This window comes from Crocodylus siamensis, chromosome 10, assembly GCF_052110815.1.
Source record: "Crocodylus siamensis isolate JL-2025a chromosome 10, ASM5211081v1, whole genome shotgun sequence".
NCBI lineage: Eukaryota > Metazoa > Chordata > Crocodylia > Crocodylidae > Crocodylus > Crocodylus siamensis.
Genome location: NC_143404.1, coordinates 71229974 through 71465536, shown reverse-complemented (window position 1 = coordinate 71465536; position 235563 = coordinate 71229974). Strand labels below are relative to the sequence as shown.

At 48.7% G+C, this 235563-nt stretch overlaps 6 protein-coding genes and 1 long non-coding RNA gene across 22 annotated transcripts; 4 read left to right on the top strand and 3 right to left on the bottom strand.

Annotated features, from left to right (window-relative positions):
* Positions 1–11955: 11955 nt before the first annotated feature.
* On the top strand, positions 11956–15138 carry FNDC11 (fibronectin type III domain containing 11). 5 transcript variants are annotated; one of them, XM_090064423.1, is made up of 2 exons: positions 11956–12052; positions 13592–15138. In XM_090064423.1, the coding sequence occupies exon 2, from the start codon at positions 13597–13599 to the stop codon at positions 14530–14532; it is 936 nt and encodes a 311-aa protein (XP_089920549.1). In that variant the 5' UTR covers positions 11956–12052; positions 13592–13596; the 3' UTR covers positions 14533–15138. The 5 variants fall into 5 exon arrangements, with proteins under 5 accessions (XP_089920549.1, XP_089920547.1, XP_089920546.1 ...); XM_090064421.1 differs by lacking the exon at positions 11956–12052 and adding an exon at positions 12122–12368; XM_090064420.1 differs by lacking the exon at positions 11956–12052 and adding an exon at positions 12123–12317.
* A 135-nt stretch (positions 15139–15273) lies between these two features.
* On the bottom strand, positions 15274–43561 carry HELZ2 (helicase with zinc finger 2). 2 transcript variants are annotated; one of them, XM_090064411.1, is made up of 20 exons: positions 43444–43561; positions 37202–38331; positions 36595–36778; positions 36110–36217; positions 35339–35856; positions 34384–35016; positions 33303–34086; positions 32535–32610; positions 28251–31758; positions 27121–27206; positions 26525–26656; positions 25817–25975; positions 25248–25392; positions 24374–24490; positions 23309–23504; positions 22606–22740; positions 21541–21759; positions 20954–21110; positions 20001–20168; positions 15274–19091 (listed from the first exon to the last, which is right to left on the bottom strand). In XM_090064411.1, exons 2-20 carry the CDS (start codon positions 38218–38220, stop codon positions 18967–18969), a joined length of 8469 nt encoding a protein of 2822 aa, XP_089920537.1. In that variant the 5' UTR covers positions 38221–38331; positions 43444–43561; the 3' UTR covers positions 15274–18966. The 2 variants fall into 2 exon arrangements, with proteins under 2 accessions (XP_089920537.1, XP_089920538.1); XM_090064412.1 differs by lacking the exons at positions 15274–19091; positions 20001–20168; positions 20954–21110; ... (2 more) ...; positions 23309–23504; positions 25248–25392.
* Positions 43562–43605: 44 nt separating this feature from the next.
* On the top strand, positions 43606–63911 carry LOC149856831 (uncharacterized). Of its 3 annotated transcripts, none has more exons than XR_016444411.1 (3): positions 43606–44026; positions 52582–56940; positions 61011–63911. It is a non-coding gene; the product is annotated as an uncharacterized LOC149856831 (long non-coding RNA). The 3 variants fall into 3 exon arrangements; XR_016444410.1 differs by having other exon boundaries at positions 43613–44026; positions 54348–56940; positions 61011–63906; XR_016444412.1 differs by lacking the exon at positions 43606–44026 and having other exon boundaries at positions 53139–53274; positions 54348–56940; positions 61011–63907.
* GMEB2 (glucocorticoid modulatory element binding protein 2) lies at positions 56940–89683 on the bottom strand. Of its 6 annotated transcripts, none has more exons than XM_090064419.1 (10): positions 89541–89683; positions 80933–81126; positions 71364–71461; positions 69120–69247; positions 67526–67629; positions 63924–64081; positions 61077–61148; positions 59053–59214; positions 57873–57995; positions 56940–57603 (listed from the first exon to the last, which is right to left on the bottom strand). In XM_090064419.1, exons 2-10 carry the CDS (start codon positions 81061–81063, stop codon positions 56954–56956), a joined length of 1626 nt encoding a protein of 541 aa, XP_089920545.1. In that variant the 5' UTR covers positions 81064–81126; positions 89541–89683; the 3' UTR covers positions 56940–56953. The 6 variants fall into 6 exon arrangements, with proteins under 6 accessions (XP_089920545.1, XP_089920539.1, XP_089920540.1 ...); XM_090064413.1 differs by having other exon boundaries at positions 59077–59214; positions 89541–89660; XM_090064414.1 differs by lacking the exon at positions 89541–89683 and adding an exon at positions 79653–79799 and having other exon boundaries at positions 80933–81068.
* A 2705-nt stretch (positions 89684–92388) lies between these two features.
* Positions 92389–129445, bottom strand: STMN3 (stathmin 3). The gene is made up of 8 exons (XM_090064425.1): positions 127965–129445; positions 124322–124382; positions 119739–119851; positions 115579–115611; positions 102229–102324; positions 101067–101242; positions 99848–100039; positions 92389–98652 (listed from the first exon to the last, which is right to left on the bottom strand). The coding sequence occupies exons 3-8, from the start codon at positions 119755–119757 to the stop codon at positions 98593–98595; spliced, it is 576 nt and encodes a 191-aa protein (XP_089920551.1). The 5' UTR covers positions 119758–119851; positions 124322–124382; positions 127965–129445; the 3' UTR covers positions 92389–98592.
* A 261-nt stretch (positions 129446–129706) lies between these two features.
* RTEL1 (regulator of telomere elongation helicase 1) lies at positions 129707–203476 on the top strand. Its single transcript, XM_090064099.1, has 35 exons — positions 129707–129989; positions 132257–132455; positions 132828–132921; positions 134057–134138; positions 134267–134327; positions 138250–138325; positions 139022–139106; positions 140611–140676; positions 142944–143097; positions 143469–143507; positions 146547–146625; positions 148133–148230; positions 149728–149783; positions 155572–155646; positions 157294–157375; positions 162078–162210; positions 162368–162481; positions 166063–166103; positions 168837–168922; positions 170673–170750; positions 176059–176136; positions 177126–177269; positions 177957–178072; positions 178844–178967; positions 179959–180109; positions 181624–181787; positions 185147–185242; positions 187852–188062; positions 188943–189080; positions 190183–190323; positions 192434–192679; positions 193649–193843; positions 194386–194560; positions 202003–202012; positions 202531–203476. The coding sequence occupies exons 1-35, from the start codon at positions 129849–129851 to the stop codon at positions 202600–202602; spliced, it is 3900 nt and encodes a 1299-aa protein (XP_089920225.1). The 5' UTR covers positions 129707–129848; the 3' UTR covers positions 202603–203476.
* Positions 203477–214496: 11020 nt separating this feature from the next.
* Positions 214497–223170, top strand: TNFRSF6B (TNF receptor superfamily member 6b). Of its 4 annotated transcripts, none has more exons than XM_090020885.1 (6): positions 214497–214724; positions 215074–215382; positions 215760–215875; positions 216407–216782; positions 220159–220356; positions 222195–223170. In XM_090020885.1, exons 2-6 carry the CDS (start codon positions 215367–215369, stop codon positions 222476–222478), a joined length of 990 nt encoding a protein of 329 aa, XP_089877011.1. In that variant the 5' UTR covers positions 214497–214724; positions 215074–215366; the 3' UTR covers positions 222479–223170. The 4 variants fall into 4 exon arrangements, with proteins under 4 accessions (XP_089877011.1, XP_089877010.1, XP_089877013.1 ...); XM_090020884.1 differs by having other exon boundaries at positions 214499–214724; positions 215760–215893; XM_090020887.1 differs by lacking the exon at positions 215074–215382 and having other exon boundaries at positions 214499–214724.
* The last annotated feature ends 12393 nt before the right edge of the window (positions 223171–235563 follow it).

The following is a 235563-nucleotide window of genomic DNA, read 5'->3' as shown; positions in this document are numbered from 1 at the left end:
CAAGGTGGAACGCACACCTGCAGGCCCACAGCCTTCAGCAGCCGCGAACAAATCCCCACCGTTTACCTAGATATAGCAGGCCAGGAGCGGTTAAACCTGGAACAGGCGAGCTTGGTAGGGAAGGCAACTTCCCCTTGCCAGCCACGAACAGGCCTGGCTGTTGCTCCCAGTGCAAGCCTCAGAGTTCACAGTGCACGCATGGAAAGTTTCCTCAAACTTCCCAGAGCTCCCAGAAACCTGCCAACCCTCAACCCAGTCCAGACAGCTGCCCCCTTCCCTTCACGGTCCCTATATTCATGGCAAGCACCAAACCACAATGGCTCCCTGCAGCACACAAGTGCCACAAAGCCCAGGGCTGCTTCCCACTGTTTGGCTGGGGCGGCCCCGAGCTGCGCGCACACGGCCCACTGCTGGGTGATCCTTGCACGGCCACGCTCACACCATGGGTCAGGCATGAAGCTGGGATCGGCATCCCAGAGCCACGATTCAGACTCATCCTATCCCATGGAGCTCGTGGCTGCCGCTTCAGAGCGCTGCTACGTAGCAGGACTGATATGGCGCAGCTATCCTGCTGCCTCCAGGCTCAGCAGGGAGCTCTAGAGATGAGCAAAACTGGTCTCAGACCAAAATGGTACAGCTCTGTGCACAGCAACAAGAGTCCATCCTGGCCTCCCAGGGCCTTCTGCCTAAGCAGAGCAAGAGGCGACAGCCAAGCATGGATTGTGACTCGGCCACGGTCACACGGAGCTGGCAGGGGGACCTGGGTCCCGAGCCCCATCCCACGTCCACTCACTGGGGAAACCTATCCCAGAGCCAGGCCAAAGAGTGCCCTGCCCTGCTCCCCCATGAAGTCAGGACACGGCAGGGAGACTCTGAAGGTGTTTAACCCCGACTTTCAAGCGCACGGGGGGGGGCCCGTCACTGCAGCCAGGCCCCGGCTCGGCTCCCCCAGCCTCCCTGGCGAGGGGGCAACTCAGGCACCCGGTGCTTGCACGGTGGCAGCCGGCACTGGCAGCTCTCCCACGTTATGTAACCTGGTGCAAGACCCGAGCAATCGGGCTGGCTTCAAACATGGTTTGCGGCAAGTCCCGCCGTCGAAACAGCCCCAGCCAGAGACTCCCCCCGTCACCATTGTGCCCGGTAATCGCATCCGACAGCGATCCCAAACGGATTCATTCAGCCCAACTAAGCCTGAATGGGGCTCGTCAGCCCCAGCGCGCCGCGGAGAGAGACAAGGCCCGGACAGGAGCTGAGCCGAGCGGAGCGGGGCTCACGGGGCAGGCACGGCTCAGCCCCGGGGAGAAGACGTGCACCCACAGCTCCCCCGGATCCGTTCCTCCCCAACACCTGGCGGGCCGCGCGGGATGACCTCCCCGTCTCCCCACCGCAGCTGACCGCTGGCTCGGCCGGGTGGTGGGGTGGGGTGGGGAGAGACGGGGTCACTGGTGAGGGACACGGGCATCTCCCCACGGACGTCGAACCCTGGAACGTCGCTCTTTTCTCGGAGGAGAGTCTTGGCAAGCTCGTGGCCCTGGACGCCCAAGGGAGGTCCACTCTTTGCATCCTGAGCTCCACCTGCTAAGCCCGGGTAGTGCACAGCTGCAGCTGCCTTTCCCAGTTACACCCCGGTTGTGAGCCAGTCGTGTGCCACACGGCAACATCCCAACGACCCACCGCCTCGAAGCAAAGGGCTGAACGGGCTGGGGAGGGAAAGGTCAAAGGAGTGGCTGAAAAGCCTGGGCTGCTTTGCAGACCGGTGCCAGGCCCCCTCCGTCCCTGCAGCGCGGAGCAACGAAGCAGAAGCTGGCTCTGTCCCCAGCGCGACGTGCCAGGCTGCCCCATGGGTCACGAGCAGGGACGGAGCAGCACGAAGCTCCCCGCCACGCCTGTGCGCAGCTCTCCCAGCACCTGCACCTCCTGGCCCAGGGCGAGCCTAGGTTGCCCACAGCCTACAGACAGAGGCAGGCAACCCCCAGCACCGGGCGAGAGCGCGCAGGCCAGGCCAGGCTCCCTCCCCGCTCCTGCGTGCGGCGTCTTAGCGGCTTCTTTACTCCATGGGGGCCTGATGCCGAGAAGGGGGTCAGCCCCCGCCCCGCGCAGACACGGAGGCTGCTCTCATCCCATTAGCAAACGGCTCGTGCCAGCTCCTTCCCGCAGCTGCTCCCGTGTCTGCTCAGCGGCAGCTCTGGGGACACCCTGGCTCCTGCCTCCAGGTGCCAGCCCCGACGCAACCCTCCATTAGCAGCGCCCTAACGGCGCGTGGAGTCCCCAGGCCAGGCCAGGCCGCCACGCTCCCCCTGCACCTTATACCACGTTGCATTGGACCCTGCTGACACGGAGCTGGGCTCATTTCATTTGTTTGCTCAAAGCACAATAAGACGAGACAGAAACTTCCCTGGAGTTTCCCTCTCTGCCTGCCATCCCCTTCCAGCTCCCCCAAGTGCACTCCCCGCATGGGCACAGGGGTGGGTCCCCTGCACTGCTCATGCCAACTCCCACCTTTGAAAAGCCTCAGGTGAGCTGCCGGCAATGCACACGAGTCCCCTGGGAAAAAGGAGAGAAGAGAACCCCCTTGCACGGCACTGCTAGCAGAAGGTCCTCAGGCGCCCAGGCCCCTCTGGCACCCGGCATGAGAAATTCAGGCATCCCCGGCATGCAGCTGCCAGGCTTCCAGGCACCTTTTCAGGGACTGCAAAGGGATTCACTCGCACAAGCCATTTGCCATCTTTCTGTTGCAACTCCTCGGATGCTGCAGACCAGGAGGGCGGACGCGCCGTGAAAGCATCCGCTCAGTCTGCACCCACCACTTCTCTCTCACCAAACCACCCCGAGCTTTGGGGACAGTTCAGCCACTAAAGCTGACAACGAGAGCCTTGTCCTGGGGTAGTGTCAGGATGCAAACACACCCCAGCATGAGGCTGCCAGCCGTTGCCACAGATAACATCCACGACAGTTGCGGCGCAGAGGCCGTGCCCGACAGCGTGGCCCCATGAGGTCTAATCTTTGCATCCTTTTGCCTCCAGGAACAGCGTTTCTTTAATACACATTGCCCGTTTGTAGTGCACTTAATGGGAAGGCTTGTCCAAGCCGCAGGTAGAAGCGCGAGGGAGAGGGGTCACGTTTTACACAGGCTCAGCCACCTTTTCTAAGCCCTCCCGACTGGGGGGTTGCAATGCCCTGGTGCCCGCTGGGAGTCAAGCTGTCATCACCACCCCGTCCCGCGTGGTGGGCGTTCACTCGCCCGTGCTGGACAAACCCTGGCAAAGCCTCCCCACTTTTTTTTCCCCAGAGAGGCCATTGGGAAAGAACAGCAACTTCTTCAGAAAGCCTGCAAAGCCGGATAGCCAGGGCTGCACCCAGAGGACCGTACGCCGTGCAGGTGCTGCCCTCAGCTGGCGATGGGAACAGCTAAAGCATTAAGCAAGCATTAACCTGGGGTCCTGCCGCAGCATCGTTTCGGAGGGATGGCTCGCGGGCTGGGTGGAAATTTGTGCCACCCGAGGCCTTTCGACACCATGGGCAGGCGACAGAAGTATGTGGGGAGGTACGAACAAAGGGGGAAGCCACGCTGGATGAAGATCTCTTGTGCAATGTCAGCCGGCACTTCCTGGGATACCTCCGCCAGCGCGCTGTACTGACAAAGTCTTTTACATGGGGGCACGGCCTCAGACCACACACAGCGCCCCCTCCTCATCCCTTTGCTAGCTGGCTGAGACCAGCCCCTCTGCCCGCACCACCAGGACATGGCCAGACCCTCACCCTGGGGGCAGGGACAGCTATGCCCCCCTGTGAATAAAGGGCTGCCGAGACACAGCAGGTTGCCGCTGAGACTCTGTGTAACCAGCAGCTCTCACCGAACCCCTCTGTCCCAAGCCTTCGAGACAGCCAGCTCCCAAGCCTCGGTCACCACGTACGTAGGCACCACCTGCCTCCGCACGGAGGAAGAGGCCTTGCTTTGGGAGCACGGTGGCATCGCTGCGCTATGTCACAGGGCACACTGTCGCCGCAGCCCTCTGACCACATGGGAGGAAACAGCTCTTGGGGTGCAGGGTTTGCATTCGCACACACACGGCCTTCGGGATGGCGCAGCGCAGGCACCTGGAAGGGCCAGGGGCAGCACCCAGCAGAGCGAAGCCGTTCAGCGGGTCATGACTTGACCCAGGGGACAGCGCAGAAGCCCCAGCTGACAGCGGGCCACCGGGACGGAGCTGGCTCCTCCTGCCAGCCAGGGCAGATGAGTGAGCAGGGAAGCCCGCACTGGAGCATGCCCTGTGGAGGGGACAGTCTCCAGCTGCCCCCGAGCAGTCAGGTCCCTTGAGGAACAGCAGATCTAAAATGTTAAGGACCCTGTGGCTCAAGGGGCCGCATAACCTTGCTTCCTGGTGCTTGGCCCCTCGCAGGACTGAGCCACAAGCCTCTAGCTCAAAGGGGACACGGAGCCGGGAAGGGTCCCCAAAGTAGGGGTTGGATTGTGAAATGCAATTGCAGTGTTGGTTGGGGCAGTCCCTTGGAGATGGCCCCCGCAGGAGCCTGGAGAAAGCTCTCCGGGGCAGCTTTTTATGTAACGCTGCCAGCATTTCCCCCCCCAGCGCGGGTGAGAGCAGGTGCCCACCCCGAGCGGCAGGGAGCTGACAAGCTTTTAAGATCATTAGTGCGAGCGCTCGGTGTCAGAGATGCTTCACTCCGGATTCGCTCCCCCGAGACCCTCCATCTCACATGCAAAGAGAGCTGCTGCGCCAGCCCACGCGCCCGCTCCTCCCGCCTGCCGCTCAGGGCCCCTGTGCTGGGGGTGGGAGCAGGCGGTGGCTGGAAGAGGGCAACGAGACCAAAACACGACAAGTGAACTCGGAGGCCGTCTTGCAGGGCGCTGCCCTCTGGGCATCGGGGGCACCGGTGGAGTCTGCACCATCCCAGCCTCCCCCGCGCCAGCCTGCGCGTCCACTGCACGAGGAGCAAGAGCCTTCCCTCCGCAGAGCCGAGGCTTTGCACGCTAAGGCCGTGCACCCAGGTGCTCCTGTTCATGCCGAAGCGGGAGGTTGCTGGGCCTCAAATACAACCCTTTTGCCCCCGGAGCAGTACCCGGTTCCTCAGTCCTTGGCCCTGCCTGCACCGCAGGGCACTCAGATGGGATTAAAGCGAGGTCCGTGATGAAACGGGGCATCCGCCTCGTCTCGACTCCCCGCTGCGAAGCAGCCGGGCTTGGCGCAGGCGAAGGATGAACAGGCTGTGGCGGCAGCAAGCCCACGCACCCCTGCTCAGCAGACGACTCGGACCAGGCTCGCTCTAGGCTGCAAAAGGCGGCTGCGGGACCCGAGAAACGCTGCCGGGGAGCCTGGGACGAGGCCTGCCGTGACCCAGGGCTGGGGACAGGGAGGGAGACACGCACATCCCCACCCGACACCCACCAGCCTGGCTTTGCCATTACTTCCCAGACGCCGTTCCAGGGGCAAAGGCGCTTCTCAGCTCCAGATCATCTCCTGGCAGGATTAACAGTGAAGCACCAGGGAGCAGAAACACCAAGGGGTGGGTAGGGTGCAAACGGGGACGAAATCCTCACTCCCCTGCCAGGGACAAGCTCTTTAAGCAAGTTTCCAGCCTAGAACTTGAAGATGCAAAAACAGAAAAAGAAAAGAAAAAAGAGAGACGGGTACAAGGGGATCTTGTTCTGCAGAATCGCATCCGCCTCCGAAGCACTTAGCTCTGCTAGGCCCGCGCCTCCCCCAGGAGGAGCTGACACGGGATGAGTTCAGCTGCCTGGTCCCCGGAGCGGGGGAGAGCGCTGTTACCATGGGATTGCCAGGGGGAAGCTCCCCCAGCGCACGCAGCACCGAGCCCCAGGGCAGCCGCCGGGCGCGTGGCGGGGGGTTCGCCAAGGGCAATATCCAGAACATGCATCCCAAGGGTGGGCAGTGAAGCCCACCAGTGCCTAGAGACACTAACACTGCCCTCCCCTCCTGCACCCGGCTCCCAAGCGCTCGTCTTCTCTCCCGTGATGGGATGAAGCTCCCTGTGCCAGGATGGCTGCGTGACGCCAGGTCCTGTGGACTCGGGCCCATCACAAGCCGGCCAGATTTCTTTGTGCTCATGGGGAAGGGAGGGAGGAAGAAAACTGAGCGAGCCCATGCACCGCGGGGCAGGAGCAGCCCACGCAAACTCCACCCTGGCGCCCCCCACGCAGCCCCGATGGGAACGCCCAGGTCCCAACACCTCCCGGTATGAGGCCACTGGGAACCCAGGTTTGGATCCGGATCTGAGTTTAGCGACTCGAGCCCGGTTCCTGTGCACGCCTGAGCCTTTTGGGATCAGCCCAGAAGAGCTGCAAGGCCCCCATCACTAAGCCTCACCCGTGGCCCCCTGCTCGGGGTTGCAGCCCCGGAGGCATCAGCAGGAACAGCTGCCCCCTCGCAGCAGCTGCAAATAGCCTGGGAGTGGGGGACTCGGCACCCAGCCTTGTCCGAGACAGAGCTGGGCCGGGCGGCTGCCGTGGGGCAGCCGGGGTTTGCACGGCTCATCCCAGGCTGGGCACGGCCCATTCGTTCTCCTCCATGGGACCGCAGCAGTTTGGGTGGATTTATCCAGTACATTGCTGCTGTAAATTAAAATGCCAGCCTTGAGGGATGAGCATGAGAACAAGTCAGTAAATCACAGGGATGTTCACGCCAATCCCAGCAGCAGCACTTTGTCTGGAGGGGTATTAGCCTGCAGGCCAGCCAGGCAAGTCCCCAAAATCTCCAAGCATCTCTGCCTCACACCGCTGAAGGGAGCGGGCATTTCCTACGGGGAGGACACACAGCACCAGCAAGCTGGCAGCAAGTGCCCTCCTCACCTGGGGACGAGGGACCGGCTCTTCAGGCTGCCTGGCAAACAGCCTCCTGGGGCTGCAAAGAACATCACGGCTTTGCAAACTGGACCTGAGCCCTTGTACCCCACAAAACCCAGCCAGATGCAGACAGGCATGTGCCACGAACCCCACTGACACCCTCGCCCAAGACCTGGGAGACCCACAGCCAAGATCCATGCTCTTCATCGCTCAGCATCGTCCAGGAAGGGCCGTTTCCTTACAACCAGCAAACGAATGAGTGCGGAGAGCGATTGCAGCCCCTGGGCTGAGCTGGTATCAGTGCCCTGGGGGGACCCTCCTTCAGCCCCCACTTGGACGCAGCCCGTCCCAGCAGCCAGGGCTCGAGCAGCTCATCCTCAAGGCAGCGTGTCCCTTACCTGGGAGTCCCCGAGGGACCGGACGGGCAGCAGTCCCCATGCCTTCCCTGCGCTAAGCAGCTCTTCACCAGCTGGACAAACACCCAAGGGCAGAACCAGCTCCAGAGCCATGCAGGCCCCGCTGGGCTCCCCTCCCTGCCCTTGGATCTTGCAGCTGCCCAGCTCCAGCCGGCAGGTGTTGGGTATTGGGGTAGATCGGTGTCTCTGGGATGAGCCATTAACCCCGTCCTGGCCCAGCCCAGCGGAGGGTGCATGCAGCTCACTGCAGCTTTGCAGGGCCTGCTCCTTCCCGGCTCAGGAAGGACAAACCCTGCTTCTTCCCAGGGAGACTCCTCAAACCCACAGCCTCACGGGCAAAGCCTGGCTGGTCATGCCTGAAGCTACGGGCGAGGCAGCTTTGCAAGACGGGAGCAAAGAAAACCTGCAAGGACCACAACACTCGCCCCTCCGCGGTGCTCCTGAGGCAGTTCTCCCACGGTCCCAGCCCCTCGGCCCCCTGTGAAGTAGGGTGCAATTTTGCAGGCCGGCGGTGTCGCGTGCACAGAGGAGGTGGGATCCCAGAACTGCTGGCAGCATGTTATGAGCAGGGCACCTTGGGGCCAAGAGTCTCCTCGGCCCCCTCCAAAGCCAGCCCAGCCACCCCACTGCTTCCAGAGGCAACCAGATGCCTTAAACTAATTCTCCTCTGGTTCTCCTCTCCCTCGCAATCTTTTATTTTGCTGTAAATCACTGTTTCATAAATGCGAGAGACATGATCTACGAGGACAGAAATTGCCGGCGACTTTTAATTTGGGTTCTGCCAATTTCTCTGTTCCAGATATTGATTCTCCATAAAGATGAATCCCCGTTCCCCAGCCTTCGTCGATGGGCAATCTCTGCGTGTTTTTGCTTACTCCTGGAGAGTGGAAATATATGGTATATTAAGTGTCAGATCTCACTAATGAGGAGAGGGGGAGAAATCAATTGGCTCCTTATATTTTGATCCTGAAGACCGGACTTAATAAGTTCTGTATTTTGACGGCGTGGGTCCAGAATGACTAACACTGCAGACAACAGCTGTCAGCCCCTACAGAGACATCGGAGCTGATGATAGGGAAGGAAGAAAGAAATACACCGTGTTTGACTGCTTCAGGTAAATTTATATTCATATTAATTCATAGAGATTCATGGAGTCTTGTAAAGTCTCCTGGCCAAATTGATCCCTGGTGCCTCCCAAGTCAGCAGTTACAGCAGGCCTGACTAAGAAGCTGAGATCATTAGTAAGTCTAGCGTTTTACCCGGCCAAAGCCAAGATGGAAAGTCGCGGTGCTGCGGGGGGTCGGGGCTGGGTTTGTAAGGGCACCCTGCTTTCTTTCCATCTGGGGTGAATAAATATTGCTCCTTGCGACTGTAGAGAATGGCGGAGGCTGGCGGGAGCTGTGGGGGGGGCAGCAGGCTCCGGGCAAGTTTCTCCTGCCCCAGCTCGGACCTACCACCGCCTCCGGATGAGAACAGGAAGCAGCAGTGAGGAAACTCTGGCCTTGCTGTAACCCACAGCATGTCCCAGTGACTTGCAAGGGGCCAGGAGCTCGGCCCGGCTCCTTCGCCAGCTGTGGCTCCGCGCGCGCCACAACCTTGCGCTCGTCCAGCTCTTCCTGCGCCCTCGCCTGGTTGTGGTGCAGCTCCCTGCTCCGAGGGCTCTCCTGGCCAGGGGCTCAAATGCAATGCAGCGTGCTAGAGCGCGTGGTGTGGTGCGTGCCAACTGAGTACGAAGAGGCTCGTTTCACTTGGGTCCTCATCCACGCGGGGCACCCAGGCTGCAGCACTCAGCCCTCTTTAAACACAGGACCTTAAAAAAGATGTGTGCTAAGAGCCTACGAAGGCCTGGGGAAAAGGGCAACCCCAGTAACCAGCACCTGCAGCTAACGAAGAGCCCCCGGGCAGGGCACCTGCAGTGAATACGTCCTTGTCTTCACTCCCGGCACATCTGTCACAGGACGCACACATCTTCATCAGCGCCCGCTGCGGATAGGAGAGGACTCAGTTCCCTTCGGCCCATATTTCTTGTCCTGAGAGAGCCCGGCTGGATTGCAGCTGGCAGGAGTGTAGCTCATCTCTCGGCGGCTGTGAAATGAAATGCTCGGCTCAAGCTGCCTCGGAAAGATGCATCGATTTCTTAAAATGACAGATCTCCTCTTCCAGTGCTGCTCAAACACTTTTTATGCAGAGGTGCAGCCCAGTGTTATGGACCCTGATGCCCATTCAATTAAGAGAGCTCAGCCACGCTGCACCAGGAGAGCTCAAAAGGCAGTGTTATTTCTGAGCACCGGCCCAGCGATTTATCCACTGAGGATCTGAGAGCTGCTTCAGAAGCGAGGGCACCTGCTGGGTTTGCTGAAGAAAAGCCGCAGCAATTGCTATCGGCTCCCCACATGCAAGGAGAGCAGGCCTCTTATCTATAATAAACCCCAACGAGCGTCTGGCCAGGCAGAGCCCTCCGTGGGCCAAATACTCAAATCCCATCACAGAGAAAGGCAATCCTGCCCCGTGATGGAGCAGTGTCTGTTCTGCCCCGTGGTCATGCCAGGGAGGGATGGTCCTTAGGAAGGATGTTTGACTTAAAAAGCATGCTAACAAAACTCCTAGGTACTTCCATAGGAAATGTGGGGTAGAGGAGACGGCAGGAGGTCCCATCTAGTCTGACCCCCAGCCAAGGCTTTGTCTACCCGGGTCTTCAACACCTCCAAGGATGGAGACGGCACCACCTCTCTGGGCAGCCTGTCCCAGCGCTTCCCCACCCTCCTGGTGAGAAAGTTTCTCCTACTATCCAACCTCAACTTCCCTTGCTGCAGCTTGAGCCCATTGCTCCTTGTCCTGTCGTCTGCCCCCGCTGAGACCAGCCCAGCTCCATCCTCTTTGCAGCCCCCCTGCAGGGAGCTGAAGGCTGCTAAATCCTTCCCTTCTCCAGACTAACTCAGCCCATTTCCCTCAGCCTCTCCTCACGTCCTGCCCCCCAGCCCCGAACCATTTTCACTGCCCTCCGCTGGACTGTCTCTGACTTATAGTTTTGTAGTTGGTCGGGGTGGAAGGGACCTGAGCAGATCATCGAGCGTGACCCCCTGCCATGGCAGGAAAGAGTACTGGGGTCAAACAACCCCAGCAAGGTGTTCATCTAACCTCCTCTTAAACACCCCCAGGGTAGGGGCCAGCACCACTTCTCTTGGAAGTTGGGTCCAGGCCATAGCCTCCCTGACCGTGAAGTCGCGCCTCCTGATATCTAACCTAAACCTGCCCTCTGCCAGCTTGTGACCGCTATTCCTGGTCACTCCTGGCAGTGCTCGGGGGAACAGGGACTCCCCCAATGCCTGCTGGTCCCCCCGACTAGTTTGTAACAGGCCACTAGATCCCCCTCGGCCTTCTCTTGTGGAGGCCGAACAGGTTCAGGTCCCGTCGCCTCTCCTCGTAGGGCCTGCCCTGCTGTCCCGACCATGCGGGTGGCCTCCTCTGGACCCTCTCCATGCTGTCCATGTCCCTCCTGAAGTGCGGCGCCCACTTGTCCACATCCTTTCTGTTGTGGGGACCCAAAACTGGACACGGTACACCAGCTGTCGAACAGAGGGGAAGAATCACTGCCCTCGATCCAACGGCAACGCTGCTGTACCACCCCCCACTGAAAACGACGCTCCTCGCTCTGGAGCACGGCAGCTCTCCGAACACCGCCCGGCCTCGCAGACGAGGAAGGCGTGAAGAGCCGCCTGCAAACCAGCCCGCGGGGGCCGGACCCAGCCGCGGAGCAGAGACAGCCTCGGTAGCCCTGATGGACAACGTCCCGCTGTTGCAAAAAGGAGGGGGATCACCCACAACCCTCCTCCCGGGCTGGGCCACGACGCCCCTTGACGCTCGCGTCCGCACCGCGGCTTTGCGGCCGTTGAGATGAGCAGCAGGAAAGCTGTGGACGAGCGCCAGGTTGCGCATGGCACAGGCCCACCTCGCACCTCGCACCTCGCGGGGTATAACACCGCGCTCGCCTCATTTGCTTAACGTCCCGCTTCTCGGACACGAAGGGAGGGCAAGAGGGGGAGAAGAGCAGCATCTGGCTGGCCGCTGCGAGTGAAGCCGGGAGGACATCAGGCCCCTTAGCCTTTGCTCACCCCGGGGATGGGCGCTCTGCGGGCCCCGCGCTCGCCAGAGCGACTCCTCGCGTGTAAACGCACGCGAACCAGATCCAAGTCCTCCTCGCAGCGCCGTGCCTGCGGGCGCGGCGCGCCAGGGTGACGATGCCCGCCTGCTGTGCCCCGCTCGCCCCGGCAGCCCGAGTCACAGCGCCAGAGTGACACGAAGAGAGCTAATCACCGCCGCGCGCCCAGAAAGGCACCGGAGCCCCTGCTCTCCCGCCCCAGCGCCGACTCGCCCGGAGGCACCCACGGGCTCCGGGCGCCTGCGGCACGGAACGCCCTTCCCTGCAGAGCCCGCGGGCGCGCGGGCCCGAGCCGGCGCGGCCGGGAGTCGGGAGGCCTCGATGCCCGCACCTGCCGCCCGCTCGGCTGCTCCGAGCCTCGCTCGTGCCGTCCGTGCAATGGGGACAAGATTTGCCAGCGTGCTGGGGCTGGAGCCCCCTGGCTGGCAGAGGCCTGGAGTAAACGGCCGAGCCGGAGGAAGGGGCACGGCGCCCGCCAGCAAACCTGGTTCTCGACACCACACGTGCCGAGGCTTCCCGGGCGGCCGCGGGCCTGGCGCCGTACCGGCCCGGCCGGGCCGGGGCGGGGCGGGGCGGGGCCGCAGCCCCGGGGCGGTGACGCAACAGTGGGTTTCCCGGACGACGGCGGGCCCCCCAGCCCGGCTCGGCCCGGCGCAGGTAGGAGCAGCGCGGCCGCCCCGCCGGCAGGGGGCGCGGGGCAGAGCCCGGCGGCACGAGGCGCCCTCCCTTGCCCGCGGCGCGGCGCGGCGCGGCGCGGCGCTGAGGGGACCGGCGCGGGCAGCGGCCTCGCGCAGGGCCGAGGCGCGGGCCAGACCCACTAGTGGACGGGGACTCTGTGGCGGAGCCGCAGGCGCTGGCCCCCGCTTGTGCCGTCTCCAGCTCCTCCGGCCCGGCCCGAACCGCTCCGGCTCCCGCCCCGGAGGTCGGTCTGCCTGTTCCAGAAAAGGCCCGGCCGGCTTTTCCCAGCCGAAACGTGGGTTTTCAACCCGGCACCCAGCACTCCAGCCGGAGCCGGGGTGGAGGCGGCGGTTGCTCAAGAAGGGGCGCTCCGCTGGTGCTGCCGGAGCCGTAGTTGCCGAGCTCGGCTCCCAGCGAGCCGGGCGTCCCGCAGCTCGGCGCGGCCGTGGGAGCCGGCCGTGACAGGAGCGGGAGCAGGCTGGGGCCGTGCGGGGCCACTTCAGCAGCCGTCCTTCTGGCACAGTAGTCACTGCCGCCTTTCCTGGCTGCGCAGGCAGCGACAGGACTTTCCTCCACGAAAACAAGTGGGCTGTCACGAGGAAGGGAGAGCGAGTCACCGTTCCGCATGTTGCCAGACTGACACTTGTCAGTACGTGGGTGAAGGCCGAGGAGCAGAGGGGAATGGTTCGGGGGCTGGGGGAGCCCGGCCCATTGAGTCCGCAGAAGAGGAGACTGAGGGGGATTTCATAGCAGCCTCCACCTCCCTGCAGCGGGGCTGCAAAGAGGACGGAGCTGGGCTGGTCTCAGCGGGGGCAGAGGGCAGAAGGAGCAATGAGCTCAAGCTGCAGCAAGGGGAGCTTAAGTTGGATAGTGGGAAAAACTCTCTCAGTAGGAGAATAGTAAAGCAGTGGGAGAGGTCACCCAGAGAGGTGGTGGAGTCTCGGTCCTTGGAGGTGTTTAAGACCTGGATAGACAAAGCCGAGCCTGGGATGATGTAGTTGGGGCTGGTCCTGCTTGGAGCAGGGGTTGCACTAGATGTGACCTCCTGAGCTCCCTTCCACTCTCATTGTCTGTGACTCTATGTGAATATGGAGAGCTTGGTGCAGGTCGAAAGCAGGGGAGGTGAAACAAACACCAAGAAGGGAGAGAGCAAGTTTCTGGTGTTCACAAAGGGACCTAATTAGACTAAAGGGAAGATCATAAGAGAAGGGAAATTTGTGTCAGTCTCAGGGGAAATGTCCAGTGGGGAAAGTCCACTAGACAGAAGTGTAAGCTCTCAAGGAAAGTAGCACTGACTGGGACCCTTAAATGGGACAAAGCATTACAAACCTCACTGCTATACGAGAACCATCTTGACTTGGCTGGGAGACAGTGTCCAGGAGCTATTTCTTGCTCCTCGTTTGTAAGATAACACATAGGTGTAAGGGGAGAGAAGAGCAGTCGCCATCAGGATAGGCCGCCTTCCAGCCTCCACTGCCTTTGGTTCTTAAATTGTATTCTGGTTGCTTTCCTGCACAGCAACGATGAGCTGGGGATCCATGGATGTCTACCTGAATGAGATCGAGAGCAGCTTGGAGAGCATTTTTTACAGCAAAGAAGAGCAGGAGCATGAAATGTGGAGGACGTATATGGAGAGGAGGAGTGTCGTGCGGCAGTTCCTGCAGGCCGACCTGAGCCTCCCCCTGCTGAAACGCCACCGCAAGAGAATCGAGCTCCTGAAGAAGTGCTCCTACTACATCGAGATCCTGCCCAAGCACCTGGCGCTGGGGGACCAGAACTACCGGATGCTGCCCACCACCATGTTCCAGCTGATCGACCCCTGGCGCTTCCAGAGGATGAAGAAGGTGGGGACGATCCAAACCAAAATCCAGCTGCTGCTCTTGACAGACCTGCTAGAACAGCTGGAACGGGGGCGGGAGGAGTTGCTCCACTTCCTGGAGACCTATGATATGGTAACGTTCCTCTCCAGGTGGGATACAATTAAGCAGCGGCTGTCCAGCCTCTCCGAGCTGATGGACAATTTCCTCGCCATGCTCGTGCCGGGAAGGCTGCACGTCAAACACCGGCTCGTCTCGGATGTCGGGGCGACCAAAATCCCGCACATTCGGCTGGTGCTGAGCACCCAGATGCCGGTGATGTTCAGTCGAAAGGAATCTGTGGCGCATGAGGACTGGGTGAGTCTCAAGTGGTTTATCACAAGTCAGCAAACGCAGCCCGAACAGTACGAGCTCAGGTTTAAGCTCCTGGAGCCCAGAACCCCCCAGGAGCGGTTGCAATGTGGGATGATGCTGGTCACGTCCAGTATGTGTGAAATCCGGAACCTGCTGCCCGACAGGTTGTACAAATTCACAATTAAGCGAGCAGAGACGTACATGCTCGTCTACGACCAGTGGTGCGATACCATCGTGTTGAAGACAAGCCCGGACGAAGCCATGGAGAGTAGCACACATGAGACCTGAGGGCTGACATGACAGGCTAGCGCATGTTCTAGTTTTATCCATTCAAAGAAACGAAACAAGAGTTGAATAGGAAAATTAAAAGCTTATTTTTAAAGATTTTACATTGAAAAAAATACCAACCTATCAGCTTCTTCTGCCTCACGTGGCAGTTTTCAAAAAGTGCCCCAATATAAGTTGTTCCAGATTGACAATAACTGGAGCACAGCATGGTCGAACATCTCCACAGCGGCCCGGGGACCTCTGGAAGCAGTTGGCCAAGCAGACTGTGCATGGGTGCAAGATCACCACATTGCACCAGTCTTTCCTGCCCATCACTGAGGCTTGTCCCAGGTCCTCAGTTTACATGGGCAACATCTCCCCAGCCCGCTCGCCGTGTCCTTTCTTCTCTCCCCATCTCCAGAAAGAGGGTCTCATTTTCCTGCATTTCAGCTCGCGTGAAGCCCCGTCTCCACAATCCCCACCGCTGCCAGTCTCCACCCCAGGTCCCTTCCCTGTGCTTTTGCCCTCACTACTGGCCTTCTCATGTCCTACCACGTCCCCTCTCTAAGGGCACGCTCTGCAGATGCAGGAAAAAGAGATCCTTTTTGACTTAGAAACCAGCAAAGTGCAAAATCCCCCAGGAGTCATCATTTAGAAAACAGGTTTCCTCTGGGTTTCACACTCGCACCCTTTCTTTCCCGATTCAGCCCTGGCCGCTCCCCCCCTTCCAGATCTTTCATACAGACAGACCAACCGTATTCCCACAGTCAATAAAAATTTATTGTCTTCTAACAAATGCAATCATCTCTGTAATTATGGCTTAAATATCAAAAAAAGGGAATGCTGAGATGTATAAACATTAGACGCATTTAAAAATAGTTGTATCCAAAATGTAAATCCAAACCCGGTGCAAGTCACAAATTCCAGACATTCAAGATAAAAAAAAAAAAAAGTCACATTGAAAAGGTCCTTAATATGCATTTCATGACACCTGACATTGCATCTCTGTGGATTAAAAAAAGGGTTTATTGCAGTAATTGCGCGCTCTGAACAGGGCTGTCCAGCGTTTCTGAGACACCCCACAGACCCAGTCCTGTCCTGCTAAAACCAAGCAGGCTTCTGTGCTCCACAACAACCTCATTGGGAGCAAGATCAGGCCAAAAGGGGCTTCTGAGATCACTCTGCTGAGAAACCTGAGACACTGTTCGCTCTACAGGCATGTCACATGCTAAATTCACAGTTAAATTCTAGCAGATCCGAGGACAGGGATGTCACCACTGTGCAGCCAACAGCCCGCAGACAGCCTTGAAAAAGTGGCAGGGTGTGGTGGAAATGGAGATGTCCCCATGGCAATACCCCTCTGCTTCTGGGGCTGTACATGAGCTTCCGGGGGCAGGGGAAGACACCCAGCAGCCTTTAGCAACCCCCGCCGTTCTGCAGGAACATACCTCTGCAGGACTCGAACCCCTGACGTCTGCCATGAAACGCCCCACCTTCTGACACTTCTGAGTTACGGGGCCTCTCCCTGGTCCCCCCGCTTTACCTGCGCCAGGTGAGGGGGTCGGGTCTCGTGGCTGCATCAGGGTTGACAGGAGTTTTGCTAACAGTGGGTTTGTCTGGGATGAGTTGGACACGACTGATCCTACTTCGGGCACAGGGTTCGACCTGAGCCCTGGAGGTCCCTTCCAGCCCCATCTCCCTCCGAGTCCATAAGCCTTCCCAATGCCATGTTTCATCTTTATGAGTTTCACTGCACCGTGCCTCCAAGATCGGTGGTACCCTGAGCATCCTGTCGCTAGACATGCCCCTCTGGAACGACCTCTAGTTCGTTTGGTAGTTTCACACAGGCACACACGCCTTGCCTTGATGCTGAGGGTTTTCTGTAAAAACCCTTTCATCATAAATGGCAAAGGAAAAGCTGTCTGCACACATGAAGCCAGACAACTTTTAATCATTTCCCCCCGCAAAGTAACTTCTATGATCGTATACACCCAAAACCACAACACACATAAGACTATAATCCATGACGTGCTGGGCAGCTGTCTCTAAAACATTAGGTTAATGCCACTGTCTGCTACTGCAGCTTTGTGCTCAATTATACAACGGGCTGTTCAACAACCCCAGGACCTGGACTGAACATCAGCATGGCAAGTACTATAGGCGGTTGGAAAGCATTTTTCTAAACAGAAACTGTAACCTACATCTCCAAAACACATTTCTGGCAAAAACACCCAAACACTGCTTTATAAACTATGAAACTATAAAAGTAATTGAAGGGCTTCACTTGAGGTTTTATCCTGTAAGATGCAGCAAGAACTGGGTTTTTTTTGTTTTTTTAAATACAAACACATGGAAATATGTATATATAATTTTGGTTTTTGGTCTCCAAAGATATTTAACAGCTAAATAAAGTTCAGAAGTATCAGACTATGCCAGCACAAAGGGGTTGATTCCCCTCCAACTTATTACACTAGTTTTACTCAAGGGCAGCCTCCATGATTTCAAGAGATACTCCTGACTTGAATCAAAGAAAGGGGAAGAAGTCCTGTCAAACAAAAGGGCTGCAGTGAATTTCCTAACGCTGGGGCTAGCTGTGACATACTGAAATACTTTGAATTTAAGATCCCCATGTCCTTCACAGCTCTCTGCACCCCACCCCCCAGAAGTGGCTGCATTTCAGAAACCTGTAAAACGAGCCCTGCAGAGTTTATTTTGGAGCCGCACTAACGACGTAGCAAAATAAGGCCTCTTTCAAAATCTTGAAGATAAGACACATCTGTATGGGGCAGCCACCTGCCCCAAGCCTTTACGCCCTGTCCCCTTGGTCTTTCAACACCTCCGTGGCACTTGAATTCACAAACTGCTTTTACACTGCCGGAGCAGGACAGCACGAGTGGTCTCCCTCTCTCTCTTTCCCCTCTTGGAAATCTGTCCTACAAACGCAGAGAAGCAAGGAGGCAATTTAAAACAAGGAGTAGGGGAGAGGCAGATAAAGCCAGAGGTTTTATCTTTCCCCAGCTGCACGTGGGTCAAACTCACTGTGAAGAGTCAGAGCATGGAAACCAAACATAGCGTCACATGTGACGGTCCCAGAGGCAACGCCTTTCTATTGCACATTCCTTACACTGAGAAGGCAACCCTGCTGCCTTTTTCTTTAGTGCAAACACAGGAGCAAATCCCTGCTGAGACTACTGACGTTGGATGAGTCGGTAGCTAAATCAGGACGACTGGTGTCCCACAGCGTCTTCATTTGGTAGAGAAGTGCTGCATCCCCGCTCTCTCCCCATGGGACCTCTGGGCACGTCCACGTATTTGGTCTCGGGGAGAGCCAGAGGCAGGCACTTCATACATTCAGAACTGGAACGAGGACAGAAAGCAGCCTCCCCCCAGCTACCACACTTGAACCAGCAGCTTCAAGGCTAACAAAGCTCAGGACTGAGCTACGTACAGTTTCACAACTACACGGACACTAACAGACAAGTTAAAGTAGGATGCAGCTTTGCAAGGAGTCATCATCAGCCCCTTCTTGTTTAGTGATTTAGCAATGTGGCTACTTTAAAAAAAGTATATCTATACAAACTATGTATATATAGCACAATATATACATCACATCCAACACTGTTCTTAAAAGCTTGCAGCATCCACTGAGGCAAAAGTTCACCAAGATAAAAGTTAATAAATTAGAAGCAGGATTTCTTTGTTTGCTTGTTTGTCCAAGTAGGTTTTCTTTACAAGTGGAAACATTTTCAAGTAAAAACTCAAATAAAAATATCTTTCCAGTATCCATCGTCTAGTAGACGTCTTCCATATCACTGTCCACTTGATACAGGTAGAGTTGATGGGTCTATTTAGAAATCCAGCTCAGGCTTGGCCAGACAAATAGCGCTCTGTTTGGCCAATAATGTTTTGCAGTTTACTTTTTGCTATTCCTTCATTTAAGATTAAAAACAAAGCTGGTTTTCAGCTTGGCAAAATAAGGTAGCTTTAAAAATGAGGCATTGGCTTTAAAACTAGCGGTAGCATTTGGAAGCATTGGTCCTTTTATGGCACATCCCGGCCATTCTTGTAGATCTGTTGTGTGCAATGCTTTAGCTCTTGAGGAAATGGAAAGATCCATTTGGTCCCCGAAGTGTACCTGCATTCACTAAAAAGGGAGGGTTGGGGACTCCACCGAGGAGCTCATCCAACCGTCTCCCCCGCCCATCCATTTCCAAAGCTTTTTGGTTTCAAAGACTTCAAAGTTTTGATTTAAGATTGCATTTCATTTAAAAAAAAACCCCTAAAATTGCTTAAAAGATGAGCGGCCAACCTACAGGGAAAGGTCTTGGAGTCCCTGATGAATCTCATTCATCGCTGAACGCCCGAATGGTAGAAAGCTGCTGGGACATGGTGCTGTTCCCCGACGCACGCGTCACACCGCACATAGGGGCTGGTTCATCCGGCTGGGGTCCAGGCTCATTGGTGAAGGGCAGATTTTTTCTGGACGTAAATGCCTTGAGCTGAAGTATAGCAAGCCTGTTGCCGGCAGTGCTCCAGCAGCCTTCTCCACATGGGGTTACACTCCAAGAGGTAACGGTTCCCTGTTAGCAGAAAGGAAGAAGAGTGAGTGGAAGAGACAGGGCTGGGGCACAGGACTTGTGGAAAGGCCGAGGGAACTGGGCTGATTTAGTCTGCAAAAGAGACCACTGAGCAGGGAGTGAATAGCAGCCTTCAGCTCCGTGCAGAGGGGCTGCAAAGAGGATGGAGCTGGACTGGTCTCAGTGGGGGCAGACAAGGACAAGGAGCAATGGGCTCAAGCTGCAGCAAGGGGAGTTGAGGTTGGACATTAGGAAAAACTTCCCCACGAGGAGGGTGGTGAAGCACTAGAATGGGTCACCCAGAGAGGTGGTGCAGTCTCCATCCTTGACAGTTTTTAAGGCCCGGCTCAACAAAGCCTTGGCTGGTATGATGTACTGGGGGCTGGTCCTGCTTGGAGCAGGGGGTTGGACTAGATGGGGCCCCCTGAGGTCTCTTCAACCCTCGTTTTCTGATTCACTGACCCCCAGAGAGAGGAACAACTGGGAGAACTGTGCCCCTCACATCTTGGCCCCCAGGGAGACCAGCACGACTGGGCTTCGTGACCTGGAGGGACATTTCCTTCAGCCCCGAAGGCCCCAGGTATAAACTCTGTGAAATCACAGCTTTTTTTAATAGCTCAGCCACAACTGCTAGCTATTAAAATCGCAAGCGTGTCACTGTCTGCTTCCAGCCACCCGCAAAGTGCAAACAGGTCAGAATCTCAGCAGGGCACGGCCGACCGACCGACCGTGATCGCAGCCTGACGGGGACAGAAATTAAGCAAGGCTGAATTTGTCACACGTGCCAGCCACATGTGATCTCTGCGGTGCACTCTGAGGGGTAGTTGCATTACAGGGCCCTGAACAGCCCACTCCATTCTTCAAACGTGGACATCCGAAAGGTTGGGCTCTCCATCCCCATCTACTACTCACCTATAATGCAGAGTCCTTCCTGAGCCCGCGTGAGGCCTACGTTGACCTGGTTTGGGTCCGTAACAAATCCCAGAAACTTCTTCTGCCAGCTCTTTGTGGGCTTCCGTTCGATTTCTGACTGGGATCGGGAGCGTACGGTGGACAGGATCACATACTTCCATTCACTCCCTGCGGAGGAAAACCTGATGTTCAACTGGAAGGCGTTTAGCCAGAACTGGTCAGATCACCTTTCCAGGCTCCAACAGTATCTGCGCCTCTACAACGGTGGCTCTCAGCCTTCTTCGACTTGAGGCATCCTTCCACAACTTTTCTCAATTTAGCTGAACCCATTTCAAAGCCTAACTTCATGTGTTTTCCAACCACAGAAGAATACTAGAGCAATTCTTCTGGTGCAAAGAACACAGATCACTGGAGGTCAGAAGGGTGATCTGGATTCCCATGTGAAATCTCTGGGTTTTTCTTGTGCATCACATAGGTGTTTGCACACCTGACAGTGCTGCTGTTGTGGGGCACCCCGCAGCACCAGCCCCCCAGGGTGTCAGGGCACCCCAGCTGAGAATCACTGCTCGGCAGCAAGAGTCCGGGAGTCTGCAGCTTCTCGCTGTTATTACAGCATTTAGAGCCGTTTATGCGAGCTACTGCATTTCTTCCAGGTGACAGTTCTTTAGAAGAGTTGCTCTAGCAAGCATTCGCCCACACCCCACCCAAGAGCCATTCATGCTCAGCAGTCTCCCTCCCGCTAGGCAGCTGGTTTTTTGGGACGCAACGTGATTTGTTAAAGAAAAATATAAAAGGGCTCAATGCTGATTTGGAGCAGGATTCGCCCAGAGGGTTGAGCCAGAGGGATTTCTCTTGGTGGTCACAAGGCACTTGGCTATGCTGCATGATGAGCAGGGAAAGCACAATCCCCAGCCGAAGGGGAGAAGAGAGCATCCATTCCCTGGATCCCTTACCTTGGCTTTTCATGATGCTACACACGGTAATGTCACGGATCCCCTCTCTAGCGAGGCGCTTGTTGATCTCAGACACCTGGGCATTGTACGGGCTCAGGACGGCAATGCTCTGTGGTTTGATGGAGCCATCCAGGGTCAGCTGCTTTGCTATCCTCACCTGAAGAGACGTAGCATGACATGAGCTCCGGTTTATTGGGAGAAAACAATCCTCCCTGCACTGGCCTGCGCCCCTCGCGGTACGCACAGCTCTTCGCCATGTACCAGTCAAGTCAAAGTTTCCATAGGGCAGAAACTCCACACACAGAAACCTGTGCCCGAGTCCCACGGTGCCCACATCGGCATTCGGGCAATTCATTAATAGCTGGTCTGCTTGACTCTGTCTCTAGCATGTAGTAGCCAGGGCCAGGACTCGTCTGCTTTCAGAAAAGCAGAGCACTGTAGAAAGAGACTCTCAGGCCGAAGGTAATAAAGCGGAGGTTGATGGTGACTGCAGCAACACGATGTCAGAGGCCAAACAACACGGCCCATAAAGCCACGCGCTCCCTTATTCCCACCTGCCCCTAGAAGGTCCCCAAGCAGCCACTCACCGCCTGCTCCACCTCTTCCAGGTTTGCTCGGGAGTTCTCGTTTCCCTCCTCGGTGGAGACCATCAGACTCTGCTCTTTCCCCTCGATGTGACCAAAGATGACCGGACAGCAGGCCTTGTTTCTGTGGAAGAGGATGCTGGGCTGACGGTGAAGGGTAGGGCACGTCTTCAGCCTGCCCTTGTAAAACTCCTGGGATGGGAACTTGCAGATGTCTGCATGCTGCCAGAGCAAAAGGGAGGAGCGTGGGTGAGTAACCAAGGAGAAGCTGGAGGGTTTGCAGCACCTCTTCGGGAAGGCTGTAAACATCCACCGAGGGCACTGCTCTTCCGTCAGCAGTCCCCTGCCACAGATAACAGCCTCCAACATACCACCCCCATGGGAAGGACGAGCAATTTAACATCACCTGCTAAATAACCCATGTCCGAACTAGCAGCATGCATTGCACATGCAAAAAAGGCACCTTGAGTTACAAGACCTTGTATTTTAGAGGCAATCAGTTGTGCACGCCCAAAAGGCCAAAAGTTGGCAAATGACTGCAACTTCCCATTTATCCAATATGTTCAATGCATTATAGAAGAGGTTTTTGGAAAGCTCAACAAAAATCACTGCCCACCCCCATAGCAGAGGACATGGGAATTGCCTTCTCAGCCAGGGTGATGCTGACTAGCACCAGCAGTTACTCTTTCAAAACCAAATGCACTGAAGGAAGTTCTTGCATATTATTTGTACTGGAGCCGCATCCAGAGCCCCCAGGCAGTTCCCAGAGCCTGTTGTGCTAGACACTATGCAGCAAAAGGTGTGGAAGGACACAGCCCTTGCCCCGTGACACCAGTGATGGTAATCAGCAAAAGAGGGAAGTGGCTAAAAACCATGTTCAGAGCTCAACAGCTATGAAGAGCTGCCAGGAATACTAGGAAGCTCCCACAGAGATTAATTTTCCCTTTTGGAAGAGGCATGCCCCCCAGTAACCCAGGCCAAGGAAATGCATCCCAAAGGGCCGAGGCAAGCCATGCCAGCAGCCCTTCCGAGAGCAGGAAGAGGGAGAAGGCACCAGGGTGCGCCTACCATGCGGTACTGCGTATCCAACATCAAGGCCTGGCTCTGGTAGCGTTCAAAGAGGGAGGTCTCCAAGCCAAGAGTCTTGCAGAAGTCGTTGTTGACCACGGGCCGCAGCTGCTTGTGGTCCCCGAGCAACACCACCTGAAATGCAAGGGGTGGACAGGTAGGCACCGGTCCTCTGCCTCTCGCAACCCCACCCCTTGCAGTGAACCCAGTGTCAGTGCAGAGATATTTTATATCCAGCTACACGGTAACACATGCCTCCCTCTGGGGAGACCGAGAAAGCCTCCAGTGTCTGTCCACTTCCGTTGCGCTCCAGACATCATTTGAGACTTCGATGTGGGTTTAAGCATTTGCACTCCAGGAAGCTGGGAGGAGGCAAGCAGGCCCTGGCCATCAGGCACACAACAGAACGTGTGGCTGGGCCCAAGTGATGTACCTAGGGAGGGTGCTGGTCATGCCTCTGAGTGCAAATGCACACATATGGACCTCTGCGCTCAGCACCTGCATTGCATGCTGCAGCTGGCGTGAGGCTGAGTTTCATGGTGGAAACAACTGCTTGATCCTTAACGAGAATGACTGCCATGCAACAGAAACAGCCCATGAGGGCAGCTCGCAAGGAGGAGATGCCACAAGACAGCCTCCGAACAGGGAATACTGCTGGGGCAGCTAGCCTAGAGGAGCCCCGGGACCTCATGGAGGGTCTCACCTTGTCAGCTCTCTTGTAGCTAACCAGGGGGATGAGGGTCTCTGGCTCCGTGGACATGGCGCACTCGTCAATGAGGATTTGCCTGACATTCAGGACCTCCACCAGGCTGGAAGCAGAGGCGGCCGAACACGTGCACAGGATGACGTCGTGGGACTTGAGCTCGTACGTGCGCGCAGATGACAGCAGGCCCTTGTATCTGCCGGCGGAGGCGGAGGAGGTCAAACTCTGCACGGTGGTGTCACTGGCGAGACTTTACCCCCGATCAGTCCCTGCTCTGGGAATTGGCCGAGCTTCCCCAAAGGGCTACTTCTCTACAGCCCTCTCGGGAAAAGACATCCAGCTCGCACAGCTGGAGACAGCCCTGGGCCTGGAAGCAGGAGGGTCCCCAGCCGCCAGGCATGGGAAGCACCAAGGAAGCACCCTGCTGCGCTCTCTTTGCAACGGAAAATGCTTCTCCTCAAGCAGAGTTTCTCCCAGCATCAGAGGGGGAAATATCTGCAGGGCACCTCCTGTGTTAGTGTTTGCAACGGTGTCTGGGGGGGTTGCTCTAGACCAGTGGTTCTCAGCCTTTTTGTACTCCAGACACCCTCGCTGGACTCGAGACCCGCTCCGCAACCTCTGGATTGGATATTACAAAGATCACCTTCTGGCAGAGATGCTGGGCAGCAGGCATGACACATCATTCAGGCAGGGACAAGCTGGACCCTACATTTACCCTAGCTTATCTCCTCACACCCCACAGCACCCTTCAAAGGATCTGGCAGCACCCCAGGATGCATCAGCATGCTGGCTGAGCACCACTGCTCTAGAGCCATCTTGGTCTTTCGTTTTAGTCTTTAGTTTTCATGGCTAGCTCAGCAGCACAGGCTCACAGCTTGCTCCGAGCCTGGAGCGAATCAGCGTAGCCCCAGTGACTTCCCAAGAGACGCCCGGCTTCAGCAACCAGGCCCGCGACCTGCAGCCCAAGCCTCTCCCTGGGCTGCTGCGTCGCACGCCCTCGTTGATCCCCACACGCGCTGCAATCCCACCGAGGAACGGCCGCACCTCTGGCTGGCTCTTACTCACCTCCTGAGCTCCTCGTCCGTGACCTGCTCTCCTTTCCTGAATCTCACGTCGAACTCGCGGATTTTCGAGGCCTGAGGATTTGGTGGCTCCCGGATGCGGTGATGCAGAGTTATGTGTCTGGAGGAGAAAGGGATTTTCCCATAGAAAACACGGCCCGCAAAACACGTGCTTCTCCCTGCAGCAAAGGGCTGGGCCTGCTTCTACCACAGCGCCCATGCTAGCAAAAGGAACGATGCCCTGGCTTTTATTTCTGCCCAGCCAGACCAAGATCTCGAGGCGTTTCTGTCCCCACTAGTGTACATCGAGATCTGCCCAAGAACTCAATCATCGCCTACCCCGAAGTTACCCAGAAAGGAAACCGGGCATGTCTGATGTGCACTAAGAACTAGCTAGAGCCCCGAGTGCAAGGAGGCAGACACGAGAGTCCACCCCTCCAACCCCTGTCAGGGAGCGAAAGCCGGTGAGACCCACGGGCAGGGCAGGAGGGAAGCCGGGACGAGGATCGCCACATCCGGCAGCACAAGAAGAATTCACACAAGGACCTTTCTTTGCATGGCTCTGCCGAAATGCAGCCGTCCAGCTTCCCCCTCTCTGGGCGATGACTGAAATATCAGGAGCCCCCACTGGAAACTCAGTTTGATGGTCACAACGCTCCCTTACAAAGGCGCTCGGACAGTGCCACGGCTGGCAGCAGGCATTAAGCTCTGAGCCATCCGCCGGCAGTCCCGGCCTGAACACCAACACCCCCGGCCCCTGCCTACCCTCACCTCCTACCTGGAGCTACCCCGAAGGCGCAGCAAAACCTCTGCAAAGAGCACGGCTGCCTCTGCCACGGAGGAGCCATATTACAAAGCGTGAGGCTGCATCCTCCTACCTGAGCTCAGGCTTGGACTTTGTGTCGCGAAGGGCCTTCCGGGAGAAGAGCCGGGTGCTCCCCGGATAAGGGTAGTCCATCGACTCGACAGCTTCCCCGTAAACCCTTAATGGCTTTGGGTCTGGTCTCATCTTCAGCAGCATCTCTGGGGGTGGAGCAGCACATTCCCACTGAGAGGACCCCCAGACCCAGGCGCTTCAGGGAAGCCCTGCTGTCTGCTCACCATCCCAGGAGACGCACAGGCTCGTTTTGCCTCGGCCTCTCGTTGCACGCAGCAAAAGCTTGCGCACCGAAAAAGGATCGACTTTTAGGCTCCTTCAGAAGCAGGTCAGTGAGAAGCGCCCCGGTGGCCTCCACTTAGGACCAAGCAACCCAAACCCGACTGCAAGCAGCACCGGAGTCCCTGGGTGCTCCGGTGCAACATGCCCTGTCCGACCCGCGCTAGTCCCTCTCCACCCCCGCCTTGCCCATCCGTGCCTTGCTGTTGTGTCAGCTCATCCTGCTCTTTTAGACCGACGTCCTCTCCCCTCCTCTCCCCGTGACCCCGAGCAGTTAGTACAATTAGTTACCAGCAACGACGTCAACAGACTTGTTGGATGGGCCGCAGTACAAGATGCATTTCCTCGACTTCTCCTCATCCTTCAGAGGGGCCTCCTTCTCCAGCGTCTCCTGGTTCAGCTTGTGGAACCAGTACACGATGTGGGTCCCGACAACGGTTTTCCCTGTGCCTGGGGGGAAACAAGAAGGGCTGTGGCAAATGCCGAGATGCATCCAGACGCTTTGTCCGGCTGAGCCAGTAAAAGCCCCTCAAGTCACCGTCTACAACAGTGATTCTCAACCTGGGTGTCACCACCTCCCAGGGTACCGAGACCCTTTCACGCAGCATCAGCCCTGCTAGTTGTGCAAACACGCTTCCCAAGATCAACCCAGGAGATTTCAAATATGAATTCATGATTTAAAAACACTGGCTGACCAGTGCTGCAGGCTCTCGCGTTTCTTTGCAACAGAAAGTTATTTTTTTGCAATTCAAAATCCAGCAAAAACCAAGAGCTGATGGTGTCCAAGGGCAGCCTCGAGTCTAGCAAGGCTGAGAAACACTGGTCTATGAGATCCCAGGACCAAAGCAGCTGCTGCTTCCACCCCATGAGGAGCTTTTCCCCTCCAGAAATCTGCACAATCCCTCCTGGACAAGGGAAGGTGCAGAGTCAAGGCCGGGGGCCAGGTCTCGGGCTGCCTTCGTAGCAGAGCACGCACCCCCACGGACCCCCCGGTCTCACCTGGCGGTCCCTGAATGAGCGTGAAGGATTTCCTCAGCGCTGCCTGGATTGCCGAGTTCTGACTCTGGTTGAGCTTCCTGCAGCTCCCCGGGAGATCAAAGGTCTTCTGCACCAGGAGCTTGGAGTTGATCACTGGGACGTTAAAAACAAAAAAGACCTCACACCGCGACTCCAGGCATCCGTCCCACCCTGCCGCACTGGGCCAGCACAGACAGGGCGAGAACCCCCACACTATGTCCTTGCCTTGCACCGACAACTTCGGCCACCCGTGGACCTTTCTGCAAGGAAGGAGCCAAAGTATAAAGGGAGCTAGCCCAGCTCTCTCAGGGGTGGCCCACTGACTGTTCCCACTTGCAGCACCCTAGTGTTTAACCCAGAGCTGGGGTTGTGTCTACCTCGAGCTCTGTGCCTCCTTTTCCCCACCTGTAAAATGGGTATTTTTCAAAAAAAGCTCTTTGAAGCCCCCAGATGAAAACGTGCTAGCGGCGAGCTGCTGCTACCGCTACTACTGCCAGCGACGGCGCGAGAAAGGATTTCTGTTCTCTTTGGCTACCGAGCGGAGGCTGCCGCTGCATCCTGCGGAGGTCTGTGCCTACCTCTCTCTGGAGTCTCGTGACCCAGTGCTATGCTCTTGGCAAGATCAGATGAATACTTCAGCTTCCCGATCGCCATCTCCTTCCGGCTGCGAGAGAGGACAAGGGAGTTAGGGGAAGGGAGCACGGCACGGGGAAAACCCCGGCACCTGCAGCCCCGCACAGCCTTGGGGTGCGCTATGCTCAGCCTTGGTGCACTCAGCTCAGGCCCCGAGTAGAGAGCTTCAAAACTGCTTGCATGGAAGTGTTATCAGAACAGGATTCATTGGCCATTTGACCCATCTCCGAAGCACCTGGAGAGCTGCGAGGATCTGGGGAAAAGGTTCCCGACAGCTTCACAGTGCCTTCCTCAGCTCCCTCTTACAGCAAAACACAGCCATGGCCCCACAATTGTTCCTGCATCTCAAAGCTCCACGGGAAATGTTGCTCTGGGCCAGGCATAGCTCGGGGCCTTGAGAGCAAGAGCAGCAGCCCGCTCTGATAACAAGGCACGGTGATGGCGCTTCCAAAGCGGCCGTCATGAGAAGGCATCATTGCAGAGGTGAATGTAAAAGGAGTCGGGGCAGACACGCCCCTCTACAATACACTGCCTAACGCGGATGCGGGTAGACGGCACAAGCTTTCATGCCGTGAGAAACCAGGGGGTGATAAAGGAATCTCCGATGCCCGTTCCTGCTGGCCCCAGCGACATGCAGAACAGCGCCTTGCCTGGGTGCAAAGCTAAGACGTCCGCTGTCACTCGAGCTGGGAGCTCAGGGGGCAGGTCGGCTTTCTGGGAAGGCCTTTGGAGACCGTCAATGCAAAGCAGACATGCACCAAGCCCAGGGGGTGCACGCTGGACCAGCGACACACTCCAGCGGGCTCAGGTCGCTGGGGCAGAGAGTCTTGTAAGAAGCTAGATTTAAAAAATGTAAATACATGTAAAAGCAGGGCTACGAGCAAACCACGGCAGTTGCCCAGGGTGGCAGCACCAGCGGGGCAGCGCTTCTAGGGCTGGCGGGACATCGGGGGTTTCTGGCGGAGCGGTGCATTTAGCTGCAGAAACTCAAGGGAGACCAGCCCAACGCTTCCTACCCAGGGTGGTGAAATAGCCCACGGCCGCCTCCCAGGCAGAAGGCCAAACGCACACTTACACATCAGGGAGCATCTTCGGGATGAGCTCCACAGTGAACCGGGCGTTGTCCTGGGAGATCTCCGCAGAAACCTCGTCCATGGAGAGAAAATGGACGTAGAAATTCACGGTCTCCTGACCCTTCCTGTCCGGCTTCCCGTCGGCGCTGGAGTCTTCCGTCAGCCCGTGGGCGACCCAGGTGTAGGTGGCCGGGTCGATGACCAGCTTCCCGTCGGCCGCCGTCTCGCCGGAAAGGCGGAGGTCCTGGAGGCGCTGGCCGAGAGCGTCCTCGGGGCGGGGAAGCCCGCCGAGCTGCAGCCCGGCCAGGCGGACGCACAGGTAGCAGTTGCTGAAATCCACCTCGATGGCACACTCCTTCAGGAAGTCGTAGGGCAGGCAGAAAGACCCCTGCCGCTGCCCTCTGCACGTCCTCTTCTGCGCCCAGGTGATCTTGACGTCGTGCAGGATGATGGAGTCGTTCTCCGCCACGGCGCACGAGGCCGACTCCATGGCGCTCAGCGGCTGCCACACGCGGGCGTAGTCCTCCGGGCTGGCGTAGCTGTCCTTCGAGGCCTGCGTGGCGTAGGCGGAGAAGCAGTCGATGGGCTTTTCCGTGTGCTCCAAGCAGACGTCGAAGCCGGGCGCCACGCTCCACAGCTGCACGAAGGGCACCAGGAAGCCCCGGTGCACGTGCGTGGTGAGCTGCAGCCGCAGGACATTGCCGGCGCTCAGCTCCACGCCCAGCTCCACGTAGTGGGAGCACTTGCTCCAGCCGACTCTCCCCGCTGGCCGCAGGGGCCAGCCCTGGGCCTCCTGGAGCAGGGCGGTCACGCGATCAAAATCCTCCTCTTGGACAGCCGTCAGCACGTCCTGCCATGCCCGAGCGCTGAAGAGGGTGACGTCCTGGGCACGGAGGGGCCCCGGCTGCAGGCTGCGGTTCTTGCTGGTCGCGACGGAGTACATCCTCCTCCTCCACGTCAGCCGCACGCTGCCCTGCTCCGGGAAAAAGGTGGGCTGCTCCGCCAGCTGCAGGGACCGGTAGTTGAGCAGCTGGGGGTCGGGGAGGCTGTCCTTGTTCAGCGGGAACAAGGCTCGGAAGTGGCGGCTCGCGGCCTCCACGCTCACCACGAAAGCCACCTTCTGCAGGACCTGGCTGCGCAGCTGCGTGGCCATCTGCAGCGAGTGCGCCCTCTTCTCGTAGGCCTGCGCCTGCAAGTTCTTGCGGTTGAAGTCGTGGCACAGGAACTCGATGTCGTCCGCGGAGTAGAGCACGGGCTCCTTGAAGAGCACGGCGTGGAGCTGCCGCTGGACCACCAGGTCCAGGTAGCGGCGGATGGGGGAGGACGCCCAGGTGTACGAGTCCACGTGCAGCGAGTAGTGCCCGGCCTTGGACTGAGCCGTCGAGTTGGACCGGCTGAAATAGGAGCGGCTCAGCAGCTTCCTGAACTCCAGGACCACGGGCGCCATGCACGGGTGGATGTCGTCGGTCGCGATGAGGTCCAGCATCGTGGGGAAGTCGCGGGCCCGCGCGGCCGACTGGAGGTGCTGCCACAGCGGGGTCAGGAGGCTGAACTCTGCCGCCTGGGCGGGGGCCCGGGCGGCCGGCAGCCTGCCCAGGTGGTGGGAGAGGTGGAGGGATAAGGGGATCATGTGGCCGTACTTGCTCTTCATGTGAGCCATCTGCTGAGGGTTGGGCTCCAGCTGGCATCGGAGGGGAGCGACGCTCTTGGTGTCGGCTTTGCTGGTGAGTAACTCGGCCACGAAGCTGTTGAACATGATCATGAACTCCTGGACCATCCGGTGGGAGCCCTGCTGGCCCAGGGAGCAATCCTCATCCAGCTGGTCGTAGTAACAATCCTCTTGCAGCCGGAACTTGCGGTGGACCCTGGAGAAGCGATACGCCACCGCGACGCAGTCCTCCACCGAGTCAAAGCAGAGAGGCATTGCCTCCCCGCGGCGCCGGCTCCTAATGATGCCTTCCGCCTCTTCGTACGTCAGCTGCCGGTCCGAGCGGATGGTGGACGCGGCGAAGACCCCCTTCATCACCTGGTCGCCCGCCTTCTCGATGGTCACGAACAGGGAGATCACGCGGCGATCTTTCTGAGGCAGGAGGCTGCAGAGGTCTTGGCTGAGCCGGGGTGGGAGCATGCCCAGCGGCTGCTTCCCGGGGGTGTAGTAGGTGGCGCCGCGTTTCCTGGCCTCCTTGTCCAGCGCGGTGTCTTTGTGGACGACGGCAGCCACGTCCGCAATGTGGATCCCAATCTCGTAGTGGTCGCCCAGGTCTCGAACGCTGATGGCGTCGTCCAGGTCTCTGGAGCCCTGGGGGTCCACCGTGAAGGTCAGGTAGCCGCGGCAATCCCGCACCTTCCCCTTGCTGAGGTTCGGCTGGAGGGAGGCGCACTTGGCCAGCTCCTTGGTCACCGGGCTGGGGTACTGCTTGGGCAGGTTGTACTCCAGGCTGAGGATCTTCAAACCTTCCTCGAGCGTGAACGCCATGGGCAGGATCTCCGTGATGATACCGAGAGGATAATAGAAACCTTCTCGCCAGGAGATCACCTGGACGCAGAAGAGCCGGCTCCGCCGCATCTCCTGGGTGATCCTCTCGCAGCTCACCACCTGGTAAGTGTCCCTGACCCGCCGGCGGATGGGGACTACTTTCGGCTTCCCCCTCAGCCCCGGCACGTAAATCTTGGTGACACTGGGGTCGATGGGGATCATGACGCGCGGGTCAAACTCGTCCATCATGCACGCGAAGACGCGCTCCCTCTCCGCTTCCTTCAGCACGCCCACCACTTTGCCCTGGGGCCGAGCCGCGCCACCCCCGGCCTGGAGCCAGACCAGCACTTCATCCCCGGTGAAAGCCATGCCGCAGTTCACGCGGCCCTTGATCTGGATGCTCAGGGGTGGAGAGTCATCCAGGGTGAAGGCCACGGCCTTGTCGAAGCCCTCCTTGACCAGCTCGCACCGCTTGTAGAGGTTGGGATGCATGTGCAGGTACTCCTGCATGGTGCGGGCGGGATAGCTGATGTACTCCGTGCCGGCGCTCGGCGCGGCGGGGGCTGCCGCCCGCACGTTCAGCAGCCCTTCCTCCGACACCGTGACCAGGGCGTTCTTGCTCTCATCCAGCAGCTCCTGCAGGATGGGGTCGCCGGCGTTCAGGTCAGCTTCAGAGGCCCAGGAGTCCGTGTCGCTGTCCTCCTCGTCCTCGTCCTCGACCTGCCTGGCGCCGCGGCGGGCCCAGCTCTCCTTGTCGCTCACCACCTGCTTGATCTGAGCCAGCGTCAGGGTCTCGGGGCTCACGCTGCGCTTCTCGATGCACTCCTGGATGAAGCGCTTCCACAGCTTGCTGCACTGCCCGTAGGAGCACAGGGCCACGGCGTCCCCCACTGCCACCACCTGCGACTGGGCCCTCGTCATGACGGTGTTCAGCACCCGCGCCTCGTTGAAGAACTCCAGGTTGCGGGAGGCGCAGCCCAGCAGGCTTTCCTTGGTGTGAACCGTGCTGATGATGATGACCCGAAACTCCCTGCCTGCAGGAGGAGAGACAAGAGACAGAGCGGTCACCTCCAGCTGCCCTGGCAAGAGGGGAGCCTTGCGAGGGGCAGCTGCCCTCAGCTGGAGTCCGGGGGGGCATCTGGGACCCACACGAAAGCAGGGAGGAAAGGGGCCAGGCCTTCCCCAGCCCAGGACCAGCGCATGCAAACCCCCCGGAGCTCAGCCCCATAACACAGCGAGGTGTGTGAAGAGCCCTGGAGGTGGGAAAAGCAACCCTGGGGCTTTGGGGGAAACCCAGAGGCTGCAACTGGGCTGAACGGGGCTGCAAACAAGGCCCGAACACGGCTTGCTCTCCCGGCTGCGCCTCTGCGCTGTACGGCCACGGCAGAGACCCCCTCGCAGGAAGTTTCGGTTGGGTGACAGTGTTCGTTACCCGGCGGCTCTCAGCCCGATCCCGGCTGGCTGCAATCCAGGGCCTTTTATCAAGAAGCTGGAGGCGATTCAGCAGCGCACTCATGAGGTCTTGGAGACCCCATCGATTACGTGCCTCTCTGCTGCCACCACGGCACAGCCGCCAGCCCCCACCGCCGTGCCTTCGTGCCCCTGCAGAAGTGCCAATCCCCAGAGAAGGTAATGGGCCGAGACTGGGGTACGGAAGCACCCCGGAAACCCAGCGGCCCACGGACAGGCTGCACTAAAGGACGGCCCCTAGCAGGGCCTGGCAGAGCTCCCCCCGGATCCAGCGCAGCCCGCGGGACAGCAGAGCCTGCTCCTGCCGAAGCAGACAGCAGCTGCCGCACGAGACACCGACCTGGCAGGTTTTCGTAGTTCTCCACCATCACTTCTCCCAGCTGCTGCTTCCGCAGCTCCTGCCGTATGACCTGGACCTGACGGGAAAGGAGCGCACGGAGGGTCATACGCCAGGGCCAGCTCCAAAAACCTCCCGGGGCCACTTTCCCGGTCTCAGCCAAGCGTGCAGACGAGAGATCTGAGTTTGGCGGTTCCTGGTAACAGCCGCTTTGGGGGCTAACCAAAGGGGACAACCAGGTGTAACTTGCCCTACCCAGCCGCAAGTCACCCCGCGAGTGGCTGGACACCCGGTGCCCAGGGCAGTAACGTCAAGGAAAGGAGCCCAGAGCTCTCCATCCCCAGCTGGGCTGGCAGGGAGTCCAAGTTTGCCAAGTCTGGCCCTTGGCTTAAAGCAGGGGCATCAGATGCATCCAGCCCTCCTGACTGGGTGAGGGGGACACGGGACCAGCACATGCTGCACGCAGCAGGCAATGCCATGGGGTGGTTGATACTGCTCCATGACCTGGATCCAGCTCACAGGGCACCCTTGGCTTGCAGCAAGCGAGGAAAAGCCTTTACTGAAGCTCTGCAAGGCAGCCCTCCGCTCAGAGTGCCCTCTGCCTCTACACAACACGGACATCCCCGTGGCGAGCTGTCCCGAGCGATACCGAATGCCAAAGAGCAACACTTACAGAAGAGTCCAGCATTTGCCACCTCACCGAAAAAGTGATATATGCCACGCACACTTACACGTCGGCTGGCTCGGGACGGACCACGGCTGCCCACGTACCTGTATGCCGTAGGAGACCACGCAGATGCTCTTCGGCTCCCGGGGGCCCCATTCGTCTGGCCACTTCTGGCACATCTCCTTCACTTTCTCAATCACCTGCGTGATCTCCGAGGTGTTGTACCAGGAGGTCGTGGACATGTGCCGCTCCGTGCAGCCGGACACGTGGCAAAACATGAGCGGGTAGATCTCGGGGTGAGCTGGGATGTTGCCGCTGGCCTGGATGGCGTTGCCCTTGCCGACATAGAAGTGCTGGGAGACGAACTCGATGATGCCTGCCGTGGAGCGGTAGTTCTCATTGAAGATGATCCTGCTCTTTTTGGCCACTTCATGCTTCTCCTTCTGGTAATACTGGAAGAGGCGGTTGAGGAGGGTGTGATCGGCTGACTGCTCGCCTCCCAGGCAGAACAGCTTGGGGGTGATCTGCATGTGGTCCCCGGCGAGGACGACACGGGTCTCCAGGGTGGCGTAGGAAAGAGGAATCAGAGCTTCGCACTCCAGCATCTGAGCAGCCTCGTCAATCAGGATGTGGGTGAAATAGCCTGGAGGCACCCGCAGGTCCCTGGACAGCATCGAGGTGGTGATGATTATGCGGTGCCTGTCTATCTCCGCCGGCGTGGGGTGCCGGAAGACGCTCTGGTCCTTGGCGAGGCAGCAGTACATCTGAGTGATGGGGTCGGTCGTGCCAACGGGGCGCTCCATGTACTTGATGCACAGTGGCACTGCCCCGGGGTGCCCACTGACGACGTATTCATGGAAGTACTCCCGGATGTAGATGTCGGCCGCGCTGGAAGCAAGAGAGGACACGTGAGCCGGATTCTAGACACGGCTGATGGAGAGCTCTGCTCCTGGGGCAAGGGAGACTGGCACAAGCCTCCCTGAGAGCCAGGCCCCCCACGTACACCTGCCAAACAGCACCGCGTGCGTGCAAAAAGCCTGCTGTGCACATGCACAGAGGACACACTCCATACGAGATCAGTTGCCTTCTCTTCACCCTCCCTTTCGCCCACCCCTCGTGCTCCTGGAGCAACCAGCTCAGAGCCATCCCTCCAGCTCAGCCTCTCCCCCGGTGCCCGCCAGTCACCTGTTGGTGTGGGTGCAGATCAGCACCCTCGTGTTGGGCTGCTGGAGGATTTCCAGGGTGGCCATGGCCAAGGTGAAGGTCTTCCCAGTGCCGAAAGGCCCATAGATCAGGAGAGGAGGGACCTGCCGGGGGCCGGTGGCTTGGCCAGTGATGAAGGAGACAGCCAGCTTCTGCTTCGCGTTCCCGAAGAGGTGGGGTCTGGGGGAGTGCGGGATGGAGCAGGTCGCCACGTCGGGCAGCACCAGCCGCTCGTCCAGCAGGCAGTCCACAGCATGGTGCCAGTGCCGAAACTGCAGCTGGTCGATCTGGAACTGGATCTGCACCAGGCGGGAGACACCGGCCCGCAAGCCCAGCTCCTGGCAGCACCTCTGGGGAATACTCAGCCAGAGGCTCTTCTCCGTGGTCACCTTTTTCTCCACCTTGACCTCGAACACCCGGTTGTCTGTGGGCGGGACGGGTGCCAGGAACGCGGTGGTCACGGACCGGTTCAGCAGGTAGCCCTCGTTGGTGTCCGGCGTCAGGGCGAATGGGGTGGGCACTTCAGCATACAGGTCCCCTGGGAGAGCGAACTGCATCCCCCTGGACAGCGTCTGCAGCATTGGACTCGGGGTGATGGTGACCTGCAAATTAAGCCTGGGGCGGAGAGAGCGGCAGGGTCAACAGCGCAGCCCGCAGGCCCCTTCCAGCCCCCCGGCTCTAGGGCTCTCCCCGCCTCGCCCCGAGTCCCTGCCCCACGCACCAGCCAGGCAAGACCGCAACGAGCAGGGTTTAAACACCACCCAGCTCTGCTTTTAACTGCACCATGAAGCACCGTGGCAGGTGGGGGGGGACATCAGCTGGTCTCGCCACCTGCCGAAGCCACCCAGCAAGTGGGCCGGGCCTTGGCAAGAGGGCCGTCGGCAGGGGACACAGGCCCCTCGGGCCCCCGGCCCGGTCGCGGCCGCTGGGGACTTACTTGGTGATCAGGTCCTGCTCCGCTTCCTCCTCCCGGAACAGGAAGTCGTGCATCCTCTCCCGGTAGTTGAGGCGGGTGACGGGCACGGGGGCCGCGCCGCCGGGCTGAAACCCCAGGGACAGCGCTGGTGCCTTGTACTTGGCCAGCAGGTCCAGGCTGTCGCCAGTGCGCTGCACGCAGGGGACTATCACCCGGTTCCCGCTGTGCCACCGCTCGAAGTCCACCAAGCAGCTGGCCCCCGGCAGGGCCGGGACGTGCCGCGGGGTCTCCCTGCAGCCGATCTTGGCCTGGATTTTGCGGACCAGGACGGGGCGGGTGCCGAAGTCGAAGACCACCCACTGGTCATAGACGCCGAAGGTGCAGCACTCCATGCAGACCTCCACCACACGCGTGGACGGCGACGCCACCGGGAACCGCTCCCCGCGGAGGTAGGTGAGGCCCCGGGGCAGCCCGTCCCCCGCCAGGAAGAACGTGGCTCCGGGATCTCTCTTCAGGAGAGCCACGTGGCACAGAGGCAGCTGGCAACGAGAAGGGAAGGGAGCCCTGTAGCGACGACGGGGGCCGAGACCCTCTCAGCCTCCCCCATCACGCCCCGCAGCAGGGACAGACTCTCGGCGGGAGCCGCCATCCGCGGGGCCATTCCCACGCCCCACAAGGACCGGTCCTGCCACGCAAAGCTCCCAAGAGCTGCAGGGCTCGAGTTTTAGTCCCCTTGCAATTTAGGACTCCGTCCCGTCCCCCGCTCCCCTGACTCCCTTCCCACCGCCTCACCTGGGAGTGAACCTTGAAGCTCCACTTGTACTTCGTCTTCCTGTTCTCGGACTGCAGCCGCAGGGGCTGCTTGCACGTGACCGTGACGCCGTCCACCTGCTCAGACAGCTGGCGGGAGAGGCACAAGAACAGCCCTGGTGTCGCACCCGCGGTCACACATTTACCCCCAACTCTACTCTAGGCCGGTTCCAGGCCCTGGCATGGCAGCCTGGGGTCGCGATGCTTGCAGTGCCCGGGCTGCAAGGGATGATGCATTTAACACCACGACCCTGCCCCGCTGCAGGCGCATGGCCCCACCCTCGCCCGCAAGGGCAGAGGGGCATGGACACGACAGCATCCACCAACACCCACCCTCGCGTGCCTCCACATGCCCCCACGGGCTCCCTGCACGCTGCCAGCCTGCCCAGCACACAGGTTTGCATGCATTAGTGCTGCAGCCACCTCCCGCCGGCCGCCTCCGAGCCTCTCCCGTGCTCCCTACTTACAACGAACACCTCGTTGCAGCTCTCCTGGTACTCAGCGATGAGTCGGTCCTGGTAGGCCAGCAGCCCGTCCTCCTTGGCCGACTTCTTGTTCTTCCTGGCCACCTTCACCCTCTGGATCCACTCCTCCAGCTCAGCCGTCGAGTGGGCCTGGGTGCAGTGCTCGCCCAGCTCGCAGATGTCTGCTCTGCACCGTGCATGCAACGCAGCTGCCAGGTTACTTGGGCACCCGGCGGCACGGCCACGCTCCCACCCCTCTGCTCCGTGCCCGGGTGAGGAGCCACCCGTTACTGCCGGAGCCTGCGCCAGCAGCGAGCGCAGGACCTCCCTGCAGCCTGTGTGCACCGGGGCCAGCAGGGCTGGGGCTGCTCCCTCCGGGCAATGCAGGCCCCAGAGACTGTCGTGGCTCTGAGACCAAGAAGAGCCCTTCTCCCTGGAGGCTGCCAGCCCAAGCTGCATCCTGCCTTGTTTCACCCCGCGAGGTCAGGCACCCCAGCACCCTCCCCGGTCCAGGGAGACGTTAACCCCCTCCCCTCCAAACCCCAGCCAAGCTCGACACCCCTCAGCCAGCGGCGAGCCCTCCACACGCCATGCCCCGTCGGGTCCTCACCTGCTGCAGAGCGTGAATTTTGTCAGCTCGTAGGGCGGGGTGCGGTGAGTCCACTGCACCAGGGCATCGGCCGAGAGCATGTAGGCGTGCTCCGCCGAGGAGCAGTGGTTCTCAAAGCTCTCCTGGGAGCTGAAGGTCACCAGGCAGACCCGGCAGTAGAACTGGGCCTGGGGCGGGGGGCAGAGCTGGGACAGGCACTCGCTGCTCTTGCCGCCGGGCGCCGCAGCCAGCAGCAGGTCCGCGCGCGCCAGCTCGTGCCGCCGCTCCGCCTCCCACACGGCCATCTCCACCTCGCTGTGGGCGTAGCAGCACCGCTGCAGCCCGTGCTTGCAGGGGGCGTTGCGGGAGACGAACCTGCAATAGTCCAGCCGCGGCAGGAGCTCGGGGCAGGGCCGGATGGGCACGTACTGCTTTTTCAGGCTGGAGTCGGCCACCACGTGGACCAGCAGGGCTTTCCACGTCCAGTGGACCTCGCAGACCCGCGCCAGTCCCTCCAGCGAGATCCGCGGGGGGCTCTGGCAAAAACAGAGCCAGCAGATCTCCTGAAACTGGCCCCCGAACTCGCTCAGGATCTCCCCGGCCGTGCTGGGCGCTCCCAGGCTCAGGGGGCCGCCGGGGCAGCCCGTGGCCTGGGCCGACAGCACCAGGGCTTTCAGGACGCGGCGCTCCAGCTGGTGCTGCCTCTCGAAGTTCCACACGGCCGCCTCCTCCCGGCTCCAGGCGAAGGTGCAGTGGTTCTTGTGCCGGTGGCACCCCGCGCCCACGACGTAGTAGCGGCAAACCTCGTATCGCGCCGGGTTGGGGAAGCCCGGGCGCCGCCCCACCTTCCGCCAGGCTTTGCTCTTCTTGCTCTTGTCCCTGGCCAGCAGGATCTCGTGCATGCACTTGTGCTCCACCTCCCGGCACTGGTAGGTGGTCTCGTTGTCCCGCACGCTGCACTTGGAGCACACCAGGCACAGGTCCAGCTGCTTCTGGAGGCTCGCCAGCGGCGTGGCCACAAAGCCGTTGGTGGCCGGCATCGTCCCCGCGAAACGCGGCGGCAATGAATGCAGCGAGAAGCGGGTCAGAAGGGGGCCATGGGGTCCTAGGGAGGCAGGTCCTCTGTGGCCGGCGGTCCACGCATTAAATGCCTGCACGGGAAGAAAGCAAGAAGCAAGGAGCAGGTGAATCCTGTGGGGATGGACAGCCCGAACCAGCACGGCCCAGTCCCAGCAAAATCAAAGGCAGCAGCTGCCCAGGGTATCGGGTCACGCTCGGAACAGCGCTGGGACCCGGTGGGTGCGTCCGCGGCTCCGGGAAACGTACCACGGGGACCCACGGAGGGCCTTTGCAACGTCCCATCTGGGCTCCCAGGACCTGAGGCCACGGGGCTCAGCCCAGCCACTCGCCCCTGGAGTCCAGGCTCCGAAACTTGCTGCCACCTCCAGGCACCTTTCCCCGTTTGCTCTTCCCAGCCAGCTCCCTCCCTTTCTCTCTCGCTTGGCTTTGCCCCCAGGTCCACGCTGGGGTGGGGGGCCAGCAGAGCATGGGGAAGGAGCCTGGGCAAGTAGCTCCGGCAGCGCTGGGCTTGCAGGGGAGATGGCAGTGGCTTTCACAGGGAGAAGGGGACCCCTGCGCCTCGGTTATACCTGCAGCCAGTGGTCTGCACCCCCGCCAGCCCTTCCCTCTGGGGCCGGCAAGCGCCTGCGTCAGCCAGCGCAGCACCGGGGTGCAGACAGGCGGCTCCAGAAACACGCCAGGCAGCTGCAAAGCCTCCACATCCAGACGCAAGGAGGAGGGTGACCCAGGCCCCACGGACATGGGTGCAAGCAAACTCCAGGCTGTTGCCTGGGTAAGCAGAGTATGGGAGACCCACTGACCATACCACACGTGTCAGGAGGAAGCTGGAGGGGGCTGTCACGGGGCCAGGCGTGCAGCTGGCTCTCTCGGCAATGAATGCTCATTGCTCATCCCTGCATGCAGAGCCAGCTCGGGCTTCCTGCAGGAGACACGGAGGGGGCAGCAGCAGGGAGGCCTTGCACGCACCTTGCAGAGTGCTCGGCAAACAAGGACCTTCCCCGCCCCGGGGCTGTGGCAGGGCAGCTTTCGAACCCAGGACAGCGCCAAGCAGCAACGGGCTGGGCTCAGAGACAGGCCACGTTCCCCTGGTGCTGCAGAGGGAATTTCCCAAGAAGCAGCTGCCCACGCTGCAAGGGTGCCCTGGGCACACTCCCGACTGCTGCCCCCCGGGCCGGGGTATTTTTAATGACCGTGTGCAATCAAGACTCCTAGCCAGGGTGCCTCCGGGATCTTCCCACCAAGATCTCCCCCGGTCCCCCATAGCTCCCAAGACCACGCAAAGTCCCGGCTCAGTGCAACACTGCTGCGGCCTGCCCGGGTCAGCGACTTTGACGCCGCAAAAGAGGCGCCCGGCCTGGTTTGTGCGCTCCATTTGGACTCGGTTGCCGACACCAGGCCTCCGCTTCCTGTGTCTACAAATAAGTCAGCCCTGACTCATTGCCATGTGTTTGTTGCAAAACTTTTCCATAAAACACACGCCCCCCAGGCATGGGTCCAAACTGCCGACCAGAAGCCGAGTCACAAAGCCCGGCGTCTTTGCTTGGATCCGAGTTATCGGCTGTGATTGCCCAGACCCCCCGGGGATGGCACGAGGACCCTCTCATGGGTGCTCAGCACGTTGGGCTCTGGGGCCAGGCCCGAGGCGTCTCAGCAAGGCTCGCACAGCGCTGGCACAGCACGCCGCAGGACTCTGCTGCACGGTACGTGCTGGGGAAGTGGGGGATGCTCTCGTCTCGGCACGCAGCAACAATTTGGGCAGGGACTGGATCTTCCCGGGTGCCTGTCGAGCGGCTGCCAGCCGCCCTAGGGACACTGCGGCCACAGCAAGCGGCATCTCTCATCAGGACTCAGCATCGCCAGCATGACGGACCACGAGCCAACATGCCTGTGCAGGCCCCCATCCAGCCGGCTACACGCCTTCTCCCCCGCTGTTGCCCCTGAGATAACGTGACCTGCCAATGGCCACTGCATGAGGCGGTTTCAGAGCCGGGGGACCCCTGAGCTCCGGGCCTCCAGGACGGGAGAAGGCCCCTTCAGATCCTGCTCTCTACCCCGGCAGCTGGACGTGCAACACAGGGGAAATGGGCCCAGCTCCACGGGATTTGCAGAAATCTGCTCTCGCGCCCAGGTCAACACAACAGGCTGCTCCTCGAACCCTTTCTGGGGCCAGCAAAGCGCAAGGCAGAGCTGACAACAAAGCTGGGAGTGTACCCAAGTGTCTCCAACGGTCAGCAAGGAGAAATCTGGGAGAGGGGACCGGGAGCACCGGGGAGCAACACGATGGGGAAATGGCCACCGGGGAAGAACGAGCCCCTGCCCAAATCCCCGCTGTGTGGTGGGTCCGGCGGGGACGGCAGCAATGCATCGCTTCTTGGGGGCTTCATCTACCGGAGAGCGAAAGCCGCTCTCCCACAGCAGAGAAGTGCGAGCGCTTTGACACGCGCAGCCCGGGCGCCGGTCCTCGCGGCTCCTCTCTAGAGCCAGCGGCTCCGGAGCCGCTTTTACTCCCAGCCCTGTCTCTGGGCAGAGGCACCCCCGCCTCCTGGCTCCGTCTGGCTCCTTTTTTTTTTTGGTTACCGCATTTCGAAACATCCTCGCGCTGAAGGAAATCTCACCCGGCCAAGCCTGACTTGAGGAAACAGATCTGGAGAGAAGTTCAAGGCAACGGCGTGTGGTTTCTCTTTGGCTCCAGGCACAGCGAGGCCTGCCCAAGCTAGGCTGATCAGGACTCGTAGTAGCGGGGGGATCTTTTATGAGACCAACAAGATTTTTGCAAAAAAAATTAATTTTTTTTTTTTGGAAAAATCTTGTTGGTCTCATAAAAGATCCCCCCTCTACTGTGAGTCCAGATTGCCTTTTCCTCTAGAGCAATACGGCTACAACCTGGATACCTGCCCGGCTTGACTCTTAATTCAAGTTGTCCCCACCCGGGACCCTGGGGATTAGATGCTGCGATGCAAGAGCGAGTGGACCCCCGGGGGGAAGCAGGGTTTATTCTGGCCCTGCGTTACCCCCTGACTGGTGAAAATCCAGCAAAAACAATGCTAGAAAATAATAACAGAAAAGGAGACAAGAAAACTCAGATCTGTGGGGGACAAAGGTCTCTGTGGCTGCAGGGGAAATCTTTCCTCTGTGGAGCAACAGCAAGGCCCCAGGGCAGCAGACACGCCACCTAACGCCTGCCCACGTGCTAATGGCCAAGCAAAGATAATGCAATATTGACACAGGCCGGGCCTGGGAGCGGCTCAGCTCGCTCATCCCTGCCCGGGGGGCTCCTCAATGGCTTCACCTATTGATAGAGAAACAATCCCGCGAACGCCCCGCGGCGTTGGGTACTTGGGGCATCACCTCTGGCCCCCGAGGCCTTCCCTGGGAAGCGCGCTTTGCCGTGCAGAGGACCCCGAGACACGGGCAGGACGCGATGCGGAGGACCGGCGCTGCGCGATGGTGCCGAGTCTCTAACACCACCTCTGACCCAGCCTGCCCTGGCGCGACTTCGATCCTGATAACATCACCCTGCACGCACTGCCACGTTTGGATCCAGGCGTACGTCTCACAGGGGCCACGTCCCTTCTCCGCGACTCCTTTTACGCACTGCCCTGCCCCTGCGGCCGAGCCGAGCCTGGAGCTCAAGGTGCAACACTCAGCGGCCTCTCAGCTACTTTGTGTGCTGCTCTTCCAAAAAATAAATGCTAATAAGAACATCCCTGTTACAAGCCGAACACACTGGGGACTCGTCTACCGCAGCCCCAGCCTAGCGGAGGCTTCTCTGGGCAAAGCTGCTAGGTAGAAATACATGCATTTCCTTAAAGCAAGCAAAGCCCTGCACGCTCGCAAACATGTACAGATCGGACGCGAGGGCTGGATTCTGCTCTTGGTCGCGCCCCGGCTCCAACCAGCTGCAAGGGGACGGCTGGGAAGAGAACCTGGACCAGTGCCTTCACAGTCGGGTTTTGCTTCGATTAATAAATGACAGAGATGATGAAATGTGCTGCTCGAAACGCAGCCAGGCCCTCCTCCGATGGGGACCAGCTCCGGGGCTCACCATGCCAAAAGGGCTGGTATGCTGGGCTGTGCGTGCACCAGGGATGGGGCAAGAATCAGGGGCTTCAGCGGCAAGAAGCGAGAGAAACGGTCCCCCCGACAGCCAGCCTCAAGCTACGAGGGGGCCTCAGTCCTGGCAGGATTAGCTGGAGAGGCCGGAAAGAGATGGGACGTCCCTGCCCCGAGCAGGCGGCTGGACTGGAGGAGATCTGCTGACGTCCCCTCCAGCCCTACTTCGCTGGGTGACAGTTGACAGGGCAAGGAGCGACTATCTCAAGCTGCAGCAAGGGAAGTTGAGGTTAGATATCAGGAAGAAGTCTCTCACTACGAGCACGGGAACGAGTCGCCCAGAGCGGCGGTGCAGCCTCCATCCTTGGAGGTGTTGAAGCCCCGGCTGGACAAAGCCTGGGCTGGGACGACGCAGTCGGGGCTGGTCCTGCTGGGAGCAGGGGTTGCACTAGATGTGCCCCCGGGGTCCCGTCTGCGAGCCTGCATCTTCCTCCCACCCCAATACACGGGCACGGCAGGCGAGCCCGCCGGACGCGGCCTCTCCCCTCGGCGCGACGCTGCTTCTGGCCCCGACTGCCACCCGGCTCCGGGCACGAGCCCCCGCGGCGCAGGCCAGCGCCAGGCCTCCCTGCCCACCGCGTCCTGCCGCAAGCGCCCCCGGCCCGAGGCGCACGCCAGCAGGGGGGAGGGCGACAAGACAGGGACCCCGAGGCGTCTGCTGCCAGCTGCTCGGGGTGGAGACCGCTGCTCCTCCGCCGCCCGCCAGCCCCGCTGCGGACGGCAAAGCAGGGGCCGCCGGTTTGCTCTCTGTACAGCGCCGAGCACTCTTTCTTATTTCAAACCTGGTCGCGAAGGGGAGAGGCAGGGCAGGGTCAAAGAGCAAACAGGTTCGTGGCTCCCTCTCGCGCGGGCGGCCAGCACCGGCCCGGGCCGTGCGAGGAAAGCGGCTAGGTGCCCCGGCGCCGGAGGGGCCGCTGGGCGAGCCGCGGGCACCCGGAACCCCTCGGCGAGCGGCGGGCCCGGCCGCACGGCAAGGCCGCCCCGCCGGGCCGGCCCTCGGCCCTCGGCCCTCGCCCCCCGCCGCCGGCCCCCGGCCCCGGCCCCGGCCCCGGCCCCGGCCCCGGCCCTACCTCGCCGCCGCCTGCGGGTCCGCTCCCCGCGCCGCGCCGCGCCGCCCTATAAAGCCGCGGTCGGTTTCGTTTCTGGGGCCGCGGCTGGCAAACCTATGGCAGGTTTCGCGGAAATTGCATCACGCCGCTGCCGGGCCGCCCCCGGGAGGAGCCGCGCCGAGCACCGGCCGGGCCCGGGCCCGCAGCCGCTCCCCGGAGCCGCCGCCGCCCCGGGAGCGCCCGCTTTCCTTTCCGCTACCATCGCGCGGGGGCTCGGGCCGCGGCCGCCGGCAGCCGGGGACGTGTTCCGGGCACGGCCGCCCTCCGGCAGCCGCGGGGAGGCGAGGGCCCGGGCGGGAGGCAGCGGCCGGCCGCGCACACGCAGCGCCGGCGCGGGGTGCGAGGCCGGGGGAGAGCTAGGCGCAAGCCAGCGCTAGGTAAAAGAGGTCGTGCCCGAAAGCTTGCAGAGGGCTCCTCCCCGACTCCTTCGTCGGTCTGATGAGGGAGATCGCGTCGGTCTGCCCGCGCCCCTGGACCCACACCGCCTCAGCCACCACCCCAGACCTGGGGGCGCGTTTACCCAGCAACACGGTCCGCCAACAAGGTACAACTTCCAGCTCCCTGCTCCCAGCGCGCAATCTCTGGGTTAGAAAACACCAGAGTCTCCCCCGGGCTCAGAGCTTCACTTTGAGCGCTGCCCTTTGCTTGACAATAGGTTTGCGGAGGGGCTGGCAGGAGGCAGGGGGAGGAGGTTTCCACATGTGCCGCAGGGCGGGGGGCTTCCAGCCCCAGCCTCCTCTCCCCTCCCAGGCACTCAGACAAAGGCGCCTCGCGGAGGGCCCAGGGGAGGCCGAGCACTTAACTGCTTTGCGAAGGAAGATGCTCAGGGAAGTGCATCAGGTGATCCCTCACAGCTGTCTCGGATAAGCGAAGCCGAGCCAGAGCAGTAAACCACTGAGATGGCCACGGTGCAACTTCCACCGACTGCAGCGCGGCCAGTTGCCCTCGCTCCCCGCCATGGCTGTCCGTAAGCGGAGGCAGACGGGGGAGCTTTGGGCCGGAGAAAATTTGATGAGATTGCTTTGGTAGCAGAGAGGGAAGGGTGCATCCCTGAACAGCCGTGGCAAACGGAGGCTCGGGAACAAAGGGACTGGAAGGCATTTACCAGGGCAGAGGCTGCTCTTTTATTAATTATTAGTATTACTACTACATTTCATGTTCCAGGTCAAATTAGCCAAATCAGTTCCAAATCATCCCCTGAGCACGACTCAGTCATTTCAAAACCGCTTTGATTGAGCGGGCAGAACTCAGTCGTTCTAAACCCGGCGTACGGCGCTACAACCGGCAAGCGCCCCCCGTCCCAGGCTCTCGCCCTGCTCCCAAACCCCCGGCAGGCATCCTCCGCGCAGGCCCAAGCCTGGAGGTCTCGGGGTTCGGATGCCCCACTCGATCTTGGCCGAAGCTGTGCGAGGGACAGGTCTTGACCGCTGACCCGTGCACCAGGCCCACCAGGTACCTGAAGGTGCCCGACCAGCAGCGCTGTGCTCCAGCACGCAGCGCCGGGCGGCGAGGCCCGAGGAGCACAACTGCTTCCAGCGTGCCATGAGCCGAGACACAACTTCCTCATTTGCGACAACAACATTAAAAGGAAAATAGGATGTGGCCGCCACAGGGCAGGAAGAGCAGCGGGCTGGAAACCAGCCACCAAACCGCAGAGCTGCCGAGTCGGGTGCCAGGTTTGCCGGTACAGTGCGAGCCCGTGGGTGGCTCCGGCGGCCATTCGAACCACGAGCCGTTCCAGGTCCAATTCGTTTCTCCGGGAAAGGCCCCACTTCGAAGGACAGGAGCATGCCGGCTATGCCTTTCTGGGGCTCGGCGCAACTACCCCCGGCTGCTTCCATTGCTCTGTAGTCCGGGCAGAAACTATTAATCAAGTGAGCACGTGGCTGCTGGCATTCGTCTGACAGCTACTTAAGGCACTCGACCCCCACTGCCGCCGGAGGCCGAGCAGATTTTGCTGTGCGCTATATTGCCAGCAAAACTCTGAGCGCACCTCTGCTCTCCCTTCCAGCGCTAGAGACCTCCCCTCCGCTAGCCCAGGAAGGTTTCTGCGGCCTTTTAACCGTCAGGTGATGTGCTAATCCTGCACGCCGGGCGTGGGGAACGTGCCAGAGGAGACGGCGGGAGGGAAATAAGCTCCACCACTGACCGAGTCAAGCTGCAGGTCGTCTGTTCGAGAGGCAGGAGAACAGGACGTACCAGGAAGCAGATGTTAGCAGCAGCCTTGACATTTGCATTGCCCGTGTAATGATAAAACTGAGAAAGTAGTAGTAGGTGACCGAGAATCCTTCTGGATCATGGTGTATGCGCAAGAGGTCACCGGGACCTTGGCTGCATAAGCCTAGGCAGGAGCGAAGGCTGCCCAGACCCGCCATCCCCCTTCGGCCCACGGAGGCAGAGTCCAAAGGCCAGACTGAGTCTGGAGCCTTGATGGCATCCGAGCATCAAACCCAGGTCTCCCATGTAGCAGACACAGAGTCTACCGCTGAACCACAACAGCAGGGCGCCTGAGAAGGATCAGCCTGCTAAAGGGGGAGAGAACAGCACAAAACCAAAAAAAAAAAAAAGTAGTGAGAAAACTTGGTTTGAATGGAGGAACCAGAGACAGGGAAGACACACAGTGCTCCAAATACAGTCCCAGCTGCTCATCAACCTAGAGCAGGGGTAGGCAACCCCCAGCACGGGCGCCAGGGTGGCGCTCGAAGGCATCTTGCTTGGCCTCTGTGCGGATGGTGGAGAAGGGGCTGGGGCTACCTGGCCACAACAAGGATCGCGCCCCTCGTGGCTCCCCTGCCATCTGCCCTTGGCATGCCAACATCTTACAAGTTCAAGTTGCCAGTGTCTTTAGCACCCTGCCCAAAAATGCTGCCAACCCCTGACCCAGACAGAGCGAGAACTGGCCACGCTGAGTGACGAGGCACCTCGTCAAGGGTAGAGGAGAGCGGAAGGGAGAGGCCCCGAATGCTGAAAGCAATGAACTCTGGCAGAAAGCAGAAGGAGGGGTGCTGGAGCGCTGATAGAGCAGCAGGAAGCAATGCAGAGAAGGAAACGTAAGTCTATCAAAGGTCAAACAACTGGAGCTGAAGCTGCCCCTGCAGTAGGAAACCAAGAGTGTAAAACCCTGTGCTAAAGATCTATGGCCTGCCCCAGGTCACTGCTCTCGTGCAGGTAAGACATGCCCGTTTTCTGCGGCCAGGGGCATCTCGAGGAGCTGCAAATCTCAGCGGTGTTTGTAGCGGATGCCCTGCACTGGACAGTAAAATCATTAGAGTGCTGCGTACTCTTCCGTTTCCTCTGGTCTCCTGGACAGAAAAATACAACGCTCAGCTTCCTTTGAATTAAGAAGTTCCCAGTCTTCCTTGCCACAGAAAAAAGTGAATTAAAAAAATGATCTGTAAAGGCACAAAACCCCAGAAGAACATTTACAATCATTTCTCCTATGCCTGAAGAAGGGTGCTTGTGCCCAGAAGCTTGCAGCTAAAGACAGTTTTTTGCAAACCTAGTTGGTCTAATAGAAGATATCACCTCTACCACGAGTCCCGATTCCAAAACCCCAGAAGACGCATACAACCCCCCCCGGTTTTCACTATTTTTAAAAACACTCATGATCTTGAAACCAGTGTCACATTCATGGGGGAGGATGTGGGGAGACGGCTTCTTTTTTGAACACTGGCTTTGATCCCATTGCCTTAGCCTCCACCCCAAGAGCTGCTCTGTAGACATCACCCAACCGGAGAGAGAAGTAAGGCAGATCCAGGGGTTGAGGCGTCTCCTCCAGGTTTGGCCAAGTGTGGATTCCCTACGGACCATGGTGATGAAGAGGCCAAGTGCTCACACAGGACTTCGCCTTGGAGAGCTTGACTGAAACCTTGGCATGAGGGAGACGAATCCTGAGAGCAGGCAGGATTGTGAGTCAGCATGTCAGCAGCACAGAGGGAGGAGAGAATCTGCCACTTGGTATTTTTAGCCAAAAAGGTCTGAGTTTCAGTTTCCATTTCTCCTCCTGACAAGTACACGTTGTGCAGCTGTGGCTGCCCCGCTGCTCTGCCGGTCACCTCCGGCCCCGGGAGGAGGGGTGAGCGGCCCCGGGCTTGCTCAGCTGGTCACGCGCTGCCCTTCAGCCGGTACCGTGTGCTGCCCGAAGGAGCCAGGACCGGCCACAGGAAGGGGAGCAGGCCTGCTGCTGGTGGCAGGACTTGCTGCTGCAAGGATTTTCCTCCCGGAAGAAAGAAAGCCCTGGGACAGGATGCAGGATTAGGTGGATATTCCCCAAAAAAGCAACCTCCACCTCTCCTGAGACCTGGCCGTCTGTACCAGCAGAAGATGCCCTTTGATGGCTAACGATGCTGATTTGGGGCCTCCCCTGGCCCTTTCACCTCCTAAAGCTCCTGCTGACGTCAGCGTGAGACATGAAACTCATGAGTCTCAATTTCTGTGTTATCAAAGAAACAAACAGGCCTTTGATCGAGTCAACAGCATGTTCTCAGGCTCTTATATAACTGCTTGTCGGGAGGCTTCTCCGGCGCCTGGGCCATAAAGCGGGGACCAGAAGGGGAACTCCCGAGGGCCTGGGAAGGACGTCAGTGCCCGAGAGCCGCCCAGGCCGCAGCTGGACGGACACCCAGGAGACTGCAAATCTGCTTTGCGAACCTGGCAACTTGCTCCAGCTCCCTGCAGTGAAGTCTGCTCAAATGAGGCAACCTACATAGCTGGGCCTGTGGCTATAAGGGAAACCCTCTCTGGTAAGACCTAGGGCTTTGTCTGCCCAGGGAGTTTCCCCAGCAATTGCTGTTCCAGGATAGCTAACCTGTGTTCGTGTGGATGCTCTTATTTCAGATCAAGGGCATCTCCTACCAAATGAGCTGAACCCGCTTCCAAGAGACATTCAATTAAATGGGGAAGTGGATTAAGCTAGTACTTTTGCACAGGGCTTCAGGCAGGAAGAGCAATTCCACTTCGAATTCACAGCTTCCTTCAATCCAAAGTAAGCTCCCCGTGTCGACCAGCCTACGCTACATGCTCGTAAATCGGACAGTGAGGAGACTGAGAGGGAAACCTAGCAAGAGCATCACATCCCACTGCCCTGATCTCAAACTCTCGCCTACCCAACAGACCCCGTTGTTTCTCTGGATCGTCGGCATCCCCGGCACAAACAAGACAGCAACAGAACCGGATACACGGCCTCTAGCACGTATGCAAACCAAATGACTGCTGTGAAGAGGCTGAGAAAACAGGAAGCATTTTGAAATCCCTTACTTCTTCCCTGCGCAAGACTCAGGTTGCATTTCGGAGCAGTGTTTGAGCCTCGTTCGGGAAAACACGGGACGCTCCTGTAACGTCACAGGGACTCGAGTGCTTTACTGAACTAACTGAACCCGTGCACAACCATCTTCCTTCCTGGAGGAGAAAGCCAGGACTATGCGATGTCAGCAGTCGGTCCAGGACGTGCAGCTGGTCTCCGTCTGCATAGGTAGAGTCTGGTCCCTTGGGTCTCAGGAAAAGCAAACAGAAACTCAAAGAGTCTTAAGAAGGAAACCAAAACAGATCCCTTTAGAGAGGGAGCAACAGATCAGCCCTCTCCCACTCGAACCACGTGCTGGCAGCCAGACGCTGCCGGGGTAGCAGGACCAGCACGTATCATGCTACGAAGGAGTGGTGCGAACAGTTAGACTTTGGAGTTCCTCTTTACCGCGCCTCTAGCCACCTGCGTTCGGCCACCGTGCCGCGCCTTCTCGGGTCCCACCGCTGGATCCCCGCACGCGTCCAAGCGCACCTGCCACCACACACGTCGTACGTTCAGTGTCGAACATCCGGGTCAGCTTATCAGCGCCGTTAATTAAATTCTGTTGCTTAATAAACAGGCAGGTCTTCACCGGAAGGACACGAGGAGCAGTTTAATTGTGCTGCGAGCAGTGACTCATTGCATCGGCTGTTAATTATTATGAGCAATTGGAGAGGGTGATTCAGTGTTGAGGACATCGGCTGGATGCTTCAGAGGCCAGCGAGCAGAGCCCCCCTGTTCGACGCTGGACAAGGCACCGGCCTCTCTCACCTTCTCTCCTGGAAACAGGACAGCACTGCCTCATCTCAGCGCTGTTGCATTTTTACCCAAAAGCTGGAGGGGAAGAAGACAGTCTCCTTTTAAATCTACCAAATGAGCCATTACTATTTTGGGGTCTGGAACAGACTGTGTCTCCAGGCCCCACGGAAAACAGCCCATCTTTGTAATTAGAGATCTAGATGGAAAGCATTTCCTGTTCCCTTACCTGCCAGGATCCAAGTTCAATGTTTTTAGTTTCCTCTGGAGAACATTACAAGCCCTTTCACTGGCACAGGGAATTGTGCCATTGCTTTATGCCTCAGTTGTATTGTTAACCTGCTGCTAGTAGCCTTGCCACCTCCAGCGGTCAGTTCGGTCACCACCCCAGGGGATACTCATCTCCAACCCAGGTCTAGCTTTCTCAAGAAACATGAATGACTGGTGGTCCGAAGACAACCAACAGTCTTTTCTGAACAGTTTCATGCTACAGATTCAGCCTCTTGTGGACATCTGGGCCTCTTCCCAGCAGTGAAGTACCCGCAGTTACTCAGAGAAGGGCACAGACCTCCTGTATGGGACCACTGGTGTTTCCCAGGGTATATTTCCACTGCTGCCCAAAGTCGTTGCAGCATCCAGTTAGCTGGAAACTGGAAGAGCTCTTCCAGTTAACTAGGTCAAGTGCTGATAAGGGGGCAGCCACAGCAGCCTGGAGCTCGCCAGAGGTTGCTAACACATGGAGGCAAATTCCCTGGCAACTAGTGCAAGCTGAGGTCTGAACTGGCACAACTACGCTGCCATTCGTACCCGAGAGAGCAAGTCCAAGGAGAGCCTGGGTATGCAACAGGTTTGGATTGCTCAGTAAACACAGAGAGACAAGTCCACAAAAGCAAAGTTTATACCAAATCCTACTTGCGGTTTGGACTGGTGGAGGCACATTGGCTACCAGCCACATGGGACATTTGTCACAGGGATTCCTCTTGGCGTATCCACCTAATGTGACATCCCAAGCTGGAAGCCACACTTCCACCTCCTTGCCTTCTCTCTTGGTACCCACCAGTCCATCGAGCCGGTCTCAATTGCAGTGGAAGCGCAGGACCCGGCACAGGAAACAAGAGCCTGAGCCAGTGCCCACTGACTCCGACGAGGGCCTTTCCACTTATCTCTGTGCGATGTGGGTTGGAAGTTGCAGGGAGGAAAGCAGAAGACAGATTGTGTTGACTGCTGCCAACCAGCAGCCTGCCTGGCGTGACCCGCTTGCCCGGCCCCGTCCACGTGTCAGATTCAGGGCACTCAGGGGGTGTAAAGCAACGTGACTTCTGAACATGTTCAAAACAAAACCTGACTTCACTCCACGGTAGTCGCAAACACGCCAGGCCCAGGAGGCAGGGCCCAAAATGGTGTCAGCAAAGGGAAGCACACACCTCTGTCTGCCTGCCTTAAAGGAAGTAGTGAAGGCAGTGAAAGGGCAGAGCCCCGAGATCTCCTTGTGCTAGCACCACACCCAAAAATATTTGATAGCTAGTGACTTGCAGCTCTGGCATGCACCAACCATTTCCTTTACTGGAGTTGTCCAAGTAGCTCCTGGATCACAAATGGATGGACTGGCAGGTGCCAAGAGAGAAGGCAGGGAGGCGGAAGTGTGGCTCCCAACTTGGGGTGTCGCATCAGAAGGACACAGCAAGAGGAATCCCTGTGACAAAAGTCCCACGTGGCTGGTAGCCAATCCGCCTCCACCAGTCCAAACCGATAGCAGGATTTGGTATAACTTTGCTTTTGTGCCCTTCTCTCTCTCTCTCGCGTCTACCGAGCAATCCAAACCTGTTGCAGCTCACGGAGACACGGCTCTCCCTGAACTGGCCCGCCCAGGTACTAACGGCAGCATAGTGCTCCGTGTCTGTCTTACACGGGTGGTATCGACAACAGCAAAAGCCTCTAGGAAGAGGACAGCGGTTCCCTTAACATCACTAAACAAAAATCCCTTTTACAAAATATCCCACAGCTCTAAGGACCACGTGGCCATTCCCTCCCATGATCAATAGCTAGCCAGACACTTCACAAAGTTTTTCCTCTAGAATGCTTGCACCTATTGTTTTCATGCATTTATCATTTCCACTGCAGCATCACCCAAAGGCCTCAGTTAGGATCAGGGTCCCAATTTGCTTAATGCTATACAAACATAGAAAGATATCCTGAGCCTATGATGCAGTACTCTATTTCTAGTGTGGCTATGACGATATCAAAATTGGCAACTCTACCTGAAAAATATTAAGGCCTTTGACAGGTGACTCTTCTGGGGTTTTTTTATCATCATCATAATTCCACTAGTTTTATTTTTGATGAAGAGCAATTAAGAACTAACAGTAGCAGTCAGAAAATACAATTTCCTTCCTCTAAGAACGTCAGTAGTTCGAATTGCTACGTAACAATTCTCAAAGAGGAAACTCTCAGCTGGGCGGCGCAGGGGTGGCCAGCTGGCACGCTTTCAAGCAGGCACAGTGCAGCAAATCAAACGAGGGCGACTGCTGTGGTGAGCCCAAGGGCCCGCATGCTGGCAGCGCAGCCCCGAGCACGTGCCAAGAAGCAGACTTGAGACGGCACTGGCTCCTCTGCATAATGGAGCAGGGGAAGGCGGGCAGGACAGGCCTCGTGACAAAGCTCCCTGGCTCACGCCGGGTATCACTGCAAGGCTCCGAGGAGGGTTCTTGGAGCAGCCGGTGCCTGGCCTCAGATCAGTTTAGAGCAGTGGTGCTCAGCCCCGAGTAGCTGAGCATTTACCCAAAAAGCCTACAGCATATCTCCCTGCAGGTAAGTTATTGGAAAGGCTCCAGCTAGAAAGAAAAAGCTGTGTACATGAGTTAACATTGACAGAGAGCTGCAGAAATTGTGACTGCAGGAAAGAGAAACCCAGTGCATTCAGCAAACACCTTTCACACTGCGGTCTGAGTATCGCTGGTTTGAGAGCATCCAACAGAGATGCTGATTCGGGTCTGAAACAATCTCCGCTTCAAATCCTGCGCTGTTTTTAATGCCCTTTCTGTCTCCGTCTCGTCATGTTCTAGACAGGTGCTGCAGAGCCAGAGAGAGAAGGGAACGGCACTGCCGAGTCCCGGAGTAACCATTGCGCAGCACACGGTCTGGTGTTTTTCACACAGCGGCGTGGCGTGGCAGCCTCCCTTGGTAGCACCAACGGTGTCCGGAGGCACAGCCGGGCTTGGTTAGCATCTCCATGAGGCTGCTGAACAATCTCTTCCTTCCCTGTTGGCAGAAGCACAAACATATTTCTCACTTGGGGGCTGCTGCTCTCAACAAACAGGGATGCTGGCTCCAAGCTAGACAAGATGCTCCTTCTCCCTTTTTTTTAAATAAGGGGAAATCTAGTGCCCATCTTTAAGAAAGGGAAAGAGGAGGAACCAGGGAATGATGAGACGACTGGCTCTGTGGATGCAGGGAGAGCAGTGAACGTGATATACCTTGATTTTAGCAAGGCTTTTGGTCTCCCACACCATTCTCACAAGTAAGCTAAGGAAGAATGGGTTGGATGAATGGACTGTAAAGTGGACAGAAAACCGACTGGATCATCGGGGCTCAGAGGGCAGTAGCCAATGGCTTGATGTCTAGTTGGCAGCCGGTATCAAGTGCAGTGCCCCAGGGGTCGGTCCTGGGGCCGGTTTTGTTCAATGTCTTCATCAACGACCTGGAAGATGGCACCGAGTGCACCCTCAGCAAGTCTACAGAGGACACCAAGCTTGGAGGCAAGTAATGGATATGCTGGAGGGTCGGGCTAGGATTCAGAGAGACCTCAACAAATTGGAGGACTGGACCAAAAGACACTTCATGAGGTTCAAAAAGAAGCGTCCTGCACTTAGGACGGAGCAATCCCGGGCACCGGGACAGGCTGGGGGCCAACTGGCTGGGCAACAGCTCTGCAGAAAAGGACCTGAGGGGACAGGGGACAGTAAGCTGGATAGGAGCCAGCGGTGCGCCCTTGTGCAAAGCTAACAGCATCCTGGGCTGCACGGGTAGGAGGCAGCAGATCGAGGGAAGTGATTCTTCCCCTCTATTCAGCACGGGGGAGGCCACCTCTGGAGTCCTGTGTCCAGTTTTGGGCCCCCCGCTGCAGAAAGGATGCGGACAAATTGGGGAGAGCCGACGGAGGGCAATGAAAATGGTTTGGGGCTGGGGGCAGGAGAAGCTGAGGGAACTGGGCTTATTAAGTCTAGAGAAGAGAAGACAGAGGGGGATTGAACAACAGCCTTCAGCTCCCCGCAGGGGGGCTACAAAGAGGACAGAGCTGGGCTGGTCTCAGTGGGGACAGATGACAAGACAAGGAGCAATGGGCTCAGGTTGCAGCAAGGAAAGTTGAGGTTGGATATTAGGAAAAACTCTCTCACTAGGAGGGCAGCGAAACACTAGAACAGGCTGCCCAGAGAGGTTGTGGAGTCTCCTTCCTCAGAGGTTTTTAAGACCTGGCTAGACAAAGCCTTGGCTGGGATGATCTAATTGGGGCTGATCCTGCTCGGAGCAGGGGGTTGGACTAGATGCAACCTCCTGAGGTCCCTTCCCACCCTCATTTTCTGTGAGTGTATAAGATCCACAGTCCTGGGGTGTGTTGCAATGAGAAGAGGTCAAGAGCTAGTGTGCTGTACTTAGAGAACTTGCACACAGCATCCAACTGGGTGTGTCATCTCTGTTTCTTGTCTCTACTGGATTGCCCTGGCACGCATGGATGCACATGCACACAGGCCTATTCAGTCACTGAAGCCTTTTGTCTCAGTTTGTCTCCAGGTGCTAAACCCTCCCTTAATTTCTTCCTCTTCTCTAACAGAAATGCATTCCAGCTCCTCCCAGTGTAGAAACTCTGCTACAGCAGCACCCCAGACAGGATGGGGAGGCCGGATAAGGAGAATGAAAGATCTAGGGAGGACACTCCTTCCCATTCATGCCGGCTGGCCAGCTATCCACGATTGTGTCATAAACACGTCCCACATCCTGGGGTGAAGAGCAAAGAAAAGCCCCTGAATGTCATTAGCAAAAAGTCTGAGGCAAAACTTCTCTGTTCACAAGCCTAGCGATATCAGTGCTACAATTCGCATTTCTGGAGGAGCTTGTTCCAGTCCCAGGGAAGCTGTATATTTTCATCCTCCTCTCCAGCAAATGCAGAGTTTAAAAAAAAAAAAATGCAAAAACAAAACCTCTGTCCTTCTATAATCCAGATGACAGTTAATTTTGTCATCTGACAACAAACCTTTAGAAGAAATGGCAGGTAATGCCCCTTCACTCCTTGCTGGGTGGGGTCTGGCATAAGGAATTCCAGGTTGGTCTACAGAGCACAGAGCAGCCTGGGGAAGTTCAGCTTCCCCCACCCAAATCAATGGAGCTGCCACCCTTTCACGCCTTCCTAGGAGGCTGGGATCACAAACAAAAGACACTTCATTCCCACCTAACTTCCTACCCAAGCCTTAAGCAATGCTCCCCCGAACTTAGCCAGCATCAAGTCTGTGCTCACTTCAAGGAAAGAACCTTTGACCTCAGTCAGTCCTCTCACTTTTCAGGCCACGTGAACGAGACAAACCCTCCAAATCTCTAGATTAGTATGTTCACCTAAACTTCTTCCCGAGAACCCTGTTGGGGTGTGCAGGGCTCCTGCGGCTCAGGGACCAGCTGCAGAAATCTGGCCAAACATCACAGACCACCAGAGGTTCACAGATCATCGTTACAGGGGCAGAGGGAAACAGCATCCCAGACTAGGGCATGAAACAACACAATCTGCCCCAAATTTTGGAAGAATCTGCTGTGTTTCTTTGCAAAGTATGCAAGAAGCAAGGGGAGTAAGGGAAGAGCTTCTTTAAATCAGAATCATGGCCGTGCTTTGGCCTAGTCTTGTACGTAAATACGAGATGCATCGACCAGACACGGATTAGGAAATGCAATACGCTGACGGCACTCTTTCAAAAAAATATTTATTAGGTTATTAAAGTGACCTGTTGCTGCTGCTGCCACCGGCAAACTGAGCTTGTAGAAAACCCACGCTTCAACCCTTTTTGCTGGAGATGGTGAAAACAGCTCCTTATGTACGCATTTTTTTTTAAATTGAGGACAGTAGCAAGACTCGAGTGAACTGAATAATCAAAAGACTATTCAAGAACTGCATATTCTAATGGCACCTCTCAAATCTTGCAGCCACAAAGCATCTTTCCAACACAATGGGAAAGGACAACAGCATGCAGCCACATCAGTAAGGCTCGTGGCTGGACGCTTCTGAGCAGAGGATCAGCGTGGACGTGATGACATTTAGGTTTCAGCGTTCACACCCTGCTGAAATGGAGGAAGTTGAAACACCTTTTAGTGCTGCTGTTTAATGAGCATCTCTGCAGGTTCAGCAGTCTGAACCTTCTTGCTATACCCCCTTCGCAACCCAGACAGCTGCAAGATTGGCTTTAAGAGAAAGCAAACAAAACAAAAACCAAACCCAAACCGAAAGTACAGATTGTGGGAGCAAACGGACATGGACCTTAATCCTCAGAGGTTACAGACTTTTCACATCTGTGGATTTCTCTCATCCCAGGATGGAATCAAACCCTTTTAGCCACCCTCCATCCTCCACCCCTACGATCAGATGCGGGAACCCAGCATCTTAATCACAGTGAGGAGGCTTCCCATCAGGCAATACTGACATATGGCATTTTAAACTGTCCCAGTCCAATGTCATGTGCAGAAACCAACAACAAGGGTCACCTGCATCACCCCTGTGACTGCTGTACATTAGAGGATCTCCCCATGTCCAAGGCTGCTTTCACTTCACTGCCATGCACCTCTTAGTAGTAACCATCCACTGAACTCAGCTGCGCACCCTGTACTGGCCCTCTGCCCAGACACCAACCTCCCAGCCTGCCCTCTCCTAGGAAGGAGCAGTAGCAGATGCTTCCTGGGACTCGGGCAGTCATTGAATGATGCCAGACCCCAGAAATACACCTTGGCCGCCAGCCATCAGCTTCTGGAGCTACACCTAGTACTCACCTGCTCAACAGCCGGTATTTCCTTAACCTTTGCTACTTCCTGTTCGTTGCCCTGTGCTGTGGCCCTGCCCATCCTTGTTCCTCTAACCCTCTCTGCTCCAGGATGTCTGGAGACAATCCCATGCTCATGAGTGAGGCATGGAATAATGTATTCCTGAAAAGCAGGGGAGGAACTTTTTTAACTTAAACCAGAACAACGCAATTCTCATCCTTCCCTTTTCATCCTTTTTTTTTTTTTTTGGGTGGGGGGGTCCTCCCTCTGATCGCACCTTGTTATTACCAATATTAGCCGTTCTCCAAGTCTCATTTCCCTGTGCCCTCTTTACACTGCTTCTTCTTCTCTCAATACAGACAGAAAAAGGCAGCTTCACCCAGAGTATGTCACAGAAACAGTCTCTCCAGGTGAGTTCCCCTTTCATTTCTGCTCTGATTCTTCTGCCACTGTGGTCACCTCAATTGTTGTGGTGTGTTCGTCCGATGCTGCTGCACCCTCAACCGCACTAGACGGCACCGTCACAATTGTGCTCCCACCGGGAGCCATTTGTGTTACGTTCTGTATGGCAGTGCCTAGTCCCGGTAAGGTGAGCAACTGGAAAGGGCTCACCACTTTTACCACAGTGCTGCCATCCTGTATGGCGGCTGTGCTGAGGACAGTCAGGTTGGAAGCGTCGGGATGGATCTCCACAGCGTTGGGGAAGCTAGAGCCTGCCGAGGCCAGTACAGTGTATCCCCCCAACAGGGGCGAGGCAGGGCAGCCGACTGCAGAAGTCTGAGATGTGCTTTTCCCAAGCATAGATGTCGGAAGGGCAGACACCACTTTGCTGAGAGGAAGGCTGGCAAGCTGAGAAATTGGCACTCCTGGGGCAACAGCGATTTGGGCAGACTGGGACAGGACTTGCGAAGTTATGGCAGCTGGCCCCGACGTGGCCCTCGTCAGCCGGGGGCGTTTCAAAGGTGCAGGGACAGAGACTGGTGTCAGAGTCATCAGCACGTTGTTGAGGTGCTGTGATTTGTGCTTTAGCTCCTTCGCCCGCTTGCGGTGCTCGTCACACTGCTGCTCCAGAGCTGAAAACAGAGATGGGGACAAGGGTTAAGAGAGCACCTACCAGCCGTGGCCTAGCACAAGTCTCCCAGTGGCCAGTGCCCTGTTTCTGATATCCTTGCAACCCCTGGAGTACAAGCAAAACAGGTTAACCGGTCTCTTAGCACTATTCCAGACCTCTTTAGAGTGCATTGTTTGGCTTTAGGAAGAAATCTATGTTCTCCTACAGAAATGCAGTGCGGGAGCACTAGATATCACAGGACTAAGATGTTGGAATGCCCTTGGAGCATACCTGCTAAATCCCGTGTGTACTGTTCTCTTGAGCGGTCCATCTGGCATTTGTGGCTAGCCAGAACTTTCTTTACAAGGTCCAGCATGCCAAAGTTCTGGACAATGTTGTTGAGTAAGACTGCATCTTAAAAACATGAAAGGCAGACATAAAGCTTTGAGGAAACTATCATTCGCTACAGACACGATTGAACTTCTTCCTGGTAAAACACAAATACGTAACACTAACATTGCCAAAATCTTTTTCAGGATAACACAAGCAGTCCCAGCTCCGGAATTCATTAACATTTACATTTAACATTTACATTTAAAATGATGAGGCAGGAAGGAGATGGCAATGTGCCAAAAGGTAATTAGGAAAAGACAGTCCTTTCCCCACAAATACAGATTGTTAAGAGAGGTCTCCAGACAAAATAGTCGGTTGATCTCTGGATAACACTTGCCTAAGAGTGGTCAGAAAACAACACTGTGTTCACAAGATACATGAGAGAGACTTTGTTACAGAGGGGAAAAATAAGCTAAGAAAGTCTTCTATAGTTTAAATTTATGAAAAATGCAGATCTAGATCTATTTTCTCTTGTTTTTAATAAATCTTTTTCTGGTTAAGAATGTCTGTTATCCAGATGACTTTCCATAGAAATTTCTGAAAAAAAAGGAAGCCCATAACTTCTAAGGAGTTTTCATCACGGGGCAGGAAAAGGTGTCTTCTCCCACTGAGGCATATAACAAAAGCCATGCCAGGTAGCACACCAGGAGAGAAACTGAAAAGACTAAGGACGACAGAAGAGCTGGCAGTGGCATTTGGTCCCAAATGCTGGTGTTTTATAAAGTATCTAGAAGTAAACATTAAATTACTGCTTCTATATTCAGTAACCATATGCATGCTTACCCAGCATGCATGGCAATTGAACTGCAAAAACCAGTTCTTGTTAGCAGCATGCATTTAAATGGCAAGACTGGTGGGAACTGGTTTGTCAGCTGCTGGAAACATTCTTTTATTTTTTTCTACAGATCAGATTGCAGTTTCCAAGGAAGTTGGCTGCAATGCTGCTTTGCACCACTAAGGTGCAGATAGCAATGGGACCAATTATTTCCACATAGAACTGACTCTGTGTGTAAAACTTAAAAGGGGATGCCAACAAAGTGGATGCAACAATGATAATAGACATAAACACGCCACTTACTAGCTCCTGCAACCACAGTCTTACCGCTGAGCTGCAAGGGAGGATCCTGGACTCGCTGCTGTAAGCCTTTCATGTTCTCCACAAGCTCCTGCTGAAACTCTTGGATGACTTCTTCCAGCAGGCCTGCATCCTTCAGGCCTCGCCAGAAAGCAAATGTGTCATCTACGGGTGCAGGAAGCAAGAAGGGAGAACATTAAAGCACTAGGAACAGGTGGTAGGAAGTTTTGCTAACTGACACATCATGAGTGGGTTATGCATCTACAACTCCTTTTAGAAAATGGTGATCCATCTAGACTTTGCCTTGGTGGGGGCAGAGGCAGAACCCAGGGTAAATGGGACAGGGGCAAAACACACCTGGAACAAACACCCTGTGAAAGTGGCAAGGGTAGGAAAAAGTGCTTCACTGCAGAGCTTCACGAGAAGACACATCTTTGCTTATCCTCCCCCCATCCACCACAGCACAGAGGACTAACAAGGCTATGGCAGAAAGCCACCTTGTTTCTCCCCAAAATCTCTGCCCTGTGACTCTGTGATTAGATGGGCCAGCACGGAGGATTCACACCTCAGCCTGTCTCTTTAGGTGACCTGAGCTGGCTGCAGTCCTGAGGGAGGGGGAACCTGCTCCCTCTGCCTACGTGACTTGCATCAATCACCTGGGTGGGGGGCATCTACCTGGGGAGCTGGAATCTGCCCGGTAACAGGTGATGTATTTCAAATTGGTTGGCTGACAGCCAGCTGGGGCCGACCTCCACGGGACCAGGTGAATGAGGTCACAGGGGCTGTATAGGTTGTGGGGGAGGAGGCTGGCTCTCTTCGGCCATGAGGTGAAGCAGCAGCCAAGCAGGGGAGACAGAGAAGCCTTACCATCTGGACCTAGCTCTCTCTCACCCCAAGACTCCAGGGGGGAAACTGGAGACCTCTGGAAGATGCTTGTGAGGAAGCTACTCAATCGGATTAGATATCTAGCTGGCAGTAACACAGATGCGTAATCAAAAGGCTACCACAGCCACACTGTTTGATCTTTAGGATTTCTAAGAAATTGCTCAACCCTGTACCCTAGTTTACCCTACCCCCTGTAATCAATAAAGTTCTCCTTTTTGACTGGTGTGGGAGACTTATTGAGGGGTGGGTCTAAATTATGCCTAAGAGACCCCTTAGGTCTGCGGACTAAGGGAGACTTTACTTTTTGCCCCCTGATTTGGGGAAGTGCCCCAAGTGCCTGTACCGGGTCAAACACCTGTCGGACTATTAGGCCTGTGTTTCCCCGAGGACACAGGGCCGAGACAGTCCCTTCTCGGGGTGGTGGTGGCGACGTTACCCCCAGACTAGCGAGTGTGCTCCGGGAGAGGGGTCGGCCAAGCATAAGGCACCCCTAGGGAGGCATTCGGAGTCTGGAAGGTGGGCGGGCACAGGGAGGTGGGCGGCTCAACGTAGGTGCGCCCCCTTCTGGCCCGCCACAAAGGCAATGAAGCCACAGAAGAATGCTAGTCTCCTCTCCCAGCTCAGGCTTCAAAGCAAGTCACAGTAATACGCAGGAAGGACAGAGGCAGAGCTTCCCTTAGGAAACCTTCCTACCTCCCACAAGCAACTGGGTCAAGGTCAAAGATTCACCCTGAGCTATCAAATTACTGTGGTTAAGACATGCCAGTTCCTGTGGCCAATAGTGCACAAGGCAGTAATGTAGCTAGTATCAGGTCTCCCTGTCTTGGACCCCCACCAGCCTGAATGACCAGGCACTCTGACACAGCTGTTGACAGGGAGGTGTTTGGCTCAATCCAGATGCCACACACCAACCTCCACAATGTCCCCTAACTTCGCTGAATCAGAGATATAGGCAAGAAAGCTATACATGAACCACCAGCATGTAGTGCTGCTTTACTGAGCCAGGATGAAATTGTGTTTTCCTACTTAACCTTTGTTCCTCTCCTAACCGCTCCCTACACCCTTTTCAAATACAGGTTGTCCACGCAGAAGGCACAAGAGAAATGGTCTGCACTGCATCAGGTGGTTTCCATGGACTGTACCTCCAATGGTAGTGGTCCAATCAGTGGCTTCCTCGCACGTTTCTATGGTGATCGTCGCAGGAGATCCATTTACTGCAATCAAGAGTGAAAAGGAAAAGAAAACAAGTCATGGCTCTTCTCTTGTCTTTCCACGTAGTGTCAGTCTCTGCAGCATACACCCACTTGCCATGTTACTGCAACAACTCGCCTTCTTTTTTACTGGGTGCATTCAATTATGTATGAGCTTGTTATCTCCTCCAGCTCTGTCAAATAAAGACAGAGATAGAAGTGCAGAGCTAATGGTCACACAAAGCCAGTGGGGGGCTTTGCTTACCTTTTACTCAGCGGCACAATAACAGAGGGGTTATTTATGCAGCTCTGGAAAATGGACATTTTCCTGGGGAACAGTGACTTTTTTTTACGTCAGATTTTTTCTCTATTACTACACAGAGCAAAGGGCAGGCAGATTTATTTTGTACCTTTAATACGTTTTCACAGAAATTGTGATGTACAAAATCAGACTAAGTTGCCACATCCACAGGACACAGAAGAAAGAGTAAATGCTTAATAAGAACCCCTATTTTCCACTTTTGTGTTGACAGGCCCAGAGAGACTCAATCAACTAGCCCACTCTTTCCCCTACTGAGGATATGGACAGACATACATGTGAAGCCCTTCAACTCACTCTAAAGTGAAGCAGTCCTAGTTTGGAGCACATCTGTACAAGTGTACAGTCCCTTCCCAGCTGAAGTGCTTCAAACGTGCTGGAGCTCATGCTGTTGGGCAACTGAATAGTTACAGGGCTAGTGAGCTGGGTTGCAAGCTTGCTTGTTGGTCGTGATACCCTGGAGGCTTTTGAGGACAGCCGAGTGGGAACATCCGAGCATCTATTTGGGGCTTCTTTCTGTTGCAAGGCTGATCCGTTTCATTTCAGGAGGGCTCCTCCGTTTCACGTGCACTCAAATACTGCCTGCTCTATGCCCGGAAACAAACTGCTTTCTAAAAATCAGCGTGAAGTGTGAACTCAAGGAAGGCAAAAGGAGGGGCAGAAGCCTTGAATGTGTCCTGAAACCTGCCTTGCTCTATGAAGCCAGGCACCCTGTGTCCCCATGGAGGGGAGGGTCCTTGGGGGTTGAGTGACAAGGCAGCGCATGTCCTGCTCCCTGGTGTAGATGGATCAAAGGGGCTGGAGTCCCACATGGTGCTACTTTCCCGAGAACTACTGAAGGCAGTGGAGCTGGGAGCAAGTCACAGAGAGATCAGCTCACAGTGGCAGGAGGGGTGAGAAGCATAGCACTGTGGGACGCTGGTGGACTGACCAACTTGTTGCATTTTGGGGAGAAGAACTAATGTAACATGAAGCACTTCATAGTGAAGTCCTTTAAAGTTGTTCCCATTTCATCCAGGGTCATTTTTTATTTTTATTTTTTTATATGGTTTGGATTGATTGGTAGCACTTGAACATCACACATCTGCCTCTTCACTTTTTATAGTGCTTTTAAGGCACTTGACAGGCTGTAACCTCTGTCCATGACCTCACCACACTACGAGATCCTTGCTGACTCCTACATTTGCCTATCATACTTCCCTCCAGCTGTTCATGCGATCTCTGCAGCTTGTCCAAATCTCTGTGGTATTGTTACCATAGAGATGAAGGGGCCAGGGTGTCAGTCACACTGCATGCGGGAGGTGCAGAAATGAAAATCTGGGTCTGAGAAGCAGCCGTTCTTTTGGGAACAGCTGAATACTTTACTTGAAAACAGAGCCGTCTGTAAAACTCTGCTGCTTGAAATTAATTCTTCTCTTAACAAGTTTGTTCTTTCCCCTCCGCAGCCTTTCTTTTTCCCTCCTATTTGTTTCAAACGCAGCTGACTCCATCAGCACGGCTGCTTCCTTGCGTGCATGTTAATATCCGTAATTACATTAACTGGAACACCCACAGCACAGAGGTTGGAGTCTAGACCCAAGCTGGGGACGAAGTAGCACAGAGCGAGGGAAAAAAAAAAAAAAAAACCAACCAGAGGTCGCACATAGCGACTGAAGCATGAGGTTCAAGTCTTTGGTGCTCTGTGCAAAGCTAGCTGACAATGCATACCTCATTTGCATTGCTCCTTTTTTTTAAAAAAAGAAGCTCTTGGTAGCAAAGGGAATTGAAAATATAGGTGTTTAGGTGTTCAGAAATCAAAGAACATCCCCACAGAACATTCCCCGTAATTATAAGGCATATGAAATTTAGGGCTTAAGCTACTTAATGGTTAAGTCTTAACCAGTATCCTTTAAATCCATTTCTTCCAACTTATGTGCATGAGATCTGATAGAAACCAGTAGTATTCCCTGGCTATATTTAATCTTTCATCAGACAAGAATGATCAATAATTCAGATGGAGAGCCTTAAACGAAAACGTCTAAATTATTCAGAAGAAAGTCGGTTCCTGGCTTTGAAAGGGAACGCAGAAAAAGGGACTTCGAACTCAGCTGCAACAAAGAAACTGCGCTGATCTCTGTGATAAAACACGGCAGGCAGCTGGCACCTGGTCAGAGGCTGGCACAGAAGAGGAGGAACATCGAGTGGGGAAGAGTTTTCCAGCAGATTAACTAGAGGCCTTTACTTTTTAGGTGCTTGGGAAAGCAGGGTGAAAGACGGGCCACTCTTGTAAGTGCCATTCTTGCAGAGTATCCAAAGGACACCCTTGCCAGGCATCTACTTCTCTGCCATGCTGTGCTCCAATGGCTAGCTCTGATGTGAAACCCAGTGTTGGAAGGGGGAAAAACAAACAGGAGGAAAGTATCAGTAACTTTTTTTTGTAAAAAGCTTAACAGAGACAACAATAATGGCATTTATGTGGCTATAACATGCACTGAACATACCATCTGCAGAGGCAGGAGTGAGAGGAAAATACTCCGTTGATGTCTGGCTGGTCAGGGACACCCTGGCTCCAGTCAGGTCAATCTTAGTGCTGCGGCAGGTGTTCGAACAGACCTTGGTATGCTGGTAGAAATCCAGCTCCCCAGAGTCCATGATCCTCCTGCAGTACAAGGAGTGAACACAGGTATATATACTGGCACCAATAGAACTGATGCAGCTCGCCAAAAAGCAGCTGCCACTCTGAAGCTTTTAACTACAATCCACACACACAGTCTTTCCAGTCCTTGTGATCATCCTCCTGCCGTTCCTTTCCCTTAATGTTAAGATGATTCTGAGTGGTATGGTGAACAGGGAGCAAGAGCAAGAAAACAGGACTGCCCTGCAGAAAAGTAAGTTGCAGAAGGAACCTTAGGCTCCTATTACCAAAGCCAGCAAAGGTCTGGCAGAGGCAATGGATCTTCCTGTATTAGTTAATCCTAAAGGCAGCATTAACTAAGCTAACAACCATAAATGAAAGTAAGAAGTTACTGAGTCAAAAATCTGCTGACAGGGAGAAGGGGAGAAAAAACAGTGGTCATCAAGAAGAGTACTAGAGTGCTCTGGCTTGGAAGCTGGTCAAAGAATGACCTTTGTGAGAAATGGGAAGGTAGAGGCAGCTGTATAACAAGGTGTCTCTGGTAAACCTTCAGACATCTGCATTAGAAGGAAAGATTACTCAGTAGAGAGGATGAGGAATAAAACATGTACCCTGCTGTCCTCCTTATTTACTGTTGCAATTATCAAAGAATTAGCAAAGCAAAGTGGACATAGGAAGTCAGGAGCCTGGATGGAGATAAAAAAATCATTTCATTTCGGAGGCTCTCATACTGCCCAACAGGAGGCACTTTGTCTCATTCTCGCATGTAACGTACAACAAACAGAAAGTCTCACAGTAAGAGTCTAACAGGGTACTGGGACCAAGAAGGGACTTCTTCTCCAGAAAAGAAAGTGGTGGGCCCAGTTTTCAAACACTCAACTGCTTTGATGCATGTGAGCTTTAACAGGTGTAGATGATTAGTTAGGTGCGTGAAAAAACTCTGTTCACACCAAGAGAATCCATGATCTATGTGCACGCACATGCATGCTTGTGGAAATGCATATCAACAGTGAGAAGACATGATAAAGACCCACTGAGAATAAGCCCCTTGGAACAGGAGTTCATTATTTAACCCCATGGAAGTGAAACAATTCCTCTCCAAACCTGATAGACTAACAGAAAAGACATCTGAACTACCTGATGTAAGAATACTCTTCCACATACCTAAGTGGATCAAACTGAGGCTGAAAGAAACAGGATGTAGGTACCCATAAAGAATCTTGAAATAGTAGGCCACTGAAAATACCTAGGAGTATCAAAGAAAACGCATGCTGGAAACCACAGCTCTTTCTCCAAATGGGCTAAATTTTCATATATTGGGATATGTCTCGAGGGCCACGCAGGAACCATGCTTAATAAAGCATGTGCATGCTGGATATCACCAGCACCATGACAGTACCTGGGGTTGCATTTTGAACACATATGTATATTGGTGCTTTTTTAATACAGAAAAGTCAAACTGGACACAGTTACCATGGTGAGAAGTAAAGTTAGTGCCATCAAGAGGCACTAGTACGCCAGAGCCAAGCATGCATGCAATCATCTGGAACAGGGCTATCACTACCAAGATGTCCAAGCACTGCACCTGAACAGCTCCAGGGAAAATGAGTACTTCCACACGATGGCATTAGGATCGATGCAGAGCCTCCCCCCCGGACATTCCAGCCAGGAGCTTAGAGAAACTGTCACTTGAAAAGAGGTTTGGTGTTTGGAAGGTCTGAAGTGCACAAAGCAGCTATGACGAAGCAATGCAGAGCAAAGCTGAGAAGACAATTCTTCCCCAGAAGTGATCCTGTGATAGAGGCTGGAGGAAGAAGACGATGCTGGATGGCAACCCTAAGAAGCAGTGTTCCACATGCCTGACTGGCCAACAACATCCCACAAACACTCATCATTATAACAGCCCTTGGAGATTCTGCCTAGATGTGTACAGGCTGTATTCTGCACTTGCTCTTCTTGCACAGTATGGTGAAGAGAAGCACTGCAGAGCTCCAGTGTGCAGGTGAGCTGGGTTCAGCCTTCTACCTAGCTCTTACATGCAACACAGTTTCAGCTCTTCTGCAGAGTCTGGCTTTGTACAAGGAGGTGCACAGTCAGGCTGAGCACAAAGGTAGTCAAACCCTCCTCTGCACGGACCCTTCAGCAGCAGGGATGCAAACTTCATTTTGACCAAGCACTGTTACTGGATGGAACGAATCTCCAGGTCCTCCTTGCGGAGGGAGGAGAATGGCCAGCAGCTAGAAGTGAAAATACTACAGGTGCTTGAGGCAAAGAAAGAAGTGGGACATCCTCCCTCCACCCGAAGGCCTGGACACACCTCTGTTTGGAAGCAGAAGAGGTGGATGAAGGAATGGCCTTCTGGGGCAAGCTGCCTCCAGAGCACTCTCAGCCTCTGCCAAGTAGAGCCGATGCTCTGGATTTCTGGGCCCCATTGCCAAGTAGGCTGCTTTGCCCGCCTTCATGCATTCTTTGCACAGGTTTCATCCCTCAGAAGACTTGCCCTGCCAAAACGAAGGCTTACTGTGCAGCATCTGCCAAGGTGTTAGAAGCGGATTAAAAAAAGAAAACAAGAGCAGCTTGTGTTACTGCAGGAGCTCAGTGGGAGAATATAACTCTGTTCTGTGAAAAGGCTATGGAGACGCAGACAATACCAGGGAGGGGGAGAGGTTCTTGTGCTTCTGGCTAGTGGCAAAGGAATACATTTTAGTTAGACTGAGGTCCAGAGCTGTTGCTTGAGAAGGCTATGAAGAAGGGAATTCCTGTAGTCCAGTCCAGAAAAGATGAAGGCACAAATAAGCATTAGGTATAAAACCTTGATTTAGGACAGAAGTATTGCAGCAGAGAGTGTGCTCGGATGGGCTCGGATCTCACACGGTAGGAAAAGCTGATTGAATGTGTGCATTCTGTGCTCTAAATCAGCAATGAAGCAAAGCCATAGAAGAGCATGCCTGGCACAGGGACTCTGTCACAGATGATGTAAAGAACACAGCCTGACCACCTGTGGCCATTACAGATCGTGCAGCAGGATGTGGAAGATGGGATCTCAATTCTAGTCAAGCTGTAAATCAGGAGGTGACCATTTTATCTTCCCCAACTGCCCCTCTGTTTCCAAACTGACAGTATTCCCCAGTTCCTTTTCTATCCTGGTAAGTACTGTTGCTCTGTGGCTGTTAAACAATGCCTGTGCTCCAGTCCCAGGGTAGCTCCCTTCCACACTGCTGCCAGAGGAAGGGGACACATTTGATATGAAGTGGAGCACTGGAAAGCGGAAGTGGAGCTGTTTCCACTAGCAGCAATGGGGAAACATTTGATATGAAGTGGAGCACTGGACAGACAGACTGTGGTTGGGACAAATGTTCCATGACACACATCCATTCAGTAGTGTGGCACCTGCATTCTGCTGCTTGGTCCTATGAAGGAGCGCTTGTGGCTGCTCCTGCACACATACAAACAGGCAAGAGCACTGACCTTAGCATGATCCCATTCATCCGGATTGCTCGCTTCCAGTCCTTCAGGGTGGACTTGCCTGCCAAGTGGACGAACTCTTTGGGACTAATAAGGCGATTGTCATACTGCAAAAGGAAGAAACACAACAGGGTGTGACAGCCTGAAAATGAAGACCCACTCCCTGTGAGAAGGTAGATAGACAGGAAGCCTGGTAGCAGAAACAGTGTTTAGCCTGGCACCTGGCAGCAGAGCAGGACTGATCTCATGGCCAAAGTTGAAGACTTAAAATTAAGATGAGTTCCTGTTCCAAACTTCCCTGTCTGACTGAACTCTGTGGGTCAGCCCCATTCTCAGTGAACAATTACTCACCAAGAAATTATTTTTATGCTAACAAAAACCTTTGTCAGAAATTATTTACGAGTCATTGCCTAGCCCTGTGTGAACCAGGCTGCATCAGGCAGGTCTTCCTGATGCGTTTTGGGCAAAGTATAGTTAGCATCACAACACACTGCCCCCCCACCACGTGCTCCTGCTGCCCCAGCTTTAATTCAGCTTGTGTTTCCTCCAACTAACCATTGGACAGGCTAGCTGTGAGAAACATTGTCCCACCCACCACTATCCTCCTCAGAGCATGCTGCCCAACAGGCATCCCTATAAAGAGTCACAACTATCTTGGAGGGAAGAGGAGATAAAGGTTCAACCTCAAAGCCTATTCAGTTTTCAGTCTCTGCATGGTTCTCCAGCAAGCCTAGTAACTTGTGCCAACTCCAGAAATGGCTTCTATGATGCCATGCAGAGAACCTATTAAACTATTAGCACGGGATAGCCATCTGATGATGCAATAGCCATCTGATGATCTGCCCCTCACTGTTGGCCAGAGTGACTCTGAACTAGTCACCTGGAGCTACAAAGCCTTGCACCTCATAATCATCCCTCCCAAGTTCTGTTGTCATCTTTTATTAAAACTTTGATGGCAATTTCTGCTGGGGCTTCCCAGAGCTGGGTCCCATCTTTCTGTGGGGTGACAGGAGGCTGTGTTAATCTGATCTCCTAACTGGTGTGCGTTAGGAACCACCGTACTCTAACAGGCATAGGGGCCGCATGCAAAGAGAAGGTGGGTTTCAGGGAACAGGAGGAACTGATCTACCTTAGTTTTTGCTCTTTGCTTTGGAGAGGAGACATGCAAAGACTCCACCTCTTGTAGGGGAAGGAGGCATCCTCTACAAGGCTCTCCTGCAGTACAACCCAAAAGGAAACACTGCTTTCTATTGTGTTTACAACACCTTCCAAACTGAACAGGTAACCAGAGTCCAGGTTTTAGAGAATGACTCCACAGCAGACCAGCAGAAGTTGAAAGTCCAACCAGAGCTGTTCAGCTCCTCTATGAACCACAACTGTGGAGAGCAAGATAGCAATGGTGCCGGAAATAGTTTTCAATCCTCCTCCCCCCTAGCACCGTATCATGAACACATCTGGAGAGGGCTTAACAGACAGGTAGAGTAATGCCCACAGAAAGAAAACTGGAATTCTGGATTCCATGCAAATTTTTCTCCTTCCTAAGTAAGGAGGGTGCCTGATGAACGTGAATCCTGCCCTTTCTTATGGACGTCCTCACCTGCACACACTTCACATTGATACCGGGGCACACAAACTTCCTCCATATCAGGTTGGCTTTACTGTCTCCACAGGTGATGGGATAAACAATCTCTGCTTCCAAGCTGTCTTCCTCTTCAGCCATCTTCACTTCTCACAGGGAATGAGGGTGGGGAGGGAGAGAGAGGAGGGGAAGGGCCAAAAGGAAAAACGAGTTACAATCAGCAATTAACATCAAGAGTTAAAGATGCCTTGCAGTGGTGTTTTAGTGCCCAGAAGCAAGAAGAAAAGGCAGGCAACAAATCTGGGCACCTGCACCAAGTTTTTAGCCAGTCTCTAGCCCTAAGAACCCAAAGGATCAACCTGCTCAACCATAATGAGAACATGCCTGTTTTGCAAGTCCAGGCAGCTAAAGGCGCAAAAAACCCCAAAACAAAACCCTGCAAATGCAGTGGCCATGACTGAAAGTTTGGTTCTTCACAGGAACTGCAGAAGGAAATGTTTTAGGCTGATTATATATTCACACACTTCTTTATGGTGCGAGTGTCTCTTCATGGCACGCAGTTCTTCCACTGGTTTCAAGAAAGGACTTAAGCAGCTAACCCACCCTCTGTCTTTTACAAATCTAAACACATCCAAACCTATTTTCAGCTCAGGTTGGTTAAAATTTCCCACCCACATTTGAGCCATGCCACTAAAATGAGAGCTACAAGACAGAAAAACCCCAGTGTCCAAGCGCAAGCTCCCATACTTGATTACAGTGACCGGGAAGGGTTTGAGAATCACAATTTTTATATATCAGAACAAGTTCATCCATTTACTGAAGGGGCTGGCAAGGCATAGGGAGGCTGTCCAGAACAGGTGGTTTTATCCCCCTGAGGCCAGTGCACCCCAGTAGGGTGACATCACTACAATCTTAATCCATAAATTCACCTTATTCTTGTATCTGGAATCTGTAATTCTGTGACACAGACAAACAAACCACAGAGAGTCTGACTCCATGGCTGAACTATGGACAAATGTGAAGGTAGATTGAATGACTGAAGTCAAACAATCCCCATCTAAACCAGGAGAGGGCAGCAGCATTCCAGGAAATGCACATCCCTACTCTCCTTATTCACCTTCTCTCCTGCCTTAGTGTCTCTCCAGCCTCTGGCACACATTCATGTAATGGCAAGATGGGGTCTGATCCCCCATCCCAACAACTGTACCTCCAGCCACGTTGCACATGCATGGCAGAACGTGGGATTTTGGGATCAGAGATCTGATCCCAATTGTTTCATCACTACTTGCCAGTGCAGGAGGATCCCAGGCTACCCCTACACCAGGAAGTTGAAAGCCAGTTACCCACAGCCTTGAATGAACAAATGCAGCCTGGAGCTGGCACTGATAATCAGCTGATTATGGATCCCAGCCCCAAGACCACACAGGGGCCAGTCCCAGGGCCCCATGCACCAGGATGTCAGAAAAAGGCCCTAGGATCCAAAAAAGATTCCCCATTCCTGGGATCCTTTGTGTCAGGGATGTTAGAAAACCACATATAATCCTGCGTTCCAACCCAATCCCAGGGTTCCGGTGGCTAGGATGTGTCAAGTGCCTTTCTCTGCAGCTCCTTGGGAGCTGTGGAGCAGGGCAGTCAACAAGCCAAGTCACAGGAAGCTCTCCATAACCTAGTACCCTGATGCAGCTGATAAGTTCCACTCAACTGGCACCATGCAAACAGCAGGGTACAGGCTTGTTCAACCTGCTGACATGGAGAAGCTGCCAACCAAGCCCTGCCATGCAACTGCATCAGATTGTATGGACTGCACTCGGTCACGCGTTCCATTTAAGTTTCAGTGGAAACCAGCCACAAAAATACTGCACATATTTTGTGGAATATTTTTGTGGCTGGTTTCCTGTTCTGCAGCACCATTATTTTTCTGAATGTTAATTGGTTAATTGCATCTCAAGCATAACAACTCCCAGGAGCCCCATTTGCAATTAAGGGGCACGACTGTTTGACCTCAGTCGTGTTTCAGTTGAGAATATATAAGCACTAGTGATACCTACAGGGAAGAAGTGAAAACAGGATCTGCTCCAGACGACATCAGTTCATCATCAGCAAGGAAGTTGCTGAGCTCTTGCTGTCACTGGCACATGCTCCCAGGCAGCTGTGCCACGTAGAGATGTAGCACTCTGTGCCTCAAGCAGCAGACCTGCTGAAGCTGCCAAGTCAGATGCAAGGCAGTCAGCAGTAAAGGTCAATGCAGTACACTGAACCTACCTAAAACGGCTTCTTTCAGGTGTGCAGATGCTGTGAAGGCAGCTGCAGCTGCAGCAGCTGCATTTTCCGACTCCAGGGTGTCTTCATTTAGGTCACCACTGGTAAGAGAGCCAAATGCACAAAATTAAGCACCCCATTTGTGATCGGTGGAGTGAACCCCACCTCAAAGGTCATTAACAACACACTTCCCTGTAAGCCAAGGGCATCCCAGTAATTCCTAGACAGGAAAACCTTTCTTTAACCAGGACTCATTGGCAGGAGCTGAACTTTCATTTCCTTATTTAGTTTTAAAATTTGCAGGCTAGGGCTGCAACTCCCTGCCATGCTCATACCTGACTATTTCCCTTCCCAAGTAAAGAATTAGTCTTCTGTTAGTACAATAGAAATCTAGAGCAAACTGCTGTTCTGAAGTTTCTCCCAGACACTTGCAGTTTCTTCAAAAAAGAATCCCAAGGAAAATCAGTAGGAAAACAATTGATCTTCTTTTGGGTGGGGATGACCCAACAGGTCTCCTTTATGGTTCTACGGTACTCAGAAATAGGAACTGGGAGGGCAGCATAACCAGTGCAGTACTTCCTTAGAACAGTGATTCTCAACCAGACTGCCGTGCCACCCTGAGATGCCATGAGACTTTTAAGGGTGTGCATGTGTTTTAAAAGTTGGTTGCTGGGGTTATACTAGCAGATGAATGAAATCAAATCATGTTATACCTCCTGCTTTACTGACTTTTATGCCAGGGGGCATCTAGGTTAGGAGGATTCTTAGCTAGGCTAGAATATAGTTTGACCCTGACCACACTGGCAGACCAAGTAAGGACCTGAATAATCTGTGCACCTAACCAGCACAGGGGATATAAACCTGAATGGATAAAGACTTTAAGATTTATTTAAATTGTGTTCAGCCTTTATGATTGTTAAGGTAACTTGGCGAATGTAAACCAGGGACAAACTGACAGCCTGCCTTCCTTGTCTGCAGACAGCTCCAGGGCCTGCTGCCACTCAGCTTTTGTCAAACCCCAGAAGTACAGAGAAACAAAAAAAACTCAACTTCACTGCTTTTATCTAGTAAGCTGCAGGCAGCAGGACACCAACACTGTTGCAGGGCGATGGTTTGCGTGGGACAGAAGCACTTGAAGAAAAGGAGGCCTGGAGAAAGGAGCCAAAACCAACCTACGCTGGGACCACGGGAAGGCTCTGGCGGAGAGATCTTCTCTCCTACAGCTAGTGGAAGTTATAGCTTCCATTTCTCCTATTAGGCATAAGCCAATATGCAGACAGAACCTCCCAGCAGGGGCTATTGACAGCCCTGTGGTAGAAATCTCACCCAGCCTACAACTTCCCAACCGCTGGTAGAGGTAACAGGGGATGCTGGCTTTCCTGGAGTTCACTACCTCTCTTCCTGCCATATCTTTCATATTTACCTCTGGCTTAAGAGATGTCTGCCACAGCTCTAAAGCTTTAGGTTACCCCCCAATACAGTGCTTGGTTGCAAGGAGGGCAAAGTGGGTGCACACTCATATTGGAAAGTGAATACTTAGAGGTTCTGATTTAAAGAGAACAAGGAAAACACACTTGGCACCCCTGATTTCAGAACAGTTATGCAGAGGGCTGAAGCAGAGAAATTCCCTTAAAAGGCACAGTGATATTTGAAGGGAGAACAGCTTACTTCTGGCTGTTCCTCTTCCCATGCCCAATCACTTGAAGAAGAAATTAAAGCAGAGACTGCTATCCCATTTACCACTACTGGGTACCAATTTCTCCCGTCTTTCTGCCATTGAGACTGCTCTACTAAAGATCTGCTAAAAAAACAAAAAGAAAAACCAAGCAAACCCATAAACGGAGATGTGCATTTTACAGCATTCCCATGTACCCTAAGAGCTCCAACTGCCTGCTGTCTTACAAACTGTGTCTGTATACTAAAAGATACTGCAGGCAGAGGCAAACAGCTAATTAAAGAAATGTATCAAGAACTTGTCTCTTTCCTGCCTTACAATAGGAAGAAAGCCTACCTTGTGGCAATTGCTAATGGAAAGACAGACAAACGGCTCTGCATGGCTTCTATACCCTCTCTCTAGTCCCTGGCCTGCAATAGCAGAGTACATCAAAAGTAGACTATTCAAAGGAGCATTGTTTTTAAGAATATACATAAATATGACACATGCTTAGGCTGTTTTGGACTGTAAATATTTCTTCATTTCACACAGACGATGTTGCCGCAAGCTCAGTTAACGCATAGTATCAATGATCTACATGTCGCTCTACACCATCTCTCCATGCTGGCTTCTCAGTGGACTACATCTGTGCAATCTCACTGGCTCTGGATATTAGTGTGCACGGCTGCCTCTTGTGGATGTGCATTTGCATTTTCCTGGCAGAGACCCAGTCTAATTACTGCAGCAAACTCCCTACACCACTCTGGAGTCCTACAGTGGGAAAATGATGGTTTTCCTGGCATTCCAGTACTTCTGCTCTATACGAACCCTGTGCCCTGAACAAGAGTCGATGGAGAATGTAAATAGAGAGTCTGGCCTGCTCGAGGACCAGGCGGTATATTAAAATGAGCAGTCTTGTGTTTCACTGGCTGCCCGCAGATTCCACAAAGCAGAGCTACACAGACAAAGCAAGTTCAGGAGCAACCGGTTTTTCCCTTCTGACTTCTCAGTAGATGTCTGCAGGGTGGAACTGCAGCCTTGAGACATTGCTCTCTCTTCCACCCACCGAGCAAAGTGCTTCTGCAGTACAGAGATAAGGGACCTTGTGTGAGAAGCACGAGGCAAGTGAGAAAAATAAAAAACCTAACTCTTCCGTAGTGTTTCTGCCTTGAAGAAGCAAGGTCACTCTTGGCACAGCTGAAGGAAAGCCCATGAAAAAGCCAACCCTGACAATTTACTGCTACAGTTCAACAAGCCAAAGAATGCTGGAAATGAAGTAGGCTAGTGAGCACGGAAATAAAAGGAGGGAGATGGTATCAATGTGTTTCTAAAGTGGAACCTCGAGTGGTTTGCAACCCCCTGTGTTCTGGATCATAACTGCAACCAGGCCAACTTGCTTAGCTATAACACCTGCAAAACCCAGGCTTGTAAGCCATGTTCCCACCCCCACCTCTGTAAGCATTTTCCTCCCAAGCTACGTTGCTACACTTTCCTGTGGACTTGCTGGGCATACGGCAGCCTGCAAATCTACGATGCTGAGTTGAGGCACTTGGGGACAGACATTTGAGCAGCAAGGATCTAACACAAGTAGAAGAAGGAAGAACTTTAACTTGATGCTTCACCAGCCTGCCACATGATTCCTTCCCTATCAATCTGGTAAATTCATCCATTCATGCCATTTCAGATAGACCCATCCTGTCGAGCTGCCTAGAGAGACAGAGGCAGAGAGAGAGAGAGAAGCCTTCTCCTGAATGCAGAGCACCGGCATGTCATGGGCCTGATTCTGATTTTGTTCTCACTGCTGTGAATCAGGAGTAACTCCACCAATGTCAGAGCTTCCACCAGTCTTTGTACAGGAGGGTATCCGGTGCGAGACCCATCTGCTTTGCTCACTTCACCTCCTATTAATTTTAGTGCTGGTTTTGAGCAGGAAAAACTAGTCCTGCCCAAACTCCTAACTTGGAAAATTCTTTGAGAAACAAATGCAAGGCACTGCCAAAGCTCTGGTAAAAGTCTGCGTGTCCTACAGAGGTTTAATTAGGTGAAAAAAAGGCATTTGAAGGAGTACAGCATCTCTCACACAGTACTCTGTCTCCCCCCGCTTCCCCTGCAGCTGGCTTTCCTGAGCAGATGCAGACAGACTCTGCAAGCTGGTAGAAATGGGTGGGTGGGGAGGGAGAGCATGCAGACACATCTTTCCAGCCACGGCAGTGTGTCCCTCCATACAAATCTCTGAACTAGCTGGTTGCCATGACAAAGTCGTGGGAGGCAATGCTGCTCACGTGTCGTCAGACAGGATCCCTCTCAAGTTTCTCCCCAGGAGGATCCATAAACCAGATGACAGGGGAGAAAAAGAAAATTAAGTGTCCGTGGAGTGCTGGGCTCATGTCCTCCTTCTCAATGGTTTTACCTAGCATGGGAAGCAGAGCGCAGTCTCCACCACAAATAAAAGGCACAGAAGCATCTCTAATTAAATGTGTAGGCCAGTGGCCATGGTTCAGAGATGCAAGCTGTTGCTAACTGCAGTCTGAGCTGCTGTAAAATGTAAGCTGCAGTACCAGCTTCCACCCCGCGCCTGCTCTCACGTGCTGAGAAATGGAACATGTGAATTGCTGGGCCCTGTCAATGTGCACTGTCCCCTGCATTTACTAACCAGGCCTTTAGACGATGAACAATTAATATGTTCATATGCTCCAGGTCCTGGCTGGGTTCACAGAGCAACGATAAACCCAAGAGAGCATTAGAAAAATGTCTCCATCCAGAATCCTGTTTGTTTCAAGATGACCATTAGTGGGTATCTTTATTTTTAATATGCCACGTAGGACAGGAGCCAATTTCAGAGACTATTTTGTAGGCAAGGCTGTGAAAGCAGGACGCTCTGAACTCATGTTCCTCAGCCGCTCCCATCTCCCATTCCAGCCGGGGATGGAAAATGAGACTGGATGAAGCAGAAGCCAAAAGAACGACGGCATCTCCCAAGAATGGAAAGGGAGCCCCTGCAGTGGCAGCCTTCCAGATCTAAAAATGAGTCCCTGGGGCAGGTTATCGTCCCTCTGCAATGGCTGCAGCCCTTATCCTTCAGCTTTAATTCAGGTGCCCCAAAATCCAGCAGGTCCGGCAGTGGTAGGCAGACAGCACACAGGCCTTTGGGTGTCTCATTAAAACAACAGACTCTCTTCATCGCATGTACCCTAAAGCCCAGAAGAACTGATCCCTGCTTGGGACTGAAGAAATTTTAGCATCTCTCACCCACTTTCTAGAATTACCTGCTACTGGTTTTTGAGATGTGAACCAGAAAAGATTTTTTTTTTAAAAACAGTAAAGAAAATAATCCTGCATTTGGAACAGGCTTGGAAGAAGGAGGACAAAAAACATCACCCTTACGCCAAACAAATCGAAACACTCAGGCGCCCAAAAGCATGTTACACTGCTGCAAGTGGATCTCTGAGGCACCTGGCCAGCATTCACATTAGAAACAAGAAGTATTTAGCACTCAGAGAGACCTTCTTACACGGCAGCTTCCCAGGTTCATGTGTGACTGCTATGCTGCCTGAGAGATCAGGGATGTTAATGCAGAAATGACACTGAGCTGTCAAAGAAAGCAGCTGGAAAAGAACTGACCCCACTGCTTGCAAGTGCCATCCATTAGGTTGGAAGGAAAAAGAAAAGAGCTCTGGAAAAAAAAAAAATGAACACAGAGACCCAAGAGATGTCAGAAGAAGAAAGCCAATTTACACCTATTAGGCATGTCTGCTGCCTTTAGTAAGGCTGACACCTCGTATCCACCTTTCCTCACCCTCACTGGATTGGTGACGAAGAAAAAGAAGTATCTTCCCGACTGAGCAGGATGAACTGGAAGCCAGAGAAACAGCTATGCTCCTGCCAGCGGCAAATCTGTTCCATAACAAGGACCTTGAATGCTGGTTCTGGTAGAATAATAGGAACAACATTACCCTGCTGACCCTTTTATAACATGGGCGTTGTAACCTGATGCACTGCCCCAAAGCTGGAGGGAGAACGTAGAGTGGAATGGATTGGTCCAAACAGCACACACATGCTCCTCTGTGAAGGAGGACAAGCAAATACCAGCAGGCTTCTCTGATCATTTCAAATAAAGAATCACCTTGGTGAAACAGCTGTAAATACAACCTTGGATTTCTTACAGGCTGAAACCCCAAGAAGTTCTGGAAACACAAGATGCTCCCTGAACAAGCCATAGAAATGCCAAGGAAAATTAAACCAAACAGTCCTTTAGTGCTTGTGGTTTGTGTGTGTAAACCAGCTATTTTCATTTTGTGAACATGGAGCTAGTCAATCTGTACAGAGAACAATAAGAACCCAAACCAGACCAGGCAGTACTGTATTGAAAGTATCAATTTTTTAAAAATATGGATTTCAAACATTGGGGAAAACAACATTTGAGAATCTTTCCAAGTTTGCTGCTGTTAGTTTTTTGAAAAGCAAAGCTCCGTTCTATATCCCAGTGGTATTTTCAGTGACACATCTGTCATTTTTATTGTTAAGGACCTATTAGCAATTCCCTTGGCACTGCTTGATGTGATGGCAAGAAGGATCCTGCAGACTGCTACTAAAATTCTGGACTGTAAATACAAACACTGCAAACAAAAGATTTTACTATAGCACATACTACAGCAGTGGGTCCCTTTCCTCATGAGGAGCACATGGCTTAGTGAATAAAGAATCGATTTAGTCACCTACTTTCACTCCCACACAGACTGAAGTTCATTTTAACGTGCACTTCTATGCTGAAAAGTCATCATATAAAAATGGTTCTTTTTCAGTTAAGAAAAATTCCCCCTATGTGACCAAAATCTCTGCTTAGCATCCAAAAAGGGTGAATGGCTTTTCACTCCTGTTAGCGGTGTGAAGACAACACAGTGAAGACAGCAGAATCCACAGCTCGCTCTACATTGCATGTTTCCATCAGAATTACCCACTGAGCTCCAGTCAATAACAGCTGTAGAGCTGCACCAAAGACAAAGTTAGAGGTGTTAGTGACTGCATGATTTGAAGACAGAGAGATGGCTCAGGTGTCTCTGAGGTGCTGTTGAGGGCAAGGATGTGTGAGCAAGAAGAACCCAGCTTCACTTTGTGATCAAGGAATGCTTGTAGGAATGAAAAACAGAAAGAAAAAAAATTTATTTATGTTTAAAATAGGCATGCGTGATTTAGCACCGCTGAGAATCTACCTGGAACCCCTTGATTCTACTTTTGCAATGTTACTTTGCAGAGATTTGCAACATAAGCTTCCCCACTGAATTAGTTTAGAAGACCTCACCTCAAGCCAGAAGATGGTCATTCCCCTACCATACGCGCAGAGCAGCAGTACACTGTGTGCTCTGCATCTGAGGAGTTCCATTGTAAGCTGGCATGGAAACTGCTTTGCCAGTTCCCCCTAGGAGAAATGAAGTCAAAGGAAACATGGAACATGCAAAGGAATGTGGAAGCAGAGTCTAAAAGCTAACCCAGTTAGTTCAGGGGTGGGCAATCTATTCTAAGTGAAATACTGATACATGGAAAACTTCAGCATTTAAACCAGGGTTCTCAATTTTTTTTTCAGACTTGAGGCATCCCTCAATAGACTCAAGGCTTCCCTTGGAAAATGCCAGCTCTTCGTTTTCACTCTTTTTTTACTGGAGAAAAATAACAAAGTAATTCTTTGTTGCAAAGACCTCAAAAAGACCACAATGCTCAGAATATTTTTAACACTATGGAGTCCCAGATAAACCCAGAGTTTTCATATGGTGAATAGCCTTTGTACACCTAACAGTGCTAACACTGTGTGGTACCCCACAGCACCCTGAAAGGATCTCGTGGCACCAAGACACCCTGGTTGAGGATCACAGGTCTAAACATATTCTTCACTTCATTATAAATATACTGTTTGTGTGGGTAGCTATACAGAGAATTAACTGAAACAAATATACCCAAATGCACAGTGACCCACAGGCTTGGTTAATGTAGGTTTTGAGCAACAAAGCTGAGTGTTTCAATAGCAGGTTGTGTTGATACATAACACTTGGAGGACTGCAGCACAAATCCTTTGCAACTGCTACAACATTTTTAAGTTCATTTCTCAATTGCTTAACATTAGATTACTGTGGGATCATCTTAAGCTACCTAGTTTTTAATCCCCCCCAACCATCAGCTGTTTCAGTTAGTTGCCAAAACTACTGTATTGCATTTTAAGGGGTTGCTGACCTAGAAAAGGCTAAAAGCAAGAGTACTGTAAAAGATGTATGACTCAATACACCTGTAGGTGTCTGCACATGTTATACAGATTCTTGCATTAACATGGAAACTGGTTTTATACATTTATACAGGCCCTGGCATCTTGTAAGATCTATGAAATTTATATCTACAAAATCTCAATACGGTAGGAAATGCTTTCATTCCTAGGTTATGGGCAGAAAGCTAAAAGGCAGCAGTTAAGTGACTCATCCAAAGTTTACACAAAGTCTGGGGCACAGGTAGGATCTGAAATCAGACCTTAACAACAAGTGAGCCTCTCTTTCCTCTAAGAGCTAATCCAATGTGTCATTGCTGTCTAAAATAAACAGTTGTAAAATTAATAAGGCAGCAGTAGAAGGGCAAAAGTCTCAGCAGTGAGTTCATACTTCCACAGTCGAGGGATCAATGGCCAGCTAACTGCTGCTCATGAGAAGCCCATCTCTTTCCTTCAGCCCACTACTTTGTGCATTGTGGCAAGCAAGCGTAAATGCTCCCAGAGAAGAAAGCCTGCTGGGGCCCCTCGTGCACTGTTCCTAGGATGAGAAAAGACAGTGACACCAGCTAGACATCAGCAAAACTCTGGCAAGTTTGAGCCTTGCTAGGGGACAGCAAAAGGTTCTCCTTATAGAATTTAACAGTAAGGCAGGTCCTATGCCCTTTTCTTCCATTTCCTCTCACCAACATAAAGCAGTGACTTTTTGTCCTTAAAGCTGCCGGTCCACCCATTCAAATGGAGGAGAAGTGAAATCCTTTTCCTTCAAGCATTGACCATGCTATGGTTTTAAGACATTCTGGCAATTGCTGCATTCATGTTACTAAGACAGTTTTCCTGACCACAAGGACATGAATACATCATCCTCTCCCAACCACAGACATTGTAAAAAGGCTGCTAGGATCCCCATTCATGGCACAAAACCAAATTACTCTACCTATGGTAAAGAAACTTAGTTCTAACTGACTTGGGCTATCATTCGGTTTGGGCCAGCATGTATGGATAAGGCCAAACCAGATTGAAAATCTGATCCTGTAACTCAAGCCGGGGCCTAGTTTTGCTTTCACTCCAAATGCTACAATATCAGAAAACGCACCTGATCCTTGATCCTCCCACTTAAAAATGTGGTCCGACCTCGCAGCACAAACATATTTATAGCATTCTTCTTATTTAAATCTGTTCCTAAAACAACTACAGGCCTGCCAAAGTTCAGGACAGCAGCAGACCGTGATTAAATCCTATTTGGGTTTAACAGGGTTGGAAACAATCTGTTAGACAAGGTGACGCCAAGTTTTAGCAGCATCATGGGTCTACCATTTTCATCCAGTTCCTTTGACACTGCAGAAACTACATTATTGACAGGACCATCAGCTAAAGCCCAGTTTTAACCCAAGTTGGGTGCTCCAAAGTTTAACATCTGTTGGCAAACTGCTTTTCCAGCTGCATATTCTGGGCAATAATCCACCAGAAAGGCGACACAGGGGTTACTAATCTAACTATCTGACCTGCATGGTACCCAACTAAATTTGTCCAGCCTTGTCAAAGAAACATACCAGAAACAAGCTAGGCAAGATGATGGGCAATTGCTCATTTTCACACCAAGCCCTGTATTTTGCTGGGATGCGACTGCTACGCCCATGTTCTTTTTAAACACATATGGTGACAACTTCTTACCCGTGCTGAGATAGATTTGTCGTCACTAGCACAGTTTTCACTTCTTCCACGCCAGTGCCATCGACCATGTTGTCAGGAGTCGTTACCACGACCACCTCCTCCATGTGAACACTCACATCAGGGGTAGCCATGGTGGAGGAGGGGACCACGGTGGTCAGCAGTCGCCTGAAGACACCTTTCTGGGACTTGGCTTCCTATTGGGAAAGAAAAAACAGAAGTGAATCATGAAAGAGTCTCATCAGTAAAAACAATTAAAGAGGTGGGAACTGGCATGGCCTGGGAGCCAGCATTCCGCGGGATTTCCACCAGCAAATGCTGCAGCCTGGAATAAAGATATTAGGGGCTCCCGGGGTGCTGGCTCCTTCTTGAAAGCAGACCAAGAGCAGAGGGTAGATTAGAAAGATAGAAAACAGACCAAGCCTGTGCACAGGAACATAAATGCTTTGGTTTGGGTTTAAGATTGTCGCAGGCTTTGCTGCTGCTGCTGCGCTGAGGCTACTTCAACAAAATGACATGCTAGCTGACCTTCTAATATTGCAGCACTCCATTCCTGAAGGGAAACAACAGGAAAGGACATCATTTGGGCCTCATAAGAGGGCTCCCTGTGAAAAAAAATAAACATTCAGAGGCTACAGCCTGCCCACATCCCTAACTTTTGTTAACATCATTATTCACCACAGGATATTGGCCAGGTTCTCCTGCCGCTCCAAAGCTATTGAGCAGCAAACAGCTGTCTGAGAAGTGCTTGCTTTATGATCTCTCTTAGAAAACTGGGTTGTGGTTTTGCAGGTTCTTCCCTATTTCTATTCTTTCTTCCTTGTGTCTGTACTGAAGTGAGTGGGGAGAAGAGGCTGACATGTCATTTCCCATTCTTACATGCCTTCCTGTTACAACCTGCAAGAAAACCTCAATGTTAATAAATGACAGCAGTTAAGATTTCTGGGTTCCAATACACCCCAGCATCCCCATCACCAACTGCAATGTTATTCAAGGTAATAGGAAATTATATCCGAAGTCAAACCAGCAGTGCTTTTAGTTCTGCATCTCTGACACTGGCCAGAACCAGGGCAGAAGAAACTCTGTTCCTGTCAACTACCAAGTCACCTTCCCAAAAGGGAAGTGTCAACCAAGCCCCATCGGTTACTGGCGTTGGCTTCAAATAAAGTACCGCATGTACCGGCATCGTCAAGGCAAGACACCTCAGGATGTGCTTTATTAGCGGAGCTGTCCAAAATAAAATCTTGGCAGCTGTGTAGATGATCCAAAGAGCTCCCACGGATGCCCATGGCAACAATTCAGAGCCAGGAACACAATTACTGTTAATGAAAACAGCTTTCTGAAAAAACACACATGATGAGAAGGTGGCGGGGGGAGGAACTAACTGCCAAGGAAAATACTGGTACAAGGTAGAAATGAACAAAGTTGTGGTAGGCAGGTGGATACTTTTCCTGTCCTCTTAGTCTTAAGGTACAACAAAATATGCACTGGGTGATGGGCTAGAAAGTAAATGGGAGGAGGGCTATGATACAAGGAAAATATTCAAGGTTAAAGGTGGGGGGGGACAGCAGGGAGGGGCACTGGGAAGGGCGAGGGGATGGGAGCAAAATCTCCATAACTGTCCGGCACCGGTCACAGCAAGCCGGGCTGTAGATACAACTGCTGTATAAATGTTAAGCAGTGATGCTGCTGAGAATATGTGAGAGAAGCAGAAGGCAAGAGGCTGTGCCATGGTTAAGACTGAGGAAACCCTGAGCTGCATAAAAAAAAATGAACTGGAGAGCTAGTATTTTTGATAGGCTGGAAACAGCAAGTCAAGTACTTTGTTGACTGCACCTTGGTTAATCCTCATGGGGAGGAGGATGAAGGGGGAGAACAGTTTCTGGCAAGAGGTGGCAAGGGATATAGTCTAAAAAAGTTAAGCACATTAAAATGAGAAAACTTGAGGTCTGAAGAATTGTTTTCACATTAGGTGTGAAACAGCATTGAGAAAGGCCATTATAGACTGCAGGCGTAGTCCAAACTGTATCTCATGCTACTCTTTTCAGGAGCAGAAAATACCTTCATGTTTCCATACATCCATACAGGATGGAAGTGTAAATGGTTTACCACCCTAACACGTTTTAACTTCAAACAAATAAATGCTAAGGAACTGGAAAACAATGTGACACTTGAAACCACTTTCATGGTAGTGTTTCTGAGAGATCCAGAACAAATCTAAGAGGAAAAACAGAGTTTTTAAAAACCCAGCTGTAATGCTTTTGGGCAGCTGGATTCAGTCAGCCAGGTGCTTTGCTAACCAGGTGATCTCCAAGGGCAGGTGGATGAAATGGATGGAGTGGTTTCTGGCAACACACGATGAAAGTCTTCAGCACAGTTAAATGGGAAAACGTGACGTTTTCAGTCTCCAGTGTCTTCCCCAGCTTCTGCTACCAACTTTCTATAGTTTGCCTTTTCCGTTACTGGCTCACCTCTTAGCTTCTACAGACCGAAGGGAAAGCCTCCTTGAATAATCAGTAACCTCTTATCTTACTACAGGTATCATCTACAGAGAATCCCTGGTAGCTCCATGGTTATGTTGAGCAGCAAAACTTTAACACGGCACTTACCCACAGCCTAGGACATTCCCCGCTGCTCTGATGTTCATCAAAAAGTCTGATGGCGTTAACATCAATACCAAAATGCCCCAGATATAAAGGCTGCACTGAAGAAGCAAATATCTATCTGTCTAGCACTGAAAGTCCAACTCTACTCTGACAATGGACAAAGTCAAAATGGCACATTTACATTCAGCAGGTCTAGTTCTGCCTACCGAATCTCACAGCCCTGACCAAACCTTTTCCTAGTCATCCCTGCAGAACCAACAGGTCTGAGATGCAAAAATGAGACTGGACCATTTTTATGCAGTCCATGCCCAGTCAGGAGATGCACATCAGTGCCTAGCCTGAAAAGCAGCAAGAAGCCATTTCAATGCTGCTCTTCACAGTTTACAACCACGGAAGTTTCCCAACCCATTACTTTTTTGAAAATCCCACTTCTAAAGGAGTCTTGAGAAAACTACAACAAACTTTTTCCTGAACCAGCCAACAGTCTACTTCAACGTCTCCAACTTTTCACATTGCTTGTTTTTCACATGCATACAGTCCTGACCCCTGCCTGGGACTTTTTTCCAGGACAGCAGGAAAAGCCGAACACCTGCACGCTTCTGGAAAGGGACCTGGACTCCAGATGTACGAGTCCGCAAGTTAGCCAAACAAATCACCCAAGGTGAACTTAAAGAGATACACTTGTATCTAGCTGAAAAAGGAGTGGAAAGAAAGCTCCCAGTCCTCCCCTCTCAAGGCAAGTGCTAAGTGACAACACACCCTTCTCCCCCAGGACCTTATTTTTTGCTGGCAGACACAGCTGAAGAGGCTATAGCACACAGGCAATCCCAGCCTACTTTCCCTGCTTTAAAACTGTTTTAAACAGTTCTCAGTGCCCAGCTAAAATAAAGAGTGCAACTTAAATAATCCTGCATGGCTAAGTCTTAGTAGAAAAGGGAGACTTGGTCTTCTTAGCGTGTACGATCCAACTTCGGGACACATTTTTCTTCCTCGATTTGATGGCACCTGGAATGACTGGTCTCCAGCTTATTGTGTGTAGCTTACCTGCTCTCCCAGGCTCCAGAGAAAGGTTGAGAAAAGAGGGGTGCAAGTGGACCAAAGAGCTCGATAATCTAGTTTAGAATAAATGCTTCCACACAGCACATGAGCCTGGAGCAGAGGGCAGGCATGGAGATACTATTTTTAAATCAGAAGTTATGCACACTTTTCAGTTCCATATGTCTGATAACACTTGTAATAGAGGTCCTGCTCCTATGCAATATAAAGGGCAAGGAAGTGCTCTTGCCACGTCTGACTGTGGAGCAGGTTAATACAATCTGCTTTGTGAAGTCGGGAGGAATTAAAAGATGTCTCAAGGAAAGGAAAAAGCAAATGGCCAGGCACTTTGTTTGTAAAGCAAGAGCAGACATATGCCCTATCAAATGCACCGGTCCTACACAACACGTGACACAGATAGACCCCATCACTGGGGCTCCATCTGCGCATCGGCAGAGCTCGGCACAGGGTCTGCACGTAGGGAGATCACTGCAAGACTGGGCGCCGTATACTGCATTCATCCCAGAGGAAAGCAAGAAAATAAGGGGCCTATAACAGTTTAAGGCAATATCCAAGGACACGAGTCTTGAGGGCGCATGCCAACCAAAGGAGACACAAATATCCAGAGGGATTTTCTTTTCTTTTTTTCCATTTGAGTGACTTAATTTTTTGCACATTCCTGATCTCAAGGGTACACTGAAGATCTGCTCTGTCTTGCACTTAAAAATCCTGGGTGGGCTGGCTGACCAATCTGAAAACCCCATGTTGGCTTCCTTTTAACCATCACTGATTACATCCCTAGAGACTGCTGAAAGAGCAGCATGGGACACTGCGAGCTGAGCAGAGCCAAGCCAGAACATTTAAGCAGGCCAAAAAGCAAATCCCATTTTGCCTGCCAGTTGGTGCTGCTTCCAAACAGACCAGTGCAAGAAGCCAATTTTTATTTTCAGCTTTTGATCACACACATTAGTCAGTTCCTAATTCCCAAAGAGTTGCACATCTCTCTTCTATTTCCCTCCCCTCTCATTTGCCTGTTTCAATGCACTTTTGTTGTCAGTTCTTCCGAGTAGGGTTCATCTCTTCCAGTGTCTGTAAACATCCAGTGTTTAATAGAATCCAGTATAGGATTACGTGGAAGAAATCAGAGGTAAAGTGACACTAAGGTAGGGGTGAGTACGTCCACTTCCATCATGGGATACCCCTTTGCTCAATGCAAACAAGTTATTACCAGTTTCCCTACCATGCACTACAGATGGAGAGCTTGATCCTATTCACCCTCTCGATACCATACATACCAAATTTGGAGTGTTTCAAATATTTGTTTTTATACTTCATGTTACACCAATACTGCAACAGCAATGGTGCATATTATTTAGGATTTTGAAGCTGTACAGGAATAGCTTTTTGCTTAATAACTTCTGTCCCATGAGTGAAACAGTGATATAGTTTTAACATACCTTTTACTAATAGTTTCTAAGCAGTTACAATGAGGCTCCACATGTCAAAATAATAATAATAATAAAAAAAATGTTGGATTGTATAGTTTTAAAATAAGACTTTGTGGAGGCTGGTGTAATTTTTGTCTTATTCAGGACAGAATCATACAGCAACTTCAAGGAAGAACGTACAATTAAGAAATAAGCCTTCTTCCCCCCCCCCCCAAGATTTTGGTGGCCAAAATATGTGTTGATGCAAGTCAGGACGTCATAGCAATGGGTCTAGCCCAAAAGAGTAAAGGAAGCCGCTAGGAAAGCCTGCTGCCTCGGTGCTGTCTTCAGCATACCTCCGAGCTGAACAGAAGCATGCTACTGTTCCATTTCAGGATAGGGCCCGAGTCTGGCATACCAATCCTGCCAAGCCATGTGGTGTTGTTTGAAATGTGAACAATTAAGAAACAGGATGAGAGGAAATAAAAAATTAGTTTCTTGAGACCTCAGCCAATTTCCACAGAGACTGTAACAAGGTCAGATAAGCACTGGTCATAATTTTTCCAGATCTGAAATATGATGTGGGCTGCCCTGGTCCCCAGCTGCCTGCCTGGCAGGCTCTCAGGCTCCCCAGCTCTCTGTCTGGCAGGCTCCTGCATTCACCCATTAGGATAATAAGTTTGTGGGGGGGAGGTTTAATGTTTTCACAGAAGGGAAATTCCCTCTCCCAGTGAGCTGTGGTCCTTCTGGCTCCCTACTCATGGAAACCGCATTCCAGAGAGAAAGAGTGAAATCTGTGCAGCCAGGCTGGACTTCAAATCTGTCCTGGATACCCGACCCTTCGGCAGGAGGAGAGAGAGGAAGTGGGGGAATCCTCTGCCACTTTCAGGCACCTCTGAAGGATGTTCATCCCTGCACACTGGGTTTCCCAAAGCATTTGGTTGATGTAGCACTGAACAATAGCACTTACATAAAACACCCCCAAAACATGATTGAGAGAGAGATCTCGGGGCATCTTAAATGGAAAGTGTTGTTATCCCCTCCTAAAGTCACTGCCTCTCAGCCTGATAAGGAAGAGGAAAGACAGGGATGCTTGTCACTGCTCTCCTCTCCTTTGCTTCTGGTACCCCTTTCCATTAAAAAAAAAAAAAAATGCTTTTTAAAGGCACCTGCTAGTTTGTCTTCACCAACAACCCGACTGAAATTTGCCAGCTCAAATACTGCCACTCCAAGGAACCATGGAAAGTCTACACCTGTTCCTCCACCAACCAGGCCAAGTAGTCATGGCCCTGAAACTTTTGGGAATGCACCCTCCTTTTAGTCTCCTAGCACTGCTGTGGATAATATGAGTTCATCCTTGGTCACTACAACCACACTATAACCTTGTTAAAAGCCCAAGAGTTGTCAATTTTTTTTCGCTCCTCTTCCTGCACCCTCTTCCCTTGCTTGTCATCCTACCCCTTCCTTCCACACACTCTCCAGAACAGGGGTTCCTAAAGTGTGGCCTGTAGATGAGCTCCTCTAATGCCACCTACAATCTGGTGGTACTTTTTAAATTTTTTTTTGGATCAGTTACAAGAGGGTCCAGAGCCTAGGGGCCAAATAGGGCCTGCCAGCCCCTTTGATGGAGCGTGCCACCTAGGAGGGTCCCTCTAAAATGGCCTTTTAGGGGCAAAACTTTGGGAATTTCTTTTAGAGCATGAGAAATACCAGAGATGGGGAACCATGCAAAAGAGTGGTTTGCTTGCTTGCTCAGTCTGGGCTTTGCTTGAAGCATTGCCACGCTGCAGCTGCTACTGGCATCAGGCCCCCTCCCTTCTTTCTTCAGGTTGCCAGCCAACAGGGTGGACAGAAGGCAATCCAGGACCACTGCTACAACCTGTCTGACCCCGCTGGTGGAACAAACCCCCATTCTCAGAGAAAAAACAAAAAGTCAGGATACGAGGAAAGGTCAGGCAGGCAGGAGGGATTGCAAACAGCCAGGAGGAGAAAGAAGTCCCTCCCCAGCCAGAGCATGCCAGAGACAGGTGCAGAACTGGTTATTTTCCACCAAACTAGGAGCCATTGCATCGCAGGCGAGACCTCTCAGCCATGTGTAAGGGCAGGAACGGCAATGCACAATTCTCAGTGGTATGATGAACATTGAATGCAATGATCACAGAATCCATGCCCAGTGGGTTCTTTAGAGTTTAATGTGACAAACTTGTGTACTTCACACCTGGTGCTGCGCTTGTCCCGAGACCACAGAAGTCATGCCCCACAGCAGAGCCGAGTGCCAGTCACAGGAGTCGGGGGGTAGGGGGGCCAGCCGCAGAAACGAGCATCTGATGGAGCGGCTTCAGCTCACAAAAGCTTGCCCTATATATAGACAGTGCTACTGGGTGTATATATGCCAAGATGTTTTGTGCCTATATGCACACACACAAACGCACACGTTAGTAGCACAAGCTTTCATGAGCTAAAGCTCATTTCAACAGATACATCTGTCATGTCTACGTATGGTGCAAATCTGTCCTGCCTTCTACTGCACTTCGGCATCTGAGACAGTGAGCTGCAGTCCACACAAGCTTGTGCTGTGTGTGTGTGTGTAATACACACACACACTGCAAAGTGTTTTTATATATGCATATATACACACAAAACAATATAATAAAGAAAATATAATATTCTATTATAGAAATATACAAGAAAATATTAAATATAAATATAAAATAGTGTGTATATGTATACAATGCAAAAATCAGATCAACACTGCTACTAAATGTGTGTAAATACACACATATTTATTATATTGTTTATATACAATAGTGTTGCATGTGTGTGCATATATACACACACTATTGTATACAAACAATATAGTAAATAGCATTTACTCTGTTGAGCTGGAGGTGCGGACCAGGCTGACGACTCCAGGTGAACCGGGCTGAGGATACCGCTGCTCACAGAAGGGAGACAAACAGGAGGAGGCAGAGCTCAGTGTGCAGCCACCCCCGGGCCCTGCACATGTACATCTATGTACACACACACACACACATACGTGCACATCTGCACAGACACACACATACGTGCATATACACGTGTGCACACAGACACTTGTATGTAAGCACGTACCTATGTGTACATATATGCATGTGTATACACACAGGTATGCGCGTATATGCCAGGACACGTGCCTATACACACACACGTGCACTCCCACACACACACTGAGGCGCACGCTCCGGCCGGGCCAGCCCTTCTGGTGCGTCCCGCGCTGCGGCCGGGCCGGGCCGGGCCGGCGGAGCGAGGGGGAGGAGGAGGAGGAAGGCTGAGGCCGAGGCCGAGCAAGGCCCCCCGCCCGGCCCCGCCCGCCGCAGGCGCCCCAGCGTGGGGGAGGGGCGCGGGAGGAGGCGGGCGAGCGGGCGGGGGGGGGGCCGAGCGCCGCCGCCGCCGCCGTAACGTCCTGACGCTCCGCAGGGACCCGGCGGCGGGAGGCGGTGCGTGTGCAGGCCCCACGGCGGCGGCAGCGGCGAAGGCGGCAGCGGCGCCGGGCCGCGCTCTTACCTGGGGCCGGGCGGGTCCCGCGCAGGCTCGGGCTCGGGCGCCGGCTCCGCGCGGCTGAGGGAGGGGGGGCGCGGGGGGAGGGGAGCGGCGCGGAGCGGGCCCGGCCGGACTGCGCACGCGCGAGCGGGGCCGCCCGCCGCTGGGAGTTTTTTGGCGGGGGGAGGAAGGGCGTGAAATAGGTCCCGGCTGCGCTGTACTGCGCCTGCGCCGCCTGGGAGGCCGGCTGGCAGCGCCCACGTGCTCCAGCCTGGCTGTGCTCCATGGGGATGGATGGGGCGGCTGTAGTTCCCTATGGCTTTGCCATCATTTGGATGGGTGACTCTTAACATCTACTACTCACATTCAGTCTGCTCTTTTCCAGCAGGGCTTGCTGCTGCCATACCCACAGGGCTGGGGGCGCGGTCTTCACCCTTCGCAGCCCCAGCAGAGCGACAGGGCTGCGCCGCGTGGGCCCTCGCAGGCCTGGGCTGCACTCCTTGCACATGCTGTCATGCACCATGTGTCTGAGCAGGGGGCGGCTTATAATCCTGCCCTGGAGTGGGGCGACTTGGAGGCACGTGACGAGTGCTTTGAAGCCTCCAAAATTACCCCCTTGGTCTGAAGTCAAAGCAGGAGAGAGTCCCACCTTCTAGAGTACCTGTCGGTCTCTAAGGTGCGAGTCTGCCCTGCCTTCTGCATGACACGCATGTCTCGGGTGGTTCTTCTCTCCTTTCCAAAGGGAGAATTATGTGTTTTGAATCATTTTTTTTAATCCTCTTGTCTCGGGTTCGCTTGGCGACGTGTTTATTATGCAGGCCTGGTTGCAAAAGTCAGCTTTGCCTTTGGGCTAGGGAGGGGTTAGGTCTGAGGCAGTTCTGGGCTCTGCAGGAACTCATCCTGCTGCCTGATTCAATCTTTTCTCCTGACCTGGGAGCTTTCTTTTCTACCTCTGTGATGGACAGCTCCCCCATGCCTGCAGCGTGGATTTGTCAGTGATTCCTGAGTTTAGGCCCATCCTGCAGGTATTGGGATGCCGGCAGGATCAGGCTGCAGTGCCTGGTGGATAAGGACAGGCACTATGGATTTGCCTGCGGGAAGGCATCAGCAGGGCCATGATATGATTGCAAGAGTCCCTGTTGCTGAGGGAAAGGCATTCTCCATGAGACTGCTCCCTTAAGGGCTGATGGTTTCATGCTGAGCTATGATATATTGCTGTAGTCCAGCTCAGAGATGGCAAAAACATGCTTATGGCGCTAGGTATGGGACAGTCTCCCAGGTGTCAGAAAGCATCAGTCATGGATGCAGCTTTATGGAAGCTAGTGTCAGTCTGAATCGAGCTGCTTTTGGGCTGCTGGACAACTAAACCAGCATTGGACGTGTCCTTGAACAAGCAGGCTGGGAACTCCTCTAAGCAGTCAAACCATCAGACTCCCGAGCGTGATGTGACTGGAAGCTCCTCCGAGGGTTTCTTCCACCCACCCAGCGAAGCCTCCCACTTGCTTGGGTTGTTTTTTTCCCTTTTCTGCCATTTCTGGATCTCCTCAAGCAGGTCATTTGGCATGTGTGGTGTCCAAGAGTGGCAGAAGGAGCTACCAGCTTGGAGTCCTTAATGTGACGTGACCTGAAAAAGCCTGAGTTTCAAGTGGGAAGAGCTTAGCCCTTTCTGAAAAAAAGCCCTGGAATAGAGACAGCCAGAATCGCTTGTTGGGGTTTCATGCTTGATGGTTTCCTATAGCTAGTCAGTGAATCCCTTCTCCCCTGCCCTCTCCCTTCTATTTATGTTATGATCTCTCCTTGACTAATTATCTGGCCTGGTTAAAGATAAGCATTTTGTGCATAAGAACTTCTTATTCGGCCACTTGGTAGACTTATGGTGGTCGAGTTATCTCTTGGGAGGATGCAGTGACAGGGCAGGTAAGATCTGCTACAGATCCAGAGGTGTGAGTCTTGGATCTTGCTCTTGTCAGAATTTGTTGTAATGGGGTGTGGAGAGGCCTTTTTTCTTTCATTCTTAAAGAAGTTTCCCTACAAAGGAGCCAAGAGAGAGTAGGATTGTGAATTTTGGCAAATGATCTGTTGGCCAAAAACTCGTCCAATCAAGCAAAAGGGGGTATGGGGTGACATTTTTAGAGTTTCCAGGGGATGTAGCTAAAACACCTTCATCCAAATGGCGGTATTATGTGGATTAAAAATCCTGACAGTATTGCCTGTTGCTTATTTCCAGATGTTTCTGCACCGTCACCTGTGCCATAGGCTCTTGAGAGTGGGGAATGCACTGGGTGTGATGTCAGTGCTCAGCTCTCCCATGCCCATGGCAGTGGGGTTGAACTGCCATCCACTTGATTTTCAGTTCAGGAGCTGGCTTGCAAAAATATATAGATCTATCTATATCTATCTGTGTGTGTGTGTGTGTGTATAGAGAGATCTATAAATATGTGCGTGTATCTATCTCAAGTAAAAACTTACTTTAAAAACTTTTTAAAAGTGTGTAGATAGATAGATAAAAAGTAAAAATGACTTCTGCTAAACCCATAAGTTTCTCATGCTGCTCTTGGCATGCCTTTTTGATCCTTCTCCTGTGAAAGACTTTGAGCTCCTCACATCATCAAGGGTAAGGTGCAATAACAGTGTTACCTGCCTTCAGGTGTTGTTTTTTTCCTGGAGAATAGGGTTCATTTACAGATTAGTGACATGTCTTTTTGCTGGACAATAATTACCGATTTGGCTCTGCAAGGACCTAGATTCTGTTCTTTATTGGAGGCCACTTGCTTTGTTCAGATGAGAGTTGTTTATTAATATTATTATTATTTTTCCAAGCCAGGAATAAGCCTGGGATTAAAGCATCAGTGTATGGAGAGAAATGGAGGCATGTGGTTTCATACCAAGTTTATTTCTTTTTTTTTTTTTCATATTCACTTCTTTTGCACAACAACAACCTCAAGTTGACAATGAAATGCATGTGGTAGACGTAAAGGAACCAGACAAGGCTCTGTTAGAATGATGGGAAGTCCATTCATAACACCATTACAGTTTATTATTGAGCTGTCTATTTGGAAAGAAGGAAGATAGCACACACTGTGTCATGTGTGGAGTGCACCTGCACAAGGCCAATGACATTTACACCCAAACCGTATCCAGAAGAGAACGAGGGCGTCCCTGGGAACATGCAAACCCCTGAGGTTCTGACCCACCCTCAAGGCAGCACCGATCACTTCCAACCCTCTTCTTGCAGACATGCACGGTATCTTTTGCTGTGCTAAGTATGCGGGGGTTGATCATATAACATTTCAGCACTTACAGTCTCCAAAGCTCTTTGCAAGCATGAATTCATTAATCTTCACAACACCCCTGTGAGGTAGGGAAGTGTCACTGCCCCTTGGGAGACGGGAGAACTGACAGAGACAGGTCCAGGGGCTTGCCAAAGACCGCAAGAACGGTCAAGATGAGGACTTGCACGTCGCTGGTTGCCTCATGCTCAGACCCACCATCTGGAGAAGGCTGTCATCTCCATCACCCCTTGTAGGCTCTGCATTAGAGAGACCTAAGTGTTGGCCAGTGCCACCTTCTACTTTATTTCAAAGACACCTGACTACAAAGGTGGAGGTCATTGGTCCTGAAATGTCATGTCATTCCTTGCATGGTTAACAATAAATATCTATAGCACCATAAGCAGCCATTCCCTGCCTCTTGTTTCAAGTGGTGTTGTGTGTATGTGTATATATAGATAGGTTATACACACCTGGCATGTGTCTTGTGCACGCTCTCAGAGCATACACAGCTATGTGCCCACAACCGTTGCAAGTGGGCAAAATAATAACGCAGTCTAGTGGAATGAAACAAAGCCCATGAGATGAATTAAACAGCCAGGGTTAGAAATTCATGCCGGCCTAAATGAAAGACAACATGAATTTTCAAGGAGCAGCATCACCGCTCTTATCCCCTACTGCAACATGCATGCAGCAGTTTGACTTGCCAGCGGCACAGAAAGCTTACCCTGTAGGGCAACTACCATGCCTTTGCGAGACAAAGTTCACTTTACAAAATGACAAAACCATGGGTGGAGTGAGACTGCTTAAAATTAACATTTCTGAGGGCCGGTCCATGGTTAGTTTATGGGCCTCCCATCCTGGAGAGTGTCCATCTACAGCCATCTGAGCTCTAGCTCTGAATAACAAAGCGAGCAGAAGGTCTAGTATTTGGACCGTGAGAGTGACCTGTCTGGTTCTTGCCCCAGGATTGCTAAACATAAAGGTGTTTTGGAAATTCAGTTCATCTCCGGGTTCATTTTTCTTGTCTAGCAGGCTAGGAAGCCCCGCTTTGTCTGGGAGAAGGGGAAGAATGAGTTTTTTGACATTTGCATGCAGGTGGGTTGGGTTTGGGGTTATTTCCAATCTCAGCTCCCTCCCTGTTGCTCCTTTAATTCGCCCCGGGACTCTGTTTCCTACTGGTATAACTTCATGGAGTGCCATGAAGCTATAGCTACTGTGAATGTGGCCCAATTTAGAGACGCTCTTACAACAGTGCAATCAGTAATAGCAGCTAGAAAGACCCGTCAGTAAGCGTCGGAAAGAAATAATAATAAAGAACCTGGAGCGCCACCATGAGATGTGTTCCAGGAATTTTGAAATTGCATGCCACGGAAAGTGCCTGAAGGGGAATGCCTGAAAAACTGCAAGAGGAGTGGGAGGAAAGGGAAAGCTTAAAGGAAGTTAATGGGGGAAAAGCCCCTATTTAGGCATAAGCCACCCAGTTGTTAGCAATCCTGGAATTCGCCAGGGATGAAATAAGTATGAGCTGCTGCAGGTTTGGGAACTGAAGATCCAAGTGATGTGTGATGCTGTCAGGGACAGCATCGTTCAGGCAGGTGCTCTGCATCTGTCATTTACTTCCCCCGCAGCCTGGACCATCCAAAAGTTTTATCAGCAATACAAGCGGGATGTCTTTCCAGGCCAGAGAAATTGCAGGACCAGATGCATGCAGCCCTGGTAATCGGAAATATTCCTCCGATAGACCCAGTGGTACTGAACAAATTATTTCCCTGACATCCCTGTTCCACCTGCTTTGTCTAGCCACATTAGTCCACCTGGTTTCCCTGATGTGACATATCCCATCAGGTGTGATAAATTCATTACCCTGACATGACAGATTCAAAACTCTGTGTGACCCTGTTTCTCTACCTGATGCAACGTTTTACCCTGCATTAGTGCATTCTCCAGATATGTCCACTGCACCTTACAGCACCAACGAGGTGGAGGGGAGGAAAATGGGGTTCCCTTAGATCTGCAGGAGCACTGTGCCCTGGGGTCCTAACTTTCCAGATCATCCTTTCATGCAACACTACTATGAGTGTTTGCTATGGAAGCCATTGCAAGAATAGGTCTCTACCTGAGATCAAGGCTGGCCTTCAGCTATGTGGAGGGTACCACTAGCTGGATTTGAACTGCCAGCTTAACCACAGTCATTTGAGATGGAAAGTAAGAAGCAGAGACAAAAGTCCTGGGACCCAGTAACCATACAGGTAAGGGAAAGGTTTCAAGCAAGCACAATCTGCCACTCCCCGCTTTCTCCCATACTGCATGCAAAATCCTCCACTTTTGTCAGCCTTGTTCTATGGTAACAGGAAACAGAGCAGATTGCTGCCTCCAAGCAGGAGTGGCCTAACACTAAACTGCACCCCAAATTTAGGGCTCCAGGGCATTTGCCCCAGTTTTAGATCTCTCCCAGCCCTCCTTTCCCCTCCACTCCTTGAATTAACTCTCCCAGTTCCCATCCTCCCTGCCTGAAGGACCCCTGTCTCCCCCCTATTTCTAAGCCCTTGCTTTGCCTTCCATATGAAGCAGTCCAGCCACCTCAAGAGGCAATGGTCAGCTCTGCGTTAGGCTGCCACTTGCCTCTCTGACCCCCCTGCTCACTCTGAGCTCAAGGACAAAGACATCCTACCTTAATCTGGCCCTGCCTCCAGGTTCATTTGAGCCTCACTGGAGAATCGGAGTGAAAATGGTTGTTTCTTTGTGTTTGTTTTAAACTCCTGCTTATGAGTACAACATTTGTGATCATCATTGTCATCATAATTAATAATCATAGTACTAAAAACAGTATTTACAACAAGCTCCAGGTCAGTATTACACACCAAGCAAACACTCAGCACCACAGAGTAGGACAGGGTTAATATCTGGCAGACACCTTCTCAGATCCCACCGGCGTGGGACACAGACATTTGACATTTTCAACCATTTCTTACACACAAACATTTTATTTAAATTACTTTTTTAATTATTTTTTTAAACTTTTTAAAATTTATTGTCACTATATGGATGAGATGATTCTGCATTCTACACAGATGCTTATCTAAGACAGCTGCTACTTATAAACTGATCATTAGCTACTGTTAAGAAATTCAACCCTCAGTTTCTTTTTTTTCCCCTCCCTGCCCCAAACTCACTTCTTGTCCCTCAACACTGCTGAAGCCTGATAACAGTCCTGCCCTCCCTTGGACCTTGGCAGAGGGCTTTGTAGATAAGCTAGCCCTTCCATTTTGGAGCAGAGCTCTCCCCTAATATCCAAAGCCTTGTGGCCAGAGAGGGACCTTCTCTCATTAAAAGGGGAACGTATTGTGTGGCTGACTAGCAAAAGGCTAGGGGCTCTGCTTCCAGCAGCTACTGCTGCTGCCTCTTTGGCATACTGTTGCATTCTTGTGACAGTCAAGGAGGGTGGGGGAGATTCCTGACACGCAGCCAGCACATGGTAGAAGGAAAACCGATAGCTTGGAACCGTCTCAGCAACTATTATTTAGACAGGGCAGGGAGGCAAAGGGAAGCTTGACACCAGATATGGACTCCCTGTCTGCCCTGGCTTCCTGTCACTACCTGGCTCCTGCGGGCTAAATGGTGTTTCACATCTGCTCACTCCACCTCTCCTTGGAGCATGCCCTATGCATCCCAAGTCACACAACTGCCAGGAATGAAAAAGGCAACTGCCTCAGTGCCTGTCCATGCTCACTGTGTCCTAGCTGTTTGCATAAGCTACTCCTCGGCTGCAGAGAGGCTCTTTGGAGACAGTATGCAGAGAGAACACCCGTCACAGTAACAGTCGACTCTTGTTCCTCTGGATGCCCCGTTGGCTCACTCTGGGTTCCCAAATAGCATCCAGTATGGCCACAGAGAGAGGGAAGTTTATGGTACAGTGAGGGTGAGGATCAGTCCTGGAGTCTTTCCTGTATCTGTGCCTACATCCCTGCTCCAAGCATCCTGCTACTTTGCTCTGGGAATGCCTCATGAGTTGGGAAGACAGGTAGTGGTGTGCTGTCAGAGTTGGAAGGAGAGGACTCTGCTACTCAGTGGTCTAAAAGGAAAGAGTTGCATTGTTCTTCTCAGTGAAATCCTGCCAGGAGAGGGTGTTCCTGCAAAAGCCGAGTCCTGCCTGAACATCCTCTCTCAAGAGGCTTCACTAGGGTTAAGATGGCAACTCCTTGCACTTTAGACATAGGCATACAATTGCCAGTCTGGTTATTTGGCCAGATCCAGTGCTAGCTTTAAAAGTCTGCCACCTTTTTGATCCATGGGATGCAATAGCAGCTTCCTCACTGTTTGGCACGTCCTCTGATTCAGCTACCTCCGTTGGCATACACCATGATGTAAGACGGGAAGAGAGCCCACAGGCTGCTGTAGCTCTCCATTTACATCAGAAAGTATTACCAGCTATCTGAAAGGAAGAGGTTTCTGCCCCCTGCCTCCAAGCACTGCTGTAATCCATTCATCCTTACTTCTAGGAAGAGACACAGCTTCCTTAAAGTGGGCTTTGGAAGTCAGAGCTAGAAGAATTAAAGCCTTGCAATTCTACCTCCATGGCTAGACAAGCAGCAGGTGAATGAACATCTCTTCACTCCTCCTGTCCTCTGCCTGGCAGTCTCCCTTCCTACCCCACCTTCTCCAAAGCTGCAGTTCTGGAAATACCACTGAAAGGATTGCTGTGTCCCTTCCTATAATCTGCTGCCGAAGAACCACAGCTCTGTGGTTAACCTGTGATCTTTGGTCCAAACGTCTCTCCTGGAATAGTACTGAAGAGTCTCATCCATCTTTGGGAAGAGAGAAGGATGAGTCTCCCATATCACAGAGTTTTGCTAAAGGTCATGGGCTGCTTGACAATTGTGCGCTCTGTTTTACTTTTTAATTAATGGTGTGAAATTTAGTCTTTGTGAAAAGTGCAGAATTGACTCCCCTGGAGACTGTGCCCCCTCCTTACCCGTAACACTGGGTTCACTATGGGCAGCAGAAATACAAGCCTCCTCAGCACTGCCTCTACCAGTGAGAGGGCTGTTCAGTCTCCAGGCTCATTCAATCTGTGGCCATCCAGGATATCAACTAGTGCTTCTTGTGATGTGGGCACCTGTCCACCAGGCTCTAGTCTCAGACCTTTAGCTAATTGCACCTGGGTTACCAAAGAAACAGAGAACAATGACTTCAAGTTGCTATCTACCTGGGCTGGCTTCAAACCAGCAACCTACAGCTTAAAGATTCTGCACACCCTAACCCATTCCCTGAGCCATCCCAGCCTCCTCCTAGCCCTTCTCCTACCACTAAAAACAATGGATCCATCAATGACCGACCCCCTCTCACAACAATGTACCCTTCACTATTTACTCCCTTTTGTTTTTTCAACTGCTATCTGGCTCAAAGCACAAACCAAAAGCCCTGGATAAGAAATCCGCATCTCTGACACTGCTGGTTGAATTTATTAATATCTTAATCCTTTACATCAGTTTAAGAAAGATATTTTAAAAAAGGACGAAACCCCAAAGAGAAGCTGATTGATTGGTTAATTGTTTGATTCTATATTTCATGTGAACTAGTTGCTACTCTGCTTAGAGGTCCCTATGGCCTGTGAGTCCCCACAAGTACTGAACAGTTAAGGATGCAGAGAGAGAGAGAGAGAGAGAGAGAGAAGCGTGTAGCTGGGGAACTAACACCAGGAGGAAATGGCAAACTGAATGTTGCATCTAGACAAACAAAATAAAATGTGTTGGGTTGGTTGGTTTGTTATCAGGAATCATGTGCTAGATGTGTAGAAAAGCCCTTTATCCAGAGATCTCCTCCCGCTGTTCCTTGTTCCTGCGAACCTCAGCTGCATGCAGTTCCTGCAAAGACACAGAAAGCATTATGGAGTCCGCAGGCTGAGTAGGGTGATCGAGAAGCTGTTTCCCATCTCCCCTCAGTTTCACCTACAGCTCTAGAGTTTTTGCTGTTGTATTTCCATCTGTTCCTCTCCTGTTCCTCAAAGGCCTTGCACTAATTAAGAAAAATACACTAGGTCAAGTTCATAGTTGGCAGAGCTCTGCTGATATCACAGGAGTTGTCCCTGGGATAAGTTTAGCCCTCCTTGGCACAGTGAAGGTGACCAGGTGCATCACACAAGTGTGTGAATACGTCTGCAGCACATGCTCCAGTGGTGGCTGAAGCTGTCTTATTAGGGAGCCCCTCACAGACACCGGCCTCCTTCCACTGGGGCCAGACAAAGCAGTGGTGCCTGGGGAACAGACAACAGGAAATCCACACTCCAGAGTGCAGGATAGGAGGCTCGAGTTTACTGCTGTCTTTGGGCTCTGGCACACGGGGCTCAACAGAGATGAGGAAGCCCTTACACTGATGCCATGGACACCTCCTGTCCACCTTACCGCACACTGCTAGAGAATATCTGCTCTGACTAGCTGTCAGACATGGCTGAAGCAGACATGTACATATCAAACAGAGTCCCTTCCCCTTTAAGAATCATATCAGAACAATGTGCAGCAACAAAAGACCAAAAGAAAAGGAAGAAAGCAATGGAGTAGGGGTGTCCAGAGAATCAGAGAAAATTAGAATTGGAAGGGACCTCAGGAGGTCACATCTAGTCCAACTCCCTGCTCAAAGCAGGATCAGGCCCAACTACATCATCCCAGCCAAATCTCTGTCCACCCAGGTCTTAAAAACCCACAAGGATGGAGATTCAAGCACCCCTGTGGGTAACCTCTTCTAGTGCTTTACGGCCCTCCTTGTGAGAAAGTTTCCCATACTATCCAACCTCAACCTCCCTTGCTGCAACTGGAGAGCTGGGCATTGTAACATGACACTGCATACCTGCAAAGGGGAAGGCTGTTTGAACTTGGGAAAATGGTGGGACAAGAAAAGCAAATTGTTCCTGGAGTTCTGCTCCAATGCGAACATCCCAGCTCTATCGGGGTGAGCAAGCCTGGCTACATATGCTGGCACCAGCAACCTTTATGCCCTAAGCAGGGATTCCTAGCCCTAGAGGTGTTGGGACATGGTATGTGGGTGGGGGAGACAAGCACTTGCCTTCTCACGGAGTCGCTCCCTCAAGGCAGCTAGGTGTGCTTCACGGATCTCCCTGCTCAGCTCCATCTTGTAGTTGAGCTTCTCCTCAGCCAGCCGGCTGAAGTTGTTGTTCTCCTCCAGGGCCTTGTGCAGCACCTCCCGCTCATGCTCCCGTTTCTCCGCCAGCTGCTTCAGCACTTGGGCCTCCTGGGTCTGTAGGAAACCAACAGATCAGGTGGTGAGGGAAGACGGGAGGAGAAAAACGCTTCTCACTTTCCTTGATCTGATCCTGGACATCTCCACAGAGATGACACGAACATGCTCCTTGCTAGTCTGTGCGCAAACTAGCTGCTCAGTTGCAAGATTTGCACTTGGTATCTGAACTAATCCACCCATCCTCTGGTCTCAGCTGTTGCCTCCTTTCCAAAGATGTCATGCTCAGGTGGCTGACCCTCTCCATTCATTAATCTGTGCTTCAGTGGTAGTTACACACAGCACTCATGTTCTTTCTGCCCCATGAAACTTTTCTATTCTAGACCACATGGGCCGGATTTTCAAAGCTCTAATTCAGGCAGACAGATAGTGATATTCAATTACTGCTGTGTGAACAGAATGGGGAGTGAAGTTTACAAGCAGGCAGTCTGTCTAATGTTTTGAACCTCTTCAACTTCTTTTCCTCTTACCCACCCACAGCATTGTGATTTGTTTTTCTCTGAAGCGCCTCTAGTTTTACAACACTTTTTCTTCAAAAGGTTTTTATATATGCTCATAAATGGAATGTGAAAACAGCATTGCCAATCACTAAAAAACAATGAAATAGCAAGGCACCGTTTCTAAGCTCTGTTTAGATGCTTGGCTTTTTGTTCTTGTTATAGCACCCCGTGTATCACCTGTGTAATGTACTGAGAGACTCTAAATGGAAGGACCAAAGAATTCAACAGACCCGTGCATTTTTAAGGTCACCAGGGAACTTCTGATGATCCAGCCTGACCTCTGCTATAACACAGGCCAGAGGTGACTTCTGCTACTTGCACTGAACAAGAATATGTAGGAAAACACTTTCCAATCGCACTGCCTGGCTCCTAAGTATTACCAAAAGAACCAGTCTCCCCCAATAATATATTTTGCTTCAGGGTTCTTTTTTCTCCTCAGTGATAACATGGGACTGATTTTAAGGCTTGCTTAAAACATGACTGGTCACATATATCAGCATGAACATGTCCCTAGAATATCCTCTTACCTTCCTCCTCTCCTCTGCCGCCTCCAGCCTCCTCTGAAGCTCCTCCAGAGACAGATCCTTCTTCTTGGGGGGAGAGGACAGGATTGGGCTCTCAGGGGATAAGTCCGAAGGGGACTTCAGAATCACTTCGAAGCTCTGGCCAGACGCCCTCTTGTCCAGCTGCTTCACTTCCATATCTTTGTGAGAAGAACACGAGCATTGTCATGGGCTGTGAGACACTCGGAGCAAAGCTACAGCACCTTTTTGAAGCTGCTAAATCATGCCCTGAACTTAGTTCACCCAATATAAGCTGGCTGGGATGATACTGTACTTCCAGACAGGACTTTACTGGTTAAGTGTCCTGTTATTTCAGCCTCACCTGAAGAGATTCAGAGGGATTACCGTGGGAGCACAGAGAACCTTCTTTCCACCATGGGCCTGATATGATTGCTTTCATTGGACCAAGGCCCATATGTATCTCTGTTAAGCCCTTATTACATTCAGTGGGAAGTTTCTCCCTGACCTCTGTATCTCCAGTACTGTTGCTCCACTTCTTTATCCATTTTCTGTGTAAAGTCCCTGCATGTACACAGAAAACAATTCTGCTGCTGGATCTTTCCTTTCAGACAGAATGTAAAACCCAGGTATTGACCACCTCGGATTATTAAAAGTGTTATGGTTCTTTTCATAAGTGTAAGGGTGTTAATTCCAGTGACCCAGCAGGATTTCATCCTGCCTCCCTAGATTCCCCCCTGTGGTGTCAATTGGATTCCTCAACTGTCCGACAAACCCATTGCTTTAACATTTGACAATGATGTTCCTTCTCTTGGTTCTGCATTGTCATTGTCCCTTTTACCAGCAACAAATGACTGGCTTCAAATTCTCACTAGCTAATACAACTTCTTTTACATCCCAATAATAAGCAAACCATGGCTGAAGACAACCCAGAAATGCTGAATTGCTGATAACATCTAAATTCCTAGCCTAGGATAAGTGAGAGCACTCTTTGGTAACACACAGAGTTTCCTAGTAGGTGAACGTGAGTCAAAGATCAAAGGCCAGTAATACAGAAACTTGGGGGGAAACACTCTCTCCAGACTGAGGCACTCCCAAGTTTCCAGCAGCTGCCTGCAGAATAACTCCATAGTGGACTCTGCAGGTTGTGTCTCCATGAGTCGTTTACCTCCATATTGATAGATGGTATTGGGGTGCGGCTGGGTGTGGAAACAGGAGCAGATCAGGGACAGCAGAGAGAGTTCCTTCATTTTCTCCTTGTAGGCTGAAAAATAAGAATGGCAATAGTGGTTTAATGGCAATACTGTGTCTTTCTCCCCTGAGCTAGCTGAGCTAATATCTCCTACTTTATCAGCTGGTGGTAGAGGAAGCTCCACAGGGAGATGCATAAAGTGGTTTTACCATTTTTGGAGATGCAAGTCCCCAGGGAGGTGTTTTCCCTCCAAGCAGAAGAAGGGGGGTTAGGAGCGGATACATTTCAGCTCTTGTAAATAATCAGGTGGTGGAAGCTGCCCAGATACTTCCCCTTTCACAGTTCCAAACTCAGCAGGAAGAGTGACAGTCATTGCTAATCAGCACCTATATATGGTTCATGAGCCTTCACTGCAGACGCCTGCAGCCTAACAATGAGGCACCTCCATTTCACGTGCAGCATTTCTGGTTTTGCTAATAAAAGAAGATGTGAGGCCAGATCTGTAGAAACTAGAGGCAAGTTTAGGGAAAGAAAGGAATGGAGTGCTGCTCAGACCTGCTCTCAAGATACATGCACAGGCCTTTTCAATGTTGCTGTCAGGGTGTGCAAAACCAAATACAAATGTGTTTCTTTCTATGTCCTACAGCTACAGACCAGGGGCAGAGTTTGGGGCTCGGCCTGCCAGAGGCTGAGTGATGCTAAGAGCTGTCCTTTTTGCAATATGCTGGTACAAAGGATGTTGCCTTGGAATGACTGGGTAATGGGAAGAATGAAGCTCGTAGCCCCTAGGAGATAACCTGTTGCATGTGCCTCTAATCAGGGGTGTTCTCAATAACCTTAAGCTTTGAAAGATAGGAGCAATCCACTGATCCCTTATCCTGCCTCTCTCCATCTTTGCAGAGGGCCCACCTGTCCCATGAACATAAGACACTTGGGGAAAAGGGACTCAGGATGGCGGCACCTTACCCTGGGAGGAGTGGGTGGAGTGTGGATAATGCTGATTCAGCATGCTGTCAAGTCAGGATCCCAAGAGCCTGGGGAGGATAAATTTGAAGACTCCTGCACCTCTAACTTTCCAATGCTCTGCAATCTCTACAATGGGCAGTTGCTACCCTCCTTTATCTCAGTGGTAAGAAAGGATTCCTGGAGAGACTGACACTGGCCCGCAATAAGAAAGAACTGCCAGGGGATTTAACAGCAGCCTTCAACTCCCTGTAGGGGGGTTGCAAAGAGGATGGAGCTGGACTGTTCTCAGTGGGGGCAGATGACAGGATAAGGAGCGCTGGGCTTAAGTTGTAGCAAGGGAAGTTGGGGTTAGACATTAGGGAAAAAAATCTCACTAGAAGGGTAATAAAGCACTGGAACAGGTTACCCAGAGAGGTGGTGGAGTCTCCATCTTTGGATGTTTTCAAAACCTGGCTAGACAAAGTCCTGGCTAGTCTAGTTGGGGCTGGTCCTGCTTGAAGCATGGGGTTGGACTAGATGTGACCTCCTGAAGTCCCTTCCCACCTGAATTTTCTATGATTTTATGAGTCTAAGACCAGCCCCTCACAGCTTCTGTGAAGCATACTGGGATGCACCATCCTTTCCAGGAACAGCCCTGGGGCTGCCACTGCTGCTGGGATTTGTTGGCCATTGTTATGACAGATGTCTACAGTTGCAGCAGTTCTCCGCAGCACTGAGCACATTGAGCCACCGCCCCAATGAGAACAGAACATGAAAGTTATCCTGGGCAGACCTCACCCACATTTTCTAAGTTTAAAACATCCCTCCTTTTAAAGGAAATGGCCTAAACATATGCCTGATGGTGTGCTTATACACACCCTCTCCTGTTTTAAAGCAACTCCTGCTGCCAACATTGCTGTTTGGTAAAGAATCACTTCCAAGTTACAGCTTGCGAACTGAACCCCCAAAAGTACAAGCATCTTATCCATGATTTGGCTGCAAGTTAGTGGGACACTCGGGAACAGAACCCAGGCACCTTGATACCTAGTTCCCTGCTCTGACCATGAGACAATGCTGCTAATATGCTGATCAGCTCATCAAGTAGTAGAAGCCAAAAGAATAACGTATTCCCCCCACCCCACAACTTTTCCAAGGGAAAAAAGTCACCTCCTTTTGGAGGTTTCATTGTATTAACAAAAGAGGCTGAAGCCCAACCCAAAACTTCTAGCATTCCTATCAGGAGCAGTGTGCACCAGCTGCAGTGTCCTCTGCCATACCCTAGTGTGTGAGCAGCAATTAACCTGCAGCTCTCTGCAGAGTTATAATAGCTGCAGATATGCCTGTGTGATTTTCCTTCAGCCCTCTGGCACAGCCCCACTGTTGACCTGCATGTCAAGCTTCTGCAAAGTGTCAAGGATAAGGGTTTGTCCTACAGAAATTCTCATCCCCTTCATTCTGGTGAATTAGCCATGACACTTTAGGCTGTGAATAGGCATATGGAAGGGCATCACTGTACATTGGTCTAGACACAATTTTAGAGGAACTGCAGAGCTAAGGAATGCAAGTCAAACCCTCTCATGCTCTGGACCATGTCCCTTCCTGGACTCTTCCATTTCCAGACTCCCCAGCTTGGACTTCCACCTCCTGGTGGCAATGGTAGCATTTAAAAAGACAGCACAAGCATTAGGACAATGCCAAGACAACAAAAGGAGCATACACCCACATCAGCACCTTGGGGATATTTTGTACCTGTTCTGTTGAATTCTTTCCCCTGGTGCAGGACTTTGTATTTATTAACCAGCTCTCCTCTTCTTACCCCACAACCCTCACAGCCAATTAAAACCATTGGCTTACATCTTTCCTAGTAACTGCCACTGGCTTCCCTCTTCAATTTTGATATCACATATATATCTGACCACTGAGAAATGTACATCAACAAGGAATGAATTGCAGCAGAAATGCAAGGTGCAGAGAGATACCGGGTTTTACTTGAATGTAGTTAATCAAAAGGGCCTTTGGAAATCCTTTGAGAACTGTGTACTGAGCTAAAGCTGGCTGTGAGCATCACTGCTTGTTGCCAGTTGGAGGACACAGGTTTGGTGAACCACCCAAAAGTGCTTCATGGGGCACTGGTAATCTGAAGACCACACTAGAGAACCACTGAGCTGTGGAGCCACTTCATTTCATAGAGGCTGTGCAACTCTACCAATACATGGTAGCAGGTGACACTAGGAGCAAGACAAGATGCATGCAAAAGAAAATGGAAGACAATGCACTTTTGTAAGTCAAGAATATAGCTTTGTCTTTTCCCACTTCCTTCCTTTTGCATTGCTTCTTTGTGGCCAGGAAACTCAGGCCTGCAGACTTCTGCTTGAAGTACCATGTTACAATGAGTCTGAGCACTTTTTCTAAACTCCGCTGAGGCAGTGTTTTAGCAGCCATAAAGCATTGACACTGCATAGCTGTTGTATCCTAGTCCTACTAAAGAACACAAAGAGAGGACCTACTGGATTACAGTTAAGAGAACTCATTATTAACAGAAACTAACTGGATTGTGAGGTCTTTACTTTGACATCTAACCCTGGCACTGGCTGCAGCAGAAGGGAATTAAAGAGAGAAACCCGATTCATGCCATTGCCTGGTGACCCTTGTTGCTTTGTGTTTGGTTTTCTGAGCTGAACTAGCTCACTGTGGAACTAATTTCTAGGTCTCTCCTTTTAGATTATTGCAAAGCACAATTCTCCCTTTCTCCAAGGTCTGTCCCAGTAATTTCATTTTCCACCAGCTGCATAAATTCCATATGGGTCCTGCCTTCCCTGCTCTGCCTTCTGCACAGCAAAACTGCCATCCCTTTCTGTCAATTAAAATGAAAGGGAGTGAGAGGACAAAGGGACATCAGTTAGCTGAGCTGCTGCCAGAAGCCTAATGAGCTGGGAAAGTGGTGCATGTACATCTCCTGGCACTTGAGACTCTGCAGCTCCACCCTGGCGCCAGCCATCAGATGCAATTAAGAAAATCCAGACACACAGGTCAAAGGAGAGGAGCAGGAGGCTTTTGGCTTTGGAAGATGTGGCAAGCTGTGGGGGAGCCACGGGGGAAAAAACTGGAAGAGCTGTGATCTGCAGCTCATCTCTTGCTACTAAGTGAAGAACTAATCAATCTCTCCTGCTGGAATAACCTCATCCAGCAAAGCAGAGTGAAGAAAACAATAGGATTATAAAGGGAAGGGGAGAAAATCCCTCTGCTTTTAGGGATATACACTCTCAGCCATTTGTGTACCTAATCAATAGGCTCTGATGAAATCAGTCTACTGGCAGAAGCAAGAGCTCAGCAAGACAGCCCCAGTAGGAGAGTGGAGCTGTCCGTTCAGCACCGCCCAAGGCTACGGCTGCTGTGCCTGGTCTCCAAGAGAGGGATCTGCAACGTGGGCAGCCGCACAATCCCCTGGGCCTCCTGGCAGCTGGCAGCTCTTACTGGATCCCTAAAAGGCAGTGAGGCTAGAAAGGTTCAGACCAAGAAGATGAGGAGCTGGGAATGTCTCTGTAATGGGCAGTTGGGTCAGAAACCAGCACTTCTGACCTGGGAGGGTGTAGGAAGCAAGACAGATTGCATTTTATAGACTGATAAACAGGAATCCTGGTTTTCTTTGATAATCCCCCAGCTATTTTTGGATTTAAAAAAAGTAACCCAAAACCCACATTTTTCCATGATTAAAATGAAATGTCACTAATGTGTATGTGTATGTATATATCTATATATTGTGTGGTGTGTGTGTGTGTGTGTGTGTGTGTGTATAGAGAGAGAGAAATTTATATAGATATAGATATATCTATAGGTGTATCTATCCTAATCTATCTATATATAGCGGTGTTTCATTTTAATCATGGAACAATATGGATTTGAGTTTACTTTTTTCCATCTGAAAATTGGGGATTTTTTTTATCAGAGAAAACTGATCCCTGCTAATAAATATGTGTTTGTGTATGTGTGCATGTGTAACACAAGCTTTTCTGAGCTGAAGCTCACTTCATCAGATGATGGTCAAGGCCATATGAGCACTTTCCCCTGAGGTTCTCAAAGCAACACAGGGGAACTGAACCACACTGCTATCTCCAATCTACAGATACAACAAGACTGAATGATTTGCCCAAGGTTGCAGGGAAAGGTAGGCAGGCAAGGGAAGGATCCTGACTCCCAATCCTCTTCTATATAATCCTATCCCTGAGCTAGGAACAGAATCAAGGAGTCCTGCCCCTGAGCTCCTTGCTCTAATGCCCAGAGCAACCTTCAGCGACAAGATGCTCCATGAAGAACAACCCAAACAAATCCTTAGGAGGCCTCACAACTCTTAGTGTTGAAGACTGGATCAAGTGATCTGACCAGGTTTCAGTGCATACTCCAATAGCCCAGAGGTAGAGAGGCCTCAGGTAACAGATGCTGGCTGTTAGTGGGGCAGATGGACAAGGGAATTCAAGAATGGAAGCAAGCCACAGCAAGCATGTCAGGCCAATGGTTTTAATTGGCTTTGGAGTCTAAAATGCTTTCAGTGTGAAATCCTGAGCTGCTGGGAGGGATGCAGCCCACAGCTCTCTTCCTGGCATATGGCTCACTGCAGAGACACAGAAGTGTCTACAAACAGGGCATGAGGCCCAGGGCAGTGACTCACATAGACCCTTCTCCCCCAGCCTTTCAGTGGGATTAAAAATGCCTGAGACTGAAAACCAAGCTGCTGTTTACATCCATTTCAAGGAGCCCAAAATACTAGTCCAGAAAATGATTTTTGCCAGCTGAATAAATAAAAAGATTGATGTTGCACCACCTGAGAGCAGCAAGCTTGGGTGGTTCTAGAAAGAGCTCTTGCTAAGAGTTTTAAAATAAATCTCATGCAATGGCCGTCTGCACAGCAACCACACAAATTACCAATTCCTGAGGGAAGGGGGACACTTAGGGCACAGCCCCCAGAAGAGTTCTCCTGTCAAGATCTGGAGAGCTGTTGCAAAATGATGATGATTGACAGAGGCCTTCCCCCAGCAGTCCAGCATGAATCCATCACTCCTGCTGCAGTAGCAGATAGAGGAGGCAGCCAAAGGTTGAGTACCAGAATTAGGTTAGCAGAGGTACTGCACACAGGTAGCCAGGACCTGAACCCTGGTCCCCTCCCCTAGTGCAGAGAGGGTGGATGGCTGCATCAACAGGCCAGCAAGAGATTCCTCCAACATACGGTGAGAGCTTCATGTCATATAATGCTCCTCCCCCCGCTCATGTTCTGGCAGGGCTGAGCTCAGCAAAAGAGGACATGGCAAGGACTGCAGTGTTCTAGATTATTCTAGGGCTGATTCACTCCCCAGTCAGTTTCTGACCAGGATAGTACATATAGGTGGTTTTCTTCCCATCCCCCACAAGTCCTGCACCCAGCATCATTTATCTGAATCTAAATACAAATTCTAAAGAGTCTGTGTGAGCATGTGTGCACGTGGTTGTGTTCACAGGTGCATGTGTGAGTGTTTACAAGTGCATTAACAGTGCATATGTCAGATGTGCGTATGGAGCAACCAAAGTCACTCAGTTCCTGGCAAGCAGAGAACAAGTGATTTCTGAAGACTGAAGGGGAGTACATGAGATTGTGTCAGGACTGGAAGAGGAAAGAGGTTGTGGGTTCTGCCCTGAGCCTCCATCCACTTAGTAATATTCCTTGCCAGGAAGCAAATGTTGCCCTCCAAAGTCATGTCAATGGAGGGTTAAATGGATGTTATGGTGCTGCCTTTCTGGACTGGTGAGTCAAAAGGCAAGGGTAGAGGGGAATGCTAAACTCCCACTACAACTCATGTGCAGCAGGCCTGCAATAAAACAGCAAAGCAGTAGCTGGCTGGCTGGCTGAAACCTGTTCTTGCTATTGTTACTGGTGTATCTGCAGCATGAACACCCTCTTTGGTCCAGAATACTCTCTCTCCCCTACCATCATACATCATGGATACTTAGAGATCAGAGAGGGGGTAGATCCATTGGGTCACCTCAGCCACCCTCTAATGCTGCTTATATAGGATTGTTCCCTTCACCATATTCCTAGTGTTTTATCAGTCAGACAGCTGAGCTTTATGGAGATGGAGTTTCTCTCAGTCCCCATGGCATACTGATGCATCACCGTGCCAAGAACAGAATGCAGACAGGTAAAGAAATGTCCTGTTACAGTGTGTGTTGCAGCTTAAGCACATTCCTTCTCTACCTTGCAATTCTTTGCCTGTTTCCACAGATTTAGTGGCGGCATACCCAGGCAAGGCAAGGCAGGGAATAACAGGGCTGGAGGGAGCAGAAGAAGATGACTTGATGCATGTGTGCAGGAAGGAGGTAAATTCAATTGATGTATTTAATAACTGTGAGGCCTGCTTTAGACTGCAAGCCTCCTTCCTCTTGGGATTAGTGTCCCCATGCAACTTAGCTGGATTTACAGCTCAGAGCATAGTGCAAAGGTTAGCAAAGGGAAAAGTACACAGCAATTAAGCCCCCTGGCATAAAGATGGCCTAGCAGGGCATATTTAATGAATGCTGTGCATAATGGTACATTCTGGCAGAAGTGAGAGAAGTGACTGGCAGGATTCCTGTCCTGAAGGGGAAAGAGGGATGGCAATGCCTCTGGGTGGCTATAATGACATGGCTGGGGAGCAGTTTGGGATTCTCTATGCATCTTAGCCCATATGGATAAAAAACACCTGCATCAAAGCTAGGAATGACATGGATGTGGTTAGATACCCCACTAGCCTCCAAGCTTGTTTATATTCCCACTGCCCTATCTTCCTTCCCTCCTTCTGTCCTGTCTTTTAGGAATGAAAACTCTTTGAGGAAGGAATGGGCATCCTATTAGGTTTAGAAATAGCCTAGCATATTTTGGGGTCTGCAGCAAGTAAGTACATTTGTAAATAATAATAGCTGTTGCTCATTTACATCTATTGGGTTTTGATCTCCTAGTGAAGCATTAGAACATGAGTGACAAGGGTCTCAAATTTGTTCACTGTCACTCTCATACACAAACAAAAACTTAACTCAGATCGATACCTTGTCCTCCAAACCCAATACTGTAGCTCAGTGGAGATTCTGCAGCTCTCACCATAAAAAAGGAATTAGATTCCAGCAGGACACACCTGCATGCATATTGGGCATCTATTTACATGTGCACATCTTCCTTTGTGCACACAAAAAACGGGATTGTGTTGGCACAGTATATTTAAGGGCATTCCCCTTGAACTTCCATTTGACAGCGTGCTTCCAGAGCATGATATAGCATGCGTGTTCATTCCAGTGAGGACTGTGCAATTACAAGTGTGCGTTTTAGCACATTCTAAAATAGCTGGATAGAAGCAGGTGGAGCTCTTCACTTAGTCACTCATTTGCATTTTTTAACTTCCATTAGATTTGAAAGAAAGGTCAGCTGAGTTAGAACTGATATTATATGAATATAAATTAAATCAGGAAAGCTTCCAGTCCTTTTAAATTGTTTTATAGATGTAAGGATCTGAAAGCTAATCTATCATCGAGAGGAGAAAAGGCACATGGATAAATAACAATTCCCTTGGGAGACCATGAAAGAGACTCAGCTTGGTAAGGCTGGAAATGTCAGGGAGATTCACACAGGGGCCTTGCTTTGTCTATCCAGAGAGACTTTTGGCAAGTAGCTTATGCCAAAAGGAAATTGTCCATGTCTCACTTTTCTTTCAGATCAACAGCAATACAGCAGGTGCTGCTTGCCTATGCATTTCATCACCAAACAACACAAATTCTTGGCCTTGCAATAAATACTAAGGTGATGCTTTGTGAACAGCTGCTTTGCAAATGAGTGTGTCAGCAAACACACCGCACTGTAAATGCATCACAAAATGCAAAGCCTGATCCCGAAGTGCAGCATCCCTTCAGGTCTCATTGGCTTCACACACCAGTCTATTTGTAGCGCTGAAAACCTACCAAAAAATGTGTGCCCCTGTGGATACATAGACAGTGAAACAGGCACAGACCAATTCTGCTCTGTTTAGATCCCACTGCACAAACGAATAAGCCTTAGAAAATTAAATCCCAAGGGGAAACCTGCATGCGCAGTGTGTGTGCTGCATGGCGCAATGACTTTTCCCTGTTGTATTCTGAATAAAGTAATTAAGTTAACTAGATTCTAATTCAAAGCCTCTAAAAAATTCTGAGATCTGCCAGAGTGCTAGATCTCAATTCCTGTCACGAGCTCCCTCTCGTGTTATTCATCATGCCCTGCATTTACTTTCCTTTTGCTATTAATACTAGCTGCACATCTGAAAATATTTAATTTCATAAAGTTAATCTCTGGAGATCCTACTCTAACCAGCTGCTGACAGACTTTCAAATACGAAACAGATCCTTAAATGTGTTCTTTGGAGATGCTTGTAATACATGCACAACTATGATTAATCTAAAAAGCCACTGGCCTATCCCACCGGCTTTGCTATGTCAAGGTATCCATAAAGGTCCCTGGCTCCTCTGTACAGGCTACTGGATTAGGAATCGGAAGGCCTTAGTTCCAGTTCTGGCTCTGACATAACCTGATACATGGACCTGGCTCAAACATTTTGCCTCTCATGGCTGTCTCCCCTTCCTCCCTTCAATATGCTACTTCTTCCCTCTGCCAATATGCCTTTTCCCAGATCCCAGCACATTGGAGGCAGCTCTCATCTGCCGCCCTGAGATTTATTGCAATAAATTTATTGCTCTATCTGGTTGTGGTGGCAGAAGTGGTAGGGAATAGAGGTAGACAATGCTTCTCCTTTCCAGCAGCCAGAAAAGAGATACCTCAAATTTATCAGACACCTTTTAGCTGGAGGCCAATGTAAATGATTGGTGTCACCAAGCAGAGTCCACAGACAGAACCTTCTTCTTTCCTAGCTGCTTGGGAAATGGAAAGAGTTGGTTTCTTTCAGAAGCACTATCCCCCAGAAAGCAGAGCTCCCCATTTTTTACATCCATCCTTGATTAGTAAAGCTTAGGCTTTTGGGTGTCTAATCAAGCAAGACTATCAGAACTTTGGTGCAGGGGCTGCCTTTTTATTATGTGTTTATACACTATCCAGGAAAACAGAGCTGGGGCATTTAGCTGCCACCCCAACACAAACTACCAAATGAATAAAATGAAGACCTACATACGGAAGCTACATCATGAATTCACAACAAGTGGACATACAGGACCCAGAATGTGTTACAATTATGACCAGGGTCAAAGCAAGGATATTATAAGGAACTGACCTGACTTGGCAAAGAACCATAGATATTTTCAGGGCTACTGAAAACGATGCTGCCCAAGGAAAGTGTTACTCAACAGCAAAAGAGCAAAAGCAGGTTTAGTTACAAATGCAGACTGAGGTATAAACCCAGATTGCAGATGTAAATAAAATGCAGAGACCAGGAACCAGGTCCCCAGGTGGTGTAAACCGACCCATCTCCCTTTAAATCAATAAAAGTGCTGGTTTATGCTGCCTGAAGATCTGCTTGACACAAAGGTGCTTAGGACAAAGAATGCAGTGTCATACATGCTGTACAAGCAATCAGTCTTTAGAGGTGTGCTGCTCTTAGGCTGCAAAGAAAAATGAAATACAAAAAACCTATTAATGAATGTACAGCCTGAGCACAAAGCTCTGAGAATGATGGTACAGAAACAGCATCTGTTCAGATATTCACAAAGGGCCTACAACAAATTTGGTTTTTACTCTGAAGTCAATGAACAAAGATTTTATTTCCAAATTGATACTGGGACATCCTGTCATAGTATCATAATGAAATCATGAGGTCAGAAATGTCAGACATAAGCATAAACACAAAGGCAGTGCTATGCCAAGCTTCGAGGAGTATAAAAACAGATGCAGACCCTGAAATATCCTTCTTTGGCCAGGTACAAATGCTGCCCTAGAAAACAATGGCCACATCGTCATCCCTCAGTCTGGTTCCTTTACACTGACGTTTTTTGCAAGCAAGGCCAAAAAAGTTCCCTTCACAAGACAACTGTGGGTTTGTACATGTGTACAGCCAACATAGCCCAAGATTTCCCTTGCCACAGGACTGGATTAAACCACTTCTTCTCCCCCAGCTCAGGCATAGATCTGAGGCTACCTTCAGGCTCTGAATTAAAGTATGGTAAAATCTACACTATATACAAAAAACACAATGGGGAAAAAAGCTGAAACCACCTACGATTCCAGTTCCTCTCTTTGGTACACAGATGTATGTGAATTAAACGGGAAAGATTTTCTCTAATAGTGGAGTACTACTACATTTTGTTTTAAATGGAGCCATTGCACAACATGCCAAGTTGACATGCAACATGACAGCTCCATTTGATTACCATGAAATTTCAAGCGTGTGAATGGCAGACAATGGCTCACAAGTCACGAGTTTCCTATTTAGCCCATTCTGTTTCATGTATCAGATAAGCAGTTTAGCAGAAAAAAGCAACAAAAATAGTAAAAAGTCCACGTGAACACAAGGAATCGGTCCCCACTATTTTTGGAATCCCGAAATACACTTCACAGTATTGGGATGATCAGCCCCGAGACTGATGAACATAATCTTAGGGCTAACATCTAACAGGCTTCTTGAGCCCAAGGCAGACCTGAAAGCAGCCAAGTACTAGGGACTAGAACAGAAGGAATATGGTAGCTGCACAGTTACCCTCATAGCAATGGGTGGAAGTGACAGAAGGAACATGGCATAATTAAACACTCTGGAGCTCTAGCCACATAGCCCAGGGCTCCCTGCATCCCTGACCCTGTGCCATTACGCTGGCTCTCATTTGGAATAGCCATGGCAGCCCCATCCCCTTCCAGACTGGCAGGGGCAGCAGCAAAAGGCTCCTGGTATTAACAGCAGCTCTGCCAGGCCCTATGCAGTTTACTTCTCCTGTTCTGCAAAGGGCTGATCCACATACAGTCTATGCACCCATTTAATGGAGGCAAACATAGAAATTGCCATGGGATAAGCCCGGGTGTGAATTTATAGCATGTCAGGTACTCCACGGTAACTACCTGTAGAAAAAATGATTTTGTTAAACCAGGGCCACCACCTAAATGTAAAAACTGAATGCAGGCAAGTCCAGAGCATTGCCTGCTGGGCAGTTCTCACCTCCCTACCCAGCTCTTTCACACAATCTGCAGTCTCAGATAGACGGTACAGTGTCACTCATTTGGGTCACACTTTCAAATCTTTCTTTGCAACCACAAAGATCAGGGAGTTCCTTTTACTAAGAAAGAATAGGAGAGTTGAAATTCTGACCATGGCACCCAGCTTCAAAAGCTGTGGCCTGAAGAGCTGATGCTTTAAACCAGCCCTTAGAAGGAACCGTTTTGGCCATCTTATCAGAAATCACTGAAGGTCCAGGGCTATAGTTATGGGAAATATCCATTAAGACACAGAATGAGCCTCACGCATGCTATGGTTTTGTGTTGTCTGCACTCACTTCTATCCTATAGATCTCCATTTCTGCAGTCATTAGCTGCCTTAATTGGTGGGTGTTACTTTTGGGTGGTATCATGTTTTATTGTTGACTTCCAGAAACAAACAAGGCAGATTTAACTGCACACTCTAGTCAGTAGGTATTGAACGCTGCCAGGGATTACATTTGTCTTTTCTAACCCTGTCCTATGTTAGGTGAATGTGGTCAAGCTCCTAGACCTTCAGGTGTTTAGGGCTCCATTTGCATTTTTGTTATGCTGCTATGGGTGCGCAGTATTATTTGTCCAAGTCTGGAGGTGGAAGAGGGAAGGGTAGAAGGACCCTGCTTCTGTATCCTGTGCCGGGGTTGAGCAAAACTGCAATCCCTCCTAGCACCTCCTCGTCTTGCAGCACGGCCTAGCCCACTTCACACTAGGCAGTCAAATGGCCAGGCACTGAGGCTAGAGCATGCTGCATTATCCAAGCATGCCTGTGAGATCCAGGGTAGGGTGGGGGGCGAGTTCCCCCAGGGCATGCAGCTCTACCCCACCCCAATGCAGGATATGCCTGCCAGGCATAACTGATCCCATGCAGTGAAAAGTCAGTTTTATAATGAATTGGAAACACAGATTTGATATGGTAACAGACATATACTTCTGAGACTGTATCCGCCTGTGAAGAGCCTATCTACAGTCTCTGGGGAAAGAGTGCTGCTGAGGAAGCATGCTAAAGATTGATGCATACTAACTACGAGCTCGGGAAGCAGGAGAGTGATGAAAAATACTGCCCATCCCCCAGCTGAGACAGAATGCAAACAGAACTGTCATGGGAGCTGGAGGGAGACAGAAGGGGAAGAGACAGCAGGAGAGAAAGCAAATGTGCGCATGGGGCCACAGGTGAGAACTTAGGCCTTTGGCCACTCAAAAATGCAGGGTCCCATGCAGTAACTTACCTTGGGTGTAAGGCTGCTTCTCCATTTTTGCTTCTAGGAGGGCATGGGAGAGAGAGGGTGAAATATGAATCAGGGTACTGGTCCCAAAAAGTGGGGGGAGACCATGGCTTCCTGCAGGTTCACAGGGCCCCATTAGTTGATGAAGATACCCCATGAACAAGCAAGTAGGTCATAGCCATTTGATTTAAAGGCAGGAGAGACAGTATCATGAGAGGCACTGGATTCAGGGTGGGAGAGAGCAAGATGATCCATCTGGATTGACTTTCTTTTTGTTTTGGATGGTGGGAGTGAGATGGAAGAACAACCTGGGCTCTAGCACTTCATTCTCTTGGCCTTCCCATAAAAAGAATCAGTTCATGCAGCTCTCTCAGTGAGCCTATGGAAGGAGAGGAAGGGCAGGAGCTCTGAGGCCCAGGTCTGGTGGACTGTGTGGGATGGATGCAGCAGTTGAGTCAATGGGAAACCTAGAATCTGCCAATGAAAGAGGAGATGGGAGGTGAAGATCAAGGCCTCCATTTGCAGGGAGTCGGTGACAGAAAAAGAGGCTCTGAGTGGGGAGCTTCAGGAAGAAAATCAAGATGTCCAAGTGTGGCGAGGTGGGCCTGGTAGAACCTGGCCCATAGACTCTGGCTAGCTGCAGCTGAGATGGGGAGCCAAAGGAGAGGAAGGCTGGTCCAAGAGTCAAGGTGTTAGCCACCCAGGTCCAATTTTTTGCTCAGTCACAGAATCTCTCTGTGATTTGGACAACTTACTTAGTCTCTTTGGACCTTACTTTTCTATCTGTACAATGGGGAAGCCCTTCTGTGCTCCCAGATCACAGCTGAAGTCCTGGCCATTAGCTGAATCCTCTCTGGTCTAGCCCAATCTGAGCCTGTGGGACAAGAATGGGAAAGCAAAACTCCTTTGTGTCTTTTCCCCACTCCAAGGGGACATAGCCAGCAGGCCACTGCCAATGGCTAAGGTTCCCAAACCTTCCAAACCAAATGGATCACGGTCAACTTTCAAGTTTCTTGCAGACCATCATGCCCATTTCTCATTGAACTCTACATCAATGCCACACAGGTCCTACATTTACTTTTCAGAAGGAGAATTCAGAGAGATTGCCCTGTGGCCACATAATACCAGTGAGTCCACACTTTTTCCTCTGAACAAGGAGAATGTATTAACTTCATTAAAAACATAAACAGATTTGGCATTGGCCAACTCTGTCCCAGCCATTAGACAGCCCAGAGCAGGGGGCAAAGAGAGTCTCAGCTGCTCAACTGTGTGCCAACCAAAGGAGAGCTGGTCTGTACTCTCAAGGTTTGTAAAACTGAAGTCCTCTTAGATGTAGCAGAATTTCCCCAAGGTAAATACGGGTATCAAAATAAATATTTAAAGAAAAATAAATTAAAGTGATACCTTAGAGATGGAGAGGGAAATGAAAAGACAGGACAAACAGGAAGAACTAGGACCTCCAAGTATTACTGCTACATTCATGTTAAACACAAACAACAACAGGCGTGTTTGCCATGGTGTCCCCCGAGATAGTCCAAAAGAAGAGATCGGGGGAATTCAACAGAGCCACACAAAACCACGTGCTGCCAACATCCATCCAGTGAGGAGACCCTTCTGGGATTTGCCAGGACCACTTGTACCATGGGGTGTATACTTGTGCATGCAACTAAAAGAGACCATGATAGTTCCCTTTGGCTCCACCCATTAGATGTGATCACATACCAGGAAAAAAAAAAAAGATCTCCTGAGGCTTTTACCATTCTGCACCATTTTATAATTGCTAGGAAAGGTCACCAATATTCCTTCCTCTGTTTATTTGCCCAAGTGGCCTTTCAGTGGTAAGTGCCTGGGCACAGATGCATAGTCCTTCAGAGTCCACAGAGACTCTGATTTTGGGGTGTACGAAAAGGCGTGGTTTAGACTAAGGGACTCCATAAGGATGCGTGCGGGCTCTACCTCTGCAGGTCTGTCAGCATAGCATGGCTATCACTGCAGCTGAGTCTGCACTGAGCATGTGCTGCTGCTTCCACTGCTTTATCAGGAAAAAAATCATACTGTTGGCTAACAGAAGATGCCTGGGGTAGCTGGTGGGAAATGGAGACCTACTGCTGGGGCACGGCAAGGAGGACTGGATTCTTTTTCATTTGAGGGATTTATTTGTTTATTTAAACAGACCCAAGGAAATCTCCCCTAAGGAGACAAGCCCCTGGGCATCCACTGCAGACAATTACAGCTGCTTTCTCTCCAGTACTGCTCTGTTTTTACTGGGGATAAAAGGGAAAACAAAGGAAAAGGAGGAAAGGAAAGAGACTTTATTCTTTCATTTATATACTCTGCCTGCTTCTTTCTCTTCCTTTTGCAGCCTGATCTCTCTATTCCTATTATATGTGCAAAACCTAACAGACAGCCACTCCCTACACAGTGAGGGGCGAGGCTCAGCCTTCCTCTGTCATCTGCCTACATTTCCCTATTCTCTGCTCTCCTTCTGCTATAGCACTGCTGTCCCTTGACACCTGTCCTCTTTGAAATCAATTCTATGCTTGATCTGAGCCAAAAGGGAGAGCAGAGATTAAAACTGCCTCTCTGCAGCCCACCTGTCTTCATGGCTCTGTGATTCCTTTGACAGTAAAAAGCAATGTCTTCTGGAAGGTGCAATACACCACACAGGCTTGGTGGGTGGGGAGGAAGAGAAAGCACCATATGGAAAAGGCTCCTGGTGCTTATGCATGTCACATCCACCACCTCATTTGTGTCAAGTGCAATGTAACCTTGGTATAGACGATTGCTGAAACTGAGCTCCCCCAATTTTGCAAATCAGACCAGAGCCCATTTTGTAGGAAGGAAAGTAAAATGGATGGGTGGGACCTTCAGAATATACCCAGCACACACACATTGAAATAAGGGAGTTTACAGATACACACGCATGCATGCCACAGATTTTCCATGGTAAGGAGAAACATTTTTATTAATGGTTCATCGCAGTTCCCTAATTGCATGTAAAACTTGCTTTGAAACAACAGCTTCCTCCTTCCCTTTGCCAGCCCCGTATTGCTTTTCCTTTTCTTCCACTGCCCTTGCTGGGCTTTCAAAAAGAAAAAAGAATAGAAAATTGCACCATGGTTGTCAAGAGAGAAGGCAGTGAATGCAGCAAGAAAGGCTACTCTTTCTTTCAACTGCCTCACTGAGTGGGAGGGGGGTCCAGAAGAGAACACACCTTTCCTTTTCCTCCTCCATTCTTATTCAGACCCAAGTCCCAACCCTTTCAAGCTTAGACTTTCTTTAATGCAGCATAAGGAGCAACTGAGCTATTTCAATGGGGTGGGGTGGGGTTATTTTTTTAAAGACTCTCCATGAGTATCTATTGTTCAGACCTAAGTCCACAGAAGCTTTTTTTTTCCCTCACTAAGCCCGCAGTTCCATGTATCTGAATCCCTCCCTCCTCCTCGCCTCCCCTGTAAGATGCTGCAAGACCCATCCTTAGGAACAGTTCTACAGAAAGGGCACAGCAGGCTCACTGCAGCCTGACACTGCAGGCAAATCTGATCCCCAAAGCCCGGTCCTGCCCAACCTGGGAGACCAAGATGCAGTCGTACTGTTATTCCCATTATTACTGCAGAAAGAAGGAAGGGCTTTCCTTGCAGCACTGGATTTCACTCGACACCAGAGGACCGCACCTCCCAATGAAGCAGTGTATTCTGATGGATGCCAGGCTCTGAAAAATGCACACAACCCCCACAGCTGGATTCTTTTTACAGCATCTTTATCAATTTCTTGCTCATCTCTCTTTCTCTTCTAGCATATTTGACTACAGCTGCTTTTTACCAATGCCAAAATATAATTCCCAGCTCCACCCCCCACCTCAGCATCCAAAAATGAACAGAGGATTTTTCTTTTTTTTAAAAAGCCTATAGAGTGCGACAAAAAAATAATTCAGAAGCAGCATCTCGGCACATATTTAAACAGGTACATTTAACAGCTATGACTGCAGGTAAAAAGAAAAATGATCATGCATCAAAAGAAAAACAAAAAAAACAATGCTGTGGTCTGCCTTTTGGCAACTCCCCCTAGCATGCAGGTAAAACCCAGGCTGGAAACAATGATAAGTAATACCAGTGTTCATTTTAGAAAGGATGATTAAAAAATAAAAATGATGCTGGTCCTACCTGACACAGTACTGGCCATGGTGATGAGGTGGGGAGCAGAGAGGATGCTGTAGGAGAGATGCACAGGGAGGGAGGAGTGAAAGGATGCTGCTTTCTGCTGAGGTGCTGCAATGCTGTGGAAGAGAGGAAGAACTGACTCAGCTGTAGGGGGCTGCAGCCATCAGAAGGGAGGAGAGAGAAAGAGAGCGAGGGAGAGGAAAAGAGCAGGGGAATGAAAGAAAGAAGGAGTCACTGCTTGTGAATCTTAATTAGTAGATCGGGGCTTTTTTTGCTGAGCACCTTTGATGTCAGAGTCCTGCCAGAGTCAGAGTCTGACCACTATAAATACACAGAGAAGCACTGAAGGGGGAAGGGCAGGCGACACACCCAATCTCCAGCAAAAAGAGATTTTTCTCCCTCCCTCTCTCATCTGAGGGAGATGGACTAGCCCTGGCTTTTTTTTTTCTTTTTGGGTCAACTGAAAGCAAAAATGTGCAGATTCATTGAATTTTTTTTTTTTTTAAAGGAGAAGCCATTTCCAAGCCAGTAAACACCTTAGAAACCGTGTCTGGAGTCCCCGGTCAACTAGAAAAAAAAAGCCCCGAAACTCTGAAGCTACTTTAGACAATATGAAAGGGGAAGGAGTAATCTGAGAAAAACTGGGTATTTCTGGGCCTAACATATTCCATTTAAAATAACCCCTCTGAATTCAACAGGGTTAAACTATTGTAAAACCGAGAAGGGAAGGGAGAAGGGAATTTCGCCCTCTGGATCCAGTGGGACTTTTTATTTCTTTGTGGGCCTTGGATTTTCTCATATTGTATTGTCTCTTATTTGCTGCTTGGGGCTGATGCCCCAATGTCTTGTGCAGGTTTCTGAATCTATTTCACACCCACATTCAGGAACAAAAACCCTTCTCCTATTTCACACTAACAGCTGTAGGTGCCCCTGTATTATTTCTCTCATGATGGCAGTACAAACCCCAACCCTTTCTTTTATCACCTTGCTGGCTATAGGCCACTCGCATTAGCCTCATACCTGAAGCCATTTGCCCCTTGATGCTGCACTTTGCTGATAGCTACACAGATCATTCTGCTGCAAACACCCCAAACCATCCAATGTGCTGCAATGCAGTCGCTCCCAAACCATTCCAACAGCTGCAAGGAACTACAGGTTGTCAAGCAGCTGCAGACATCCCTGCTCAACATAGGAGCCCCACAAAATACCTGCTTCTTAAAGAAATGTAAAACCTCGACTACATTTTCACCTCGATCTCTGTCTTTGTACTCAAACACTAGGCCTGTGTTAGGATGGATGGCACCTTCAGTGGAGGACTTCCTCCCCCTCTGCGTTCCAGTTTAATTCAGAAATTCCTGAGACTCTGTATGTTTTACTGAAAAACCCTGAAAAGCTTGCCTCTCAGGCCAGCAGCCTGAAGTTCTTTGATTTACCCATGAAATCTCTCAGGATCCATTCTCCTCTCATAACATCCCAGGATTCCCCTGTGCTTTTGGCTCCCTTCATTTTGAAAAGGACAGGGAGACTTGCAAGGTGGCTGCATTTCACTTGTTGCCATGTCTTAATTGCATGGAGCGTGGGAGGGGACTGGACATATCTATGTGTGTGGTCAAAGGCTGTGCACAGTGGGGCTTTAGTCTTGCCTATGACCCGTATGTGCTGTGGTCATAAATAGCAGGGCTATAATGAACTTGAGTCGTCTGCAATGTTTTGAGCAATTCTTCTTCCCTATTTTAAATTTAATTTCTTTTACAAGCTGCCTCTGATTTAGGTCAGGGAGAATTTGAAGGTCTCATACAACTTTTGGCATGAAAGAGATGCAGGAAATAGGTGCATATATTCTACTGCCGTGACTGGCTCCCATCTGCCTCCATGGCACGTGATGCCTAGCCAGGCAGATTCTAAGGTTATGGGTATTTTAGTACAATCAGCAGACAAGTTGGTTTTATGGAATGCATTTCCTTCAGACTTTCCTATTATGAATGTGCAGACATTTTTTAATCACATTAAAGATTTCTGGATCTTTTCCTCCCTATGAAGTCTTCCTCTGATCTTTCCTTCTTTTATTATGGCTTAAAAGAGCTCATCACCATGCAGCACATAAAGGGTGCAGATCACAAACAGCAGTTCTCTGATTCTCCTTTTAGTCTGCAAAGCACAGGGGAAGTTTCAGCAGAAATTTCCCTCTGAAATGCACCATACCATCTACAGACTGGAGTTTCAGCAATGCATGCTGAATCTCAAGAACAGAAGCCCATGATAACACGGTACTTCTCTAAGGTTTGTTGGGTAGGATACAGACAGTGCCAATTGTCTAGAACCTGAAGAAACAAGGTACAATGATAGAAAACATTTGGTCTGCGAAGGTGGAGAATATAGATTCTAGTGGGCAAAATACAGTTAAAATAAAAATAAAAACAGAGCTTAGAATAATACAAACAATCCAATTTCACATCACAGACTCAAGAAAACACAGAACTAAAAGTGGGTTAGTGTCATCCTATAGTAGGGGGATCAGAATGACAACAGCCACGAGGATCATGCATTTAGATAGTGATTTCCTCCAAATAGATCCCAAAGGGATTTACAGATTTCATTCTCTCATTGAGTCCACCGCACAAATACAAATCACTTTCCCCATCACTGAAAGGTGGTTGCCTCTGCCAGTTGGGAGATGCAATAAATGCTTAATTTGCAAACTGGAATTTGCCCATGATATTGGATTAACCATTTTAGCATCAAGAAGGTGCAAATCTGGAAACAGCAGAAGGGTGGGTATGGACTCACTCTTGCCACAGCCTTAGGCAAGTATTCCTGGAAAGCAGACTCCTCCATCTAAAAGGATTTCATAGACATTAGGGCTGAAAGGGACCTCAGAAGACCATTGAGTCCAGCCCAAATAATACAGTATGTGTATACCGCAGAGCCTGAGGAGCTCACAAATCACAATCTCTTCCCAAATTCCTCATGTGACAGCATCTCACTAGCTTCATTTGGCCTTTATGTCATTAAAGCTGATATCAGCCAGGCTCTTTTCCATTTCCTTCTTAGTGAAGGTCTGTTTCTTTCTGTCTGATATGCAGCGCATGGCTGAATAGTGTTGGGGTATGATATCAACTAGTAGTGCTGCTAACAGTGTAGGTGCTGATGGAATTTAGAGCAGCCCAGAGCATCAAAGATGAAGGGGACAGTTATAATAATGTTTCGTTTGCACCCTCCCACCAAGTGCACATGCAGAACTTTGACTTCATGATGATCTCTCTCCTAAGGGATTTGTACGTAGGAAGGGAATCGGGCAGTTGTGGATTACTTACTCATATCAGCTCCTCCCAGAAGCTAATATGCTAACACACAAAAGAGTCTGGGTTATACTAATGCTTCCACCCTTGGTTTTTAACTACACTTTCATCCTCGTCTTTTGAGGGAAAAAAAGCATATGCACTACCTTTAGCCGATATTTTTAAAAAGCTGCTCTTAGGGATGATCTGTAAATACTAATTTTAGAGAGACTTGATTTGAGCTGTTATTTCTACAGAGGTCTCTCAGAATTTGTGTCCTGGAAATTCCTGACCCTCCAAACTGTTGAATGGGATGGAAGGAGACAGTCCATTTTGCCTGGCGTGAAATCCCAAACCATATAGTACAGCATGCAAAAGCCTGAAATTAATAAATAACATACAAGAGAGTTAGAAAAGAAATGTGATTGTCTAGCAAGAAAATCAGCTGAGCCCAGCCTACAGGTACCTCTGCAGAATTTAGCAACTGAGACAGAGAAAAACTGGTGATAGCAACATCAGCACTAAATCAGGAAAATGTTTCCCTAAAGGCAAAAGAAATGTTCGGGTCATCCTTACTGATTTCTCTTTGGTGCTTGTCATGCGCACTTCAGACAGAAAAGAAAATGAGGCCAAGTCATAAAAAGATCTGGATCAGGAAAATGAGAGACTGTATCATATCAGTCAGATGAAGGTGTGAAGAAAACTCAGAATTTGGATCACCCTGGTCACCCGGTTTCCCTACAGAGTGCCTCAATGCCAAGTCTCAAGGAAGAGACCACAGCTTGCAAGTAAACACAGCCACCTTGTCCCATAGTCCTGTCTGCATAAATGCCAATGACATTTATACTACTTGCCCCAAATCGCCTTCTCTCTTCAAGTGTTAAATATGTACCTTCTCGTACAGAACTGGAAAACTAAAATTCATCAAGGTCCAGAATCAAAAAGGTAGAGGTCATGATCTGGGCCATCACATTGGAGTCTGAAACAGTTACGTGCAGCATTGTATGATAGGCTGGGTTCATAACTGAGAGCTAGGAGCTTTTACAGCCAACTTCTGGCTCCAGCACTGATTTGCCATATGACCTTAGGCAAATCACTTATCCCTTCTGCTTCAGTTTCTCCCATATGTAAAAAAGGAAAAAACTCAGAGAACCTCAGAAGACTATTATAATTCAGGTCTGAGTGTGGACTAGGAAAGAGTTCAGAGTTTTTTGCAGGTTCTTAACAATCAGAAAGACAAGGGTCTGGACCACCTGAACCAAAGAGAATGAATAATTGTGTGGTCAAACAAAAGCTTAAGATGCTTACCATGGGAGACATTATGCATCTTCAGGAGGAAAGTGGTTGGCATCTTAATCCTCTTTTATACCTATAAAGAAAAAAAATCTCTTTTACGTGATTGGTATTAGCTATATGGCTGGTCCTTGCTGCTGTGCTTCCACTTCCTTTTGTCACATTCCTCAAGCTTCTCTCTCTCCAGAAGTAAAACCCCTGCACAGATGTTATCTGTAGAGAAATGGGAATCGCTCACCTTGCAAGTCTGCTTCCCAAAGATATTAGCTGGCAAGGTTCTCCAGTCACTCACTCATCTACCTCCCCTAAGATGTGAAGGTTTACTTATTTTTAGTCTTTCTTTGAATCCTGGCTTTATTTTTTCCCCACACATATACTTTTATTTAAGATGAAAAACTTGAACCTGAAAACTTCACCACGCTTGTTTGAGGGGACAAGCTGGGACATTCAGTAGACAGCACTGGCCAGCCTGACTTGTGTTTTAATCTACTACTACCCTCAAGAGTAACACATGCAACACATCTCCAGTCTTACACTAAGGAGCTAAATCAGAAGAATGAGACTCTAGAATGGAGAACCAATGCCCAATGGTATTTTCAGAGAAAAACTATATTCCCTACTGAAGCTGTATGTTGTGTTTCTATATGCAGGTGGCACAATTACTAGTTATCTGACCCCTGCATGTGTAAGATTGCAAAGAATTTCTTTCATGGTTCATTGCCTAACTTAAAGACAAACAATGACTACATTGGTTAATGCAGGGGTGGGCAATTATTTTGGGCGGAGGGCTGCTTATGAGTTTTGGCAAGCCATTGAGGGCCGCATGACAGGCAACCAGGGGAGATAAATATTAATTTTCTAAATTTTTTAGGGGCCCTGTGGGCCAGGTAGAATGGCCTGGTGGGCTTCATTTGGCCGGCAGGCTGCATTTTGCCCACCCCTGGGTCAATGGCAAAGAAATACTGGAACACTGTGTGAATATCTCAAGTGACAGCTCCCAGGCTTTGTTTCCCATTTAAAGGTAATACAATAAGTTATTAAGTTGAATCCCTGTGTGGATGGAATAATTATTTTGAATAATATTTTAAAAGAAATTTTTTTTAACCACATTAAAACTACAACTGATTTATCCATCTTACCATTTTAAAACTGGCCAGTTACCATATCTGAGTGAACATGCAAAAAAATACTCCCCTTCCCCCAAGCTTTTTCCCTACCATCAACACAACCTTGCATCTTCATTGTAGCCTCTTTAAAACACCTTTCAAGAAGGTAGGTGCCATCTTCACATATTAGAAACCTGGTAAAAAATTAAACAAGAAGCTTGCCTAAATATGTCTCAAAGCCAGAGCTTGGAATACATACCTGTACTTTTGGTTTCCTTTTCCGTAGCGTAACCCCTTCAAAATGTTGTATCCCCACTGGTATGTTATCCATATACAAAGCAAGGAGCCTATTTCCTATAACGTGTCCATGGGGCCTTATGATGTTAGTCATAAATGATTTTGTTCCTTATGGACAGCTCAGGAAATAGATCCCAAACTCTGATACAAGATACAGCATCCATTATCTCCCAGACACATGTGTTGGCTTTAGACACACCCTAGACAAATATATATGGATTTTGTGGGACCAAAAGCTAAACTACACAAGGAATGTCATGTGCCACCAGGCTCTGAAGACAGCAAAGATTAAAAAATGTTAATTCAGGCAACCTCGCAATACCCTTGTCAAGTAAGTGATGCTATCACTTTTAATACATGAAGAAACTGAGGCAGAAAAGGACAGATACTTGCTCAAGGGCATAGAACTTGTGATGGTGCAGATAAAACGGGGGAACCAGCAAATGGAGCAAAGAATACAGATCCACAGCATAAGCAAAAACCTGCCTCTCCTTTTTCTTTCCACCAGCACTGGCGAGGTATCACGCCTTTAAAAATAAGTCTCATGTACACAAGCCAATAAAACATAGAGCTCTGGGTAACACTATACAATTCACAGACCATTTATTAATTGTTTGCCTAAATGCACGACTGGTTCTGTGACTCTGAGCAATAACCAGCAGTATCCTGTCTTTTAATCTCCTGCATTGCTCACAGCATGGAGATATGCTCCAGCTTCAGTAAGAGTCTACCAGTATATTTCACTTGCCAAAGTGCATTATCATGACGAACAAATAATCTTTCGGACTTGCATTTGGGGGAGGGGGGGTGTTATTGGTTGTGTTCCAAGATTTCCCTTGCAAGTTTGGAGAAGAAAATGATGTAGCAATAGAGAGAGAGAGATGGCAACACTGGAGCTGCAGACATGGTCAAACAAGGTAAATGGTGCAGAGAAATAATCATACAGAAAGATAGCGTCTAGCCAATGCTGAGTCACATTGGACCCTGAACAGCAGAGCATCTGCTGACTTATTTCTGCTGCTTGGGTTTGGGAACCTTCCAGCTTCCCCTCCTTTAGGACAGCAGTAAATGCTATTATGGTAATACAGATTGTAGCAAGCAATATAATACAATTAAAGGCAATGGTTATTTTACTTGCCGCTGTACGGAAAGAGAACTGTGTATGTTAGAGTGAGAGTGAGGGGAGAAAGCACCCAGCCCACCTAGGGCTGAATGCAAACCTTTCCTCTCCATAACAAGCTTCCCCCGAAGCCATACCCTGACAGCATCTCCTTCTTTTCCCAAACACACTGTTTGGGGCTGAAATCTTATGTGCTTCCATTCGCCCTAAAAGTCTGCATCTTCAAAAGTCTGAGCAAAATCAGCTGAGAAATGTTTGAATTATAACACGGAGAGATAGCAAGAACAGGTGGAAAAGGAAGTATATTTCCTTTCATTCCAAACCCTCAAAAGACGGATCCAGTGCTAGACTTTTTAATTTGATATGTTTTGTAGAAGTCATTACATCTTAAAGATTACGGTATAGTTAAATATTAAGGTATTAAGATTAAGGTATACTTAAATGTATTGAACATACAGAGACTTTGATAATATAGAGGAGCTGGGAAACTGGAGTTTATAAACCCAGTTCTAAGTGGCTTTAAAATATGTAATTCTGTAGCATAATAGCTGCCATTCAAACAATTTACAAGCCAGATAACATTAGCTCAAGGAAATCACAAAGTTGCATCTGTAAGGTTTTGGTAACATTACCCAGTGATTGTCTACAGAATAGCTGCAGCATATAGCAAGAATATCAGCAATAACATAATTGTTTACAGGGAGATATACTGGATGATACCTGATTTTCCTTCAATCTCTAGCGTGTATGCTCCTGTGAAATACACTGTCATCACGATCTGAGAATGTAGGTAAGCCACACCCCTCTTTTATTCAATATTTTATAGGTTGCTAAGATTTCCCTGGCCTTAGGCCAGTACATCATCCACAATGAGCTGGAAAGTGTTGTGAGCACCTACATCTGGGAACAGCCTCTGGTTCGAATGAACGAGATTGCACTGCAGCAATCCCCAGACACGGGCAGTGACACTGATTTACTGGCAAAAAACTGAAGGTTGAAAGACGTGTGCTGAAGGGAAGCAGAGAACAAAGGAGTCGCACACTTCCCAGTAACAAAGGACACCTGTCAGAGTGCAGTCCTCTTTCTTGCTGCAGACGCTACAAAGCTCAGTATAATGAAATACAGGCACATGTACCTTAGACATACAGAGCTCTTCACCAACGTCCTCAGCGGCTTCACAGTCTTCCTATATGCAACGTTGCTGAAATGCAGCTTGTGTCAGCCAGGACAGCAGCCAGCCTCCACCAGCAAAGCAGATAGTGCGTCCAAGAGAAATTAACGGTCGAGGGCATCACTCAGGGTGGATTGAGGATTTTGAAAAGCGGGGTGCGGCTGGTGTGGTGCACCATCCCGTGTGACACCGCACATGCTTTTCTCCCACTAAAAAGCAACTAGAAGCTCTACGCATACACGAGGGGCCTCGGTTTGTATTACAGGCTGTCCTTGGACTTAGGACACAATTGGTTCCTGAAAATGTCTTCAGTCAAAATGTCGTCACACAGCACCGGTTTTTCCCACTGGCGTCGCGTCGGATTGAGTGCCATAAAGTCAAAACCAACGTCGGAAAGTCGAAACAGGGTGTCAATTTATAGATGTTGTTGAGTGCCGTCCATTGTAATGCAAACATTGTGAAGTCAAGGACCGCCTGTATTCAGTTGAACATCAAAATGAAAACAAATACAAGCGGTCCTCGGGCTTACGACACAATTGGTTCCTGAAAACCGTGTCTTAAATTGAAACATTGACACTCGAAACCAATTTTCCTATAGGAAACGGTGTTATAAATGGGGGACCGGTTCCTGAACCAAGGCCCGATACCCGATTTTCTCCAAAAATAACCCAGAATTTTGTACTCGATCAATTATAGCTACATTATATGAATGTGTTTATGTTGTAAATAGCAATCGTATGGATTTGGAAGGACTTTTGAGGTGACTTGGCCGGTCGTTTTAAGGGCTCTTGGCTGGAGGCTTCTCAGGAGTCCTGGCTGCAGGTTCTTCGGGAGTCTTGTCTGCTTTCGTCAAGAGGGCATCCAAGGCAGTTTGGACAGATGTTCTCGAGGGGACGGGCGACGTCGGGAACGTAAAGCCAAAACTGACGTCAGAAAGTCGAAATGGGGCGTCCGTTTATAAGTGTCGGAAGTGCTGTTCGTTCGCTGTACGCTGACACGTTGCAACTTGAAACGTTGCACGTCGAAAGGCTGCGCGCAGCTTCGCTGGAAGGAGGTCGACACAATCCGCAGGGCTGTGAAGTCGGAGCTACGTAACCAGGAGCTGCAGAGAAACGATCCGCTCGAGCCGTGGAACATCGAGACGGTTGAAAATGGAGAGCAGGTCGTTAATGCAGTCGGAAGGGAGCGTTGAGGAAGGATCATAACGAGCCGTGAAGCAAGTGACTCCCTCAGCACTGCCTCAAAACCAGGTGCTGGTGTTATGCTTCGAGCAGAGACGGGGGTCCCGGCTTCAACCCCCGAAACCATCGCCCGGAGGCTGCCACTCGCCCTGGCCAGGCCTCTGGGGGGCCCTGTAGGCCCAGGCTTCCCCCTCAGCAGCGGGGGGGTGGGGCTCGCATGCGGGCGGGGGGAGGAGGTAGGACTCGAACTTGGGCCCCTAAGCTCCTCTCTCCGCTCCTATGGTAACACCCGCCCCACCTCCAACTACCCGTGACACCGGGAGCCGGAAGTGACGTGGGCACGTCCGGGCCACGTGAGCAGGCGCGGGGATTGTGAACGCCGCGGAGGTGAGAGGTCGGGGGGGGTGTTGCTATGACAACCCCTGCGCGCGCCCCCCCCCCAGCCCTGGCAGCAGGGGCTTGCACGGGCCGTGGGGCGAGGCGGGGGTCCGGGGGGCACAGGGGCAAAGGCATGGAGCTCCGGGGGGTGGCACTGCAGCAGCAGCACTGCAGATGACAGGTCAAGGCGCCGCTTAAAAATGAGCTGGAAGCAGGGAGCTTGCTTTAATTGGTTTCACTAAGATGCCAGGCACGCCTGCCAAGGGTGCGGGGCCGGGGATGGTGTGCGATGGAGCGGGTTCTCGATTGCAGGCCTGCTGGTGTGAGCATGCCCAAGATCGTGCTGAATGGCATCACGGTGGACTTCCCGTTCCAGCCATACGCGTGCCAGGAGGCGTACATGTCCCGGGTGCTCGACTGCCTGCAGAAGGTGAGTTTCAGGAGATATTCAGATGCTGGGCTGGGGGGGCTCTGTTGCGGGAATGCAGGTAGGGTTGCGTATCCCTGCTTCTCGAATGGCCCCTTCTAGATACAGCACTTGGGGGCTGCTCACGGGCCAAGCCATTTTTCCAAGGTGTGCTGTGTTTTAACAGGGTGATGCGGGGGAAGATCAGTTCTCGGAATAACCCAGCTCCAAGGCAAGGCTGTTTGTGTCAGGCATCTAGGTTGTAGCTGTATTAGTGTAGAGGCAAAAGGAATCAGACCTCGTGGTCAAGGTGATCTCTGTTATTAGACCAACTAGATTTTGCAGAAAAATATTCTTTTATTGCAAGCTTTTTGTGCAGTTTTTTTAAAATCACTTTGGTTGGTTTAACCTAATCCATGTAAAAATAAGCCAGCATTTCATATGTTATAGTCAGGGCCTCCCAGCCTTCACCAGCCATGGAAGACAGATTCATTGGGGAGACAGCGAGGAATAGGAGTTGCTCTGTTTGCCAGGGCACCCCTCGGAGTAACTAGAAATAATGGCCACAGACTGACGGAGAGCAGATTCAGGTTAGACATCAGGAAGAACTTCTTCACGGGAAGGGTTGCCAGAATCTGGAATGGGCTCCAAGGGAGGTGGGTGGTGCTCTCCCCTACCTTGGGACAAGCAGCTGGCTGGGGTCATCTGACCCCAGCACTCTTTCCTGCCTTGGGACTCGATGATCCAGTAGGTCCCTTCCGACCCCAATATCTATGAGTCTATGAATCTGTTTCTGCAAATAGAACATCTGAAGCCTTCTTATAGCATAAATACCTTTGCACTTGATCTGGTCAAGTGGGAATAAACAGTTAAATGGCTCTATTAAAAGAGTCTGTGGCGCAGTAGCTGTTTTTCTGGTGACCCATTGCAGAAGTTTAATTCTTGTGTTGATTATAAATGGCAGTCTATGGAAGCAGCAGTGAAATGTACTGAGAAGGTGCTTATTTCAGAGCAATCCAGTCTGCAAGTTGTTAAAGGAACCTGTCACAATGTAAAGCTACTGGTAAAAGTTACAAAGCTTTTTCCCTTTCCTGTTCTATATACACCCTGTTTCACACTCCACCAGACTTGACTTTTCATGATTCATATTTTAAGTGTGCAGCTAAAAAAATAACGCCAGCAATGTTAAAGCGTTAGATTCATTGGCAGAAAGTTAAGTAGTGTGATCTTTTTTCCCCCCCTTTGCCTCGCTCCTAAACTTGGGAAAAGGAAAGAAAACCAAGTCATCCTTATGTTCAGGCAATCTGTCGTTTTGGGTTTTTTTTTTAAAATTGTGCCTGTTGCTGTTTTATCTACTTGGCAGCTCCCAAGACAGTCGTATTGAAAGGATGTCAAATAAGGAAACACTTTTCACAATGCAGGTTATTCTTTGTCTGGAGTGTGTATGGCAGTATATCTCTGAGATGCTTGTTCGTGGGTAGGATGGAACAAAGAACTGAGCTCTGCTGTGGAAGCATTAGCAAAGTTTGATCTCTCTGACAGCCCAGCATGCGATCACACCCCAGCTGCGCTGGTTGGTTGCTTACTTGTGCAGTTGGCCCCTGTTATGAGAAATAAAAAAACTAATGTCATTTGAAACCAGGATGTAAAATGCCTTTTCTTAATATTCTTTGGGCATAAGTTGCCCTGACTAACGTGAACCTAAGTATAACTCTTCTCAGTCCGTGTAAAATGCAGTGTGAGACCATTTTAAAGCTGTAATAGCTAATGCATGCTGCCCTGACATGTTTAAAATTGGGCCCACTGAGACAGGTTCTCCTCCATTTTAAACTCTGTAGTTGTATTCTGCAGTGTGGAATATGTGTTCTTTTTGCTTATGAAATCAATAGCCATCGGTAATCATTTTCAGTTTTGGCCTATCACGGAAATTGATCATATTTTCATTTATTCAAATCTGAATGTTGACTGAGGCTGTTTCTCTTAAATAAATAATAAAATAGACCGTGGCTCTGGAATTAGAATTGAGTTCTACTGACTTGCGTCATGAGTTTTGCAGGTAGCACTTCACATGGTAGTTTCGAAGGGGTGTGTGTGTGTGTGTACATGCTTTCAAAGATATATAAGTATCTGTTTCTAGAGTGTGGTATAAGAGACTGTGATAACTTTGAACGCAGCTATGAATAGTATAGTGAAGCAAATGCTCTTTTTCTAGGAAAATGCTATGCTGTCAAGTAATCAGTGAATCCTTGAGTTACTTTGAGCTTCTCTCACTGTTTTCCTTATCCATAAAGAAGGTGAACGGCATTTTGGAGAGCCCCACAGGTACAGGGAAGACTTTGTGTCTCCTGTGCTCTACACTAGCTTGGCGGGAGCATTTTAAGGATACTATCTCAGCACGGAAAATTGCACAGCGCATGAATGGAGTGGAGCTCTTCCCTGATAGACCCATGGCGTCCTGGGGCAGTGCTGCCACAGATGCTGATATCCCAGGTAAATGCTCCAAATGTGGGCCATGTTTTCTTATGCTGTTTGGCTTTAGGAAAGGACGTCAGTGGTTGCTTAGTATGTCTTCCATTTTCAGTTCTTGCCAGGTACTTATTACTGCCACAACGGCATAGTTTAGTAGCTGAAGCATTATTTCTTACTTTCTTCATGTAACTTTTTACTTTGCTCGGGGCATTCAAATATCCACTTAATTCATAATTTGGTTGTGAACAGTTAGATTGTAAAATTGCTTGATGCCTCCATTGGTTGAGCTGTTACCATAGCACCAGCTGGGAAAGGAGGGTAATAATATCTTTAGTTTTTCCTTCTGTTTAGTGCTAATAATGTTTTTCTCTGCTTTTTTCCTCCATTTGGCAGCTTATTACACCGATGTCCCTAAAATAATTTATGCCTCCAGAACCCATTCGCAGCTTGCGCAGGTCATTAGTGAATTAAAGAATACAGTCTACAGGTAAATATAACTCAGCTAGAGTGAAGGGATAGATACTCAATCATGTGAGGGATTATTTGAATTGAGGTGGACAAATATGTATCTAATGATGCTGAAGTTCCATTCTCTTAATGCATATGGATAGAAATGAGACTTCTCTTACTTCCTGCCCATTCTCCCTCTAGTCTGCAGTGCTCATTTCTTCTCCTTTCTTCGCTCCTTTGCCAGAATTTCCCAGGCTTGGTCCACAGCCATCATTTTATTTGGTTCACTTTTCTTCCAAAGTTGTCTTAGAACATTGTTTTCCCTAGAACCTTGTAAACTTAATTTGTTTGAAGCAAAATGTTTCATCTGTTTTGTGTAGTCTTCTTTGTTCAGATTTCTCAGTGGTGTGGTTGCATGCCTGCCTGTGATTGTTTCATGAAACTCTATGGTTATGGGGCTTTTCTTTTACATTTCAAGAAGAGAACTGAAAGCTGTTGCAGAACGGAACAGTTTAGAGCACAGTTGGTATGGACAGTTCCATCTGTGTTACACCAAGGTCTGTCTTAGTTATCTGTAGCAAACAGAGTGTTTAGCAATTTAATCAGTCAGATTTACACTGGGTGCTTATCTTGCTGGGATCCTTTGACCCCAGCTGACTTGGGCCAGGGGCTGGACCTGATGATCTTATGAGGTCCCTTCCAGCCCTAATGTCTATGAAATCTATGGAATTTGATGGCTTGCTTTTAGTAAGAACTGCTACAGTAAGTTAGCTCTAGTCTTACTGTCTCTGAAATAGGTTTCAGTAGGGAGGGTTTTCTAGGTCCATGATGTGTAGTGGGGGCTTGCTGTGTAATCTTGGCAGGGTCCAGATTTGGTAGGGACAGTTTTTGTTGGAGTAGACAAGGTGTTGCTGGTTGCCTCCTAATCTCATCAGAATGACTTAAATTCTCAAATGTTGTGGCGGTGATTGTTGTTGCAGTTACTTTTACTATTACATTCTCAATGAGATACCTAGAAGTGGAAGCCTTGACCTTCACAAAGTTTCTTTTCTGCGCCCCTGTGGCTCAGCCAGTGCTTCACATTTGTGATGCTTGACATACTAGTAACTTCTACCTACATAAGCCTTTTTTTCCTTCCTCTTGTATTTTTATGTGTGTTTCTGTTTGAACAGGCCAAAGGTATGTGTGTTGGGCTCTAGAGAGCAGCTTTGTATCAACCCTGAAGTTAAGAAGCAGGAGAGTAATCATATGCAGGTAAGAAGGCATGCACAGCCCATATAGTTAAGAGAAACCCAGCTCTGCTTGTCCTTTCCTGTGTTGAAGCGGGACATTTACCCTGTGCCTCCCCCTGACCAGATACCAAAATGTACATTATCTTGCAGATCTACATGTGCCGAATGAAGGTGACGTCCCGCTCTTGCCATTTTTACAACAATGTGGAAGGTAGGTTTGGCTGTGGAGATGGTGATCTGGTTTTTGGAGAGGGAACTGATGGAGAGGTGGATGGAGCCATTAAAAGGGAATGGCAGAATCCACCAGCCTGTGTATAAACGCACATGCATTTTACTGTTAGTGGGTTTGTTAGCTCATGGAATGGACAAAGAGGTGGTGAATTGTTAGCTCTTGAATGAAGTTTTTCTAGTTTGTTCAAAGAATGGAGCATGGACAAGCAAGCTTCCATCTTCCTTGGTGGGTGAACCCGTTTGCATTGTGAAGACACCAGCTGCTAAAATTCAAGGGATAACATCTCAGACATTAAATCAGAATCTACATCTCCAGTTTCATAAGGAAAATATTTTATAATACACTTGCAGATATTTGGCGATCCACATTTTCAGACTAGTGTGCATGAATGGGGACAAACAGTTGAGTGATTGTAAGCGAAATCACAGTAAAAGTAGCCATGGCCAGGTAATGTCCATTGGACCACCAGTGCCTGTATGGTTCCATAACTACACACAATACCTCGGCTAATGCAAGTGTTGCTGTTGTGCACTCATTGCTCAGTATTATTCACAGGGTTTAAAGTTTGCTTGAGGTAGGAAGCAAATCAGTTATTTCTAGAACACATGAAACAAACATGTTTTAAATCAAAATGCAAGGCTTTTTTTGCAGTGGATGCCTTACAAGGTATTGAGAGCTTCAAATATCCATCAGCAATTTCCTGGTAGGACTGGCTTGAGACAATAATTTTTGAAAGCATAGAAAATGGTGTGTTGTCATCTAAAGAGAAAAAAGGGTCCTTTGGGTTAATTATGTTTCAGCTTCTGTGATGGGCATCTAGCCAAGTTTAAGGTTGTAAGCCAGCATATTATTCTAGCGGCTGATTACTGGAAGGAAAATAGAATTTGCTGTCATGAATTTGGAATGCCTTTTGTATTGACTGGAAAAAAAATCCCTTAAAAATCTATCTTCTTACAGAGGCTGGAAAGGTCAGCTGTCAGGTTCAGTATGGGAAAGCAGAAGTATTGCTGTGTGAATACCAAAATGGAGGAAAATTCTGTTTGGGGTAGCATGCTAGCAGTAGATAACATTTTATTCACTAAAAAAAGTGATTCAGTCTGAAAGAGAGAGCACATCTCAGATGGAGGATAAAGTGACTGACTGGAGAATGAAATGTTCAGTCAAAACATGTATGCTGTCTTGGTCTTATTCCTGACAGACCCTGTAAATGGTTTGCTTTGGTTTGGGTTCAACCAGCACGCTGCTGAAATGGTGTATCCTTTAACTGCCAGAAAGGTGTTCCGAGACAGAAGGGTAGGTTTAATCTGTTCGGGCACAGACTAGTCCTGTCAGTCATGGATTGCTTGGGTGTTTATTCTTTTCTTCCCATTGTACATCTAGTTAAAGGTAAGAAATGAAGTGGTCTCGTGAGTGGTGGTAAGCTGTCTGTTCTCCGCTTGAGGCTTCTCTTTCTCATTCAGAGAAACTGGTAGTTTAGTGTTAAATCTCTGTGACCTGGAATCCAGCTGAGATGAGAACAGATTTGTCCCAGCTATATTTGTAGAAATAACCTTCCTTTCAGCTCAAAGTTTCATATGTTTTGCTAATCTACCTCCAGCGTTCTGCTTCTGTATTTTACTAGCCATGTTCAATACCAGGAAGCAGGCAGTGGCAGAAGTGAGCAGGTATAACTCATCCTTTTATAGAGAGCTTGCACTTGATATTTAGACTTGCAGTTCTACCAGTGCAACCCAGCCCTTGTGGTGTCTGTCTGTTCTGTGGCGCTGGGCTTCAGCGTTCCCCTCCCTGATCAGCTCATAGTTGCTGTAGAATTGCTGAACATGTTCTACCTCTCCACTGCCCACCATCTCTGTGAGTTTCCTTCTTTCTTGCCTCTGGGTGTATATCAGTACCAAAAGGCATGTAACGAGCAGAAGACCTGGTTTGCTACTATAATTCATGTTCATTTCCAGTAGATGTGGTTTGGAGTGCTGCATTTTTACCCTTGTTTTCGGGTCTGCGATTTTCAGTGCCAGACTTTTCCATACATACATAGTGCCTGTGTCTGACTCTTCGTAGTGACATTACTCATCACAAAAGAGAATCCTGTACATGATGTAAATGCAAGAGGTATAGGGATTTTTATATTTGAAACCCATTGACAGACTAGCTTTCAGCAAAAGACAAGTGCAGCTGCTGAATCTACAGTACTTCAACGCAGCCTTTTAATCTGTTCTGAAAATCTTGGGTTCACTTTAAGGCAGATGGAACAATAAATATTTAGGAAATAAATATGATAGTTATTTGGACTTCCTAATAAAACCAGAGATTGAGTTGCTTCTCTGAAGTCCTTGCCAATTTGGTGTATGGTATGGAAGGGGGGGAAGCACTGTGTATCTACAAGCCAAGGGCCTGTTCCTACTTATGCCATGGACATATACTTCCCTTATATAATTCCACTATATGATTTCCTTATAGCTCAGTTTCATAGGGTCATAAGACAGTAGGGACCTCATGAGGTCCTCTAGTCCAGCCCACTTCTTAAGGTTGGATCGTCCCTAACTTAAAGCATCCTTCTTTGTAAAATAGGTAAGCAACCTGTTTCACATGAGCAGTGAATTACTGATTATAAAACATTGAGATTTTTGGAGCAAAGGTATTCCACAGGTGTAAAACTCAGTTTTAATTGTTTTGGAATAGCTAGTCCTGTGCGTATACAGTGGTATTGTGGCTGAATAAGTGCTCTCAACAGGAAATGCATGCAAGTCTCCCTGTGGGCTGAAAAAAATCAAACAGCAGCAAATGAAGGCCTGGCTCCTATGAAAAATGAATACCTGACTTGGCATTGTGAATGCTGTTAGGGAAAATGGGCTTATCTAGTGGCTTGCTTGACAGGCTTCTGTTGCTGCTGTTCATGTGATGATAGAGGAGAAGCAGGTTGTTTGGGGAATAATAGTTACAGAAATAAGATTATCCAGCCCAGCCATTAAATGGGATAATGCTTTGCCCGAGTGCTGTAGAACTTCGGCTCTCAATTCTGCTTCCAGCATTCTGGCTGTCATTTCAACCACCCACGGGTCAGAGCATCTGCCAGAAACCAGCACCGTTTGTTGGGCAGTTCTGACAGCAGGGACCATGCCTTTCATGATGTAGGCCCTCCCCAGGAGGTCACTGCACAGCATAGAGGTTCCCATCTCCTGGCAAAATATTACACAACTGAACTCATTTCTTTTGAAAAAAAGAAGTCTCTTGTTTCTAGCAAGGTTTTAGCAATGCAGTGTGTTGTCCAAGTGATCTATTCCTGGAAGTTGGAAACGTATCATGAGGATTTGCTGTCACAGCCTCAGCCTTAAATAAACACCTGACCACTTATTCTGAGAGGGGAAGCAGTACTAAGACAGTTTATTAGTTTGTGCACTACTAAGTATTTGGGTATAGTTAGATATTGTTCTGCTCCTGAGAGTCTCTGGCCTTTCATTATCCATCTGTATTTAGTTATACTGTTTCTTTCCATCTAGAATGGGAGCTGGAAACTGAGCCCTTTGATTATATTCCTAATGCAGTTTAAAATGACTGTTGTTCACATGGAGAGGGCAGCAGTCCTTTTCTTTTCCCTTTTTCTTTTCCTTTCTTTCAAAGCCATCTCTGCACTGAAACAATTCAGCAAATGGCTTAAACCTTCAGCGTGTTTCTCACTGCTTATTTGTCTGTAGCTGAAGCACTGCTAGCACTGGTGCAGCTATAGCGCAGTTTGCTTATGGGTACGGCACAAAAAATAGCGTCAAGCTCTACTTGCAGTCCAGGCAATTAAGGCTAGAGTTATTGATGGAAGCCAGTAAGTGTGAAGGGAAACACAGGCTCTCACAGGATGCATTTATTTAGCTATTTCCTGTAAATGCAACTATTCTTTCTGTCCTTGCAGAAAAGAGTACAGAGAAGGAACTGACAGACTCCATCATGGATATCGAGGACTTGGTTAAAAAAGGAAACAAGCACAGGTAAATGTTCCTTTCTGTTCCTCTTACTCCTGCTTTGGGGAAATCTTTTTTTAGTGCTAGATTCACACAAAATTTAGTGCCAAATTCATACAAAAGGAACAGAATAACAGCAGGGATGAGCCAGGCAGAGTGGAGGCATATGTTATGCAAACAGTTTCCAGCAAGTGCATCTTTGCACTCGTGCCTCCTGCCAATTGAGTTTTGCTGGGATAGAATGGTGCATTTCGGTCATGATGCATCGCAGAGTCCAAATATAGAGCAGGGTCAGGCATAGGAGTAAGGCAGGTTTTCATGAGCAAAGCCTGGTAATTGTGTCAAACTATACAGTGGTTTTCTAAGGCATATGACTGAACCCTGTGCTGCCATAGATTTAATGATCTAACCCATCACGTGAACCTTGGCCTATGGAGGAAAAACATTAGTGTATTAGCGTTTCTCCCCTTCTGTATCTTACTCTATTTTGCTACACTGGTCACGTGGATATTATTTCTGATATTCCCTTTTACTGAACCATGGGCACACATGGATGGAACAAGCTATCTGCTTTAAGATCTAATGGGTCAATTCCAGTCCATTAAGAAGCTGATTAGGAAGGCTTGAGAGCCTGAAACATAATAAATGAAGGGGGAGTGCACTTTTAGTCTTTCTATGGGTATTGTTTTATGGTTCATAATTATTTACTTATTTTTAAAACAGAGCTTGCCCTTATTATTTATCTCGGAGCCTGAAGCAGCAAGCTGATATTATATTTATGCCGTACAACTACTTATTGGAGTCAAAGGTAACATCTTTGTCTTTTTAAATGTATATGCTATTTTATCAGCTTTTAGTAGATCTGCCAAAAAGTGTAAAACAAGAAAACTCATTGTGTGATGCATTTAAATGTGAACCAAAATTCTCCATGTACTGCATCAACTTTATTTAACCAAGAACCTCGGGCGGCTTCTCCTTACCCTGTTGTTAAGGTGTATGTTTGTATGGTTTTTAACAACAGCTCAGTTTAATTCAGAAAAGTTTACCCTGAAGAACACAAACATCCCTTCTGGTGCCTGGTGGGCATGAATACATTAATTTTCTTTAATTCATGCCTTCAGTCAGTTGCTAGCCAGAATTTTTCTCGCGTGCATTCTGGAGAACCTTTATTTTGTTGCTATTGTCAGCTCTCTAGACAGTTGGAGTCTTGACTGACTGGGAATGCAATGTGCCTCTGAAATATTGCTTAGCCTTTTCAGGCTGCATTAAGAGGGTACTCTGTGTTTCACATATAAAAATAAGACCTCTGAGGTTTGTATTGGAAAAATAAATGCCTGGACATGATCATATAAGTGATACTTGTTTTGAAAGCAGAATATATAGAATACTTCATAAAAGCAACTAAACAACATCCTTTCAGTGTTTTAGCCATTTATACCACATTTTGAAATGACTATCTGATGAAGTACTCCATGATGATAAAACAGAAACTATGATGTCTGTGATACTTATTTAGCTATAAATAGTAAAAAGGAAAAAAAAGATAGATTCCAAGATTTCTTAACACTTGATTAATATTAAACATAACCCCAGCAGCTTTATCTTATCCTATCAATCAGACAGGAATTGGGCCAACCAGACAGCTCTGGGATGACTCCTTTTCTACCTTTTTCTCATCCTGGGAGGTATGTCCTCAGCCCTGCTAAAAAATCCTGCCTCTTGCAACATGCTCCAGAGGTCAGCAAATTAAGTTGTTTTAGGCCAAGATGGATAGAAAAGTTCCGATCCCTGAACCCCTCTCAAAGAATACTTGGCCAGTTACATTTTTATATTGAAAGGATTCCAGCTTGATTACCTTCACCTCATTGCAGCTGTGATGGTTTGGAGTCCACGAAGAGGCAGTATTTTAGGGAGGCAACTCTTTGGCTGTTTAGCACTTAATGGCCCTAATCAAACCATAACTCCACCCAGAGGCTAGTGGACCACCAATCCAGATTCTAGAGCAGTATAGATATGCCCTTTGCTTTACTTCTTAGACTCCAACTTGCTACATGAGACAGACTATCACTTTTATATACGATGGCTTTATAGTATCAACTGACATACATGAGGCCTTGCTCTTTACTTGCTTTCTAATGACTTCTTAATGTCTACTTGAAGGGAAGAAGTTGCACAATTTAATCACCCAATAATTCTCTACTCCATAGAGAATAAACAAACCCTCATGATCCAGTTCTACAGCCTATCCTTCTATGTTGTTATTGCTGTCTTACTCTTTCCCCTTCTTTCCCGTCTTTTCTAAAACCATTTAGAGCCGGAGATCACACAATTTAGATCTCAGGGGGACTGTGGTAATACTGGATGAAGCTCACAATGTGGTAAGTTATTTCATTTCTCATTTCTCCAACCTCACACAAACAAAACACCCGGCATTTGTCTTACTACTAGATCTCTGCAAAAGCTGTTGTAAATTATTTCAGCTGTTGCTGTGATAGTTTAGGTAGCTGGTTAGTAGGCATGCATGGGGTTTCATCTGTCTTGGGGGACCTGGTGACCATCTATAAACTCACTAGGGGGGACCAGAAGGGTTTGGGAGAGACCTTGTTTCCCCGAGTGCCCCCCGGCATAACAAGGAATAACGGCCACAAGTTGTTGGAGAGTAGGTTTAGATTAGACATTCTTAAGAACTACTTCACAGTCAGAGTGGCTAGGATCTGGAACCAACTTCCAAGGGAATCTCCTACCCTGGGGGGCTTTAAGAGGAGGCTTGATGCCTACCTGGCTGGAATCATTTGAGCCCAGTTTTTCTCCTGCCCAGGCAGGGGGTCGGACTTGAAGATCTACAGGGTCCCTCCTGACCCAACTTCTATGATTCTATGAAATGTGCATGAATACTAAGATTAACTAAAGCAGTTCTGTTGTAGTCTATAAGCTTGTATCCACGGTAATTCATTCTTTGCCTTTTGCGTATAGTAGTATGATCAGTAGGATGCCAGGAGTCTAATATTGCTCCCAATCTGCTACTAATTGGGTTTCTACAAGAGATGAAATCTCCATTTTTTAACATTATGCAGTAAAGATACAATCAGTAAAGCTCTGTAAATCCTGTCCTTTGTGCAAAGTGCATTGGATACAGAACAGAGAGACCCGTGCAGATGAGAGCTTTCAGAACCTACATGTTAAAACTGCAGGATGGACTTTTCAAACCAGTGATTAAGCCTAGGAAGCATATAGGCTACAAAGCGGCTTGGGCTCAGTGATAGGTATTATAGACCTACCTGAAATCCCTTTGTTAAAAGTGCTGTAGAGTCCCTTGAGTAGGATTGTGAGTGGCAGCACACTTCATTTACTCTCCAAGAGTTTGTTGCACAACTTTATCCTTTGTTAGTCAGGATTTGCTGAAGCAATGCTGCCAGGAGCATTGCATTTGCTGGTAGTAGGAGGGATTTACCCTTTTTCTGCTGGAAAGTATATATAATCCCAAATCCATTTCTTGTGGGGTGTGGTTGAGGTGACTGAAGATGGAATGGGGAATTCAGGCCTGGTAAGCAGCGACCCGGAGGATGACTTGGGGGTCTTGGTAGAGAATCCGTTGAACCTGAACTCCCAATGCAGTGCTGGGCCCAAAAGAGTGAATATGATCTTTGGTTGTACAAATAGGAGTGTGCAAGTAAGAGTAGGGAGGTTAGTTATATTATCTTGTATTGGGCACAAGTATGATCGCTGCTTGTATATTGTATAATGTATATCAAAAAGTAAGTTAAGGAGTGAATCTAATGAGGGTTTTGAAGTATCTGAAAAGGAAATAGAAAACTGATAAATAGCTCCCACTAGGATTGGGAGCAATATCAGATAGGGAGTAGTATCTTCCATCTAAATTGGAAAAGTTGTACAGGTTTGCAGTGGCCAGAAGCTGAAGCTTCACAAACTGATGCTCCTACGTGCAGCCTTTAAACCAGGGGTCAGCAACATTTTTGGGTAGGGTGCCAAAAACATCCCAACCTCAACTTAAAAGATGTTGTCATGCCAGGGAGATGGTGGGAGAGCTGTGAAGGGCCCGATCCTTGTTGTAGCAGTGCAGCCCCGGCCCCTTTCTTGCTATTTGCCCTGAGGTGTGTGTGCACCCACCACCAGCAACGAGCTGAGCTGGGGCTGCCTGGACCCTGGTGCAGCCTCCCAGCTGCCTGCCACACCTGGCTCAGGCTCTGGACAGGCACACCTTGGGGCGGATGGGGGAGCTGCGAGGGGCCCAATCCTTGTTGTGGCAGTACAGCCCCGGCCTCTTCCCTGAGGCACATGTGCCAAGAAAACTGCCTTCATATGCCATGCTCTGGCATACATGCCAGGACTTACCAAATCCTGCTTTAAACAGCCAGGGCATTTAATTTTTAGAACGTTTTGCCATCGAGAGTTGTTGTGGATTCTCCATCACTGGAGATCTTTAAATGAGGACTGGAGGATTATGTAAATACATTTGTTCAGTTAGAAATTATTTTGGGGGAATCTGTTCACCTGAATTATGCAGGTTAGATTAATTAATCAAAGGCCAGAAGGAACTAAATAGCCTGGGAAATATCCAGTACATACAAGACACCAAAGCAAGCCAAATTAATACTTTTTTCCTTCCATTTCATCGATGTCCCAGGAGAAGTTATGTGAAGAATCATCTTCATTTGACTTGACTCCCTATGACCTGGCTTCAGCTATGGATGCTATAAATGTAGTACTGGAAGAACAAGCTAAAGTAGTTCAACAGAATGAAATCAATGCTGAATTCAATATGGAGGTGACCAGCTCAGGTTAGTCGGCAGCTATGAGCCAGTGGTTCACAGGGAGTGTCACTGGCAACAAATTTAGAAAAAAAATCTTGTTTTCCCTTAATTAGTCTCTGGACAGTAGAATCTGGATAACAGATCAGTTTACTTAACAGCGATGATGCCTAAAAAAAGAATTAAGTAGAATACGCAAGATACAGTCATATGAACTCTGGCTTTAGCCTTCAAGAGCTGTAGTATCTATAAAGGCAGTAGGCAAGCCTTGTTTCATGTGGAGAACTAAAACATACTGGCTGAAAAAAATGGGATTAAGATAAGGAATAGTAGCTTCAAGTATCTGAACATTTATTCACCCTTGGGCAGTTAAGATTGAATTGCTTTCCCTCCTTTACCAGGTTTGGGCATGGAGCTTGAAGATATAGCAAAGATAAAGAGTAAGTTCCATTCGTTACTTCTTTTATCTTAACAGACTTGCTACTGAGAGTAGCCAAAAGTACTCTGGGTAATGATTTTTTTAATCAAGAACACCCAGCTCTTCCTTTGACAACTTTTCTTCATTAGAGGTGAAAGTTTTTCCATTTTCATTAGACAATTTGACCACGTGTACAGCTGTATTTTAAGAATGAACTGCACCACTGAGATTTGGGAAGGCTTCCCCAGTTCTGCTCTGGCTTGAGGTTAGTTAAATGGGGTATGGAGGCACTGACACACTGAGGGCAATGTACAAAGTTGTTATGAGTGAAAACAAGCCAAAATCACCAACAATCATGGATAAGAGAAATGGGAGAAAAAGACAAAGTATCTAGTGTCCACAGTTGTCATGAAGAGATCTGGAGCTGCTCAGGTAAGGCAGCCAGTCATTAATGAATTTTCCATCTAACTCTGTCCCCCCAGCCTCTCCTTCAGGAATTAACCCCTGTACCTCCAATATCTAGCTGTTCTATGTACTCATCACTTATGTAATATATAAATATCGGAACCCCTAGGAATACAAAATACTACATTTGGAATTGGCTAGTACTGAACTATGCTTTTACCTTATTTTAATTTGATAGTTGTTACAGTGGCATTTGTGCAGATGTAACTCCATTCAGTTCCTAACGTTCTTCTTATTAATATCCCAGAGAGTCTTATTGCCCGTGCTTGTAGTTACTTATCACTTAAGTACGTTTCCCTGAAATCATTTGAGAAGGTTTTTATTTTGGTTATCTGCCTGTGCCAAGCTTAATCAGGGCATGAATCAAGACTATGTCAATTGACACTCCTGCACCCTTTGCTTGTTCCTGTCTTAGCCTTACTGCATCTTAAACCAGACCATATCAATGACGTGTTTCATTCTTTTGAATACTGAGTGTGCTACTGAGTAAAGCGTAGAGGTTTATTTAGCTGGTAGAAGAGTTATTCATTTTTTTTCAGTTGCTGGGGTGTTCTTGATTTGTAATCCATCACTTGTTTGGCAATGCATTCGTTTTGCCATTTTGCTGTAATGAGTTTTACTAGCCAGCAATAGTTGGTGGTCAAGAGTCTGCCCTTTTAATCAGAAACATTTTCATCCCTTGCAAAAAGATCGTGTGGTGGGGATAGAAAAGAACTGGCAATCATGGAGCAAACTTTTGATTCCAAAGCACCTTGGTTTTAGGACACTTCCCCAGCATATAAAGGAAACAGGTTAATCAATCCATTCAGGTTGCTTGTGTTCTTGCCTGGTAGTGGAAGGAAGCTTGGATGTGTAATCTGGGACTGTAGAGTGGAAAAATAAAAATGGAAAACTTTAACTTGGCAAGCCAGAAAGCATGAGGGTTTCCCCCATCACTAGACTGATATGCCATGTAGTCTGCAGCTATACACAGAATTCTTCTGTTAGGGATTTAAAACATTATTGTTACAAACTAAATGTGTACTTCCATAGTTCCACCCTACAATTTCAAATTAATCATAACAATTATTTAGGCATTGTGCCAATATTTCATCCATTAGGTTGAGCTGTTAATGTTACTATTTTTGCCTCTTTGTTAGGCTCTCATTTTAGCACAATACTTTCTCAATAAGAAGTGGCAGCTCAGCAAAGGTATTTTAGAGCGTCACAGAGCAGTGTGGCTCTTAAAACTCAATTCGCTGTGTCACTGGATGCCTTTGGTTTAAAGGCTGTTGTTACGGAACGAGAGTGCTGCCTTGTAGGTAGAGCGCAGGTAGGTTCTCTTTCTGGCTCTGCCATTGCCTACTTGGCCAGGACACTTTACCTTTCTGTACCTTGTTTTCCCCATCTGGAAAATGGGGATCTAGATATAAAGTATTTTGAAATCCACTGATGAAAACCATTCTTTTCTCTGTAGTTGTTGACTGTCCATCTTAAAGCATGTATGTTTATGGTTCCATAACCTTCATCTCCTGGGTACACTGAGAAAGTGACCTACTCACTGAACTGAAGAGGCCCTTACTGAGCCAGAGATGCAGAGGTAGCCTACCCATGAGAGTCAGTGATAGCGAAGATGTTTAGTTTGCATTTATTAACATTTCTTTTACTAGCTCATTCCAATAAAGGCCAGAGCCCCTTGTGTACGCAGGGGAACAAATGGACATGTGTTCCACTGCTTTACGAAGATTTCATAATCGACATTTCACGAGCTTTGCTGTGTCTTTTATAGGGCGTTTCCTCATATTTGTCTAATTTTAACCTGAGTCTTTCCAGTTGCGAAATGGAGAGCTACGCTTGATTATTAAATTCCTTGGGGCTGCTGTAAGGTTCAGTTAGTAAATGGTCATTAAGTCCTTTGGTGGCATATAAGATTTCATAGATTTCATAAACATTAGGGCTGGAAGGGACCTTGGAAGATCATCAAGTCCAGCTCCCTGCCCCAGGGTCAGGAAGTCAGCTGGGGTCATAGGATCCCAGCAAGATAAGGATCCAGTTTCCTCTTGAAGGTGCTCAATGTAGGTGCCTGAACAACCTCCGATGGCAGGCTGCTCCAGACCTTGGGGGTTCGGACAGGAAAGAAATTCTTCCTTATGTCCAGCCTGAAATGATCTTGCAGTAGTTTATAACCATTCAACCTCGTCATCCCATGGGGCGCTCTGGTGAACAAACGTTCCCCCAGATCCTGGTGGTCACCCCAATAAACTTATAGGTGGCCATCAGACCACCCCTGAGCCTGCGCTTTTCCAGGCTGAAGAGCCCCGTGGCTCCCAGCCTGTCGTCATAAGGTCTGTTCTCCTGACATAAACATAAGAAAAGATAAACATAAGCAATGTGAAGGTTTAGAAACTGACTGGTTGAAATCACTAAAAGTGGAATTAAATCATTTATATTTAATCTGTTTTGCAATCCCAGACTGGTTACAGAAGCTCGGATTCTGGAACTAGAACTAGGTGACAATCTTCTTAACTGTGGGCATTTACAAGCGGGGTTTAGATGAGTTCTGAATGTTTCGATTCTGGGAACCGTATTACCGTTTTATGTCTCGGTTGTTTTGCAGAGATTCTTCTCCAGCTGGAAAATGCTATCGATGCTGTGGAGCTGCCAGGCAACGAAAAGGGTGTCACTAAGGAAGGGAGGTAGGTGCCACTCAGAGATTTTCATTCCAAGATTGCTATTCTTTATTAGTGTGTTAGAGGGAGAGGGAATTTCCAGCCCAGTGAAGAATATCTGGGTTGTGAGCAACTCCTCTAAAAAGCCTCTTGAAAGTAACTCCATGCTTTTAAATAGAAAACTCCAACTGAGTGAATAGCAAGAAGCGTGCCAAAACAGTTAGCTGTTTTTAACATTAGTTATGTTGTTCTGGCTCTGGACATGATTTTTATAATTAACTGCTGTTATTTCATAGACATAGATTTCATAGACATTAGGGCTGGAAGGGACCTCGGGAGATCATCGAGTCCAGCCCCCTGCCCAAAGGGCAGGCAGTCAGCTGGGGTCACGGGATCCCAGCCAGATAAGCATCCAATTTGCTCCTGAAGGTGTTCAATGTAGGTGCTTGAACCACCTCCGCTGGCAGACTGCTCCAGACCTTGGGGGCTCGGACAGTAAAGAAATTCTTCCTTATGTCCAGCCTGAAACGGTCTTGCAGGAGTTTGTGACCGTTCGACCTCGTCGTCCCTTGGGGCGCTCTGGTGAACAGACGTTCCCCCAGATCCTGGTGGTCACCCCGATAAACTTATAGGTGGCCATCAGATCACCCCTGAGCCTGCGCTTTTCCAGGCTAAAGAGCCCCATGGCTCTCAGACTGTCATCGTTATGAGCATGGCGTATTTTTTATGAGGTCTCAGAAATGTTCCTTATTTTACTTATTTGCTTCCATGTTGAGTAAGTAGTTGACTGTTTTAAATCCAAAGAACAGTCAGTATTAGACGACAGGAAACATGGCATGTGTCAAATTTGACCCAGAATGACTTAGCACCACGCCTCTGGTGTCTTGTAGAAGGCTGGAAGGATAGCAAGTGGTTTATTATATGATGGACTCTACAGTATTCTCCTACTCTGATTCAGTTTGCTGTGCTAGCCTTTCACTATTTACTAATGGCAGGGAGCACTGATGCCTGTTATAAGCTGGAGCCACAGCTTGTATAAAAACAGTAAGATACAGTTTGCAAACCCCCATATAGAGGGTGTGTGCATGTGTGCATTGTGGTATGCTGAACGTGAAGAAGGTCTTTGGGTGTGGACAACTGTACACTTCTCATGTTAAGAGGGAACTATTTCTGTAGAGCATGCAGCAGTCGATCCACTGTAACTATTAGGTGATTTGGGGTGACACAAGTGAGCTGTCCCCCAGCTCTGACTCTGCTGAAAAGTTGCAGAGGTTTTGCTACGCTTGCAGTTACATTCATTGTTCATGGAAAGTGTTTGTACATGATGTGTTTTTCAGAGTAAATGAGCTTTCAAGCCAAAATATGCTGACATAATCTTGCAGTAGAGTTTTGTTTGTTTTTCATACTTTGTTAACCCCACACATCATGGAGAAGGGAGTACAGTGAGCTACTAGGGAGAAGTCGTATTCTTTTGGAGTAATAAATGGTTATTTGCAAGTTTTGCCCACTTGTGCTTTTCTTTCTGAATTTGCAGCTACATCTTTGATCTGTTTGCAGAGGCCCAGATTACTTTCCAGACAAAATCGTCTCTCTTGGAGTCACTGGAACAGATTTTACAGTTTCTGTCAGGCCGTAAGTATAAGATTGTCACTGCATTTAGTACATTGCTCGGTTCTATGGGTAATACCTGATAGTAGTTTCCCTCAGTTGCAAATAAACAGGAACCTGCATAATTTTGGAACAAAAGGAAAATGGGAACTTTGAACAAAGCTGGACCTATTGTGCCCATACCTCTGTAGTTATAAAAAACCAAAATACTACCAGTTGGAAGTGTAGCATATCATCAAGGTTAACACAGATTTCATTGCTTTTATTGGACTGTGTGTTTTCATGTCCATTTTGATGACAAACCGTATTTCTGAGATGGCACCTGGTACAAAAGCTGAGTGTGCACAAATGCATGTGCCTTAAGTGCATTGTTCTCCAGACAGCCAAAACTAGAGCAAGTATGAGGGGAGCTTCTTGACCTGATGATGGCTATCCTTGAGTTACGATTCAGGAAAAATGAAAAGCTGCTGACACTTTGCCCTTTTCCTGAATGACTAACACACTTCTGCTTTAGTTTCTTAACTTCTTTGATTGATAGGTTTGTTCTTCTCTTGTCCTTCTGCAAGAAAAAGATTTGACTGCTTGCTTTTACACCTCTTCAAAAAATGGTCAAGCTGATTCTCAGTTAGCAACCTTGATTAAAAGTATTTGTTGAGAAGCATGGTCACTAGAGCACAGGCTGTCAGCCTAACGAGAGAGCCTTTGTGAACCTGTCTGCTGCTGCCTCTTTACCTTTTATTCCTAGTCTATATTCCCTCTTTATGCCTCCTGCACTCTGGCTAGAAGTTGTATTTATGTAACTTATGGGAATGGAGAGAGCTGATTCTTCTTCATATCTGAACTTTCAGTCTTCAAGCCTCCTATCCTTTGCTGGCTATATCCCTCTCCCTGTTGTCACAAACGCAAAGGCATTAGCATCTGCAGCAGGTGCCAGTTTGAGCCCGTTACATTACAAATTATGGTCAGTTCTTTTTGTATTGTTTTTTAATCAAGTCAGTATTAACTGCTCTCTAAGCTTCTGAAAAGCTGCTCAGTAATTTCTACCTGCTTATCTCTGTCTTGATTTCAGTACATGGAAAGTCATTTAAAATGTTATTTATTCTTGAATGCCCACCTACTTGCCTAGTTGACAAAGTCATGCAAGATGACGGGTTACCTGCATTTGCAGTACAGTTCTGTTACCTTAATTAGGCGATGGTACTCCATGGGTTGTAGTCCAGATGACTTAGTATTCAACCAAGTGAGGTGGCATAAGGTTCCTTAGAGAAGTCCCGGCTAATTGTCTGTTTCCAAAACTCCACGCTCCTACTTTAAAAGAGCTCCATAGTATGTTTGGGACTGATTACAAGTAAATACAAGTGGCACGAAGGTTGCTTCTAAGTGCATGTCAGAGACCAAACAAAACGCTGAAATCCTGTTATGTTTCAATTTTTGCACCCCAAACAGTCATGGAAATCTGCTTGATTCATTTATATTTTGGCATTAGATGGTATTTTAATAATAACATGCTGTCCTCTGTAGGTACTGGGATATTTATCAACACATCTGGATTACATAAACTTTCAGACATTATCCAGGTAAATGATTCTATCTGGCATCTTCATTTTTACTTCTAAAAGACTGAAACATTGTTAGAGAATGTGGAAAGACATTAAAGAAGTCTCTTCTGTCTTTGGACCGCTCTTTTACCTATGTGGGAGTTGGCATGCTATAGACATGTCTACCTAATCATTGAATCAAGGAGCATTGCTCCCAGTTTGTCCTCAGATAATTTTGAACAGAGGCTTTGTGCCTTTCACTCTGAACATTAAGGAGTGAGTACAGCTGTTGCTGTTGGTTTTCTCAGGTTAGAGATTGTTTATTCTCATGTCACTCTGGTCCACGTGGATTATGGAGGGCAGCCTGCTTAAAAAATCCTGAATTAGCACTGTTCTGAATTTTCTCTTCACATGAGGATCTCTAAAAGGATCTTCGTAGTGAGTATAACTTCTTAGCTTCCAGGACTGGCCTTTCACTGCATCTTGCAGACAGAAAGTACATTTATGGGAAATGCTGAACTGCCTTGTAATATTCAGAAGCAAGCTATAAAAGACTTAGGCAGCTGTTTAATTCTGATATTTTTACCAAGTTGATAATGAAGGAATGTGAAATTCTACACTGCTGTTTCTTTACCCTTGTCAGATGCTGTTTTAAGCTCATGCATATAGATATCCCTTTTGGAGAAGTCAGACTTAAATATGATTCAGTTATTTCTGGTCCCCACCAGGAGGAGCTACAATCTTGCACTGTACAAATAGCATGTTAACCTAGCTCTGTTTGGGCAGATGAGCTCTTCCCTCGAAAGAGTAAGCTTCAGTTAGAAGCAGAAGTAGACTGAGATTATCTCAACTGGGTTTTTTTGGTTTATTTATGGAATGCAGAAAACTTGTAAAAGAGAGAACCTATAGGGGTGTGCTAGTGGTGGACCAATAGCGCACCAAGACAACACGGGCATTCTGCACTGTCACCTGTTGCAGAATTATAGAATAACAAGCATGTGTATGTTTGATTGGGAAGGTGGATGTAGTAAATTTGGAAGTTCACATGGGTCAGTGAACTGACGTTCATGCCCAAGCCTTTGTGTTCAGACATATGACGACAGAGCGGCAAAGATGTTTGAAGAACTCGGAGTTCAAAATCAAAAGCATCTAGCTTGAAATATTTTGCACTTGAAAAATGGCTGACTCTCTAGACTGAGGTCACTTAATTCCTAGAATTTGGCCATTTCTCATTACTCTCCCTGTTTGAGTCACTGTAGAGCAAGTTGAACTGAACTTTTCCCAAAAGCTGCTGATGAAATTGGAACAAACTTTGTGTAACTGTTTTTCTCATTGGTTATGGTTCAAGCAGTTTCCTGAAGCCTTCTGTTCCCCATATGTGACAACAGCATAGGCGCCGAGTATGTGGGGGCACAAAGGCCTTGGCCCCTCTTGGGAAGAGGCTAGGGTGACCACCCACCCCTAGCTGGGCAGAACTGAGATATGTTCCCATTCTGGGAACATAAAGTCCCAATCCCAGGCAGCACGAGTCCACCACAGCAATTGTTTTAGATTCCCAGTATTGTGCTGGGATCCTGGTTTTCCGTTCACCATGGAAAAACGCGGGAAATGGTGGGTTTCACCTTGCAAGCTGGCAGAGTTCTCGTCTGCAAGGAGCTGCAGGGAGCGGGACGCCAGGGGCACCACATGCATGTACACGCATGCACACAAGCTCATGGCTGGAATACAGGTCCAGGCAGCTGCGGAGAGCAGCTCCCCCAGCTGCCTGCAGCTAAGTCTGTGGGGGGAAATGAGGTGGGGGGCAGATTGCAGCCCCCACAGTGAGGAAGGGACTGGGGCAGAGGCTGGCCCCAGGGCACTGCTCAGCCAGACCACTGCATTGGGGCCAAGGCAGGGAGCAGGAGAGAATCACAAGCAGCTCATTCAGGGGTGGAGAAGGGGCTGCTGGAGAGGCAGTCATGGGGGGGGCAAATGCCCCTCCCCCCAGTTTTGTGCACAGGGTGGAGGTGGATGTGGGCTGCCTGCTGTGGGGTCAGAACTTCCCGACCTACTGGCTTTCCCCTGGGAGCTCTACACTGCCATGGCAAGGTGTCCCCTGCCCACCCAGCAAAAGCAGGGGTGGTGGCACGGAATTGTGCCCTCCACTGCTGCTGGGCAGACAGGGGGCGCCTTGCCATGGCAGTGTGGTTGGCACAAGGCTCCTGGGGGCCTGGAGCTCCAAGTGCCCACATCCACCCCCTGTACCCTCAAAGGGCTCTGCTCAGCTCTGCTCCGGCCGTGCCACCCAGAGGTGGGGGGGGCATCATTTTAGGCCCCCGACCAGCAGATTAAAAGTTGGCTCCTGTGCACAATGGTGGTGTGGGTTTGTATAATCATCACTGCTGCATTTATGCTCAGTGCTTTCTTGTTTAATATGAAAACATTCAGAAGGCCAAAGTCAATATTTGGACATTTAGTCAATGACGCAGAAACTAAATTACGGCAAAATGAATGAAGCAGTTAAAGTAGAAGCCTGGTGGCCTTTTGAACTGATGAATTTTTCAGTGGTGTCATGCCCTAGTTCATTCAGCGTAGTGTCCTGGATTCAGCCGTGTCAGATAGCTTACACCCTTTGATTTGGAAGAGCTCTGCCATATGCAGCCTTTTCCAGAAAAATATGCTGCTTGGAAATGTCGGCTGTAAAGGTTTAAGAAGTACCAATGTTCCCGAAATCTTGGGAAACAAAAGTCATCTCTGGCAGCAAGGAGGCGAAAGAAAGCTGTCTGTGCAGGAGGAAAGGAAGCAGGACCAAAGTGATCTTCAGTCACACTATTATGTGATTTCTTCTGCACTTTCTCTCTGGGCATAGCACCAGCTCTAATGTTTTTCTGTTTGTAAAGGATTATATGCTAACTGTTGGCCTCTCTGTCTTGCCAAAGGGCTTACCCTGCAGCTTGTTATAATTACTTTTGATGTGATATTATTCTTTGTAACTACAGTAGCTGGTATGCTCCTAAACCTCTTCCATGGTGGCACCTGGCCTTTGAAGGTCTACTGCTGTAATGAAAAGTTGCTATTTCTAAATGATGCTTCTGAGACACTTTTTGTCACGTGGCAGTATTTAGGTAGATATGTCTTCACCTCCTTGAAGAAGGGTACTTGTGCCTGAAAGCTTGCAAAGAACTTTGTTCCAGCTGCTCAGCTGGTCTAATAAAAGAGATCACATAGTTTCATAGACCCAAAGAACCTGGCCTGCCTGTGCCTTAGACCAACACGGCTACATCCAAAAACTCTGCGCATCCTTGGGGATTCCTAAAAAATGTGATGCATGTAATGGTGAGTTGTCCCATGTTTCTATCAGGAACTGCCTGCTTTGGCAGATTGAATGAACTTATTTCTTTCTGACATGGAATTTGACGGGAAGGGACGGGGGTTTTCTGTTTTGTTCTTTTTCATTCAGTAGTCTTAGGAAAACAATACTGCCTTTCTTGCAGCGGAACTGGCCACTCCACACCCAGCAGCTGATTCTGGCCCGCAGACCTAAATAGGCTCTTTCATTCTCCATTGTCCTAGCTGTTGCTATTGAGGCCATGCTGGGGTTAGCTGTGCAGATAGAAAGCAAATGTGTCCAGAAGCACACCGCTAAAAACCACACTTCTGGAGGCAGGCCGTCGGAAGAACAGCATGACTCTTGACCTCTTTCTCATGGGGCGGTGGCTGGACATGGTGCTGTACTTTGATTAGTCGGCTGTACGTTCTCTGGGTATGCGAACAGGATTGGGAACAAGTTATGTTCCTATTGAGATTCAGTTCAGGCTCAGGGCCGTTATGCTGGGGACGTGGTACGAACATGCTTATCTTGGTTTTCGTCAGCGCAGCTGAGCGAGCGCAGAGTGCCTTGTCAGCCGAATGTGCCTTATTGCTCCATGCAGCCAGAGCGGGCCTCATTCTTATGGCTCATTTCCATGGGAAATATAAACCAGAAGGGGTTTGGTGGCAAATCTCTGGGTCTTGTTGCCTCACATTTCTGTCAGACTAGTTCTGTGTCATCCAGAATTTCTTCCGCTTGCAGCTCCTTTTCACCTTGCCTTTACCAGTCTCCATCAAACTGTTAAGAGTTGGTGCCGACTCTCTGTATCTAACTGGTGCTGTGGTGTCTGGTGTGATGGGTACTGCTTGTTTCCAGCAAGTCCCAAAAGGAAAAGATCTAAAGTTTGATGCTTCAGCTTACTGAGTTGAAACAAGGCTGGCCCCGTTCGATTTGTAGCACAGAGCCAGTCCTGTGTACATGAATGCCTTTGTGCCTGTGAACGCAACGTGTGCCCCGCCAGTAGGGCATTGTGTTTCCATACAGACCCTGATGTACTGAACGCATGGGCTCTGATGTGCCGCTAGCACTTCGTATCTCGAAGTGATCTGCAGAGCAAGGGTGAGTAGAGAAAGAGTCTCAGAGGAAATAATTTGTTCATGGTTTCAAGCAGAGAGGAGGGGGTCATTCTGAAACAATCCAGATCTTCTGGGCTGTTTATTGGCCCCAGTCTGGTTCTTTATGTGCTGGGATGATCTGGTTCCATTTTTCCAGCTTTCATTTTCCATTTTTTGAGCAGCTTATTTTTATGAGTGGATTTTCCAAAACAACAAAAAAAATTAAACCTCAGCAAAATCCTGCTTAACTGCTGCCTGGTGACTGTTTTCCATCATTTAAACTTCCCAGAATTCTACTTCTGTTTCTTTTTTCAGTGGGAAATAACTTCCTTTTACTACCATCTGGGTAGCCGAGAGCACTGCTAAATTCCTGAAGAAATTTTGTTTGGAATATAGTTATAAATATTTTGAGAACCCCACCTGCTGTCCCTAAAGAAACCCTGACCTTTTAGTTGAGTTTGTAATTCCACATGGAAAGGGGATTTGCTTTTTAGTTGCAAGACGTAGGAAGACCAAAGAGGCACTGTCCGTTCAGGACAGAGCTGATGCTACTTCTGATTTTTGTATGTAGAATTTGGAACCAATAATGGCTGCTCTTGTCTTGGAAAAGGACACTGGTAGAGCACGTTGTTGTAGCTGAGATTTTAAGCTGAAGTCAGAGGATTCAAAAGGGTTGTCTTCAGAGCGGCTGTGACTGCCGTCTTGTGCACTGTAGTGCTTCTGTTCATCATAGAGTAACTCCATCATGCTTAGTTGTGTCTAAGGTATACATACGTTCATTGCTGTCACTTGTGTAAATCGGGTATTTGCTCACACAAGTGGCTAGGCCATTGCATGAAGCGGCATAAGTGTGCAATCTCACAGACTAAAAAAGAGAGAGACCATGCAAGCTCTGGGGAACCCAAATTCACTTCATCAGATGCTGTGAAGTGAACGTGTGTTCATGAAGGCTTGTGCTCTCTCTCTCTCTCTGTAAAAAATCTTTTTTATTCAGTCTATAAAGGTGCATATCTACCCTGCCTTCTGACTGACTTCAAACTAACACCTCTCTTAGTTTGCATAGCTGTCCATTTGCATTCAGCTGCCTGATTTATGCATTCAGGTGCTATAACTGTGTACACAAGTGGATATACAATCATTAAAAGCATCTGAAAATTGAGACTAACATATTGAAATGCTTGTAGGTATGCCCACTTTCTAATTGATAAAATGTATCCTGAGTTTTTCTCCTCTATCTGAGTTTCCTGTAGAAATATCTTTACTCAGAATTTGCTGCAGCTTTTATTAATGAAGAGGACTGAAGGATGCATTTTAAAGTTAGAGCAGTGGCAGTTATTTTGCAAATAATGTTGTGGTGTGTGCATTATTGACTTTGCTGGGACATCTGTTACAGTTCTGTCTTTTTTTTCCATCTGTTTCCTAGACTGTATTTAGCACTGATCCTCCGGAGGGCATATCGAGCACCAAGCCAGTTCAGTCTGTATCAAAATATTATAAGGTATGGGATGCCTGGTCTGTTTTTGGCACAGTCTTTCTGTCCTTATGTGGCTGAGGTAATACAGTCAAGACTCAGAAGTGGCTAGGGTAGCAATATAGGTTGTTGAATCCCAGGAGGAGGCAAGGGAATGTCTTTATTAAAATAAATGTGTAAGATTAGAATTTGTTGCTCCAGTTCCAGGAAAAAAGGGAAACATCTGATTTTTAGTTCTAAAATGTGTCTTAAGAAGCAAGGAACCACAAAGATGCTGTATCCATGAGTTCATGAAGATTTTGCCATGTGCCTGCTTTTTGCTTTTTTTTTTTTTTTTTTGGAAGGGATAGATGGGATTTCATCAGAGTCTTTGTTCCAGTATAGTGGGCCTCAAGTTAATCAGAAATGATCATTAATACCCTGCTTCTCTTTTTCATGTTATCTAAGCATACTTCATAGTAAAACTGTTATCAGTTCCTCCCTCCACCCCAAAAAAAAAACACAGTATGGGAACAGGTAACAGTGGGCGGGTGAAAAGGTTTGAGATAAATTGTCTTATGTAGCAACTTGGAAACACTAAATTTCCTGTCAGGAAAAAAAAGCAGCCATGGTAGTACTTACTTTTTTCATTTCCAAACAAAGTTTGCAAAAGCCTGTCTATTCAAAGACAACACAATACATGTATATATTTTGTCCTCCCCCTCCCCTGTGCCTCCCAAAATTGGGATTAACTGACCCTTTCAATACAATGTGAATGCTAGGGATCTAGCTTCATTTGGATAAATCAAATTCCTACCACATTTACTAAATAAATGTTGACTAATGGCAGAGACTTCTAGGTAATTTGGAAAGAACCTGAGCCTTTGTAGCACAGATTCCCTCTCATTAGACTTCAAGCTTTTAACACATCAAAACTTCACCTCCCTACTGTTTGGCATCATTATCTGCTACGCAGCTGGTCAGGCTTGTGTCCTGTCTGCTCCAGACCCCTGCGACTTGGAAAGCGAGATGTAACACAGTTTTAATTGATCCTAATCCAGCCACTTTGCATTTTGAGCTGGTGACTCAGTCATTTCCTTCTTTAGAATCTGCATCAGTTGTAAGCTGGATATCATTTGTTTGCCACAGACGTTCAGCTGCTGTATGCATGACGTTATTCTGCTGGAGTTCCTTGTTATCTCCTGGCTGCTTATCTTTAGGTTCCCTGTAGTTCAGTTAACTTCATCACTGGGACCATCTTCTATTATATGTTCACATCTATCATTTTGAAAATGTCTAAGTTCTATTAATTTTCCCTTCTGAGGAAAAGGAGCTTAGTTTTTTTTATTAAAATTTGATTCCTGAGACTTATATTTGTTTGTTGTAATATTCTTAGGAAATATTCTTCTTGCATGTTCTTATTTCCCAGGGGAACACAGGTGACTGATTGACTCTGTCTCTCTTGCATGCAGTCCAGAAGCTCTCCATGCCAATAAATTGCTCCAAACTAGCAGTTTAAGTATTGGCCATATTTGCAGGGTGTGAGCAAGAGGAGAAGGCAAATGCAAACAGTGCTAGCACTATAAGAAGTGAACCTTGGCCATTCAGAGCAGGAGCCAGGATTGGGAGTGATGCATCTGTGTTTCTTTTTGTACAGCAATCTGGAAACATGTTACTTCCCTGTATTTTCTACAGGTGCACATTCATTTGGATACCAGCAATCAGAGAAAGAAGCAGAGGACAGACCTATGGAGTTCATCCGTTACAAAAACGCAAGGTGCATGAGTGGGTTGGGGTGAAAGCCCTTAACAGCTAAACTAAAAGTCACTCAGCTGGTTCATCCTTAAAATAAAAGACTGGAAGCTGTCCCCATGGTCAGAAATGTATCTGTATTTTACCCTTCGGTACCATACACTGACCCAGGAAGGAACCTTCTGGCAGGTTAGGAGTCTCTGCCTAGCCTTCTTTAAATGTAAAAATGGATGTAGTGATTGGGAAGGTGAAATAGGCTTGCTGCTTAGGGTTTGCTCCTGGCTCTCTACCAAAGTTGCACCACTTTAACGCTGGTGGAATTCTTAAAGTAGTACAATCCCTCTAGTATAGACATAATTGTCAGCATTAAGGTGCTTTATATCAGTATAGCTGTTCTTATATGGAAAGAGAAATGACCTATATAGATAAAGCTCTTTTATACCAGTACCGCTGTCTGCCCTACAGGTTGTACTGGTATAACTACTCTGTTAAAAAAGCAGGTGTTAAACAAAACAGTGATGTAGCATAAAAAGTACTACTATACAAACATGATCTAATAAGCAAGAGCATCCACTGGGATTGGGAAGAAATCATCCTAGAGATCATCTTAATGCCTTTGATTTTGTTTCTTGATTACATGCATACTTTTCTCATGGTTGACTGGCTGGTTAGGACTGGCATTAGTTTGTGAAAATGGGGTAGCATGGGATAAGGAGAAGGGACAGCTGGGGATCTTTGCAGTTCTCTCCTGTGCAGTTATTTATCTTTGCTTTGTAGGCTGGTGCCTAGTCAGTTTGGGTGTTCTGGAATCTTGTTCCTTTGCTTCTGTACACAGCCCCATTGCAAACAGAAGGTCAGGTGGGGTTGTGGTTCCTTTAAGTGGCAATGAAAGCCCTGTCAGTGGGCTTCATGTGCCTGCGAACAGAGAATTGACTGGCAGGCTTGCTGAGTGAGCCAGTCTTGGGGTGTAACTCACAGAAGGTTAAATCTTGGCCCCTTCCTATGTAAAAATTCTTTTAGACCCAAAGTAATGTTTATAAAACCTCCTGGGTTCCTCAGGTGAAAGGCAGTGTAGAAATGTTGCTTTTGGCCAGGAAGTCTATGCTGTATTAAACCCAAGACTGTCAGGAAAGAGTTACAGTGCAGTTTTACCTCTAGCAAGGAGGAAATTTGCTCCTAGGCACATAAACTATGCCAATATGTGCTATAGTTTTAATAAAGATTAAATTGTCTAATCTTGATGGTAGCACTTCAGTAGAACTCCCACATTTTATGGTCGAAAAACCGAAATTAATTTTGTTCATTCTGAGATCCTATCGTGTCTGTTATAACACTTCCCTAGGCAGTCTATTCCACTGCTTCACTGTTCGCACGGTGAAGAAGTTTTTTTCTGCATATCCCATATAAATTTACTTTGCTGCAACTTCAAGCCGTTGGCCCACGTCCTCCTCTTGGCAGCAAGAGAGAAGTTCTTTATCTCCTTTTTATGGTAGCCTTTCGAGTATTTGCAGACTGCTCTTATGCCCCACTTAAGGGCCTTTATTTGCATAGTTTCATGGTTTTGTATGCAACAACTTGTCCTCCCCTAAGCGTCGTGTTTTAGTAGCAGACGTGATGGTCTGATTACCTCTCCAAGCCAAAGCATTACTCATAGCAGCTTGTTTTTGGAAGCCCACTGAAATTGGCAAGTCCTGCAGATGATAAAAATAAGAGCAGTCTGCTCTTATGCCCCACTTAAGGGCCTTTTCCGCAAGCTGAAGATGCCCAGCTCCTTCAGCCTCTCCTTGCGTAACTTGCTTTCCAAGCCTTTGATCATCTTTGTTGACTTTCTCTGGATCCCCCCCAACTGCTTCACCTCCATTTTAAAATGTAAGGCCCACAACTGCACGCAGTCTCCAGATGAGGCCTAACCAGTGCCAAGTCAAAGCACTATCACCTCCCGCGTCTTTCACCTAATGCTTCTATTGGTGCAGCCCGAAACCATGTTGGCATTTTGTGCAGCTGCATCACACTGCAGACCTTTAGGTGAAGAAATACAGAAATACTCTAAATACTCTAAAAAATGAAGAAATGCTCTATTTTTATCATCTGCAGGACTTGCCAATTTCAGTGGGCTTCCAAAAACAAGCTGCTATGAGTAATGCTTTGGCTTGGAGAGGTGATCAGACCATCACGTCTGCTACTAAAACCTGATGCTTGGGGGAGGACAAGTTGTTGCATACAAAACCATGAAACTATCCAACAAAAAACAAACCCATATTGTGCTTGTTTCCCTGCCCCTACGCACACAAGCAATAATGTCTGTCCACAGATATTCCTGTAAAAGAAGATTGGGTAATATCTGAGGAAAACAAAACTTCCAGGTCATTAAAGAATCTCGCTTCTATTAACTCTGACACCAGTAAGGTCAATGTTGACTTCATGGAAATACTTAGCACTGTTGCACATGCTTAGTCCAGGTCACCATTACTGTTATTCTTAGAAATGGGATGCAGTTCTCGTCAGGAGAAGCATTTTTACATGGAAAAGATGCGCAATGTCCCTTATTTAAATGTCAGAGTGTTTGCATCCATCTTATTTGATAACACAAAGACAATTTTAGACAGGCCTACAGACAATTTATTCTGTTCCCTCCAATGCTGTATATCACCTCCCACAGGAGACAAATACAGGGAATTAAATATAATTTTATGCGCCTTCATGCTTGAACCAGACATTGTCAACACTGGTCTCGTTTTTCTTGATGGTTGTGTTTTTAGTAAAAAACAAAGAATAAAGGACAAAGGAACTAGGATGCTAGATTTAAAAAAGGTGGATTTATCCAGCTCAAGGAGCTAATAGGCATGGTGGCATGGGAGGATAAACTGAAGAATAAAGACACCCAGGAGAGCTAGGAGCTTCTAAGGGGCACAGTATTGGAAACCCAACAAGAAACTGTCCCAATATGATGGAAGCACAAAAAGAATAGCAGGAGACCAATGTGGCTGCACAAGGAGCTTCCAAAATGCCTCAAATGCAAAAGGAAAGTGCAAAGGTAATGGAGGAGTGGGCAGGTCACGAAGGACACCTACAAGGAAATAGCAAGAACCTGCAGGGACAAAATCAGGATGTCAAAGATGAGAATGAGCTGCACTTGGCAATGAAGGTTAAGGACAACAAAAAAAGTTTCAGTAAGTATGCTGGCCAGAAACAAAGGACCAAAAAAGCTATGGGTCCTCTATTAACAAGGCACAGGAACTCCCAATTGAAGATGCAAAAGTGGAGCTACTCAACAGCTACTTTGCCTCAGTCTTTACAAAAAAATTAAGCTGCCAGACACCTAACAGGGATTATCTGGGTAAGGAAAGGGGCAAGCTAAGGAAGGAGATAACAAGAGAGACTGTCAGAGAGCTTTTGTTGTGTCTGAATGAATTTAAGTCAGTAGTGCGAGATGAGTTTCATCCCAGGGTCCTGAAGGAACCGGCAGAGGAGATCTTGGAGCCCTTGGCAATGATCTGCATGAAGTTGTGGGAGACAAGCCAGGTACCAGAAGACTAAAAAGGGCCATTGTAGTGCCCCTCTTTAAAAAAAAAATGAGGAGGAGGACCCAGGCAACTACAGACCTGGGTATTTAATGGAGCCCATCCTAAGGGGCCCAAAAATGTCTGTTTTCAAAGGATTTTATGGGGAAGCTGTGCCTTGGTTGGATTAACTTAAATATCCTGGGCTAAGTTCTAGACCTATCTGTTCTAAGTCACAGTCAGCTGGGGAAGCAGAGACTGCTCTGGTCCTGGGCCCTGTCCAACCCGGAGGGTCAGTGCTCTGAAGGCACCCTGCATATTTAGACAGTAAGTGATATTTCAGGCAGGGGATATTGTTGGTGGAACAGGGAAGGTTTTTATGTGGGCTGGTGTCACCTTGCCCTGGCCCTCTGCACCACTGTAGTGTCCTCTTCAGCTAGGTTTTAAATGTGCCCCTTGGCATGAAGGACCCTGCTTCCTCTGGGTGACGTGCCCGGACTCGTCTTGATATAGGGCCAGTTAGAGACTGTCTCCAGTGCTTATGATGAGTGTGCAGGCTATACCGGGGGAGAAGGAAGCTAGAGTTTTGGCAGTTGGCTAAAGGAGAGGTTGGGGATTTGGGGGCGTGAGAAGTCAGCTTAGGCTTTGGCTTCTAGATGTTGAGGCTGGTAGCTCTGGGGCAGGGTGCCCCTTTACTTTCCCCTTCCCCTTGTGAGCAGGGGTGGAGAGCAGTTGTTTTTTCAGGTGACCAAAGTTCCTAGTTCTTCATCCCACCTGTCTGGTTCTTCTACCATATCTTCCACTCATAGTACCTCTTGCACCATGAAGTCAACTTCTGGATGAAGGATTGACCTAGTTATATCCACTCTGTGCATGCAACTGGTCAGACTCAAGGTTTTGGTATCTCAGATATCTTTGATCTGACCCACAACTGTCTGTCTTGAAAATAGGAACTACTGAAATGGAAAGGGGGGCGGTGGAAATCTTGACCCTTTAATTCCTGTTTTGAATAGGCAGAATTAAGACCAGGATGGGTGAAGCAGAAACCCAGATTCTGGCTGCTCCTGAGTACCCGTGGAAGGTTAGCTCTGGAGTCTGGCTTTGTGATTTGAACCTGTCTTTAGTTTATTGAACAGCAAATGGGGCAGGGCACCCTCCACCACTCTGTGACATGGCCTCCACTGCACGGATCTTGGTTCTTAGAATTTTGCTTCCTATCTGATACAGGGAAGATCTTGAGTTATTGGTGTTTCAGCCCTGGGTACAGCATGCATGAGCTGGCTCGTCAGGGAGTCCGGACAATTATCCTCACTAGCGGGACTCTCTCCCCACTCTCCTCCTTCACAATGGAAATGCAGATGTAAGTACCTTTCTCTTGGGCGCACACTAAACTCGGTGGTTCGGGGTATTTGCTATCTTTATACCAATCTCATCATTTGTTGTAAGTGTTTGGGGTTGATAGCTGCAGCATGGCTCCTGGAATGAGTGTGAGGCGGACATTTCTGCTTTTTCCTCAGACCTTTCCCTGTTTGTCTGGAGAATCCTCATGTTATCGATAAACACCAGATCTGGGTGGGCATCATTCCAAAGGGACCAGATGGAGCTGTACTCTCCTCGTCCTATGACAAAAGGTAATAAATTATGCCATTTAAAATGTTGCTTTAAAGTCGTGGGTCTCGGCACATGGATTTGATTTGAAGGCTGAGCGCTTGCAGAACGTTTAGCGTTCTCTGCAGTTTGTTACTGAGATGAACTGACTTTCATATTAAAAACCAGGGGTTACGGTCAAAGTAGAAATCTTAAAAACTAGGACTGGAAAGAACCTTCAGACATCATCTCATCCACCACCTGCTCTTTTGTAATATGTAGCCAAAACATTCTTTGCAAATTAAGGTGATTAAGTCTTGCTCTACCCACAGTGGCTACAAAGAACATGCAATCATTGTCATCTTTATAATAATCTTTCAGTGATTGGAAAATTTTGGCATATTCCCCCTAAGCCTTTTCTTTCCTCGGAAAATTAATCCACTTCTTTTGAAGCTCATGTTTTTCAAATCTTCCATTACTCTTTTCAGTTGTCTGCATCCTCAGAGTGGCCCAAACTGGTCAGCTGGGGGGTTTTGAGAGCGTTCCAACAGAGATTTCAAAGGAGCATTGCACTTCATTGGCAGCTGGGTTTGTGCATGGGTTACTGACAGAAAGCAGAACTTTTCTGCTCTGGGGGAAAGGAAATGGAATCAGTGAAGACTGGAAAATAGGTTTCTCCCCTTTTTTGTTTCTGCTTTGTAATATCATGTCCAACATCAGACTTATTCATATAATGTGAAGATAAAAAATTCACACTTTACCAAATCTGGTGGATTATGGGTTTGTCAGCTCTTGAAAAGTCATTCACCCAACCTAGTGGTGTAACTGGGCTGGTGCCACTGAAACTCACACTAGGTTTTCCAGATATCGAGGAAGTGCCTTTGCTGTACGCATGGATTTTCTGATTTTTTTATTTTTTTTTTTAATTCTCTTCCCCAAATTACCCAAAGGAGGTACAGTCTGATACATTTGTTCATCCATTTTGAGTTCAGTGTTGTAGAGAAACAATTCCCCAGGCAGAGGCTACTTAAATTTGAGTTTAGCTTGGAGTAGACCTGACTTACCCCCTTTTCAATAATATTCCAAACCCCAACACAGACTACCCCATACAGTCTGCCCTTCCCACAAGAAGAAGACAGAAGGACCATGCTGTCTTTTGAGATTTTGCTGTTTCCATCAGTTTAACATGGAAGGCATTCAGATACTGCAGGGGTGGTAAGGAGTGTAAAACACTGGGCGTATAGATGCTAACGTTTGTGTCTGTGTTGGAGGGTACCAGTATAAGTTGTTGCATAACAGTGGCAGCCTATGATGCTGTAGGAATACAGGCGTGGCAGAACCTCTGCAACTTCAGCCCTGCTTCATTCAGGGTCAAGGTTAGAGTGAGGACCTTGTTGCACCTTAGACTGTTTAGCACTAGTCGCACCTTCAACTTGAGCAGCACATCTGTGTGGAGTGGCTCCACCTTAATGGAGCAGGAGCTGGGTTGTGCAGATCAAGAGAAAACCCTGCCCTGGCATGGCAGAACTTTGTGCCACATAAGTGCTTTAAGCCACTTTACGGTGTTAATGTGTGGAGAATCCAGGGATTAAGAGCTCCAGGAGCTGCGCAAAATTACCGTGTAGCAAGGCCCTGATTTGGCTCATTCCTACTGCTACAGTCATACACTGGTAGCAGCTCCAGCATAGCAGTTGATGCATGCTCTGAATCAATAGCTCCCCTTCCCCTTTCAAAATTGCTAATGCATCTGTTTGTCCCTGCCCTTAGATAAAGCATTGCAAGTCCAAGAAGTTTGGAGACCACTCTTTAAGTTCGTTCTGATGTCAGATCCCATAGTGCATGTCTCTTTTTGTTGTGCCTTGCATGAGGGGAGGGAAACACGCAGTACTTGCCATCGTCGATCTGGCACCAGCATTTGTAGCCTGTGTAAACATCAAGTTACTTTTTTTCTGGGGAAGCAAAACATGCAAAACTCTCTGGGACAAAAGAGAATGAGATATGAGGAAATGGATATAGGGAGAGAATAGTTGGATTCTCCATAGGAAGTAGCACCGTCAAAAGAATACCGGACCATGCCCGCAGAGCTGCGCTGAGTCAAAGAGTGTTAGTCACATTGTCTAATTCAGCTGGCACTGGAAATACAGATACTAAATCAACTCCTCCTGTCGCATGGCACTGCCACACCTAGTTAATAACCCTTATCACAGTCTTGGCAGCTTCTTCACACTGCTGTCTGGGAGGATTTTGTTCATGATTTCATTTTTAATCATGAACCTCATTATCTGTAGGTACTCATACTTTCGTGACTGAAGGCTGACGCATTGTGACCTAGATTTTCTTCAAGGCTAAAACCTAGTTCTAGTTGTTGCTTTTCTAGTTGATCATGACAATGTGTAGGGAGGCCTAATTATTGCTAGCTGTTTGGAGGGCAGTGGTCCATGGTGGTAAGTGTTGTACTAAAGCTAAGAGTTGTCAGAGCATCTTCCTCTGTTTCTGTAAAGATGGGACCCGGAATGTTAGTGAGGACACATGCATAGGAGGGATAAATGACATGGAAAATGAGGAGTGGAAGGGACCTTAGGAAGTCATGTAGTCCACCCTCCTGCTCAAAACAGGACCAGCCCCAGGTACATCATCCCAGCCAAGGCTTTGTCTAGCTGGGTCGTAAAAACCTCCAAGGATGGAGAGTCCACCGCCGCTCTGGGTAATGTATTCCAGTGCTTCACCACCCTCCTAGTGAGAGTTTTTCCTAATATACTTCAACGTCCCTTGTTGCAACCTGAGCCCATTGCTCCTTGTTCTGTCATCTGCCTCCACTGAGAGGTCTAGCTCCATCCTCTTTGCAAAGATCCTTAAGGTACTTGAAGGCTGTTATCAAATCCCCTCTCGGTCTTCTTCTCCAGACTAAATCAGCCCAGTTCCTTCGGCCTCTCTGCAGGAGACATGTCCTAGCCCCCAAACTATTTTCATTGCCCTCTGCTGGTCTCTGACTTGTCCACATCCTTTCTGTAGTGGGGGGCTCAAAACTGGACGCAGGACTTCCTATGTGGCTTCCCCAGTGCCGAATAGAAGGGAAGAATCACTTCCCTCCATCTGCTGGCAGTGCTCCTCCCAATGCAGCCCAGGATGCTGTTAGTCTTCTAGGCAACAAAGGCACACTGCTGGCTCATTCACCTTCTTGTCCCCTGTCACCCCCAGGTCCTTTTCTGCAGAGTTGCTGCTTAGTCCATTGGCGGCCAGCCTGAACCGGTGCATGGGATTGTTCTGTCCTGAGCACAGGACTTTGCACTTCTCTTTACTGAACCTCATGTCCAATCCTCCGTACTGCACTAGTACTGACTAAGGGGTTAGAGATGTTAACGAGAGGAGCCCCTTCTGTCTTTCCTACCTCAAGGAACCTGTAGATGTTTTTACAATACTAAGTGGGAGGGAAGTACATGTGGACATCGCAATGTCTAGAGGTAACGCTTGAAAATGCTGTGTTCCGGGGTGAGGACTGAAGACACAGGAAGGGAAAGTATGTGAGATTAGGAGTGCCTTACTCCAGGCAAAGAATTTCAAAATGGGAACTAGTTAATATAAAAGAAACTGCAGTGGTGATATTGTTGTTTTAATCTCTTTGAAGGTTTTCTGAGGAATATTTATCTTCTCTGGGGAAAACTATAGGTAAGTGCGGTATACTCGGATCCTAGAAACAAGCTATGGTGCTTGTAACTAGGTGGGGAATGGGGGGTGGAAAATGACTTCTTATGGACAGGCATAAGCAGTTATGGTATCCAAAGGGGAGAACCTTGTATGTGAGCTGTTTCTAAAGACTTCTTCCATCCTGAAATAACTAGTCTGTTATTTTAAGACAGCATGTGATATTGAATTATGTGCACACTGTATATCATTCTTTCGATATGCTGAGCACATCTTTCACAGTATACCTACTCAGCACAGACTGAGAAAGAAAGTCATGATGGTCTGTGACTTATGTTAGACTTTAGAAGGTACCAGAGAGCTAAAACTAATCATAAGTTAGGCGTCCCTCCTTATAGGGAACAATATCATACAAACCTTCATCCTAGCCACCTCCTTCATGGGGGTATAATGCACGCTATACTCCAGCAGTGCATGGATGTCTAACATATGTATACCAATGTTGCTGAGCCCAGAGTTAATTAAGCATTTTTGTCATGATTCATTTGAGGCATGGGGTGTCTGTGAGTATGTAGTTTCAGATCTGTTGTAGCATAAGGGACATTTGTAGAGCAGTAAAGTCTTATCAGTGAAAATGGTAACTGGTTAGCATATGCTAAAGAATGACAACAACTAGATATTACCTCGCTTTTTTAAGGGTTGGGTATTCCCATGAGCAAATTTAAATGTTTTGTAATCTAGTGTTTCATTTGGAGAATCAGAGTGAGAAGAGGCATCAAATGCTAGTGAAGACAGATAAATACAGAGAGAGGTTAAGATCAGAAGGCACGCACAAATCAGATAAGTGTATGCACAAGTAGCTAGTTAGATGCATTTGCATTGAATAATTCCCTGTCAAATGCATCTAGTTACCAATTGCAAATGTAAGCACCCCTTTTTATGCACAGTTGCTTGTCCACTGACCTAGAAATCTAGCCCTGAAAACAAACTGCCAGAATATAACAACAGTTAAATAACAGAACATGATAGTCAGAATATAACAGAAGGAGATGCAAGTTAGAAAAGAAGAGATCTTCAGAGATAGTAATGGAAAGTAAATTAAGCCTTACTTTATAAAGTTATATATAGCACCAAAATGGCTAGTGAAGTTTTGTGTAGCAATTACAAAACCATCTGATCAGGTCCATCCTGCTGTTTTTATCAATTTTTATAAGATGGCTGGGGGAAAAATATATATTTATATATTTTTAAAGTTTAAGAGAAATAAAATTGTGTTGCTTGGCTAAGGGGTTACTGAAAGGGGAGTATGTTAAATCTATAGAATCTAGAAAACAAGCCATAGAAGAATGGGGGAGATGACATGAAGTATTTTCTTCCCCTTATTTCTGGCACACACATGTAATAAGTGCCGTGTTGCGTCAGGATTGTGCAGCAGAAAAACAACCCAGTGGCTGTATTTGTTCCTGGATTGCAAGTCTACCAGGTTCAAGGCTAGAGAAAAAACCTGATTTTCTCAGATGCCCATGCTTTCCCTCTATGTCAAGAAGCTGAAGAGGAGATGGAGGGCAGACCATGACATCCCTTAAAAATAGGCTACTGTATTTACTTGAATAGAAGATGACCCTAATTATAAGATGACTCCCCCCAGTAATTAGATTCCATATATGGAAAATTTATAAATTTGTTATAATTTTCCAGGCATAGAGAATCTAATCACTGGAGATTTGCCTTGAATTTGTGCCCTTCCCACTGCTACAGCGGGAAAAATAAATCTGAGGGGTCAGGTAGCCATTTGCCCTCTGCCTCCCCCCAAAATTTTCCCTTGACAGCCTCTTCTCCTTCATTTTTTTCCCCCCTGGTCTTATCTTGCTCTCCCTGAGCACATGGAAAGGAAAAGGAAATTTGAAAACAGTAAGCTTGAAATTAAATATGACTATAGTAATTTGCATGTAGCAGCCATACACATGATTCATCCAGAATTGATGCATGGTACCTTTTTTGAAACTGCTGCAAGTTTTAGCACAGGTATTCTTCTATGAACACACCTTTGAGCAGCACTTTGGCAGCTACTTGTATGTAGTACAAAATATGCAATGTTAGTCCAAAACCAAAAGACTAATGATTTACTACATAGTTTGTTGGTCTAGGCTCCACCAGAGTCAACAGCATTTCAAGCTATAGTGACCCTACGGCTCAGCAGTGCTCAGTATGTGCGTGTACTCCAGATATCCCCTCCTCCCTCCAAAGGATCCATGTGCTAATTAGCCCCGACACATGAGGCACTGGGCAACCTGGACTGGCGTCACCTCATGGAGGGCAGGGCCGCATTAATCATATACCCCAGGCTGAGAGGGGGCGACAGAGGGATTCTGGGTGAATTGTATGCAATGTCGTGGCTCACAATGACTTGAAAGAGTTGGTGGTGAGGGGAGACTGCGCTTCATGAGCACTACCACATGTCTTAGTCAGAGGGGTACCCTAACCTTTTCTTGTGATAGGTTCCCATCGGCATGTTTGCCCAGTGTGGGCCATGTGTTTTATAGTCCTGCTCAGTGTTGACTGCATTTAATCAACTTCATAGTTGGTTTTGCATTGCTTGAGCACATGTTGCTTTTGGCAGTAGTTTAATGATAGTGAGATTTTCTTGTATGCAATTCATGCCTTGTCTTGTATTCAAGTAAATATGGGTATTCCCTACCCACTGTCTGGAAGAAAAGCACTGTGAATGGTAGGATGTGTTTCTCTTTCTTGTTGCAGGTAATCTTGTCCGAGTTATACCAGATGGGCTCCTGGTTTTCTTCCCTTCATATCCTGTCATGGATAAAAGCCTGGTACATTGGAGAGTATGTTGGTCATTTTCTTTTTGTGCCTGAAATCTTAGTTACAGATTTTGAACCAGATTATCACACTGGGGTGTTTACATGAGGATACTCGAGACTTCATTCTAGCTCTGACTTGCCTGCATATCTGTTTGAAATACTTCAGGATTGTTTATTATTTACTGTCTACATTTTGGTATAGGTTTTATGCAACCTTGTACAGAACATGAGACATATTGCAACTCCCCTCCCCAGATTCCACCCAGAACTGGACAGTGAGGAACCTGGGGAACAGGAAGAGCAAGGGGTGCAAGATGTTTGGTTTCTTAGGCAAAGAGCGTTCTGCACATTGTTGTTACAGCTCAGCTTGTGGAAGCGTCTGGTTCAGACATCTGTAATGTTGCTATTTGGGCTGAAGTTTTTCATGCCAGACATCTGCCTCAGGCAGCATTTTTTTTTTTTGTGAAAACTTTCAACTTAAGCAAGCCAGCTGTTTCTGAGAGTAAGGGGAGAGGAAATTACGTTTTGTTTTGCCTGTATTAAAAACAAAACAACTCTGTTTTTGTTTTGTTTTTTAAAAAAAGGTCCTGGCAAACTTGTCTTTAAAAGAATTGGAAGCTCCAGGATTGCTTTCAGGGGCTTGGAGTTTGACAAGGGTGGGTGTCCTTCTGTCAGGAATACCCCTTTTGTCAGGCCCATGGAAAGTTTGAAAACTTTCAGTAGAGACTTAGTTTTTAGCAGCTAAGTTTCCCACAGATACTTTGCATGCTGGTTTTAATTAAACTTTGGGCTGAGCAGCATGTTCCCAGCAACTTCAGTTCTGGTTTACTCTAGGTCATGCTGGACAGTGGGACTTGAGTCATGAGAAGGTACTCCCAATGATCCTTTTGTGCTCAGAGAGCATACAGAAGGAAGATGCTTTCATTCTTATGCAGAGAAGATAAAACTTGTATCTAGGGTGGGAAAGAGAGGAGAATTGGGACTGGAGCTCATGGTACAGGAAGGGAAAGCTTGGGAACTGGGGAGAAAAATTGAGGTTGGGCTAGGAACCAGAAGGTAGGGGCATGGATTGATCAGATGAGGAGCCAGCTCCTGGGCAAGAACAGGGACTGGCTGAACAAAGAAACTGGGGCAGGAAACTGTGAGGACAGGATACATTTGGGATGACCATACAAAGGAGATTAAGATTAGGAGCCTGTGGGGAATTCAGAGGTGAGACTAGGACTTGCTAAACAAGACTGGGACTGAATGAGAAGCTCGGTCATGAATGACCAACACGTTTGGGACTGAATGAGAAGCTTGGTCATAAAGATTTGGACTGGATGTCTGAGTAGAATGAGACTGGGACAAGGAGCCAGAGAGAGAAGGAGAAGGAGAACAGGACTCGAACTAATTGAAGGGGATGGGATGCATGGGTCAAGCTTCTTGTATATGAACTGCATGTCCTAGCAGAAGTTGCATTAGGATGCTCCTCTAGGTAATGTTGTAATGTGCTGTGCTGGTGGGGAGCTGGAAAACAGATTTGTAGCGCAGATTGCGGGGAGGAGGAGGACACCCAGGAAGCCTCTCTGATGGTAGAGAGGGACGGTTCTGCAAACTGGACCAGAGAGGTGGGCCTTGCATCAAGGCGTGGCAGATGGCCAGCTGCATGGAGAGCCACTGTCGCAAGGGTCTAGACTGGGGCTGGTGCCAAGAGAGCAATAAGTGTGGATAACATGCAGCTGCTACTCCCCCCACCTCCCCTGTACCCATGTCTCATTTATCTGTTTAACAGGAACACGACTTTGCCAGAAGAATTGAAGAGGTAAAACCGATGTTTGTGGAACCGAGGAACAAAGACACCTTCACGGAGGTCAGTTTGCATCTGTCATACTGGGTCTGCTGCAGTGATTTCAGACCAGCCTGCTTCTTTGGAAGTTCTCCCTGTCACCTTTCTGCTGCTTGTTACCCTGTTTCCTTTGTTCTGTTGAATTTCATCAGGTTTTGACACCTAGACAATAGGGTTGGGGAGGGGAGGAAATGTTAGTCTGTCTCTTGAATGTCTTCTAGGCCGTTTCCCTCCAACTGTTCATTTTGCAGACAGTTGACTTGATTGTGAAATACACATGCACACATGCGCGCGCGCACACACACACACTATTATATGTGTGTGTGTATGTGTATTTTTTTTTTAAATTAAAAACACAGTTACCTTGGCTGGGCAATGTTAATTTCTGCCTAGAGGATCAGTGCATTAATCAGATGAAGCGTGTTACTCTGTAATGTTTCTGCTCCTGCCCATCTCTCTTTCATACTACATCAGCACTTAATTCAGGAATCTCCAGTGGAATGCAAAGCCTTTTAGGTTGGGTGTATCGAGACTCACCCGGTGTGTGTCCTTCTGTGGGAATCGCCTACAAAATACTTGCTATGTGCCACATTCCCAAGTCAAAGCAATAGCCAAAGGAAGAAGAAGGTTGACTCTACCAGAGAGGAAAGAAACTCCTACCAGCCCTCTGTTTCTGTATTAGTGTGTCTGACTGGTACCACCGTGTTTAAACAGTCTCCTCAGGGTCCAACTTGAGTAACTGCGAAAGACAAGGTCAGCTGTATAGCAGTTGTCTTGTGGACTGCCTATGTGGTTGTGTGCTCCATCTTGGCTTGTGTCCAACAATTTGTCTTTACCATTTAAAACAAGGGTGTCAAACTCACGTGGCCCCATGCCGGCCAAACCAGGACTGAATCTTTGTGCAGGGTATGTGGACCGGTGGCATGAGGGGTTAGTCCAGCAATCCGCGGGCTAGATCATACAGCTCCATGGGCCGGATCTGGCCTGCAGGTTATATGTTTGACGCCGCTGATTTAAAATGTTTTTTGGCAAAGTAAACATTAGATAGTTTTCATAGTTTCATAGTAGCTAGAGTCGGAAGGGACCTAGGTAGATCATCTAGTCCGACCCCCTGCCTTGGCAGGAAAGAGCACCGGGGTCAGATGACCCCGGCAAGGTGCTCATCTAACTTCCTTTTAAAAATCCCCAGGCTAGGAGCCTGCACCACTTCCCCTGGAAGCCGGTTCCAGGCCCTAGCCACCCTGCCTGTGAAGTAGCGCCTCCTAATATCTAATCTAAACCTACCCTCCGCCAGCTTGTGACCGTTATTCCTGGTCACTCCTGGCAGCGCACGGGGGAACAGGGACTCCCCCAATACCCGCTGATCCCCCCTGACCAGTTTGTAGCAGGCCACAAGGTCCCCCCTTAACCTTCTCTTGTGGAGGCTGAACAGGTTCAGGTCCCGTAGCCTCTCCTCATAAGGCCTGCCCTGCTGACCCCTGATCATACGAGTGGCCCTCCTCTGGACTCTTTCCATATCGTCCACGTCCCTCTTGAAGTGTGGCGCCCAGAACTGGACGCAGTACTCCAGCTGCGGCCTGACCAGTGCCGCATAGAGGGGGAGGATCACCTCCCTGGACCTGCTCGAGATGCATCTGTGGATGCATGACAGGGTACGGTTGGCCTTCCTGACCGCGTCCCCACATTGCTGGCCCATGTTCATCGTGGAGTCAATGACGACTCCAAGATCCTTTTCCGTCTCCGTGCTGGCAAGAGGGGAGTTCCCCAACCTGTAAGTGTGGTGCCGGTTCTTCCTCCCCATGTGCAACACCTTGCACTTATCAGTGTTAAACCCCATCCTAGTCTCATCCACCCACCGTTGCAACCTGTCAAGGTCAGCTTGTAGCCTATTGCACCCTTCTAGTGCACCCACATCCCCCCACATCTTAGTGTCATCAGCAAACTTGAACAGGGTGCTTTCTACCCCCTCATCCAAGTCACTGATGAAGATGTTGAACAGTGCGGGCCCGAGGACCGAGCCCTGCGGGACCCCACTGTCCACGTCCTTCCAGGTCGAGAAGAACCCATCCACTACCACCCTCTGGGTGCGGCCCTCCAACCAGTTAGCGACCCATTTGACCGTGTGGGCATCGACACCACAGTCTCCCAGCTTTTTGATGAGGACAGGGTGAGAGACAGTGTCGAAAGCCTTCCGGAAGTCCAGAAAGACTACATCCACAGCAACCCCTGCGTCTAATGATTTGGTGACCTGATCGTAAAAGGCCACCAGGTTGGTCTGACAAGACCTGCCACTGATGAACCCATGTTGGTTGCCCCTGAGCATGCATTCCCCCGCAAGGCCCTCCTGGATGTGTGCCAGGAGAATTTTTTCAAAGAGCTTACCCGTGATTGAGGTAAGACTAACTGGCCTGTAATTTCCCGGGTCCTCTTTTTTTCCCTTTTTGAAGATAGGGACCACATTGGCCCTCTTCCAGTCCTCCGGCACCTCACCAGAGCACCACGAGTGCTCATAGAGCCGCGCCAGGGGTCCTGCAATGACCTCGGCCAGTTCCTGTAGAACCCTAGGGTGAAGATTGTCCGGACCAGCGGACTTGAACACGTCCAGCCTCTCCAGAAGTACCCTAACTAACTCCTCGCTAACCCCTGGCCCAGGCGTGTCTCTCCCGGGGCCCGAGGGGGGCCCAGCAGGGAGGTGGCTGGACTGGTCCCTACTTAGGAAGACAGAGGCAAAGAAATCGTTAAATATGTTAGCTTTGTCATCTGGCATGACGACTAAGTTGCCCATTGTGTCCTGCAGGGGCCCCACATTACCCGGGACCCTCTTTTTACCCCCTGTGTATTTGAAGAAGGACTTCTTATTGTCCTTAATCCGGGAAGCTAGTCCTATCTCCATCTCTGCCTTGGCCTTCCTGACTGCCCCCCTACATCCTCGGGCGACTGTAACATAGTCCTTCTTGGTGATGACCCCATCCCTCCATTGGGTGTATGCCTCCCTTTTAGCAAGGAGACATTCCCGGATGCTCCTAGTGAGCCATGGGGGTTTATGTGCCCTCCTGCTCCCTTTGACCCTTGTTGGGATTACCTCCCTTTGGGCATGGAGGATCGTCTCCTTAAGGAGCAACGACTCACCTTGGACATCTGGCTCCCTTTCCCTCTGGGTCCTCAGCGCTTCCCCAACGATCCTCCTTAGCTTGTTGAAGTCAGCCCTCCTAAAGTGTAGGGCTGTTGCCTTGCTGCAGCCCTTTGCCACCTTACGCTGGATGGTGAATTCCAGCAAGCAATGATCACTGTCTCCCAGGTGGCCCATCACCCGCAGCCCCCTCACCAGGTCGTCACCCGTGGCCAGCACCAGGTCCAACAAGGCGTCTCCCCTGGTGGGGCTGTGCACCTCCTGGGTTAGATGGAGGTCCTACACTCTGGCTAATAACCGACGTGAGCGGTCAGCCCTGGCTGACTGCTCTTCCCAGCAGATGTCTGGGAAGTTCAGGTCCCCCATGATGACCACATCCTTAGCCCTCACTGCCTCTGTGAGCTGACCTAAGAATTCCTGGTCGAGCTCTTCTCCCTGGTTGGGAGGTCTATAGTAGACTCCCACCGTTAAGTCTCTATCCCCTGGACTGCCTTTTACTCTAACCCAGAGCACCTCAGAGTGCCCCCCCTCTACTCCCTTGCTAATTGATGAGGAAGTATATTCCTCCTTGATGTAGAGTGCTACTCCTCCACCTTTCCTTCCTATCCTGTCCCTCCTGTATAGCCTATAGCCCTTGACACTCACCGCCCAGTCATGCGATGAGTCCCACCACGTTTCTGTGATCCCCACTATGTCAGGGCTGGTGACAGCTAGGAGGAGGGCGAGTTCCTCCTGCTTCTTCCCCATACTTCGAGCATTCGTGTAGAGGCCTTTGAGGCCTCCAATGGTTGTGCCCACTGACCCCCTAGTCTCAGCAATGCCCCGTCCCCCATCGCTTACCTGTTTCTCCCTTTTGACCATTGGTCTGGGCTCGCTGGCTGTTGCTGGGCCTGGTAGTTCATCGTCTCCTCCGCCCTCATCTTCCCCCTCCCCCGACGAGCCTAGTTTAAATCCCGCCGAAGGAGGTTCACCAACCTGGAAGAGCACACACGCTTACCTTTAGGGGAAAGGTGGAGCCCATCCCATCCCAGCATGTCTCTCATCACAATGTGCCAGTCATGGCTGAGGAAGCCAAAGCCCGCCTCGAAGCACCATTCCTGTAGCCTCCAGTTGGTCTCCGCTATGCACATCTCGTGGCGTCTGCCTCGACCGCTCACTGGCAGGATGGAAGAGAAGACCGCCTGTGCGCCCATCTCCCTCAGCACGCCTCCCAGAGCATGGTAGTCCTCCATCAGGCGATCAGGGGCTCTCCTGGCCGCATCGTTAGTACCCACATGGACAAGGACCATGGGGTAATAATCGGTGGGCTGGATGATGGACTGGAGCATCCCCTTCACATCCTGAATCTTCGCTCCGGGCAGGCAGTAGACCTCACGTGCTGAGGGATCCTGGCGACAGATGGGGCCCTCCGTACCTCTCAGGATGGAGTCACCAATATAGTCACCAGGATAGTCGTGGCTTAATTTAGAAACACTAGATTATATAACATTTCAGAGAAAAAGATGACAAAAACCTTAATGCCCTCACCTTCAGATGGAAGTGGGATCCCCAGAAGATGCTAGGTTGGGTTTTTACCATTTGTCGCTGAGTTCTCACTTCTTTTGTGCCGTGACCTAATAAGAAAGGTTATTTGAATTGCATCAAAATTGTTTTGGTTTTTTTATAGTCACTGAAATTGTTAGAATGACATCTCCTCCGTTCATCCAGGCTGATACTGGTCTTCCATTTGGTGTTCGCCAGTGGGCCATGTGTAGTTGAAAATGAGGTTAAAGTTATAAATAACTTATTTCTTCATTTGCTGAAACTGCCCACACTTTTCCCACTGTTTTTCTTGTCTGCTTCCAGTCTTTCTTATTGCTATTATTACAAAGAGTCAGTTATATCCTTGAATTGCTTTGTTTTGTTTGCCTGAGCTGCTGGCACGGAATCACAAGATTAGTGCACAATGAGCATTTTGTTTCCTTTCTGGAGGTAGGTGACAGCACCCTGTTTACCAGGAATTTGACTTGTCTAGAATGGGGGGGAGTTGAATGAATAGATACTTCTCACATTCATAGCTACTGTCCAGTAAGGAAACTGATACTTAGCCAAGATAACTATGGGCTGAATCTTAGAATGTGAGTCAAACCTATTACCTTGTTTTATTTGTGCTTGTGTAAGTGGGGCAGTTCCCCCGTCCTTACCGAAACTGTTTATCTTTAGGTAATGGATGCCTATTATGACAAGATTGTCTGTCCAAAGTCCAGCGGAGCTGCTTTCTTAGCAGTATGTAGGGGAAAGGTAAAGTGTGGACCTTTTGAGACAAGTGTCATCTTATATAGTTCCTTTGGCTATGAGGTGTGCATGCACATTGTGCATTCCTACAATCACACGCATGGAAAACAAATAAAGGTTTGAGCCTGGAAACCCTAGGGTTTTTTCAGATCTGATTTTTGTACACAGCCCCTTCGTATATGGTTTTACTTGAACGAATGCCTCTCTTGAATATCTCAAAGGGACTTGATTCGTGCTTTTCGTGTAGTGACGTACTGGTTGCTCACAGAAGAACTGTTGTTTTCTGATTAGAAAAAAGTTTATGGATGTTTCTGTCAAGTACGTTGAAGAAACATTGTTGAAGACTTGCAGTGTTGCTGCTTAATTTTAAAAATATTAGCAAATATTAATATCATGTCCTACATCTGCCTGGGTCCTGCTGCCAATTTTTGTGGTCTCAGTTGCATTATTTTTTCCTGATTTTTACAAATTATATTGAGCTCATTGGGATAGTTTGTATCTGCTTTAAATGGTTAGGATGAAGACTTGAAATATAATTGCTGCATGTTGCTATAGTGGCCCTGAAAAGGGAGAGAGCGCTTTATTGTAAAAGTTTAATTATTTGTTATCAGGCTTGTCTGGGTTTGAACTGTGCTGATTGCCCAGGCATGAAATGTGAATCAGATAGTGGTTCTGAGAGCAATATGACCCTGAAGTCAAAGTGTTTGAAATGATTAATGCCTTGGCCACCATCACAATAAGAAAAGAGCAGAGAAAAACTGTTCCTTAAAACCTTTTGGCTAATGTATGTTTGGTAGTGGGAAAGCACTCAGATTAACATCCTGGTATTAGAAGCAAGGAATCCCATTCATACCATTCACAGTATTTCCATTAGTTTCAAACTCCGCTGGCCAAACATGTAGTTTAAGGAGGGGGCAAAGGCAAATAATTCCTTAACTGCTCTGAAATGTCACTTAATTCCTGCCGGTGATCTGAGAGCATTTGTACATCCTCAGGCCAGCGAAGGCTTGGACTTTGCAGATACAAATGGACGAGGTGTCATCATCACTGGACTTCCATTCCCCCCTCGCATGGAACCAAGAGTTGTTTTAAAGATGGACTTCCTAGATGAAATGAGAAAAAAAAGTGGAGGTGCACAGGTTGGTTATTCACTTGTCCACTCTGTCTTTCTTTTGCATGTGATTTTCTTCCAATCTCCAATGGGTCCAGATAACTTAAAAAGCTGTAAGACCTTGAGAATTTGACACCCCTGCTCAGATTCTTTCCTGGGCTCTCTTGATGTTCCAAAGTTCATCACTATGTTACAACGGCTGTAATCAAAGGCCAGAAATCCCCTGGAAGAGCTCCAAAGAATTGTATACATCTGGCAGTCCTTTATCTTCCAAAGGGAATGTCTGGCTTAGAGGGAAATTGTTCAAGCAGCCTCAGCCAAATATATGTTGTTGGCTATATTTAGTAGCACTTTATTCTGAGTCTGTTTTCTTACTTATTCTGCAGAATAACTGCTAAGTAATCAGCTGCATGGTAAGTGTTGTTGAGTCAGAATTTATAGCCCCTTCTCTCCAGTGACTCTATACACTTTCTATATAACACTGAAGATGATGTCCGTAGCCAGGCAGGGACTATCTGGAAATAAATACTGCTTCCATTTAGTCAGATGAGATGTTTTAGCAGAGTTCTGCCTGCACTGAACTCTTACGACTCTTATTTTTTCAGGAGTCTGTTTTCAGCACATATGGGATGGAGACTTAGACAAACAACCTCTACATTGCAAATACACTTTACATATTAAAATCATCCAGTCCTTTTTCTCCCACCTGTTTCAGTTTCTGTCTGGGCGCGAATGGTACAGCCAGCAAGCTTCTCGGGCTGTGAATCAGGCCATCGGCAGGGTCATCAGACACCGCCATGATTATGGTGCCATATTCCTCTGCGACAACAGGTGAACTCCTGGGTTAAGCGGTATTCAATAGAAGTTGCCATGTGTATGCATCAGTGTTCCTCCATCCAACATGCAGCTGGTATCCTCTCTCTCTCTGTGTGTGCTGGTACTGCTAGTTGGAGAATGGCTGAGGAAACATCTTCCCTAAAAAGTAAAAATAATTTGTATGCTGCTTTTCTGCTCTCCCTTCCCAAAATGTTCTCCCCTTTTGGACTAGAGAAGGAGACTGGTGTCAATGTTAATAGATGCAGAATAAGCTGATTGTGTTAATGATGCGTTTGTGTGTGTGTGTCTCCTAATCTTTCTGATGTCAGGTTACAGAACTTCTTGAAATGTTTAATACAAACACAGCAGATGTTCCCCTCCTGCTCTGCATTCATATTACAAGGTAATGAACAGCAGTTGGATTTTTGAGGGAAGGAGAAGCAGGAAAAAGGCTTCCACTGCCAGAAAATCTTTTTTATTTTTCCCAACTGAGACTGTGGCTTAAGGCAACTAGCATGTCTCATAGTTCAGTGCTGGCATGTACTGGTAGACTGTCTGGGTGAAACTAGGACAGTGCTTGGCTGCATAACACCTGGCTTCAACTAAGTCTTGCCTTCCCGTGCATACAGGATATTTATGTGTACTCTCTCCTCTGCTTGCTATTAATCGTGGGTCCCTCTTCCAGGCTGTCTGGAGAGATGTTTGTTGAAAGCTGCACATCCTTTTGAGGGTTAAAGTAATGGGACTGACTGAGGGAGAATTTTCCTCTCATCCAACTTTCCACAGGTTCTTAAACAGTGACGTCAGAGGCAAGCTGCCTTCCTGGGTCCGCCCTTACGTCAAGGTGTATGACAACTTTGGACACGCAGTCCGAGATGTCTCCCGGTTCTTTCGAGTTGCTCAGAAAATTGTAAGTGTCTTCAGAAAAAGGTTAAATAAAAGAGATCAGATTTACCCAAAGAACTTTGTCTGCCTATGTCCTTAGACCAACACGGATATAACCTACTCCTCTTCAGAAAAAGGAGGAGTTGGTCTTGAGGTTTCAGGGACTAGGAGCACTCAGCCACAGGAGAGAGAAGCTACTTTTGTCCTTTTTAAGCAATCTTCTTTACTTGGGTGGGTTTAGAGGTCTCCTCTGGCGTATGGTATTAGCAAAGTGAATTGCATGATGATGCAGAGCACAGTGGGTTGCAGGGCCGCCTTAGCATATGCAATCAGAACTGGGTTTTAAATTGGCTAAATGCCAGGTTGTTCATCTAGGGCTCTTCAGAATAGGGGTGACAGGTGTAACAAGAACAAGTGATTGAAAGCTGACGCCAGATAAATTTGAGGCACAGGTTTGTTTGCTTTGTTGTTTTACCACGGCCATGATGATTGGAATAAACTTTTAAGGGAACGTCTTCGAATCTGGACTTAGATGCCTTTGGCCACCACAATTACTAGGGTCAATTCAGGGGTGGCATGCATATGCCATCAAAGTGGGTGATGTAATTGTCCTGGCTGGCCTTTATATTCATGTATCATTAGAAAAGGGAGCCAGAAGAAAATGCACCTGTGGTAAGGGGGGCTGTATTACAGCAAGAACATCAAAAAGGGATCATTCATTAAAAATGCATGCATTGTGTGATGCTGCCCACTCTCTTCAGATGTAGCCACGCAATGCTTCTCTTCTCCTAGGCTTTGTTTTGAGTTCCCATATCTGCATTGTGCATAACCCTGGCCCAGGTCTAAGAATTCAGTCACGGCAGGTGTGCACAGACCGGGAACCCACCATCACAGTTAGGCAGGACAGATGAGCTGTCCTCTGTTTTGCTCTTAGAATCTTTCATGGCAAAATGAGACAGACTATGAAGTGATACAGTCATTTTTGACTCCTATAATCTTTTGAAATCTATATACAGGTGCCTACACCGCCAACCCGGAACTCCTCTTGCGCTGGTACTATCTGTGAAGGGGACCCAACATCATCTGCTTCAGCTGAGCTTAGCCTCCCTCTGAAAAAAGCCAGGAATTTGGATGTTCACGTTCCTAGTTTAAAGAGGAAAAGAACAGGTAGGTCCAGGTTTTATGTAGACACCAGCCTCCAATCCTGCCAAAAGCTTCTGAGCCATGCTGGAGAAAGCAGGACAGAGAGGCTGGCAGGTACAGGAGGGTGGGAATTCAGGAGGCATTAGAGAAAGGGGGCAAGGTACAAAATGGTGCACAGATTGGTGGTAGTGGATCAAAGAGCTAAATGGGAATATTGGGCTCAAACAAGAGGAAGTACATTTTATGTAGCAGGCAGTTAACTTGTGGAACTGTTGTCCCAAGAGTTTGTAGAGGCAGATAGTGTGACAAGGTTCAGAAAGGGATTAGATATAAACATTTGAGATTTAAAAGATGTCAAAGGGTAAAAACATTTCCGCCATAAGATGCTGTTACGGTACCTTCCTCTGGATCTATCACCGTTTCTAAATATGACTGTAATACTGGACTTTGTTGTAAATACGATTTCCAAGCCAGTTATAATACTTAGAAATTCTTCATTGTTTTCTGCTAGATGTCATTCTTCTGTTGAGCAGAAGGCAAGGTAAATTTGAAGCTTATAGACCAGCTGATTCAGAGATGCATAGGGTACGCTTTCATAAGCAGCCGGCTTGCGTCATGAGTGATTCAGTGAAAGGACTGCAGGAAGCAGAACTTCTAAAGAGAAAACTGATTAAAACAGAAGCAAGTTTCTTGTGTGGTTTGACTGTAGTTGGCTGAGGGTGGTGTGATCCTTCCATTGAAGATTCACACTTAATTTCCTGTTGTTTTGCTATGCAAATTGTGTTATTGGAAGTACAAACAAAGCGACACTACTGCCCTATTAATATACTTGTTAAGTTTCTTGCAAGCCAACAAACGTAGGGAATTTCTTTTTTACTTATAAGGAAAATGCTTTTTTAGAAGTAGCAAATTGGTGTTACTGTAATACTATTTGTAGCAGCAAGTTCTGGTCTCTGCAACCAGACAAATCAGGGCCTTAAAGGATGAGATAAAATATGCTTCATGGACAGGCAGCTTAAATAGATGACAGCATAACATTTGCGACTTACACATGATAACATCAACCTTGTGAGTGAGAGGATTATACTTTGTAGGTGGTGTCACTGTCTTTTTGCTGTGAAATTAGTGTTGTGTCAAGTAAAATATGTATATGCAGACTTCACTGCCAGGTTGGTTAGATGCAGAAACTGAACTCTGAGATTAAGCAAATAACTTCACTGGTAAGAGGCACAGGATTCCCAAAGCGTATCAGATTATATAAACCATTTTCATTTTAAATATGACTATTGAGATTTTGCCCCATCTGCAAGTCCTCCTTTTAAATGCAGAAGCCAGACCTGTAGATAGTCTCTCACCAGGATGGGAAAGATCAGCTAAAATGACTTTTTACCAAAATGTTCTTTGTAGTTCCAGTACAAGAAACAAAACAAAAAAAGAAGAGGAATAACTCACCACACCTTGGGAGTTACTGAAAGCATCTGTGAGTTGCCAAGTATAAGAAGGAAGGCAAATGTTTGTGTGTTGTCTTTCTGATACAGATTTGTCAGCAAGTGGGGATGGAGCAGCCAGCCTGTGCGTGGAGTATGAGCAAGGACCTGTCGCCTCCAGGAGGCAGCAAGTTGGGCTTCTGGATGCGTTGGAACACAGTGAGAAGATCAGTGAAGGGGCAGAGGAGGAAGATGGCTTGTCAGGGGAGGAAAAGGTAATGAGAGTCATAAAAAGTGCGGTATTGAAGTTTGGGGGATATGTGGGTCCTAACGCAAAATGGGCGTGGTGTCAGCTTGTGGGAACCAATGCAGTCCCCATCAAAAAGTACACTGAGGGCATAGGGCTGAGTTGGAGTGAGGGGCCTGTCTGGAGAAGATCCTCTTGTCACCTTTTAGTACGTGTCTGGCAGGTACCCTCTCATTTGGATGGCAGTGAAATAGTCTTAACTGCCAACTTGCAGAGATCCCAAGAGGTTAATGTTCTTCTCATGGGGCTAAAGAGTCCTTGAAAGAGTGGTTGATGAATATGTAGGATATCATAGGCGATCCTTGTATCAGCTCTTAGAATATGAGCAGGTATTACAAAAAAACTGTATTATAGAACTGTTGCAATTTCCATTCACCTGCACATATGATCGTAGAATCATAGCAAAGTAAGGTGGAAAGGGACCTCAGGAGGACATCTAGTCCAACCCCTGCTCTAGGCAGGCTCATCTTGTGACTAAACCATCCCAGGCAAGTGGTTATGTAACCTGTTCTTAAAAACTTCTAAAACTGGAGATTCTGCAGTCTCTCTGGATAGCCTGTTCCAATGATCAATGACCCTTCTAGTAAGAAAGTTCTTCCCAGTATCCAACCTCAATTTTCTTTGCTCCAGTTTGCCCAGTTTTCCCAGTAGTACAATATTCAAACAGAGAATATTTTCCCTGGCTCTGCCAGCCAATACTGCACAGACGTGTACAGTCTCTTATCGCAGTCATAGGAACGATCAGTACCATTGCGTGACTAGGTTAACATGCCTCTTCAATGCTGCTGTTTTTCCTCCTTGAGATGGAGTACTTTTGAATCAATAGTCGTAAATAAGATGATCGTGCTAGCATTCTCCTGCTGTTGCAAAAACCTGTTTTTGCTATTAGTAGGGACCAACTGAAATCGCAATTGCGTGATTTTCATGGAAACTCTGATTTTGGGCAGGCTTCATGATAAAATTTTGGCTCACTGGGAAAAAAAATTGGCAAGCAGAGAAAAGTTCAGGAAGCCCTGCAGTCTTGGAGTGTGGGGGGAGCCTGCTGCTGCTTGGGGCTAGCCCCAGACCATGGCTTAATTACCTTGATTAAGCATTGGGAAGCCATTACTTAATAGCATGGATTAATGGCCTCCCTGGGTTTAATCGGGGTAATTAAACCAGTTTGGGGCCATCTGGCAATCTGTGGGGAGGGGAGAGACTGCGGGGGGCCCTCAGCCAGTCAGAGGCGGGGTGAGGTCAGCCCATGAAAATGGTGGCTGACTCTGGGATCTGCCTGTGAAATTGGCTGGCTGCCTCCTTGAGTTGGGTGGACACCTAGCTATTAGTGGTGGATGAACAGTGGGACTCTACCTAGTTGCATCCGAGTAGCCTGCTTTGCCATCTTGGACGTCACTACAAGAACTATGCTCCTTGAGCCCATTACTTCAGCAAAGGATGTTACTGTCGTTGATCCATTTTCTCTAATGCAGAGATGTTGCTTCTGGACCTGCTGCCTTCGGCAGCATTATTTTTTTTGGCACGGTGCTGTTCTGAATGGTGACCATCAGTCCAGGAGCCAAGCGGAATAGTGCTGCTTTCTTCTACCCATCCAGCTTCACCTGAACAAGATTAACTTACAGTTGTCTATGTGCCTGTCTCACTCTGCAACATGCCATTGTTTAATTTAAATACATAAATAACAGTGCTGTGTTATGGTTGTATTTATTGTGTTCAGATATGCCTAGGTTTTACCTCCACTGCAGTGCTAGGAAATAAGAACAACTGCACTTCTGAAGGTGAAGAACACCAGGGGCCAGCTCTAAGTTAACATTTCTTGAGCGTACTCTTTTCTTCTACCTCGAAATCTTGCAGACGATATGAACAGAGATATTGGAGAGCAACGTGAGAAGCACTGGCAGTTACCCACAAGCAGAGGGGATTTAAGGAGAGCACTCTTTTGAATGTGCACATATAATAGATGGCATTCTGTATATGCACTCTGTCATGTCCTCAGTTATCCTCTTCTTGGGCAAGCAGCAAAGAAATGAACCACTTTGCATATCTAATCTCTGCAAAAGAATGTAGAAACTGTTTGGCAATGTTGGGTTCTCCCCCAGCTTCATCAGTGTTGCTCTGTTGGATGTTCTTCATTTGGTTGGTGCTGGTTTGTACAATCATCAGTGTCTTCTGCAAGTGGAATATTGCATCACTCTTGGCTCTTCCCCTTCCCATCCTTTCTCCTCTGGGGCCTAGCCCAGACTGATATTTCTCCGGAAAATCTGCAGCATCTTTATACTACCAGTGCAGGTCAACCAGAGCTACCAACAGCAGAAGCACAGAAGTACATCAGCCACCAGTCTTTACCACCTAGCCCTGGTCGCACTGACTTTAAAAGGGTTAGTTTCTGCACAGGGGCAGTGCCCTGGTTGGTGTTCCTTATCCAGGAGGAAACTGAGTTGGGGAGGAAATCAATCAACATCAGCATTTACCATTAAAATCAAATTTTGCTGAAACTAACAGACTTTTTCAGAGAGCAGCTTATGTGAATTTTATGAACCATCTGCCTTGAGGCTTCCTGCTATTGTCAACTGAACAAATAAAGTTAAATATGACACACTGAAATGGTTTGATAATGATGCATTACATATTCTTGTAATTTTTGTTACATTAGGACTCTCAGCTCTTTGTCATATAGTCTGTTTGTATCTAAATGTCCTTTTACAGTGTTTAATAATGTTTCTTCATTGCCTGGACACAACTCATTGTCATAGTTAAATAGCAAAGTTCAAAATATTCCTCATAAACTTTGTGTGGCATAAAATAGTTTGCAAGCGGGGAGAAAAGAAAAAAAACCAAGCACAGCTAATTTTCATTTGAACTTTGCCAGTGCTCATGTCTTCACTATCAGATACCTGGTCCTCTCTCTATGTCAGTGGTTCTCAACCTTTTTAGACTCTAGGCACCCCTCAGTGGACTTCAGGAAAATGCCAGCTCTTAGCTTTCACTCTTTTTGACTACAGAAAAATACTAGAACAATTCTTCTGTTGCAGAGAACTCTGGAAGATAATGAGAGGTCAGATTTCTTTTATTTTAACACTGGATTCCTGTTTGAAAACTCTGGATTTATTTGGCACCCTGGTTGAGAATCACTGCTGCAGGTTGCACAAGATGCCCATCCTGGAGAATACTTGGAAGTAGTTCCGTGTCAGGAACCCAAATGCATCTCTGGCTTTCTACCTTGGCTTGATTGTTCCTTGCAATAGCAATCTGGGGGTTAGTAAAATTGCAGAAAGTGGCAGAAATAAGGGAAATGAAATAGATTAAAACCTCTTAATGTTATTTTTCCAGGCAAAGCGTCTGTCAACACTCTCTCTTCAGTATGAGAAGAGATTAGCAGATGAACAGAAAGGAGGAAAGAAGAAAATAAAGATAGTCAGCAATCCGGTATGCATTTTTTGTTGAATGATAGGGTACAAGATATTAAGAAAGCATGCTGTTGTGCATGTAATTTGTAGGTGGGTGCAGGAAGCTACATCTAGAGTTAAGATTGTTCAGCTCTTTTATGTGATATGTTTTTAGTTGCCCTTAACTTGGCCAGATTTAAACTACTTAGGAGATTTGTTTTTTTCCGTGTTTAGTGTCTGCCTTAGGTTGAAGATTTTTGAGACGTTTAAGCTGGGAATAAGGGAAGAGAGGCAGGGGCACATGCAGGAATAGAGGTGGGGAGATGGACAGGAGGGTAGGAGTAAATGGCAGAAGGAGAGGAGCAGGGAGGGACAAATAAGAATAGGAAGGGGGCAGCAGTTGAAGGAGGCACATGGGGCTATACAAGGGCAGTATTTGGGGGTGGGAAAGAATAAGCCAAAATCTGGAGGCTAGTAACAGCCAGAGTACAGGGCAGGTCCTGGGAAGGTGGGGCAGAAGGGGGTGTAGGGAAAAACAAGGGAAGAAGACTTTGTTATTCCCTGCAGAACCTGGAATTACTTTTAAATCTCTGTACCGCCTTTGCTGTCCTTCCAAGAGCTTGTTAGAGAAGCGTGTCCTAATCCTCCTCTGGTCTGTGTAGAAGACAACAGCCTTCTCCTGTGGCCAGCTATGCCACTAGCATAAATAGTTGAGGACTGTGCTGGTGCGCTGAAGGCCTGTGCCCTGCTCATGACTCATGGGAGGGGACAATATGGTTCCATGGGATGACTTTTTTTTCTTCAATTTTTAAATTCAAAGAACTTGAGAAATTCTGTTTTAAAATGACATCAGATGGATGTTATGATTTCAAAGCCAAAAAGGTGAGACACTTCATCGTTAAGGCAGCTCTTAATTTGTTGCATAGGCATGTGTATTATGAAACAGTCATTAATAGCATGGCCCCACAGATAGTGCTTAAGGTGAGAAGGACACTCTTGTCTGTAGATCCCCTGCCTGATTTTGCAGAAGTAGGAAGTATGTGGTGAACGAGGCCGTGACTAATTAGATTGTTTCCTAATGTGTATATACAAATGGGTCAAATTAAGACTGATAGTACAGCCACCACTATAGTGCTGACACCCAGCTCCACCTAATGTAACTCTAACATGTATAGTACTGGTTCAACCAAAAACAGGCTTGGGTAGGGCCAATACACAGAGCAGAGTATTTGGAAGTCCTTTCCATATTTGCAACTATCTGCTGCGTTGGTAAACTTCCCTCCCAGTGCCAAGGTGGTACGGAGGCTCATGTAGCAGCTCTGACCAGCTTAGTGCCAGGAGACTACATCTTAACATCACAGATGTGGGCCACGGTGAGCCATGCCTGTGTCACCTCTGGGCTGAGCTGTTACAGCAGACCCCAGGCTGACTCTGATGGTGACTTAGGAACTACAGCTGGGTCGTTGTGCAGGTGTCGGTCTGCCTGTGTGGTCTGACTAACCCATGTGATGGCTGCATGTGCTACAAGAGCCGTTTAAAGTCCTTGTCTTCAAAGCCTTACACAGAATAGCAGCTGTACCGTCAGGTGGCAGCTGTGTTCAGAGATGCTGCGTCTAATAGCAACCGTGTTCTCGGCACGGAGCCCTCCCCGGTAAATTGTACTACTATGCGGTATCAGGATGATTCAGCCTTGTAGCCCTTGAGGTGTGATGCAAGACTCCTCTGTTAAGAAGCCTCCTTAGCATGTAGTTGTGAAATGGCACCTGGCTGCCCTTCTTGGGAAACTAATCACTTAGTCTTTCTGTAAAGCAGTGTGGAGTAGACAGCCCCCTCCCCGCCCTCTTTCTCGATGTACTTCTAAACTTGTAAAGGACCCTTGTTGATGATACAAACTGAGTGTTTTAGGGCTGTATGTAATAGTAGTCTGGGAAATCATATACATAGGGGTGGTGTTGGAATTCCCCAGATCACTGCTTCTTGCCCTAAGGATAGATTACAATATACATAGGGAAAGGCATGTTTAGTAGGAGTATATTAAATACAGTAGAGGCATTTAGTTTAGACTGTGTGAGCAAATGGTGATTCAGAACCAATTATCACAACCCCTTGTGAAAGCAGCTAATTCTATAATAGATTGTTTGGACTTTTTTCAAATGACTGAGGGTTTTTTTGTGATTGAAGGGAAAAAAATGTAAAGCCAGAGTTAATCTTCTTTTCTGGTTTTCCCACAAGTCATGTCTGGGTTTTTTCAGTTCATTGCCATTTGGCAGAACCTATGCACAAGTCATTTTGGTCTTTCATGGAATTTTGAATTTCCATCAGGCAGGCACATCTGCTTGCCTTTCCAGAAAGTAATGCAAGGGCGATGTGCATTTCTGGTTGACCACGATTGCTTAAAATGGTATATACATCATTGTGTTTCATGGTATGCAATTAGCTCATGTTCACTGAATCATGGAAACTTATGGTTGTAAAGGTTCTTGGGTCATTTAGTCCATCACATTGTTGTGTATTGTGGACATGTTACAGCTGTGCAAGGTGAAATAAAGTTTGTGGGAGGTGAGGGAGAAAGTAATCCCATCTTAATTAACGTAAGAACATCTCTCCAAATGTCTCCCATTTACTGATCAATGTTTGGTTTCTTTACAGCAAGCTGGAAAGGTGACGGATCCAACTGAACCAAAGAAGATGAGAGCTACATCGTTCATTGCAACAGTGAAGGAATCACTAAGCCAGCTAAACTATGATGTCTTCTCAGAGGCTCTGAAGCAGTATAAAATGACTGATGACTTCAGTGCCATGTTATCTCAGATGAGTGGTGTCTTTTTGGAAGACCAGAGAAACCATATCCTGTTGCGAGGTATGATGGTTCTCTAAATCAGTGGTCTCCAAACTTTTTTGATCGCAGTATCAGTAAAAAATTTTAGAGCATGCATCCCCAGTATATGTATATTTATATTCGCACACCCCTATCAGTGAAAAAATGTTGAGCACACACCCCGAATATATGTATATTTATACAAATATAAATAGAAGTTCTAATATTTTCTTCCTGCACCCCCTGGGGTGCACACACCACACTTTGGAGACCATTGCTCTAAATGCATCCTGTGGGACATAGCTGTTGTCCATTAGAAAGGACTGTTGCATTGCAAAAGCCAAGTGCTCAGTGACATGGATGCACCAAATTAAATGATTAACATTTTTAGAGAACTCGTGCTTTGATCATATAGCTAACGCATGTATGGAGCAATGCATGTGAGAAATGTCACTGAGTCCTCTTGGGGTTGGAGTTAGGCTGGCGTGTAACTGCAAGGAGATCGATGTACACCTCTGGGGTGGTTCAGTCTTAGAACTGAAAGCGTAGACACTGGGGTTGTGGCAGCTGGGTGAGGATACCGGTGGATCCAGAATGTGTGTGGAACTGATGTGCATCTTCCTGACTGACTTAGATGGTGATTTCCTTGGTTGTTAATGTTTGTGATGATAGGAAACAGACTTGAGATACCTTGTAAAATTGTTCTCTGAAGTCTTCTTGAGTTTCGCTGAGACTTGGGTACCACCCACCTGAGCTGGTTTTGAAAATGGAACGTAGGCTCCACGGTCACTTGGGCAGTTTTGAAAGCTTTACCTCTTTTCTGACATGGAAGTCTGCTCAGCACTGGCCTCTGGAATGTAGTAAATATTGGGATGTATAAGCTGCACATCTGACTTGACCTGCCCCTTTTCTTTAACGCAAGAATTTTACCAGTTTGTCCGACCTCATCACAAAAAGCAGTTTGACGAAGCCTGCCGTAGCCTGACTGGAGAAGGTTGTGGCTACAAACCCGAGCACAGCCTCCAGCGAGGGGAGAGAGAGATGATGGCCAAGGAAGCAGGTGAGAAGCTGGGTCCAGCGGTAGCCACACGACTGATCACTTTGATAGTTTGTTCCATCAGCTTTTGTAAGGGGCTGCTAACAAATCAACAAAACAGCACCACCGTCCCTTCTAGAGATCCAGATGGTGGAATCTGAGGAACGTGTTATTATGTAATGCTGCTGGCTGAAATGACAGCTAGGAAGTGTGGATGTTAAAATCCAGTGGTTGTGGACAGGTTGGTCAAGAAGATTTGTTTTTCCCCAGTACAAATGCAGCTACGTATGGCAATGCCTGTGTATAGTACCTTTTATTTTAGATGAAGTAAAGTATCCATTATAGCTTATACAGTGCTGAGAGGGCATGTTATGCTTTCAGTCTTCAGAGGCTGAAGTATATCTTCCATTTGAAGTTAAAGTGGGCCTATTTTAGGCCTAAAATGGGTAAACAATCCTAATGGAGTAATTTTTCCTCGGAGGTGTTAGATCCCAGCACTGAGGCAGTAGAAACTTCAAGAGCCAAGCAGTTCTGATAATCAGACCCTAAGCCATTTGGAATTAGTCCTGCTAACTTATTAATAATAGCTCTTTGGTTGAGTACCTATTGTGTGTTGACCAACAGGAGTATCAGTTCTCCCTCATGTGATGTCATGTTGCTTTTGTGGGTTAGAGAGCACCTGGGTTTTCCCTCTGCATCCTTATTTTTAAAAGCATATAGTCTGCTTATGTGCCACCCTGCTTTCTCATCCCGCAGATTGATCCCTAAGCATTGAATGCTGCACAGCTGGGCAGGGGTGATGACAAATCATTGATCTAGCTCATAGATCCTTTTTACTCCTGCTTGCCTTGCTTTAGCCCAGTACTTTTGAGTTATCGGTGTGATAAGCGGAAGTATACTCATGTCATCTGGAAACCCAGTAAGGATGTATCACTGTAGGAAGATGGGAATGGCGTTAGCAATCCTTTCTTCACCAGAAAAGCACATCTGTACCTCCAGGTCGTCTGGGCAATACCTTCCAGTGTGAGAGGTGAAATGCTTGGAGATCCCAGATTTCTTCCAGCTGCGTGAGCAACTTGCAGTCTGTCTGCTAAATTCTGCCTCACTGACTCATTTGATTTTTCAGAGGGAAAACAGTGCCAGGAGAAAACAACATGCTCAGAGGGTTCATCCAGCGAGCTCAACTCTGAGCTGCACTTGAACAAAGGAGGATCCCACTTGACTTCTGGGCTGAGCAGCACAAATACACTTTCCCGAGCAATTGCAGGTTTGCTGTCTTGTTATTCAGCCGTGCTCCCTGGCTAGTCTCTGTCTACGTGTAGTCTCTTGTCTGAATATCAGCTTCTAGGGGGGCAGGAGCTGCCTTTGCCAGTGTTTGTACAGCACCTAGCACAGTGGGGTCCCCTGGTCTGTGACCAGAGCTGCTAAGCACTATAACAAGACAGCTAGTTCCAGGGCCCACAAGTTTGAAAATACCACATGAAATGAAACATAAAAGCTCACGATTTAAACCCAGGCATGCACATATACTAGTGTAATCACCACAGGTTGGAAGATTGAGCTAGGTTTTCAACCTGATGCCCTCCAGCTGGGGAAATGATGATCAGTGGTCTTATTCCAGCGTGTTCGGCCACAAAGCAGGGCCTGTCTGTTTTTCTAGGGTTTCCAGAAGGGGAACAGTTTAAGGATGGTGAGGGAAATGAAGCCAGGGTTGATCCAGTGAAGGAGGTGATGAGAAGACTTCATATTTTGTTAGTAGCTTGTGTCTAGCAAAAATGGAGATGCTCCTTTCTCAGGAACACAAATCAGAAAAAGTATCTTAAGTAATATATGCAAACAAAACACGTATATGTCTGATCTAATTTTCTTCAGTATTTACTTGTAAAAGCCAGTGATTCAGTTTAGGCATAACTAAATTGCTGTTCCTGAGAACTGCTAGGATTTTCTTGCATCTGTCATCAATAAATTAATAGCTTTATGATCTGTAACCTTAGTTCATTCAGAGCAGTTGCTTTTTTTTGAACTGCCTCTAACTCTGGCCGTTCCTGTAAGGAATTCAGATTTAATTTTCTGCAGAATTCTACAGTAAAGAGGACTGCTGTCTCCTCACAAAGAGCAGGTGACATTTCACAGGAAGCTTTGAGAGTTTCTCATTTCTGAGTGAAGCTGTTTTTCTTGGTTTACTTTCTCTCTCCCTTGTTTTATTTGGGGGTTTCTTATTAGAGCATTATCTCCTGATGCTTAATCCTGACCTGAGTTCAGAGTTCCTAGACTCTGCATCTGCATGCAGCATCTGTTACACTCTGCCTGCTATGTGTGCATGAGCCTGTAGTGATCCAAGTGAGCTGAATAGCAGCCTAAACCTGGATGAAGCAGGGTTCAAGCTGGAGTGGTTTGGTTACACTGGTATCATTACAGGCTTATGCACAGGTTGTTGCATGATAATGGCTGCGGCGTGGCATGAAGCTGCCATTCCTTTGCCCTTTTGAAACTGCTCTCAGTGTCCATTTGTCTGTGCCATGGGATACGGTGGGAGTGTGAGATGTCTTGGATGTGTTACAAATGGAAACCAGAGGGGAACAGCAGAACCACTAATGTCTTGGGATTTACCTTCTGCAAATTTGTCTTCAAGGCCTTAGAAAAAATAGACAAAAGTAGAAATGATCTCTGTAGGATGCTCTGAAGGAGAATGCTTCCTCTGAGGGTGCCAGTTGATCCTGTGATGCACAGTGCAGTAAAAATCACTGGTTACGAAACTCCCACCTGGATTCCGCATGCCAACAGCTCTGATATTCCTGGGGGAACTAACTTCGGTCCTTTCCTTTTCAGAGACAATTCCCTTTAGAAGTCAGTGGCCAGTTATCAGAAAGCACCCCTCTGGACTGCACCAGAATGCAAAATGGACTTAATTTTGTCATGTAAAAAATGCTACCAGCTATTTTGACCTTAATCAACTTTTATGTTCTCTGTTGCATCTGATGTGTGATTATTCCCTTGGGATGTTATGCTTTCCTACCTGCAAACGTTAACTTGTCCTCACTTTATTTCTGGAATCGTAGTAAACCCTCACTTTTTAAAACTGGGCTTTCTCTATGTGCTTCTTTGGCAAGGCAGCAGCAGTTTGTTAGCACAGCTTTTGGTAGCACTGCTACTTGGTCCCTTTTCAGATAGTGCCAAACTTTGTTCTAGCAATGACCTTTGCTCATTTTACCTGTTGTAGCCTTTTCTGATTTCTTAGTGACCATCTGGTAGATTTCTGGTTTACCAAATGTCTAAAATAAGAAGAATGGGTCTGAAGGGCCAACCTCTTAGTCTTCCTTATAGACTCTACTGTGTTCTTCCCAAAGTCCTGTTCACGGATGTTCTCTGTCTCTCAGGAGAAAATCACACCCACGCCCAAAGTGAGGTGGCTGGAAAGGAGTCAGGTTCTCTGCAGGAGAACCGCCACCACCTTCTCAAAGCCACATACCTCAGTGATGTGAAAAAGTCTTTGGACAGAAACAATTACAGCAGCTTCCTTGATGCATTGTGCACGTACAAAAAGACAGACAACTATGATGCCATGGTGGCAGTGATAGCTGCCGTCACCACTGAAAAGCCAGAGCTCTTCCACCTCTTGCAAAGCAAGTATTTGATGTACATTTTTGTTTGATTTAGAAGGGGGACGAGGATGCCGATGCCATGTATATCTGATATATAGGAGGAAAGCTGTCACTGGTTCACAAATTCTTTCGTATGAACTTAGCACTGGCATAACTCATTGCATCTCTAGTCTCAGTGTTCAGTACACGAGACAAATGGAGCCCAGTGCATAAAATCCTTAGCAAATCCAGGTGATTTCAAAGTTAGATGTTGTTTCCACTTATCCTGATTAGCATTTGTCCATGAAAACACCTAGAATGGGTAGCATCCTCTACAGCTGTGCACCCCTCACCCTTCAGGTGTGCTTATTTTATTCATATGATTGTGTTGTGTAACTTTTGCCCTGTTTGTTCTTTAGAACAGGCAGTGAGGGGTATTAGGTAGACTCTCAAACTTCTTTCCACGGCCACTGATTGCCTGTACCTGGTGCTAAGTCCTTAGAGTAGTTTCTACTTCTAGGGACAGGCAGTCTCCCTTATTATTTACAGGCCTTTATATGGGTGCATTTAAGACATTTTATCATGATTTAATTTTTCCTTCTTAATCCTTACTCAAAATAACCCTTTAGAAACTAGAAACTGATAATTTTTTCTCAAAATGACAGATGATACCAAGAGGTTTTCCTTTTTAGACAGCCTTTTTAGGGCACTAGACCTGCTTGGCATCATTATAGCAGTGCCCCATGGAAGGGGAGATGGATCTAGGGCCACTTGGAGGTGATGAAAGCATACATTTCAGGCATGCTGAGGTCTTCTGTCAAAACAGTTCCTTGCCTTCGGTCAAGGAAAAACGTCTTGAGTATCACTCTCTCTGAGAAATCCTCAGCTATTCCCCAAACCTTTGGGGTGCTCTGGGGGGAGTGCAAAACAGGTGACTCTCTTTTTGCAGAGTAGTGACTGTGCCACAGTAAGCCAGTTCATTCCATGCATGCTTGGCTTTTTCTTGGGCAGGGTTCCACATATTTATACGGCCCCATCACAAAGAGCAATTCAGGCAGTTGTGCAGAGATCTGACTGGAACAAGCTGCGGTGAAGGAGAGAAGAAACTGCAGCAGCAAGGGGCAAGGAGTCCTCTGGACTTGGCGAGCGTGAGTGCCAAAGCAGAAAATGGTGGAACTGAGATGGAAGCAGCCAGCTGCCCCCCAGGTTGGGAAGGACTGTTCTTCTGGGGTTTTAGAAATTCGTATTTATTTGTACCGTGATAGTGCCTAGCAGCCCCCAGCCGTGGGCCAGGATCTCACTGTGCTTGCTACGTGTGGTGCAGATGCAGAATAAAACAGCGTACAATCAAAGCATCAAACAAGAGGCAGCAGGTGGCTGCAGACAGCCGAGTGGGGGGGGGGACCCGAGAAATAACAAGACAGATGTCTACTATACACCTTAACTTTTTGGGAAGCTTAAGCTGGGTGAGAGGGGCCAGAAGCCGGTCAAGTCCTGTTATCTCGGTAAAGTTTACCCCAAAGGGAGCTATGTCCATTGGAAAATTCTAATGCAGATGATGATCTGGTGAATATGAATGTCAAAAACACGTTATGGAGGGACGTGACTTAAAAAAACTGGAAAGGGGAAGTAATTTTTTTTCTGGCAGGCTGGGAATACCAGGTGGTCAATTCCTCAAAGAGTTTGATGTATGTGTAACGTTCTGTATTGCACTGAAAATGTACTCTTTAATATGTAATTGCATACAGCTGCTTCCAGGAGGGAGATGCCCAGAAAAACCCAGAGCAAGATTTCCTCCTTCTGCTGCACCCAGAACAGCAAAGCTGGATCACATAAAGCAGAGCTGTTGAAAGGAACCAGTGACGTAAGAGCATCTACCAGCTCAGACACTTGGCATACATTGTCCCATGATATGGAGCCATAGTGGGGTAGGTACAGAAGCCTGGGGTGGAGAGTTTGCCCTCTGCCACTAGAAGAGAATGGTTAAAAAAAAAGCCTATTACTCCACCCACTGTAAAATAGCAGCAATGGACAGGCAGTCTTTTGTTACATTATGTATTCCCACAGGTTTTACAGATGAGGAACTGAAGCACAGGTTTTTATGTGGATAAAAGTATACAATATGACAAGAGTTATATCCAGGTCACTTCTGTGATATGGTGCACTCACCTTTAGTCTTTTGGGAGTGCAGTGGAAGCATGAATGAACTTCCGAGACTGAGTTACTGCCACGTAGCCGATCTCTCCCCTTCCTCACTGTTTTTTTTCCATGCAGATCTGGGAATGATGTGCCTTTTACACGCTCTTTATGTACCTGCATTTGCTGCAGACCATGCTGGGAGCAGCTTTTAAAGGCCACCTTTGCTTATTTATTTTGTTTTGTTTTTTATCTTTTTAACCTCTGCTGATTTTTGTGCTTGCACAAGAAGCCACATAGCCAGTTGTGGAGACAACATCCCCTGCCTCCCAGCAGAATATATACACCACAAGCAGCAGCAGGTATAGCTTCTTTTCAGGACTCTACTCCTCTTCCCTTCCCTTCATCTTCCCTCTCTGCAAGCTGACTTACGCCACAGGCTGGACAAGAGGATAAGAGCTTAAAGACCCACCTGAGCCTTTTCCAACTTTTGCCGTCTCCCGAGGGACCTACAAGTAGCAAGCTCAGTTTGACAACGCTTTTCCATTCATGTCAACCATATTTAATGCCGAATTTCACTTCATTCTTTCATTGAAAGTCTGTTGTGAGGCAATTTTGTGCTTCTACCTGCTTTGCTTATCTGGCTTAGATCTCCAGCTTGACTGAATCTGATTATCCCTTGAATGAAATTATGAAAATAGTATTGCAGAGCATCCTTGACAATATCCTAGACTTCCTTTGGTGGAAACCCTGGGCAGTGGCCAGAAGCAGTTTGCCCAGGGGAATCTCTGGCCCTAGCCACAAAAAAATGAAGTTCAGATTCCAGGCGTTTGGGACAGGGGAAAGGATGAGGGTGATTTATCAGAGATGCTCTGAGCCGGGCAGCTGCAAAGACAACAGAAAAGAAAGAGACAATTAATTAGTCTTTTCATCCGTGCCAGTTCTTTCATGTGCCAGAGAAGCGACTTCTGTCAGGAAGAGGGCACTAAAATACATTTGTTAAGTGTGAAAAATCCCACATTGAACTCAGATTTCACTCTTCCTATTGTAGGCCCAAAAAGCTTCCTTGGCATGACCAATGTCATCTCTCCTCGGTAAACCAATGCCATGAGCGAAGCGTGCACCAGGGCAACAAGGCACAAAACTAATGTAAGCTACTGTGGTAGGCAAAACAGTGGCGATAGCTGTGGACCGTCGGAAAACGAGATAGGCTAAAAAAGCGAAACAAACCCAGACCAGTGCCATTTACAAAACAAATGCAAGGATTTCCTCAGCAGGGAAAAGGTAAGATAGGAAAAGCGGCAGCTTGAAGGTGGCATGGAGTGACAGGGAATTGGTGAAGACCTATGGTGTGAATATACAGAAGAGGATTGAAAAGGTGTAGAAGCCTAAGGAAACATCTCTGGTTTGGAGAGCTGTCATCAAGCCACAGGAGACCATGCTGGTTAAATCTGCATCCCCTGGTGCCATGATGATGCCTGATCACCTGCGTCATCATGCATCATTAAGGAGGCCTGTGTAAGACTACCATTACAAACTGTGTGGGGTTTTGCTTGAGTAGTGGTGTTGCTTATGCATTCAATAAAGTTGGATCTGCAACTGGATTGGGACCACCAATCCTTGGATTCCATTCACGACACCCCTTGATCAAAATACGGTGACACCTAGCAACCCCTGTAAACAGTATGATGCTGACAGACTCATTCCAAGGAAGTTGTGGAGTTATACAGAAGTCAGATGGAGACGCACAGATTCCAGAGGCTCTTCAGATCTGGTATCCACTCCCCCAAAAACATGATATCGGGTAAGTCAGGAAAACACGTGAAAGCTACCTGCTGCTGTGGATAGAGCCTGTAGAACCAGCTCCCTTGCACAGCCAGACCTGAGGAGTACGCTGATTCAGTGGTGCATGTTAGAGCAGAGCCAAGTGGTCCATTCAGCAGAATTACCCCAGATCAGGTGCTGAGGTTGGAGGGCTTTACCACTATGACAGTAACTCTGCATCCTCATGTTTTCCAGTCATTGATAAAACCTCGGCTCCTCCCCACTCGGAGCTTCCCGCTCTTACCCCACTTCCCCATTCTGCAGTCACTCCATGTGCCTGCGTTTCTGCAGCTCACGCACTTCTAAAACGAAACTTTTATTTTTGGCTGGTTGGCCTTTTCTAAAAACTATCTTTGCTGATGTCCTAATAGCAGCTCTCCAAGAAAGAGGAATCCATCTCTCCCTTTTCCTGGACGTCTTATTCATCAGGCTTCCTTGAAGGAAGTAGGAACTTTGCTAGCATGTGTCTTACTAAGCTCTGTTGGAGCTGACTAGGTAACAAGATCACAGAGGAATCATAGGAAAATGGAAGGGACTGTGCAAGTTCATCTAGTAACCACCTGTTTCAAGACTGGATTATTCCTGACTAAACTATCCCAGCCAAGTGTCTGTCCAGCCTGCTCTTGAAAGTTTCCAAGGATGGAGATTCCACAACTTCTCTAGGCAGGCTGTAGCAATGCCTGACCATTTGCAGTCAGAAAGCTCCTCATCTCCGGCCTAAATTCCCCCTGCTGCATCTTGAGGCCTATCGTTCATCCTTTCTATAATCACTATTCAATCAATCTTGAATCAGTCTTCTCTTCTCCAAGCTAAATAAACCTAGTTCTTTCAGCCTTTCCTCATAAGCTCTTGGGAACCTCCCAGGAAATCCACCCATTGTTCTCAGGCCCATCCCAAGATCCACCCTAATTTCTGTTTTTTTCAGCTTTTCAGATCCAGTGGTCTCTTCTAGTTTTAAAATACAGGAGTTATTTTTAGGTAAAGACATGCTTCTTTAGGTCTGGCAATCCCTGAAAATTGCATAATACACATAGGCTACCTTGCTTAATGGTAGGATTCAGATATAGGTAGGTCACTGAGTATCTTGCAGTTTTGCCATTCTGGAAAAGGGTCAGGTGATTAGAGGGTTTTCTGCTCTAGTAAGCAGGAAGAAAGATATGTTCCATGTTCGGTCTCTCAAGAAACAGCCAAGAAGATTGAGAGACCCACCCACCACTAGGAAGATGGAGAAACCTGCTGCCTAGCTTAGGCAGGGATTTGAAAGTACCCAAAAAGGAAACAAATGTTCCCATCCTTCCAAAAAAAAAAAGTCACCTCTCTGTTATTCCACCCTCCTCCTCCTCAGTTATTGGTTACTCTGCTAATTCTGTTTCTTACCACACTTGCGTTTTGCAGCATACATTCCTCATCCCCTGAAAATGAACACGGATACGCACTCCACTTAGCTTGTCTGGCCTGCAAACCAAAACCAAAGAGTAATGGCAGCATATCACTGATGACTGGAGCTGGATTTGGACCAGGGACCTAGTCATAGACATTAGGGCTGGAAGGGACCTCGGAAGATCATCGAGTCATAGAATCACTGAGTCAGGAGGGACCTAGACAGATCATCAAGTCCGACCCCCTGCCATGGGCAGGAAGGAGCACTGGGGGTGGCAGGGGTCAGAAGACCCCAGCCAGGTGCCTATCCAGTCTCCTCTTGAAGAACTCCAGGGAAGATGACAGCACCACCTCTCTGGGAAAGCCTATTCCAGGCTCTGGCCACCCTTCCCGTGAAGTAGTTCTTCTGAATATCTAACCTAAACCTATCTTCCCTCAGCTTGTGGCCATTGTTCCTGGTGATGCCAAGGGGGGCCCTGGTGAACAGATGTTCTCTGAGTCCCTGCTGCTGGTGCCCCTGATAAGGTTGTAGGCAGCCACAAGATCCCCCCTCAGTCTCCCCTTTTGTGGAGACTGAAGAGATTCAGGTCCCTCCAGCCTCTTCTCATAGGACTGGCCACAGAGGCCCTCAACCACACGAGTGGCCTCCTCTGGATGCTCTCCAGGTTCCCCACATCCCTCTTGAAGTGCGGCGCCCAGAACCAGACACAGTACTCCAGCTGCAGCCTGACCAGCACCGCAGAGGGGGAGCAAGACCTCTCTGGACCTGTTCGTGATTCCCCTGTTGATGCAGGACAGGGTGTGATTGGCTCTGCCTATTGCTTCATCACACTGGCGACTCATATTCATCCTGGAGTCAATCCTGACTCCAAGATCCCTCTCTGCCTCTGTGCTGCCGAGAGGGGCAGCCCCTAACCTATAACCATAATGTTGGTTCCCTCTCCCCAGGTGCAGCACCCTGCACTTGTCCTTGTTGAACCGCATCCTGTTCAGATCCGCCCACTTCTCCAACCTATCCAGGTCTGCCTGGATGCGGTCCCTGCCTGCCAGTGTAGTCACTTTACCCCACAGCTTGGTGTCATCAGCGAACTTAAACAGGGTGCTCTCCACACCCTCCTCCAGGTCGCTAATGAAGATGTTGAACAGCACTGGCCCCAGGATCGAGCCCTGGGGGACTCCGCTGCCCACATCCTCCCAGGTCGACATCGACCCATCCACCACCAAACTCTGGGTGCGCCCCTGGAGCCAGTTTGCCACCTATGTGACCATGCATTCGTCCATGCTGAATGCTGGGAGTCCAGCCCCCCCCACCCAAAGGGCAGGAAGTCAGCTGGGGTCATAGGAGCCTCCAAGCCCAAAGGAAGGTAATCCCAACGAGGATCAAAGGGAGCAGGAGAGCACACAAGCCTCCGTGGCTCACCAAAAGCATCTGGGAATCTCTCCTTGCTAAAAAGGGGGCTTACACCCAATGGAAAGAAGGGGTCATCACCAGGGAGGACTATTCTGCAGTTGCTTGGGGATGTAGGGGGGCAGTCAGGAAGGCCAAGGCAGAGATGGAACTGGGGCTAGCTTCCCAGATCAAGGACAATAAGAAGTCCTTTTTTAAATACATAGGGGGTAAAAAGAAGGTCCCGGGTAATGTAGGGCCCTTGCAGGACGCGTTGGGAAACTTGGTCGTCACACCAGACAGCAAAGCTAACGTGTTTAACGATTTCTTTGCCTCCGTCTTCCTAAGTAGGGACCAGAACAGCCACCTCCCTGCTGGGCCCCCCTCGGGCCCCGGGGGAGGCACACGTGGGCCACGGGTTAGCGAGGATTTAGTTAGGGGGCTTCTGGAGGGGCTGGATGTTTTCAAGTCAGCCGGCCAGGATGATCTCCACCCTAGAGTTCTAAAGGAACTGGCCGAGGTTATTGCAAGTCCCCTGGCACTTTACGAGCGCTCATGGTGCTCTGGTGAGGTACCGGAGGACTGGAAGAGGGCCAATGTGGTCCCCATCTTCAAAAAAGGCAGGAAGGAGGACCTTGGAAACCATAGGCCGGTTAGTCTTACCTCGATCCTAGGCAAGCTGTTCGAGAAAATTATGCTGGCACACATCCAGGAGGGGCCAGCAGGGGACTGCATGCTTAGGGGCAACCAACACGGGTTCATCAGTGGCAAGTCCTGTCAGACCAACCTGGTGGCCTTTTACGATCAGATCACCAGATCATTAGATGCAGGGGTAGCAGTGGACATCGTCTTCCTGGACTTCCGGAAGGCTTTTGACACTGTCTCTCACCCCGTTCTCATTAAGAAACTGGGGGGCTGTGGTGTAGACACCCACACAATCAAATGGGTCGCCAACTGGCTGGAGGGCCATACCCAGAGGGTGGTAGTGGATGGGTCCTTCTCAACCTGGAAGGACGTGGGCAGTGGGGTCCCGCAGGGCTCGGTCCTCGGGCCCGCACTGTTCGACATCTTCATCAGCGATTTGGATGAGGGGGTAAAAAGCACCTGTTCAACTCTGCTGATGACACTAAGATGTGGGGGGACATGGGCACATTGGAAGGATGCAACAGGCTACAATCAGACCTAGACAGGTTACAAGGGTGGGCGGACGAGAATAGGATGGGTTTCAACACAGACAAGTGCAAGGTGCTGCACCTCGGGAGGAACAACCAGCACCATACCTACAGGTTAGGGAACTCCCCTCGTCAGCACGGAGGCGGAAAGGGATCTGGGGGTCATCATTGACTCCAAGATGAACATGGGCCGGCAGTCAGGAAGGCCAACTGCACCTTGTCCTGCATCCACAGATGCATCTCGAGCAGGTCCAAGGAGGTGATCCTTCCCCTCTATGCGGCACTGGTCGGGCTGCAGCTGGAGTACTGTGTCCAGTTTTGGGTGCCGCACTTCAAGAGGGATGTCGACAGCATGGAGAGGGCCCAGAGGAGGCCACTCGCATGGTCAGGGGACAGCAGGGCAGGCCCTATGAGGAGAGGCGACGGGACCTGAACCTGTTCAGCCTCCACAAGAGAAGGCTGAGGGGGGATCTTGTGGCCTGCTACAAACTGGTCAGGGGGGATCAGCAGGTATTGGGGGAGTCCCTGTTCCCCCGAGCACCGCCAGGAGTGACCAGGAATAACAGTCACAAGCTGGCAGAGGGAAGGTTTAGGCTAGATATCAGGAGGCGCGACTTCACAGTCAGGGCAGCTAGGGTCTGGGACCAGCTTCCAAGAGAAGTGGTGTAGGCTCCTACCCTGGGGGTGTTTAAGAGGAGGTTAGATGAACGTCTTGCTGGGGTCATTTGACCCCAGTACTCTTTCCTGCCATGGCAGGGGGTCGGACTAGATGATCTGCTCAGGTCCCTTCCGACCCTAGAAACTATGAAACTATGATCCCAGCAAGATAAGCATCCAATTTGCACTTGAAGGTGTTCAATGTAGGTGCTTGAACCACCTCCGATAGCAGGCTGTTCCAGACCTAATCAATCTCTGTGCCTTAACTAAGTTACTCATTAATGAGTTCATTTATACCGGTCTTTGTTTTTACTGCATTTAGTAAGGAAGTGACTAACAATTGGTCTTGGAGAACACAATGACTCGTTTCTAGAAAATACTTAGTTCTTTCCCAGTTTGTATAACTGGATTGTTGCTTTAAAGATAGGGAGGTTGATGGTTAACCAGTGGAACTGTCAGCTCGCGCCATGAACGACAAACCAACGACAACAGGAGAAAACTACCTGACAAAAAAAATATCCCATGAATTTCCAGTATGTGGTGAATGCCTTCAGGTCCCCTTGATAGAGTGGCACACTATGCAAATGTGTGCACAGTAGTTTTTGTTAAACGTTTGGCCTACTGGGTACTCTTTAATGCCTCAAGGCTGGGGGAAAATAGTCTGGAGGGGGGCACGTTTCCTCTGGGAAAAACCGAACACATACTTGTGATTTCTCCTGGTAGAAATGACCCTCGTGTACATAGCCTAGGTGCGCACTAGCTGTCCTGCTGTGAGTCACATTCCCACTGGTCTTGCCGCCATGGCTTAGCCTCATTCATGTAACAGTTACACCTTGGATCTGCCACAGCCACCTGTGTCAGGTCACTCACTCATGGGGTTCCTTCCTGGTATGCTGCTTTCCCTGCATCTGCTTTCGCCTCAGAAAAGAGGAAGTAAGAGCCCAGGAAATTCAGCTGCGATTGCATTCGGTTTTTACTAGTGAAGATTTGTATATTACTTGCATGTTTTGTATTTCCTCCTTCCTGTACTTTAACCTTCTTGAGATTGCAAAAGTTGAATTATTCTGAGACCATCGCTGCCAGGTTAGTTGCTGCTTCGTTAGGAGAATTTCCATTTTCTTCCTTGGGTCATTACCAAGACAGAGTAGTGTGGTACAGCTGCATTTTTTTTTTTAAAAAGCTATAGGTTATACTGAGGGCTGGTAAACTATGGACCTGGCTGCTGCTTGTATTTAGACCGCTACAAACTTCCTTCTTTGCAGAGCGCTTTTTAGCTAGAAGCTTGACAGGAAATATAATGCAAATAATATGTGCGTGTTGTCTCTCTATCTCCCTAGATTGCAAAGTGCCCACCGTGCCATGCTGGTACTAAGAGGAAGCATCTATCCCAAATGGTCTTCTGGTCGTAATGCCACAGGCAGTGGAGGCATCATGTTTGAGCTGGCTACAGGGCCAGCAGGAAAGGATATTGGATTTTCTTTTCAGGTGGAAACAAAGCAAAGTGCAGGGTCACTTAAGTACCCTGGGTCACCACCTCTGGATCGCCTGTGGTGCTTTGTAGCCTCGTCCACTCTTAAAAACTCAACGGTCCTGAGAAATCTCTCTTCTCCCTTCTCTACTGGCAGGAAAGGATAGAAGCAGCCTTGTCCTCAATTACAACAAAAGGGGGGTTTCATTTCATATTTGTTCTACATCACCTTACTCTTCTGTAGTTTCCACTTGAGGTTTGGTGCCTTGAATGTTGTTCTTGGCAACTGCCTCCTCCCAGGTGCTATCAGATCCTGGAAAATCTTCAGCAGTAGTACCCGCACCGAGGAGACTAAGTTGGGCACATGTGCCACCCCATGGCTCCATGCCAGAATAGGTATTCATAGAAAAGATGATTCACTTTCCTTTGGTGCCTGACACACCACTACCTGTTTGTAGAACACCTCAGTGGCTGTGCAGATGGATGGATGGACTTACTCATGGCTTCCTGCCTCTGCTCCAAAGCCTCTATCATGTGGTTGTGTAAACACTGCTTCTTGGGCACTCGCATCCTTCTGTTGGTTCTGTACAGTCTGATGCTTGGAGTTTCAGATGGAGAGAATGCAACAACTATTCCCCTTCTGTCCAGCGAGCTGATTTTAATCTTGGCAAAAGAGACGTTTTGCCATTTTCACTCTCTGGGAGCTGCTGCATCCATTTCAACTAACCTTAATGGTACCAGTTTTAAAATGTTAGTGGATATTATAAAATCAATAAAGCTAGTTTTTCCATCCGCATTGTGGCATACATGTTTGTCTAGTGACGTTTAGAGGAACTGGGTATCAGAGCCCAAGTGGCATTCATTGAAGTAAATGGAGCTTGCACTACAATATAGGTGTGAATATTCTAGTATTTTTGCACTGCCTCTTTCACCTTTTTATCACTCTACTTTTCTTCTCTGTGGCTTATTATTTTTGCAGTGTGATAGTTGAGGTATTTTTATAACACAATTCTTATTTTTAAGCCCTTAACACTTTCTGAGATTGGGAAAAAATTCTTTCTGGTAATTTAGCATTTTTTCCCCTCAGCCTAAAGATGGATTTGGGTTAGAAGTCAATAAAATTCCACTGGTTTATATTTGCAATAGTAAAGACATAAAAAGGTGATGTTGTGACAAACTTGATAAGCTTTATTCCTTATTTGGGTAAGACAAACTAACCATTTTTTTAAACTCACCCTTAGCAGGGCATGATCTTCCATAAGGAAAGTGCATTTCCTAAATTAGAAGAAATTTTGGTTAGAAACAACATAGTCGTGACTGTGTGATACTCTAAAAGTCGTGCATTAAAAAGTAAAATAACAAGCAGGTATGTGTGCTTAAAGCGGGGTTCATACCTGTTAGCTGTGATTTTTTTTTTTTCTTCCTATGTTCAGAACATTTACAGAATGAAAAATACAGTGCCTTTAAATGGCAAGGATGCAGAAACCTTCCTTTACTTGATGATTGAATAATCAGAAGTCATGGTTAGACTAATGAGAATCGAAATGGATCTGAGGTAGAGGGGATTCTCTCATCTTGTGCTAGAGGAGATTCTCTTGTGCTCATGCTTCAGGCACCCATTATACCCGATGTATTTTACTGTAAGTACATATTTGACTAGGTGTGCTTTTCTGTTCCCTTCGGCTATTTTTTGGAGCACCTATGCAGATGATGCAGATTGTTTTTTCCCCTTTGCATTTTGGGAAGTGCTGTCTGAACCTTTTATCCAGCCAGATTCCAATTTGTATTTTTCTCTGATTTTTTTTTTTAACCTTCTCTGTTTTATCAGCCAATCAAACCTTATTGATCTGAGACAGTACATCTGTGCCATGTTTTCATGTGCTGCTAATGCTAAATTAGTTATTGGAAACACCAGCAAGGACAAATAATGAATGCAAAAGGACCTAAGGTTTAAAAACATGGATGGGAAATAACAAAACACAATTCCAACCTGGAAGCTTATATACTTGTAGGGAAAATAAGTGGTGGTACTTTTTGAAAAGGTAATGTTGAGAGAAGCTGGTAGAAGCTAGTGCCCTGATCCCCAACCAGGGGCTAGGTGAGTTTATCACAAGACAAACCCAGAGATTTCAAAAAGAAATCCATAGAGTTTGAACCATTCTGATCTGTTTGGGGTCATTCTGATTTTTTTTTTTTTTGGGGCAATAGAAGAATTGCATGAAAAGATTGAGACCCACTGAGCTAGTGAATAAACTGTCTGAGAGTTTTGTAGTAAGTTATGATACCACAAAGATGCAATCTGAATATTAATGGGAGACACCAGTGAAACAGCTTAATAGTGAATATGAGTAAGTATGGAGCAAACTTTCCCAGAAAGGTGACAATGCACACACAGTGATATCTCTTTAATTGAGGAAATGTTCTTTATCTTGAATCCACATGACACTAGTCTTGCCTAATTAGGAAAATATTTTTCCTAATCACTAGACCCTCTTTATGCCTTTATAATAAGTATATCAATAATCATGGTTTTGTAGAGCTAAAAAGATGATGTTTTCAGTGAAAAGTAGCTCAGCCTAACACCAAAATATTTTGCACTGTCTTAGCATCTTTGGAATGGGTCTGAGGTCAATATACCAGCCTTGCAGATACCCCTGTATGTTCAGATCCAGCAACTGGTTTTGGAATCTAACTTCACATCAAAATCATCTGACTCTTAACTTGTGCTGTATGAAGTTTCTTTATTCAAAAAAATAAAATAAAACCTTAACTTGCTCTTTTCACCACTAGAGGGAAGCTGCAGCACAGGCTGGGTACACGGTTTTTGCTAGAGATTCCTTTTCCACAAGGTCAAGTAGTTGAGATCTCCTTTGAAATGATAGATGTAGCATTTGTTTAATGCAGCTTTACTGGCCTGAAATTGAGGACATTTTGGTGTCTTATTTTTGCTGATGAGATTTCTTGTGGGTGGAAATTACTATGAAAGTTAACAGCAATAAAAAATTGCTTGATACTCTTCAGTGGAAAATGAGCACCTTGCTGCTTCCAAGTCCAGCCCTCAAAACTTCAACCCCCAAGTGAGAATATTCTCATTGTGCATTCTGCTGGATGGATATCTTTGGGGAAGGCAGGGGACAGACCCCAGGTCTTCCAACATTTGGAGACCCTGGAGTATATCACCCTTCTGGACAAGCAAACCAGTTTGATATTCACCAGAGTTGCTGGGGAAGGGGATGGCTTGAGGGACTTGACTCTGAGAGGCCAAATGACTACCTCAGGCTATCAGTAAGACATAGATAAAGATGTGTCAGACCAACTCCCCAGTGCCCGCTAGAGTCTCAGGTGTGTTCATTGCTTTGCTTTTCTGCAGCAAGGACATCACTTTGCACAACTGCCTGCTGTGCTACCACATTTGAGGGACTTGGTGCAAAGTTTCTAAGTCAGCAGGATCTGCGTCCTAACTAATTTCAACTGTCTGGTGGATTCTGCTGATAGATGGGTATTCTAGCTAGGCTGGGAATTAACGCACAGTTCTTGTGAATCCATTTCCCCCTAAAAATGACCTCTGGTTGTCAAAAAACTTGAACTCGTGACATAGCACAATGACCTACCCTTCTGTCACACCTCAAAGCTTCTTCCTAATATATTTTTGCTACCATAAGGCACTTGGATTAGATTTTGGATGAACATAGTGGAAAATAAAATAATAATATTCACATATGGGTTTGAGATGCAACGCTACTTTGCATGTGATTTTTGAGAGTGGGCGGAAAGGAACTAGTGGTAACAACCACTGGGAATATAGCAGCTCTAGAGCATCTTGATAGCAGTTAACCCAACAGTCAACACTGGTGAAAAATATTTGCAAGGCATGGGTCCATATAAAATGTCAGTCGTTTGGTTGTTGAACAGTCCATTTAGTGCTATCTCAACCTCTGGCAATACAGACCCTTAAGCAAACTGGTCTGTAGAGAGAACATAGACTGATTACAAGGAGGATGTTGCAGTGCATACGTGGAGATGTCTTTGTAATCTCCACTTGACTCTCCTTCATTTCCCTGAAGCTTTGCCTTTTCCTACAAGGGTTTGCTGTGGGTGACTTGCTCCAACTGTGACCAAGGCCAGAAGTGAGTGATACAGTGGTCACTTTCTGGGGATTGTTGGATAAGGCTGTGAGCTTTAGCGGCTTTGAGTCATGCTGAGGATGTTGGAGTTTTTGCCCTTTAGCAAATACTGCAGAGAAGCAGAGTGATATGCCAAATCTTCATCCCCCTGCCAGGGAGAGGTGGTCTGGGTGGAGCAGCTTTTGCCCAAGCTATGCCTCTCACAGAGGCAGGATTCTGCTTGTTGTGGGGATCAGTGAGCACTTTAATGAACTCCATTCATCAAAACAAAAATGACTGATGATCTTTTGTCAGAGTAGGAGCCCTATTCTAAATGGCACACCTACCTGGCTTTGGTCATCTGCATACCTGATCTGTTTAAACAGCTGCTCATTCCCTTAAATCAATAAGGAATGATTATCCAGCCCATGTTTCTTCCCCCTCTGAAAAGAACAGCAGGCAGAATTGAGAACAAAATGAATGTCTCCCAAATGCTCCTCCCTGGCTCCTCTATTTCACTCCCCTCAGAGGTTTGCAAAACTCTACACGTGATTTGATCTCTTGCAATTTCTTGGAAATGCCCAGCTGGGTCAGTGAGTGGGGAGATAACAGTAATAAATGAGTGTGAAAATCAACATGTCAATGGAAAAGAAACCAACTGATTATCGGAAGGTAACTGCATGTCCTGACGCTGCCAGGCAGCGCTCAGTAGGCAGCTTCCAGAATCCCAGTCACTCTTGCTGAGAGGGGGTGCACATCACTGTGTCCCACTGCAGCTCTCAGAACAAGGTTAATAAACTGAAAGGCTTGGGACCGGTGCTGGCCTCTCAATGTCGCCCACTTCAAACATGTCCCACAAGGCCCAGGGGGAAGTACCCCAAGGACAAGGCATTAAGCAGTGTCCACATGTTCGCAGTGTCTTCTTCAGGCCTCTACTTCCTTTGGGAAATGCCTGATGTTATCAATTGGTTCCCCTTTCCTATTTATATTCCATGAGTTCAAATTGAGGAAGGTAATTCCCACAGCCCCTGCTCTCAGTGCCAGCATCTAATTGAGGCTACAAATTAACCAGGTTGTTCTTAGCCAGTGGCACTTCCTAAGAATAACAACAATAAAGTTTTAAGCCATTTCTATGGAAAGTGTACATCGGTCTGCTCTTTGCCATGCCAGAATGTTGAACCGGCATGGCTAGAGCATGCCAACACTGATTCAGCTATACCAGCATCTTTCCTGTGACAGAGGCCACAGAAGGAAAGCCACAGCTAAGAAGCAATGAGCTCAGACAGAGAAGTAGTATCTCCCAAGCTACAAGATTTAGTGCCTGGTTTCTGTCTTGATCCAGAAAGGGTTTTGTATCTTTGAGAAAATCATCAAGGCTCACATTTGTGAGAGCCCGGCAGGACAAATTATGCTGAGGGGAAACCAGCACGGGTTCGTGGCAGGTAGATCGTGCCTGACCAATCTAGTCTCTTTTTATGACCAGGTCACAAAACGCCTCAACGCAGGAGGAGGGGTGGATGTCGTATACTTGGACTTCACGAAGGCCTTTGATACGGTATCCCACCCCATACTGGTGAACAAGTTAAGGGGCTGTGACTTGGATGACTGCACAGTCCGGTGGGTGGAGAATTGGCTGGAGGGTCGCACCCAGAGAGTCGTGGTGGATGGGTCGGTTTCGACCTGGAAGAGTGTGGGCAGTGGGGTCCCGCAGGGCTCGGTCCTTGGACCGATACTCTTTAATGTCTTCATCAGCGACTTGGACGAGGGGGTGAAATGTACTCTGTCCAAGTTTGCAGATGACACTAAGCTATGGGGCGAAGTGGACACGCCGGAGGGCAGGGAGCAGCTGCAAGCAGACCTGGACAGGTTAGACAAGTGGGCAGAAAACAACAGAATGCAGTTCAACAAGGAGAAATGCAAAGTGCTGCATCTAGGGAGGAAAAATGTCCAGCACACCTACAGCCTAGGAAATGACCTGCTGGGTGGCACGGAAGTGGAAAGGGATCTTGGAGTCCTAGTGGACTCCAAGATGAACATGAGTCGGCAGCGTGACGAAACCATCAGAAAAGCCAATGGCACTTTATTGTGCATCAGCAGATGCATGACAAATAGGTCCAAGGAGGTGATACTTCCCCTCTATCGGGCGCTGGTCAGACCGCAGCTGGAGTACTGCGTGCAATTCTGGGCGCCGCACTTCAAGAAGGATGCGGATAACCTGGAGAGGGTCCAGAGAAGGGCCACTCGTATGGTTAAGGGCCTGCAGGCCAAGCCCTACGAGGAGAGATTAGAGGAACTGGACCTTTTCAGCCTCCGCAAGAGAAGGTTGAGAGGCGACCTGGTGGCTGCCTATAAGTTCGTCAGAGGGGCACAGAAGGGAATTGGTGAGTATTTATTCATCAAGGCGCCCCCGGGGGTTACAAGAAATAATGGCCACAAGCTAGAAGAGAGCAGATTTAGATTGGATATTAGGAGGAACTTCTTCACAGTTCGAGTGGCCAAGGTCTGGAATGGGCTCCCAAGGGAGGTGGTGCTCTCCCCTACCCTGGGGATATTCAAGAGAAGGTTGGATGTGTACCTAGCTGGGGTAATGTAGGCCCAGCACTCTTTCCTGCTTATGCAGGGGGTCGGACTCGATGATCTATTGAGGTCCCTTCCGACCCTAGCATCTATGAATCTATGAATCTATTGTATCCTTTATGACTACTGGATTTTACCTTTGATCCTGTCTTATGGAGCTCTGTCTTTTCCTGTGGAAATGAGCAATCCTTTTTGACACATTCGGGGGCTGTAAGAACATGGTCCAAAGAGATTTGCCTTTCAGGAGCAGCACGTGGAGTTGGAGGTCAGGCAGTCTGTATTTCCATTGAAAACATTATCCTTGCAAGGGTGCACAGTGTTAGCACTGTTAGTTGTACAACCACAATTCACAATGTAAACCCAGAGATTTCAAATAGGAATCGACAGTGTTAAAGCCATTCTGCACTGCTGTGGTCTTTTTGAGTTCTTAATTGCTCTGGTGTTTTTTTTGTAGTCAAAATGTAAGTAAGAGCTGAAAGCTGGCATTTTCTGAGGGGGACCATGAGTCTAACGAGGTTGAGAACCACTGCTCTAGCTCCATGCAGAATGCATCTCCATGGCTGGGTCAGGAGGAGGACATGGCGACTTTCTTAGCCCGTTGTAATCTCCACTCTGCCGGTCAGGAGGCTTTTCCTTTGCTTGTTAAAAAGTAAGGTATGTGATTCGACATCTGAGGATTGTTGAACATAATTGATTAAGGAATCTGTTTAGAAGTTCAATGCTGTGTCTTCCTTTTGATCAGCTGGTAGATGCTAGTGGCAAACTACAGTAGTTACACTCATTACTCTTCTCCGTGAAGGGCACAATACTGATCCCTCCCCATCCCCAAATGCACATGCAAATAGTCTGAGGTTTATATGAAGTGAAGCCATGCTATAACAGAAACACATTATTGCATCCTAATAGACCCAAAGCATGGGTCAACATAGGACTAGGACTGGATACACAGAATAGTGTTGGTGTCACTGTGGCCTATAGACAGCTGCCTGCAAAGTGAACGGGTGCAACATGGATACGTCAAAGTTATGGATGTAAAGGGATTTGGGTCCAGGAAGCTTGACCTTGAGCCCCTAACCTGGCCACTGCTCTTGCCAACCACCTGAGGAAGAACGTCTTGCATGAGAGAGCTCTTCTGACTTTATTCCAACCACACAGTGGGTCCAATAAGAGAAATCTTTCCTAAGAAATCTTTGCTTCTGGTCAACCTTAGGAAGAGTTCCTTGAACTGGAGCTTTGAGACCAACAGGTGGCTTTGGACTTGGAGGAAATTTGATTCTAAAAATGGCAATGCAGGCATCTGCATTCCTTGCATCTTAAGTGATTTCTACATCCAGTTTGCAAGGACAAGAAATGCTTTTCTGATTGAATCATCCCAGGCACCTCTAGCTTCATTCTTTCTTGCCTGATGCACTGCAAGCTTCCTTAACCATGTCCTCATGCCAGTCTGAGTAGAACTTCGCTTCTACAAGGTGAACAGGAATTATTACTAATATTGGTGTAAAAGCCAGTGCCTCTGGCACAGGAAGAGGGCAACATTTTTATGTAATGGCTTTTCCAAAACAGAATGCAGTCAAATTTGCAGTGTGTTTGAGACCTGATTTGAAATGCTCTAAAATATTTTACAGAACCACTTCTCAGAAATGCTGAGTCACAACGGCTAATCAAGAGACAAACATGCTTATTTGGAAATAGTAAGTCCTTCCTCCAAGAATGTTTTGTATCAGCATCTTACTGTGGGAGCATATTTAGATGGTCACGTTAATTCTATAAACATTTTGCATTTCTGACTAAGTGGGTAAGTAGAAGAATGCAGGAACTAAAGACAATGAGGGTTTATTAATTCAAAGCTGCAGCAGTGAAACAATGCAAGAGAGAAGTCTTCCAGTTTCAGTCCCATGAGGAAGAGGTGCAGACAGTGGTATGACCTGGTTCATAAGCCACAACACCGCAGGACCTGAAAGTGTACAATCCCTGCCTTGACTGTGCTGGGGGAGACGTTCTTTGTGAGCTGTCAAACGTGAGACTTGGATCAAATGGAAACCAACCTTGCAGGAGGTCTGAAGTTATTTTAGAGTAATCAAGGTCCACATATGGAGATGTGTGGTTGCTTCGTGAATTAAAGCTTTGTGTTTGGATCAGTAGTGGTTGTGCTATGTTTCTATCTTAAATCCTTTTGTTAACAAATACACCCACTGGATGGCTGGATAGCACCTGGCTTTTATGTGCCATGCATTTTCTTCTCTCCTGTTTGCTGGAAAGGGGAAAAGAGCACTGTGGAATTTTTCTCTACCTACTTGCCTCTTCCTCCTTGCTCAGGTGGGTGTAACTTTCGAGTGGGGTACAGGGTTGGAGGTTCTGATTCAAAATGTGCCCTGGCGATCCTGGATGCCTTGTGAATCCTGCTGCTCCCAACTTGGTAGAGAACACTTTTGCTCTTACACTGAGAAGCTGGTGCTTGGCCTACAATGTCTTGAGCAACTGCCAGGCATATGCTATCATTAGGTGGGCTGCCTGAGCTGCCACATGGATGGGTGTCCAAGATGGGTTTGTCTTATCTGGCTATAATGGTCCCACTGGGGAGATGTGATTCCTATGCAGAGGACAGGTCCATCCTTTGAGAGAGCTATACCGTGGGTTTGCATTTTGATTTCCCAGGGCTAAGCATGACATTTCCATAGGGTTTGCTCCCTATGAAAAAGCTCCAGCTTTGCCCCTATAGTGGAAGGTGGTCTTGTTGCTTATGGCTCTCTGGTATGGAGACTGCTGTTGCTGCCGGTGGGCCTGGTTCTGAGAAGGCTGTACCCCAAATCTTAGGAGTTCAAGTGTAAAGCACCCATTCCTTGTTCCTGAGGCGCATGGTCAGCAGAAAGGGGATTACATGACAGAATTTAAGAAGGAAAACTCCCTGCAATGTCTAGAGGATCACTACGCCACCTTCTACAGGACTCCTCACCTTCACATGGTACCAACAGTGGCAACAGCTTCCACTGCTTCCGGTCTCACGGGACAGTGTCAGGATTGTATTTAGCAACCAATAATATATGCCCCAGAATGCACACAGCTGGGAAGTCACTGTATAATTACACATAGGGAAGAAGAGAGTCTGCAGATGGGGAATTTCCCTGCTTTCCCCCAAAGCAAATTAATGGTTAATGGGCCAGGGTAAGGACCCTGGGCTTCAGAAAAGCTGACTTTGACTCACTCAGGGAACTGATGGGCAGGATCCCCTGGGAGGCCAGAGTGAAGGGGAGAGGAGTCCAGAAGAGCTGGTTGTACTTCAAAGCGTAAAAGTCAGCACCAGTTAGGATGCTGAAGATGGTTCGCATGCAAATTTCAGTTCTCATCTGCTTCCTGGACAAATATTCAGAGGTGAATACAGAAAAAGTGACATGCTGAGTCAAGAAGGACAGGGGAAGATGAGGGCCTGACAGCACTGAGCTTAGATCCTCCTCTGAAATGCCAAAGTCCAAGTCATGCTTTCCCGTCATAAAGGATGAGCAGGAAGGGAAGGAAATGAATCTAAGACTTCCTGTTGGTTGTTTTATCCACTTGGTGGATAAAAAAAAAGAAAAGTTTAGATGTGAAATGGGAGCAGATGCCAGATCTCAGGCTGCTCTCTGAATGTCATCTCCAGCCCTGGCTAAGTGCCAGGCTTGGTTCGTGCTTTGCTTTCAAGGGATTTTTGTCTGAGGAACTAGAACAGACCAGTGACGCTCAATCGCATGAGTGGTGTGAACTGGATCGGCCCCATGCTGTCCAGTCCAGGCTATCCAGCCCATGGGGCTCCCTGGGCATCAGGATGTTGACAGCAGGGGAGCTGCAATTAGCTGCCACTGGTCCCCCTGGCACTAGGTTTTTGGAGCCATGGGGGGCCCTGCTGGCTGGATGACAGCTCTGCGGGCCAAACCCAGCTCACTGGGCTGGGCTAGAGGTTGAGCACCCCTGGAATAGACCACTGGGAGCCAAAGCCCTTGCATCCAGAACTGACAGGTAGTTTGGATGCTCCCACTGTTGCAGGGCTCAGCTGAGAGTGACCTGATGTCCTAGGCATGCTGAGCTCTGGCTCTCTACCGATCAGGGTCCCCAGCGGCATCTAGGTAGGGGACTACCCTCATCTTTTTTCATTTTAACGCTCTGGTGATGGAGTTTAGACCCCCTTGCCTCCCTGCCCTATCACATGCACTTGGAGAAGGTGGTGATTAGGAACAGTCAGCCTAGATTCACCAGGGGCAGGTCATGCCTGACCAACCTGATTGCTTTTTATGACTGGCTCTGTGGGTGCAGAGAAAGCAGTGGATGTGAATACCTTGACTTCAGCAAGACTTTTGGTAGTTTCCCACCATTCTTACAATCAAGCTAAGTAAGTACAGGTTGGATGAATGGACCTTAAGGTCAATAGAAAACTGGCTCCATCATCAGGCTCAAAGGGTAGTAATAAATTACTTGATGTCTAGTTGGCAGCTGATATCAAGTGCAGTGTCCCTGTTCAGCACTGGGGCCCACATCTGGAGTCCCATGTCCAGTTGTGGACCCCCCGCTACAGAAAGGATGTGGACACATTGGAGAGAGTCCCCGAGGGCAATGAAAATGGTTTGGAGGCTGGGGGACATGATTTGTGAGGAGAGGCTGAGGGAAGTGGGCTGATTTAGTCTGGAAAAGAGAAGTGAGGAGGGATTTAATAGCAGTCTTCAACTCCCTGAAGCGGGGTTCGAAAGAGGCTGGAGCTGGGCTGTTCTCAGTGGGGGCAGACAACAGGACAAGGAGCAACGGGCTCCAGCTGCAGCAAGGGATGTTGAGGTTGGATATTAGGAAAAACTCTCTCGCTAGGAGGGTGGTGAAGCACTGGGACAGGTCACCCAGAGCCGTGGTGGAGCCTCCATCCGTGGACAAAGCCTTGGCTGGGGTGATGGAGTTGGGGCTGGTCCTGCTGGGACTAGAAGTGACCTCCTGAGGTCCCTTCCCCCCTCGCGTTCTATGATTCTGTGCACACATGAATGCACATATGGACACACACACGTACACATGCACACACACACATGTACACACACAGGTACATACATACACACACGTGGTCACGTGTAAACCCACATGCACACAAGCATACACATGCACATACATGCGCTGACTAGGCCACACCTACATGTGCGCACGCACACACCTGCACGCAGCACACATGCCTGTGCGCACACGCACACAGCCCCCCGCCCCGCCCGCCCGCCGCGCCGCTTCCCCGCCCCGTGGGGGCTGCTGCGGGGGCCGCGGCCGGGCGGCGGCCGAGCCAGAGGGAATTCCGGGTCTTCCCCGGGGCGGGCTGGGCGCCGGCTATAAAGCGGCGGGCGCGGAGCGGAGCGGCAGCAGCAGCCGCCAGCCCCAGCCTGGCGCGGTAAGGGGCAGGGGCAGGGGCAGGGGCAGGGGCAGGGGCAGGGGCAGGGGCAGGGGTGCGGGTGCGCGGACGGGGCGGGCCCCGGGGACTTGCCCTGCCTCGGCAGCTGAGCTGAACCCTTCCAGCTCGTCCCCTTGGCTGGCCGGGGCCAGCGCCACACTGCCTCTGCCAGGCCGCTGGGCAGGGGAAGAGAAGCCATCCTCCTGGGGTCCATCCTCCGGCCCCACTGCCGCTGCTGAAACCCGGGGCCAGAAGATGCCTGGTGCTGCTCAGCCTCCAGAGCTCCTGCCACCTGGGTGGCTCACATCTGTCAGCTCACCTTTGCTCCTTCTCTCCCATCTTTCTGCAGGGCTCCGCTGTGCCAGCTCCTTTCTTTGCAACCTCACCCTTGCTCAAAGCCTCCAAGGTCCCGTGCCAGGCAAAGCGCTCTTTCGCTTCCCCCACGCTGCCTGCTTCTGGAGCTAGGGAGAAGTGCCGTTCGCTGTGCTTTCCCTTGGATCTTTCTCCACTCTGCCTGAATCCCAATCTGCCTGTTTCCTCACTTGGGTGGATGCAGTCCTCTCTTCTCTGCTCTCCTGCATGCCATAGAGATCCCATGGACTCTGGAGAGATGGCTCTTTTCACTCCAGCAACTGGGACCAAATGGCTGGGCTCTCGAGTGAGTCTCCCAACCCTGGTCAGTGCTGCCCACTCCTGTCTCAGATTCTAGGCATTCCCCCATCTCTGTCTACTCACAGCTCCTCTGCTCTCTCCTGGATGCTCCCTGCAGTAGGACTCGTGCTACAGCCGTGCCAGCGTGGTGGTGGCCCATCACGGGAGTCACCGTCCTGAATAACCATCTTGCATTCCAGAGCAGCCCGTCCACACCAAAACCCTATGCTTGGGCTGGTGGAGTGTTGTGGATGTGACTCCAGTAACAGCTCTGGTTATTTAAGCTGTTTAAAATTGTGTCCAGGAGTGAGAAAATGTGACTGTCCGTGAGTAGTTCTTTACTGTGTCTGTCTCTCTTACCCTCTATGCAATGCTGCTTACCAGGAGAAGCCAACCTGAGGTCCAGTCCCAAGCCACCAGAGACCTCTTTGATGGCCACCACTTCAGTGACTGCAGCTGCTGCAACCCTCAGTGCTATGCAAGCCCTGTGTACGCTGGAGGCAAGTCATTTATCCATGGTAAGGTGTCATCTGTGTTTGATGTTATAGGAGGAATGGGGAACCAAAGATAGTCTGGACCCTTAAAGTCTTCATATTCCCAGAAGCTTTAGGATCAGTGTGGGAAAGCACTTGTGTCTTCTTTATGTGGAAAAAAGCTCTCAATAAAAACCTTGTTTTCTAAAAAGGTTCCCGATAGCAGTGCTGTCCTACCTCGTCTTCCCTTTTCTTTCATCCTCTCCTTCAATTCCAGTAAGTTGCTTGTCTTTCTCTCATCCCCTTCCTGTCTCTTTGCATGAGTACTGTTGCTTTCTGCCTTTCCTGTGTTTCTCCTGCTGCATCCGGCAGAAGCAAGTAGGGTTGTGATGCTAGCTTTGCTGGCTGCTTGATGGGCACTGGTTGCTCCATCCGCTAAGTCAGCTCTGTAACATGAATTGCTTCTTCTGGCTGCAGTGGCTATTTGAGCAACCCACTCCAGTAATGGTAACGTGCCACTGCAAGATGTTAAGGGTTATTTGTTCCTTTTTCCCTTAGTGGATGTTTGGTCTCCTGCTTTCCCTGACTGTGCTTGGCTCCAGCTCTGCACCCACCTACCCATGGAGAGATCCCATGACTAGAGAAAGAATCATGTGCCAGCAGTGCCCGCCAGGGACCTTTGTGGCACAGCACTGTACCAAAGACAGACAGACTGTGTGTAAACCATGCCCAGAGCTGCACTACACGCAGTACTGGAACTACCTGGACGAGTGCCGCTACTGCAACATCATCTGTGGAGAGCAGGAGGTAGAAGTCCACCAGTGCAATGCCACTCACAACCGCGTGTGCCAGTGCCAGGAGGGCTATTACTCCAACTCTGAGTTCTGCATCAGGCACTCTGAATGCCCCTTGGGGCACGGCGTGGTGAAACCAGGTATGTACCAGTGCTGGGGAACTGAGGGGACAGGCACATGTGTAAAGTTCTCTTAGGTCTTAGGCAGCTACTGATCTATCAAAATCTGGAAGAGGCCTCTTAGAAAGCAAGTTGATTCTCTCCCCATGGGTCTGCAGCACTGACCTCTGCTAGACATAATGTCAGAGCAGCTCATGACATATCACCAGTTGGACACCCGATGCTGAAGGTGATGAAATGGTAAAGCAGGGTGGGTTAACTAAAGAGGGGTCTGCTTCCTGCCACGCTGCTAGGATAGCCGTGACCACCTCCACCACAGGACTCCTGTCTAGAGCCTTTATTTGGCAATGTGGCTGGCACACAAGATGCAGGCAGGCAAAAGGAAATAAAACCAACAATGGAACAAGACAAGCAGTGTTGTCACCATAGCGCTTGAGGACATGGTGCCCGGGTGAGATTTGGGTGAACAAAGGGGTTTGCGAAATGTGTGGGTTTTCCCCAGCACCATCTGTTTGGCTTCTTTTTATAGCCTCCTATGCCATGGTATCTAAACTCTTCCCCACGTCTTCATCTGCACAAAGACATCTTTCCTCTTTCCTCCTCCCCTGCTCCCACCCTTCCCTCCAGCCAGCAGGGAGTGGGTTCTGTCTCTTTTGCTTGCTGAGACATGGTGTGTTGCAAGCAGGCTTAGTCGAAACAGCGGATTTCTTTGGCTAGGTCCAGAGCACTCCAGATTATTGGGGCAGTTTGGGGGAATGCCTTGTCTGGTGGCTGAGGCTGAGGATTCCCCTATTCCTCCAGGGGGAAGCTATTGAGAGCAGTTCCCTTTTAGGTAAAGCCACTCCATTTGAGCTGGGGCTCCAATACAGTGGTGAGGAGGACCGTGTGAGCAGACAGACAGCAGTGATGGGACGCTAGCGCAGGGGAGTGGAAGACCAGAGCGGGGTCCTCTCTGCGGTTAGTCCCAGGCTGCTGCGTTCTGAACCTTCTCTGCCTTTTTATAGGTTAATGCTTCAGCTCTAGGAAATTAGGGTCCTGAGGCCAGAAGCCATGGATGTGATCTCTGCTCAGAAACTCATCAGGGAGGAGAAGGCAGGGCAGGCTTCTCAGTGAAGATGGACAGAGTATGTTTCATGGTTGCTGCTGTTTGGGCAGGAAGGAAGTGCTGGAGTGCACTGAGGCACAGGCTGCCTTGATCTATGGGCTGTGGTGTACTGTGTTATGAGAAAGGCTTGGCTGGAGGATAAAGACCTTGAGCTATGGAGCAATGACCTATGCGGTCAGTGAATTGATAGTGTTGACAGCAGGCCGTGTGGGCTGCCCTGAGTGTGTGACTGTTTAAATTTCTCCCAGGGCTCTGCTGTTTTCAGTCATTAGCACAAGACCAATGTTAGCATTTGGTGATCCCTGACCCCTGCACTGGGCTTTGTTGTAACCAGCCCTCAAGTCTGGTAACAGCTTGTTCTTTCTGAGGGACAAACACTGGGCCCACATCTAAGCCCCTTCTTTGGTGTTGTAGGTAAGGACGACATAAATCTACCTCTCTCTGGGACAGTCACTGGTCCTCTCATGCCCAAAGGAAGCTCAAAGCACTGTAGAGATGCAAACTCTTTGCTTTCTTTCTAAAGAGACTATAGAGTAAAATAACTCTCAACAAGAAAAACTTGCCTAGCTGAGGAGAAGGGAAAGAGGCATAAGCTTTGACTATGATGGGGGCAGTACAACCAGTTTGTAGGTAAGGAATTTGGGACAGGGCATGTTGCGCAACAGCTTGCTTTGGGGATCTGAGGGATTACATTGAGATGCCAGATGGAAGTTCTTGGATGAGGATTCATTTCCATCCCTGAAAGGGAGAGGATGTTCTGAGAAGAGTGAGTTCTTCATTGTGGACAGGCTGACACGGCCTTCTTGGCTAGGGGGAGGTGATCACAAGAGCAGGGAGAAGACGCAACAGCAAAAAGAATGGCTACCTGGGCCACTTCCCTGTTTCTTTTATTCTTGATAATATGTGAAGGGGGAAAAATCAAATGAGGCCATGGGTGGATCTAGAATTTTGAAAAGGGTAGTGCAGATGGTGAGGTGCATCGTTACATATAAAACGATGGTTTTAAAAAGAAACTAGGAACTTTATGCACACTACGGGAGTAGGGCTGTATTATTCAGTTTAAGATTTAAGACAAAACAAATATAAGATGGAAGCAAAAACAACTAGAACGTCATTGGAACGAGTTAAAAACAATCTGCAGGACTGTGAAACGAGCTTTGTTGCAGAATGGCAGAACAAAGGCTAGCCTGAGTAGTGGAACATCGAGACCATTAGAAAGAAGAGAGGGTCGTGGAATGATGAGTTTAGAAGAGACCCAGTATATTACAGTGAGTTTTAAGTCAAGTGACTCCCTCAGTGCTGCATGACTAGAAATGTTGCCACCACTGCCAGGCAGCTGATTTCAAAATTTGGGTGGACCAGAAATTGTGGGGACATGGGGGTGTGCAAGTGCACCCCGCTCTGCCCCCGGATTTGTCCCTGAATGAGGCTGCACTTTGTGTCAGGACCATTTTATTTTAAAGTGGCCCCTAATTACATGACCACCGTAAAATTAGGTGGCTCATTGCCAGAGGAATTAGAAGTAGAGTTGAGACTAGTTTAGAAATGGGGCCCTGCGTGTTTAGTACCTCTGCCAGAGCTTACAGCTACATCTGTACAGTCCACGTTGCTCTCCACTCCTGCCCTTGCCTTGATTGTGTTTGTGTTGTCACTATACCAACTGTATCAGTTCGAAGGCACAGCCTTCCTGGTGTTATCACTCGTGACTTTTGGTCAGAGCTCTTCCTACGAATCCAGCATCACAGTACTTGTAAAGCAAATAAAATATCATAGGTCATGCCCATTTTTGCTTTGGCTTTGCCAGGAGCCCTGCAGATCTGTAAGTGAAAGCAGCATTTCCTTGGGTGAATGTGTGTTGCAAGAACCTTACTGGAATAGCAGCGTGTGCCACAAATTCTGATAAATCACTGCCTAGTGAGATAAATCGCCAGCAGCTGTATGCTCCTTGATCTCCCATGCCTGCCCCTGAGGAATGATCAGCTTTGGCAAGGTGCTTTGAAGCCCAGCCTGAGAAGTGACTTGACGTGTGTGACCATGCTAGTCCCCAAGTGCGACTATGCTGTTAAGAGGATGCTGTGTCCAGTGTAGACTTCCAGTCCCGTTCGCTAGTGCCTTGTGTGCCCAACACTCAACACATAAGGGCAACGTGGCTGCCAAACATTCCCCTGTGATCTGGGGGTGACTTGCACTGGTTCATGTTGACATGAAGATGACAATGGAATCAAACCTCCTGTCCTGACCAGTCAGGCACAGGCTTTGGGTAGCTAATGGCTAAGACTCTCTGTTTTGCAGGCACTCCCTTTATGAACACGAAGTGCGAGGAGTGCCCCCCAGGCTTTTTCTCGGACGTCAGCTCCAGTACTAAGCCATGCCAAGAGCACCAGAACTGCCAGCAGCAAGGCAAGCTCACCAACGTCCCAGGAAATCAGTTCCATGACACTCGGTGCACTACCTGCGGCATGGCCAAGGGCAATGGCACCCAGGAGGCAGGTAAGGACCTGAGGGATGCAGGCAGGTGCAAGGAAGGAGTTTGCTCCTGCCTGCATGGACAGGGGGAAAAGTCACACATGAAAATTGCGTTGCTGCCAGGGCTGGAGGGAGCCTTCCTCTGCCTGAATACAGAATTAGCTTAGCTTTACATTTAAAAGCATCAAATCAGGTATAATGAAGCTGACAGTCCTTCAGACTTAGTTCCTGCTTAGCCCATCACTGTCCCTGTGGGCAGCTGACAGCCCACCCAGCAGCTCCTAGGCCCTTTCTTGGCTCGTCACTGCTCGTCCGTTTTCCTTTTGCCCCAGTATCTCAATTTAGATTCCAGTAGCATTTGTTGCACTCTCCATCTCCGTCAACGGCTGCATGGATCTGAAGATAAAGTACATCCCAGAGACATCTGTAGCTTGGGCATGTGCCTGTTGTGTCCCATGGCAGTTATCAGAAGGGATGTATCAGTTAGAAGGACCTGCCTGATGCTTTGGCATGTAGCCCTGACCATGAGAGAACCTGAAAGCAGGCCAGGAGCCTGCAGCAGCATAGAGGTGGTGTGAGGGAGTGCTTAGCCCTCCTCCTGTCTTTCCTATGTCTCCACGTGCTTTCATTTTGGTTCCACATTTACTTAGTGGGTAAGGAAAAGGCAAAGTCTCTTCCGCTTACCTGTCACCTGCAAGCTAACAAGTGACTGGACTGGGCAACTACTTCAGGGCCACTGCTCTGGAGCAGGCACGTGGCTGGAGTAGGAAGGTGATGACATCCTGGGGTTGCTTCCTCTTAGTAGTGATGTCCCTCCAGTTCAGTGACGCTATAGTGAGCAGAATTCCAGCCCTTTGACCTTGACCTTTGCTCACGTGCAGCCGAAGGGACCAAAGCAGGAGAGGTCTCTGTTGCCCTCGATCACCAAAGTCCCCTCCTACTCACAACACCTAGTAAATATTCTCCCTTCTCCAAAACTCTGATGCTACCAGTGTTTGAATAACCTCACTCACAGCAGAGCTTGGCACTTCTTCAAAAGAAGTCATGACTCAGTCAATGCCTTGAGTCAGCCTATTGCCAACATGCTGATTCTGACAGTGGAGGTGTGTGCTGGAAGAGAAGCACGTGACAATTTAAAGCATTAATATGTGCCCTTTGCTCTTTAAGCAATAAAAGCTGGCTCTGAGCCCATCCTTGGACTATTTATAGATAGATGTAGTTTCTTGAGCAACTGGGGTTTTGCAAAGTGGGAAACCAGCTATAAATGTCCTGAACTTTTACAGTGAATTTAACTGCAGGGTTATGATTACTCAGCAAGTTGTGGCAGGTCTTTCTATGTACACGGGGATATGAGAAATTAGCCCAGGTCAAAAATTCTCTGCCAGTACAAAGCCAACGGAACTGCTGTGGAGTCCAGAGAATCTAACAGCTCCTTCCTTATTGAGTTCAGGTTCCGCCTTTGACTAGCAAATACACCTTGATCTGATCTTACTCAACATACAGGAACAACTCCTAACCCCTTTCATGCTAATGCTTGCTTGGGATGAATGTGTACACAAGCAAATCCCACTGATTGTACATATTTGGGCACCTGAAAGTTACATGTACATCTGGTAGCATATGCATAAAGATGGGTTTGAGTTGTGGACCTCAGGTTTGAAAATCAGTGTGCTTTTGGAAAGACTAGTAGAACAAAATCCATCCTTGGTTGTTCTCTTGGGCCTGAGCTGCTGAGCTTGGACCTGAAAGCTCTGGAGCTGTGGCCAGGGGTGACACCTCAGACAGATCCGCAGAAAGCAGCAGTGCTTTCCTTTCAACCTTGCTCTCTAACCCTCGTGCCAATTCTCTCCTCCCTGCCACAGGTAAGGAGGACTGCAAACAAGCTGTGATAGACTTTGTGGTTTACCAGAATATCCCAGTGAGAAAGCTCAAACGCCTTCAGCAACTCCTGGAGCAGCACTCCACAAGGAAGTATTCCCAGGGGAACAGGGCTGCCATTCAGGAGAAGTTCCGGGCGTACCTCCTCCAGCTGAAAGAGGATCACTTGGAGCTCACCAAAGAACTACTGATTGCACTACGGGCAGTGAAGCTGCATGAGATAGAAGAGGAGGTCAGGAAGCGCTTCAACTTGGTTTCTGAGATCTAACCAAACTACTTGGTTATTTTTTAAATTCTGGCTTCTTTAATTTATTACCCTAACTCAAGTTATGCCTTGGAAAGGCTGATTGGTGGGGTATAACTCAAACACATTCCCTCACTCTCACCTGTTGCACTGCATTCTGGCAGCTGACCATAGTTGTGGATTGTATGTGTGTGTGTGTATGTGTGCATGTGCACACTGTCTTTCTAACTTTGCTTCAGATGAAGCCTATTATACAATAAGTAAATGGTTGTGTCTGCACTGGAGGGGGACTTCTTTGTCATAAGCTGGCTGAGAAGTCTAGGAGGATCTTGTGCTCTCTATTCTCTAGTCCAACTTCTCCAGTCATGGGGTCAGTATTGTTCTCTCTTTATGAGGGTAGACACAAAGCACTTGACAGCTGATCACTGCATGATGGTCACTGCCATCCTCTGTTTTATTGTGTGTTGTATTTTTGAACCTTTCTGATATGTTCTCTGGGGAAGACTCCTTTGCATTTTTGTCTGTCAAATTGCTTTTTAAAGGGAAGGGAGGAGGGGGGGGACAGGGGGATTTCTGCCAAGACAGAAATCAGGTCTCATGTTGCTGGCTACGGCCTATTTTAAATTGATTTCCAACCTGTGTCGTTTTTACAGTATATCATGTTTGTTTTCTATGAAGAAATGTAAAGATGGTATGAATTACAATTATGAATTTGGTATCTGAGTCCTGAGTCTCATTCAGAGTGGGACAGGGTTCTGGCTTGGCCTTTTATCCCAAATAACCTGTGTCTTGCCCAGTCTGTAAGCAACCCCTCTGTAGATGCATACAGCTCTCATGATGCAACAGACTCATCTGCTCTTGGGGATTCATCCCAGTTAGTCAGCCATGCAAAGTCTTAGTATAGGTAGCAGTGAACCATATAAGGCACAACTGCACCAGTCCAAACAGTCTGAGAGCGGGATAAACAACACAAGTAGAAAGAACAGCTTTGCAGGTCTGTACTAGGTTTGCACCAGTGGCTGGAATCAAGGTGAGCAGTCAGAGTAGACAGGGCCATAGGGCTCTCATGAAGTTCAACAAGGACAAATGCAAAGTCCAGCACTTAGGGCAGAAGAATCCCATGCATCACTACAGGCTTGGGACCAACTAGCTAAGGACCAGCTCTGCAGAAAAGGACCTGGGAGTGACAGGGGACAAGAAAGTGAATGAGCCAGCAGTGTGCCCTTGTTGCCAAGAAGGCTAACAGCATCCTGGGCTGCATTGGGAGGAGCGTTGTCAGCAGATGGAGGGCAGTGATTCTTCCCCTCTATTCGGCACTGGGAAGGCCACATCTGGAATCCTGTGTCCAGGACCCCCACCACTCAGAAAAGATGTAGACAAATTGGAGAGAGTCCAGTGGAGGGAACGAAAATGGTTTGGAGGCTGGGGGACAGGACTTATGAGGAGAGGCTGAGGGAGCTGGGCTTATTTAGTTTGCAGAAGAGAAAGCTGAGAGGATTTAATAGCAGCCTTCAATTATTTGAAGGGGGGATCCAGAGGATGGAGCTGGACTGTTCTCAGTGGGGGCAAATGATAGAACAAGGAGCAATGGGCTCAAGTTGCAGCAAGAGAAGTTGAGGTTGGATATTAGGAAAAACTCTCTCACTACGAGGGTGGTGAAGCACTGGAACAGGTTGCCCAGAGAGGTGGTGGCATCTCCATCCTTGGAGGTGTTTAATACCCGGGTAGACAACGCCTTGGCTGAGATGATGTAGTTGGGGCTGCTCCTGCTTTGAGCAGGGGGCTGGACTAGATGTGACCTCCTGAGCCCACACCATCTATGAGTCTATGTGAAGCTACAATGCTAGGCTTCTGCTCTCGTATAAACAAGTCCCACCACACTGAACAGTTGCACAGATCTGACCTGCAGCTGTGATCTGATATTCCACTGGAATGAAAATGCAGAACCACTCAGTGACCTTTGGTGCACAAGGGCAAGGAAGGCTGTCATAAGTGGCTGCGTTGCTATGAGGCAAAGATGCAGTTACATAACATAAATCATGCCTCATCTGGAAATCAGCAGGGGAGTGTCTCAGCACACACATCTCCCCGGAGGGAAGAGGCTTTGGGAAGTCCATGGGGATGTGGCTCCTGTGTACAATCAACAAGTACGCATGATGACACAGAACCCATTGCTTCCCCCCACAATGGGCTGAGCTGTTTTATAGCTTTATCTGAGAGCTTGCCAGGAACAGGCAATGGCATAGAGGGGAGGGACCGAATGGTTTTCCCCAGTCCTGGCTGTTTAAATACCCCGGAAATCCCCCCTCACCCCAGAATGGCCTGTAAATTCTCCCTGCTCAAGAGGATTGCTAACTGGTTCCAGTTGTGATGTCACTTCAGCTTCTCTTGAATGTTTCCCCACACCTCAGTTCCGCAAGAAGTGGCTCATTTGATAAAGCAGTCTGATTTAAAGTGAGGATGAGATGAGAGTAAAGCCCCCATAGGAATAACCCAACAGGAAAACTGACACAGCTGGCTTTAAAAGCTGCTGTTGGTCTGGGATTCCCTAGAGCTTTGGCCTGACTGTGCTCTAGCTCTCCTGGAGCTGGGGTTGTGTCTTGCTTGCTGCCAGCGGTGCAGGTAGAGCTTCTTCCATGCATCTCACTCTGATTGCAAGCGGATGAGCTGCAAGGTGAACACAGTGGCTTAGCTATTTGAGAAGGGCCAGTCTCTGGTAGAGTTACACTAATCATAGAAAGGCAGGGCTACATGAGACCTCAAGAAGGCATCTACTTTATTCCTTGCAGTGATGAGAAGACTTCTTGTCTAACATGCTCTTCACCTCCAGTGAAGGAGATTCCATCACCTCTCTAGGTAGCCTGATCCTGGGCTTCACTATCCTTACAGTTGCAGTTTTCCCTACTTATCTAGCCACTATCAAGACGGGAATTTATGCAGCGAAGGGCAGTGTTTTCTGAGCTCCCCCAGCTGCCTTGTTTAAATTGTGTCCTTCCCAGCCTCAACTAGGAACAGGCGATAGTATGCCTTGGCCATTTCCTCTCCCAGCCCCACATATCCAGATGTAATGAACAGGGGGGAATCCCACCAGAATGCTGATCCCATCTCTGAGGTGTTACAGCTCTTGCTTCCTCATTTGATAATGCCCAGGAGAAGTCTCCTGTCCTGTGTGGGGAAGAAGTAGCCTGAAGGATGCTCCCATCTGATGCTTTCTCATGAAGCAGGGAGAAGACACTGCTTCCAGCAGGAGTTCACAGCATTGGCTTTTGGCTTTAGCCTTAAATGGCCTGGGACATGGATTCATAAGAGATCCATTTCCCACCCCTGGATACTGCCCCAGTTGCAATCAGATGAGGTACTGGAGTGCCGCTGTTCCTGGTGTTAAAGGTATGGGGCTGGTTGCAGGTTGCTCACTCCAGGGGACTCAGCTTAGCTTAGATACCTGTTCCTTTCTTTAATCCAAAACAGCCTGGGTTTGCTGACTGTCGGGGTACATGGCAAAGCCTGTCTATCTACTGGGGCTGGGGGAGGAGGAAGAGGTCACAGGAGGTTCTCAGAGGCTGCTGGTTTAGTTGGATGTTTTCCGACCTGTGTCAGAAGCACAGAGCAGGAGGCACCTTTCCGCTTGCTTTGTTTGCAAGTGGTTGTGCTGTGGCACTGCATGATGAAGCTGGCTGCAGAGTATCAGTGCCTCTTTCGGAAGTGTTTGGTGAGGCAGCAGCGCCCAGGCTTGGACCCGCGGTGCCCATCCTGCAGGGCATTCTGGCACAGAGCACTTGGATAGATTGTTGTCCTGCTTCAGGTGGAATAAGTCATGGTGCTGCCCTCAAAAACATGTCCCCGAAGAAGCTTACAGAGGTGCAAACATCATCCCCTCTCATGCTCCTCATCTTTCTTGGTGAAATGTCTCTGTTGGAATACCGCTTAGCTGTGGACACTGTTTCAAGCACGCCTGTCTGGAGGCTAGTAGGCATGAGGTCTCCCTGGGGAAGGGACTGGTGCATTTATGTAAATCTGGGGATAATTCTTCAAACAACTGTTTCCCCTGTACTTTACAGCGTGCTGGACATCATCTGCTCCTGCCTTGCATGCCAGGCAGAGGGCTAAGGCACACCAACAGTACACAAGGGAGCGATGTGGCCAGCATCACATCTAGCTGTTTTGGACTCCAGAGCCGGAAGGACTACAGCCCCACTTACAGCTGGGTCGGCTTGGGCAAGGATCACTCCTGTGCTTCTGAAGCCCCAGCTAGATGCCTCATTCGCTCTGCTGCTGCACTCCTTCATGCCAGACTCTGCTCCATGCAAAAACAGGCCTGGTCTCTTTTTCCCACTGCAGCATTTGGGTGCTGTGTGGCATGGCAGCAGATGTCCATGGGGCGATGGGGAAATGGCATTGCAGACTCTCAGCTTGTTCCCTTGGGATGAGAGATGCTCTGCACTGAACAGCATTTGTGCTGCTCTGTTGATCTAGGGGCTGGGGCAGCTCTTGCTTTCTGGAAAGCATCTGCATCTGATTTATAAGTAAGTCTCCAGTTCCCCCTCCAGGGACTCTGTGCTGTGAACACCTGTGTGATAGCTCTGCCTTGTTCAGTCTGGCCTGTGTGGTCACAAGATGGCTAAAGGTACATGTAGCATCCTTCTGCCATACCATGTGCCCTGTTCTGGTTAGAGCTTTATGTTTTGATAACTTTGGATTGTTAGTGGACTAGGGAAAGCCCAGTTAGGAGTTCTGTTTCCAGATGAAGTGCTGTGCACCCATCATGTGGAGCAGAGACTAGCTTCGTCCAAGCCAGAACCAGGGAAAAAAATCCTCTGTGGGAACTACCCCCGAACTGCCCTCGTGAGCAGCTCTTATCTCAGGACCTTGACCTAGAACTGAGCATCTTCTGCTTATGGCTGTTTTTTTTCAGCTGTTCCCTTTTTTTGTGCTGAAAGTAGTTACAGGGAGGATATGGTGTTAAAGGCTTGTTTGCTTGGTTTAGTTTTACTGCTTTTAAACTTGGTCATAAGATTTATAGCTGAGTCATTGCTGGGTAAGATCTTACCCTCCATCATCAGCTCCACCAATTGTTCTGAAAGGCAGTGACTAAGGTAGGAAGTAAACTGTGCTTGGGTTACCCTAATTAATGAGGTGCTATTAATACAAGGTGATATAGCTGTTTGCACCTGTGAAGCTGTGTGGCTCTGCCCCTTCCCTGTGTGGAGAAACTTCTGACTTCACATTTCCTCCACTCCCAGGTTTGGGACGATCAGGTCCCATCTGGACCAAGTGAAGTGCCAAGACCATGTTTCCATCTTCATTTGGCAGGGACTCCATTCAAGCAGGCCTGGCAGGGCTGGGCCAGGCATGTGAGTTACCACACCTGCCTCGATCCCTGGCTTATATGGCTGACCCAGTCCTCTGCAACCAGACCGACAGCTGCAAGTGCCACTCACCCCTTTTACACACATCTGCTACCTCAGATTTCAGGCACGCCTTCACACAGCCTCCATCTGTTCTGGCAGGCCTCGTGTTCACTGCTGTCCCTGGTCCTTCTTACTTCTGAGCCCGCTCTGCCTTTTTCCGACCCTGTCTTGGACCTCCCCTGAAGCTTGGCGCTGGTTCTGCTCTCTCTGGTTTTTCTAGCATCCTAACTCAGCTTGGCTTCCTTGACTCAGATCTCAGATTTTCCCTGCAGCTTGGCATCAGCTGTCTGACTCCTAATCTTGGTTTACATCTCAGATTACATCTCTTGGCTCTCCCCTTTTGGCTCCAGTAACCTGTGCCCCCGCCCTGCTAACCTCTTAGTTGTCCCCCAGGGCCAATCCACAGGCCCAGCCACCTACATCCTGGTCAAACTGTCACATCATTGATGTCTCCAAGGTCAGTCCCTGGATGTGAGAGGGCCTTGACCAAACTACTGGTGGGGGGTGGCTGTCTTCAGTAACACAGACACAGAACTACAAGCCAGGCACGTGCTGAAGGGATTTGTTATCTTCTTTATAAACTGTGGCAAGCGGCCATTGCAAATGAGTTGTTTAAATGCCAGCAGATATCACCTCAGTATGACTCAGGCTTCCATCACAAGAAGCACAGATAGCTTTCCCAAATGCATGCATCACATACAAAGCCAAAACCCACAACATTCTTGTTGCCATGCACTGCTACACAACCAAGAGGCAAAAAACATCTGAGTCCTTCTGCTCAACTTGGCTCCTTCCAGAGTTTCACCCCAAGGACTGCTCAGCCCATACCTCAGGCCACCTCTCCCATTTCCACCTCTCACGTTCACATGCCACAATAAGTCACCAGTGATGGTGAGTCATTATAACTCTCTTTAGTTCTGCCCTAACAAGATCATGATTGCTCATGAGAGGAAAAGGTTTTTTGCTTGTGTTTCACTTAATGTTTGTCATTCAACACATTAGGCAGCCCTCAGAAAGGGTTTGATTCAGTACACATGTCAAGCACCCTCAACTGCTCTTTCCCTGTCACTCCTTAACTAGTCCAGATAATGAGCTTCAGATTAGTAATGGGGATGAGTAGAGGGTTAAATGTGCATGCACAGCAGGGGAAACACCCAACAGAGTTCATTCTCAGAAGCCAAAAAGAAAAAAAGCATCCCCCTGAGTTGTATCATCAAGTGGTTTCTTGTACTCCATCAAGTGGTTTCTGGACAGCATGAGAAGCAATGATCTCAAGTTGCAGCAAGGGAAGGTTATGCATTAGGAAGAATTTTCTCATGAGGAGGGTAGTAAATCACTGGAACAGGTTATTCAGAGAGGTGGTGGAGTCTCCATCCTTGGAGTTTTTCAAAACCCGGCTAGACAAAACTTTGATCTAGCTTTTGATGATCTAGCTGGGGCTGGTCCTGCTCTGAGCAGAGGGTTGGACTAGATGTGACCTCCTGAGATCCCTTCAGCCCTCATTGTCTGTGATTCTACGACCTTTCAGAGCTGCTGCTTTTTTCACTGCGGCTTTACAACCAATTATATATATGCCAGATAATAAAACCCACCTAAGAGTCCAGTAGAAGAAATGTCACAAATGTACCATCTTTCATCCCAGAGGATCCCAAAAGACCCTAAAGACAAAGTGCGCTCCAGGACACTTCCACCCTGCTGAAACACAGTGGTGGTTATAATGGCAGAATGATCGCTGGTATCTAACAGCCCAGGGAGCTGATTGAAAGGCCACTGGATTTAGCACAGGGGTGGGCACAATGCGGCCCGGGGACCAGATGTGGCCCACCATGCCATTCTATCCAGCCTGCGGGGCCCCTAAAAAATTTAGAAAATTATTATTTGTCTGCCCTGGGCTGCAAGTTATGCAGCCCTCAATGGCTTGCATATTTAATAATACTTTGGGCAGCAAGCGGCCCTCTGCCCAAAATATTTGCCCGCACCTGATTTAGCCGGTGGTTTTCTGTTGATTTCAATGGGGTTTGGGTTACACTTAACACAGCACGGGATGAAGGTGCCTACAGAGAAATGAAACTACAGGGGGAGTTTTTAAGGATGCCTAATGGCATTTAGATGGAATGTGACCAGCACATGCTTTGGGTTAACAGCTCTGCTCTTATAGGTGCATCACTGACTGTGGGACTACAGTCCAATTGTAGGGCAGAGAAGTTCAGTCTGGGGCCTGAAAACGGCCCCCACGTTTTCATGTTTCACCTGGAGTAATGTGTCCAGTTTTGGGCCACGCACTTCAAGAAGGACATGGACAATTTGGAATGAGTCTAGCATAGGGCAACGTAAATAATCAGGGGACTAGGAGATGAGACTTATGAGGAAAGGTTGAAAGAACTAGGGTTATTTAGCTTGGAGAAGAGAAGCCTGAGGTGGGATTTGATAACAGTCTTCATATATCTGAAGGGAGATTATAGAAAGGATGGAGATGGGCTTTTCTCTGTGGCTGTGAGATAGGGCTAGGAGCAATGGCCTCAAGCTGCAGCAGGGGAAATTTAGGCTGGAGATAAGGAGGAGCTTTCTGACTATAAGAGTAGTCAGGCTGCCTAAAGAAGTTGTGGGATCTCCATCCTTGGAAACTTTCAAAAGCAGACTAGAGGGACACTTAGCTGGGAGGGTTTAGTCAGCGATGATCCTGCTTTGAGCAGCTTGGACTAGATGACTTTATGAGGTCCCTTCCACTCCTACTTTCCTTTGATCCTATGAACAAGCCAGAAAGGCAGAAGTCTTTGTTTGCGGCCACAAGGGAGAAAAGAATCCAGCTCTCGGGACTCCTGTGATCTAGTAACAAAGTTCACCTGTGGCCAACATGAAGTCACATCTCATTATGCTTCAGGCAGTTGGGACAATGATCAAATATCAACATATATGTGGAGGAGTTTGTATGACGAGGCCTGAGCCACGAGCTGTGTCACAGGACTGGGAGTGCTAATGCTGCTCCCTTTGTCTGCACTTTCTCTTCCTCTTTTAAGTACCGGCTCTGTCCTATCCCAGGTGTTCCTTATGCAGTCTCTGGTTTCTTCTTCCTTTTTACTGCAGGAGCTTCTTGTAACCGAGAGACACTGCAACGGAGAAGCTGTCAGCACACCTTGTCTCAAGACTTGCTCCCCAGCCAGGCCAGCAAGAAAAATGGGAGACTTTACACAGAGCACAAAACGTGGGTGGACACCCCGTGAGATGCCAAATAAGGGAAGGAGGTTTACTAGATGCTCTCACTTTTAACATGAGTCATGCACACACTGGGCTTGAATCCTGAACAGAGTGGGGAAATCAAGCGGCTGTGACTTAGTAGGAGTGCTATTTGGCTTCTGCCGCACACTGTCTATACTCAGAATATTTGCTGATTAACCCCATCATTTTTTAGAAGCCTTGCCTACACATAAATCCAGCCGCAAGGGAGACCACCCAACTCTCACTAAATCCGAGAGTAGGGCTGGTTGAAAATTTGTCATCAGAAATCTCTGCTGAAGGGGAAATTAAAGAAGCCCAGCTTTGGAATGAAATGGTACTTTCCCCCTCTTTCCTTCCTCAGTTCTTCTTCCCATCTCTTCTGTTGTTGGGCGCTGTGATTCTGGATAGGTCATTTCCCTCCTGGTGCCTCCTGTAAAAGCAGGAGGCAAGCGTTTTGAGACCTATGGGGAAAAAGTGCTGCAGAAATGCAGAGCAGTGTTACTTCTGGCCTACACAAAATCTTGTTGCATGAATTCTGTTTGGGGTCAGATGGTCACCATCATATGGGAAGGTAGAGACAAAAGGAACAGATGTTTGGATTACTCAGCCGCCTGTGCTCTGATGTCTGCCTTGACAGGCCTGCCTCTAGCAAGCCATACTTTTGAGAACAGCATCTGAGCCAAACAATTCAAGCCTCCCTCCTCACAACTGTTCTATTAACACAGATCATCCCTTAACATTTGTCAGAAATGGGGCACTTGTTTTCCTGCTGCAACATCTCTGCAAATGGTCTCACAGAAAACCAGTGCACACGCAAGCTCCAACACACAGTGACATTTGAACCTGCAACTGAACTAAGGATAAGCCATAGACACAAAATGTGTCTGCATGAAAGCATTTCAAAGATTGGGGTGTTAGGGTCCAGGACTGCCATAGACTCATTTGCATTTTATTGTTAAAGAGAATTGCCCACAGATTTTGCACTGACCGTTTCCAGCAAGAAAAAAATCCTCGTTCCTTTCTATGATCCTCTTCTCTGAGTTATTCTCCAGTACAGAGCAGCTTTCCTTATCCACAAAAGACCCAACTCAGAGCTATTGTTTTAGGATGTCTATGAAAGAACTCGTATCAGCTGGGAAACAGCTACCAAGTTTCCAGATAGCAAAAGGTATGGTCAAGCAGCACTCTCTGTGGCTCCAGTTCAGCAAAGCATTTAGATAGATGCTTAACATTCAGCATGTATTGAACCCATCTTAGACAGCACTGAACTTTAAGACAGCCAAAATGCGGCACTGAATCACGGCTGGGAAGGTAATGCAAGACCTGAGCATTTGAACTGGTCTTTGTGGACATGTTTACATGCGAGGCATCTGTCAGATGATGAGGAGATGCATAGCATAAGCCACTTTAAACCCTGGCTGGGATGCAGCAACCACTTAAATCATGCACTTATTAAATCCCATTGATTTCAATATTAAAGGCACTGCTTACATTGACTTAAATTTGCCTGCTAATACAGGTGGAGACAGCCTGCTCTTATATTTGCACTTCTTTAATGATGAGAACCTACTCAAGGCTTGTACTCAACCTCTGCTCAGCTGTTTGCACCTCTTTAAGGCTGGTTACATTGTTACTCAGTACCTTTTGCCTCTAACAGCAGCCTTGAAAGGGACAGGACTGAAACAAGCTGAGAATCGAAGGATTGATTGCCCAATCCACACACTGGGCGACTTTCTGATTGCTCAATGAGCCCTTTCTATGCAGCTTAGAATTATAGGATCAAAGTCTTCGAGTGATGAGGCCCTCACAAAGTGGGATTATTCCAACAGTTGTTTCGGAAGAAAGCCTGTGGTGTTCCAGCACAGACAAGTATGCAGTACAGCAGTACAACCCTTTCTTGAAGAACTACAAGATGGTCTCTCTGCTGCCTCTGAGGCTTTGCTTCTATTGTACAAGGTGGTTTTCCTCTGCAAAAGGAAAAAAATAGGATAGGCAAACCAATGAGGCACGCGCTCTCACCAGTGTCACCTTTGGAGCTTAGCCAGAAAAGGTTTTAACAGGACACCTGTGTAAAGAGCCACGGGTGCACGTGTGGGCAACACTGCCTGATAGTTAATAAGACTACTGAGAGGTAAAGTCATCGCAAAGGTAGCTGGGTCCTTAAAACTCTACCATTGGGAGGCTTTCCTTTCACTGAGCATAAAGGTCAGTTTCAGTTGGAAAATCAAGCAGCAGCTGCTTCTTTTTTTGGACACCTACCTCATTAATCAGCATATGACAATGTGATCACTGGAAAAGATATGGCAGCAGGGGAAAAACAAAAGCAGCAATGAGACATGTCTCTGCTGATCTGTCTTTCCTGGTGGTGGAATGGGGTAATACTCAGCTGATGGTTTCCCATTCAGAAGCGAAGTACCAGTTCTGGAACTGGAACCTTTTAGCTTTCCAAAGAAAACCACCGTGAAAAAAGGGAGGGAGGAAGAAGATTCCCTCCAAGGATTAAAGTTATTAATGCAAACAATGAATTGTTTTGGCTCAGAGGTAAGAAAAGAATCCAGCTGCGCCTTTAAGTAGGGTCTGACCCACTTTCCACTGCAGTTTGGGGAAGCCCGCTGATATAAGTCTCTCTCTGTACAACACACACACACATACAGAATGTGAGGTTCTAGCAGCAACTGGCATGGGGCAGAGGGAGTGCAGACCACTTGCATTAACGAGGGGCTGCATCCATGGAGCAGGAAAGGCATGAAGTCAGAAGCACATGAGGTGGAAATCCCAACTGCTCTTGCCAAGGTCACATCAGATCTTCATGCCTCACAGAAAGACTGGTCTTGCACGTAGGGAACTGAACAGTCATCAGGAAACCAGGGTTCGGGTCTGATCTGCCACATTTTCTCCATGTGACCATGAGCAAGTCACTTAATTGCTCTGGAAAATAGGGGTAATAATCCTTCCTGATATCACAGAGTCATCAGTCACTCCAGGTCAGTGGTCTCCAAACTTTTTTGATTGCACACCCCTATCAGTAAAAAAATTTTGAGCATGCACCCCCAACATATGAGTGAGGGCACCACTGTCAACCCCTCCGCATTGTGGAACTCCCACTCTTCCCTCAGGATACCTCACGTACCGTACATGACACATGACTGTCTGACGTACGGACAGAGTGAGGGCGCCAGTGTCAATCCATATATTGAATATTAGTAAAGCTTAATTTCTTTCTTATTTTTTTAGATAAAAAATAAATAGAAATAGAAATTCTAATATTTTCTTCCTGCACCCCACTTTGGAGACCACTGCTCTAGGTATCACTCTGATATCACAGAGATATCACTGAGTCCAGTCTCCTGCTATCACAGGCAGCACATGAAATCATCCCTTTCTGAAAACTGAAGCACAGTCTATCTTAAAACCTATTCTTCTTTACCCGCTGCTCCCACCAACAACAGTCTGGCTTTGATAGTTAGCAGAACCTTTGGTAGCTAAAAACCTTTTTCTAATTCCCAGTCTAAAGTTGTTCATAACCAATTTATGGCAGTGAACAATATGTTTCTGTACCAACACTGTCCTTTGCTTTAAACAGTTCTTTCCCCTTCCTGATGTCTCTGTAGACAATGATTGTATCCCCCTCAACCTTCACTTTGCCAGGCTAAAAAGGCCAAACTCCTTCAGCATCCTTTTATAAGACAAGCTCTCCTCTCTGGTCAACCTAGTAGCCGTTCTCTGCACCTGTTCCAGGTTGGTGCCATCTTCCTTGCAGACCCATACACAGCAGTCTAGATACAGACTCACCAATGCCTTGTACACTGGCATTCGTATGTCCCTATCACTCCTGGAAATAAGTTGCCAGGTATAACCTAGGGCTGCATTTGTCTTTTTGAAGGCTGCACCAGATTTAATGACTTGCTCATCCCGGGACCAACCAACACACCTTGGTCTTTTTTGTCTTCAGTCATTTCCAATTGCTGAACCCCCAGCTTTTGGCAGAAATCCTTATTGTTAGTCCCTACATGTATGACCTTGTACTCTGTCCTACTGACTTCATACCACATCTGTTGCTCCATCTACAAAGCCACATGAATCCTCCCGCATGATTCATAGATGTTAGGGGCTGGAAGGGACCTTACAAGTTTATCGGGTCCAGTCCCCCTGCACTTGGGCAGGAAAGACTGCTAGGGTCAGATGACCCCAGCAAAGTGGGCATCAAGATGCTTTTTGAAGATTGCCAGGATAAGTGACTGACTGGGGTGCTTTGGTGAACAAATGCTCCCCCAGGCCCTGATGTACACTCCTAATATATTTATAGGCTGCCACCAAGTCCCCTCTAAATCTTCTCTTCTCCAGGCTGAACATTGACCTAAACAGGAAACCTGATCCCCCATTGATGCTTCCCAACTTCGTGTCTTCAGCACATTTCATTTGCTCCTAATTTGTACTACTGTTGCTACCATCATGGGAATATTGCATGGATCATGCCATCAGCAT

Excerpts from the sequence above, each read along its gene's own strand:
- FNDC11 (XM_090064423.1), top strand. The coding sequence starts at position 13,597 with ATGAGCTGGGGATCCATGGATGTCTACCTGAATGAGATCGAGAGCAGC.
- HELZ2 (XM_090064411.1), bottom strand. The coding sequence starts at position 38,220 with ATGCCGGCCACCAACGGCTTTGTGGCCACGCCGCTGGCGAGCCTCCAG. Across the intron at positions 36,218-36,594 it reads GCTGCAACGAGGTGTTCGTT|CTGTCTGAGCAGGTGGACGG; the intron begins GTAAGTAGGGAG and ends CTCTCCCGCCAG. Across the intron at positions 27,207-28,250 it reads CCGAAGATGCTCCCTGATGT|CCGGAAGGAGATGGCGATCG; the intron begins GTAAGTGTGCGT and ends CCTCTCTCGCAG.
- GMEB2 (XM_090064419.1), bottom strand. The coding sequence starts at position 81,063 with ATGGCTACCCCTGATGTGAGTGTTCACATGGAGGAGGTGGTCGTGGTA. Across the intron at positions 59,215-61,076 it reads TTGGACCACTACCATTGGAG|ATGACACATTTGCTTTCTGG; the intron begins GTACAGTCCATG and ends CTGCACCCGTAG. Across the intron at positions 57,996-59,052 it reads GACTGTGGTTGCAGGAGCTA|ATGCAGTCTTACTCAACAAC; the intron begins GTAAGTGGCGTG and ends CATGTTTTTAAG.
- STMN3 (XM_090064425.1), bottom strand. Across the intron at positions 101,243-102,228 it reads TACCATCTATCAATATGGAG|ATATGGAAGTGAAGCAGCTG; the intron begins GTAAACGACTCA and ends CTTCTCACAAAG. Across the intron at positions 100,040-101,066 it reads CGGCAGAGGAGAGGAGGAAG|ACCCAGGAGGCCCAAGTGCT; the intron begins GTAAGAGGATAT and ends GGTTTCCTACAG.
- RTEL1 (XM_090064099.1), top strand. The coding sequence starts at position 129,849 with ATGGAGCGGGTTCTCGATTGCAGGCCTGCTGGTGTGAGCATGCCCAAG. Across the intron at positions 140,677-142,943 it reads TGGATGAAGCTCACAATGTG|GAGAAGTTATGTGAAGAATC; the intron begins GTAAGTTATTTC and ends TCGATGTCCCAG. Across the intron at positions 148,231-149,727 it reads TTTACAGTTTCTGTCAGGCC|GTACTGGGATATTTATCAAC; the intron begins GTAAGTATAAGA and ends TGTCCTCTGTAG.
- TNFRSF6B (XM_090020884.1), top strand. Across the intron at positions 215,894-216,406 it reads AGGCAAGTCATTTATCCATG|TGGATGTTTGGTCTCCTGCT; the intron begins GTAAGGTGTCAT and ends TTTTTCCCTTAG. Across the intron at positions 216,783-220,158 it reads GCACGGCGTGGTGAAACCAG|GCACTCCCTTTATGAACACG; the intron begins GTATGTACCAGT and ends TCTGTTTTGCAG.